The following is a 228432-nucleotide window of genomic DNA, read 5'->3' as shown; positions in this document are numbered from 1 at the left end:
CTTGAACCACTGGTTTAAAGTTTTTCAGCACTCAGAGGCACATACTGGTCAGTGGACGTGGACCTATAAGCACTTGCCTGTGGAATAGCTACATCTATGTTTGGAACACCTTTTAGAGGGGTTAAATGTGCTCCAGCAGTCCTCAAATATCTACTTTAAGAAACCAGCTGAAAATTTTGAATTATTTATAATTCAACAAACTCAAAAACACAGAACAGATCTGACTACTGTTTTAGCTGCACATGAAAAATGTAAGCAGAAAGCAAAAAACAAATAAACAAAAATGAAAACATGAAAAGTATGGGATGAAAATAAAAAGAAAACACAGAAAACAAATGTAACAAAAAAGAGTGTATATCACCTTAGCACAAGTTTGCAGTTGTCATTTTACGACAAATAAGGCTGAACTGATTGGCACTTTATGCCTAATACTGTGTGAACTGTCAAAGCACAACATAACTTAAAAGTCGTCTGGTTTCAGAGTTGAGAAATCTCATCCGCACATCGGAATACTGATGCTGTTAAGTTTGTCTTGGCAGTGTAGCAATAGCATCTAGTGTGATCTCTCTGCTGCAGCAAATTATTTTACATTAGAGAAAGGAAATGTTTGTCTTTCACTGAAGAAGTGCTACGTGGCACACACCTTGTATGGATCTCTGCCGAGACAAATCTGTTCAGTATAAAGGCAAACTAACAGATTCACTCTGGGTGGGGTCGTTAAATGACTCTGTCAGCCATGGATAAAAAAAATCTTGTCAACAGATTCCTCCTCTGAAGTTGAGAAAGCTCTGATGAAAGCAGCATATTCAGTACAAGGTCCTCCTCCTCTTGCTCTTAGCGTTCTCGTTGTTGACACACGACACACTGAGGTCAACCATAATGTTGGGCTAACAGGTCAGGGTCCTTTCATTTATGTCTATGTTGGATGGTTGTCATCTCTGTGAAGCTTACAGGGTAAGTTAGCAAATACAGAGGTGAGCAGAACTTCTGATACATTATGATACAATGAAATATATTAAATGCATTACAGAGTGTTACCATAACATGCATGTTTTAGGGCATGTTTTGATAGGTTATAATACTTTATAATTGCTTACAAGAACTAAAGCACACATGCAGACATGATGGTATGATATGTTACATGAGTTCTGTTGCTATTTTTCATAACCTCTTTCAGGCATCATGACATAAGATGTCTATGTTACTACATTGTGACATATTACATTTTATACCATGGTCTTGGTGAATTCTCGGTTCTGATTGGCTCTGGAAGTTTCATAGGTGTAAATTAACTTCTGATATTCGGGCACCTATGGAAATTCTCAAGTAGTTCCTGTCAAAAAATCTTTACACTGCTCTAAACGAATGTGCTGCAGATGTTAGATGAGAGGAGTAACTATTACAACATGAAACAGTCACATTTTCCTAGGACACCAACTTGCTAATGAAATATAACAAGTGATTTTATAATTTCATTCAATTTGTTTGGTGAATACGACAACTTTGATAACTGGAATGCTGCTGAGGACTGTTGATGTGCATTTAGTTATGCAGCCCTGTGTCACTGTCCATCTGCTTTGTCCTGAGATGCAACTTCAGCCTGTGGCCAACGCTAACAGCTGGGGGCCGATAGCACCAACTGGGGATAAATAAAGATGGTCTTATCTCCTATGTCCAACATCTCCTACCACTGATTTCCAGGCTCAACTTAACACTAAGAGGTGAGTGTGGCAAAGACACACTCTCCTCTCATTCTAACTTTGATCAAACTATTTGTACGAGGATTTAATTAAAAAAAAGAGCCAAAGGAAGCACCTCTTATAAACTGACATGTTATCTGATGAATAAAATCATGTTTCTGACAGGGTTTAAAACGCCCTCCATGGTATCATATGACTAGAAATCTGATGCCTACTTACATATTTAAGCTTCTATTGATCCATTTCCACTAGTTATCTGGACAGTTAAGCCACTAAATTGGACGCTCAGTGTTATAAAGCATTGATGACAAAAACATCTGTGGTTTGATCTGATGATGTGGTTTTGTCAACACTCATATTTCCCTTGAGACTCATCAAAGCAGATACAATGGACACAGTGAAAAGAAGTGCTGACTTCAGTCTGCTGAGGTATGGATTTTTCCTCCTGGAACTGAGGTCCCTCTGATTTAAGGTGGTGGGACCTCTTCATTCAGAACTATACTGTAGCTATAGGCTGTATGAAGGCTAAAATAGCTGCCACCACAATGCTGTCCCTGCGGACTTTTACTCATGGTTTGCAGGAGTGTGAGAACGGATGGGAGACATAATGAAAAAAAGGAGGAAATGTGTGTCCAACAATGCCCATCTCCTCTGGGAGGAGGTGAAAGGTCAAGGTTCTGAGGTAAGATATTACATATAGAACTGAAACATGAACAGCAGTTATACCACACTTAAATATAAGTCTACTGTACAATGAAGTAAATGGGAATTCATCAGCTTTCTAATTGAATTAAGATTAAATTACATTTTTTAAAGCTTAATTAATCTCACAGAAATTCCACTTCTTGGGCATTAATGAGTGTATTAACCCAAATGAAATTGCATGCAGTTATATAAAAGGAGATTTAATTTAGCTGAATTTAATAAAAATAAATAAATATATTTATATCTTTCAATGGGGACATCACATGGTATTATATCATATCACATTAAGACAACATAAAACACAAAGAATATCTACAATCATCTGATAAAATATTTATAAAGTAACTGTGTTTGTCCATTTTTGTGTCATTAAGCAATATCTTCAATAACTTAATTTGCAGAATAAATTTTCTAAATTTCTTTGAGGTTATTAACACATCAGCCTTTAAAAAATGCCTCCATGTTGTTGAAAAGCCTCTTTTTTCTCTGCGTTTGCTCGTATCAGTTATCAGCACTTTTGAACTCTGTAGGAGCCGCTGAGTGCCTGTCTCCACTGACCGTGTGACTGAAACCAGAGCGGCCACCATAATGGCATCATTGATCACCGGTCATTTTTTCTCAGTCGCTGCTTTCAAAGCTTTCACTGCCATGAGAAATGTTTTAGTGGGAAAGAAGAAAAGATAAATCTTTATCTTGGTGAGAGGCTTGATCTGCCCTCGCTTTACCCTCGCAGGCCTGTTTTGCCTTTAGTCCCACTGATGGCTGATCTGAGGATTCCTCTGACCTTCAAGAAAAGATAATTCTTGTTGTCCTCATGGAGAGCTTTTGTCTCCATTTGGTAATCCACGAGCTGCTTCAGTTTCTCCAACAAAGCTTTTTTTCTTGTTTATTTACACTGCAAAAACTAAAAATCATAGCAAGTGTATTCGTCTAATTTCTGGTTAAAAATATCTCTTTACACATATTAGAAGCCATATTCATGTAACAATACACTGTAAATGTCTCATTTCAAAAAGTTCAAGGTGAAACTAGGGCCTGAATTAGTAGTAATGATTGCCATCATGCACAAATGCAGCAGACAAAATTAACCTGCATATCTTGAAATGAGATGTCTAAATCTAAAATAGTTAAATATCTAATTTCAAACCAATTGATGTTTAGATTTTGCCTGCTGGAATGACTTTACTCATTTCAAACAATTCAGGCTTTATTTTTGCTTTGCATATATGAAAAAATATACACTATATTGCCAAAAGTATTCGCTCACCTGCCTTGACTCGTGTATATACTTAAGTGACATCCCATTCTTAATCCATAGGGTTTGATATGATGTCAGTCCACCCTTTGCAGCTATAACAGCTTCAACTCTTCTGGGAAGGTTTTCCACAAGGTTTAGGAGTGTGTTTATGGGAATTTTTGACCATTCTTCCAGAAGCGCATTTGTGAGGTCACACACTGATGTTGGACGAGAAGGCCTGGCTCTCAGTCTCCACTCTAAATCATCCCAAAGGTGTTGGGCCAGTCAAGTTCATCCACACCAAACTCTCTCATCCATGTCTTTATGGACCTTGCTTTGTGCACTGGTGCACAGTCATGTTGGAACAGGAAGGGGCCATCCCCAAACTGTTCCCTCAAAGTTGGGAGCATGGAATTGTCCAAAATCTCTTGGTATGCTGAAGCATTCAGAGTTCCTTTCACTGGAACATGACAAACACATACACAAGAGTTATAGACCTCTCCATAACCATGACTCTTATCTGTGTTGGACTGTACCCACCCAGAGGATCTTTGTCAGTAAGTTCAGCAGAGACTTTAGTTAACAAAAGCAGAGTGGTGCCATCAGCCAGAGGCTATCTGTGAGGGTATTCTGGCTTCAATTATACAACATGCGTTTTCCAAATCATTATGATCCAAACAGATGCCATGACATTAAAATGTAAATCTGATCATATATCTGCTGATTTTTCATATATCAAGTCAACATACTTGAAATGTTAAAGCCAATTGGGTCTATTACAAAAAGTCTACTCAGCACCCTGAAGGTTCATATGGTTATGTTTGAAATGCTTTTGTTCAGCACAGTGGTGCCACAGTTAAACTTACAAATCTCAGTTTTTTAAGGATCTTTCATCTATCATCAAAGTTATTTTGAGAAAATGCAGCTTTATCAAATTGCTGAAGCTCATGAAGTTGAAATGACAACAGAACTAGTAAGAAAAACTAATACTTGGACATCAAAACAGAAAAAAAGAAACTACCAAAGAATGCAGATTTGATGAAAATGCTTTTAGAATTTATTTTAACTTGATAATTTGATGCATGTTCCATCTGTTAATATGGAGGAGGCAGGTTTTATTGACCTACACTACATGTAAGTCAGCAGGGGGAGCTCTAAAGATTCTGGCTTCACTCCCAGACAGCTGTTTTCTGTCCATCTTGAATAGGGCTGCCAACCCACCCATATTTGGCAGGATTTCCCTGCCATAGATTGTCGCAATATGGAAACTCCTTGTCCAGTAAATTGATGTTACTTATCTGCAACTGCACCACTGATCCATGATCAGATTTGACGGAGCCTGTAGCCCTTCATGCACAATTGTGTCCAAAGTGACACCTGTCACCTTGCCGGCATTAGCTCACATAGAAGAACAAAATAATGAATAATGATTCATTTTTTGGTCATATATGGTCATTGCACAAGTGTAGCTCAATTTGGATATATTTGGATGGAAAAGATAAAATCTGCAGTTTCAAAAAGCAGTGGAAAGTAGAGAAGGTGGGGGTCAATCCAGTTAGTGGTACCTCAACAAAAACTCTCTGTACTTTATGCTTTCAGGAATATTTACAAGGAAATTGAGGCGAGGAAGACACAACACTGGATGCTCCTACAGAGCTGTATAAGAGGACCACTCTTGCAAAATTTACATGCACTATCAACAAGGCAGTTACAGGGGTCCAAAGCAATAATTAGACCCCCCCCCCCCCCCACTGCTATGAATTAGTGAAAAAAAAAAAAGAGTTAAATTACAAAATGCAAAAACTTTTGGGTAATGCCTTGATTCATTTTCTGTTATAAAAATATTCAAAATCATTCTTAGGTGAAAGTCTGTGTAATCAGTTGTGAGGTTAGGTGTCCTTTTGAAAGAAAGGAAGGTTTTAACAACGATAATACAAATTTAAATGATACTAACACCAATTAGACTGAGTTTAATTTTAGAATAATATTTCCACCATGCAATCAATACAAAAAACCTAGGAGTCTGTAATATTTATTTCTTCTTTCTGACATTAAATAGTTGTTTTTTTAACATTAATCCTCATCTCCTGAATGTTATTTTATGTTAAAAATTAGGGTATGCAAGTTGTTTTTTTCTCACCTTTATATTCTAATTGTGTTTTTGGGAGTGATTATTGTTTAAAAATTGCGTGGAAAAAGTCTTACTCTTGATGTTTGATTCATTCAAAATATTTGCAAAAAACTACTTAAAAAACTGAGGGGAAATGGGGAAACATTTATCTCTAATTTCCAGTGTGGGTAATATTTGAGGGAAATGCAGTTTCAGTTGAATAATTTAGCATTCAAATTCTGATTTATTTACGATATGTCAACATCGATAAACTTGACTGATTCATAAAGCTTGATTGATATTTGCTTTCTTACTGAACCTGTAATAAAAGTCGATATAAATGTTCTGTGCTTTTAAATCTACTGTGGTACCGCCCTGTCCCGTATAAACCAATCAGCATCTCCGACACACAACCGCTCTCTGAATAATCCACCAATCAGAGCTCGTCTTTTACCATCAGTAGAGCAGTGCAGTTCGTTTTAGCAGTTTGGTGGATATCACCTTCAGTCGAGCAAGGCAACGAGCTTGTCCACCGTGCGACCGTCACGGTGTATGTGGACAGAAAATGTCTGGAAAGTGACACTAGAGGCCGGCAGGACTGTCCGGATAGTAACGCTGGGTTCTGTGGGGGTATTCAGACCAACCAACCGGAGTCTCCTGCGCAGTAGCCGCAGAACTAGGTAGGTTTTTTGACGTCGTAATGTCTTCTTCTCTCCTTTCCTCAGGCTCAGGGGCTGCGACAATTAAACGCACATTTTAGAAAGGGGGTTTGGAATTACCGAAATACGACGTTTTCTTTATCATGACATCGCTTCAATACCTATTTTTATACGTGTTACATAATTGTTACAGTAGTGTCAATACTGGAAAATCGCGTAAAAATCAATACAAATACAATACAGATGAAAAATTAACTGGAGGTGTATGGTGACAGACAGCGCCGTTACGTGCCTCGCCGAACTGTATCTAAAATATGACTTGATTATCCGCAAACACAGTCATGCAGCACACATTGAGTATCAACACAGACTGCTATGAAAAGGTAGCTGTTTTCCCTGAAATTCGGCTGGCATTTTCGATTACATTAAGTTAAAAACACGTCCTCTCCGTGTGCTGTTCTCCTCTGATGCCGTTCCTGTCCAAAACGGACCTCGCTGGGTGCGGTAAGATTGGGGCTGGGCAAATTAACGAGTTTTTAAGATGTTTGGTTTGTCTTCAAAGGAGAATTATGGTAAGACAACACCGGTTATTAGCAATATAGGTACTGGCAATAATGGTAGGAAAAAAGATACCAGGTCTAAGGCTCAGTATGAAGATTATTTACAGTAGGAACACTTACAGTAAGCTTATATGTTCATTAAACACAAGATAATCTTTGTGTAATGTGTAGTCTAAGTGGAGAATTACATCCTGTTTATTTAATTCAGGCGTATTTTGGAACATTGCGTTATTGATGCAACTCTATTAATATTAATACTGGTTTGATACCTTGCAACAGAAATAGTAATCCTGGACAACTACTGTTTAGTGATTTATTTTTAAAGAATTCAGTCAAACTATAACACTGTACGGGTTGCACAAATAAGTTGGCTACCTTTTGAAAATCAGATGACACAATTGAGGAGCAAGGGCAGTCCTATTGAACTTCTGTACTTTTTCCTACCACCTATCATTACAGTAATGGTGAATTTATCGTTTTGAAATGCATACTATTTAATAGTGTAGAGAAAAATGGCTGTTGCCAATGTTTTTGTGCAAATGAGAGAGTGTGTAGAAGATTGTGTGCAATTTTGGATTATTCAAAACAAAAAGAAATGAACAATATTATGTGTACAAAACTTATATTTTTTTTTGTCACCTTTGTGTCAAACTCAGTTTGGTTTGATTGTTGTTAGAATCATATCAAAGTTCATAATTCTGGTATTGTTACAAGCATTTGTTATTGAATCATGTTTAGCAGATGTTCTGCTAAAATAAAGTTTTAGTTGATATCAGCACCAGTAAAGAGCTTAAATTCAAATTTTGATGTGCATTAGTAATAACCTTATTGGGTTGTAATTTTGTTAAATGAACAAACGAGAAGACCATAATGTTTAAAGGAAGCAACAATGATATGAGTGAAGTATGCTTAGGAAAATAAATTGTTTGATCACAGAATCTTAAATAGATGTCTGGTCTAAGGTTATAACATTAACAGAGGATGGATGTTGTTGGGCCTATGTCAGTGTTATCACATTGTACAAAGCAGACTTCTTCATCAGAAATTACTTACATGAAGAAAATACTCTTATTCATGGCTTAGTTCTGTTTGATTCCTGTAAAAGCTTTCTTTCATCTTACAGAGAGTTGTGGACTTCATAAGCTGCAAAAACTGATTAGTCATGTTTAGCTGTAACAGACAGTAGTGCCTTGTTATTACTGCGAGTTATCACTATTTTTTTCTTACACAGTCTACCAGGTGTTATCTAGAAAAACTGAATAACCTATTGGGACATACAATGGGTTATGTCTTTAAATGTTTTCAGTCTTGTACCAAAAGATATCCGTTAAATTTGGTATGAAACCAAGAATAGCAGAAGCCCCCATATTTTATAGGCTTTAAATAGCATTTTATGCCTGTTTTAGGGATGAAATTACTGACACAACTGAGGTTGGTGACACACAAGACAGTTTTCAGATCTTAACTAATTTTGAAGACATGGGAATCCACAAACATGACAGTGTAAACAGTTTTTGTAACCCTTCCTCCATAGGTGCACACCTGCTGTTTGCAGTAACAATTTGACAGTAGTGATTCCACAGACACGTCACATGATCAAACCCGACTTCAGAACAAAAACATAAATGATTTAAATTGTCAGGTAGCTGCCCTGGTTTGTGTTCAACGGAATGAAGAACCATGGGTTCTTGCTAAGAAGATGTTATAGTTGTGTATATATTAGCCACAATACGTTTCAGCTTTGGAAGTAGGGTTGGGTGTCATTTGAGTTTTATCCTATACTGGTGCTAAATCTATACTTTTTAAAAGGTGCTGATGCTTTTGAAAGCACAAAGCTGTTTTTAAGGTTGGCAGCTGAATAGAAGTTGTCTTGGTTTTGAAAATGATTAAGAAAAAGTTGCCAATAGAACATACAAGTTAGAGGAACAAGTGTAACTTCTTCACCTGCTGTATTTCATGCCTTTCCTTTGAGTGACGGAGATTGCATTTGGGTGGAGGGGTACCAAAATGAAGCATGAAATCTGTCTTGTAATTCGGCACAGTAGGCATTGGATGTGCTGGTACTGGTATTATGATGGTACCGGATTTCGATATACATCGGTATTTGGAAGTATACCATCTGGCTTACGACACTTCCTGGTTGGCTCACTCTCATTGATATTCTGTCAGAGGAAGCCCAGTGTGAAATCATAAATATCAAACTTGTTTGATACAAATTGGGCCGTAGATTGGGCTTAAAATCATTTAGTATGTAACAAGCTAAAGCAATTATCAGGTAAATTGGCACATATCTTTCTGTTGAGCAACAAGTTGCTTCAGCTGTATTTGTTTACGGCTACAGTGTGAGAAAGTGGCTTTTTGAGGCAGTTAGAAATACGGATGTTAGAGTGGAAAAACCACGGATATCTCAGCCAATACACTGAATATTTGACCTGATTGACTTTACTTGGACTGTTAACCACTTACAACAAATTACACTGTAAGGGTGCCCAGAAGGATTACAAGTTTTCTTACATTAAAACACGTAAGACTATTCCTAAATTTATTTGTCAAAGGCACTAAACCCCCTGGAGCATAGCCCTTTCAGTCTTATGCATGAAACATTACCAGCAGTACATGAATTGTTAAATATTTCATAATCAGTGATTCCCTTATATATTCATAAATCCATTGTTGCATGTTTAGTTGGAGTTCTTCACTTCCATGGTTGCTGGACAGAACCATTATTGGCAGCTTCACTGCTCACTGAGAAAAGCAGAATGGGGGAAAAAATAAAGGAAATACTTGTCTGTCACAGAGTATTTGTTCACTGGATTTATACACAATCGTAGCCTGCAGGCTTACAATGATGAGTGTTTATAGAAATGTATTCTGGAAATCTTAGAAAGCTGAAAGAGAAAAAAATAACGTTTGCAGTGGCCTTGGAGGGGCATAGACTACCAGTGTCTGGGTAGTTTGGAGCACATCTGCTGTGTGCAGGTGGTCTGAGGGGTAAAAGACTGGAGTCCAGTTGAATTTAGAGTATTTTTCAGGGCTGGCTGCTCGCTGTGTATCAGCCTCCACAGCTGCAGAGCCGAATCAGTTGGACTCAAGCTCACTTATACTCTCATTTCCTGGTCTGAAAGGGACACCCACTGCTGCATCACAATTATTACATTCAGCCGAGCAGCTGTCTGACCACTGAGCCCTGAAAACTGCAGAGAAGGGCTCATATTTATAAGGTTACTGCAAAATAAAAGCTTGCTGCTCAGAGACTGACTGATGTGAGGGCCTGTATTCGCCAAGCCTCCCAAAATAGTAATACTAAAAGCCAGAGACGTGAGTGTATGTCCTCAGCTTGGCCTCAGTGTGAAACCCTTGATTGATGGGTCAAAGTTTGTTTGCTGATGGTGAGGACAGAGCTGTTGTCTGCAGCAGTTTACAGCTAACACAACATAGCGAGGGAGGTTTATTTCCTGCCTTTCTTTGAGCCTGTCATTTCTGTGATTTTAGGGGGTAATTCTGGTATTTTGAAACCAGTTTTCCCATTTTCTTTAGCATATTTTCACAACTGAATGATTGATGGGCACAGATTGTCTTGGATTTGCTCCAGTAGATTGTTTTAGCCAGTGTAGCCAAGGAAGATAAGAGCTCTGACTTAAAGCCTCTAGAGGAAGCATTTGTTTAAAGTGAGTCCACTAAAAATATTTGTTTTCCTATTGACAGGCTTGGACTGGTCTGTCAACAGAAACCCTGCAGAGATTTGTATGTTTTTGTTGAAGACAAGGACCATTTAATCCAAGAACATCTGTTACATTTCTGTCTTCGGTGTTGCTAAACACTACAGACAAAACAGTAATTTTCCCTACGAGTTACAGGAAAATCAACATCTAAGAGATTCTCAGAGAATTAAAGTTGGAAATAGTACAAAGAATGTTCCAACCAAGCACATTATTAAAAACACCTAACCTTGCAAAGCGGATGGATCTGCCCGTTTCCTTGTTTTTCACTGCCGAATCCATCTCGCAAAGCTCCCGTCTGAACCGTTTGGGCCCGGTTAGAAAGTGACAGGTCCAATCAGCGACAAGGGGCAGTACTTTCAGGTACGGCAGAATCGTGACGTAAGCGAGCAGCAGCAAGAGCTGGTGCAATTCGTACTGAAGGTTTTCCAGATGGATGTGTGAAACAAATCCATCTGGCTGTCAGGTTAAAAAAAAAAAAAAACAAAAACAAACAAAAAAAAAAAACAGGGTTTGCATTAAAAAAAGACCCCAAACCAGTATTATAACATGAGTATTTTTCCTCCATATTGCACGTTTCCCAAGACAATCCTCTTCATTGTGTGTGAGAGTCTGCCTGGTCTGTAGCAGCAGCACTCTCCACTGTGTCAGCTGCAGAGTTCCACTGCTTGCGCTGCTCTGGCGGAGGTTTACGTTTGACGACGAGATATCAATCTGGTATCGATAATGTGTCTAGATATCCAAAATAAAATGATTGGGCATAAGAATCAAAACATTAAATCATAGTGCAGGTCAAGTTTTTAGGCTGCATGAGGGACATAAGTCTGAGACTGGTGGTGCGAGGAGCCACCAGGAAACGCAAAAGGCACAAAAGATCGATCTCTGGATTATATGATTCAATATGGCATTTTATCAAAAAGAATTTTATCTGAATTTGAGAATCTATATTTTTGAACCTTGTCCAAACAGATGTAACTGTTTTGTTCTTACAATGTGTGGTGTGCAACGACATGACCAACATAGCCCACCACACAAACAGATACGTTCAACAACAATCACAGCCTTGACACTCTAAACTTGAAATGTTTAGACTTTAGAGTGAACAAGCTAAATGAAGCTAGCTGTGAGCTACCTACTACATCAATTGCAGTAGAAATTTGGGTTAAACTTCTCTCTTTGTCAGTTTGATTGTGGTATTTTTGATAGGAAAAGTTGTGTAAACACTAGTAATGCGTTAATTCAACACATTGTTCCTTCATTTCTGACATCTGTCTAACTAAATGCTTCACGTTCATTGTTGCCATGGTTGTGTTTCCTGTGCTTCCTACTTTGGTCAGCTTGCTTCCTGATTGGCTATTACTACCTTCCACGTAACAGTCCGACTCATGCCTGCTCAGCTTTCAACTGTATTCCCCCTACACAACAGGATTTCTGATTGTAAATATTGAACATGCTTAATATTTACAAATTGCTGTCAGAGCGGCTCTGATCGTCATCTGAGTAGATCAGAGAGGGAAAGATCACACTTACCTCATACCACAGGAAAATCTGTCAAGATAATCTTTAGAAGCATCCGATAGCTGGATTTTTAATGACTTTGGTTAGAAGGGGGGAATCTGACCCAAAATCATCATGACTATCTTTTACTGTGCATCAGGCTTTGATGGAGTCTGGTAGATTCTGAGGAGAGCTATGCAACAGCTGCCTACTGTTTAGCAATGGTCCATCTCTGTACTGATCTTTCCTGCAAGCTTATCAGAAACTTACAATAATAATAAGAGATGGTCAGTGAGAAAAGAGATCTCAAATTTGATGTAGCATGATCCTACACTTTTGTCCTGAAAGCTAAAGTTGCATGTTGTTGTCTAAGTTACTGCAAGGAGGAAAACCAACAAGATTTAAATCATACTGCTGATGCGCTAAAGTCTCCTATCACATTTTATATCAGAGAAAGAAAACTTTTTGCACTACCATTTTTCCAGTATAACTCAGCCCCAATTCAAACTCAAAATATGCATAAAAAGTCACCAGGTTTGAAATTACAGCATTTCCAGTGAAGTAGCATTAAAATCCCATTAGTGGTGGAAAAGGAACACTGCTTTGTGACAAGTGTTGAGTGAGCTCCAAGCTAATGAGTTTGGTGGCCACCAACACAGTGGTCTGGCTTCCTGGTGATTCCCAGTACTTAATGGGTTAAAATAAAAATAAGAACGGCTTGCTGGCAGTATATAAAGTTTGGCATTTTTTAATTGCAGATTTAATTATATCAGGTATATTTACACCTTAATATTGAACAAAAAGTCTGCAAATATTTTGTTAGCCTTTTACTGGAAAATTCTTGTCTGTGGTAAAAGTTAAGCATTATCATTTAAAATCTTGATAATGCATTTATAGATTAATGGCTTAGTGTTTCACCTAAAGTGTTTGAAGGCATACTTCCTGAGACAGAAAAGCACCAATAACATGATCAAGAAGCTTTCTTTGCGTACAGATTTTTTATAACACTGTTAACAAGGCCAACGGACACACTGGCTTTTTCATCAAATCAAAACCCTTTTAATGCACACTATCTGCATGAAAAATTTAATTTTTCGATGTATTAAAGCCTTTTTTTTTTTTTTTTTTTTTTGCTTTAGGCTTTCATTTTAGTTTCCTAGCCTCTAGTTACCCTGTCCAAATTTAAATTCAGTCTAGTCAGCTATAGTCTAAAAGTAAGAAAACACTCAGAAAACATTAAAAAATTGCTCAATTAACACAGATAGACAGTGTTGTCTATTTAATAACCATTTGAAGCTGTTTATCAAATTCTTCAACCCAAAAATTAACAGCTTTTTAAGATTTTGTCTGAAATGTGTGACACAATGTGATGTATGTTGCTCTATTGTTAGAGTGAAATGTCTAAAGTTAGCAATGCCATCACTTCCAGCCTTCAGTCGTCCTTGCAGGTTTATGTCTACATGTCTCTGCTGAATGTCTTTGCTGATGCTTTGCTCCAGTTGTGTACTTACATGACAGCTGAACCTGAGCTGCTCAAACAAGAAGTCATCTGTTCACTATGCTGTTTTACATCCAGGCAGTAGAGCTAGAAGAGCTGGCCCATTAACCTGAGCTACAGCGGTATGTGGCTGCATTACAGCTTATACACAACGGGCTACTGTTATTGTGGGCCCTGAACAACATAAATTAGTTTAACAGACTCCAGATTCTGATACTGAAGGATGTGACAACCTTTTGTAAAAGTAAAAAAAACAGATAAACATTTGTATTTTAACCCTAAGCTGCTATGAGCGAAGATAGAGAAGGCGTGAATGGGCAAACAAGTGAGAGCGAATGCTGGTGTGTTGTTGCTAAAACAGAGCGGTGATATGGGAAGAGAAGATTTTATTTTGTAATTGTGACTGTTACAGTCTGATCTCTGGGGCTAGAGAAATGCAAGTGGGGGTCAAACTGACAGATTATACCAGAAGTTTAAGTGATCGTCAGAGCTCTGTATCCATATTTATCTTTTTGGGTTGACTGTAACATTTTTTTGTGCCGTCGGAACATGAACACTAAGCACTAGGGGTGTAAATCACCAGTTTCATCCTGATACGATATGATATCGATATTTTGGACAATGATATGATATTTTCCAATATCACAAAATCTGCCATGATAGGATTTCGATTGGATTCGATATGGGGCCCAGGATCGATATGAGGCGATTTTAGGCAAAATTTCACATAGTTACAGAAAAAAAGGGTTTCTGAAATTAAATTATAGACAGGTCTCTGTATTTAATAAAAATATCTCTTTAACAAAAACAACAAAGACTTGATAACCTTTAAGTTAGGAACACAACTATGAACATTTGTGTTAAAACATGTTGATTTAAAACAGCAAACATTTTCAGTGCCAAACATTTTCATTTCCTCATATCCCAGATCAATCTAAAGCACCAACATGGACTTTTTCTGCAACCCTTTATAATCATGATCAAAATTTTTGGCCTTTGTTCCCATTGTAGATTTTTTTTTTCTTAAATTTATTTACACACGTGGACTTCAACGGATATTTCTGCTCTATATAAGCCCTTCATACTTTACACAGGGGCCTATTAATGAGGCAGATGGTTCATTTTTGTAGTTTATTCATCTTATGAGATTAAAAATAAGGTTAAATATGGGGCATATGATATTATAGTGATTAATTTTTATTTTTTATTTATTGCTACCTTGATTTTAATAAATGGAGAGTTTAGACTGGAGCAAATTTTATTATAAAAGACGCTCTTGTGATAAGCAGCCTTATAACAAGAGTGAGGGGGCGGGGGTATGAAGAGAACAGCCGTCCTGCTTGAACCAGGTTAAGTTTGGACGACTTATATTTTCTTTCTAAATCTAATGTGAGACGGTGAAATAAAATCAGTGTATCAAAGGAGACATGCAGCAGCAGACTTTTCCCTGTCTGTATCTGCGGTCTGCTACAGACAGCGATCCTGCTTCCTCAGCCATAATGAGTGAAGTGTTTTTGTCTGTGAACGATCTCATATGGCAGTTATATATGGATAAAGATGTAGACGTAGTCTGAAAACTAAGGGGAGAGACCTGTCCTGTAGTATCCTCTGTCTGAAATATATCCACACAGCTGAGAGAGGAGAGGAAATCCTCTTTCCTTCAGCCACAAAATTTTAAGCCACTGCTGCTAGTTAGCTAGCTTGCAGCTAGCTTGTTGAGGATGCTGCCTGGGGTGGACACTGTCATTTCAAATATAATGAAATGACAAAATAAAAAGTGAATAATAAAAAAATAAAAACGTAGCTTGAAGCATAGATTTAGATCAATGTTTTGATTTTCCATCGATCTGATTGCATGGATTAAAGTTCTCTGTCGCCACAACGGATTTCCATCATTTGGAAAATGAGAGGGGGGGGAAAAAAACCCTACACGTTATTTATTGACATCTCTGTGACAGGGTTGGGGCTATAGTACACCATGGGTCTCAAACTCGTGGCCCATGGGAAGATATTTTGTGGCCCCCCATTAACATCAAAATGTAGTGTTAGTGCGTCCTGCGCCTTTTAGGCATGCACACTACAGCCTCAGTCGCAAAAATCCGCCAGTTTCTACTGCCAATTAACAACTCTGCAGCTTTAAAGCCAACAAAAGGCTCAATTTATATTATATCCATAATATGAATAAGCATTAAGAGATAAGAAATATTCAGAACAATCACTCTTCTACTAAGTACGTCCCTTACAGTCAGCTTAGTCTGCACAGCAAAGTTGGACCCATTAAAGCAGAGAAACACCAGGCCTATAAAGCTTGTGTTTTCTTTCCTTTAAACCCTCACATACAGTGCTTAACAAATTTATTAGACCACCTGTCATATTTGTCTCAAAGACCATCCAGCATCATGAAGTGCTTTAATGCGGACTCTTTCATTTTCAGTGAGCTCTCCATGTTTTACCATTTTGAACAGGAATGAGGAATTTCAAACTTAATTCACTTTTTTATACCCAAATTTAGGGCCGGCTCACTGGGCTTCTCTGAGAAGTCAGAAATGAATCAAGCATATCATTCAACCACTAAAATTAACTTTTCTGTTCAGGAATGCAAGTAAATAACTATAATTTGACATATTAATCAAGAAATAATAATGTGCTTTACTATTTTTTCAGATTTTTCGTAAATCAGTAAATTTGAAAATTCATGGATAACAATAATAATTATATTTTAGCATTAAAATATCATTTGGGTTAAAGAGCTTCTACATATTGGTGTATTAACCATTGCAGAAACATAAAAAATGATTTTGGTAATTACCAATGCTGTTAATTTAGGGCAGCTGTGGCATAAACCTTACTTTGGTTAGGGTCAGGGTGGTCTAATAAATTTGTTAAGCACTGTGCCTCAGGCCTAACGCCAATGAGAGCGAACACTGGGGACAAAATTGAGTGTCCTAATGGCCCATGAGCTGTGCAGTGCTATTTGATGAGCTGTGTACCATTTATATTTCTTTTTTGTCACTCACTTAAACCTGGACGAGGAACTAGGGACTTTGACAAGGTGTTGGGAGTGTTCTACAGTGAGATTTTCTCGATTTTCTTCATCCTATTCATTTACCAGAGCTTATTAGCTTGTTTTGCTCACCAGAAGGCAATTCACCACCCTTTGAATCCTCTTTCTAATATTGTAAATGGGCTACATGTCATACTGTTTACGAGGGGAAATTGAAACTAATATTTTATGCTTGAAAATGAACTTACAGTAGGGCTGTCACCTTTTATAAAAAACAACTTCGAATGAATTTAGAATATGACAACATGATGTTCAAATTTATTTGACCCCCAACCTCTGCAACCTCATGTTCATGTAGCAGCACGTCATGAAAAAATACATAGTTACATGTTTCCTGTCTCTTAAGAAAGTTCTGTTTGCATAAAGTTGATCATCATAGCACAATAAAATGCCAGTAATCACAGCTGGAGGGCTTAGTTTATCTTTATTTTTAATATTAATCATCTGTGAAGTTTGTTGGTCTTTTTGTAAATACATCAGAATTAAAAACATGCAAATTAATTCTCCAGAAACATTCACAGTACAGTCTCCAGAGCAACACTCCCACACCGACAGCTCTGACAGCGCAGATTGTGTCTCATTGCTTCAAAAATCGTATTAAGACCACTTTACCAAAGAAAGCCCACTCAGTAGCCCCCTCCCCCCTCAATAAGACACTCACACACAGAGTCGTCAGGGCAGATTTCTTCCCCCGTGTTTCTCAGCCTGTCACTTCTCTGATTACTGATGTCAGTCAGTGTTTACCCCACCATGCTCTATGTACATCTGCTGCACTGTGAAGGTGAAGCTGATTAACCTGAGTGTTGTGATGCTTTTACTGAGGTCACACAGATTTGTTTTTGATAAATGCACAGTGCCACATATTCAGTTTCACACAGGCTGAGTACTCTGCTGCATCTATTTGGATGTTGTGACATTATTGACAGTTGTTGCAGAATAGGAGTGACTCAAGTTTATACATTTCATGAGAGAGGAAGCACTCTGGTTGCTGCTATGTGAGGTCAAAAACAAATCTTCAGTCTACTAAATGAACTCTCAGGGCAATCAGATGTTCTCAACATGTCTGGAAACACCATTTATCTAACAAACCAATCTTTATTTGAAGTGATTTAAAATACAAGGCTGAAGTCAGAAAGCTTGGTTTGCTGTTCTTAAAGACCCAGCTAACAGTAAATGTTAACCGGTGTAAATCACCACTTTCATTACCACACAATAATCCATCAAATCTTAAGAAAGCAGTAGGATATTTGCTGATATCACAGGTGTGCTTAGAATTTTGATCGTTTTGACTGAAGGGCCTGCATTCAAATTATGATATTATGTTTCTGTTTAATGCCACCATTTACATTTCAGGTAAAGAAACAGCTGCTCTGATGTTTTTATGTTTTTTTGCAGAAATGCCTGTTGAATGAAAAACAGTCTTATTTTTTATCAAATATAAATGAAGAGCCGTGTTTCATTATCAAGTACACTATTTTTCATGTTTAATAGAAATGTTTCAGCCCTGTTACATTTCTATTAAACATGAAATGTTTAATAGAAATGTAACAGGGCTGAAAGTCATATCAGCATGATAACAGCATTAGCAAATATTAGCTTAAAAAGTTAACTTTCAGTATTGGGAGATTTGACAATTTCTGCTAACAGCTGTTAATGTTTATTCCTGTATTCATATCAATTTTAAAGCACCCAGGCATCACGTCTTTATGCACTGCGGTATAACCATGGCCCGGTCTTATGCCTTTATTTGCTAACTCAAAAATTTGAATATATTTTTACATATTTATATCACTTCATAATTTTGTGCAAAAATTAAAGACATGGCATGAAAGATATCTAAAGTGAGCATATAAATCATATCTGAGAGTGCTATTCACTGCTTTAACACCAGAATTAAACACTTTCCAAAAAAAGTGATCCTAATTTACAAAACTTGCCAAAGCCAAGCAAGAAATACAAAATTGGAAATTTCCCATTCACAAATACATTAACAGTTAAATAGTTGATATGTAGTTTATGTAACTTTAAGAACTGACCTTATTTCTATTGTAGTGAAACTTTGATTAATGGAGTGGTTGGGACAAAGTGTCGACAGATACAGAGAGCAGCGATGTTGCTTTGATCACTTGGAGGAGCATACATGGAAATAATTGCCGCTGTCCTGAGTACCACTCCAAATAAAAATGCTGATTTTTGTCTTAAAAGATAGTAACTCAGGCCCAGACCTTGCTGACATCACTCTTCTTCCTGTGTGTCTGATCTCTTTTAACAGTCTTCATCAGCAGTAAAAGCAACTGGTGAGCCCTGTGTGATAAATGTTATTCATAATCTTGATAAAGGCAGAGGGTGCAGAACATCTGCTGCAAAGAGCTGCACAACACGATCAAAACAACAGTATTAGAAGGCTTATATTACATATGAGACGTTATGCAAATAAGGAGAAGTAAGAGCAGACTGTTTTTTTTGGTTTACCCGCAGGGCCTTTATGGCATGCTGAAGATATGACTTTCTTGTTGGGTACAGTATGGTGAGATCATTTTTTATTTGTAAAGGATCTCAGATAGAGATCATTCAAGGCTCAAAATAGGAAAAGCAAACATGGGCAGAAAATAGAGCTGTCTGCTTGCCACCAGCTTTCTCATAGAAAGATAGATAAACTTTATTGTCTGTCTGAGAAGTGACAGAAATTCTTCTTTGGCAAGGCTCAAACAACACATAAGAACACACATTTAGTTTATCTTTCCTCTTTATCTATAATTGGTGGTTGGTTACACGTGGTTGGAAACTGCACACCGTGGTAGGAGTTTTAACACAAGGTGTATCTAGTTAACATTGATGTAGATCGATGATTTTACTTTCCATTGATGTAAGTGGAAACAATGTATTATTTCAGATCTATAGATCATTACTCCTCTAATGTTTCCATGTTGTTTATTTGATAATTGCCAAAAAAGTAGATGAATTTTCCTTTGCAAGTTTGAAAAACAATATTGTTGACCTGTTTCAGCTGACCAAATACAAATTTAATTTTGACCCTCTTGCACCAAAAACAGTTCAGACTGACCTCATGCGATTAATCTTTATGATTGATGAGTTTCATTGAAAACTAAAAGGTGTTTTTCTTCCCTCCTGATGACACCCCTGGCAATGACCTTTTTGGGGGTTTTGATGCTCCCACTGTAGAAGACACTGGTTACGGTCAGAAATAGTCAGAACTAGAGATGTGAGAGTTTGGGAAAGGGCTGAATGATTTGCAAAAATAATCTAATTGCAATTTCTCCCCTGGTATTGCAATTGCGATTTAATATGTGATTATTCTTAGGTTCCTCATCTTGTGTATGTTTCAACAAATTCAAGCAATAAATCAAAGTGTAATCAAAGTGCCAAGGGTTAGGGTTGAACTTTGGCCGCACACCATAAAGACTAGAACCTCTCACAGGCTATCCCGCACACCAGAGCCTACCTTTTACTTTTTCTACGCATGTGAATCATTATGTTGTTATCTAGACAAGTTTTCAATATGTTATTGTCATAAAATCTAAAGAAAATCTGGTTTTGTGTCAGAGAATATAGATAAACAGGTGCTTCTCAGATGAATGTGGGTTGTTTGTTTCAAAAAGAGAAGTCTCTTTGGGATGTAATGAATCAAGATGTGATGTATTAATTTTGCTGATTTATCTAAAGAGATGTAATTTAGCATCTTTATCAGGATACACCTTATCCTTACACAAGTGTTTTCTTCCTCTTCTCTTTAGATTGTAATTCTAACATTTATGTCTTTATCCACATTAGACTGCTGATAGTAAACTACAAAGACGGAAGAGGGAGAGAGAGAGAGGGAAAGGAGCCACAGGCTGGATTTGAACTCTGGTCACCCACTTTGAAGACAACAGCCACTGCTCATGAATTGCATGTGTATGACCACTTGGCTACCGGCATCTCATGTCACAAGGGTTTTGTTGCGTTTAGTCAGAAAACACCTTTAGACATTCACTTGCTATGAATAATTTCCCAATCACAATTGAAAGCAGCATTCCCATGGATCCTTAAAAAGTCTCTAAGAAAATTTATTTTCACTGGTGTTGCATCAAACATATTTGACAGCACACTGTATAGGACACATCTGAATACTTTATCAAATTTACTGTGTTTAGTTAGCTTTATATTATGTTTTTTTCAGGAATAATACACAGGTCAAGTAATAACTTTAAAGCAACTTGAATGATATGCAGAAAGCTTTTGAACTTGGGACAATGGGATTTAAAAGCATTGAGTCCAAACTGAAATCCAAAAAGCACCAATGCTAAATGATGCAAACATGATGTAAACTTTTCATTGTTTTGGTCTTAAAAAGGATAGATGTTTTTTTTTTTTCTCCAAGTTTGCAGCATCCCTCTGTGAAAGGATGGACTTCTATTATGCAACAAACTTAACATTGATGAAAGGAGCCCCCAGAAACCCACTACTTTTCTTTCTTATTTAAATGGAGCTGCGTGTAATCTGATATCACAGCCAGCATCATTTTTAGCCAAACCCACGAGAAGCATATTTTTATTTGGATCATTTGCAGCTGGGTTTATAATAAGGGGTTTTCTTGTCAGGGCAGTTTGCTTCTTATCCCTCTTGGTTGAGAACAGCTTGACCTAATACTGTAAGCAAACCACTCCCTGTGTTATCCAACCCTCCCCCATTCATTTTCTTGTGATTTCATGGGTGGGTGTGATTTCTTTAATGTGGAAAAAGAGGAACAGTCATAACATTACATTAAAAACTCTTCATTAATGGGGACGGACTTAAATAAGGAGAATACTTTCCGTTGCTACAGGCTGAGTGATTAAACAAACAGTAGAGGACGCGTGTGTTTCCGGGGGGGTGGATTTTTTTTCCTGTTACATGAAAAGTCAGATTGTGTCAGCTCTAATTTGCTAACATCCTTTCAGACCAGGTCCCCGCAGGTCGCAAACTGTGTGACAGGTGCACAGACAAATGAAATCCTCCAGGATCCAAGGTTGATCAAGGTTTATTCAGATGGCAAGAGGAGAAGGAAGACCACATTTCTCTTGCACTGCTTATTTCCCCTGTAGTGGCTCAAGTAGTTCTATCGTTGGATCAGTTTGCACATGCAGAGAAGACATCTTTTCTTCCTGTCTTTGATGTAGCTGGAGGTTGATTGGGTTAGTTATGAGCATGTGATTTATGGCAGAGCCTGAGGGGCAGAGGTTGTGGAGAGGCTAATGGGCCACAGTTCTGCTCATTGATCCTGCAGGAATGTGCAAGATCTCAGATCGGATTGGAAACTTAATAAAGGCTGAATGATTTGTCAGTAAGTGTCAGCTGCAGAGCAGGTCTGCACAAGCATGGACCCTGTGAACACTCAGTTTTCTCTTGAAAACTCACATATTTCTGCAAATGCATCTTTTATGTGCCTTCCACTTTCTCTACTTCCTTCCATCCTCCTTTTCTTTATTTTGTTAAAATGTGTCAAAATGTGTAATGCTTTTAGGTATTATGTGTGATCATTTTGATAAGCTTCTAGGAACAAAAGACAGAGCACTATTAAGTTGGCAACTTTTCAAAAGGTTGCAAATTTGTTAGTGCAACTTTTGCAGGCATTTGCTTGCATTTTTGGTTGCACAAACAAGACATTACCCATAACACATTGCATGCTATAGATAAAAAAATACCCTTTGGTTTTGTAAGAAGATGATGTACTAAATTATTCCCTCTAGGGGAAATTCAGTTCCACACTTGGTTGTTGAGCATGCTGCACACACACATACTGAAATACAGCCACAAACTGAATTCTATGAACATGGAGATGTCAGAATGGAGGCTGAGCAGTTAGCAGTAGATACTAACTCAGGCACCACAGAAGTCCTTTTTCGAAAATTACATTTGTAAACGCAGGATGGACAGATTTGGTTGGTTGCTGCAGTGAAAAATGTCAATTTTACATTCAGCCTTTTGGCAAATAAAGTGTCAGCTTGTCAGCCCCATCGACTATTTTTCAGTCAGATCCACTGCCCCTGCTGCTGCCAGGACGACTCACATCAAACTCTCAATCATTAAAAAGGGAGATGGACTCGATGCCCTCTGCAGATGGCTGTTTTAAATGTCAGAGGACTGATAATGGGAGCTTTTCAAATGCATATTGGACATTTAATCTAGATCAAATAAGGTGAACATGAAAGGACTAATTGCTCACTGCAGAGAACATTTATTAGATCACACAGTCACAATCTGAAGTATCACTGAATTATCTGCTGATTATTTGTAAACAGATAAATCATCATTTCTCCAGTTTCATGGTATTTGTTATTTCTTTTTATGAGAATTCATGATCATTTTGAACTAAAGAAATCTTGATTTTAAGCTTCACTCAAGCACGCTAAGAATTTTGCCTTTATGTCAGAAAAACAAGGTTTCTTAGTGTGCCCTGCACAGTTCAGTAAGTCGTGCACAAGTGCACCAAAAAATAGAATATCATTAAAATTTCTTTTTTACCTTTAAAAAAAGTTGAGTTTCCATATACTCAAGATTTGTCTCGTACAAAAAAAAACACTTGTTGCATACAGTCATGGGGAAGACTGATAACAAATTTTCAGAAGACAATAATTTTAACCCTTCACAATGAGGTTAAGTCACAGAAGGCCTCTGCTGAAAGGGCATGCTGTTCTCAGAGGGCTATATCAAAGCATATTCATGGAAAGTTCCTTGGAAGAGAAAAGTTAGAAGGATTGTCCAACAAAGCAGATTCAAGAACAAGGGAGCTTCACAAAGAGCTGACTGAGGCTGGAGTCAGTGGATGAAGAGCCACTACAAACCGATGGGCCTAGGAAATGGGCTTCAAGAGTTACATGTGTAGTGTCGAGCCACTCCTGAAACACGAAACTTCTTCAGTGTCTCACCTCTGCTAAGGAGAAAAAGAACTTGACTGTTACTCAGTGGTCTAAAGCCCAATTTTCAGATGAAACTGATTTTTTTTTTTTTTTTTTTGCATTCCATTTTGAAATCAAGGTCCCAGAGTCTAAATTTACAGGAAAGTAAACGTTTTTGTATCAGAAATCCTTTTTTTGGGCTGATGTTTTGTGATATTCTAATACTTTGAGAAAGTGGATTTTTAATTTGTATGCGCAGTAAGCCATAATTGTCAAGATTAAAACAAAGAAGGTCTTGATGTATTTCAGATTTGTATGAGATTAATCTAAAAGTTTCACAGAGAAGAAAACGACTTTTTCATGATTTCTATTTTTTTTTTTTCTGTATACAATGGCTAAAACCTTACTTTTAATGGGGTTAACAACCTCAAAAAAGATAAAAAAAAAAAAAATTCTTACAGACAGTAGCTTCAAGATGTTGTGAGACGTCCTTGTTATTAAGTGTTGATGTGGTTTGGTTTCACTGTTGCTCCACTGAGAGAAGCCTCAGCCTCCTCTGCTTCCACTAACAGATCAATGGGAAAAATCAGCTGCCAGGAAGATACAATATCAGTAACAGGAGAGAGGAGCTTCAATTAATTTAACACAAACACATTTTAGTGCCGGTGCAAGGTGTAACTCGACACGGCTGTGAATCTCGACCGCAGTTTGTTATCAGTCAGGCATCAGAGTGGTCAGAAGAGGCCTTGCTGTTATTGGTTTTGACAGTGGTGTCAATGTTCACTGCAAAAAAAATGCATAACTTTAAAGTTAAAAAAACTAAAGCTGTATATTAATTTTAGATTTCTAATTTAACAGTAGAATTTAAAACGTATATCACCGTTTACTTGATTTCAACTGCACAAAAAGGGAAGAAATTAAGTGCTTTTAGTTGATCTAATTGGATCAGGCCTGTTTTTCTCATGTTGCAGCGATTGTAGTCTCTTTCAACGATGCTGGCTGAAGCGATCTACATCATTTCTAAACTATGTAGCATATTTTAGTCTGAAAGTAACAGAGAAACAAATGCAGACAGACTTTTAAGAGTGGCCCTGCTTTCAATCATACAGACCTGAAGACTTCACGCAAAGGGCATTTATTTAAAAAAGACCCCTTAAACCTGCTTATATTTTAATTCCATCCAAATTAGACTCAAGTTAATCACATTATCTCATACAGCAACTCTGTAGGTTGTGTTTCCTTTATACAAGTGACATGTCTGTTTTTTTTCCTCACCTCAGTCTTGTTTTTTTTCACACCTTTCTGTCCTTTTTCTAACCATCTTTCACCCACTTCCTTCTCTTCTCTTCATGTAAAACTCAATCCTGTCTATTCTCTCTTACTGACCATTTTAATAGTTTGTCAGGTGTAGAATTTGATGTAGCTGCTGTTTTGATGCAGTTAATGCAGAAAACCTGCAGATTAATGTCAAACACATGTCTACCAGACTGATAATATGGAACTGCAGACTTGAATAAGGTGGATTTCCCCTTTAAGTGGCCTTGTGAAGCAGCAGGCTCCCTTTCTACCCCCTCTGACAGACTAAAGGTGTTGGCATGCTACATGCTTTATAAGTCTCCCCGCCCTTCATCACTGAATCACACAGCAGAGGACAAATGTGAGGTTGTCTATGTGTGTGGGCTGAGAGAAAAGACAAAGCCTGACAACAGGAAGACAAAGAAACAAACACTTGAGAGTATGACAAGTGTTGTACAAGCTCCACACACTCTTTTAGGTGTTTCTTTTCTACATTCCACAGTCACGCTGCGGAGGAAAAACCTAGTATTTATCTGCAGCTTAGTCCTGCATGAGCTCCTCTCACAGGGAGGCTAATGTGAGGAATTAGCTGTAATGTTTTGTTGTGAAACGCTCCTCACTTGTGTAACGACGAGTTAACAGTCAAGGATGTTTGCTTAAATGCATCAACGGCTGCTTGGCCAATCAGGAATGAGTGAACCGCTGAGGAGAAGTTGGCAAATGAGTGTGAGAGGGGAAACAGATGGTTGAGGAAGGCACTGCTCAGCACTGGTCTGTCCCAACCTAGCTTAAAATGTCATAATACAGGACAGGATATTAGGGCTGGGCGATGAGGACCAAAAATCATATCAGGATACTTTTTTGCTAAGCAGTGATACAGAATATGTCTCTGTCTTTTGTTAAAAAAAAAAAAACAAACAAAAAAAAAAAACAAAGTCAAGCTTAAGTTGGGTCAACATGGGCCGAAGGCCAGATGTCACGCAGGCTCTTTTATTAATGGTCTGCTGCAGTGTCAAGATGTGCATGAAATACAATTACCAGAGTTGTGAGTCTTTCATATTCTCATGATTTCATTCAATTCCAATTCCAATTCTGTAGGGTGGCGTTTAAATTCAGAATTAATTTTCTATTCAAACTTATTCCTGGTTTACAATACATTTCCTGCTTTTATAAAGAGGTGCTTTTCAGCATGTTCTTCAGTTTACCTGCCACTGAGGAGCTGCAAGTTATTATTTAATGATGAATTATTATTTGACATTTAAAAGTCATAATAAAATGTGTTTACAATAATGCTTTTCTAGAGCAGTGGTTCTCAACTGGTGGCACTGGACCCCAAAGTGGGTCACAGTTTATTTCAGTGGGTTGGAATATGTGCCTTTTTCAAGTAAAGCTGAAGTAATTTTCATTATGCGGAAAAAAGTACTTGGCCAAACCTGTCCATTATTGAATTTGGGTGTTTCAATCAGACCCATTACTTCAGGTGTATAAAATCAAGCATTTTGCCATGTGGAGGCGTTTAGGAGCAACAGCAACTCAGCCATGAAACAGAGGACCACTTGAAATCACAGAGTGGGGTCAACAACTGCCAAGGCCTATGGTGCGTAAAAGTCGTAAAAAACACTGCTGATTCCATAGCTGAAGAGATCTGAACTTCCACTGGCATTAATGTAAGCACAAAGACTCAAGACTTCTCCATATCAAAACAGTATCAAATATCAAATATATCAAACAACATCAAACACTGTTTGTAATGTACATCACAAGTGTTTTTACAAATTACTCCAACATGAAAAACCTACTCAGTGTTTTTTTTTTCTTCTTTTTTTTAAGATATTGAATGTATTAAAGGAAAAGTCAGCCCTTCCTCCTCCTATACCTCTCCTTTCCCCTCTTGGAAAATGTGTGTTGATGGTCCATCGAGGGTGAATAAGCTCAGAACAAATGAACAATAAAAGATGGATTCTGAATAAATAAAAGTATAATGCTTTACACATTAAAATATTTCAAACTACTAATGAAACTACTACTTCTACCATGAACTACACGTCCTGTTGGAGACATGTAGAGGAACCCTTAGGATGCACTCACACTGAGCAATCCTTACCGCGCCTGGGTGCGTTCAAGCTTAATTGAGTGTCCATTAGAGAGAACAAACTTGTGCTTTTATCTGGTATATCTCCATGGTTGATAGCCACATGACAAATGGGCAAATCACGCTGTTTGAAGTTTTTGATTTGAGAGAGGGGGAGAGAGGTAGGTGGGTGAGTAAGAGAGAGGGAAGCAGAAGCAGCGAACACTGATCTGAGTCATTATTCATCACTTTGCTTCCTCAGATTTGAATTATTGCTGTGGTAAGCCTTGCACTACACGTCACCAATAATGCAGCGTAATCTGCATTTAAGAGTGGAGCCATACCTTCGATCTCCATGTTTGCTTTGTCAATACACCCATGTTCGTGCAATGCTGTACTTCCACTCTCTCACGGTCACAAGGATGCGTTTAGGTACTGAAATTTTGTACTGTTTGATTTTACACGACTCAATACTTGGAGGTAGTAGTGGAATTCGGTCAGCACCTATAAAAGTACCGAATTTGGTACCCATCCCTAGGCATAAGCAAAATAAGCTTGCAAACTGATACAACCTGCAACTCATAGCACACCACTGCTGTTTACATTGGCATGGACTCTTTCAGATTACCCAGATGACTAAAATTCAGAAATAGTCAGTTTTTCTTTTGAAATGGCTCAATGAAAAGTATTTAGTAAATGTTCTCAGATTGGCTGATTAAAATGGATAATGATGATGGTAATTGAAATGGTTTGTTAAATTTAATTAAACCTTTTTTTCCATGGTATCTTCAATATATCACTGTCAGGTATTTTCAGCAGTATTTCCCTCTCTTTTATTTATCACCCTCTTTCTTGTGGTGTTTGTGTGTGTATGGTTGTCAGCTCCAGGCACAGATGGAGATTGTTGAATTTTGCTCTGTGCAGCAGTCAACGTTGCCAGCGTTTCTAAACATAGCTGTATGTGATCACTGTAAGATCTCCATGTGGCTTCTGACGTTTTAATTCTCCCAGGATATTAAACGTCAATCAGCGGTTGTGTATCTGCTGAGAAAGGGAAAAGTGATAATCAAATTCCAAGCAGATGATGGAGATGACGGTGTGTTATGTCATTTCAGCAAAGATGCATCCAAACAGATCCTTAGTTCGCATGGAGTGGGGTGGGTGGGATTCTGACTCTCACTTACTTTGTAGTTTTAGTATTTCTCTGTTTTTGTAAATGTGATTCCACTCATTCATCTCAATGAGTCTTGAATTTTGAGTTATACAGAACATTATAAGAAGCCTGTGAACCATCCTGACTGACAAAATGCAGTAATATTTGATTTTCTGCAAATATGATGCTGCTAGCATCTACAGCCTGTTGTTTGCAAACTGTTTGCATGTGGAGTATATTCACGTTACTAACCCATCTAGCAGCAACATAGCCAGCTCAGGAGTGGAAAGGAGTGTTTGAACTAGTGCCCTACAGCTATTCTCACTTCTCTCATGAGAGAACCTCAGCCTGCTGCCAGAGTTACATTGTGCCAAATGCAAGCAAACAGGGCACTCTGTGGACACATTTCTTTATCTTGAAACAAACTGTAATATTAGATCAACTTTGAGACTATTTTTAAGATGGAAAAGTTGCTCATTGATGCTTTAAATCTATATCAATAATGCATTTTGCATTCCTGACAACACTGGTGTTACACTGTGCTTTGTACATGAACTTAACAAGATGCTACAGCTACTAATGGCTGTGGTGTTATTGTGGATGGGAAGTCCAATAATGATGATGATGTTTAGAATAACATTTTAGCTGATTGTAGGTGCAGATACCTATAATTTTTGTCACTTCTTTTAGTGTAATACTCCAACTTTACCAACAATTTGACTGGACACAACAGATAAACACTGGCTACAGATATCTGTTCATGCTACATTATATGCCAGTAACTGATGTTCTTCAACCAGGCAGATATTGACTGATCCTGATATTAAACGAATGCCTCTCTATAGATTAGGCTGCATTTCCTAAGATTGACACCATGTTAAAGTGAATGCTTAACCATATCAGACATGCTTCCTTCCTTACACGAAATGGCTTTAGGTTGCACTATGCTTTATCATTTTATTGGTGTAGCGTCAGCAACATATTTATTGCTTGCTGTGATCCCCCACCGTCTTGTTCTTACAACTTTGTGTCATTTGAAATATGTAGCCATTAATTTTAAAACTAAAAATGTGATGAACTATCTCAGACGTTTATTTAAAAGGCTACAAGCAGTATGGTTTTTGGACAGTTTGAAGCAGTGCTGGAAGAATTTTGCTCAACTTTGTCTGTTTTCTGAGTGTTTTCTTTAGACTAGTCAACCAGTCCTAGTTTAAAATCTGGTTTAATGGGAATAGGGAAAGGAATCCCTTGTAAACTGAACCTGATAGCTATTTAGCATTAAGCAGAATAAGCATAACCAGACTCTGGGATAACTGGAGCTTTAAGAAATGATTTGTGAAACTCAAATTACTAACATTTTTTGACTTGTTTAAGTATACCACTTTCCACATTATTAAGCAAATGCCATTTTTCTCTTATTTTCCTAAATATTAATGCAAATGACAGAATATTTTTCAAGTCATCAGCTTTTACACCATAATTCAAATGTGTTTGAACAAACGTCCTAATGATAACCATTATTTTTTAAAAAATAAAAACCTCAAAATGCACTATTCCACATTATTAAGCAGGCCACAGGTTTCAGCAATATGGGAAAGAAAAAGGATCTCTGCTGCCAAAAAACCTCAAATAGTGTAATGCCTTAGAGAAGGAATGAAAACATTAGATATTTCATGAAAATTAATTGTGATCATTGTACTGTGAAGAAATTTGTGGCTGATTCAGAGCACAGACGGGTTCGTGCAGATAAAGACATAATGAGGAAGGTTTCTGGTGGACAAATTCATCAGATTAAGAGAGAAGCTGCTAAAATGCCATTACAAAGCAGCAAACAGGTATTTGAAGCTGCTGGTGCCTCTGGAGTCCCACCAACCTCAAGGTGTAGGATCCTCCAGAGGCCTGAAGTCATGCATAAACCTACTATTCAGCCCCCCCTAACCAATGCTCACAAGCAGAAACGGTTGCAGTGGGCCCAGAAATACATGAAGGCTCATTTTCAAACAGTCTTGTTTGCTGATGAATGCCGTGCAACCCTGGATGGTCCAGATGGAGGAGTAGTGGATGGTTGGTGGATGGCCACCATGTCCCAATAAGGCTGTGACGTCAGCAAGGAGGGGGCGGAGTCATGTTCTGGGCCGGATTCATGAGGAGAGAGCTGGTAGGCCCCTTTAGGGTCCCTGAAGGTGTGAAAATGACCTGGGCAAAGTTTATAGAGTTTCTGACTGACCACTTTCTTCCATGGTACAAAAAGAAGAGCAGTGCCTTATAGCAAAATTTTCTTCATGCATGACAGTGCACCATCTCATGCTGCAAAGAATAGCTCTGTGTCATTGGCTGCTATGGGCATAAAAAGAGAGAAAATCATGGTGTGGCCCCCATCCTCCCCTGATCTCAACCCAATCGAGAACCTTTGGAGCATCCTCAAACTAAACATCTATGAGGGTGGGAGGCAGTTCACATCAAAACAGCAGTTTTGGGAGGCTATTCTGACATCCTGCAAAGAAATTCAAGCATAAACTCTCCAAAAATTCACAAGTTCAATGGATGCAAGAATAGTGAAGGTGATATCAAAGAAAGGCTCATATGTTAACATGGAACTTTGCCTGTTGAGATGTTTTTGATTGAAATAGCTTTTGATTTCAGTAAATATGACCTCCTAATGCTGCAAATTCAACAAATGACCATTTTCAGTTCTTTACAACCTAAAAAAATCTTTTAAAACTCTGTTTTGCTTAATAATGTGGAACAGTGCATTTTGAGGTTTTTATTTTGGTTATCATTATGAAGTTTGTTAAAAAACATTTGAATTATGCTCTAACGGCTGATGACTTAAAAAATATTCTGATAGTCATTTGCATTAATATTTAGAAAAATAAGAGAAAAAATGTAATTTGCTTAATAATGTGGAAAGCGGTGCATTTAAGGAAATGTGCATCCAAACAGATGCTAGTATATTCTCCTCTAAATAATTTATCAACACTTTTTTGGCTACTACTGTTTAAGACAAACTACTGCTGGAAAACCACACATCTTAGGTGAGTCATTTCTAGCTGTGGTTTTGGGGCAGTACACCTACTAAACTTAGAAATAAAATCCAAAGGTTTGCATAAAAAACAATTGCTGTCTTTCTGTTTGAGTCTAACTTTTTCTTCTGTCCATAAAAATGGCTTTTTTTAGACAAGTTTAATGTTTCTTTGTGACATCTTTATTGTCATAAATTGTGTTAGAAGTATTTCTTTGTCATGTTGGTAATGAAAGCCTCTGTGCTTGGTGAAAATTGCACAGTGATGCTGGCCTGAGATCTGAAGGCCTGTCGGCTAAAGAGAAGGCTGTGATCAGTCTTTGTGACAAATGTCTCCTCTGTATTTTTGTTCTGAGATGTGTTTGATCCTTGCTCAGTAATGACAGTGTAGTTTGTTAGTGCCTGAAATTCAGCTGGAGTTATTTTAAGTTCTGGAACATGAAGTTTCACATTTGGATCAGGGTGTAAATGACCAAACCCATCACAGTCTGAAGTTATATTTGATGGTTATCACAAAAGCTGTTTTCACATACAGTGCTTAACATATTTATTACACCACCACCCAAAGTAAGGTTTATGCCACAGCTGCCCTAAATTAACAGCATTGGTAATACCAAAATCATTTTTTGTGTTTCTGCGATGGTTAATACACCAATATATAGAAGCTCTTTAACCAAAATGATATTTTTAATGCTAAAATATAATTATTATTGTTAAATTATGGTTATTTACTTGCATTCCTGAACAGAAAAATGAGTTTTAGTGGTTGAATGTTATGCTTGATTAATTTCTGACTTCCTAGAGAAGCCCAGTGAGCTGGCTCAAATTTGGGTATAAAAAGGTGAATTCAGTTTGAAATTCCTCATTCCTGTTCAAAATGGTAAAACGTGGCGAGTTCACTGAAAATGAAAGAGTCCGCATTAAAGCACTTCATGATGCTGGATGGTCTCTGAGACAAATAGGAAAGACATAAAGTGTTCTCACAGTGTGGTCAAGTATGCTTTGGAATCAATTGCCGAGACTGGTACTCACAAAATGCGCCAAGGAAGAGGCAGGAAACGAAAGTTAACTGAAGCAGATGTCAGACACCTCAAGATTTGAAGTACTAGAGACAGAAGGAAGACCACTGCTGATCTTCAGGCAGAGATGAATGCTTGTAGATCAGAGTCTGAGAAAGTCTCCAGAATGACATAAGCAGACGACTGATGGAACAAGGCTTAAAGGGAAGAATAGCTGCTAAGAAGCCATTGTTGAGGCCTGCAAACATCTAGAAATGCCTCAGATTTGCCAGGGAGCACAAACACTGGACTGTTGATGACAGGAAGAAGGTACTCTGGACGGATGAGTCCAAGTTTGAACTCTTGGGTCAGCATCGTCGTGTTTATGTTCGCAGAAAAGCTGGAGAATGTTTTGATGCCAGATGCATTGCACCCACAGTGAAACACGGTGGAGATTCCATTATGGTATGGTGTTCCATTTGTGGATAAGGTCTGGGTAAATGAGTGAAAATCGACGGTATCATGAACAAGAATGTCTACCATATCTTAGTGCATCTTGGAATCCCTTCTGGACTGAATCTGATTGGTCGTGGGTTCATATACCAACAAGACAATGACCCCAAGCATACTTCAAAGCTGTGCAGAGACTATTTGAGCAAGAAAAAGGAATCTGGAGTACTGGAACTGATGGACTGGCCAAGTCAAAGCTGGATTTGAATCCTATTTAACAAATTTGGGATTTAGTAGATTCAAAGATTGATGGCACATACATTTCATCTAAAGCAGTCTGTGGGAACAGCTAGAAACTATTTGGAACTCAATAACAAAAGAGATTGTGGAAAAGTACATAAAAACAATGGCAGCAAGAATGCAAGCTGTTATCAAAACCAAAGGAGACCATACAAAATATAAAGTTTTTGGGTTATTATGTGTGAAAAAGGACTATTTAGTTGTTTCAGTTGTTATTTGCTAAATAAATAACAATGACACTTTTAATTTTAAACAAGTTTTTGAAAGATTTCTAAAATATTTATTTTCTCATTTTTATGACAGGTGGTCTAATAAATTTGTTAAACACTGTATGCTCTCCTGGGAATTTGTTGAAAAGTGCATACAGACAATCTCTGAACTCTTCCTGAGTTAGCAGTTCATACATGCACCTCAGGAAAACTTTCCTCCCTGTTTGATTTGATTGGAGGGGAGTGGGGGTCTCTGGAGGCAAAACTCAGTGTGGAAAAAAAAACAACATGAAACTGTCAGACAAAGCAACAGAGTCCGTTGTTAACCACACATTATTTCAATGTGTGTGGTTGTTGAAGTTGATGTTTAATTTTTTATTATAAATGTTATCACTAATTTGACTTTATTTTATTTAAATCCAGGCCTCATGGAGCTGGGGACTCAACGACTGCTCTGCACCAGGGACCTCGACCCAAGCCCGGTTCCCAGCAAGCAACCATAAAGGTTGGGAACCTTAATTACCCTTCAGTCCCTTTTTCCCGCCCCTCCCCCTAAATTGCCCCTGTGGTGCTGTTGTCCTTTCCCACCTGTGGGCTTCAACATGATCGGCAAGCTGAAACAGAACCTGCTGGTGGCCTGCTTGGTCATCAGCTCAGTCACCGTCTTCTACCTGGGCCGCCATGCCATGGAGTGCCACCATCGCATTGAGGAGCGCAGCCAGCCGGGCGGGATCCTGCCACTGTCGGCGCTCGGGGGCAGCATGAGGACAACCTTACGGACAGGCCAGAATCTCAGCACGCCATTTGTTTACAACAAAGACATGCCACTCATCTTCATTGGAGGAGTGCCCCGCAGCGGGACCACGCTGATGCGAGCCATGCTCGATGCCCACCCTGAGGTGCGCTGTGGAGAGGAAACCCGCGTCATCCCGCGAATCCTCGCCATGAAGCAGATGTGGAGCCGCTCAGGTAGGGAGAAAATGCGCCTGGATGAGGCTGGAGTGACAGATGAGGTGCTGGACGCCGCCATGCAGGCCTTCCTGCTGGAAATAATTGTCAAACATGGAGAGCCTGCCAACTTCCTCTGCAACAAGGACCCTTTTGCACTGAAGTCGCTTTCCTACCTGGCCAAGATCTTTCCCCGTGCCAAGTTTGTGCTCATGATTCGTGACGGTCGAGCCTCGGTCCACTCCATGATCTCACGGAAAGTGACCATTGCGGGCTTTGACTTGGGCAGCTACCGGGACTGCCTGACCAAGTGGAACCGGGCCATAGAGACTATGTACACTCAGTGCCTGGAGGCAGCAGACAAATGTCTGCCTGTGCACTATGAACAATTGGTCCTCCATCCAGAGAAATGGATGAGAACACTGCTGAAATTCCTGGACATTCCTTGGAATGATGCCGTCCTCCACCACGAGGAGCTAATTGGGAAAGCTGGAGGGGTTTCTCTTTCAAAGTAAGTACCACTGACTACTAGAAATATTACAATAGGAAAATTTCATGTCAGTATTATTGTAACCAAAATGATCATGGTTATCAGTATTGTAGTAATATTGTTAAAATGTACTGAAATTGTTCAAAACTGACTGATACACCATGCTTTTTGGTTGCGTGGCCTTTAAAATATTAACATGCATAAAGTAAATACATGATAACCCTATCAAATGTGTATTAACAAAGATACTTTAATGAGGTTTGTCACGGTTGTCAAAGTTTGCTGCTTTTTTCATATCATGTGGTTTAAACAACACAATATTTATTTTTACATTTCATAGGCAGAAATTCTCTTATTTTTAACCAGTGAGAGAAATGGAGAGAGAGTGAAAGAGAGAGATGCACAGTAACTCTAACCAAAACCAAAATTATGTTTTTCCAAAAGAGAAACACATCCCAGCTCCACCAGTATGAATTCTGTCTAAAAACAGTCGTCATTGAACACACTAAAACTACACCTTGGCCTTGAGATCAGCACCACAGGAAACTAGAATAAAGCTGTGAGCAACCTGGGGGACAAGGCAAGAAGGGCTTCTTACACAATCAAAAGGTGCATATAATTAGAAATTCCAAATAAAATCTGGATCAAAAAATTGGAGGCAGTAATAGAGCCCATTTCTCTTTATGGTTGTGAGGGCTGGTGTTCACTCGCACACCAAGACTTTACAAAATGGGACAAACAACAGTTTGAGACTCTGCATAGGGAATTCTGCAACTCCATCCTGCATGCAGAGCAGAACTAGGATGATATCCTTTACTCATCAAAATACTTAGGAGAGCATTTAAATTTCGTACTCATCTATAAAGTACTCATCAAAACAACATCCTGACCCTCAGAGACTGCTGAGAGCTTCCCCTTAGACAACTACAGGTACAGAGACTCTGTTTACCTTCAGAGTCCTCAGACACAAAACCGACCAGCTTAAACCAAATTATTCAACTACAAACAGAAAACTATTTAGTTCATTGGCAAGAATCAACCAGAAAACATAGCAAACTGGAATGTTACTTGTCCCATAATAGGAAATATGCAGTTGCAGGATACTTAAGCACAGTGACTGACCCACGGCAATGGAAATGTTTGACTGTGTATTGAGAGAGAAAGCCACAGACAGACTGCTTACACACTGCAGCCAACAGGAGGCGGAAACAGAGCTGCACTTTCTAACCATTTGTCCTTATACAAGGACATCAGAGACGGGTTCTTTCCACTTTTCACTAGCAAACAAAATGAATCACCTGCCTGAACTATGAACAGATGCTTTCTTATCTGCTGGGTGAAGTGCAACAGTGTGCAAGTGTTGAAGCACAATACGTGAGCTGATGTGACCATAGAAGAACCTCAAGCACCACATCACCTCCATAAACAGGACATCTGCATATTGAAAAAAAAATAATTTCTACATTTTTATCCAGTGTTTAAAGTTAAACCAAGATTTTAGGTACCAGTTGTCTTTTTTCTGCAGGTGTTATTATTATTATTATTATAATTTTTTACATTGCTTTGGAAATTAAACTGAAGTCAGTTGAATTGAAATTGAAAGAGAGAGGGGGAGGGAGAGAGAGCGAGCAGCGCTGAGCCCCAAGAAGAGAAAGGGAATGGGGTAGTAACAAAGTGATGATCCTGCATAATCACATGTAGTTTCCTCATTGTTTGACAGCAGTTATGATCTAAAGTACTTAGAAACACACCACCTATATAGGAATGCACAATCAGGTGAAGGATTTTGTTTGATTGCTGCTGAAGTTGCACTACTTCCTGCTCACAATGAATGTCTCTTTTCTACCATCTGTCACAGCCTCTACCACACCAACTATTTCAGAGTAGATTAAGTCCCTTTAGCATCTTACTAAAAAGCACACCTTGGTGTCTGTTGCTGACAGACAGAGAGCAGAAGAGAGAGATGGCAATGCTCCCTGGTCCCTAAAAGTTTCTGTGTACATCCAAACCTGTGGATCCGTTTTCAGTTCTTCCTACTAAACAAACCAGCATTGCATGCTTCACCTGCATACCCGGTCTGTGGGCAGGTTAAGTCTTTGGCTGATGCTAAAGAGTCTGGGCAGTATCTTCCATGTTAAATCTAGGTTGCTGTTCTTAAAAACTATTTTCATTTTTATTAAAATTTGAACAGCTAACATGGAAGAGTTTTACCCTGGTTGTCATTCCTGGCTCCCATATTTCCTCTTTTCTCTCCTGAACCCAAATCCCATACCTGAATTGTTGTTTGCTTCCATACTTATATTCTTAACCATCTTAGGTGCAGCAACTGACAGCCATTATGTCTTATGTTGTTATTGTAATTCTGATGTTTATGGATCAAATAGGTTGTAGGAAAAATTATGTGGAATCAGAAGAGGATCTGCTTTATCTAAAAAAATGTATTGGCCATAATAAGAAAAACAAGGAAATTGTTAGTTTAAAAGTGTGCTGTATCTTCATAGTTTGCTGGAATCATTGTCTGTACTGTGATCTTGGTAATTTTAGGACAGAGTGAGGTGTTATTCTTGCTTCTGTTGCTGTGTGTTTGATCCCTCTCGTTTGCAGCTTTGGGAGAAACTCCTCCTTGTAGTTATGTTACTGAACTCTCTAATTTCGGAGTAAACACTTGCCAGGCCCACCTGATGCCTTTTCAGAATAGATATTTTTGTTAGGTAGTCTCTCTGCTCTGAAATAGCTCCATTGTCTTGTTGTCTGTCGTATAACGTTTAAGTGTAGTTCTTAGCTAAATGCGGTGTCAGCAACCTCTTGTTACTCTGTTCGGATGTTTGATCTCTGCTAAGGGGCCGTTGAGGTACTTCCAGCTCACAAGAGTAACTACATCCAGTGAGGACAAACTGAATCACCATCTATAAAAGGTACATGTTGTGATTCATTTTCAGTTGATTTTTTTTTTTTTTTTTTTTTTTCAATCGGAGGCTTTTATGAGTTTTGGGAAATGTTTGGAATGCACTGTTGGGAAACTGCTATTTCTCTGTGATAGAGAAATTTAACTGCTGATAAACTTTTACAGCTTTACAGGACTTCATTTTTACTAGATGTTCCTTCCTCTGCAGCTGCAGATTAATCGCATCGTTCAATGCTGACACAATAGTGGTTAAATATTATGACCGTTTGTGGTCTCTAATATTCCGGGTTAGGACTTTTTATGAGTGTCAGTGTAGGTGCAGGGTTGTGAAGCTGCCATCAGTCCATACATAAAGACTTGTAGAAAAACTTAAAGGTACTCGGTAATGTAGCTGTCTCTCTCCTCTGCTCTCTGTCAACAGAAAATAATGTTAAAGCTTGCATTACAATGAAATGCTAAAGAGATCTGATGAATGAAACAGTCACTGGTGTATCATCTGTGACTGAGGGCAGAGGTGGCATTCAAACAGAATCTTCCACTTTCCTGCACGTTTGTGCAGAGGTGTTGATGTATTTCTTTGTTTTGTAGAGCATAATAGATTTAAAACCGTCTGAAATTAGCTTTCTATTTCTCAGAGTCAGCTCCTTGTAGCTTATGACTCTCCTTCTTGCTCCTTAATCTCAGTGTTGACTTACAGTCGCTATCGAGCTGTCTCTCTCTCTCTTGCTTGGTTAGGGCACCTCTCAGTTTAAAATATGAATGTGTATCTGATTTTTTTGTTACACAACTTTGGTACTCTCCAATGTAAAAAAAACAAAACAAAACAAAACAAGAAAAAAACAATGTTCCCTTCTTAACACACAGTATCCCAAAGTATTGGCGTATTGCAAAGACGAGCTCCTTCATTGTCCCCTAAAAGAATTTTGTCTTTGACTCCAGGTTCTGCAGACATTTATCTGCCTCTCCACTTGTACTAAAAGAATAGAGAAAATTAAAAGAAAACCACAATCTATATGTAAACACAGAAGCACATACCGATGAAAACCACACATACAGCATATTGCACTTTAAAATACTTTAACTTGAAAGTAAAAATGATGATGCTTAAGTCTAACCCACACTGCCTCAAGTTACATAATAAAAACTTTAATTGATGTGGGTACAAACAATTTTCTAAAATAGATCAGTTTGCATTTTATATAGACGAGGGCATAGGTTTAAAATGGTGGAATTCCCTTCAAGCTCAGCACTCCTATTCTTTCTTCCCATGGCTGTAGAAAACGTAGACGTGTCAGTTTCTGTTCAACTTTTCACTTTTGGGCCTGCAGGGAAAGTGTGCCTCAGCTGTTAACCTAAAGAAAAATGACATGTAGGTAGCAGTATGTCAACTCGTTAGTATCACATCCTCCTTAATCTCAGTTCCCCCTGGCCTTGAAAATAAGCATGCACCTCTGGCCTTGAAACATATCCTCATGTTTTCACAAGTCCTCCAGACTTTCCATCATTGGGTTTTGTCTGGAAATTTAACATCCTACTGCTGCTCACAGTGAGGAACTTTCTCATTAGCAACTTAAAACACACATGATTACATCTGCTGTACTGTATGAGGGGCTTGCTAATGGCCCTGCCTGGTGTCACGGTTGTTTTGGTTTCAGTGATTTGGGAGGTTGCCCTCTGAAGTCATTGAGGAAACTCTAAGGGGTCCAATCTCATTCCTTACTTCTGTCTCACCGCCCCCACCCAGACTCCCCCTACTCTTCCCTTCTACTACCACCGCCTTCCTGCCACGTAGCGCCAGAGTCATATCCTCTGGAGACGTTTTAGCCTTGGTTTGTTATTGTCTGCATGAGAGAACAGTCATGGTTTTTAATAAGAAGGTGTAATTTCTCCTTTTATGGCTGGTGTGTCCTATTAGTGGCAGAATTCATTTATCTTTCCTTCTTGTGCTTCTGAACTTTCCTGAACTGAAGTTTCCTGAGCCTTCATTCAGGAAAAAATAGCTTATTGTATTCAAATAATAGGCTGTTTTATTAATGAAAGTGTTTTAACTATGCCAAAATGTCTTGCTCTTGAACATTAGAAGTTTATTTTAGTTATTTCAACTGATTGCTTTGAGGCTGGTTCTAGGTCTTTATTGCTGATTTACCTACAACTAATCTCTAACTTAGAGGAAAGACAATCAGTTTATTGTATTAAAAGTAAAAGAACTTGAGGAGAGTCATAGATTTCTGTTGGAAAGTGAGAGTTTATTTTGTGATCACCCCCCCAGAATAAACCTGTGTGACACTTGTGTGTGCTTGAGACCAGAGGAAGATGCTGTTTTAGTCTCTGTGTGTTTACCCCTCAGGATGTTGTAACTTCTAACTAAGTCTAAATGATCTGAAGTTTTTCTCTCCTGCGTTGTATTTTCAGATATCTGAGTTGTGTTAAGTGCCTGCCTCTAGGGAAAAAAAAATCCTGATTTGAGTGTTTAGAAAAGAAAGCTTTTCAGTGTTGTCATGATGGGGCTTTTATTGTGAAAAACTTGACTGAAATGACATCTTTATTAATGACTATATGAGTGAAAGTTTTCCTTTTGGTGATAATCTTAAAAATATACAGTTTTTTGGCAACATAAAATAATTGCACCAGTTGCATAATACAACTAATTTAATGTCCTAAACTTATTAGCAGTTATTAATCAGCCTAGCTGCACTATTTAGCCTATTTAGCAGGATGAGTAAGGATGACTTTTGTGCCCCTTAATCAGGTTAAGCCGCCACCTGTAGAGGATCCAAGGATGTTACAAATCTAAGTACAATGACCAAAATCTAAATCGGCTGCTGTAACAAAATACAACATATGATTTGTGTCTGTTATCGGCCAGTTTTTCTCATGGATAATCGGTATCAGCAGCAAGGTAAATGTGATTGTGGCATCCCTACATTTTTTCTTGTGTTGTTAGTTGAACAAAAATCGTTAATACAAATGTTACAAGAACAGGAAAGTTAAACTCTTATCAAAGGAGAATAATTTAGGGTGACATAAAGACTAAAGTTTGGCTACATCTAGCAAACTTTAGCATCACAGGAGCATCATGAAAAATATTCTGCTCAGACTGGATCAAATTCAACTAAAAAATGTAACCTGAGTACAAGCGCTACAATTCTAAATCATTCATCCTGGTGGAGGAATGTTATTTTACTCTTCTTTAGTGACGTTAAAATGCTCAGAGTCTCAAGGACTCTTGAGCACTTCAGAGTCTGCTGACACATGAGCTGGAACCTCTGTGGTCGGCGAAAGAAGGACTGCCTCTTAACCCTGACATCCACACTTCAAGAAACACACGTAAACCTGCTCTTAACATCCAGACAACAAAGCTTAAGCACATTTAGACTGACCTCTGATCTGGAAACTGTTGCAGTGACCTACTTTTTTTGGCTAAAGGTGACGTCACAGGAGAAAAATGGACCCGAGGAAAAAGTTAGATGAGGAGAGTGTAGAATGATCCACTACAGTGATACCATTACATCTTTAAAAAGATATGTACGCCTTATTGTTTTCTGCCATTTCCCACTGTGTTTAAGGTCTGAGTCTGTTTCTTTGTTGGCACAGTCCACAGTTTAAATGTTTAAGCAGATGACAGAAACCTGCTGGTTCATGTTTAAAGTAACACCCCGTTAAAGCAGCACTTTGACATCTATATCTCTTTTTTTTAAATTGAAAACAGGTGTCAAGACATTGCATTGAGGGGATATTTTTAGATAAACAAATCTTCAAGAATTCATCGTTAACACGTTTTGATGGAGTAATGTCCCTCCTACACCAGTTTTTTAAACATTGATACAATAATAATTCAAATCTGACCAAGGCACCCAATACTGGGTCAGTCCCTCTTTTCAATAATGGAAAAATCTATGATGTAAAATTTTGCCTACATATGTGTAAATGTAAAGAGTTTGCAGGAGTTTGCCTACTGTTTTTGTTTGATTTATTCCTCTCCTTTGTACCTTTAACATGAAAAAGTTGCAGTTGGCATGTGTTGATGCATGGCAAATGGTCAAATGGCAGAACAGCCGCGATGGACCACAGATGGACCCAGTGGAAGTCCGGGGTATTTAGGGATGCACGATACTGGATTTTTGTCGATTGCCAATCTTCTGATATTTACAGTATAATTTTAGCTAAAACTGATATGGATATTTAAATGTAGTTCAGACCTTAAACTTTTGTCCAGAAAACACATAATTTGAAGTTTGAGGGATGACAAATGAACAAATCTCAGTCCTTAAAACAGATTTGCAGTGTACGGAATGATGATGAATAAAGAGAAAAACTTCAGCTGACGTAGGTCTGTAGGTCCAGCCTAAAACTCCACTAACTTATTGGTTCATACAGCAGATTTTTATAGCCAAGATACTGGCTTTAAATATTGGCAGGAACTTCTGTCTGCTGATTCCGATAATTCACTTTTTAAGTTAATATCTGCACATACCGATGTGATACTGATTATATTGTGCATCACAACTCCTATTACAATAACAATGATATGGAAATTAATTGCACATCCCCAGGTTTTCTTTGAAACAAACATCTTTAGGGCATAGATCTCTTTCATATAGAAAAAAAGATACTGTAAGCTGAGCTGAAACACTCATAAATTCATGTTTAAGTGTTGTCAGGTGTGTTGTGCTTCAGGCTGAGGTACCATGGAGACTCTGAAGAGCTCTTCAGCCATGTTTCTACAACACTGGACCTCTGAGGCTCAACAATAAGAGCCCTCCAGTTTCAGAAGAAGGCCACAATAACACTCTTTCTGCATCAGCTGTGTCCAGACAGCGCAGGATAATATTCACTTTGTTTGAAATAAAACGTGAGTTTTGTGTTACTGTAGGGTGCAGCACAGCTCTCAATATAAAAACTAACATAAGATAAAATGTTGGCTTATGAGCAGATGGTTTGATAAGAGCTCTCTGGATCCTGATGTAAAATTGTGCTCATTTAGAGAACACGTCACCCCTCCACAAATTGATTCCCATCAAATATTAATGAAGACAGACTTTAACCAGAGCTGCAGAGCACATGGACTCCATGCTTTGTCTGTCAGACCCAGACCAGATCAAGTCAAAACTAGGATTTCAGAGCTCCGGTAAGGTCTGAAAAAATGAAATTCAGTTTGGTGCCGTATTTTTTTCAAAATGAAACATACAAAATAAAAAATATATATAAACAGATTTGTCTTCAAATTTTCAACATCATGCACAATTAAATTCTAAATGTAATCACAAAAATAAAATAATTCTTTTATACTCCATAAGTAACTTGAAGCTTCTTTGAAAATGTTTTTATCACTGTAAACAACAGTATGATATTTTTACTGATACCCGTAAATCTTTTATTAATTTGGATTTATTTAACCAGGAAAGTCTCATTGCAATTACAAATCTCATTTACTAGAGTGTCCTGGGCAAGACGAGCAGCAGCCCATTCACAGAAACATTAAACACAAAAACACTACAAAACACAGGTCAACCAATCCTGAGTCACAGTTCAGAAATTAAATGTCCCCTAAAAACAAACAAGACCATCAGGATGGTGATTGAATATTTTTTGTGGATATTTTTAATTCCTGCCACCAGGTTGTTGTCAGACTATATGAATAACAGTGCAAAACATCCTTTTCCATTTACCTCTAGATGAACACTCAGAGTGGTTACATGCACAGTTGAGTCGAGCTACATCTATTGCTTGATTAGACTTTCAGTTGAACTCCTGTCCTTGTCCCAGTATGCAAGCCCTGGCCTACCAAGTAGATCACACACCAAGTAACTGACAGTTGATATTTTAAATTTTCCTTTTATCACTTCAATACGTTTAACTTCTTCACTTAACTCTGTCCACTCATCTGTACAATAATACATGGTTCATAACCTTTGTCTTGTTTTCCTCTAGGCCTCCTACACATTTCTGTTGAACAACTTTCAGGTCAAAGCCCAGCAGGGGGAAATGTGCATGCTCAGAATGCCAAGGCCACTTGGGGGCTGATTGAAAATAAACTGACCCTCAACTGCATGATGTAGGTGTGTTAGTCTAACTAAAAATAAAGTCAATCAAGCATGTTTGTAGTCAGACTCCCATATTTACTTTTATTTATTTTGAGTCCAGTTTTAGTCAGACTAACACAATAAATGCACTTTTTTTATTGTACATATTGAGTGCTACAGTAGTTTTAAATCTGCAGATGGTCTACATGTTTACTATCAGGCTCTTCTCCAGCATCATACCTCTTCTCTAAATGGCTCCTGATACAGTTTAAAGTAAGACGGCAGCCACAAGTAGCCTTCAGGGCTGCACAACTACCTCTTACCATCATAAACATTTTGCCCCCACCTCCTCTCGACTACTCTACCCGCAGTGCATTAAAGTCAAACCCCCTGACACCCTGCAGAGAACACCTCTTGCCCTCTCCAACCACCAGCACTCTCCTTCCTCTGCCGTCCTGCAGCCTCAGGTCTCTATCTTCATGAAAATCTCAATCAGCGGGCAGCCAGGCCCCCGAGCGGGACCTCGTCTTAGCATTAACATCAATTACGCAGCCTTGATTTAGTGGAGCTCTGCCTCTCTGGGCCACTCGCTCCATTACTCCTCCCAGAACAGTCAGCCGCTCCTTACCCCTCCCTAACCTAACTCTCCCTCCTTTTTGTGATCCTGATGTCTCTGTCTGATTCTCTGTTATCAGCCTGTGGTGATACAGAACACCAACTAGGGTAAAGGAGGCCCTAGCATGAATTATTGACGAACTGGAGGCCATTAAGAGCACCAGCCTGAGGGAAGTGCTCATGCGAGGGGAGGAAAGGTTTTTGTCACATCACATTTGGAGCTGACATGAGGAGAGTGTGTGCTTGACTTATTCAGCTCTTTGGCTGCAAATGATTTTAGACTGGTGACAGGAAATAAACAGAGTATTTTTTACATCTGACGATAGTCTCCATTATTTTTATTGTGCTGTTGAGTATCCAAGTGCTGCTGCAACTTCCACTTTTATCACCCATGTCAAACACTATCAGACTGAAACTATCACAAAAATCCAAATATAAATAAGCAGAGGCTGCACAATTAATCACAGTTCATATGAATTACTGCAATTTAAATGTTGTGTGTGGTTGGCGAACCTTAATTTCTGCAGAGGGTTCCTACTATAACTTTTGCACCTTTGAATGAATGCTGATGAACATTTTTCTCCATGAAACTACTTCATATTTTACTTTATTTTTGACAGCAATGTGAAGGACATGATGAAGAACCTGTCGAGTTCTCAGCCGCCCTAACTTTCTGGACAGCTTCGGAAAACCAACAGAAAGTGCACAGTGTTTGAGCTTTGACTTCATGAGGTGTCCTCCCGTATAGTACACTTAATGCACATTCATAGAGATCTTCAATAGTGGATCAGGAATGGTAGAAAGCATTTTATTGTTAATCTCTGGGGGTCATAACTCCATACATAGTAGAGGCTGAAAAAAGTAAACTACTATTCTATTCTAGTAAAAGTACAGTTTCTCTGATAAAAATTTACTTGTATAAAAGTAAAAGAAAAGGTGCTGGTCTATAAATCTACTCAAGTAAAAGCAGAAAGTATTTAAAGCTTACTTTAAGTATGGGGACTGAGTAGGTACTGAGGAGTTGTACTCTAAGATATGATCTTTCCTTACTGGCAAGAACAACAAGAGAAAAGATCTCCAACCAGGTTGTTCAGGTAAAGTCACACCTCTATAGTAAAGTTAAATACACAGCAAAATAGAAAGTGTTAATTAAACTCATATAGAGTTAAACCAAAATTGTTGGAAGTGTCTATGCTGGTCCACATTACAGATAATTAAATTACACATCTAAGTGTTAAGTGTTTTACAAAAGACAACGCTGCAGTAACTCTTGAAAACTGAAGGCAAGGTGGGTCTCCTCTTGCAAGAACAGAGAGTCAGCCTCATTGCAAGGAGATGCATACTGTTACACTATGGATCCTTTAGGAGCACCTAACATCACAGGGACTCTAACCCAGTTGATTACTTCATGCACGGTGCAAATGTGTCTAAAAACAAAAACAACAACAATCCACCACAAACATGAGCAAAAGAACCCCAGCAGGGATTACTGCACAACAGGCAACATCCAAACACAAATAAACACATCTAAGTGTTTACATATTTAGGTACATTTTTTGTAGAGGCATAATAACAAAATATTATTGTGAGAGTAGAAGACCCGTAAACTACTAACTTTAAGGTACAACTTGGGGGCAAATAAATCCAAAATGAATTTTTGCATCAAGTAGCATTGAAATTCTCTTACAAATCAGGTTTATGTGCATGCTTTGCCCTCTGAGCCTGCCTTTCTGCTCTGTGTATTTTTATTCATAGGGAATTGGTGGAATCTGTTTTGTTGAAAGTCCCAAAAGTAGAATTTTATAGACCTTTCTTAATGAATAAAAGAAGGCTACTTCTATTTAATTTATATTTTTAGCTGAATTCTTGCATTATCTCAAATATTTTCTACACTGTTCAAAGCCAGAGAAATTCTTTATTTCTATAATTGTAACAGGGGGTGTCCTAATGGTGGCTTTCACGGTGAGCAACTCTGACTGGCATGAATTTTTGATCATTACCATTGAAACCCTGGGGGTGACATCAAAGTCTGCTACATAAGGACGCATATCTTGCTGCTGGAAGCTGCTCATCTGTTGCTTCATCTCAGTCATGTTTTTTGCTACATACTTGGATAGATATAAACTTTTTTGATCATGGGGACACTTAAGCATAAGACATCTTATACGTCTTCACAAATTAATGCTAAAGTGAAATGGACTAATATAAAACTAAAATTAAAAACTTTTCAGTGATAAAAATAGAACTTATATGAAGTTATTTACAGTTTAAATAACACACTTGTGATGGACCATGATTTTCTGTGTCATTGGTTGAGAGTTAAACCACTTCAGATTTCTGACACAAGCAATGAGGAAATGACTCATTTTCAAACCATGACTCATTTGCGTTTTCTGTACTCTGTGGTTGTTTGTGCACAAATAAATCTGCTGTTGTGAATTGAACATGACAGTAAAGCCGAGCTACATTCACTACACCCAGTCTTTGTCTTTATCAGTTTATGCTCTACGTCAACACTTAGCAGCCTCTTGGGTCTTGATGGAGTTACCTAAAGTGATTCCCAGCCCATTTGTTGCAGAGTGGATGTTTGGACTAGGGCCCATCTCTCAGAGAGCTTCTCCAGCGTCCTCCTGAGAAGACAAAACCAGCTCACTCTATTAATCATGCAGGAGACTATACCCGTACAGTGTAAAGACTCAATTGCAAAGTAAATGGATTAGTGGAAAGTGAATTGCTATATTGAGGTATAGAGTCAGACAGGAAACATACATGAGGGATGGAGAAGCTGGACAGTAAGCAGATCGTAGGTGGTGTGCAGGAAGAGAGGACAGTCTGAAGATGTAGAAACAGTGCAGGGCATCAAAACAAGTTTTTTTTTTTAGTATAGTGGCGGGGTAATGAGAAAAAAATGGTTCTCATGATAGGTGTTTCCACTGTCCCTCCCTGCACACTGTCCACAATATTTGGCAAACATACATTTTCAACACTTCAATACTGAAACTTGACCAGACTTCTACCTTTTATGAACCTGTTGGTTCAATGCTACAGATCTACCTATGTAGGTCTATGTATGTACATTCACCACGCTATGAAATAATCATGGAACAGTACGAGATGGAGATGTTTTAAAGTTAAATGCAAAGCCGGAACTACACTCCAGACATGGCTGCTGCACTGTGTCACTCTGCCCAGTGGTTCACTCAAGAAATATTTCAGAGTATTTGCTTACATGTGTTGTAATGTTACATAATTATACGTTATTATTTCATAGCGTGGTGAATGTGCAGGCCACAACTTGTCCACGAGAGCGTTTTGGAGTTGTTGGATTGTGTATTTGATGAGTTTGAAAGGGAAAGCAAAAATTCCGTCTGCTAACACAGCGGTGCAGCTGGTGTAACAGTCCCCCCAGATCTAGAAACAGATTGCACCGACAACTAAAGGAAACAAACCTGTTACTAAGACTACAGGAATTATGGCAATGGGCCAATTTGCCAAAATGTTGGAGTATCCCTTTAAAGAGTGATAGTGCTCCAACCCTTTGTCTTAAACAGTCAAAGCCTGGAGAAATGTAATTTTACTCGGACTACTAGAACAGAACGCTTCCTGACTCTGCATTTTATAAGATGCAGATACACTTAATCAAATGAAATGACAAAAATCAAATGTGAGGCTAACTGAGTGATTGATATACCTCCTTTTTACATCTTTTTACATCATACCTGAAACAAATATTTCCTTTTTCCTTCCTGTCAGGGTGGAGAGGTCCACAGACCAGGTCATCAAGCCTGTTAATGTAGAGGCCTTGTCTAAGTGGGTTGGCAAGATCCCAGCTGACGTTGTGAGGGATATGGCCGTCATCGCCCCCATGCTGTCCAGACTGGGCTACGACCCTCATGCCAACCCACCAAACTATGGGCGACCAGACCCCAAAGTCCTGGACAACACCAGAAGGGTGAGTACAGATCAAAACACAAGAATAAGAGAGAGTTCTAAAAATCAAATCCAGAGAAACTCTGATGATCTCATCTAACTCTCAGCACAGTGGTGATCAAGTGTCCCTCCCAAAATATTGACCTACTCATTTAAAGAGGACTTACTGATATATTTATGGATTCAAAACAAGTGACACATGCTTGTTTCCATGCCACACTGAAGTGCATAATAACTGGTGGCTCTCTGGGATGTGAGGTCAACACATTCAACATACTGCACTTATAATGAATGCATATAATATGCTGTAAAGAAATGCAGATCTAGAAACTCTACTATTACAGGTTGTGGTTTGGATCTGAATATCAGACCAGGTCTTTAGCAAGTGTCTTAAAAGGTTGGTCTCAGCTTTGTTTACTTCAGGTATTTGTGAGTGCCGTTGTTTGTTCCAGTGTTGAATTTCCAGGGTTACATTTAAGTGTGTAAGAACAATAGAGTGCTTGATTCATCACAGACTATAGAGTATACAGATGGACTAAGCAACAGCTGAGTGTTGGAGGAGACCATGCGCCAATAGAGGTTTTGATGCTCACTGGCCACATAATAGGTTAAGGGTTGACTGAAATTGTTTTTTCAAAGATGATATAGATACTGATGATTACATTCATGAGACTGATTACTGATATTTGGAATCACTATGCTCTTATTATGACAAACAAAATGTACTTAATTGGACAAATTGCATAATGAAAGAATAAGAAAAAAAGAAAACAATTAAGCTCTAGCTTGGTTAACATGACAGATAGCACAGAGCAACACAGTAGCAGCAGGAACACAGGAAGTGACTGTATACTGTCTGAATCAGTGCCACCCACACTCTCACAGTTCTTGACATTTTATTGCTAAGCTAAATGTGTGCTTTAGTGCACGCCTTTACTCTGAATCAGTGGTTTCCAACCTTTTTTCCATTGAGCCCCCCTACTCATACCTGAGAAGGGGTGGGGAACCCCCAGGACCCACATGAAAAAAGTGATACATTGACGTCAAAAATACACATCAATTTGAATTGTTTTTTATCATTTAAACAAAAAAGTCCAAAGTACAAGTATTCTTACCAAAAGACTTTTGTATGAACTATTCATAGCCGAAAGGCTGTTCACGTGTAGACAGCTTAAATGCCACAAAAGTGTGTAAAAATGTGTAAACAGTGCCTTAATTATGTCATCAGTGCCTGAAGCGTGGATATTCTGGCTTCAATTCAGAACAGTGGAAGGAGACTGAGGAACCCTGTCCATTTTAGTATAGACTTAATGTGTTCTAACTTATAAAGCAAACATAAGAGAGTTAGATGCCCCTCAAACTATGCTACAAAGTAGTTTATGTATTTGTGTAACTATGTGGTCAGTGTGTATTTAAATGACCTGTAATAACAGCAGTTGGCGTGTCTTCTGAGTGTTGGTGGTAACTGTGCCAATGTATTTATAAGAGATGTTGTGGATGTTTACAGAAGACTTGTCAGATAGAGCTACTTTTTGTTTAGAAATGTAACTTAAAACATTTGTTTGCCTTTATTGAGTTTTAAGTTGTTGAATTTTAAATGAAGTCTGGATGATGTCACAGGACTTTTCAATGTCTGAGTGTAGTTGTAAAAAAAAGAGATTGTTGTGTTATTTTTTTGAGGTTAGATGCCTAAATATCAAGGCCTATGCATTGTAAGCATTACTCTTTCAGCTGTTTCCTGTTAGTGTCTACATCTCAATAGTGGTTGACTAAATCACCTGAGACTGCAGCATGAACTAAGATGCTGCTTTGGTTTAAAACGTGGCAGATGTTGAACTGGGTATCTTTCTACAAGAACCTTGTGCATGAGCAAGCTTCCTTTTTAAGATGTTGTCAGACATCAAACTATTCTCATGTCTTGGATGCTTTTGCTACTTTTTGAGTGGTATATATTTTATTAAATAATTTTCCACAAGTTGAGCAATAAAGTGATTTTCTCTGCAGCCCATCTCTGTCTGACACATCGTGTTCGCTCAACACGATTCTCTGATTTATATTTTATCACTTAAGGTCTGCCAGGGCTGAGATTTGAAGGTCCTCTCTGCATTCAGATGCCCGATTTCTTAGGTCGTCGAACTTAGCAATGAGGTTTTAACATCAGTGAGTTAAAATGGTATCAAACTTTATGACTTTAAGTCCTAGAGACCGCAGGGAGCAAGAGGATTATCTTTCCCTAGAGACATTAACAGAAGATTCAGGAGAAAAACAGCTGGAGTTTTTGTTAGTTTAAGATTCTTCTTTGATGACTTGATGGTAAATTTTTGTCTTTCCTCTGCTGTTGGACTGAATCATTACTGTGTCATAGGTGATGCTAACCTTGAATCGTGCTTGTAAACTTCAGTAAAAATGCTGTTGGTTTAGCAGTGTAGTTGTGACAGACTAAAGAATTTCTGTGAGCTTACTGTTAGCGTGTTTTCCAAGTGTGACCTCTCCCCTGTCTGTCTGCTGTCCAAACATTTCTGGATGATTTGTAGCTCATGAACACAACGGCCAAAACTCTTTCCAGGTATCTGCATTTGTTCCCAAAACATCTCCTCTATTCACCCATGGTGACTTTAACTCTCCTCTCTAAATACTTATTGAAAGGGCTTCTATTTCCATAAACCATAGACTTATATGTAATAAAAGTATAGCAGAGAGGACTGGAGTGTTTTTCCTTTTGTCCTACATCAGTGTTGGACCTCACTGATGCCCCTCTGGCTGGATGGGAGAAACACTAAGCAGCCAGGTTCAACATCTGGTGGAAAGACTGAAAACAAAAAAAGAAGGCAGAGATTAACACCCCAACAATAACTTCACTGTAGTTGAAGTTTTTTTCACAAACTTTGAGTCTTATGTCAAAGAACTGAATTTTATTACACTGAAAAGGTTCATTTCAGTCTTCGGCTCCCTGTTGGAAAAATATGTTGACATAATGTTTAAGCTGAATTGAATTTAACCCTTATGTGTGGAGTGTTATGTTTTTTGTCTGTTATTTTTCTTTAATGAAATGTATTATTTTACAGAAGTTACTGCATGGACATCATGCAACACTGCAAAAGAAAATCTTGCTTTTAATACATTTTTTTGACTGTATTATAGATGTGTAATGAGAAACCTAGCTCACGAGAGGAGATCAGATGAAATGTTGGCTCATGAAAACAAGACCAGACGAGTTTGACACTACTTTTTCTTCTTTGACAAAAGAATATATGACTGGGAAATTGTTAACCTTGCAAAGCAGATGGATACGCCCGTTTCTTTGTTTTTCTCACTGGTGAATCCATCTTGCAAAGCTCCCGTCTGAACAGTTTCAGCCTGGTTAGAAAGTGACAGGACCAATCAGCGATGAGGGGCAGTACTTTCGGGCATGGCGGAGTCATGGCGTAAGCAAGCAGCAACAAGAGGCCAATGCAGTTATGGCTGAAAACATTAGTGTGGATGCTGCTAAAGTGCCGGTTTTATCAAAACTTGATGACATTTCTTCGTTTAAAGAAGAACAAAGAATAGCAGTGTGTTGTTTTCTTTACAAAAACGACAAAAGTCGTGTACTTAAATGTCTATAGTTGCCATGGTTTTGCGTTATTCTTTGGAAGCTGCGCACGTGCACCTCGGTTGTGGCTATGTCACGTGTTTTATTTCTCTGATTGGCCTGTAAGGATGTGACAGACAGAATGTTCATCCAATCACCCTCCAAGTTTTTTTCAAATCCTCTGCCCTTTCCCAAATGCTTAGAATTGAAGGTTTTCCAGATCAATGTGTGAACCAAAACCATCTGGTGTGTCATGTTAGGAAATTATCTTTTTTCAAGTAGAAGACGTGAAATGCAAAGATAGCAGGTCCATTTAGAACAGTTATAACTAATAATTATTTTGCAGTGAATAACATTGCCTACATGTAGTCTATATTCTGTCTAGCTGTGACTCAAACATGCATTTTAACAGCACTTTGTCAAATATCCATTAATGTTAATGTTGTGTAACATCCTAATGACTACAATCTCTACTCAGCCTCTTTGCAGCCCTTTTAATCTTGCAAGACATTTGTCTCTACTTATCTTAAAACAAAATTGCTTCTGAGTCATGACTTGAAGTATCAAAACATTATCACCTGCGAGGCTCTTCTAGAATAGATTTTGATTTTGTACTCTTACTACGGCTGGCCAGAGGAGGGTATAGAAAGGATGACTTGCTAATGTCCACTGAAGTGTGCACTAGAGCTGTCCCAAGTGATCACAAATTGATCATCATTGGCTGATTTTTATTAAAAATATGTTGTGCATACAATACATTGGTAGAATCACTGTACTGCTCTGTAGAACAAAGGAAGTAAAATTATGTTCTTGACTGAATATATATGGCTATTATGGTCCATTTATCAGGTTACATTGGACTGCTACCTGTTTTTCAATATCTGTTTCACCATGAAAACAGATCAGAGTTAATCCGAAAGTTCACATCTTCTATCCTGATGTTCGGCCAGAGGGCTGATATCCTCCAAGAATGATGTTAAAGCGAGACATTTTTGCATCCTTACTCTGCGCCCTATACATAGACACTATTCTGTCTGAGCTTAGCTGCATCACTGTGTTGTAAGTCACTATAAAAGAAGCCACTTATTTCATCAGCTCTGTTTGTGCCATATGTGTGTTTACTGACCTGTAATACATCATGCACCAGTGAAAGCATCAACACTGTTTATAGCAGGATGTGTCTCCCTGGTCACATAAAGCAGTGACATGCACTTTACATCAGCACAAACACACTACACCCGAGGGTGAAAAACTGCAGTGTCAGTGAAAGTGGAATATCCAAGACTGCCTGTTTTCTGTGAGGAGAGGGTATGCAGCAAAGTAAACCCTGCATCAGTTTTCCTGTAAAATGTGTTGTTCTTATTACACTGTGTAAATAATGGTTATAGCCTGGTGATGACATTTGTTTTTACTGCTTTTTCTAAGATAACAGTTTGGGTTTTTTGCTTTTCTCATGCTGTTATTCTAAAGTCTTAAAGAGCTTTTAGAATAGCAACATGTACAGCAATCCTGAAGGGGGCACATTCCCTGTAACTGTAACAGAGCCAGACATACCTTCATTGATAAATCCATTGTCCCCTTGTGCGTGCATACCGGGACAAGGACAGTTGTCTAATCAAAGCCTAATCAAGGTAACAGTAGCTCAACAGTGCATAGTTCCTACTGACAAAAATACCTCCCAGTAAGTAGTAACATACAAATAATACAATACCAACATTTAAAAAGCTAGCAATTGAACTGGAGCTCAGGCTTCTTGAACTGACCGTTAGTATAAAGTCTAAACAAACCACGCAAGACAGATTTTTTTGTCTTATTTTACATAGAAAAAGTCAAACGGCACCATTAAGGAGCTTTAAATTGTTATTTGACATTTAAAAGCTTTGCAAGAAAAAGAAGCAAGAAAAAGCAAGAAAAGTATGTATTGAAAACCTTCACTGTTGATGAAGCTTTCGGAGAGCAGGTGTTACAGTTTAACCAGTGAACGTGTTAACTGGTGACTTTCAGTTTAAAGTGTCTGTGGTTGTCCTAGTTACAAGTGTTAAAACCAAACATTACAAATATTAAAAGAGGCTTTTCAAGTTTTCAATATCTGTTATCTGAGCAGCCACAGACATGCAAGAACACTAGTTAACATGGTCACTCGTTAAACTATAACACCAGTCTTTGACATGAAACAGACTATAGATCCTGTTATTTTTATTGTCCCTGTCAGTCAGCAGGTGCTGGCTGTTATTCTGCTTATTTTAACTCTAGGTAGATGTGTATGATGTGAATTTATGCTTTTGAATTTTGGATACTTTTATTTAGCACACTTAGCCATACATGTCATGTCAGATTTCCTCATATCTGGGGGATTGTAGCATCCACGGTGAGTGTTTTTACTTTTATTTTGGGAAAACAGGACAGGCTAAGTGTCACATGACTGCAGAGATAGAGTAGGCAGTATGTCAGTGTGTCAGACAAAGCCATGTGAACATTACTGATGCTATTAGCTAACTCTGCTAATGCTAACAGCTCAGCTAACATGTCACAGTATTTGTCTTCTTGGAAGTTGGAGACAGCACACAGAAGACAATATCAACTCAAACTGTCAGCTGTGGAAAATTAACAGGTGATGAAATAAAGTATGTTTTAAAAAAGTATGATTTGGACATTTTGTATTGATTTAGGATCATAGAAATTCATATTTGTAATTAGATCAATATTTTTCTTGCACCTCTAATGTTTAATTTTGCTGCACATATTTGCCTGGGGCTCTATGGGGGTTGACTCACTTTTGGAGCCAGTTTCTAGTGGCCAGTAGAGGAACTGCAGTTTTCCACTTAAATCTGCCTCTATCTGTCAGCCTTGAAGTTTGCTTCTTGTTTTTTTTTTTTTTTTTTTTTTTTTTTTTAAATTTCATTCCTTACATCTGCTGTGTTTGAGTAATGTGATTCTGAGTGTGTGAGGTCCTTACAGTGATGGTTTTATACCAGATGTTGCTCAGTTTATTGTGTGGTTTGTGGAAAGTTGAGAGTTGGTCCACGGTAGGTTTGCCCTTAACCCAGTTTAGAGTTTAGGCAATCCACTGTTCAGAAACATTTGGACTGTTTGACATTTGTTTGAGGAGAGCAGAGTAGGGGGGTGAGGATGAGAGAAAGAATGTATTAGTTGTGATTCGTCATGTTGTCTGAACTGTTGTGAGTCAAATGGAAAACATTTAGGGTGTTAGATGAATGTGCAGAGAGAGGAAACTATGTTTTTTTTTTTTTTCTTTTGGTTTGAGTATTCATTGGAAAAATGGGTCTGACCACAGAGATGAAAAGTGCAGACAAAGTGGCAGCGTTGCAAAAGCTCTCTCTTACAGTATTTCTTTATAAGATTAAAACCTTTAATTTGGAAGTAACTTGGTATTTTAATGGCTGTTTTAATTGAGTTAAGTGTTTACACTGACAAAATAAATGATGTTGGTCTTCTAATTTAAACTATTATTCTTATTGGAACTTATTCAAAACAACAGGACTTAATTATGTAAGTGTATTAAAAAAGCTTAAATGCATTGAAAGATGATACCTGGCCTCTTTTGCAGAAGTCCCAGTTTTGGCTGGTCTATTGCCTGTGATCTTGTCCTCAGGCAGACTTTGGTGCTCTTTATGCTTAAGTCACCTGGACGTGAAAGAAGAAAATCCATCATGTTATCAGAAGTAACATGATCAGTAACATCAATACAGCACTTGATGCATTTGGCCTCTTGTGTTGTGCTGCTAAAAGTTATGGCAGACAGCTGTTGTTGATCAGTTTGGCATAGACACAATATCTCATTGTATGATGAGCTGATGATTTCACAAAGGTTGGCCCGTTACTGTTAATCTGAGTTCCTAAACTGTATGTAAGCAGTTTCCTTCATGGCTGCAGTTTGTCAGTATGTTGGTCGGATATCAAATCCTCCTGCTGCTCGCTCCATGTTAGCATCATGTTGTTTATGTTAATGATTTTCACATGTGCTGTAGCCCTGTAGACATGCTGGATGAAGTAAATACCCATATGTGTGCTTGCTGGTTGTTGCTTTGCTCCCTGAGGTAAATAACACTTTCCTCATAGTGGATTTGCGTGTCTCGATGACAACATGTGCGTGTTTGTGCTAATTAGCTCAGATTTGTACTGTACACATCTGCAGGTTATTAGTGGGATTCCCCTGCATTAAACCAGCTGCGAGGTCTGTTGGACTGTTTTTTGGTCTGCCTCCTCTATCTAGGTCAAAGAAACAAAAGATTTCATTAGTGGTCAATCTGTTAAACAGCGTAGAAACTTAATGATGTCACTGTCTTTAAGGCTGCAGAAATGTGTTGGTAACATAAGATTCAAAAGTGAATAACTGTCTTGATACTAACTTACTAATCAAAATGTATTTTAAACAGTCTTTTATATTGCTAAGTATAACACATAGTGCATTAACAGCCATAATGCAGCATCTCCAAAATATACTGGTTTACTTTTTCTCCAGAAAACAGGAGTACTCATAGCTTAAATTTTTTTTGATAATGGCATTATTAAAGGTCACATGTTATGCAGAATACATTTTTCCAGGCTTTTCTGGTAAAAATACACTATATTGCCAAAAGTATTCTCTCATTCATCCAAATAATTGAAATCAGGTGTTCCAATCACTTCCATGGCCACAGGTGTATAAAATCAAGTCCCAAGGCATGCAGACTGTTTCTACAAACATTTGTGGAAGAATAGGTCGCTCTCAGGAGCTCAGTGAATTCCAGCCTGGTACTGTGATAGGATGCCACCTGTGCAACAAGTCCAGGCAAGAAATGACCTTGGTCCTAAATATTCCACAGTCAACTGTTGAATGACAGCAACTCAGCCACGAAGTGGTAGGCCACATAAAATGACAAAGCAGGGTCAGCAGATGCTGAGGCGCATAGTGCGCAGAGGTCACCAAATTTCTGCAGAGTCAATCGCTACAGACTTCCAAACTTCATGTGGCCTTCAGGTTAGCTCAAAAACAGTGCGTAGAAAGCTTCATGGAATGGGTTTCCATGGCTGAGCAGCTGCATCCAAGCCATACATCACCAAGTGCAATGCAAGGCATCGGATGCAGTGGTGTTAAGCACGCCGCCACTGGACCCGAGAGCAGTGAAGACACATTCTCTGGAGTGGCGAACCACGCTTCTCCATCTGGCAATCTGATGGATGAGTCTTGGTTTGGTGGTTGCCAGGGGAATGGTACTCGTCTGACTGCATTGTGCCAAGTGTAAAGTTTGGTGGAGGGGGGTTTATGGTGTGGGGTTGTTTTTCAGGAGCTGGGCTTGGCCCCTTGGTTCCAGTGAAAGGAACTCTGAATGCTTCAGCATACCAAGAGATTTTGGACAATTCCATGCTCCCAACTTTGTGGGAACAGTTTGGGGATGACCCCTTCCTGTTCCAACATGACTGTGCACCAGTGCACAAAGCAAGGCCCATAAAGACATAAATGAGAGAGTTTGGTGTGGGTGAACTTGACTGGCCTACACAGAGTCCTGACCTCATCTCGATAAAACACCTTTGGGATGAATTAAAGCGGAGACTGAGAGCCAGGCCTTCTCGTCCAACATCAGTGTGTGACCACACAAGTGCGCTTCTGGAAGAATGGTCAAAAATTCCCATAAACACACTCCTAAACCTTGTGGAAAACCTTCCCAGAAGAGTTGAAGCTGTTATAGCTGCAGAGGATGGACTGACATCATATTAAACCCTATAGATTAAGATTAAGTTCATATGCGAGTCAAGGCAAGTGAATACTTTTGGCAATATAGTGTATGTGCCCCTAGCCTGCCCACAATCCCCAGAGAATCAGAAAAATCCATTCTCTACCCCCTCTCTTTCACCACTTTTCAGAAAATGTGTGCTGAAACAAGCCTTTCACAGATTTTCCCCCTCATGATGTCATGTGGGGAGTTTTTATCACTTTACATTGGCTTCAATCATGGACTGCAGAGCACATCTTAATTTGATGGGGCCCACCCCCGCACTATGGCCTCTATTTTTGTAGACCAGGCGCAGGCGCAGTGCACCTGCCCTGCGCCGCGCCAACGGGGTGTGATCAGGGCATTTTGCAATTTTCGTGCATGGCGCAGTCCGGCGCAGCGCGGCGCACTCACGCCTCCGTCCCTCCCACCGGCGCAAGTGGCAAAGAGGGAGGAGAGAAGGCGTGAGTGGGTTTAACACAGCTAAGTGTAATCTTCACCAATCAAATGAACGCCTCTCCTTGCCTTTAAATGTGCTGTGGGCAAGGCGCAGTGCCAATTTCACCTCGCCACCACCATGGACGAAGACAGCAGCTGCAGCTCCAGGCGGTTAGGTTTAGATGGTTACATTATGATTGTTTATTGCATTGAAATGTGCCTGACACTCTGGAAACCTGCCTGTGAGGTTTTGGTGACGTGTGCACACTGTGCGCCTGTAAGCCAAATTACCACTACACCGGGCACGCTTCGCCTGCGCCGAGAATAGACCAGGTTGGAGTTGGTGGGCTTTCAACTCACCTTCCGCGCAGTGTTTTGGCACGAAATTGTCACTGCGCCAAGCTGAATCTGTCGACACCTCCCCCTGGTGCGCCGCCACACCCATCTCGGCGCAGCCCGGTCTACCAAATTGCCAAATTGGCTGTGCACAGTGGTGTGCCGGACGAAATTACCACTGCGCAGGGTGTGCCATGCTCCACCCCCCTGCGCCACCCTGCACTGCGTCACGAAAATAGAGCCCTATGAGTCCATAAACGCACCTTGCGTGCGCACAAACACGAGGGAATAAAACACAACCCTATACAAACAGCCAGCGGACCTACTGTCATTACAGTGTTGCAGAAATCCCGCGACTAGAAGATTAATACATATATGGTCTCATACAATAAAATGTAAGATGAATGTTAAACTCACAACTACTTCTCAGATTCTGCCAAAGAACTGCCTCCTTCCCTTGTTAAGCTGAGTGAAGTCTCTGGCAATCTCCATTAAAATCCACTGTTGCCAAAATATCCTTTTGTATGTGAGCACACATCAAATTATTTATTGTGACAGAACGCAGCAGGCCTACATGATTTATTTACCTGGTGATTTTCCCTGGTAACTTTTTTTCTTTCCTTATTTTTTACTTTTTTAGTCCATTTTTGGTCGGGCCCGGGCCCTACTGGCCCTACTGGTTCCGTGGTCCATGGCTTTAATATTTTTAACTTCGAGGATTAGCTGCAAAGTTTTTCATCACTGATCTTAGCAAATGAAGAAGAAAACTGTCCTGTAGCAGCTGATGCCAGTGTTAGGAGTTTTTGCTACTCCCATCTCAGCCAGAGTCTCTTTGTCTTCAAGCCAACAGTTGAAGATATCGCAATTTGGTTTAATTTTCACAAGGCTCATGTGCTTTGAGCTTCTGTTACCCCTGCAAGAACTGATGTATGTTTTTGCACCAGTGATTAGATAATCACGTTATGTCACAAAACTTGTGAGACCCGGCAGCAGTGTTGATATGCTGTAACGTCATTGATTTTCAGGTTTTGAAAAATGCAGAACCAGGTTTTTTTTATGTATCTGGGTTACAATCTGTGTCCCTAGTAGAACAGGTGCATGGACTGAGTCACTGATAAATGGAATCAGCTGATTTTCAGCCTATTAAGCTTTGACCTCTGACCGGGGGGTGGCTGTGTTCTCTCAACTGATCCAGTTGATACAACAATGATATCAATCCTGGGCCATCCATACGGAGACACAAGCACACCGTTACATTAGTTAGAAATTTGTGAGGTTTTGCAGTCATTCAAATTAATGTGGTCCTCTGAGATTAAACTGCCAACAAAAGAAATTAATTTCATCTCTTTTAAATAACAGTGCCAATGAAAGAGTCAGGGTGTGGTTCTTCCATGCATACTTAAAAATTAATCTTACTAACTTCAAGGCCACTGACTCTGATAGCTTTGTACTGTCTCCCCACCCCCACCAACCACCCAAATATTCTGCTGTGTTGCATAACACATCTGGCAACCAGCCCTGAACTGAACTGCTGTGATGAAGCCACATGTGGAAATGCTCTCTCTGCTGTCTTGAATTTTCACCCAGCCCCATCCAAATATTTACCCTCCCTCTCATCTGTTCTCTGGCCCATAGAAAACAGTGAAGTCTGAATTATCTCAGAGACAGTTTGAAAGCATGTGTTAAACACAGTGTTTGTTTTTATTGTGCAGATAGAGTGATCTGGATGATAAGTGAAGCAGAATTTTCCTATCTTTCTGCTGTTGTGTTGCTTAACTGTGAGTGGAGACATGTCTTAAAGAAATCCCCTCTGAGCAGCATCTATCCTGTGATAAGGAGAGGCAAATTCAAGACACCATACTTGAAACAATTCATTATGTGCCATAGTACTTCGCATACTAGATGTAGGATTTTATTTTTGACCCTTTGGCTGACAGGAAGCCAGAGTAGGGGTCCGAGGACAGGTGAAAGGCCAGAGATGTACTTACTTTTAACTACCTGTTTGTATGATGACTGCCATGCATCCCCTGCATCTGTTTGGTGCATCATCTTTGTGCGTCCTCAAAACGTATGGTTTAAAAAAAATTGTAGTACAGATATTGAACTTTGAAAGGAGAGAACCTCCTTTTACCTCAAACTGTGCTTCACATTCATCAAACTGACACAAACAGTGACGTTTTGGTTATCTGAATGTTCTTTAGAGTCAGTGTGAAATATAATGGTGACTGAGCTGATGTCATAAAGCACACTTAAATGCTAGTCACGTTTGTTTTCAGCCTTGTTTCTGCATGTGGCGCGTTCATGAACAAGGGGTCATGTCGGGATTTGGAATGGTGATATGGATCGGCAGCATTAATCTGATTTCCAATATAAAAATTGTGTAATTATCAGACCCGATACAGATATTGGATCAGATCTGGCCCATCTCAAGTAGAACACATGCAACTAAAGGCATTTCATTGAATCCTCTTACAAAATGCCAAGAGTCTCTTTTCCTCCCTCTTCCCTCCCTCTTTTTCAGAGGAAATATAAGAAATGATAATCCAAAGCTTATCAGAAAGGATCAAAGGTTTGTGATAAAGTTATGCATCCTTTGCTATACAAGAGTTAAAGATCAGCCATAAAAATGATTTATTGTTGCTTTACACAACAATGGCAAGCCGAGTCTACCTATGAGATCATTGTAAGTGAAGTTTATAAAAAAATTTGCCAAGTACTTTATAGCCCCAGGTAACCAAAAACTGTAAATTAACTTCATCTACATGTTCCATTAAAAATAGGTTAGCATAATTTTAACATTTTTAAAGGGGACATTGTTAGAAAAATTCCTTTCATCCACCTCTGACCGGTGGTGCCAGTGTAGAAAAATGACAAGAGAATGAACTGTCTTTGAAGACTTTTACTTGCAAGGGATTGAGCAATTTACAATCATAAGATGCAACTTCCTACCAATCAGAGAAAAGACATGTGAACACAGTAATATAAGGATGCAAGGTTACAGTTTTTTTATGAGTGGATGTATACTTAAGTCAGCATAGTCTGTGCAAAGCAGATATTAGTGAAGAATAAGCAGCCCCCCTTTTAGGGATTTGAGAAGAGGAAGTCTTCACTTTGATTTAACAGGTTGAACGTCCTTGATTCTGCAGCCTCCCTGTCTCAGAGTACCTCCTGGGTTGCATTCCTTCGTCCAGGCACATTTTCTTTTAAACACTTCTCACACATAACAGTAACAACACAAATCTACATACAGTTTTACACAAGCACTTGAGGTGTTAAAAGCAAAGTTCATAATCTGGAGGCTGTCAACCGACAGGAAGAGCATGTGTTTAAGATAACATCAAATACTTCTGCAAAGGCACACAGCTGGTGTCACAATGAAGCAGTGGTATAAAAACATCAGAAATAACTTCTACAATTCCTTATATGGTATTAAACCACATAATAATGTAGACTATAATGGAATTTTCATTACAGACATGTTATTCAAAAAGTCACTTTTTCAGGCTTTTCATACACAAATATGTGCCCCTGGCCTTTCCACAATACCAGAAACATCCACTCTCTCTCACCCTCTCTTGCTCCACCTTTCAGAAAATGTGTGCTGAAATGAGCTGTTCTCAGATTTTACACCTAGTGACCTCACAAGGGGCGTGAGCACCCGTCTCCAGGTTTGGTTGACCCTCCCCCACTTGGAGGAAAGTTCTGCCCTCCTCTACTGATCCTCTCAGCTACTAGCTGAGATGCTGGATAGCTCAGTGGGTTACCCTGCTGACTACAGTCCAAATCCAATACTGGAGTCTTTTTCAGCAATGAACTTCATAGGCATTTTGGGGACCTCTGAGAACAATATAAACTTGTCTTAAAAGGGTATAATATGTCCCCTTTAAAACACTTGCTGCTGCTGCTGCAGCAGAATTGAAGTGTTTTTTCAACTCACATTTCAGTTTGACTTTAAAGATGACCACAGCATGGGGCTGTGCATGGAACATGCCATTGCATGTCTAAATAGCGAGTCCTTTTTATAAACATGTGCTCATTACACAGCACCGTCTTCATAACGTTAATTAAAGAATAACATGGCTATTTTCAGATATGCTGAGACATGGTATTACCACCCATTCCTACATCAAAGCAGCCAATTCATATTTAGCTTTGACCTCTGTTTTTATATTGATTTAACCTGAAAAGGTCATCATAGACAGACTGAGGCCACATAAGAAAAGGACTTTGGTTTGTTTTAGTTTGATGCCATTTCTGTAAATGAAGGCAAATGAAGGCTGTAAATGATAAAATAGCCAGTTTCAGTCAAAGACGTATCTTCTGGTCTGGGTTTCAGATTTAAAGAATTGGGGAGAACAAACAGAAAAAAAACAAACATGTCAGATTAACTCAAGCATCCTTGTTATTTGCCATTTCACCTTTTTTCTGACTGTTAAATGACCACTCCTGGCCATCAGCCTTTTGCCCAGGCTTCCCCTCTGACTGCTGGTCAGCAGAGGTTTCAGCAGTTTGCTGTAAATGAGGCTCATCGGGCTCCTGAAGCCACAATCAATAGCTTTTAAGTGGCTTTGCAGTTGGTCAGATCCCTGGTGAGAAATGGATATTGGGATCGATAAGTTCTCAGTTTCTCCACAGTTACAATGATCAGATGAGTTAGGAGAGGGATAATGAATGAAGGTGTGCAGAGTTGTCTGGAACTGGATCTTTTCCCTCTTATCAAAGAGAGGACGGTTAATGATGAGCAGACTCATCAGAATGAATCGATAGTGGCCCGTCGTCAGTGCTTGGCCATCATGACGCTCTTTGGCTCTCAGACCTCTACAGAGACTTGTATACATGAAACCACAAGCTGGACGGCCATGGAAAGAAGAAAGTGGCTAAAAGATTTATTAATGAGGGCCACACATGAAGTGTTTATTGATCCATGAGTCCTAATCCTTTCATGCAGGGAGAGATGAACTGTGTTGATATCCAGTGGAAAATAGAAGAATCCTGTCCTTTGGTTTTGAGGATCTTTTTGAATTTGACTAGCAGGCCCTCCCTTTAATACAGTAAATATGAGTAGTTTATTCTTCAAAGATGTGCATCTAGTCCGTCTTCAAGAAGTCATCAGCCAACCCTGAATACAGTTGATTATGTACTGCTGGATTCAAATACTCCCTTCTTTGGAACATAATGCTTTGCAGAAAAATATGCCTTTTGTGGCACATTTTGAGTCACTTAGCAGTGTCTAAGTTGAACTGGGAGGCCTGTGTCAGGAAAATAATGCAGCTTAGAGCATCAAACAAAGTCAGCTGAAGTGGTAAGGGTATTGATTAGGGGCCTTCCTTTGAATAGTTTTCTGGCCAGCTGTTAGGAGAGAGGTGAACAAGTACTCACCCAGAGAATAGTTATCTCATCTGACCTGCTTGGAAAGACTTGTTCCCATTTAGGACCTGGAAAACCCAGCATGGGTGGAGGAAAGTTTGGAAAGCTGCATCATCATGATGGTATGCATTTTAACCACACAGGAGTGGGTAGCTTTTTGCCCTGTCCATTTCAGTTATTGTCATCTTTGCAATAATTTGCAAGGAAAACAGAAATCATTTGTCATTAACAACACAATCACATGACAGTTTTACCATGATCGTAGTATGGTATTTGTAACCATAATGACAACATATGATCCCATGGCACAACAATTACAACAATAATATGGGATATAACTAATAGTTGAATTCATTTTAATATTTTTGATAATGCAGTACATTCCCACAATACTGTTTTAAATGTTGTCCTCACAGTAATTTAGCCATCTACCGTGAGACAAGGCTGTAGATCTGATTTTAGAGCCTGCTCTCCTTGAGCTGTTAACCAGCACAGTCTACAGGTGGCGTTTTATAAAAGTAGGTCAGATAAACTGTCATGTAACCACATTCAGCTCAGGAATAAAGATGTTAAAAGAACAAGAATTTTTGCACTGAAATATCAAACCTGTAGAAAAATAACTCAACTATTTTGATATATTTTAATTATATCAAATATTTCCAGCAGTTTTCAAAGCCAGAGAAGTCCTTAATTTTTCTAGTTGTATTGGGATGCATCTTGTTCACCATTACAAAAATGACGTGTTCATCATTGCCAGTGAAATATTGATTTTTTTGCTGCTTACTAGTGATGGACCGAAATTATTCTCTGCCCTTGGCTGCACATTTTGTCATCCAAGTTACCTGTTTGTTTTAATAGACTTGATGTCATCTTTTATTTTTGTTTTGATGCAGAGAGGCTGAATGTATGAATTTAACCTGTAAGGAGTGCCACATCACAAAGTGCCACACATTTCAGCAGCATTTGAAATGGCTCACAATTTTGTTAGTGAAGAATGTAATAAACTGTTGTAGAAATCAGTTTATGGTTTGGACAGTGACTAGCCACAATTAAACCCTCTGAGCCTGGCGTTGTCATAAATGACAAGAAGGGACGCATGTTATTCAGAGTTAAATAATTTAAAGCATAAATCGTTGTCACTTTTTATCCTCTAAAAGCCCTTCACTGGGCTGTTGTAATGATGTTATCCATGCCTTTGTAGCTTTTACAGAAGATTTTTCTAGTGAGCTTGGAACTTGGATGACTTTCCAGGTTCTTTAAAGTAGAGCCCAACCGATTGATCGGCGGGCTGATTAATTGGGCCGATTATAGCGTATCACAGATTAATCAACATCGGCCAATATGTAGCCGATATATTCACTTTTTTGCTGCGCGGGGATTCTGTCACTCTGCGTGTCCCTGCTGAACTTAGCCCGAGTGCCTGGCCCCTCCCCCTCAGACACAAGCGAGTGCAACAGCAGCTCTCCCCCACTCAGTGTTGCCAACTTAGCGACTTTGTAGCTTTTTTTAGCGAGTTTTCAGACCCCTCTAGCGACTCTTTTTCAAAAAAGTGACTAGCGACAAATCTAGCAACTTTTTCTGGTGTTATTGGAGAGTTTTGGAGACTCTGATGTGAAAGCACATATCATTGTTGCTCTTCTCAGTGAGCAGCGGGTGCTGCCGTGAGCCCCTCCCCGTCCCTAAGCACTCACAGGCAGCCCAGTCCTCGCACAGCAGTCCCTGCTGCAGTCGGACTCAAGACCGTTTCGGACTGGGAACATGTTTTATTGCTTGCATGTGCCTCGCGTGTCAGCTCCGGTTCCTGTCAGTGCGGCTTTTACACAGGGCGTGAGTTTTCTCCATGTCAGCCGCATCCCCCTGCTCTCAAAGCCCTGTCCTTCTTCATAAGTTTTACCTCATCAAACCCCCCTAAAAGCGACTTGATTCAGTGTACAGTGGAAGTTTGTCGGGAACTATTCAAAATAAAAGCATTCTGTACAAGTGAACGGTATTTCTCTATAGAAATGCTGAACCGGGCTTTTACTTAGAAAAGCACAAACCAGAAGAGCATTCATACGGTGTTTATCTTTCCTGTGACATATTCTACCAGTGTGGAGACAGAAGGTTTCACTAATAGTAGATCTTTAGAGAACAACTTTATAAAACAGGCGCATTTAAGCTTGTGGCCTTTCTCAGGGTTATCAAGAAACACATTGTAAACATATTCTATGTGCATATTTGCCACAATGATGTAAATAAGGTCTCCATTTATCATTTTCCTGTCTAAGATGGTCCACAGCCACAATATAAGACTATTATACAGCGTTTTAACGTTGTCTAAGTTGCATCTTTGTGAAATAAACAAAAATAAATGCAACTGTTAATTCACATGTCCACATTTGTGTTCATGTACAGTATATATTCTGTGTATATCAATGTTCTTATTTCATATATCGGCCAACATATTGGATATCGGCTTTTTTTAGCCCCCAGTATCAGTATCGGCATCGGCCCCAAAAATCCCATGTCGGTCAGGCTGTACTTTAAAGATTAAATCCACACCAAAAGCTTGATGACAATAATGACCATATCTTTATCCATATTATAATCAATTTTTCGATCTTTAGGCTGGTTGACTACAGACTAGACTAATACATATAAATGTCAATAGTGAAATAAGCCATAAAGGACATCTCAAGTTCAAATAGCCAGTGATTAACTGCAGTCTTACTTTGAGAAGTGCAAATCTGAAGTGCTGTGTAGTTTTATTAGTTGCAGACATTTCTGTCCTAGAAAAACTGAAATGTGATATTCTTGACCTGAAATGAGGTCAGTCACAGAAGTTCAGATGCTTTGAGTTTTTACACCCTCCGGCAAAACTTGCTTGTGGTTTTCTAGGAAAATGAAAATCACTTAAGATTCTTCTTCACTTGAAAAGAAATGTTCAAAAACTGGAGAGTATTGTTTTGTAACCTTCGAGCATTCTTTGTCACGGTCCCACACACAGACCCAGTCCCCTGAAGAGTCTCAGTGTGCTGTTCAGATAAAAGCATTCTGTTTGAGGTAACAAAATCCCTGGAAAACCAATGTGGAAGTAGCAGAGACATTCTCCCCCTGCCCACCGGACCTGACACTGGCAGCTTTTCAAATTCACTGGGCTGTTTCAGATTCAGCCCCCCCTGGGACCAGGCTGGAGGGTGGGGGGGCTTAGTCACAGAGAGCTGCAGCCGTTACAGGCTGAACCTCTGCAGGGTTGACTTTGGCTCTGAAGGATTGGCCTGACCCGCTGCTTGTACCAGCAGACACCTTGGCTGACCCGGCTGTGCTGCTCCCTGCTTCAGCTCTGCTGAGGAACGGCTGCAGGTTTTCAGGGTTTCTTCTCCAGATGTTTCAGAGGAATCTCTGTGGTTGTCACAGCCAGTACAGTACTGCCAATGTTCGGTGTTTGGAGTTCATAGTTTGTTGTAGGGTTCACACCACATCAGATTTTAAACTTCAGTAGACTACAGTACTAGTAAAAATGAAATTATACATGTTTTGATACCATGGCAACTACAATCAAAGTCCTAGGCACTCAGTAGACGCTAAGTTATTGTTTTTAATTGATAAAATATGCAGCCACATTCATTCACACTGTCTGATTTGCACTAATATGTTGCCAGAGTGTTTCTGAGATTCAGACAATGCTCCCTTTTGCTTGCAGCAGCTTTGGTTAAGAAGATGACTCGAGGTTTTTTTAACCTTCAGCAAGTCCTGATATGATTGATTATGCATCACCTCATTAACCAGACTAACCTCAATTTCTAATTCTTGGTTATATTGCCTAGATGCATGCTTTTCTCTTCAAAGATTAGCATCCTTTCCTTGCTGCAGCTCAGTCTGTTTCTTTTCTCAACCAGGATTTGAGGATCAGTCTCCAGTTTCCAGCTTGATGACGGGCATTTCAATCAGTTGCGCATAAAGCTGTGCATGTGTGCTTTGTTTAGCGTCCTCATCAAATAGCGGCCCTTGTACTGGGGGCTAACATGGTAGCAATGCAGAAACGAGGATCAGACTCTATTTGTTTAAATCTTTTCGCTAACAGACTGTAATAAAGTAGTCTTTGTTGTTTTAACACCATGATCAGTGGCTGCAGTCATGGGGTGGAAAACAATTTTGTACTCCTACCAAGGGGATCACGTCAGCAGCTGTTGAATCTGGTGGGCTGATTTCTCTTGTCAGCTGTTTAAATTCAGAGAGAATTCTGTTTAAGTTTTCAAACTAACTACTTGGCTGTTAAAGTTGGGTAAAGATTGTAGACTGCGGCACATGTTGCCAGAGCTATGCATCATGTTAAATTGCATCCAGTTGAGACTTCCTGCTGCAGTCTTTTTGACTTCACACCCGACTGCAGCTGCACAACCTGCAGGCGCAAGTAGACGACGGTTGATTAGTTTAAGTGTCACACTGTTTTACTGCCACAACCACATCCAAGACAGTGCATGCAGCAAGCACTATCACAGACAGTAATATTTTTTGCACCGTCCCTCACAACAGCATGCTCTCTAGATCTGTCTGTTGTCCACATTTGACACACATCGGCAGCTGTCATCAGTGAATGTTGGATTTTTTGCAGATTGGCCAATAATGGTGTATCATTAACAACAAAATTTACCTGACTCTTTACACATTCACTCCCATTTCAAACTTTTCAAACATTTCAACAGAAATAAAACATTTTTTAACCGTTCTGAAAATCCTGTGGGCATCTGCTTTGTAAGGCAGGTGTGCAGGAAGTGAGTTCAAGTATGTTCTAGTTTAAATCAAAGATTTAAGTAATGATGGAGTTAACATTTAAGGTGTTCCTTAAACATCTGTTTATGGATGTCATTTTTCTGCCATCTGTTGATTCACAAGCAATCGGGTAAAGGGGGAAGCATAACAAACACCGCAACTGATTTTTACTGGAATTCATATTGACTTTTAAAATTTTGGTCATTTTTGCAAAAATGATGATTCCAGATTCTCTCTTTAACTCTGTAAAGTATTAAATCAGTCGGCTGAGCCTTGAGTTAACAGAGTTTTTTCAGCCTCTTCAGTGATATTTCTGCTGTTTTATCAGACTCAGAGCCTATAAATCTCCCACATTATGAATATTCCTCCCGCCATGAACATTTTAACAGATCTATCAGAGGTAATGGACCTTGAGGTCAGAGTCTGTCGGACACTAGCAGTCTGGCTTCATGTTACTGCAGTGATCCCATCATGCAGACTTGCAGTCTGGCCCTTCATCTCTGTCTGTCCTCTCTCTGAAGGACAGATTGATCTGTAGCATACAGAGCAGACACACCAGCCTCCTCTTTACATCCACTAATCAGACACATCTTGGATTTATTCTCTTGAGCGTGCAAGCTAGCACAGAACCACAGGGCATTCTGCTCCTCTTCTTCTTTTTCTATGTGAGCGGGAGGTTTGGCCTGACTCGTCGCAGTCTGGCCCGCAGCCTCCTCTCAGTGAGGAAAGCTTCAAAATGGCACCCAGGAGGAAATCAGAACCATGCGCTCGCCTTTCTGTCTCTACTTTTGGAAAAACTTGAGATCAGTTCAGTTTCTGGCCTCGCATCGACTTCAGGCAAACATGCATGAGGACACAAAGGGGATTAAAGAATGAGTGTTATGTTTTGGGGAAGTTTTAATACTTCATCCCACTCCTGCCTCTCTGAGGAGGTCAGAATTCATTATCTTCACTGATCATCTGCTCAAGTTTGTCTATGGATTCTATTGAGAAAACATGTTACCTTTAAGAGCAAAAAAAAAAAAAACAATAAAAGAAGAAATATTGTGAATGTTTTATTATTAAAAAAAGTACAAACACTATTTTCAGGTGATCTTTGCCCTTTAGTTCTGCTTACATCCTCAGTCTCTCTGTGGTTATTTTGCTGTTTAGGATGCAGTTCTGGTTTTAAATGAAAGAGAGGGAAGTTGAAGACACAAAGCTCTGAGAAACCACTGAAGATCACACACAGCAGGCAAAACTAAACCTGCTTTTACCAAACATGTTTATTTCTGTTTGTTAATGGATACTTCTGCTGTAATGCCTCAATCATCCTGATGAAATGTCTGAGCCAGAGTTGTTTATTTAGCTAAAAAAAGCATCTGAAGTACATTTTCCTTTTTTTCTTGAGCAGATAATTTCTTGTTTTTGATCAAACTCTTGTTTTTTCAGGACTTATTGTCTAATATTTCCTTCCTTTCACTGAATCCAAAGGATACATTAATATAAGTTAAAAGGGAACTAAAACGGTAAAACAACCACATTTCTTCAGAAGGGAAACTTTGAAAGCTTTGACCTGTTTCCTTTTCTAATGAGCGAGTGTTTGAGGTGTTACTCAGTCAACTGTTATTTTTAAAGAAATTCTCATAATAAAATGAAGGTATTGCATATGATATACAAAATACACAACAGTTTGTTCAAGAACCACAACTTCAGTTTTCATCAACCTAGGAGCATCGTTTGAGTGAATCAATTTTGCAATAAAATGATTAAATTTATGACGAGTGTTCCTACATGAAACATTGTTGGCTCAATGTTACGCTACATGGAAACACTTTGAAGTGTTTTATTTTTCACCCTAAAAGCCTCTGTGTTTCAATGCAAGCCTTGGCTACGTGTTCATCCACTATCTCCCAGTTAGCTGTTTTGGCATGCAGGCTTTGACGGAGTCAACAACAACAAACTAAACTAAAACTAGTGATTTCTGCTCAGCTCTCCACTTCAACAGCTGACACAATGTTTTAATAAAGTGAACATATCCTGTCGACTGTAGCTTGACAAATTATCAGCCATTAGAAGTATAAAGCGACAGCTATAAAAAACACTAGGTTGACAAATTTCTATTCTGCTCTTCTCATCCGGGTTGTTTTCTCCAGTTTATCTCTAGAAAGTTGAAGAATGTACATTGAACACTGGGACTGAGTAAGGCAGGGAACTCTGGATGGGGAGTGATGCAGACTGCTGGAGTCTGTGAGCTGCTATACTCGATCAGAAATGTCCTGAAGAAGTGTTAAAAAGTCCCACTCATGACTCACTCTTGTGGACATGGGCTCACAGTTGACAGACCTACAACACAGAGTAACTCAGCAGGAAGAAGGAGAGAGGAGAGAAATGGGTGAGATCCTGGGTCTCCAACTATAGAAGTTATTCCTCTCTATGCTCCAGGTCATAAGTATCCCCTCATATCCACAGTAAATTGCATGTTATTTACACTTGAGTCAAATCAGTCATTTTAGTTTTTGTTGTAGTTTTCTTCTTGTCGCTGACGAAGCCTGCAGGCCCAAAACAGCTGGTCAAATACACTGAGGTGGAAGAACAACCAAATAGGTTTTTTGGTTCATTTTTACCTTAAACTTTCTAAATTAAACAGAACAACTGTACCTGTCTATAGTGCTGTATAGCCCAGCTTTCCCAGGTGTACCCTTTACTTAAAGGGTTAATGCATGCTGAAATCTTTAGAGGCTAATGCCACTGCTATTGCTAAGTACCTTATGAAACCCAACTTCAAAAATACCAGAATATACCTTTAAGAGGGCTTGTTGTGTGGTAGATTTTAGCCAGCATTTGCAAACTATGCTCATGGACAGTGTCTCCTAAAGTATTTTTAGCCATGCAGTGATGTCGACCACAGAATTATATCTTTTTCAATGCAGAGCCATGTCAGGGCCAGGAGATAAAGGCCATCTGATATTGGTTTTTGGCCTTGTCTCTTTGCAAACAGGGATTCTTTGAAACTTTAATTATAGCATGTGCTGCAGACAATGAAATCCCTAGATCCTTTGGATTTTGTAAAACATTTTTCTTGAATTCTTGCACTAGTTTCCAGCACAGTCTTCCAGTAGAAGGTAAACTCCTCTCTATCTTATCTTCAGACAGAGTCAGCCCCGCTGGGATGCTGTTTTTTTACCTGATCATGTTACCTGCCTGTTGACAGTTCAACACAAAGTATGTGTTTTAAATTGGATGAAAACAAACTGAATGGACAAGAGGATTGGGTGAATCTTGAGCATCAGAACCTGTGGTTCATTACTAAAAAGCAGAACAAAACATGAATGAGAAAATCAGCAGAACAGCAGCTACAGTAGCATTTCCTGCTTCCATGTAGTATTAATCTAACATTTGGTGTGATAAACAAGTTGTGTCTTATCATGCTGGCTATCTGCCATGACAGAAATGTGTTTAAAGCATTGCACATCTTCTGTTGCCTCTGTCCCAGCTTTTTGAAGCATGTTGTCAGCACCAAATTCAGAGAGGGCTTGTTATTTTCCAAAACAGTTGAATAGAAATACTCCTCCCACAGCAAACTGTACAAGTTATTTTCCCTGACATTTCTGCTCTTAACTCTTGAACAAAAATGTTGCATAAAAGACCTATCAGCTGGGACTCAGTAGTTTCAATGTAATGCAAGAAAATCCCAGTAATCAAGCTTTCTCTCTGCTGCCCCCTGCTGTTTAGCTGTACCTTTACACCACACTACTTCTGTTTCATGTCTATATCTATTTAATTCCTCTTATTTTCAGCTCATTGCTGTCATCACACTGTAACTCACTGCCAAAGCCTCCGTCTACATTCTTCTTTATCTACGTCTGACAGAATGACCTCGGCCTGTTTTTATTCAGCATGAGGGAGGCGACTTCTTGTGTATATAATGCCAGATTCTGTGGAAATGACACACATGTTAGTGATAATCCTGCAGGAGCCAGGAGCAGTGGACTGTGTGGCCAGCAGGAGATGGAGCCAGAGTATTTTTTTGCATGAATTCCCTCCTCAGTGAGGTGGACTACTGGTTTGTCCTGCAGGATATTGACCTTCTTCCTCTTCCTCTTCTCTCTGATGAGCCTTTTTTTTTTACGCTGAGTCAGCAGCAGACGCCTGCTCCTCCTCTTAACCTTCTGTTTCCCTGCTCAGCATCTCTTAGTTTGCATTTCTTGGTCTGGTCCTGTCAGGCCTTGTTGGAAAGAAAGTCTATGGCTCCTGGATCAGAGCGCTAGTATCCAGCACAGCCTTCATTTTTAGCTAGGACATGTCTCCATGCTCAGGGAAAATGATGACAAAAATGAAACAGTGGAATAAAATGGCAGTTACCAGGTCTTTGGTGTCTTAAGTAGCTGTTTAATTTGTTTGCAAAGAAAAGAAACATGTCATACACTGCAAAAACCCATCCAAGTCAGATTTACCAGACAAATTCAGAGGAATGTCTTATTTTTAGATTGAGAGGGTTGAAACAGAAGTTTGAAACGCAAATTGTAAAATATCTGCCAATATCTGGACTGAAGTTTAATCAATATAAGCATCGGCTTAACTGATTTTGGAAATACGGGCTTACTGTATATTGGCAAAAATTCTAATAATGTGCATCCTTACTTTTGTCTAATTGGAGATGGACTATCTGCACCTTATTTCAGGACATTTTATAATAACAATCTTATTTCATTTATGCAGCACCTACATTTAAAAATGCTTAAGAACAGGAAGACAAAAAAGAATAGCAATAGAAATAAAAGATGAAAATGACAGATTATTTTGGGGACATGCACTCTAATAATTTTAAATACAAAAACACCACACATAAATCCAGTTAAACACTCAAACAACAAAAGTAAAAGCTTTATTTAAAAGCCAGGCCATGGTTCTCTGGTTCTCTGCTGGAAAACGGGTATAGAGTGAGTCTCTGCCTCAGGTGAAGGAGTTTAAGTATCACGGGTTCTTGTTCACGAGTGAGAGTAGAATGAACTGTGTGATTGACAGGCAGATTTTTGGACCATCAGCAGTGTTGTGGACGGCGTGACGTCTGTTGTGCTGAAGAGGAAGGCAAAGCTTTTAATTTATCGGGTAATAGGAAACGACTAAAGAGTGTGATTGCGGATACAAGTGGTTGAGTTTTTGGGCTCAGTCTAGAGATATGAGGTGAGAGGTTCAGAGCAGTTGCTCCTTCGTATTGAAAGGAACCAGTTGAGGTGGTCCGGGCATCTGATCAGGATGTCTCTTAGGCACCTCCCTTTGGAGGTCTTCCAGGCACTTCCAGCTTGGAGAAGATCCCGGGAAAGACCCAGGATGCAGTGGAGGGATTATATATATTCTGAAAAGGAATGTCTGGGTTGGCTAACTTCGTAGATAAGCAGAGGAAAATGGATGGATGGATGGATTTGAAAATGCTTTTCTGTTTGTTTGCTTGTTTTGGTGTTTTTTACTTTTTTGAGTTCTTGAAAGTCATTCTACAGATTCAGCACTTACAGTGGTTGGTAGGAGTTTATTCTGAAGAGCAAGAACACAAAAGGATCCATAACCTTTGCTTATAATTTTTTTGGTGGTATTGCCGGGAGATGATTGTTGATGACCTAAGTGGACATACATTGGTGTAAAGCTTTGACATATAAACAGGGGCTGAAACGTGTTATGTTTTTAAAGTAGCTAAAAGTATCTTTCATTCAGCTGAAATTCTGATTGGCAGTAGGGCTAAAGGAAATCAAGGAGACACTGGCATGGTGGAATCCTTTTCTCTCTGTGATATTATTGCGGTATGATAAACATGCATTTATTGAGAATACATTTAGAGTCATTAATGGCTTAAAGTTTTTATGACTCATTGGCATCGGTTAATGTGAGCTGATAGCTAACTTGTTTTTCATCTAAACTTCAAGGGGGATGGTCATATTGCAACAACAATAAAGCTTGTGTTGTGATACCCTAATTGGCTGCAAGTGTAGTCATGGCAACACTGGCTATGTGAGATCTGCAACGACCTTGTTGAAAGTCTGGATGTTTTATTTTGTACGAGTTAAGATATGAAAGGGCGGACTGATGATGATGACTGCATAAATATTACATTTGAAGCTCAAAGTTAATGAAATGGTCTTAATTTGTTCTTATCTTTATATCATTGTAAGAAAAAAAGCAGAATTTATTTGTTTTACATAAAAAATATGCTGAGCTTTCTAGAGAGGGCTTGGAAAATCGAGCTTGTATGCTGGAGTTAAGGTTATTTTTTGGATGTTTGATGCAGATATGTTCTGTTTTGTCTGAACTGAGTTGAAGAAAATGATGAGACATCCAGTTCTTTATAGCAGTCAGGCAGTTTTGCAGTGATTGTTATTATTTTAGTTTACAAAGGTATAACTTAAAAGAAATGTAGCCAACACTGATTCTGTCCGAAAATAGAGGAAACAGAATGGGACTGAGAATTGATCCCTGAGGCACGAACTAGAGAGAGGTAGATAGTTCCCCATGGAAACAGCGTTGCATGCTATTTGGACCATTGTAAGTCTTCTCCTGGGATGCCAACATGACTGTTAAAGTTTACAGTTTGTTCACTCAGTTAAACAAAGTCTTAATTGTGATCACCGTTGACTTAAATCAAACATTTAATGAAAGTTATATTTACACTGAGCGTGTTATATCAGACTTTGTCAGCTCAGCTTGATCTTGGAGCATTGATTAAAAAAATAGGTCTTTTGCACATGCAGAATGATGCCTTAATGTAGTTGCCTTAATGTAGTTTATGTAATATTTAAAGAAAAAGTAGCAGAGTGATCCATTTAACCCCCCCCCCCCCCCCGGGTAATCCAGATGATGACCTGCAGATTGAATGATCTCTAAACCTGGTACTCTGTTTTTCCAGGTCTTTAAAGGTGAATTTCAGCTACCAGATTTCCTAAAAGAACAATCACAGGTACAGTAACATTTCTGCCTGTTGCTGCTGAGCTTTTTTTCTTCTTTTTTTAATTTCCAAATTCTTTTGATTTGAAAAAGCAGCTCGCTGAAAGAATCATCACATCTAATTTTTTTTTCAACTTGCAATGTGATGCAGCCTTTTTGTTGTTTTCTGGTCTGGGCTTCATGCTTTTTTTGTTTTATTTATTTTTCGGTCTTCAGTTGTCGTCTCTCTTTGTGCTGTCTTGTTGTGTCTGGGATGAAGGGCCTGATGTCGGCTGAAGAGCACATCTGCCCTCTTCTGGTAGTTAGACCAATCTACATCTTGCTTTCTCCATGTCTTTGAAATACATCTTTGCTTTTGATTTGCTCATTTAACATTTTTTATCCACGTAATCAACCTCTTTGTTCAATTAATGAAGGTTTGATAAGTATTTTGTGTAACAGGCAGTGTGTCAGCTGTCTGTGGGCTTCATCTGGGTGGTATTTAAATTTCTGTCATTCTGAGAGCAGATCCTTAACCTCTGCTTGTTTCCTTTTTTGTTTCCATAGATTCAGAAGTCTGCAGAGGGACCAAACCCCAGTTAGGAGCAGAGGTGCCATCACTACAACACAAAGGTACCCAGTATACTCACAAATTAAAAATACTTACAATTTAACATGTTACAGGGAAAAAAAACAGAATGTTAGCCCATTTAATATGCCTATGTGTTTAATTTACAATCAAAGATGTCATACCCATTATATATATCTAATTGAAATAAATTTTGACATATTGACTTATTTGATATCAACAAGAATCCAATATTGTGCAATGCTTACTTCAATTAATGAATTGACAGATTTCCTGTGAAGAAAATAACCCTTTTACTGTGCAGTTTTATTTTGAGTCCTCCATTCAAAACAATAAGTAAACAGAGAGACGGGTAGTGCTGAGGCCTGTACGACGAAGCTGGATTAACACACTTATCAAGACATTCACAATTCAGATCAGCTGTACGACGAAGCTGGTTATCAACTTGGTAACTGGGTTTTCCAATCTGGATCAGTGTGCGCTCTAATAAAAAGGGTGGTGTTTGCAGCATCTGACCAATCCCAAACATGGAGAAACCCTGCAGAGCAGCGTATTTCTCAATGGAGGAACAGACAATCATTCTTAAAAAATATGAGGAATTTAAAGCAATCATCCAGGCCAGAAGCAACACTGTCGCCGCACCAAAAGCCAGGGAGAAATGCTGGCAGAAAATTGCCAACTCTTATGCGTAAATTCATCAGATTATACAATAATAATTCATCAGACAATATAAACGGACAGCACTCTGATCACTCAGTTTCACTTTATTACGGCACAGATGTTTGGGGCAGAAATTCTTCAGCGAATTTTGTGTTGTAATATTCCTCACCATGACAGCATGTATGGACGAAATCCCCGGAATTTATCTATCATCTATTCCTAAATATTCTTTCTCTCCTAAGCGCTCTTCTCACGATCCTTTCACCAACGTCTACAGGATCTTCTAAGAATGGGCAGGCCATTTTCCAAGAGAACTGATTGGTCAGGAGGCGGTGCTTTTATACTCACTGATCTCTTATCCAGAACACAACCTGCTCCGGAGCAGGTTAGCCGTTCAGCAAAAGTTACCACGGTGATTTATCCCAGTAAGAAGTGAACCAGTGTCGTCGTACGGAAAATCCAGGGTTAATCCTGAAGTTATATCGGTAAGAGAAAATCCAGCTTCATCGTACAGGCCTCTGGTCTCTACTTGGCCTGTTGTGTTATTGTTTTGTTTGAGAGCCCCCTGGTGGTAGAATTTTACATACTGTGTGTTTAACAGCTGCAGTTCGAGGAAAAAATCAACATAATGAAACATACTTCCTTTTTTCCTCACAGATGAGAAAAACTTAATACTAGAGTTTTTAATAGTTTCGGAAGCACTTTTTCTCAGAAAGAACAAGCTTTGAGATTTGGGTTCTCACTGATACAGAGTACAAATATAAGTACTTAAAATTCCATTACACTTTTTCAAATTATTTTGAAAGTTTGCTTTTATTTTCATCAGATGTTCCTTAGCCCTTTTATTTGACAGTTAGGCTGTGGGTTTATGTTAAAATATCACCAAACTGCAGACATGACTCTAACTTTGTCTACCTGCTCAACTAAAGAAAGGCAAACATTGTGTTTTAAAATGGTATTGAGTAAAGTATCTGTATTGTGCTATGAGTACCAGTACTTTGGTTAGGTGTCAGCTCCTATTCTTGTATCACTGTCAGTGAATCCCTTCTTCCAGCCCAGAGTAATGTGTTTTTATTTGCATTTTTGAAAGAATTATTGTTTGGCTTGTTTCTAAACTAACTGTACACAATGCTTGACAAGAAAAAAAAGAAAAAAAAAAAAATTTAAAATCTATGAAAACTTCTAATCTGAGAGCTCTTCCTGATTTCACCAGAGTTTAATAAACCTTCTCTTGTTGGTAATTGTGATTTAAAGTTTGAAGAAGATATCCTAAAAGCACAGAAAGCACCTATGTGTATTATAATCTCATTATTTAATATTTTATGGAATGTAATCCAATATAAAGGATACATTTGATGTTCTAACAGGTAAATTAACAAAAAAACGTGCTTTATTACCTTTAAAAATGTTTGATTCATTGATGTTCATCTGTTCAGCTTTTCATTGATTCATTTTTAATCAGAGTTTATATTTAAGAACTTTTATATAAAAAAGGAATCAAATCTATAAATATTAAGATCTTTTTGGTATGTTTTTGTATTTCTAAATGTTTTTGAACATGAAAGGTTTTGGCTGCATTTGATTGCAAATTAAAATTCAAAATAAAGTATTTAAATGTGTATATTTAAATGTGTTTATTAACAACTCAGTTTACATATTTTGGAAGCAAAACTGAAGTTTGCTAAATTATTACTTTTGAAAGCCCTAAGTGGACAAGTAGACAAACATTTTGAATTTTCTGACTATTTTGACCTCCGCTTATTTTCCTTGTGTTGAGTTTAGAATGTTTGTTTTCAAGAAAATAAGTAATATCCTCGAGAAAAAAATGAAAATATATTCATCACAAGGGAAACAAGTTTTGTTATTGTTCTTGGATAAAGGATACAAGATCATGAGAAAAACAAACAAAAATGTCCTTAATGTCAGGAAAATATAATTAAGATTAGAGGATGCAATTCAGCTTGGTCTTGGTAAGAGTTTGGAAAATGTTTCAACTTTAATATTAATAAATATATTTAATTGTGCCTTTCAAGCAGAGCAGAGTACTACAACTATTGCAGCAAAAGACAAAAAACAAAATGAATAAAGCAATAAATTATACAAGATTGATTGTGATGTATGTAGAGTTTAACAGGATTTCGTTGGTCTACATTAAAAGTAAGATTGCTTTGTTTGGACTTAGGTTTTGAGGTGCTGAATGCTGGACTTTATCACCCTATTCTAAACTTCAAACAAAAAGTAAGGCAATTCGTGTTTGGTACATTATTTCTTTGTTTTAACATTACTTCTTGGTAATAAATCTTATACCATTGGAAAGCCTGTTTATTACCCTTTTAAATGATTTCAAATTTGTAAGGATCATGCATTTGTGGGATGAGCAGAAGAGCTGAGTATGTGGGTTGCGCCCATCAAAAATGTGCCAAATCTTCTCTGCCAATGCCAAACAGCTGATTCTGCCATTGACTCGTGTTTGGTGTTTGGTGGATTGGATGATTGAAGTTTGAAGAAACAAGACATATTGGCAATTTAACAATTTATTCATTTAACAAACAGGAGCCTCAGTAGGGTGTGGAAGAACCATACACAGCCACTACAGCATGGCACCTCCTCCTCATGCTGGTCACCAGCCTGGTCGCACACTGCTGTGGGATGGCATCCCATTCTTCAACCAGCATTTGTTGCAAGTCAGCCAACGTGGTTGTGTTGGTCACTCTGGCACGAACAGCACACCCAAGCTGATCCCACAAGTGTTCAATGGGGTTAAGGTCAATACTGCTGGCAAGCCATTCCATCCTCTACACTCCCTATTCTGGAGGTAGTCTCTAATAAACCCTGCTCTGTGGGGGCAAGTGTTGTCATCTTGGAGGCTAGAGTTCTTGCTGACAGGGTGAGAAAACAGTATTATTGGGGTGTTGTCTTCTTGGGACGCCCACTTCACAGCCTGTCTCTGACATTCCCCGTTATATGGAACTTGGCCTTCAGTTTGGAGATGGTACTAGGGTCCACTCCAAACAATGCTGTAACTTGGTTTTGGGGAACACCAGCTTGAAGTTGCCCAACTGACGGGCCCTATCCAGGTCAGTCAAATGTGGCATGCCGATTCTTGAAGCAGACATCTACTGACCACTGTATCAGGGCCCATGCTCACAGGTGCTGCCAATAAGGCACCTGATTAGCAGCACCTGGGGGTACCAGAAGCTCAAAAAAAGAGTCACTAGCAACAGCAAAAAAGGTTTGGCATTGGCAGAGAATATGTGGCACATTTTTCATGGGCGCAACCCACATACTCAGCTCTGCTGCTTATCCCACAAATGCATGATCCTTACAAATACAGCATCATTTAAAAGGGTAATAAACAGGCTTTCCAACGGTATAAGATTTATTACCAAGAAGCACTGTTACAACAAAGAAATAATGTACCAAACACGAATTGCCTTACTTTTTGTTTGAAGTTTAGATGTTCCCCTCAAAACTACATTAGGGGCTTACAACTAACTGTGACCTAAATCTTCATGTTTCTTTTGCAGTGAAACAGAAAATCATGAACATCATCTCACCGTCTGCGTCAGGCATCAGCACCTATCAGAGGTCGACCACAGGGGGACGGTGACCTCAGCATCAGCACCTCCACCTACAGGCTGCTCCCACTCCTCATGAACAGAGGACTCTAGGCCTTGGATGTTAGACTGTACAGAAAAATGATAGTAAAACTTCTCACACCCACAGAATGTCTTCTGATTGTTACTTTTGTGTCACATCACGCTTGATTTTTTTTTTTTTTTTTAGAAATTATTTCTTGCTTTTTAGAGAGAAAAAAGAAAACTCTGTGATTCTGTTGTAAGAAACTGCAGTGAACCGAAACCGCAAGAAGTATTTATGAATGGAAAATTAGCTTTTGGAAGATGCAATACCTATTTTAATGTTACTTTTTTCATGCCTTTGTATTGTGCAATGTCATGGGTACTGATCAGTTTGAGGTATCAACCGTGATAAACAATGCTTTTTCTAAACCTGTGTCTGTGGGTTTTTTTTTTTATTATTTAAAGAGGCATTACTTGATCATTTTAAACCAAAGAGTTACAGAAAAAAAACCTGTACATTGAGTTTTATTGTAGAAGTATGCTTAGAAGTATGTTGATAGCCTTTTGGTTTCCATGACTACAACCAGTTTGTGCACAGGTTATGTTTGAATGGGTTTGAACCCCAAGTTTAAACAAAGAAGGCAACTGAAACAAAACCCTTTTCATGGTTGACTTTATTGGCTGCTCTGTAAATACATGGGGAAATCCAGTGATGGTTTGAAAGCAACAAGTAGTACAGTTTTCCAGCATACACAGTACAGGCCTTAACAGATGTCTTTTACCAGCACCCACTGTAAGGTTATTGCCAAAGCTGGCCCAAATTAACATTATTGGTAATTACCAAAATGATTGTCTTTGTTTCTGTAATGATTAATACATCAGTATGTAGAAGTTTGTTTTTTTTTTTTTTTTACCAAAATGCTTTTTTTTTTTTAAGATTTATTTTTGGCCTTTTTTGCCTTTATTAGATAGGACAGTGGATAGAATTGGAAACGGGGAGGAGAGCGGGGAGAGACATGTAGGAAATAGTGCCATGGGCCGGATTTGAACCCGGGTCGCCCGCGCACATGGTGTGCGCCTTAACCACTCGACCACCGGCGCGCCCCAAAATGCTATTTTTAATGCTAAAATATAAATCTTATTGTTAGCCAATAATTTTCAAATTTACTCCTTTATAAAAACAGAAAAAATAATAAATCACATTATTATGTCATGATTAAGATGGCAAATTATAGCTATTTACTTGCGTTCCTGGACAGAAAAATAGTTTTAGTGGTTGAATGCTGTGCTTAATTCATTTCTGACTTCTTAGAGAAGCCCAGTGAGCCAGCTCAAATTTGTTTACAAAAAGGTGAATTCAGTTTGAAATTCCTCATTCCTGTTCAAAATGGTAAAACTTGGAGAGTTCACTGGAAATTACTTCAAAAGAGTCCACATAATAGCACTTCATGATGCTGGATGGATTCTGAGACAAATAGGCTAAAGACATAAAGTGTTCTCAAAGTGGTCAAGTATGCTGCAGAGACCGGTGCTTAAAATCTTGAGGTGGCTGGACTGTTGATGACTGGAGAAGGTACTGTGGACAGGCGAGTCCAAGGTTGAACTCTTTGTCTCGGTCAGCATTGTCATGTAACTGCAGAAAAGCTGGAGATCATTTTGATGCAGGATGCACTGCATCCACAGTGAAAGAAGGTGGAAGAGTCCATAATATGGAAACAGCATGGGCAAATTAGTGAAAATTGTCGGTATCATGAACAACAACATCTTAGATTGAGTCCAGAAGGGTTTCCATGATGCATCGATTGGTTGTGGTGTCATATACCAACAAGACAATGACCCCAGGCATGCTTCAGGGCTGTGCAGAGACTACTTGACCAACAAAAAGGAATCTGCAGTACTGCCAGTCCGGCCAAGTCCAGATTTAAATCCTATTGAGCAAATTGGGGATTTAGTAGATAGATTGAATGCATAAAAGTTTCATCAAGGCAAGTCTGTTGGAACAGCTAGAAACAATTTGAAACTCAATAACAAAGAGACTAGAAAAGTCCATAAAAACAGTGGCAGCAAGGATGCAAGCTGTTATCTAGGCCAAAGGAGGCCATGAAAATATGAAGTTTTTTGGTTATTATGTGTGAAAAATAATTTTTTAGTTGTTTAGTAGTTTATTTGTCAAATAAATAACAATAAATATTGTAAAATGTTTTCTTGTTTATATGATAGGTGGTCTAATAAATGTGTTAAGCACTGAACATACTTTCACTCTGCTTCACCTCTTCAGGAAGACTATTTATCAGGTGAGTTATTGGATGTAACCTAAAAGCTAAAGTCTTTGTTGGAGCTTTTACATTACTGCACACCTCAACTGAACACCAGAGACTTGGTGTGAACTATAATCACAGAAATGCTTCAAGATACAATGCTAGCAACACGAAAAGGCCACGGACAATGGGAGTGCACAGCTTCATCTACTTTACAGCACAGCTAAATGAGGGTTCACTGTGGCAGTAGAGGTGTGTGATGATTATTAAGTGGTACACATACTGTGGTGCAAATTACACTATTAAGTTTAGTTGATATATTAAAGCTAGGTTTGTTGAGTAACTGGACAGCTACATATTGTTTTAAATCATTTTGCTGCCAATTACCACCACATTAGATTTGAAAATAATAACTGACTGAAGTGTATAAATTCAGCTTTATTTGGGGGGGGGGGTTTTACAACTTCAGTTTTTATTGCTCTCTGGTAGATTTATTGGGTTCATTTCAGCCTAATTATAGCCTCCTTCATTGCATTAATACCCCCTTGGACCTTATCTTGATAGATACGTCAAACAGCCACACAACATCAATTCAACAGTTGAAGTCATCTCCAGACATTTTATCTGCTTTATTTGTCTTGGAGTGAGCAGGGAGAAGACTGTAAAGGATTTAATACAAGTGTAAAAACATTGTGGTTATATCTGTAATTATGTTAGTTTGTCCAGATACTTTTGTGCCCTGGATAATGGAAATATTATGGATAAAGTGGCTGTAATTCCAAAAGTAAATCCCATATTTTTATGAAACCCTTTGTATCAAATCTGAATGCCTACACTTCAGTCACATCTTTGGATTATTTCAGATCTTCTGTGGTGATAAATAGAAGCAAATGGTAATTATTATGTGCTGTCCTAACCTGATGCTGCCTCATACATGAATGATTCCCAGTCTCATCCTCACAGTAAGGAATACAGGCTATCAATTTAACTCTTTTATCCAATCTCTAAAAGAAAGACAAGCAACCCACTCATGAACAAATTGTTATTTAATAATAATACATTACATTCAAGGCAAATGATACATCCTTATCAATACATATTCAGCAATGCAATCAATCAGTTGGCTCTCTGAATAAATAGAAATCTTGAAGTCAGTGCACAACATTGAGAAGGAACACTTAACAGTCAACGTTTAACAACATCTGCACACATTCTGCATCTCTGCACAGTTTAAACCTCCCACTAGAGCTGCTAAAACCAACATAAAAATAGATTTTAAAATAAGGTATATATATATCTATATATCTATATATATATTTATTAAGGTTTCCACTGTCTTCATAGAAATATTGGGCTCCCCGTTTCCTATTTACAGCAATATAGACTTTAATGGATCTTCTCAAACGACAGAAATTGCACAGTAGTTAAGAATCACAATTTTCAAAAATATTGTACACACTTAGTAAACAGTCAGTCTTCAAGATGCAGTATGAAATTGCACATTGTTGTCATGCCACAGAGGGGGCTGTTTCAAGGCTTTGGTACACAACGTCCTGATTGGAAGAAGAAGAAAGGGAGAGATACATCCACACCTCTGCCCACTCCTGGGATGAAAACTAGCGAATGAAGAGAGCCGGATCACTACAGTACACCTCAGGATGGGGAAGACTCTTGGCACTTGGATCACAGGTGCAGGTCCGTGCTGGATGACCAATCAGATGCAGCTGTGTCGGACGTATTAAGGAGGCAACAGGGGGGAAACAGTATCAAAATTTCTCTTCAGGTACAAACATGAATGATAGATACTCTGTGCTGTTACTGTGAAGCCCAATACCGACTGAATACTGACTCACTGATCACTGGGAGAGTTTGGCATCAAAAGCAGCTTCTTGTTTTAAAAAAGTGGAACCACAAACTGTTTTCTAAATGGACCTGATTCAAGCTTTTTCTGTTTCCAGAGGCTCGACTCCAGGCAGGATTGCAACCAGTTTTCCTGAGAGTGCTGCTGCTCCATTTTCAACAGAAATCATGGAATTAAGGCTTTAATATTTCTCTTGTGGGATTAAAAAAACAGCAATCTGTTTACCTTATCAATATATACTTCTATACCAAACTAATATCCAAAAATAAAGCTAAAATGGTATTTTAAAGCAATAGTATGTAACTTTTCCAGATTCAAATCACAGTTTCAAAGTCCAGCAAATATTAAATTTACTTCGAACTGAGATAATTGTGTAACTTTAGCAGTGGGCTGCAGTTCTCTCGTGAGAAATTGAGCTCAGCAAAAGATCATGCAGGAAGACTGTTTCTGCTCATTCTTCAGTCACCACTTAATCATATCTATCCCTTTTCCATTCTTTCTCTCTTCCTGCTCTGACAATCAGCTGATTATGGGCGTTCACTCTCCTAAGTTCTCAACTTATCAGATTCTGCCACAACCCGGTTTGTCCAATCATCATGCACCTGTCAGATTTTAAATGTGTCATTCTCTCTTTCCCCATCAGCTAGTCGTTCTGTGCAGATGCGGCAACCCTCCTCCACCCCAGCCACCTCCATTCAGTTATCCAATATCTAGTCCAGATCCTTTCAGGTCTCCTGCTCATCTTATCCTGCATCCCTAGTTCCTAGGCAGCTTCTCAGAAGCCTACTCCTCATCTGATCCTGCATCTCTTAACACCACCACCAGTGTCTAGACTCCGGGGGGTATCCTATTTCTGCCGTTTGCCTCCATACCCCTTCAAATACATGATATCGTCAAGGTAGAGTCTAATTGCCAAGGACTTTAAACAATTCTCTTTCATTCAATTAGTGAAACAAATTATTGTTAAACTCGTATTAGGTCTTTCCTGATTGAAGTGCATTTAGCATGATGTCAGCTAAAAAGAAGCCAGTTAGCCCACTGTTTGACACACTGACTAAGGCTAAGAGACAGAAGAGGACAATGACAGATGAAGCTAAGAGGTAAAAAAGGATTTGTTCTTTGGCTTCTTGTCAGCTTTATCACTTTATGTTTGTCACTAAATACACATTGTTTAATCTGGTTCACACAGCACTATTTTTGTCTTTTATAATGGCACCATTTAAGACCATGCAAAATCTAATATCTAGTGGCTGACAGCCTGGCGACACCAAAAGTGCAAACCTAATCAGTCATATGCTCCCATCATGTCATTATTTTGTCATTCATTATTTGCAGCTGTGTGCGCATCCATAGGCCATCAGGGAGGCGGGTCAAAGACTATCAATCATTGCTACAACAGATGAACCTGGTTCTTGAGGCATCCTTGATTATGTCACACTGCAAGTGTTTGTTGCTAGGCCTGATGTGTGATGATGAGCCCTAACAATGGAAGCCAACCAAACCACATCATCTGCAAAAAGCAGAGATGGAGCTCTGAGGTCCCCAAACTGGAAACCCTCCTACCCCTAACTACACCTTGAGATTCTTTACATTAAAACCACAAACAGAATCTGTGATGAGGGGAAGCCCTAGCTGAGCCCAACATACACTGGGAGCATGTCTGAATTTGTATTCAGACACAACTCTCGCACTGGTTAAACAGGGACCTGATGGCTCACCACATCGGCGGGCCACATATGACCCCCTGAGGGACGTGATCATAAGCCTTCAAGCTTCCAAGTCTCTGAGTCCAAAAAACACATTTAGACTGGAGGGGCAAACTCCCATGCACCCCCAAGAAGCCCTGCAAGGGTGAAGAGCTGGTCCACTATGCCATGGCCAGGATGAAATTATTTTTAACAATTTATTTTAGAAATTCAGCTTACTAGATTTCAGTGTACTATTTTCAACCAATTCAACTAGTTTTCCATTAATTTAGTGACAGTTTTCTCACTTTTAGTTTACTGTTTCAACCACTACTTTAAGTTTTCTATTTAAGCCATGCACAATAAAAACATTTCAATATTTCCTCAATACAAACTATGGTTCTAAAATGATATGATTACCTCATCTAGCTAAAATTTTATGTGTATTCAAAATTATGTATGACTAAATGAGGGAAAAGACTTTAAGTTTTCTTTGACCTAGCAGAAGCAGAAAAGGTTGATATTTTGGAGTGTTTGACACTATTTTTGAAATGCAGATAGATAAAATATTCCTCCCCTTATGCTGAGAGATTACTCTTCAGTTAAATTGTGATGATTCCTTAGAGCTATTTTTTCCCCTTAAAAAAATATAATTACATGAATTTATCATAAATGAACAAAAAAAAAAAATGAATTGAGGAGTTTTAAGGGAATGGCTGTGTGCTTTTATTTGATCTGTTGTGCTCTTCTACTCTGCTTCTACAGTGTTGAATCAAGCTTTTAATCACTTAAATTGCAGACCAACACGCTCAGGAAAGCTGGCTGTAACCCATTCCAATTTTCTCTGCAGTTTGGCCTCTTGTGGTGCCTCCAAACCCCCCAGACTCTGGTGTTCTTCACAGGCACCATGAAAAATTCCTCAGAAAAAGTGCAACTCGGTATGCTGGGCTGTCACTGAGAAAGGCAACATTTGTGTGATAATGAACACAGAAGGAGAGAAGAGAACAAGGGGTTAAAAACACACATGCTTGCTGTAGAAAACACTCATGAAAGGTAGTTGGCACAGTCCATTTGGTCACTAATGAAAACTTCTTCGTGGCTTAGTCTTCTGCTCCTCTGTGTGTAAATCCTGCACTCTGGTGGCCTCCGCTGGTACTGCATGGAGGAACACTTCCTGACAGGCATTGAACATGTTCTGGTTCAGAGTCAGAAAAGGGTGACACTTCAGAAACTTGCTGTATTGTTAGAGCAATTGCTGCATGTAGAAATGTGTGTGTGTGTGTGTGTGTGTGTGTGGGTGTGTGTGTGTGTGTGTGTGTTTTCATGCACACACACAAGCTCTTGTAAGACCAGGGAGACTCAAGAATGCATTCACAGTGTGATCAAACTCACAAGCATGCAGACAAATCCACATGTCTGAACGGACACCATGGGCATTCCATGTGAAGGTTAAATGTAAACAGATGGAGGCCCAGCTCCAGTGATGGGCCTCCTCAGCAGCACTCCTGCCCCACTCAGAGGGACTCCAGCTGGGCAGGGGGGGGGGGGGGGGGGCCAGACTCCCTGGACCTGCAACAGAGATGTTGAGGCCAGGAAAGAATGAGTGTCTCTGAAGGATGAGAGGAAGAGCTGAGTGTCCCATAGATACTCTCTCTCTCTGCATCCTCTTCTTCTTCCTCACTTGTTGTCCATCAGAGACTGGACTCTGTGCACCAGTTCACGGGCTATCTTCAAGATGTGCTGCACATCATGACGCTCAGCCATTTCTGTGAATTAAACACAGTTGGTATTTTTAAACACACATGAAACTCCTGAAAATGTGTAATTATTTGCACGAGTGGCAGGTGTGAATGCAAACAGCTAATTTTTTTTAAATTCTCAACTTTACCGATTTTTTTCCTTTTGAGCTATATAGTTAAAGGTACAGTGTGTAGAATTTGGCTGCATTTTGCTAAACAGAAACGGTGTAAATGGGATGTAATGTTTATATATCTATGTGAAGCATGTTAAAATAAGTGCACAATCATCCCCTTTAAACTTTCATTTTCTTTTTACAAAATTAGAAAAAAGCTTTTTAAATTTACATTACCGCGGGTTGCCCTCACGGAGGCTGACATAACGAACTGCCATGTTGTCTATGGCAATGTTTTGGGGACAGAAAGAGCGAAACGCGATTTTTAAATACAAACCTGCCCGCCGGTCCTGAAAGCTACCTGGAAGGCAGGTGGAGAAGAAGACTGACCTATAATCTATAAAAACAATGGTTACAAAAATGAATGAATAAACCCTCACCTCTTCACTGCTGTAAATGATGTCCGGCTCACGTTCCTTTTTGGTCTTCAAAGGCTCTCGTCGCTTAGTGATGTGACGTTTTGGTAACAGATCGGCTCATTCTAAAATCTGAACGCTAGATGTCGCTAAAATGCCAAATTCTACACAATGCACCTTTAAAACTCTGTGTGTAATTCAATTGAGCTGTTTTGAAAAAAATTACCACAAACTAGCAAGTGGGGATATACATATATCATGCAATTTTGAGGTCACTGCTGCAGTTTTTGTGCATTGTTAGTCTCCTGGTATATGACCCTGAGCTTGTAAAGTGGAGAGTTGCTCAAAATGTGGTTCAAATTTCCCACAGTGAGTGATGGTTTGGGGTGCCATGTCATCTGCTGGTGTTTTTCCACTGTGCTTTATCAAATCAAGAGTCAGTGCTGTCAGCCATCTACCAGGAGATTTTAGAGCATTTCATGCTTTTATCTGCTGAGAAGTTCTATGGATATACTGATTTCCTTTTCTAGCAGGACTATGCACTTGTCCACAGGGAAGCCAAAACGAGCAGAAACTGGTTTGCTGTCCATGGTATTACTGTGTTTGATTGGCCAGCCAACTAGTCTGAGAGTGGTCTGGCTGCAGAAAGTGCATCTCTGATAGCCACTCTCACAGATCATTTATCTGAGATGCTGTTTATCTCAGAGCGGAAATATAATTTAATATAAATATGTATTAAATTTCTGTTTAGGGTTAGGGTAAGGTGTCCGCATAGGTTCTCATTCATCCAAGTCATGGTTATTCAAATCTTCATGGGGGTGAACTGACCTGAATCCCTCAAGGAATGTATGGATTATTCTCAAGAGGAAGATGAGAGAAAGCAGAGCCAACAATACAGACAGGCTGAAGGCTATCAATGCAACCTGGGCTTCCATGGGCCTCCTCAGTTATACTGAGGATGTGTCAAATTACATGTAGCATCCATATCAAGGCAGAAAAACAGTCATAAATTTGTCATATTTGGTCTTGCTAACAAAAAGATGCCTTTTATGTGTTTCTAATGCACAGTTCAGAACAAAACAGTCACAGATATAGAAAATTCACACATTACACATTGTATTTATGTACACTACCGTTGAAGAACTTGATAATGTCAGTGAAGTCCATGTTGTTGTCAATGATGATCTCCCGGTAAACTGTGACCAGGGCCAGGGCCAGAAAGAGGACAAAATGCTTTGAGGAAATTCTGGGTGCCACCCAGATCACCTCCCACACTGCAAACACGTCCTCATACAGGAGCTCTGCACACAAACATACAAATGCACACAAAACACACAGTAACCGTCAGCATTTATAAACTTTCAATCAGTTACAATAAAATGTTTGAGGTTACACAGCTCCATTCATTGTCAGAAGCAGAAGTTTTGGTCTAAGGCACTGACTGACAAATTTCTAAATTTGCCACTTGGGGGCAGGACCTTCCTGGTTGAGCCGACTGGGTATAGTCCATAGAATCTATAAACACAGATTTAGTCTAGGCCTGGGTCAGATTACACAGTTGTTGTTTTTTTCTTACATGCGGCTTTGATTGTTGTTCACAATGATAACCTACAGGCAATAAAAAAAGTGATGCTGATTCATTTTCAGGGTCCTAGAACCTTTTGACTACCAGAGCAGCTATAACTGTGCTTAAATGTGTGGTCTGACCTTGGGATAATTGGGATCTCCCATTTGTTTCTGAATAGGAATTTTAAACGGTATCAACGGTGGTAAAAATATTGAAAATGATTTACAATCTATCCACCTGTCACCCTCATTATGGATAACCCTTATCCTTGAAATCAATACAGATTTGTTTTTTTTATTCCAGTCAGCCCACAAACATTTACGTATTGAGGAATGTTATTCCCAATGGGATTTCGTTGTTTCCTTGGTTTGAGCCTGGAGTGGACACTCAAGAACCTGCAGTATTTTTGCATGTTGCTGTTGGTTGTGGTCTGTATACATATTCTTTTATAAGTTGTTTTTTCTCAGTTTGTAAATGTGGTTTGTTATGACATTGGGTTATGCATTTTAACATGGGGGTAGCAAAAAGTGGATTATCACATCTGGATAATTATTTTATCTGCAATAAAAACCATTTTCATAACCAGGCCTGATAAACGCTAGAATTAAAACACCTGGCAGCTACCAACCTGTAAACACTAATAACTGTTGAATCAGAATGAATAACAGAGTATAATAAAGCTTAAAAGGAAACCTCGATGAAGAAAGTAATATTGTGTTTATGGTGAGGGTATAACTTGGTGGTTCACCTCTCTTAAAGTCCAGCAAGAACCAGCGGTAACAGAAGTAGAAGTGAGTGTAATCTCCATTCTGCTGCATCAGTTCAAACAGCTCAGAGTCCAGGATCTGACATCAGAGAAAAAAACAGAGACTATAAATGACATTCATACGGACACTCACTCAAAGACAGACTCTAGAGGTTGGATCTATTTGCCACCTGGATAAGTGATCTCATGTTGGCAAAGTGTGTATCCATGGCTCCACCGTTGGGGAAGTTCTGACTCATCCTCTTCATCAGCTGAGTGAAACAGCTGTAGGCCAGGCACTCTGACACACAGACGATAAAGGGTCAGGCTGCCATGTTGGCACAAACGCCTATTTCTGTTTCTCTAAAGTCCCGTCACATTAACAAATTTACAAAACTGGTTTAGAGAAACAAATTATATTTGGCAGTCACATTTTAATCATGAATGAAATCACAAATAATGTGGTGGCTGAATGAAAGTGCATCCAATAAAAGTTTGTGATTGTGCCACTGAAAAACTCAGATTAGTATTAAATCAGCTTTCAAAACTTTTCTTTTTCTAAAACTATGAAACAGCTGCTTCATAAATGTCTTCAAAGCACCAGACTCCACTAATGAAAAAAAAGCTTTTTACAGAACAGAACAAGGGAGTTGCTTCCTACCCCATCTGCTATTTTTCAGTTTTTTTTTTTTTTTTGAAGTGTTAAGTCTGAACTCACTAAAGCACCAAAGCTGCAAATGAACAAAAACAAGCAGCCAATTTAGTCTTTAGTAGTTTAGCTTTAGTAGAACATCATGTCCAGTGTCTTGTATGGTTTCTCTTTATTTTAGATGATCAGGTTTGGTAGCTTTTAGGAATGCAGATTTAAGATATTTCAAATTGTTTTTAATCATGACAGACAGTAGAGCAATCTGAGCCAGACAGTGACAAACACTTCATTGTCTGGACTTATATTGCATTTGTTCTTAAAGGGATATTTCAGTGTTTTTGAAGTTGGGTCGTATAAGGTAACTGGCAATAGTAGTGGCATTAGCCTCCAGAGATTTCAGTGAGCATTGCCCTTTCAAATCACTTGTGCTTAGTGAAGCAAGGCGATATACAGTAGCTCAGAGTAATGTAGCATGTTTAAGGTAAAAATAGGGCAAAAAACAAAATGTTGGCCCAATGTACGCTATAGCGAACATTTTTAAAGTTTTTTATTTTTCACCCAGAAAACCTGTGTCTGGCATCAATGCGTGCTTTTCTGCCTCAGCGTATCCGATCAGCTGATTGGGTCTGCGGGCTTCAACAGAGATAACAACAAACTAAACTAAAACAAAACTAAAATGAGCTTTTTAGACTAAAGTGACGATAATGTGCAGTTAGCTGTGGATATGATGGGATAATTTTATGAGCCTCAGAACAAAGAGGAACTTCTACAGTTGGAGACTCAGCAGAAAAAAAGAGAGGAAAGAAACTTGTGGAGACTGGTCAGCAGTAGAGATCTTTAGCTGCCTGGTGGTATAGATGTGTAAACTGTGAGCCCATGAACACAAGAGTTACTGTCATCATGAGTGGGACTTCCTGACATGTCTGATCAAAGATAGCAGCTCACAGATGCCTGCAGCCTGCATCACTCCCCATCCAGAGTTCCCTGCCTTACTGAACGCTGCTGTTTGTTGTTTCCTCTATTTTTTGATGGATGTTTTTTACTAGAGTATTTATTGAACTTCTGTATCTGAGTCATTTACACCAAATGTATGTGAAAATGTGGCTAATGAAGCTTACAAAATACATGTTAGCTATTAACACAGTTGATCAATAGACACAGCATCTTCTCTGTGTGTAGGACAGCACCAGTGCTGGGGTTAATGCATTACAAAGTAATCTATAAGTGTACTCAGGTTGTTTTTTTGTGTTTTAAATAATTTAATGAAATAGCTCTGCAATTAAAGATGCTCTACAGTTACTTTTTCTATTTTTCTTATATTCTTCTACCTTTTCTCACCAAAAAAAGGCATAAAGCTTTTGAGTATCTGCACTGTTTCTGTTTATCCCTGATTTCTTGGCAGATTTTTGCCCACCAACAGAGGGTAAACCCACAGGTGTGCCAATGCCCATGCTTTATTAGTTGACTTAAAACATGAGTTTGCATAGAGGTCAAAGCTTATTTTGAAATATGTTTGATATTTGGAAGACCATGTTTAATGAGATGTAAAGAATGTTTAATCTTTGGTAATGTGAAAGTATTCTAACACATTACTGTTCTCAGTATGTAATGCAGTAACATACAGTAAGAAGTTGCTTTTAAACATAACACTAGCCTAAACTGGACAACACAAAATGTTACTGTCATGCTAAACTCCATAAAAAGCTGCTTGGTGAAATGACCTGTGGTTTCCTATGTTAAACAAGGCATAAAGGTTTTAATTGGAGAATGGCTGCAGGAGCTGATTTTCTCTTACTGTAATAGTAAATGTGAGAGGATACAAGGTGACATGATGATTCTTTGTTCTCACCATCATCCAGGATGACCATGAGTGGAGCGAGCAAGTCGCACATTCCCTGAACATAGCCGATCTCTAAATGTTCCCACACATAGCTGCAGAGGAGGCATAGGAGAGCAAAACAAACACATTACACTAAACAGAGTAGCAAGTGCAGTCTACTATTCTCCACTCTGACCATTAATATGCAAAATTATGCATCACTAGGCTATACAAGTATCCAGTAATTTAATGTGCAGCATTCCCAAGATGCATTGTTTTTACACTGGGGGACTCCCTTTTTTTGCTGTTAATGCTTATAGGCAATATGCTTAATCTTAGTGGTTGGAAACTTGGGTCGCAATCTCTCATTTAGGAGGTGGGGCTTGGTCCTGAGGCTAGACCAGTTGAGAACCACTATTTAAGAAGATATGAAACACATTAAGGATAAAAAGTAATTATCTAAATGGATGAACATTAGCATTTATCTAGTTGTGTTACTGGCAATCCTGTGATACTCTGCAGTCGCAGAGGACTGTTAATATGAAAAACTAAATGAAGCTCTAAATCGGAACCATCCCAATATATTTCCATCTCATATTCATTTAAATGTTTTTTGATCAGAAACCTGAAGCTGCACTCTCATACTAGTACAATGAGAACTATATGAGATTATATGAGAAATAAACATACAGTGCCATGAAAAAGTATCTGCCCCCTTTCTGATTCCTGACTTTATTGCATATTTATCACACTTAAATGTTTCGGATCATCAAACCAATTTTTATATTTCACAAAGACAACCCAAGTAAACAGAAAACGCAGTGTCTGAATGATTATTTAATTTTTTTGAGGGGGGAAAAAATCCAAACCTATCTGGTCCTGTGTGAAAAAGTAATTGCTCCTTTTGTTAAATCATGAGTTAACTGTGATTAACCACAGTTTTTGGAAACCTGAGTTCAATTCCACTGGCCACACCCAGGCCTGATTACCGCCAGATTTGTTGAATGAAGAAATAGAAACTGTCAGACAAAATGAAGGAGACAACAACATCTCAAAAAGAAACGCATCATGCCACAATCCAAAGAAATTCAAGAACAAATAAAAAAACAAAGTGATTGAAATCTATCAGTCTGGAAAATGTTACATAGCCTTTTCCAAGGCTTTGGGACTCCAGTGAACTACGATCAGAGCCATTATCCACAAATGGAGAAAACTGGGAACAGTGGTGAACCTTCCCAGGAGGGGTTGGCCAACCAAAATTACTCCAAGAGTGCAATGAAGACTCATCCAAGAGTTCACATGGCAACCTAGAACCACATCCAAGAACTGCAAGCCTCACTGGCCTCAGTCAAGGTCAGGGTTCATGACTCAACCATAAGAAAGACACTGGGCAAAAATGGCACCCATGGGAGAGTTCCAAGGCCAGAACCACTGCTGACGAAAAAGAACACAAAGGCTCGTCTCACATTTGCCAAGAAACATCTGATGATCCTCAAGACTTTTGGAGAAATATTCTGTTAACTGAAGAGACAAAAGGTGAACTTTTTGGAAGGTGTGCAGCCTGATACATCTGGTGTAAAAATAACAGAATTTGATAAAAAGAACATCATGCCAACAGTCAAACATGGTGGTGGCAGTTTGATGGTCTGGGGCTGCTTTGCTGCTTCAAGACCTGGACCACTTGCTGTGATTGATGGAACAATGAATTCTGCTGTCTACCAGAAAATCCTGAAGGCCGAAGTCCGGCCATCGGTTTGCGCCCTAAATCTCAAGCGCACTTGGGTTGTGCAGCAGGACAACGACCTGAAATGTACCAGCAAGTCCACCTCTCAATGGCTCAAGAAAAACAAAATTAAGGTTTTGGAGTGGCCAAGTCAGGGTCCGGACTTAAATCCAATTCAGATGCTGTGGTGCGACCTTAAACGGCAGTTCATGCTGGAAAACCCTCCAATATGGCCAACTTAAAACAATACTGCAAAGAAGAGTGGTCAAAATTCCTCCACTGTAATGAGAAAGACTCATCACCAGTTATCACAAATGCTTGATTTCAGTTATTGCATCCAAGGGCAACACAACCAGTTATTAGGTTCAGGGGGGCAATTACTTTTTCACACAGGGCCAGATTGGTTTGGATTTTTTTCTCCCCTTAAAAAAATTAAATAACCACTCAAACACCGCATTTTCTATTTACTTGGGTTGACTTTGTGAAATATTAAAATTAGCTTGATGATCTGAAACATCTGTGATAAATTTGCAAAAAAGTCAGGAATCAGAAAGGGGGCAAATACTGCAAATACAGCACTGTATAATGCCCATATTTGCAGGCAGTGCCTGACTCTAATTGGTTAAATTATTTAGATACACATCTTATTAAAGTAGCTTTCTGTGAAGGATCCAAATGTTTCTCTTTATACCTGCACATGATGTTTCGTAGTTTCTCTAGGTTGGCAGTTGTGAAATAATAATAGTTGCGGTCGCAGCGTTGCACGTCTTTGTCTATTCTGTGCAGATTCAGGGCCACTGTGTCCAACAGCTCAATCTGCACCAAGGAGACATGATCACATTTAATTTGTGAGAAAATGTAGACGCTTTAGTGTGTTTTACCACTTACAATTTACTATGTGTTTGATTCTTTCTTTCTGCTACTTTTGTTTATTGCCAAACATCTTTAAAACATTACAAATTTCCTGCAGGTACTGTTATTCAAGCTTCAAGCCAAATTACATGAATAAAAGATGTAATCAACGCAATGACCTCACCGTATACGAGGAAAGTGAAGGTAAGATCCCCTCTGCAGCCGCTCCATTGGTCACCAGTTTGTCCAGCTGACTGCACAGTTTGTCCTCAGTCAGAGACTCTTGACGCCCCCCCAGCACACCTGGAGTCCTGCCCTCCTCCCCGCCCCCCCCTTCCTCCTCCGTGCTCTGCCCGTCGTCTATGCTGGACAGGATCTGGGAATGAGCAGAGGTCACTGAGTAGTTTCTGGAGGAGGGGAGACCCGAGTCAGGGGAGTCAAACTCCACCAGAGGGCGCTCCTCTTGGGGGAGGGCTGCAGGGGGAACCAGGGTGGTCATGGTGGGGGTACTGTCCTCTCCACTGGGGGTCTCCTGGCTCCCCGCATCCGGCTCATCCACCGACATAAACACCTGAAGAATGATCAAACTTGAAACTGATGTGCAGAGATTTTGATGCTTAAGGTTGCTCTTAATTTGAGTGTGAATTTAACTTCACAATGGAGAGTTATGGCCATGTGAAAGGAAAGGCAAAGAGATTTTGAGAATAAAGTCCCAAAATCACTATGAAGATAGTGGGGTAGCTACATATCTTGTTAAAAAAAACTTTTAAAGTTTTCATGACTGATGTTATGACAGAGTTGTTTTAGTTATTTGAAAAAACAACTCACCTTTCAATGCAGATGAAGTTTAGTAGAGAAATGTAAAGCATAGTGATACAGTATGAGGAAATATGTTACAGAGACACGCTTTTTCAAGGGTGGAACTTGCAAACGTTAGGAAAAGCAACATTACAATCTTCATAACATGCACATCTTAAAATTTCTCATTACAGCAGTCAAAAGCAGGACATTATTCAGTAACAATGCTCTTTGTGATCACACATCTAATGAGGAATTAGATGTAATTAAGTGTCGGGTTTCTTCACCTCGTTGCTGAGCGTTGAGTCTCTGTGTACGAGCCGCAGGACGTGGCTGTCAATACTGCTGCCTGAGGAGAGCTTGGCAAAGATGGCCGACTGCATCTCCTTCTCCCTCTGCTTAACGATCACCTCACAAGCTTTCCACTCCCGCATCACCTGCTGGTACCGCTCGCTGATCTTCACATCAATCTGCAAAGAAATGAATTCAGGTGAATGTCTGGTCTGGCTTTCAAAATAGGCTCAACTGGACTTATTTGTTATCTAAATGAGAGATTACACATTGCTTTGAACAGGCTGTGATGGATGAAACTTAATTAAGTGCTGAGTGTAACAACATGTGCAAAAACAGTTGTTGCTTTTGTCCAACTTTTCCAACTTAACATAATTGTTTCCAAGTTGATCTAACAGCACGAATGCTTTCACTTCAACTGCAGGGTGTGGTACTCTTGCAAGAAATGCATACGGCTTTATGGCTCAAATTCAAATAGCGGCCTTCGGATAAGAAGAAGCCAGTTAGCCCATCTCTGTTCTCTTTCATATGAAGGCTGAGGCTAAGAGTTGGAAAAAACTAAGACAGAGAAAGAGTGGCCAAGCAAGAGGCCAGATTAGATTGGATATTTGACATACTTTTAAACATTTCAGAGAGATTCTCAAATCAGTAGGCTGCCATCCTGACATAGAGCTACATATGTAGCTGTTGGTCAGTTGCAAACTGATTATGCTACTTCCCTGCAAACAGGTATAATAATCTATTTCACAACTAATCGAAATGCAACAGTCTGACACTGGAGGTTAGACCCCTGCAGGCAGTTTTCATAAGAGGTTCTTATGTGATCATTGTCTCTGTCAAGCAGCTTTAGCAAATGCAGGAAGTCATCTAACCCCAGTTATGCCTCAGGTTTGATACAAAAAATAATTTATCTTTATGCCAAAAAGTAGCCATTGTCCTTATCAGTCTAAAAGTTAGCTTCATAAAAAACACATCTTCTCTCATGTTTGACTGAGAAAACAGATTGGAGTTTGTTCAACAGGTCACATATTCTGCCCAATAATAAATCTCTTCTCTGAATCAGCAGGTAAGTGTGCTAAATGCCAGCATTAACATTTGCAGATGATATACTGTAGACACAAGTCTGTAGTATATGCTAGTGGCTGATGTTTGTCAAAAGGGCTGATATCATCTGATGCATCTCTGCCTTCCTATTTGGAACCTAGAAACTTATCTCAGTTAGCATGCTATTATTTTTTCTTTAATTAAGCCATTTAGCTATGACCTATCAGCAAACAGTTTGCAAAAACAGGCTGTAGACACTAGCAGACTTGTGCAAAATCAGGTAGTATTATTGTTTTCTGTCATTAAATACGGTGCCTCAGCTTCCCGCGTCTTTACCAGCTTTACCACCCTTTGTTAGGAGGGGGAGGTTGCAGCGTTTTGTGTATTTTATGACATTGCAGATTCACCCAGAGACCTTCAGTTGGCAACAAAGTGGATCAAACCAAATTCATCCAAACTGCTACTTTGAAGGTTTGAGTAGGCAGGAAAAAAAAACACTTTGCAAACTTTCCATTTTCAATAAAACACACTTCCTTTTCAACCAAAAAGACCTGTGTCACTGCTCATGGCTGACACAATCTACAGGCATTTCCTTTTAAGAGGGAAATAAAGCTAGTTTGCATGTTTTACAGCAACAGTGAGGAGTTTTAAAAACTATGAAACAGACTGACATCTTTTCATTATTACCCACAAAAGCAAAAAAAAACCCATCAAAACCAAAATTTCTCTACAGTTATTTATAAGCGTGTGAATTGATGCAGTAGGTGTCAGAAAAAGTGATTGACTACATGCTGACAAAGCTGCCTTTATTTCCATATTACTAGGGAAACATTAAAACTGCAGTAAGTGATGCAATTTACTGATAAAGATAACAGGATGGGATTTTTTTGTTAAAAACACTACTTATTATTTGCAGGGAGATACCACTTTGTCCACAGGGGATGCCAAAATCAACACAAACTGGAGGTAACTCTGATTCATTTTTTGGTACCTGGCTCATGTCCTTTTTGCCCATTCCAAACTTGTAGTGTCCAAGCAGGAAAGGCCAAACCTCCTTTCTGATTTCATGCTGCACCCCACCGTAATACACCAGCCGCAGTAGCTCCAGCTCTTTATAGTTCTGCACACACACAGAGGAACAGGTTTTATAGGAATCCAAGCCAAAAGAGAGAAAAAAAGAAAGTCAATGGGAAGAAGACACCTGCTGTGAGGGCTGAGAAGAACAAAAGAAAGAGGAAGAACATCAATAATGAAAGAAGAGAGCATAATCTTACAGAGGAGGCATGGATGACTACAGAAGATAAAGGACAGAGATATGAATAGAGTTTGAATTAATAATGATGACTTTATTAGGGCTGATGAATGATTACAGTAGATACTTAAATAGCTGTGATGGTACCATTCTGCTCTCTGTAATGAGACTTCATCTTACTGAAACTCATTAAACTTTCATTACAGTAGAGAAGAGGGTGGGGTGGGGAGACCAGAACATGTTCTCTGACTTTAAATTAATCTACACCCACAGAGAAGGAAAGTTTGCTTTATGAAGGGAGCATGGAGTCAAAGAAACACTTGAACTCAATTATGAAGTTATAAATGCTCCTTTAAAGGTAAGGACTTATTTTAAATGTCAATACCGTGGTAGAAAAGTATGGCTTTATTTATTAATATATTCAGAGATTTAAAATAAAAGGTTATAATAGTTTTTTATTCTTCATTATGAGAGATACAGTACCTACAAAAAATGTTAATCCTTTTGGTTGTTTTTTTAATTATTGATTTTATAAATCAATCATGGTCAATATAACATTTATTTAGAAAAATAATACAAAAGAAATCCTCTTTCATGTAAAAGTGACACAAGATTTCTACAAAGTAATGTCAATAAAATAAACATATGTGATTTAAAAAGAGTGAGTGCATAAATATTAACCCCCTTGAAAGTGACTGACCTGATTCAACAGTGGCCCAGCCATCTGGTGCTGGTAGTCTTACAATTAGTGAGACTGAGATCAACTGAGCGCAGTATGTGTGTCTCAAGTGAGTGAAGTATTAACACACCTGTGTCTGAAAGATCCAGTCATCATTTAATCAGTATTCCTGGCTACCATTACACTGTGAAGACAAAGGAACACTCCAAACAACTCAGAGAAAATGTTGTTGAAAAGTATAAGTCAATGGATGGATACAAAAAAAAAAATCAAATCCCAAGGCACTGAATGTCCTCCAGAGTTCAGTTAAATTCATCATCAAGAAATGGATGGAATATGGCACGTGTAAATCTGTCTAGATCACGCGATCCTCACCGACTGAGAAGAAGCAGACTAGTGAGCGAGGCAAACAAGACACCTATGACTACTCTGAAGGAGTTACAAGCTTCAGCAGCTGAGATGGGAGAGATTCTGCATACTATAAATGTTGGCCAGGTTCTTCCCCAGTCAAAGCTTAATGGGAGAGTGTCACAAAACAAAAGAGAAAGCCATTGTTGAAGAAAACTCACATTCTGTCTCAACTAGAGTTCACCAAAAGGCATGTAGGAGACTCCATGGTCAAATGGAGGAAAGTTCTTTGGTCTGAGAGAGAGAAAATTGAGCTTTTTGGCCATTAGGCTGACACCAAACACTGCAAATCACCACAAACACACCATCCCCCTGTGAAGCAGGGTGGTGGCAGCATCATTCTGTGGGGATGCTTCTCAGCACCCAGCTCTGGAAGACTTGCAAAGGTCAAAAGACAATCTTATTCAGTCTGCAAGAGAACTTTGGCTTGGGAGAAGAATATTTTCCAGCACAACAATGACCCGAAGCATACAGCGAAAGCTGCACAGAAATGGTTTAAAAACAACAAGGTGAATGTTCTGGAGTTGCTGACCTCAAGCTCAGACCTCAATCCAACAGACAATTTGTGGCTGGATTTGAAAATGGCTGTTCATGTTTGATCCCTGTGCAGCCTGACAGAGTTTGAGCAGTTTTACAAAGATGAAGGGAGTAAAACTGCAGTCTCCAGATGTGAAAGCCTGAATAAGATCTATCCACACAGACTCAGTGCTGTGATTGCAGTCAGTGGTGTATCAACTACTGGCTTGAACAGCTTGAATATATTGCAGTAACTAACTTTACTCTGTAAAAATCTTTCTCCACTTTGACATTAAAGAGTTTTTTTTTTGCCCAAAAAGCCAAATTACAGTGACCATGATTGATTTATAAAATCAATAAAAGGGTAAAACATCCAAAGGGGTGAATACTTTTTATGGTACTGTACCCCAACTGACAGGGTATGGATCATTACTGACTGATTTGTGTTCTAATTTCATTTCTGTCAAGATGAAGAGTTAAAGCCTTGAGATCTTGAGAAAATGACTGGCATTAATTGGGCCAAACTAAGCCCTATTATCTCATGTTTTGAGAGATTTTTTTCTCATTACTCTCTCAGTGAGGTTTCCTTTCTGGCTGCATCAGCTTATCTCACTTACTAAAATTATGACTGTTATTAAGACCAGCTCAGCACACCCAGCATCAATAAGCCAGATTTATGTGAAGGTTATGATCAATATCAACAACTACTCAATGATGACTTAGCAATCTCCTGCAATATTTGGTTTCTAAATTTGCTGATGACAGGGTTTCAGTGCTGTCAGATGGTCACAGTAGAAGATTAAGATATATGTTAGGCCATAATTTGCAGTCTCAATCCTATATTTAATAAGCCTCTCTGCGCTGCACCCACCTTACAGTCTTTCTGGTACTTGCTCCACACCTCTTTGCTGAGACCTCCAGACGCCTCGCAGGGTCTGTCAGGAGGGACGATGTTGTGATTGACCAGAGCTGACAGGTGAGTTCGCACAGTAGACAGATGCCGACAGTAAGCCAGCCCTGATGGACAGGTTAGACACATACAGTGACAAGTAAGTGAGAATATGCACGGGTAAAGTCGTGTCCACACACTTTTTTCAAACGCTCAAGATGGTTCCCCAGACATTCAGTGTGATAAATAATTTGAAAAATAAGCGTGGGAGTTCTGCAGTTGGGAATAAAGCTCTTAACAACAGACTAACCTTGTACAAAATAGAGGTTTAATGTTGTTCTATGTGCATTAGTCGCTAAATCATTTGTCACTTTCAATCTTTTGTCGCTTATCTGCTCACTTGGAGAGTACTTTGAACAACAGTTACATTTGTCTGACAGGTTCTCTATTAATTGGTTGGACTGACTGATTAAAAAAAACTTAATTTTTATATGTTTGACGAACAAAAACCAATTTATTTGACTTATTATCAGACAGAACTCACTGCTGTATCAAGCCATGAATTATTCTTCTGACTGATTAAATTGATTTTGGATATCTTGTGCTCTCAATCAAAAGAAAGCCAATTCAGTGTTGCTCCTAGCCTCAAGCAAACACATCAGGAGGTTTTCTCCTTCATTAAAAGGGAGCTGTATGTTAGAAATGACTGAGAGCAAGATGTACTTACATCCATAAAAAGCTCTGGACACGATCTGCCTCTTCATGTTCTGGCACAGCATCTTCAGAGGAACACTGCGAGAGAGGAAAAGAAATCAACCATTAGCCAAGTAACAACAGATTGTGGAAAGCTTTTTTCAAAAATTTATAGAATTAAAAACAACAATACATCTGAAAGCTGAAGTGTAAGAGTCTTGATACTTTCACTAATAGATAAATGGACTAGATGCTTCTTTTATGACAGTTTAGACACTTAAAAGTTCAGTTAAAAAAAGTGTTGTCAGCACACAGAGATAATTAAGTGGCTGGTTTAACAGGGAGGAGTTTGGAAAATAGATTTTTGGTACGACTGAGCAACAAATTGATGTTTTGGGTTGTGCTGAATTGATCACAGCAGGGCTGAGGGTAATTTTGTCTGTAACAAAGTAAAGCAATGCACAACTGTTACTAATGCTGGTACAATGAAATGCATGATTAAAAAATGATTAAAAAATGCAATTTACCATGATTAACCATAGAAATTTAGCACAACTTAAACCAAAGAATGTAATAACTGTCTCCCTCCTTCTCGCTTCCTTTCTTTTTTTCTTATTCCTTTGATTTTTCTAGTTTTATTTGCTGTTTTTACAACTTGGAATGTTTTCTTCTAAAATGCTGCTTTTTACTCTTTTATTATGTCTTGCACAAAGCATTTTAAATTGCCTTGCTGAGTTGCTATACACAGTGGCTATAGAAGTCTAGACATGCTACATTTTAGTGGTATATAAAAATGAGATCAAGAAGACCATTTCAGAACATTTCCATCATTAATGTACCCTTTAACATATACACTGCAATTGAAAAACAAAATATTTTAGGTGGAAGTAAGACAAATAACAAAAACTGGTTGCATAAATATGCAAACTTCTTGACCAATAGAGAAGAGTCTATTGGTGTAACCTAACCCAACTTGGCAAAGTTTGCCCACTCTTCTTTTTAAAAGTGCTCAAAATCTGTCAGATTGTGAGGGCAGTTCTCATGTACAGCCCTATTCAGGTCACTCTGCAGATTTTCAGCAGGATTCAGGTCTGAGCTCTGGTGGGGTCATCCCAAAACTTTATCTTCTTCTGGAAAAGCCAGTTTATTAAAAATTTTTGATATGTGCTTTTAGTCATTGTCATACTGAAAGGTGGAATTCCTCTGTATTCTCAGCTGTACCTAAAAGTTGAATTCCAACGCTGACTGGTATCGGAGCTGTTCATTACTTTTTCTGAACTAAAGCCCATGTTCTAGCTGAACAAAAACAGCCTCATAGCATGATGCTGATCCATATGCTGGGTAATGTGCTGCTTTTTCTGTGTTCTTGTATTCGTCATACATCATACACCTTAAGTCTGCCAAAAGCACAAGGGTTATTGTCTGATGAGACCAAATTTGAGCTTTTGGCCATAATTCCCAAAGTTTTGTTTGACACAAAAACAACAGTGCACATCACCAAAAGAACACCATACCCACAGTGAAGCATGGTATGTAGGACAGCATTGTGTTTTGGAGTTGTTTTTTTTTTTTTTTTTTTTTTTTTAGCTAGAATAATGAACAGCTGTTTGAGAGGGGTCTGGCTGCAGATCTCAGCCGCCCTCTCTCTCAGATCACTACTGTGAAATGCCGTCTCTGTCAGGACAGAAGGGATGTAATTAGGCAGCAAAATGTGTTTCCCCTTTAAATTCTTTTTTTTTTCTATTCAACTTTATTCATTAACAAAGTCTGGCTGTTACAAACAATAAAATACCACATTGCAAACATTACAGACTAAGCAACATTTCAAACAAAACAAAAAAGGTTAGAGGTCTAATTTGGGATTAGATAATGTTTAGACTTATTTTAAAAGTGTTATGGTGGTGGCTTGGTTTAGCTTATTTAACATTGCTATGCGAGCTACGTAGTTAACATTACTGTGCCAGGCAATGTAGCTTCATTAGCTTGGGCTAAAACTAACATAGCTACGCTAGCTACATAGTTAAAGTTACTAAGTTAAACAATGCTAAATCTAATGAAAATTAAGTGACCCACAGTTCTGGTACCTACTTTTAAAACAGGTGTAGCTTTAGCAAATGTAGCAAAAGCTAACATAGCTTATGGAGCTAACATAGCTTCATAATCTTTATGTACATTACCTACGTAGCTTATATATCTTACATAGCCTAGGTAGCTCATGTAGCTTAGTAGCTTATATCAGTGGTCCCCAACCACCGGGCCATGGACCAGTACCTTTTCGTAGGTTATTGGTACCAGGCCACACAGAAAGAATAAAAAACCTATTTTATTTCTGACAGATGCGTACGACAGATGGTTTGCTTTCAAAAAAATGACTGGATTCTCTTTCATTATGTCATCCATCTGTGACCTCTTGACACAAGTCAAAATGCTTGTCTTGGTCTCATGATACCCAAAAATAAAACCCACAAGCTTGCTAAAATTAGTTTAAAAAAGGCGGTGTGGCGCTTCCTTGCAAAGGGGAAAAGGCTAAATGAGGGGACAGAAGTAGAGTCTATGACTGCCAAGAAAAAGACAGCTGCATTTAAAATAAGACCAGGAGCCCTCCTTAAAATAGGGGTTTGTTTTGATTCTCATACACCAGCTCATTCAGCATTATGGTGAGCTGTGTTTTATCTGCTTTGTTTTTATGCCATTTAGTATCAGTTAATTTTGGACTATTTTTCCCCACACACTGATGGCCGGTCCAAGTAAACGCTGTCATTCAAACAGTCCAGGGCACAAAAAAAGGTTGGGGACCACTGGCTTGAATAGCTTGCATAGCTGACAAAGCTAATGTAGCTTACTTAGCTCATGTAGCTTGCACAACTTACGTAGCTTCAGGGTTATGTAGCTTATGTAGCTTACATAGCTTATGTAGTTTACAGAGCTGATATAGCTCTTGTAGCTCACTCATGCTTACATAGCATATGAAGCTTACGTATCTTATGTAGCTCATGTAGCTTACATAACTCATGTAACTTACTTATGTAGCTTTGTAAATTTTAGCCTTAGCTATGTCAGCTGGGTTAGAGTGTTTTCATGGAGGTTTTCTTTCATGAATGCTTTTTTCTTGTAAGCAGACTGTTCAGCTTAATTAATATTTTTCTATTAAGTTTTGCAGGCCAGGTCTTCATATTTTAACTTCTGGTATCCCAACCCTTACCTTAACTCTTATCCTTGCCCTAACTGGAAGTTTAATCTTATATTATTTCTTAATTTTGGCATGAATTTTCTTTCTCACGGTAGTGGTCTGCAAGAGCTGTGGTTTGCAGCAAGGCTGTCTTGGGTAATGTGACAATGACCAAAAACTTAGTACCAAATATAGAAAAGTGTGCCCTCTTTAGAATTATTTAAGTTTTTAATAACACATGTAAATAAATTTCCATGCCAAAGATGACACATTTTTGCACTTTTTCACAGAACTTTTCTTTTTTCTTTTTTTTTTTTCTAATTGAGGCCATACGTGTGAATGTCTGCTGGGTCATGTATACAGGTACAGCCAGACTGGAGGTCGAATGACAGGTTACTGCCTGCTGTGGTGCAGGACTGGCACACTGGCTCATGAGTGGTTACTTCAGCCTGTTGCCACGACGACGGGCTGCCTCCAAAACCCTGCATCTCCATCATCTCCCCGTGGTCTAAAAACCAGAGAGAAGTGAAGAAGTGAGAAGATAGAGTCTGTGCACTGAAACCAAATGAACGCTGGTGTTTCTCTGAGCTACAGTCTTTATGAATACATCAGTTCTCTGTTTTCTGTTCTTACATATTATGACATAGGTCCCTCAGCTCAACCATAAATACATCTTTACATGTATTCATCTTCATGACATCAAGAGATGGGGAGATGGATGGAAAGTTGGACACTCATGTTACATGTGAGAGCTGGAAAAACAAGCCAAGAAGAGAGGAAAGCAAAAGTGGAGAGGGAGGGAGCGGGAGGAGCTGTGGGGCAGACAGGCAGAGAGGATGCTAGGAAGCCATGCTGGTTCAGCTCATTCAGAGGGGAGGCAGAGGGACAGCAGAGCTCAGGGACGCCTCAGACGAACAGGAGAGAGGAGGAGGAGGTGGAGAAGGAGGAAGAAGAGAGGGAGTGTAGGAAGAAGAGGAGGAGGCAGGGGCGAGGCTGATGCTCAGGCCATGCAGGATGCAAAAAGCCAGAACAAGACACCAAAAGAAATAATCTCAAACACAACGAAAACAAATGGACACCAGTCAAAAGGGAACACAAAGGGGAGGAAAAATCATAAAACTTCAACATCAAATAAATGCTCTTCACCTTAATTCTTCAGGTTGGAGCTGATGACCTGTCATAAATATGAAGCTGCGCTTTGGTCATTAAATTCCCCCCAAAACAAAAAATATTAAAAACAAAAAAAGCAAACAGAAAAAATGCTGTGGGGTGAGACCGCCATGTGGCCTCCTCCCTCTTTATTTTAGGACTAGACGTGATCAACAAGTGTTTTTGGCTGCTCACACAAGGACTCCACGTCTCTACTACTGCGGAACCCCACAGGACCGTAATGAGAGGGGTGAGGAGGGGGTCAAGGAGACGGGGGATGGGAGGGTGGTGGCAGGAGGCTTAGTGAAGAATTACAGTGAACAGCATCGCAGCAAACGACTGCACAAACAAGAGGAGAAACAACTTAAAGGAGATAGAGAGAGAGAAATCAAAAGGAACAAAGGGGGAGACTGTGAGAAGATTTCCATCACAAAGATGCAGAAACACAGAGTCGTTCTCTTAAAGAAATCAAACAAAGAAACAGGCGCAGTTTTCCCATGCAAAAACTCTCAAGCATGTTGCAAGTGAGAAATGATAGGACAAAAAGGAGGAGACAGAGTCAATAAAATCAAAGGAGTGCAGAAAAATTAGCAAATTATCAAAGCGATTCTTTGCCACAGTAGCGTAAACCCAACAGTGCTGAGTCATGCTTAACTAGCTCACATCTCTTTAAGGCAGTCAGCACTGCAAACCCCAGAACTCAAGACAGCATGTTAGACCTGGACCAGGTGACAGAGAGAGTCTGTTCACTCATAAGTGTTTGTTTCTGTTTCTTATGTGGATTAAACCATGGAAAGAGAAGAGTCAGAGAGGGAGAGTGAAATCAAGCAGGATGGGTGTAAAGAGAGTGTTTCGGCAGCTGCTGGGGGATTAACTGGATTTTTAAAAGTATCTGGAACAAGTTTTCAGAAGGCTGGATTTAATAGACCACATTCCCATGGTGGCCATGTCCCTGTGATAACACACTCAGGCTGAGAAGCTTGAATGTTATCATGTCATATTTCAGGCAGTTGTCCTTTATATGTTGAAAATCTGTCCACTGTTTTTATTTGATCACTTCCCAAGTGAAAGGTGGCTACAAAAACATGGATTCTGAAAATCCAGAGACTGGACCACATGTCATGTTAAAAAAACAACGTAAAAAATATCAATCAACTCTGTAATCTTTGGGCAGTTGTTTTTATTTTGAAATTTCTCCATCATGCCTGTTTTTTCAGTTTTCATCTAACTTTCAAACATTAACTACACCTTAGCCGGCCTCTCACCTTTTTACCCAATGCTTGCTTTGTTTTTATCCCTACACCATAGTCATATAAGATCATTTACAGATAAACACCAGTCTTCCCTTGCTATCCATCCATGGCTGGAGTAATGTGAGTGGTGCTGATAAAGGCTCAGCAGCAGCACAGAAAGGGAAATGTCTTGGTTGTACATGTGTATATATCATGTTATATTTATCATAAAAGGAAATGAATAAAAGCAAGTTACACCACCGCCTCCCCACTCTGGGTTCGGTCAGACAGTGTTTATACCTATGGTATAAACCATAGGAATGTTTCCTCACACTCTCCGCAATCAGGATCAGCTGGGTAGGCTCTGTACCTGTGGGGCATCAGTCCCTTGTCAGGACAATACGCCAGGCATGAAACGTGGGATACGATGTAGGCCAATGAACAACAACAGCAGATTGGGCATTTTCCATCAGAGCCCCTCGACTTTGGAACGACCTGCCCGATGAAATAAGGCATGCAGAATCATTGGCATCTTTTCAATCACTTTTTAAAATTCACTTTTATAGACTTGCTTTTATGTTATGTCATCATCTTCTTATTTGGTTTTTATCTTCTCACAGATTCTTACCTATTTTAGTTTCTCATCTTATTTCACTTTCTCTTAATCTCACCTTTACTCCCTGTCAACCTCATTCTATTTCCTTTCCCCTTGGCTGTTTTTAATCATTACTGTCTTCCTCACTTTATTGCTTCTATGTCTTTATTGCTTCCCTTTTGTTTATCTTTGCTATAATATTGATAAATTTTACTGCTTACAGTTTTAGAGCTTGTTTTATCTTGCTTTACCATCTGTTTTGGCCCCCTTTATTTACATTTCACTGCCTTTTCTCGTTTATCTCCTGTTTTGTTTTTACTCCTCGTTTCTATTTTAATGTCTCACGTCTTTAATTTTGGTCTTCTCGGTCTCAGCCTGTGTAGCTGGGTTCCTGCATTGCCTGGGTTCCTATTGTTTTTATGGTACTTGATGTCTGTGTCTTTCCTGCATCCTGATGATGTCCATAATGTCTTACTGTAGTATGGTTTCATGTCTGCACTTTGATTGCTTGATGTTCGTGATGTCTTAGTTTGCATGGCATCACATGACGTCTAGGTTTTGATGTATTTTGATGTAGATGAATTATTATTGTGTCCATATCTTTGGTTAGATTCTTTCAGTGTTTGGATTCTGCTGATGTTGTTTGCATGTCACGTTCTGTGTCACATTCTGTCTTCTTGTCTTTTGTTTGGGTTTGTAGCTTTCTTCTGTTTGCTTCTGCACATGTCAAAGCACTTTGTAAACCCATGTTTTTAAAAGTGCTATGCAAATCAAGTTATTATTATTATTATAAAGTTATAACTATTTTCACCACTCCTGGGTTCCACAGAAGTCCAACACTGTGGTCTCGCAGAGACGCAATCACCCCGAGAGCGAACTCTCTCTTACACACCGGTAAGTGGCAAGACTGTCTCCTCAGACTGCTAGTTTTTCTGTCAAAATGCTGAGATACACACAAACGCCAACCTGCTCTCGTGGAATCAAAATGATCAGTGGCAGCAAGGAGCACAGGTGCTCTTATGCTGTCATTAGCCACCGCAGGCGGATTGTCTTAAAGCTAATTATCCATGATGTCACCTGACCAGTGGGTCAGGGGTATCATTATGTAGCATATTGTATCATATAACATATTTTATCATATAGAATTGTATCGTTTCTCCCCCTTATATTTGATATTATTAAGTATGATATCACATCCTGACATAGTGCAGTGTTGCATATGAAAATGTTTTGTATCATTACACAATGTTATGTCATGCAGTGTTGTGTAATATAATGTATTGTAACAAGATATTGTGACATAATGTAATATAACGTAACATTGTATTGTTTCATATTGTACTGTTTCCATCCCTAATGTACGATAACCCTACAACTATCTATGGGTTGAAGCTAACGTTAGCCTTGAGCCCCTTTCTTGTCATGTACATCTGATGATCATGGAAATGGCTTGTATTTTGCATAAAGATATTTACATTCATCTGTTAATATATTCATTTAAGCCTTAAGACTCACTTAGGGTGCACTCACACTAGGCCATTTGTACTGTGCCGTATTCTAACCATGCTAAAGCTCATTTGACCCCCTCCCCTGTCTCCTCTTTGGCCCACACTCACACGCATCCAGGCCTGGGCACAGATATGTCACGCGCCGACGTCACCACACGAGGTATCCACTGTTGATGAACTTATACGTGTTGATGACTCAGTATACATGTTTTGTTTTATAGGCTGTAGAACAGCAGCAGATTTATACGATATCTGATCTGACAACAGGGTTATTTCACCTGACCTGGGATCAGCAGGCTACGTTAACTACAGCTACAGAGCCAAGTAAGGAGAGAGAAAGCGGTTCAGAGTGGGGAGTTATCACTCACAGCATGTAATTTTGAGCCTGATCAGAGTTCCAAGCACATCTGATGAATGAAACCTGGACTTTTTAACTCGTATGAGCCCCTACAGTCATTCTCATCCGTGCCTGTGTACTATCTGAATGCCCCTGGCATTCATTTATGCGCCCTGAACTGTGCCATCTCTCTGCGTATTTTTGGATGCCTTTCAGTGCTGCACCAAACAAGCTCTCATGTCACAGGACAGCCTGTGTCCAGAGCAGGATTAAATGTTCAGTTAAAAGATTTTATTTACCGCGATGAGAGCAATTTAACCATCTAATGAGAGCTGGAGGGGAAAACGCCACAGGATTAATAAACAATGTTCCGTTAAAAAATTGAATGTGCTGTTCTTTACATGGTACTGTACCACAGATGAAACCACTCGTCAGTGACAGGTGTTTTTGGCATTTGTTTAAGCAAAATGAAAAGCACTTTAAAGGTGCCTGTTTATTTGAGCTATCCATCAAAACAAAGTTTACAGTACTTGGCATGTAATTGTCTTGACCTCAAGACAGTGAATTAAAGCCAAAATTCATTTCATCACTGTGCCAGGCCAAAACCTTGTATCTCCTTTTCTTTATCTTTTCTTTTAATTTTCCACAAATTAGTGCTATTGGTCATCCTTTACATCCCTCAGTGAGTTTGGGCAATAAAAAGTGTCAAAAAGATGCTAACTAAGACCATATATTGAAAAATACAGTGGTTCTTAATTCATCCTCTAAAAAAATGGGGCTTTGGAGATAGGAGGTTTTGGCCGGGCACCAGCATTATGTTTCATTTGTTAATCCCTTTTAAATAAAATCTAACTCATAGACCACCTGTTGATAGGATAAATGGGTAAACAACTGCACTGATGATGGTGGTGTACTGTAGTGCAGGGCATACACAGGTATACAAAGTATACCCACTTACTCTGTTATCTCCATAGAGTATACCCTCTTTAATGCATATTATTCAGTAAAATGCAGCATTTTTAACCCTAGGATGAGGAAGGCATGACTCAAGTTACTCTGCCTTTAATTGGCTACTACTTGTGATTGCCTTCCTTGTTTGATTGAGTAAGGCAGTTAGAGGCAGAGAAGGGCAGGACATACATTGAGGTTCTCCTGAATACTTGGCAATTAAAGAGGATCTCCTTCATCCTTACTTTCTGGTCCACATGCAAATACAAAAGGCCTATTATTAGGTGTACAAAATATACAAGAGCAGTCTATAACATAAGTTGTTCATATTTTGGTGGATGGGTCACTTTAAAAAATGTAGGGGATACTTTAAGAGTATATTCACTTCTGCAGACACAACTACACCACTGACGGTGGCTGTAGCCTAACATGACAGCAACAGTGGAGCCTGAAGATAGACCTGCATGGATAATATTACAATGAAAACACAAATACATGTGATGCGTTTTACCTTAGGCCGTAACAGAAAGGGTTTAAAATGTATTCATGATTCCAAGCATCTATAATGCCTGTGATTTTTTAACATAAATGTTAGCTAAAAAGTAGCAAAATGCTAACAGAAGCTCCACTGGAAGAAAGCATATGGGTTATTGGATATGTTTTTAACATAAAACGTGCTCAGATCTCACCTTGGACTTTCAGTATCAACTTTGATTGGACAAATGTTGATCAGGCGCAAATTCCAGAAACATTTCAAATTTGGGATCCTTATGCTGGAAGAGAGATCTGCAGGAGCAATTTAGAAGTGTTGTTTTACCTTTTAGGTGTTTAAACCCCATCATAGATGAAAAAAGCTCCTGCATTTAAGACATCCACAAGACAGCCTCAACAGAATGGCATAAACCAGACAAACCATGGCTAAACTCAAAGACAGTTGTCAGTGATAATTTTTCATTAACTTGTGAAACACCTAGCCTCTAAGAAGAATAATCTCCACCTCTTTTCTTTACAGAATCTGACTCTGCGCTTAAAAATGATTCATTTTTCTAAACTCAATTAAAAACTTTCAAGTTTTTCATTACTTTGTGGCTCCACCTCACATTCCCCAGGTGAACACCCCCTTCAACTCCACACTGTTGGGCTCGGCCTCAGGCAGCACACATACAGGCAGACCAAGCTGGGGACGAAGGGTTTGGAAGGGTAAGGGAGGAGGACGATCAGGTTGGGTGACAGGGTGGGAGGCATGGAGGACCTCTGAAGCTGGGGTGAGTTCTCAGGAGAGGGTGGGGGGTAGGGTGGGAGTGTTAAGGTGATAAAAACCTTTCATGACATTAGGGTCTGTGAGGTTCCGCGAGCAGATCATTGAGATCATTGCATGGAGCCTATCTTCCTCTTCCTCGTCGTCGTCCAGCGACGGAGCGCGGCTGCCCGTGGTGTGGTGGTAGTTTATGGTGACTGCATGCACCAGGGGGACGACAGAGAACACAGTTAGAGCAGAGCCATCCAGCAGGCCCGAGGAATTGTGGGTAAAAACACACCAGATTTCACCCAGACTTTTAAACACATCTCTGGGAGACGAATCCAGGCCATTATACAGAGCGTTTCTTTTAAAGTGTCAAAGTGGAAACCACAAAATACAGATACATTTTTGCAGCGTGAAATTGCAAATATTTTTTTAAATTTATAGCTAAGTGTCAATACAAAAGTGGTACTTACTGGCATCGTATCGATAGCCAGGGTAAACAATACGAAACACATAGTCAGCTGCTGTGTCCTCCTCACTGTTTCTGTCCTGGTCGATGAGCCGAGCTGTGCTGCTCCTCTTCCTCAGTTTAGGAAATACTTTCCCCTGTGCAACACACAAAAACATATGAATAACAAAAACACCTTTCCCTGCATCAATTTCATTTGTTATCATTTTATTTCATAAAGCATATACAAAAAAAAATCAAAAAGTCTTTTGTGGATTATGACATGTTGTTTCCAGTTCTAGAGCTGGCCTTAGTAAGCGGTTATTGGTGTATTGGTCAATAGTAAGGCTGTCATAGGGTTTATTTTTCAAATTGCACTTCAGCTCTGAATTCAAAATTCTGACAATGTAATTGCATTTTTAAAGTCCCTGTAAAGTGAAATCAAAAATGTGTGTCTTAACACACTAGATGTGTTGGGATAAGGTTGGTGTAAACATGTGGAAACACTGAGATCTATGTGTGACTGAATTTTGGATTTGGACCATTAAAAAGTTTTTCACCTCTTTCTTGGTTGGTTTAATTTAGACAGGGCAAATATAACTGCCCATGTTGTCACTGATCGCTATGGGAAATACTCCCACCCTCCTAACACTATGACAACATAAAACCACCCAGCAGTGCATCTCAATACAGTCTTTTGTTAGCTGATGTGTGACTGCATTCATAGAAGGTTAAAAGCTAGCTACATGCTGTGTTTTTGTTCATTTAGAGGTAAATTAGAGTTTTGTGTCAGAAAACAGCAAACTGAATCCCCGACATCTGTCTTTCTGCTCTGGACATAGTTCACCACAAGGTCAGGGGGCAGGCTGGAGTGCCTGTCTAGTTTTCACCTGAACCAGAAAAAGTAAGAACATCTTACCTGCTGACGGTGTTTTTGACTAAAGTTGTTTTCTTTAGTCCTGGATAATTAAAAGGAGCGGAGTGGCTATCTATCCCTCATAAAACCAACAGTTCATTCCCTCCAGTGTCGTAATACTAAAGTTTTGTAAAGTATTTGATGATAAGAAACATTCTATTCCTGCAAAGTCTGTCGCAATAAAAGCCTCCATTGCTAATCATCAAAGAAGACTTTTATTTCAAAGAGCAACATCAGGGAATGGAGTGTTTCCAGCAGCAACTTAACAACAAAGATGTCTAGTAAACGGGAGAGACACATAACTTTACATAACACAGAAAATTAGATATAATATAATATAATATAATATAATATAATATAATATAATATAATATAATATAATAACTTATAGAATACCTGAAGTGTTAAATACAGGATCAGAAAGTGAAAGTGAGACTTTTTAGCTCTAAACTGTCTGCCTGTCATGACATGGATGTGATTATTCCTCTGGTGGCTTAATAAAGACCTATAACATAGCAGCATAGCAGATAGATGAGTCTAAGACAGACATGCCCACACCATCCTAGAGCAGATATTACTGCCTCATTTCTCATGATTTTGAAGCTTAATTTTATAAACTTTTCATCAGCTTTCATGACTGAAATTTGACCTGGTCGTTCATAACACCAGTGGCCTGTCATACAACAAACCGGAAATATATATTTTAAAGTCACTTTACAGGGGCTTTAAAGTTCAATAATTCTGCATTCAAAAACAAATTCCTAACTTCATGTTGAAAATGTGAACCAGTTCTTATCAGTATCTTGATTTGGGAATCAAATGATCAAACAAGATGATCTTGTCTTTTGGATCTCTGGGATATTGTGAATCAAACCTTCAGCATCCACACTGGATGTACAAATGTAACCTCCACGTACCTTTCCTTTCTGCGACCAGAGTGGCGGCTCCAGCTGACCCCGAGGTAGGAGGCCTGTTTCCAGACAGGAGAGGAAGGCTAGGAGGTGACCACCAGGGGGGAAGTGCAAGGGCGGTCGCTGGATCCCATCCTGACTGACCAGAACCAGTGTACCACCACAATCAGCTGGAATAACAAAAAAACAAAACATGGGAACCATTAGGAAAAAAGAGTGCAACTGCAGAAACATTATACACCTTACATTCATTCATGAATTTATTAGGAAAAATGTACTCACGGCGTTGGTGACAGTGAATGCAGACTATCTGGCGCAGAGGGACAGTCAGTGCGTAGTCCCAGTAGATACTGAGGGTAAGAGAGTAAGACTTGGCATAAATGAAAATGTATGGGCAGTTAATTTTAATTAACTTAAATAAAATTCAGTGAGTTTTAGTGACTGGATATATGAATCATGTTTGTCCATGTTTCTTTGACTGGGGTGGCAATGACTGAAGCCTGGCTTGTACTTCTACACTGAATATCTGCTGTAGCCATGCTGTAGACTTGATTTATGCCTTCATAAGAATGACACACTTTGAGTTGGTGTGTCTTTGTTGCTTTGCACTACTGCCCCGAAACGCTACTTGGCAGCGCAATTTTTATGCCAGTTCCAGGTTGTGTACCCTTATTTCTTGCTTGTTTTTTACATGGAAAACTACGGCAACTGACACCAAGTGTGTATGTTGGAAAAAAAATAAAAGAGGAGACAATGGAGAAGATTAAAGTTTTAGCACTTATTCAGCCACTAGACATATGGATGAAGAAATGCCCATTGAATGCTGGCAAGTATATTTGAATAGATGTAACTCAGTCTGCAGCCATTTATCTCACCCTAGAGTAGCAAATAATATTCCTGTGCAGACTCAGACTCTAGGAGACACCCAGTGCCTCACAGCAGACCAATCAAAGGCCTTCAGTCTGTGTTGTTGCAATGCTTAGCAACACTTAAGAGAAGTTGCACACTGATTACATGTTTTTTTTTTTTTTTTAAGATTTATTTTTGGCCTTTTTGCCTTTATTTTAATAGGACAGTGGATAGAGTCGGAAACAGGGGAGAGAGCGGGGAGAGACATGCAGGAAATAGCGCCACGGGCCGGACCCGAACCCGGGTCACCCGCGCACACGGCACGCGCCTCAACCACTCGACCACCGGCGCGCCACTGATTACATGTTTAGACCTCTGCATGGGGTCCAAGGCTATGGTGAATGCTATGACATGGCTTCAATGCAGAGACAGGCTTTAAGCAGAGGTGGATCTCATCAGTGTGCAAAAGATCATGAATGCATTGCATGTATATAATTCAACTTGTATGGCTTTAGATATTTTATTCTATAGATCAATTCTGAGTAGACATTAAAATTACATCGTAGCAACTGGAAACATATTGAAAGAGTGGAGAGAAGCAAGTTAGATAGCTAGTATAAGGGAGTAGATGTCTTATTTTGCCGTTGTAATGTGGCTTTTTTTGCACAGGATTGAGTGAGATTATGTCTACATTATGTAAAGTTGTGTAGGAAAGTGTCTTGTCCACCTCTTCTCCAGGTCACAGTCTCCCAGCGTGCCGTTGATGAGCTGGTTTGGTGTCCACTTCAGGGTGAGGTTTTCTCCGGCCTGGTGAAGAGACAAATAGCCCCGCAACACCTCCATGTCTTTCTTCTGTTAATGGAAGAAGCAGAGGAAGAAGAATCTGGATGTTAGATTTAGATTTTGAAGATTTAATGGCGCTTAATAAGAGAATTTAAGATCGAAACCAGAAAGGTGAGACTCTGTAGTGAAGTTGTCACAATACCAGAATTTTTTATGATTCAATACTAGAATGAGGTAAAATGGTATTTATACCTGCTTTAATACCATAGCAATAAATAAATAAGTTATGGGCAATTAATACTGCCAAATTTCTTGTCATTAAATATTAAAAAATGCCATCAAACAAACTTCTCTATACTGTCTAAACAAATTGGCAATGCAGAAACCCCTTTCTTTCTTTTGTAATTTTGTTTTCCTTCCAATTTGTACCATGTTATCACCCACAGTATTATCCTGTCAACCAACGTAAGAATTTGAACAGTAGAAGTTTTGATTACATTTTTTTGTAAAAGTTTTCAAATATTAACAAAAAAATCAGAAGATATATGTAACGTGGCATCAAAAAGGTGTATTGAAGTAATAGAATGTTGACAACCTTAAAACCCATAAAAGAGGTTGAATAATGCAATCAATATGCTCATTCTTTTGCATTTTCAAGAGGTAACTGGTAGGTCAACTTACTTCCCATGTCTCTGCTTTCAGTAACAACCCCAAGAGCTGCAATAATTTAAATACATTTAAATTCATTCCAAATGTTTTTTTTTACCTTATATTTGAAAGTAATTAGGCCAAGGTTGATTAAATGTTCTTTAGAAGCAAAAATTGAAGCCCTTTGTAGACATCCATCCATCCCTTTTGTACACCACTTATCCTACCGCTATCCCAGCTGTCATCGGGCGAGAGGCGGGGTACACCCTGGACTGGTCACCAGTCAATCACAGGGCTGATATACAGAGACAGACAACCAGGCATGCTCACACTCATGGTCAACTTAGAGTCACTAGCTCACAGTATGAGCATGTCTGTGGTGGTGGGAAGAAGCCAGGGTACCCAGAGAGAACCCCTGCATGCATAAGGATAACATGCAGACTCTGCACAAAAATTCCCTGGCCAAGAAGCAAACCAGGAACCTTCTTGCTGTGAGGCAACAGTGCTAACCCCTGTGTCACTGTGCAGCCCTCTGCATGCACTTCTAAAAATGAAGCTTAGTGTTAATTCAGGCAGGACACAATAGTCATATGTCCATCTGCAGTCAGGTGACTGCCAGTTGGTTGAATTATTATCTCCCAGTACTTGCAAACAAATCACAGCTTGTTCTCCCATAATAATGTCCTTCTCACTGATCCCTGCTCCACCAGTGCTGATCATACCAAGCTGGTGCTGGCAGCGCGTCACCTCCTTCACCCCAGCTTCCTCCTTTCAAGTCTGAAGCTTTTATCAAATCCTTATTTGCTTCTACACTGCCAAGGAGTGGGTTGCCAAACTTAATTTTATTGTCTTTAATTATCTTTGGGGGTTTCTAACACTGTGATCCCTGGAAAGTCAAAGCATGCTGCTTGGTTAACCCAGTGAGCATCTTATAAGCAAAGCCTTCGTTGAATTTATTTATTTTAAAAGGATGTAAATGTAAATGTACAGTGCTTAACAAATTTATTACACCACCTGTCTCAGAGACCATCCAGCATCATAAAGTGCTTTAATGTGGACTCTTTCATTTTCAGTGAGCTCTCCACGTTTTACCATTTTGAACAGGAATTAGGAATTTCAAACTTAATTCACCTTTTTATACCCAAATTTGAGCTGGCTCACTGGGCTTCTCTGAGAAGTCAGAAATTAATCAAGCATAACATTCAACCACTAAAACTATTTTCTTCTGTTCAGAAATGCAAATAAATAACTATAATTTGACATATTAATCAAGAAATATTAATGTGCTTTATTATTTTTTCAGTTTTTTGCAAATCAGTAAATTTGAAAATTCATGGATAACAATAATAATTATATTTTAGCATTAAAAATATTATTTGGGTTAAAGAGCTTCTACATATTGTTGATTAACCATTGAAGAAACATAAAAAATGATTTTGGTAATTACCAATGCTGTTAATTTAGGGTAGCTGTGGCGTAAACCTTACTTTGGTTAGGGTGGTCTAATAAATTTGTTAAGCACTGTATATGTATGCACATGCTGCAGCAGATCCACCTAGCAGTGACTGCAGGTTTGCTTTGATTTGAGACATTTTTTTAGATGGTGTTTGAAGTTGGTGTGCGGCAAAGCACAATTTTTCCTAGATATTCAAGATGGCAAATGAAGCAACAGTCCTATGCTTGATCCCTATTCACAAACACAGCACACAGAACTTCCTGAAGTTTTTGGCGTCAGCTGCAATTGTGAAACCAACACCTGTACAGTAACCTCCAGTGGGTGTTTTAGTGTCCTTTGTTTTCATGTCCTTAGTGGGTCTTTAGAACACTTACCTCCTCTCTGCACAACAAATTTACCTTCTTAGGCAGTAATAAAGATACCTTTAACTTTGGGGTTTCAAGCTTCAAGTTAATCTGTGATTTGATCTTTTTTTTTTCCTACCAACCCTTCAGTAAACCTTTTGCATTAAGTCATAGTGAATCAACATGTGAACATAGCAGAAAATAACCACATGCAAGAAGGAGAGAGAGATCACATTTATATCCTATAACTGGCACGCATGCAGTGCATTTTCATGCACTTAATCAACCGCCTCCTTCTGTTTTTAGCATGCCATTCTCATCTGTGCTCTTTTCTTGATGCCTTGAATATGTTGACCTACATCTAGCATTGATTTAAAGGCAAAAAAGTCATCACAGTGTTGCTTAGAAAGAGCACCCATGAAGGTGCTATGTTAAGATGCATTTTCTGTAAAAGGAAAGCGTATGAAGCAGCTTCATTTCAAGCACAAAGACTGAACTGGTCGTGCAGCAGACATGGGATTTAGACATCACTGTTAGCTTCTCCCTTGTCAGCTTTCCTTCATAATTTTTGCAGCATTCACACATCAAGTCACCCCACTTCAGGTGGAAATTTGACAAAGGGCTGCCTGTGTTGACACATGCAATTCAACAGAAAGATGATGGATATTTTCAGGAGATAAGTCCACGTGTAAAAAGGCTAAAAGAAGATTTAAGCTGTATTTGCTCCACAACCCTTTGCAAACAGCATCATTTTGTGATGGGTTACTTAACACTCAGTGACTAAAAATAGGTTTCCAGCTTGTTGATTTAAAAAAAAAAACAATTGTTTAGGTAAAAAATACTTAAAAGCACTGACAGTATTCTCTATTTCATGACCTAAAGTTGACCTTGACCTTAGAGGGTGAAGCACAAAGCTTTATCTGCTGTTATCTATACCTACCTAAGGGAAAATAAACAGTTGCCAATAATATTTGGTATTCACGAAATGCATTTAAATTGTTTTTTTGAAAAATTCCTGTAGTTTTCATTGTGTCTGAAAAGGCTCATGACACTAATGAGATTCTGTGCAGAGAATATGTGAGTATACAAAGATGTTAGCATACATAGCGTGCATCATCAGCTGCATGTTAGCATGTGTCTGTCAGAGGCCGGGCTCTGTGGGAGGCAGATCTGTGCTCATTAGTCATTCAGGGCCAAACACACAGCAGTAGAAACATTTCAGACTGGAGAAAGACAGCTTTCATAGCAAAGACAACACACACAAAGGATGGTTGGTGTGTGTGTGTGGGTGTGTGTGTGTGTGTGTGTGTGTGTGTGTGCAGCAAAATGATACATGATGTAACCGACATTTGCAATTCATGTGTGTGGCAGGTGAGTGGGTGAAAAGTGTTGCTGTATGTGCGGCATGTTTGAAGGTTTCTGTTGGATTTCTGCTTCAAGGCATCTTCAGCAGTACATGGAAATGTGTTACATTTAAAAGAAGAGTCTTTAAAATGGTGAAAACGAGAATTTACACAAAGTCTGAGGACCAGCAGCCAGAGGCAAACAGTGTAGATTCACAGATAATATCATATCTCATAACACGTCTCATTCTATCGCAGTGATCTGATGATTTTCTGCATCACTTTCACCTGCAGCTGAACAAACATGATGTCTATGGTTGTATGCTTTACTATTGGATATCCCTTTCAATTTAAATGAAACTGAACTGTTACTGTAAAGTAATCTGTAATCTATCTGAGGCTTTCCCACTATGACTCTCGGCTACATTGATCCAACCCAAACCGTGCTGATTTACTTTTCCACCAACATTTTGGCTTCTTGTGCTGGTTCAAACCAAGTTGAGCCAAGCCACTGAATGTAATGGAAAAGCTCCAATAAATCACATACGTCTGGGTAACAGCCCATGCATGGTGTTTGAGAAGGGAAGAACCTTAAAAAGAAGGCTTAGACAGTGTTGGAGGAACATTGTTATTTCATTTACATACATTATAGACCAATCAGAGCAACAAAACATACGTCATATGTTGTAGCAGGCGTGTGCCACCACCAAGGAGTAACCAAAGCTTGACAGGCAGACATTCTTCACTATCGGTGGAGCCAGATGGTAAATTAAACTCATGCTGAAGCTGACTGGGAGAGGAACAAAAACATCTTTTCAACAAAGAAAGATTTCTAGTGCTGTTCTTTGCTCTTCTTTTGTCAAAAAAAATGTCCAGGCCTGATAAAACTAACCACTAAAGCAGCATCCAAGCTAATGTCCTCACAGGTTGCCATAGTTTACAAGCTCACAGTTGCTTCAACTAAACCATGCTAGTTTTGCAAGGTGGACTTGCCTGTTGACAGACATACTGTAGAATCTAGCACATCCATCATCCTTGCAGGGTTAACATTTTGAACATTTTGAACTCTTATATCACAATTTCGAAAGCAAAAAAGACAAGGCCTAAACTACTTTAAAAAAATGAATGCAGTAAGAAAATTTTACCTGTGTGTCTGGAAAGAGATGTGTGTAAATAAAAGAGCCAGTAATCTCATTTATCATCTCATTTGTGTTGAAAATGGATGCATTTTACAACAAAACTGTATAGATTTTCCATCCATAATACTGGTAAAATTTCAGCAAAAAGTCAGGATGAGCTGGTGTGTGGATGAAGCAGTTACTATTCGGAAAAGTTCACTAAAGGCAAGTGGGCCAGAAGGAAGATGTTTCTGTCATGCAACCAGTGAGCAAGTATTTCAATTTAATGAAGCTGCTTCATTCTCTTTGAAGCTCACCTCTGCTCACCAGTAACTTCTTTATGCTGTGACAGGTACAAGTATATAAAAGCAAACACTGTCATCATAGTTTTGGCTTGTTTCATTCACAATATTAGATATGATGTAAGTGTTGTTCAGACCAAGAGACAGTTGCTGGCACTATACAAGGTGTGCATCTTTACTTTTGTGTGATTCCAGCTCTGCCAAATTAGGGTCACAGCTGATGTGACTGCAGGTTAGCATGTCATTGCTGTTTCCCTGGTAAGCTTAAGACCCACCTCAGCCCCACCTGTTTGTCTGTTATAGGTTGCTCTGTGGTTAGTCAGTGTTTTCAATATGGCAGCCACCACCAAATAGTTGACCCGACTCCTAATATTTTCTACATTCATGTCCAACAGGTAAGACTTCCTGATGTGAGGGACATGTACAGAAGAGCAACTCGGGAAGCTTCCTGGTACTTGCTGTGTAACTTTAAAAAATATTTTCAGGAGTGCCTGTGTGAAAAAGTCTTCCTTATTCACAAACTGAGTGTGTGCAGACATACCGGTTGCACCAGCACGTTGTTTTTGCCATACAGGAGGTGAGTTCTGGAGTTTTGGTGAAGGGACTCAACATATTCCCGCGCTGACGCAGCAAACCGATCCTCGGACATGCTGCCACTTGACTGCCTCTTACGGATCTACAAAGCAAGGATGTTAAACAGTCATCTAATATGAGCAACAACTTTAAAAGCAGCACTCATCTCGGAAATCCAAGTGGATCCTAAAACAGATGATCTCTTCACTCACCCCTAGCGCTGGTCGGCGTCCGGCTGCAGCGTCTTGTCCTCTGTGAGCTCCGTGGATTCTGTGACGCTGAACGAGCTCATTCGCTGACGGGTCTGTCCAAAAGTGATCTGAAGTCTTCAGTTTGGTGTACTCCAGTGCACAGGGGCCCACTGAAAAACACACATTCAAGGTCTAAGTCAAGATACTCCCTGCAAAACTGAAGTGTACCGAGGAACTTCAATCTATTAAGATAAGCTTAATTTACCTGAGAGGTCCAGATAAAAATGTTAATTCAGGATATTATAAGCAAAAATGACCTGAGGATGTAAAATATACTTTTTAAATGTCTTAAAATGAGATATTTCATTTAATTCGGATATAGAGATCATTCCAAGACTCTGGTAAATTTTGCTTGCTCAACTGTATAACATTTTTATATATATGAAAAGTAATGCAGGCCCTGTTTTTGCCTTTAATGTCTTAAAATAATATGTGTATTAAGACTCTCCAGGTGAATTTAGCTTATTAGATGAACATTACGTGTGATGACATACACTATATGGACTAAAATATTTAGCTGCCTGACCATTTTACCAGCAGGGACTGAAATGACATTGTATTAAAATACACTTTAATATGGAGTTGGTCCCCCTTTTGCAGCTAGAATACCTTCCACTCTTCTAGGAAGGCTTTCCACAAGATTTAGGAGTGTTTCTGTGGGAATCTGTTTCATCACTCCATCTGATGCTTAGCATTGGACTTAGTGACGCAAGGCTTGCATGCAGCTGTTTGACCATGGAAACCCATTCCATGAAGCTCCTGCTGCATAGATATTTTACTTACATTAATGCCAGCACAAATTCTTCAATGATGGAATCAACAGAGCATTGGCAACTTTTACACCCCATGCACCTTATCAGTCGTTGACCCCGCTCTGTGATTTTAGGTGGTTTGTGGCTAAGTTGCTGTTGTTCCTAAATGCTTCCACTTTCTAATAACATTCCTTACACTCAGTATGGAACATCCAGCACGGATGAAATTTCACAAACCGTCTTTTTTTGCAAAGGTGGCATCCAAAACGGAACAAGGCTTGAAGTCAATGAGCTCTTTTTACTGACCCATTTGAAACACAAAAGTTTGTGTATGGAGACTGCATCGATACGTACTTGATTTATACACCTGTGACAACGGGTCTTATAAGAACACTTGAATACCATAATTAACAGGTGTGGCCAAATATGTTTGGCCATATAATGCATTTCTGACTAGAAGTTTGACAAATGCACTGGGAAAGATTTGACTTTTTACTGCGATTATTCTGCATAGTTTGACTTTATCCAAAATGTTTTAAGCTTTAATTGAAGCCTTTTATATCGGTATCGAAATGCACTGATTTTATATTTAATTATCCAACACCAACACAGCTTTTATTTTTACTTATTTTTTCTATTTTATTGCTTGGTGCATAAACATAATTGGTCCCATGGAATTTTCTGATTTTAATCTGACCTGCTGTGCATGTTTTATGTTCTGTAAAGCACTTTGTGTCTGTTTTGAAACATGCTTTATCAATAAAGATTTATTATAACAATTATTTTTATTCTTATCATTGTTATAGAGTAGTTGTATTTGCCTTTGTTAAGTGGTTGAGACACTAGCTTTAAAAATCTTGTATGATACCAGAGAGGGAAGCTTAGTAACATTTGGAGGTTTTTTCCGCATATTGGGTGCATGAATATTGCTCCATTAAGATTTCAAGTTCACAGCAAAAACTCTTAGCAAATTTGTCTAATTTCCACTCAGAGTACCCATGACAATGTAAGCCATTTTTTCATGCAAAGTTAAGAAGACCATCCCATTCCAACAGATTACCAGCAAAAATTAAGGCCCGTTACTGCTTGCATTGAGTAAAAATGACTGTAAATGAGAATTAATGCCAAATTCAAAAGACTGAAGTAATGTTTCCTTCTGCGCTGGCAGCCTGTTTGTCTGTGAAATATATTTAGGCGCTATATTCTTTGAAATAGGATGTTTTTCTGGACTTTTTCACTCATATAATTTGAATATGAAGATTTTGTTTTCCAGTTTTAAAATCTGGCCAGCCTCATGATTGATTTAGCCCCAGCTCTTCCTCTTTTATCCACCAGATGTCCTCTTTTCTTCTGCTCTGCACGTGTTGTTCTTTCCCTCTCCAACCTCACAGTCTGCCTCGTCTTCACCTTCTTTCCTGTTTTAGTCCATGAATAAGACGTTCATCTCTTCCAGCAACTTCATGTTTGCTCTGCTTTTTTCTAACATGATGTTTGTCCTGTTTCTTCCTCTTTCTCATCTTATTAAACTTTAGCCTGTTGTCTCTGCCTGCTGTCACATTTTCAAATGAGGCAGCTTTAAACTGTCTGCCCTTAAACAGCTCTAAAGTGGTTGCATTTGAGCTCATTTTTATGAGTGCAGTTCCGGTAATGAGTGCCAAATTTGTTCACCTGTTAGTTGTTTTACATGAATACATCAGCACATTAGTTGAGGAGATGCTGGCAGTGTAAAATACTCACCCAGTAGGGCTGCCAGGATTGGTCCGAACACTGAGTCATGCATCAGAGCTTCCCTCTCATAGTATTTACTAGAGAAAAAAAACACACAAAAACAGTGAGTCATTATTAAATGTCAGCTGTTTCTAATGAGGAGTCCTGCTGGGCTATTTATGTAAGGTGAAAGAAAGCATCACTTAACCATTTATGTACAGCTAATAATAACCACAGAGGGGTAGTTTCAGAAATTTGGGTAAGCATTTGCTTGGACGATACATTTATGTGTTACTCATATTGTGTTGACCAAACAAAAAATAGACTTCAAGTCAAAAAATAAAGTTATTTTTTTAAGTTTCAAGTGTTAATCATGCATATTCAAAGGTACAATTTGCACTGAAGATACTACAATATTTCTATAGTTTTTGGTTGAGTACTTACATGAACTCAAATATTTACAAAAATGATTAAAGTCAGATGAATTCTTAATTTGTGATGGTCTGTGTCTTGTCATTATGACCACCCTTAAGGAGCCGCCGTCACTGACACATTTATCGTTGCCATAGAAATACTGAATAGATCAAAAGACAGCTACTTAGGAGTGCTACTGGACTGGTGCTGTATCTCATTCATGTTTCGTCTGCTTACTTGTCATAGACCACGGTTATTCTCTGCTGTTGGCTGCTTCTGATATTCAAATGCCCCCCTACAATGCACTCCTGCCTCCATACCCTGATCCCCATGGATCTAGTGTTCCCAACAAAACATTTCCAAGTAGATATGAGCTTCTCAAGTCTGCCTCCTTTGATGATTACTTTTTAGAAAAATTAAATCAGGACTCTGTCGTACCCTGATGGTATGTATTTACCATACTTGCCAATACAGGAGATTTTTGGAGGGGGTGGGTTGGTGGTGCCAAGATGCCACACTACAGTTCTTTGAGAAGAGGCATCTAGGGATTCCCCCCTAGAAAATGCAGAGGTTTAACACTTCATTTCCTGCTTTTAGGTGTGTTTTTATACTTATTACTCATGACATTGTGAAAAGAAATAACCAAACTTTTTTTTATCTCAGGAATTTTAACCCTATTGTCATCATTCACAGTCTAATAATGCCAATACAAAAATGACACAGAAGTTTTCAACTGCACTTTTGATTGTCCAGCTTTAAACACACTCTAAAATTGTATGCAAGTTCATCTCAAAAAAATAGAATATCATGAAAAAGTTTAATATTTCTTGTCACTCATTTCAGAAAGTGAAACTTATATATTACACCGTGTTCCACATTATTATGCAAACAACGTTTTTCTCTGATTTTCTAAATATCAATGCAAATGACAGTCATAATATTTTTCATCATCAACAGTTAGAGTATAATTCAAATGTTTTTGAACAAACTTCATGATGATACTATTATTTTTTTAAAAATAAAAACCTCAAAATGCACTTTTCCACATGTTCCACATTATTAAGCAGGACAGGTTTCAGCAATATGGGAAAGAAAAAGGATCTCTCTGCTGCTGAAAAGTGTCAAATAGTGTAACGTCTTGGACAAGGAATGAAAACATTCGATATTTCAGGAAAAATTAAGCATGATCATTGTACTGTGAAGAAATTTGTGGCTGATTCAGAGCACAGACGGGTTTGTGCAGATAAAGACATAATGAGGAAGGTTTCTGACAGACAAATACATTGGATTAAGAGAGCAGCTGCTAAAATGCCATTACAAAGCAGCAAACAGGTATTTGAAGCTGCTGGTGCCTCTGGAGTCCCAACAACCTCAAGGTGTAGGATCCTCCAGAGGCTTGCAGTCATGTATAAACCTACTATTCAGCCACCCCTAACCAATGCTCACAAGCAGAAATGTTTGCAGTGGGCCCAGAAATACATGAAGACTCATTTTCAAACAGTCTTGTTGACTGATGAATGCCGTGCAACCCTGGATGGTCCAGATGGAGGAGTAGTGGATGGTTGGTGGATGGCCACCATGTCCCAATGAGGCCGGGACGTCAACAAGGAGGGGGCGGAGTCATGTTTGGGCCGGTATCATGAGGAGAGAGCTGATAGGCCCCTTTAGGGTCCTTGAAGGTGTGAAAATGACCTCAGCAAAGTATATAGAGTTTCTGACTGACCACTTTCTTCCATGGTACAAAAAGAGAATCGTGCCTTCTGTAGCAAAATTTTCTTCAAGCATGACAATGCTCCATCTCATGCTGCAAAGAATACCTCTGTGTCATTGGCTGCTATGGGCATAAAAGGAGAGAAACTCATGGTGTGGCCCCATCCTCCCCTGACCTCAACCCTACTGAGAACCTTTGGAGCATACTCAAGCTAAAGATCTATGAGGATGGGAGGCAGTTCACATCAAAACAGCAGCTCTGGGAGGATATTCTGACATCCTGCAAAAAAAAAAATTCTAGCAGAAACTCTCCAAAAACTCACAACTTCAATGGATGCAAGAACAAAGAAGGTGATATCAAAGAAGGGCTCCTATGTTAACATGGAACTTGTCCTGTTAAGATGTTTTTGATTGAAATAGCTTTGATTTCAGTAAATATGATCCCCTGATGCTGCAATTTCTACAAATGACCATTTTCAGTTCTTTATAACCTATAAAATGTTTTAAAAAGCTGTTGTGCTTAATAATGTGGAACAGTGCATTTTGAGTTTTTTTTTTTTTTAATAATTTTTGTCATTATGAAGTTTGTTCAAAAACATTTGAATTATGCTCTAATGGCTGATGACTTGAAAAATATTCTGTCATTTGCATTAATATTTAGGAAAATCTGAGAAAAATATCATTTGCATAATAATGTGGAATGTGGAGATGTATATAGACTCATCACACATAGAGTGAACTGTTTCAAGCCTTTATTTATTGAAATGTTGACGATTATGGCTTACAGATTATGAAACCCAAAATTCAGTATCATTTGGAAATCAAGGTCCCAGAGTCTGGAGGAAGAGTGGGGAGGCACTGAATCCACGTTGCTTGAAGTACAGTGTGAAGTTTCTACAGTCAGTGATGATTTGGGCTGCCATGGCATCTGCTGGTGTTGGTCCACTGTGTTTTCTGAAGTCCACAGTCAACACAGCCATCTACCAGGACATTTTAGAGACCTTCATGCGTCCTTCTGCTGACAAGCTTTATGGAGATGCTGATTTCATTTTCCAGCAGGACTTGGCACCCACTCACACTGCCAAAGGTACCAAAAGCTGGTTCAGTGACCATGGTGTTACTGTGATTGAATGGCCAGCAAACTGGCCTGACCTGAACCCCACAGAGAATCTATGGGGTATTGTTATTATTATTATTATTGAGATTATTGTATTGAGAGGAAGATGAGAGACACCAGACCCAACAATGCAGATGACCTGAAGTCCGCTATCAAAGCAACCTGGGCTTCCAGTACACCTGAGTAGTGCCACAGGCTGATCGCCTCCATGTCATGCCGCATTGATGCAGTAATTCATGCAAAAGGAGGCCCAACCAAGTATTGAGTGCATAGAAATGAACATATCTTTCAGAAGCCTGACATTTCTGTTTAAAATATCCTTTTTTATTGATCTTATGTAATATTTTAATTTTCTGAGACACTGAATTTTGGGTTTTCTTATCTGTAAGCCATAATCATCAACATTTCAAGAAATAAAGGCTTGAATTATTTCTCTCTATGTGTAATGAGTCTATATAATATATGGGTTTCACTCTATGAAATGAGTGACAAAACATATTGAACTTTTTCATGATATTTTAATTTTTTGAGATGTACCTATATATCTTTCTCCTAAAATTTAACTAATGGGGTAAGGACCTCTTCTGGTCTTTGCCTGGGGCCTTCAAATTACTCAAACAGGCCCTGTGAACTGGGCATGTCATAACTCATCATCTTTTGTTATTGTTCGCGCAACAATATCGCACATAATGTGCATTTCAGCTGATAAAAACCTACAGTTTGTCAGATTTAGTCTGGACATATTGTCAAGGTTTCTATATTTAGTGAGTAACCAACAGAAAAAATAAAATTACACCATCACAAAGCAGCACTCCATCTGGATGCTTCTCTCTTTAAATAGTCTGATTCACATTGTTGTGTGTCTGTGAACCCTGCTGACCCTCTTCATGTGTGAGTCTTTGATTGGTGAAGAGGTACAAGAGCATCATTTCAGACTGTGTGATGCAGCTAACATGAACAGTGTGCTGTTTTTGTAGAACAAAGCAGCCAGACAGTGAGCACAGCAGCAGAACGGAAATGTTAAACAGGTGATTCAGCCGTACTGTTCAACATTTGGCTCAAACACAGCCTGCAGACGAGCTGTGAGTCACTAAAGCACATCACCTGGAGTTGTCTACGATGTACTGCACTATCTTGTCCAGGACCTTCTCGAAGAGAGCCGTGCGGACCCAGATGTGTTTGATGGCCTGTGCAGAGAGAGGCTGAGGGGGGCGGCTGGTGGTGGACGAACCCTGTCTTCTCAGGGGCTCGTGGCTCACGCTCTGGGTTCTCCTGCAGCACATGAAGCAAAATAAAACCTTCAATAAACATAACTTTTTTCATGTAGCACTTTTCAAACAAGAAATGCTGTCGATGGACTTTTAAAACTGCATCTTAGCCAAAAAGTCTAGGGCAGTTTTATTTCACTACTTAGCCAGGACAAACTGAGAACTTTAAGGTTTAGCGAGACAAACACAATCACTAAAAGCTCTGATGCTCTTCGTTTTGAACCACATTAAAAAAATAACCCAGATTGCATTGTGTCAACTTTGAAGAGATGCAGTGTATTCACTCCAAAGTCCAAACAAAGACATCACTGCACACAAAAGAGAGAGTGTTTTACTTTTATTCTGCTTCACTCTAACAAAGCTACAGAAGCAGGTTTGCTGAAGTTGTTCTGCAGTTTCAGTCTGGCCCACAACAAAAGAGTTTTAAACCTTAACAGATGTTGGAAATTTGAGAGAGCCAAAATATGATGACAGATAGTACTCACTGAACATTTTTGTTCTGCAGTGTGTGGAGAGTAACAATATGACCAACTCAGCAAACCGCACACTGAAAGATTTATTCACCAGCAACCAGAGTCCTCTCTCAAAACTGGAAATCTCACTAAAGCATGATGCACAAGATTAACTGGACATCAGCCCTAAAGTTGTGTTTGACCAGTTTAAATTTTGGAGATTTTAGAAAGATGACTGGTTTACTAATCATAAATAATTAGCCAACTATAAGCATAGCCTGCATCTTCACAATTAAAACTGCAGTGTTGAAATCTCAGTGTTAAACTTTTCAGAGTGTAATTTTAACCTCATTCTGAGTGAAATGGCCTGCAGTGTTGACAGTGTTGATCCATCACTCTCTGTAGAGAGTTGATTGAGCTCTAAGCTCTGCACACTGCCATTTAAAATCTAGGGATATGAAGGCAGAGTTTTACCACCATGCCCTTGGGCAGAGTGTTTACATGTGTTTTGATAAGGAGTCGACAGTCCTGTTTTTCATGGCTGATACCAATCATAAGTAGTTCATGAAACACTGGAACGGATATGCAATTATTGTGATGTTCAAAATGTAATGTGGCAAAATTAAAATGGCACAATCAAAAAAATAAAGGAAAATAAACAATTTAGCCCTAGCGCTAAGCATGAGAACAAGCACGATGCAACACAGTAGAAGCAGTAAAGTGACGCCATATGCTCACTGTGGGTTGATATGGGAGCAATCATGTGACATCTAGCCAACCAGATTGTGTTGTATAAAATACATTTGTTGAGACTTGAGAATGAAAATACAGCCAGAGGAGATGACACACTTTACAGTGTAACCACAGCAGTGCACCCCTTGGTGAACTAAACTTTATTGATCATCGCTAAAATAAAATGTTGATACTAATTGGCCAAATGCCAAATAGCAGCCTCAATAATTGGTCAGGCTGATAACCTGTCGCCCCCTAGTTTTGTTTTTGCCTGCTGTACAGGGAGTCACTGCTGGGATTCCTTTGCTGTGTCTGGTGAATTGTTGTAGTTTGACGTTAAATAGTGTTGCACCATGAATGAAGTTGTTCTCTGAGTAAGTGACTTCCCACCTATGGTGCCGGTAGGGTTATTGTGTAAAGATGGTCACTAAAGCTACATAATTAGGCACTGCATGACAATGTGCATATTGATCTGCAGAATTCTTGTATGTGGACATGTGAATTTGCTATTGATATTCTCATTTATGGTGTAAAATTAAGGACTGTTGAGATGCATTGTAATGCAGTAGTTGTGCTATACTATATTAAAAAACACCTCCCCTTGACATGATAACTTAGTGTTAAAACAACTCTAAAATGTCACAAAAAAAGAAAAGTGACTTGGCAGATTATTGCAAATATAGTCGATAGTAGAAATGGCTGTCAAAACTGACAGACAAACCTCTGTTGCAATAAAAATCCTTTATTTAAACAGGGATGTGTTTCGACTCACCACAAATCTTCATCAGGACATAATTATGTCCTCTTCAGGTTTGACTGCCATTTCTACTATGGACTATATTTGCAATAATCTGGCAGGTCACTTTTCAGCGCTTGCTGTTTAAAGTTTGTCCACTCATCCTGAAGAGCACCTGATCCTGGTTACATTTCACCAACATTTTTGACCCCTTGTACTAACCCTCCTCTTTTTACAACTCATAAATGTGTTAGAAACTTAAACTATTAGAGAACCTGACAAGATAGCTATATAAACTTGAGGAATGTGTTTGATTTAACACTATGGGGGTTGAATTAACACTGATGATATTGCAGTGTAGAGTTGATTTAATTATTAACATTACTAGGAGTGAATTCTACACATTCATAGTTTCGCCTGTGTAGTGTTCATGACACTATACAGAGTAAGCGAGTTTTACATTTCACTCTTCAGTTAATTTAACTATAAAACTTTAACAGTTGGCAAAGGATTAATTTAACACCAATTATGGTTAGGACCCAATACACTCAGAAACAGTGTTAAATTCAACTCTCCTTATAACATATCTTGCCTACTTTAACCCTCATATCGCTGAAAAGAATATCCGGATGGAGATTTCTGGGCCAGACCTGACTGAAATCTCAAGACTTTCTTGAGTGCATGTTTAAAAGAGCTTTTGTCTGCAGTGTCATTCCTTCGAAAATGCAGGAGATTTTTCAAAGATTTTCCAGTCATTGTAGACTTGTAGAGCTGCCTTGACTGAAAGGGTTTGAGATTTTAACCAAAAAGAAGCAGCAGTTAGCAGCTTAATGGCATGTTAAATACTTCCATTCATTAAAACACATGCTCATTCATAACGGATGATCACTGCTTGGTTTCCTTTGAATCCTCTCTGTGTCAAACAAAAGGTGCTATTTCATGCCGACTCAAGGCTTTCATGAATATGGAGTCAAATTCATGATGAGAGGACGAAGGGAGGAGCAATTTCATCACAGACTCAGTTTGATCTCTGACAGAAGCATTCACACACTTGTCCCCAACAAGCTAATGACAGTGTGTTTGTGAGTCTCAGCTGAGGAGGGGACAGTCACGATGCTAGAAATCCCAGCCTCATTTTATGTACGCATATTGTGTGTTGGGTGTGTGTGTGATTCAGCTAAGTCACGATTTTCACAGTCCTCCTGGGGTTGGAGGATAATCAGAATGATGTCAGAGAGATAAGATGGATGCAAAGCCTGCAGGGTGAAGCAGTGGCAGAAATCTCCTCCTCATCTATTATCTCTTTTATGTTCACAGACTGCATAAAAGATGGGTGTAGTCTCAGTTTAATGTACAGAGAATATGGTGGAGCTAAGGCGAAGCATGAATAAACAGTGACAACGCACCTGTCAGTCAACCCAGCACAGTACCGTGATTATGCAAATAAATGTAAAACTTATTGGCTTTATATAACCATAAAGGATGTTATTAAAGACAATCCCCTTACAGCTCTAAACAGAGACAAGCTATTCAGACTACAATTGCAAACATTTTTCCTTCTACTGCATTGTATCATAAGGCCTGAGGACAGGCATACACTGTAGGACTGTTTAAATGTCAAGGTGGAATGTCATCTTATACTGGATGACTGAATTAATTATGACACACAACCAAAGCTACAATTTATGTGCTCACACTTTCCCATCCTACTATTAAGCATGACCTGAGAGCTCACTGTATGAATGGTGTACAAGTTAAAACAGGACAGAGCATTGACAATGTCAATAAAGTTTCCTTTGAAAAGTAACACAGATGAAACCTGTAGTCAGAACTATGTGTTTCAGTATTTGCATTGCTTGAACAGAAACAAAGCCAAAAACACTCTCACTCTCTCACACACACACTCAGCATCACCAACAAACACAAGCTGACTAGCAGCTAAATCATCAGATATGCCCTGTCAGCTATGGACTGCACATTTGTCGTGCCAGGGTTTCTCTTGTTGGTGATAGGCAAATCAGGCATGCCTGCTGTTGCCATGGTGATGTCAGATGCTTCTATCATGTTGCACAGATGCAGTGTTAATGCCTGTCATCTTGTCATCATTTGCCATTATGTGCCCTCATATACAGTGGAGAAGTCAAGAGAAGCATGGTTTCCCCAGTCCCCGGAGAGCTGCACAGCAATAATAAAGAACATTTTAAAAAAGACAATAAAAATCATGACTTTAAAGGTCAAAATATGAGATAAAAAGCACAATTTTGAGTTTAAAAGGTTGAGATATAACTTAAAATTTAAGATTTGAATCTAAAAGGTCAAAGTATGAGAATTCTAAATTGTGAGTTTAAAAAGTCAAAATATGGGATTAAAAGTCAAAGTTAAGAGTTTAAAAGGGCAACACATGAGCTTAAATTTCAAATCATGATTCATCAAGTTTAGAAATGTGACTTAAAATTTAAAATTGGAATCTAAAAGTTTACAGTATGAGATGAAAAGTCAAAATCCTAAGTTTAATTCAGAATTTTGAGATGCAAATTGAAAATATTAAATGAAAACACAAATTAATTTCTCTCCCTTATTCTTTACTTTCTATCTCAGTATTTTTACTCTTTACTTTACTTTCTTTACTTTTCAAAGTTTTATGACAACAAAGGATATTTTGAATCTTCAAGGTAACATTTTTATTTCTATACTGGAGGAAATCTGCAGAAATCAGACCTGTGGGCCAGTTCTAACTAAAATATGATATGATCCTGCAGGTTGGGTAAAACTGCACCCCGGGCCAGATTTGACACCCCTGCTGTGGAGGGTCAATCTAAGCTCTGCTCACTGCTATTTCAAATGTGGGAGGATATATGTGCAGACTTTTTCTACCATGCTCTTGGGCAAATTGTTATGACTTGTTGTACCTGTGTTTCTATGTATTCACTTACTTTTGATGTCACTGTTGTATGGCAATCACTGCTGGGATTCCTTTGTTTAATGTCCGATGAACTGTTTTTGATGTTATATCACTTTTACGCTATGAGCGAAGTTGTCCAGTGAGTTAGTGACTTCCCACTTGTAGCAAAAGATTGATCAAATTGAGGGGTAGTGGGTTTTTCTTTATCCAAGGACATACTTTTGTCCACCTTTGCTTCACCTTTGCCATCGGACACTGTACTTTGCTACAGATGTTCAATCCAAGGAGGAAATTTTGATTAAGTACCAAAAGTGCATAGTTAATCAGTTATCAAAATCGTAAATACTCCAAACAAACTGCCCAAATGAAAGGAAATAATCCAACGTTGTGTTAAAAATAATTAAATAAAGCTTGACAATCAAGCTGAAAATCAGCCTGATTACATAAATCAGACCTACGACTTCCAAAACTGGGTCTGAGCAGTGTGAATTCCCACATTGAATGTCAGGTTTAAAAGGATTCGGCAGTTTTTTAAACTTCTGCTTTAGCTTTCTTTTTGAGCACTGTAGGGTTCTGCTTGGTTCAAACTTGAACTCCAGTTACTTTGTCTGTAGGATGAATGACAGTGAGAGGATGATACCATCAATGGGCTGGTGTCCTGACCTGAACTCTTGTGCCTTCTGGTCAAATGTCAGCTGAGCAAAGCGAACATCTTATTATCTCATGGACAGGCAGACTGCGCTGACATTTGCTGAACAGATTTATGCTCTCATAAGAATAAACTCCTTCGACATTAATGACCTCATGACATTTACTCTGAAAGGAAACCTTATATAGGGCAGAACAATCACAACTACACTTTGGGGGTCCTTCTTTAAACTTTTAGGTACATTTGAAAACTTTATAATGTTTATTAGCGTTGTTAATTTATTATTATTTATTTTAAAGCTACATAGACAGCACAACAAATTATAAACTGAAAATCCCTGCGATGAGAGTGGGATTTAACTGTGAGTATCTGACACTCAAGATTTAGGTATTTTAAAATATAATTTTGCATCATAATATGACTGTATGATGAAGGTAATTTGTAAAACTATTAACTGCTGCTGATATCAATCCCACCAGAATTAAGATATCTTTATATTTATAATTAGCGTTTGATTTTTGATGATAATAACAGAAATTTTAAGGTTAATGCAACTCAGTGATACTAAATGCATGACTCATGAGCCACATGTAGCTCCTCAGTGAGGATTTGTTGCTCTTTTATGTCTTAATTTGAAATATTATCGCCCTGGAAAACCCTAAAAAGGAAACTTTGACCTCAGAAATTATCCAAGGCAAGTCACTTTAATCAGTTTGTTTCCCACACTTACACAGTAGGCTTAAATTGTCATACTAAATTGTCAACCTTATTTTTTTTGTCTGTATGTTTCCATTGCCCTTGTTTGCATTTTTTTTGACAGATTTATTTAATTTTTGCCCATTTTTGCCACTTCTTTTTGTCACTTCTCACTATTATCCTGCTTTTTGTCCATTTTTGCCCGTTTTTTGCATTTTTTTTGCCACTTTTTGCCCATTTAAGCTGTCTTTTGCAATTAAATGCCCCAACCACCCCTGGCATTTTGCCAGCCTTTGCTGCTTTTTGCCCATTTTAGCCATCCTTTTGCTGCTTTTTGCCCATGCCCATTTTTGGCACCTGAAACTAGTTTTTTCATCACTTCTCACCAATTGTCGCCACATTTCTCCCAGTGTTTGCCATTTTATGCCTATGTTGCCCCTTTTCACCAATGTCGGCCACTTTTGACAATTTTTGCCTCCATTAACTTATTTTTACTGCCATTTTAACCCATTTTTGCCACTTTTCACCTCTTAGATTATGGCTCTTTTGTTGAGCTGGGCTGAATAACACTGATCTAACATGTTGTCTCTAAAGTTGCAAACATTAACATGGAAATGTAAAGGCCCTATCGTACAACCAGAGCAAAGCATCTTGATATGGATCTTGAGTGTCTCTTCTATTTTCCATTCTACTGGCAGAGTCATATCCATGGCCAACACTCATAATGTGTAAGTAGTAAATGAATTTGCACAAACTTAATGCACAAGGATGTTTTTAAAAGTCACATGTCTGGTGCTCAGGTGGTGGTAGGCCTGCTGTGTTTTGGACCATCTTAATACCTGATCTAAACTCCAAAGTATGTAGCACAGTGATATTTTTTTATATCAGGGGACATACTGTATATGAGCAAGTTCACAATACACCTCCTAGGGGCGTGCTCACACACAGGTATGCAAAACACATCAGCTGATATCTCGGAGTTGGATTTTAAAGCACTGAGGACTGAAAGATTGTGAGCTTGCTTTTTCCTAGTCTTGTGTTCTCTTCATTTTTCTTTCAACATGAGGCAGGTCTGGTGATGTCAGAATACGAGTAACAGTCAGTTACCTTCAAATACCTACTAGACTTCAAGAAGTTTCCTGTTTGAGCTTCCCACAGGATAAAAACTCTGAGACCAACACTAAGCCATTTTACATTTAAAGAAGTAAATGTAAATGGAGTAAACTGAGAGCCATGCTTTGTTCATTATCTTTGATGTTGTGGTACTCTGCACATACAGGTTATAGATAAGCGTACTAAGGGTTTTGGTAAGCCCCTGCTCCTGGTTTGGATTTATGTGTCTAATCCACAAACCTGTTAACAGCCTCATTTGAAACATCACTTCCTTCAAGCTGCTTCCCTTCCTTCACTGCAATGCTCCACTCTGCCATTACTCTTTATGAATTCAAAATGTCATCAAATGTCAACATGTACAGTTGAAACCAGAAGTTCACATACACTATATAAAAAGGCACATAAACTTTTTTTTCTCACTGTCTAACATTAAATCAGATTAAACTTTTCCTGTTTTTGGTCATTTAGGATTACCAAAATTATTTCTATTTGCTAAATGCCAGAATAATGAGAAAATGATTTTTTTTAGACAATTTTTTATTATTTTCTTGAGAGTCAGAAGTTTACATACACCAAAATTACTATGCCTTTAAACAATTTGGGAAAGCCCAGATGATGATGTCATGTCTTTGGAAGCCTCTGATAGGTTTATTGACAACATTTGAGTTAATTAGAGGCACACTTGTGGATGTATTTTAAGGCACACCTGAAACACACTGCTTCTTTGTGTAACATCATGGGAAAATCAAAACAAATCAGCCAAGATATCAGGAAGAGAACTGTGGACTTGCACAAGTCTGGTTCATCCTTGGGTGCAATTTCCAGATGCCTGAAGGTGCCACATTCATCTGTTCAAACAATTATACGCAAGTATAAACACCATGGGAATGTCCAGCCATCATACCACTCAGGAAGGAGATGGTTTCTGTGTCCCAGAGATGAACGTGCTTTGGTCCGAAAAGTGCATCTCAACCCAAGAACAAAAGCAAAAGACCTTGTGAAGATGCTGGCTGAAGCTGGTGAGAGTGTGTCATTATCAACAGTCAAACGAGTCCTGTACCCACATGGGCTGAAAGGCCACTCTCCCAGGAAGAAGCCATTACTCCAAAAGAAACATAAAAAAGCCAGATTACAGTTTACAAATGCACACAGGGACAAAGACCTTAATTTTTGGAGACATGTTCTGTGGTCTGACGAAACTAAAATTGAACTTTTTGGCCATAATGACCATCGTTACATTTAGAGAAAAAAGGGGAAAGCTTGCAAGCCTGAGAACACCATCCCAACTGTGAAACATGGGGGTGGCAGCATCATGTTGTGGGGTTGTTTTGCTGCAGGAGGGACTGGTGCACTTCACAAAATAGATGACATCATGAGGAAAGAACATTATGTGGAAATACTGAAGCAACATCTCAAGACATCAGCCAGGAAGTTAAAGCTTGGGTGCAAATGGGTTTTCCAAATGGACAATGACCATAAGCATACTGCCAAACTGGTTACAAAGTGGCTTAAGGATAACAAAGTCAATGTTTTGGAGTGGCCATCACAAAGTCCTGATCTCAATCCTATTGAAAATTAATGGGCAGAGCTGAAAAGGCATGTGCGAGCAAGGCGGCCTACAAACTTGGCTCAGTTACACCAGTTCTGCCAGGAGGAAGGGGCCAAAATTCCTGCAAACTATTGTGAGAAGCTTGTGGAAGCATATCAAAAACATTTGACCCAAGTCATACAGTTTAAAGGCAATGCTACCAAATACGAATGAAATGTATGTAAACTTCTGACTCTCAAGAAAATAATAAAAAATTGTCTAAAAAATTATCTTTCTTATTATTCTGGCATTTAACAAATAGAAATAATTTTGGTAATACTAATTGACCAAAAACAGGAAAAGTTTAATCTGATTTAATGTTAGACAGTGAGAAAAAAAAGTTTATGTGCCTTTTTATATAGTGTATGTAAACTTCTGGTTTCAACTGTAGCTATCCGAATTGATTTCAGTGATTACAGCCAGATTACATTTAGATCTGACAAATTAGTATAGATGAGAGAAAGAATATGTCAGAGTAAATTAATAGACATCTGGATCTGAATGACGTGCTTTCTCCTTCTGGTGATCAGCTTCATGATGACTGCATCCATTCTAATGGAGGGACACTGAAATCCAACTTTACACATATACAGTAGCTTGTTTAAGACAAGTTATCTAACCCTTTTGTGTTTGAACTCTACAAACAAACTTTCTATTTTGATTTGGCCCATATTTAGTTGGAGGCAGTACAATCTGATCAGCTGAGGCTAATTTATAAGTATAACATCTATATTTCTACCTGACATATGACCAGGGAAGATTATAACATCAGCTTTGATTGTCCTGTTTTTTAGCAGGTATTTAAGCAAAGGTATAAAGACTTGGAGACTTGAAGATGGTTTGCTATTTCCCAACAGATGAAAGGAAGTTAATTTTTGACTGATTATCAAAAGTGAAGGCACAGCCAAAGATCCCACAGAGACTGTCAGCCCATAGCTTATAGCAGGTTGACAGGTATCTAAGATGTTTGTGCTTGGAAAGAAACTACAGTGCTGTGAAAAAGTATTTGCCCCCTTTCTGATTCCTGATGTTTTTGCATATTTATCACACTTGAATGCTTTGGATCATCAAACCAATTTTTATATTTAACAAAGTCAACCCAAGGAAATACAGAATGCAGTGTTTGAAGTGTCTGAATATTTATTTCATTTTCTAAATGTGGGGGGGGGGGGGGGTATCCAAACCTATCTGGTCCTGTCTGATAAAGTAATTGCCCCCCTTGAACCTAATAACTGGTTGTGTCACCCTTGGCAGCAATAACTGAAATCACACGTTTGTGATAACTGTTTTCTTGTCTTTCGCATTGCTGTGGAGGAATTTTGGCTCACTCTTTGTTGCAGAATTGTTTTAACTCAGCCAGACTGGAGTGTTTTCCAGCATGAACTGCACGTTTAAAATCACACCACAGCATCTCAATTGGATTTAAGTCCGGACCCTGACTTGGCCACTCAAAAACCTTAATTTTGTTGTTTTTGAGTCATTCACTTGCTGTGTGTTTTGGGTCGTTGTCCTGCTGCATAACCCAAAAGCGCTTGAGCTTGAGGGCATGAACTGATGGCCAGACGTTGACCTTCAGGATTTTCTGGTAGACAGCAGAATTCATTGTTCCATCAATCACAGCAAGTGGTCCAGGTCCTGAAGCAGAAAAGCAGCCCCAGACATCACAATGCCTCAGCCATGTTTGACTGTTGGCATGATGTTCTTTTTATCAAATGCTGTGTTATTTTTACGGCAAATGTAACAGGCCGCACACCTTCCAAAAAATTCAACTTTTGTTTCATCAGTCCATAGAATAAATTCTCCAAAAGTCTTGAGGATCATCAAGATGTTTCTTGGCAAATGTGAGACGAGCCTTTGTGTTCTTTTTTGTCAGCAGTGGTTCTGGCCTAGGAACTCTCCCATGAGTGCCATTTTTGCCCAGTGTCTTTCTAATGCTTGAGTCATGAACTCTGATCTTAACTGAGTCCAGTGAGGCCTGCAGTTCTTTGAATGTTGTTCTGGGTTCTTTGTGACCTCCTGGGTGAGTCATTATTGCACTCTTGGAGTAATTTTGGTTGGCGGACAACTCCTGGGAAGGTTCACCACTGTTCTCAGTTTTCTCCACTTGTGGATAATGGCTCTGACTGTGGTTCACTGGAGTCCCAAAGCCTTGGAAATGGCTTTGTAATAGGGGTGTGATGAGATCTTGTACCACTCACTCATAGTGCCAGTATCTGTGACTTTGTAACTTTGATTCAGTCGCTGCTTCATCATGTCTCCTTCTCATCTCACCATCTGTCAGTCACACATCCATCAGCTGTTGGCTGTGCTATCATCAATCAGAAGCTTAACATGAGTAGTGCAATGGGCCGTTGTATACTGCAGCGGTAAACTTGGCAAAACAAACTCTGTTTGAGCACTGTGGACTCCATTGTTAGCTCTGATAAAGCAGCAAAGTTCTAGCTCCAGTTAAACACGCCCTGTCTGCTGTCTGACAGCAGGCAGAGCAGAGACACACACTCTCTCACCAACACACACACATTAACACACGCGCTCATCTGTGCATCAAGTCCAACACTGTCAAAGCTCATCTGAGAAAAAAAGACCACAAAACAATGAATGAATCTATTTCTCTAAATTACAAGAAAAGTGTTACTGACAGAGAGATTTCTTTTTGAGTGTTTTAAATATGGATGTCCTTAAAGAGGATGAGAAATAGTTTTATTTCACTGATGAAGCTCTTTATATTTAGGTCTGTTGTTAACAGTGTTTAAAGTACTTTGAAAATAATCTAAATGCTCATATCATATATAATTAAATATAATATTAAAAATAACTATTGTAATTGTAGCGATGAGTGCATGGTGTAGAAAATTTAAGATTTTGTAGACTGTTAAAATGAAAGGTTTGATTTGAAGAACATTAAAATGTACAGTTTCAGTCAGAGTTCGACCAGCCAAACTGTTGGAAGCTCTGATAGCTTATTCAGTACAACAGGAGTTAGTTTGAACATTTTTGAATAGACCTGAATACATTGCAATTATGACTTTCAGTTGTATAAAGGACATATTATCCAACCATGTATTTTTTCCGAAATTAAAAAAAGAGTAAAGTCTCGTCTCGTCTCGTGTCTTATGGGCCCAAATCTTGTCTTGTCACAACCCTATTTTGTAACTTTTTCCAGCCTGATAGATTTCAGTCACTTTGTCATTTGTTCTTGAATTTCTTTGTGGCGTGGCATGAGATCTTGTAGCCTACTTCCCTTTGTCTGACAACTTCTATTTAAGTGATTTCTTGATTCAACAAATCTGGCTGTAATCAGGCTGTGGTTAATCACAGTTAACTCATGATTTAACAAGGGGGGCAATTACTTAATCACATAAGGCCAGAAAGGTTTGGATTTTCTTCCCCCTTAAAAAAATGAAATAACCATTCAGACACTGCATTTTGTATTTACTTCGGTTGTCTTTGTGAAATATAAAAATTGGTTTGATGATCCAAAAAATTTAAGTGTGATAAATATGCAAAAAACTCACGAATCAGAAAGGGGCCTTTTCACGGCACTGTAGGGGAGCCAATCCAATGACTTAAAGGGGTTAAATGTCATTGTTTGGCTCTGTATAGTGGTAGAGCAGGCAGCTGTCAGCCTTTTAGTAATAGGAGTGTGCTTTGAATGATTTTAACTAAAATAATGTAAATGAAGAAAAAACGGGGCCTGGGATCAGGCCTTGTGGGACTCCAAAGAGAAGTAAAAGTTGTTTACATTTACCTGACATATAGAGGTCATACCAACTCCAGTGCCAACACCATCGACCCAATTGTGTGGGCATTCACAATTGTAGTAACATAGCATGTTTTACTCCACTAAGGCATATAATGGAGTATTGTGTGTGAAATAGTTGTAGCAGATATTGTGCTCTGAAGGACATTAACAAAAGAAAATGTAGATGGATAAGAACCAGCTTAAGAGTCAAAAAACATGTGATACAACACAAAATAGATTTGTGAGACTAAAAGATTACAACCACATTCTCAGGGTAGTCACAGTATACAATCAACTAATGCCAGAATATAGATGGAGAAAATAATGGGGCCTAAGACAAATTCTGATGGGGAACCAAAGCGTAGTTTTGTTGGAGATAATAAAATGTTGAAGATATTGATTAAGCCTTGCTGTTCTCCACAGCCACTGTTCTAAATGGTCATTTATCAATTTAGATGACCTGGAAAGATGAAACAAATGCAAAAATTTCAACCAGTTTAAAAAATGATGGATGAAATATCTGGAGTCGGTAAACATAAAACACAATTGTGTAAATAATTAACACAACATAAGATCTAGACCTGTGTTAAAAAATCTTTATGGCAACATATCATTCCACGCCCCTTGCTAATGCAGATGTTATAATCAATACAGCCATAAATGCTGTGATACCAGTTTTGAAATGCACAATCCCAAAGAACATAAAACCAACAGGTAGCAGCAGAGGCTAAACTGCATGATGCAGAGCACACACATCTCACCAAAACAAGTTTGTACTCACATGGGTAACATGAATCATAGTGTTTATCTACTGCCAACAGGAGTAAAGGCAAAGATACGGGATTATTTCATGTTTCTTCAAACACCAGAAAGTCAAGAGTTGCACATGAGTCAAGCAAGTTGGACAATAAACAAGGTTAAACACTGCAGGCCAATTAGCAGTTAGAAACAACAACTGGGCTCATCTACTAGCCTCAGCTTTGGAGCTTATTATCAACCTGACACGCCAGATATACTGTTTCAAAATCCAATGCATGGATATCAGTCAATATTGTGACAAACTGTTTGCATGCATGTAATGGATAGCTACAATGGCTGGTTATGTAACACTACCTAGCTGGTTGTTGCTCCCTTGAGAGTCATCAGTAATGTTGGATAATCATTTTTCTTCTTCTTTTTCTGGTTTACCAATTAGTGTTTCTGTTGTCACCACATCAGAAATCCCCAAATTCCCTCTAAAACAAAAAATATGGAAATGAAACCCCAGCTTTAATGAGGTTGAATTATTCCTCAATGTTTTTGAGAGCTGTTGCCTCAAGCACCTGCCAGCACAGCAGGATATAAAATGAATGCAGATGATATGCTACTTTTGCTCTTTACCCTGTATGTCAGGAAGAGAAGAAGAGGGTAGTGAGCGGGTAATTCTTTTTGCTACTTACAAGCTGAAAAAATAAGTGTCGTAAGGGTTATACATCACAGAGACAAGGACGTATGGCAGGGTGTTCAACAGCCAGTGGCACACAGAAAATATTCAGCAGCACTTCCTCACAAACAATCAAGCTCTGCTCTTCTGTAATTATCATTCAGTTCAGCAACTAATTCCACTGTTGATGTCTGCTCATATTCTCGCTCTCTGTCCCCTGTTTCCCATCATGCTCTTCTGCCTCTTTCCTTGCCAGTGGCACACACCATGTTGCTATGACAACCAGGGTAAATGAGAGATGGAGCCCTGAGGTGGGTCAGCGGAGGGGGGGAGGAAGAAGAGGCAGGAGGATGGGAACATGCCTGTGTAAATGTGTTTGTGTGCATGTATGCATTTGGGTGGTAGCAGCCGATCCATACACAGTAACAGGCTGTGATGTTGTGTGCTGCGTTTATCTGGGGAAATAAAGGCCAATGAGATGTGACAGATGAACAAGAGGAAGCGTCTGATATGGAGACAGAAAGCTCAGCGCAGCGTGTGCTATGATTTACATTGAATAATACTGCTGCCATTTGGCAATGACGATACAGATTGTGTTTATTGTTCATGCATCTTCTTTGCAGACATGGTTTTATGTGAGTGTGTATATGCCTGTTGCACAAAGCTCTTTTTTCCTCCATTCGGAGGCGGCGCTCTGCAGGCCTGGAGAGACGTGGTAGCCATGTGGCTCAGGCTAATGGACAATTAATGGGCTTGCAAACAGCTTTGCCTGTACCTAAGTGCCTGCAGATAGAGTAGTTTGTCAAACTCTGTGTGTACAACACAAAAACATACACAAAAATGCACACACACCTAGATAGAGAGACCTGAGGCTCAGACTAGTGTGAACACAGATTGCTCAGGTTTGGTGAACACTCAACTGGCTGGAGACAGTCGTGCCCACAAAAAACAACTGGGCCCTTAAAGTTCAGGTGACTGAGCCCTACAATAACAAATGCACCTCACCCAAGGCATAAGTAATCACATACACACATTTTTACCTGTCGGTGTGTTTATGGTGCTCTTATTCTTCCATATTGCATAAGTCTATATTCATAGCCCCTCCCCCATCAAATCATGAATTACAGTGTGCGAAATGCCCGGCCACAATCGGGGGTCCACCCTAACTAGTGCTCCAGTATCAGGCTGAAGTCTTACACAGCATGCAGTATACAGGACCACAAGTAATGCATACACGCACATGAAACACACATCACCCAGTCTAGCATCATTATCAACAAAGCTGCACACAGCTGCAGGACGACACCAACTCCGCTCTGTGACCAAATAGGACACTCGCGCGTCCCTCTCGTACGGGCACGCGCTCACACATACACACGCATACGTGCAAATATAAACCTAGCCAACCGACGTATGGCGAAATATATATTTCCATATGAAGCACAGCAGGTCTACCATAATCAGCTAATTAAGTCTGGGTTTGATAGATTTTTCTGGAGACCCCAACTCACCGGTAGATGTGCTAGCAGCTGCCTCGCCAGAATTAGCTCAGAATGTCTCTGCTCCATCTTCATCACTGTTTCGGTTTAGTCTTTAAGATGTGAATCCAAAGTTTTCAAGCAAAGAGCTTTGCTTTCTCTTTGACATATTTTGCTGAATTTAAGCACACTAAGTCCACAATTTCAGGAGAGTAACCAAAGCGGTAACAAATACACCAGCTGTATGGCAGGGTTACGCGAGGTCATTGTTACGGAGCATTTGAAACAGCGCCCCCCACGTTTGGAAGCTTTATCAGAGACATTATTCTTCCGTATTCTTATATGTGAATAAATTTTTTACAATAAGCTTAATTAAAACAAACATGACGTGCTTTCAAATGGCATTTGTAGTGACAATAGCAAGTGAAAAAAATGACGTTATAAATACTTCTCAAGAGACCCCCCAAAATTCTGCAGTTGAGGGGTTCAAGGGGTCTCTTGTGTCAATTAAGGGGTCTCAGACCCCCCTAGACCCCCCGTATTTCGTACAGTCATGAATTAACTGTGAATAACCACAGTTTTTGAAAGCTGGGTTCAATCTCACCCCTGGCCCAATAACTGCCAGACCTGCTGAATCAAGAAATCCCTTAAGAATAGCAAAGAAAATCCAAAGTTAAATTGACATTTTTTGCTTCAGTTTGCTCCCCCTCACGTCCCCATCCACCAATATGGCTGACGTGATGACGTACACTAAGCCTATTGCATCACGCCATGTCTGTGCAGTTGCTCTATTGTGTTTCTCTATGTCGATAGAGCTAAAGTTAAATTTTTACCTTTTCTATTCAAATCTTTACTGTTTTATAGCTGTTGTGCATTTGGGTGTAATATGATTAACTACAATCACCCTCATGGTTTTTCTCAGCCTCCCTGTCCTCTTTTACCACAACTTGACCTAGCTTATGCTCAGTATGCCAGACATTCAGCTTCTCCCGGGCCTCCATTACAGAAAATGGCAAATGTAGTTTATCTGTAGCTCTGTAGGACATGGTAACTCTTCAGGAAACGCGGCCCCACGCCACAGAATCCAAACCTTTATTCTCAGCTATCTAGCTAGCCAACCCCCCTGTAGCTGGTGACAGCCAACCTGTCCTGTAGTCCTGGGGCCAGAGCGGGTTTGAAATCAGAATCAGCTTTATTGTCAAAGTACGCTTAAGCAACAAGGAAATTTGACTCTGGTTAGGTTTCCTCTCACTGTACAGGAATTAAACATTCAATACAAAAATACATCAAGTTGCTAAGTATTAAAATTAACATTTAGATATGTACAAGCTTTTCAGTGTGTTACTTCAACCCATTTTCTGCCACGTTTAACCCATTTTTGCCACGCTTTGATCATTTCACCACTTATTTCTACCAGCTTTAGCCCCTTTGACCCATTTTTTGGCAATTTTGCCTTTATTTTGCAATAATTTGATTATTTCAGTTCATTATACTTTATCCTCTGTTATCCTGACATTTATGCTCATTATGGCTTAGCTATGAAGCCTGACATTTCTTTTCAAATAGTTTAGTCCATGTGCCCATCCACATTAATAACATCACCAAAAAACTTTATTCTGTCCCAAGAAAATGGGTTTACATTTAGAAAATGCTATATTGTACTACAAGACAAATGAAATCCATTTTTTAAAAGTGGTTATTATTCAGGTTAAATGTAAAATATGGGTATCACAGCATAACTTTGCAAAGGACCATCATTTTCCTGACCTCCACATGGCCCCCCATTTGACTGGGCCCCAGAAAGCTCTCCCTTATGGGTGGCTGTATGATAGGGCCCATTGTCTCTGGTGGAGGAAACTTCAGTCATTCAAGCTTTACCAGAATTCACAAGTCGTCGCAAGAGTTCATGATAGTAGGAGACCTCTGTACCAACCTGGTGAGATCCGCCTGCTGCTGGAGTTGCTCCTGCACCTTACTACAAACCTCGCCAGCTGTCTCGTAGACTTTGCCGACTTTGGTGAAGAGGGCAGCGATCTTGTCGCTGCGGAGGAAACCAGCTGCCCGTCTCTTCAGCTGGTGACCCAGACAGGCCTCGATGGCAGCTGGAGAGAGAGGAGGACAAGAGTTAACCCTGACAAAGACACAGAAATAAAGGATGCAGTAGAGAGGAGCATTAGAGAAGTTAAATGTCCAACAGCAAGACGGCAGCAAGTATGAGCCATTAGCAAATGGAGTCGATAGAGAGCAATAAAAATTGGCAGTTTGATGTACAAAAAAGCATAATCGTGCTTTTTTGGGCCCTAAAAGGAATGTAAGCAATGTTTAAAATATGTAATTGCTTCACTGTTATTGCCATGAAATGTTTCATGTACTGTTGGAAAGGTTACCAAATCATTTAATTTATAGCTTTTATATCACATATAGATCAAGTTAGAGCCTGTTGGACTTTCTTAAGTGGCTTCTTGAGGATACAGGGCAGCTCCTAATTAGTGTTATACTAAAATGTCCAACTTTACAGCATTAATCAACATGATTACAGCCTAGTAGCAAACAAGTTAGATGTCAGCAGCTCATTTCTCCATCCATGGAATTTTTCACTGGGTAAATGTTCATATATTTGATGGCGCTTAGCAAAAGTTCAAGCAGGAGGACTTTTTCTACTCATTCATTAGTCACCACTCAGTCATATCTCTCACTTCTTCCATCTTTTCTCTCTTCCTGCTCTGGTGATCAGCTGATCACAGGCATTCATTCTCATAAGTTAATCAGATTCTACCACAATCTTGTTTGACCAATCAACACGCACCTGTCCTATTTCAAATCTGTCATCCTCTCTTCACACTCAACCTCTCATTTCAGTGTGGATGCTACAACCCTCCTCCACCCTAGCCACCTCCATTCAGTTCATCAGCATCTAGTCCAGATCTTCAGAGGTTTTCTGCTCATCTTATCCTGTACACCCCAGTCTCCTCCTCAAAGCCACCTCATTGGTTCCAGGTTTAGCTTCTCAGAAGTCTAAGCCTCATCTGATCCCCTCACCCTCTTCAAGACCAGCACTAGTGTCTAGACTCCACAGGGGGGTATCCTATTCCGTTTGCCTCACCACCCCTTCAAGTACATGAAGTCATCACAATAGAGTCTAATCGCCAAAGACACTGCACATTCCTCTTTCATTAAACTTTGTAAAATGAATTATTGTTAAACTTGTATTAAGTGTCTCCTGATTAAAATGTATGCAACCAGGGCCTTGGTTTGCTCACCAATTAAGCCACTTGGCCTCTTTTGCCAAAATCTTCCAAAGATTTTTCTTACATTTGTTCTTGAGAAAACCCTAAGAAAAGTCTTAGGCAGTTAAACAAAGTTCTATTGTCAAACTCTTTCACATGTGTGTTCAAATTACTGAATGCCATGTGAAATTAAATGACTGATATATTTAAAATTAGCAGCAAACATTTTGCACAGTATGCAATGTTTAATTAGTGTAAATGATCTGAAAAAGGCTTAAAAAAAATAGAACAATTATGTGAATTCACAACCTGCAGTGTCCTTTTGTATCTAAATGTCAACAAGTTGCTGCAACTCATCTCTTCATTCCACCTCCAGATTCCTCTGAGTTTTGCTAATGGACTTGTGGGTACAGATAATGTCATTAGTGAATACTTTCCTCCGCTTCTCTTGTTGTAGAGGGAGAGATGACGGTCGCTTATTGAATCAGGAGTGACACAGTCACCTGAAATGTGATTTCCAGAATTGCTAGCCGCCCCCAACATCTTTAAATATTTAGTGGACTGGAGGTAGTATAACCTGTGTGCAGCTGCTCCCTGAGCATGCCCTTTACACTGCAGAGACTCCAATGTCCGCTCATTACTGCTAAAGATAAGATCATATAAAGTTTAATGATCTCTGTCAGGGGAAATTGACTCTCTGCAGCAGGAAAAATGGTATTGGGAAGAAAAATGGTGGGTTTTAGAGATAAAAGACAGGAAAATCTCTGTACAACAAAAGAATGTTGCTCAAGGCTAATGCCAGCTCTACACCCAATATGCATGCAGACACTGCTAATTACCCGCGCCGATGAAATCGGCAGGGGGTTATGTAAAGGGTTCTGTATGTTTGTTTGTTTGTTTGTTTGTATGTGTACAAGATAATTCGAGAACGGAAAGTCATATCTTCACCAAACTTTCAGGGAATATTGGGATAGTGACAGGGAAGAATCGATTAGATTTTGGTGATGATCTGTCCCCGTTGGTTTTTTTCTCGGACTTCGAAATTTTGAACTCCATAGTAATCAACGGGAGTGTGAGTTCCTTGGTGGCGCTGCTTAGACGTGGGTCTGCCGCCACAGAGAGCCATTCTAGTTTTGTCTGTTTTTCTGAACATTTTCTGGAAGCCCATTTCTCCAGGTACCATCCCAGCTGCCCCCACAGTGAGCTGGATGAGGCCCGGGAAAGCGGGTCAGGTACCTGTAAAAGTGCAGCTACTGTTCCCATATTAGCAGTAGACATACAGTCTAGCCAACGATACTCGCCAAAGAGAAGGTGTCACAAAGGAGTCCAGGCGACACCTCTGGCCATCAGTCAACGTCCAAGGCTCACAAGAGTATACACCGCTTTCCACATTATTAAGCAAATGACATTTTTCTCTTGTTTTCCTAAATATTAATGCAAATGACAGTCAGAATATTTTTTAAGTCATCAGCCATTAGAGCATAATTCAAATGTTTTTGAACAAACCTCATAATGATAACCATTATTTAAAAAAACAAAAAAACTCAAAATGCACTGTTCCACATTATTAAGTGGGCCTGAAGTTTCAGCAATATGGGAAAGAAAAAGGATCTCTCTGCTGCTGAAAAGTGTAATGCCTTGGAGAAGGAATGAAAACATTAGATATTTCATGAAAAAATAATCATGAACATCATACTGTGAAGAAATTTGTGGCTGATTCAGAGCACAGACGGGTTCATGCAGATAAAGGCATAATGAGGAAGGTTTCTGACAGACAAATACATTGGATTAAGAGAGCTAAAGAGAGATGCTAAATGCCATTATAAAGCAGCAAACAGGTATTTGAAGCTGCTGGTGCCTCTGGAGTCCCAACAATCTCAAGGTGTAGGATCCTCCAGAGGTTTGCAGTCGAGCATAAACCTACTATTCGGCCGCCCTATCCATTGCTCACAAGCAGAAACAGTTGCAGTGGGCCCAGAAATACATGAAGACTCATTTTCAAATGGTCTTGTCGACTGATGAGTGCCGTGCAACCCTGGATGGTCCAGATGGAGGAATAGTGGATTGTTGGTGGATGGCCACCATGTCCCAACAAGGTTGTGACATCAGCAAGGATGTGGCGGAGTCATGTTCTTGGCCGGAGTCATGAGGAGAGAGCTGGTAGGCCCCTTTAGGGTCCCTGAAGGTGTGAAAATGATCTTGGCAAAGTATAGTATAGAGTGTCTGACTGACCACTGTCTTCCATGGTAAAAAAAGAAGAGCAGTGCCTTCTGTAGCAAAATTTCTTCATGCATGACAATGCTCCATCTCATGCTGCAAAGAATACCTCTGTGTCATCGGCTGCTATGGGCATAAAAGGAGAGAAACTCATGGTGTGGCCCCATCCTCTCCTGACCCTGTTGAGAACTTTGGAGCATCCTCAAGCTAAAGATCTATGAGGATGGGAGGCAGTTCACATCAAAACAGCAGCTCTGGGAGGCTGTTCTGACATCCTGCAGAGAAATTCAAGCAGAAACTCTCCAAAAACTCACATGTTCAACGGATGCAAGAATAGTGAAGATGATATCAAAGAAGAGCTCATATGCTAACATGTAACTTTGCCTGTTATGATCTTGATTGAAATAGCTTTGATCTCAGTAAATATGACCTCCTACTGCTGCAAATTAAATGAATGACCATTTTCAGTTCTTTACAACCTATTAAATATTTTAAAACTCTGTTTTGCATAATAATGTGGAACAGTGCATTTTGAGGTTTTTATTTAAAAAAAATAATGTTTATCATTATGAGGTTTGTTCAAAAACATTGAATTATGCTCTAACGGCTGATGAATTGAAAATCATTTGCATTAATGTTTAGGAAAATAAGAGAAAAATGTAATTTGCTTAATAATGTGGGAAGCGGTGTAGTACGACCAGAAGGATCATCTGCACGCTCACATACAGGGAACACCACACCGTCTTGCCCAGCGAACCCATCACCCAATGCATGAGTCCAAATCTGTGGTTGAGCTCAGCCTCACAGTCAGCGAATCGATGGATTACACTGTCAAGGTAGTTGAACTGCTACTCCACCATTTACAGAAAAAGATATAATGGCAGCATTCAAGGCATCCCCAAATGCTTGGATCTTTGTTTTGGCCCAGAATACGTGAATTCCCAACTGTTCAACCTCTTTACTTACAGTTAAGAGCCCCCACAAGGACATCTACAGTCTCCACAGGGATCACAGCGTCATCAGCAAATCCAGATCAATGATATAGACTTTGCCTAATGACACGCCACAGTTCGCTGTCCCACAATCCAGTCCATACAGGTACTGAAGACTGCACAGGCTAAGATGCAACCCTGGCTCAATCCAGCCACCACACTTCACTGCAATCTCTGTACCAGAGTATACTTGATATTTATGATTTAGTGGGCTGCCTCCAACAGAATAACCACAGTAGCCACAACTGTACACAACTGTGCCTCGAGCCAAGTCTATAATAAAACAAAGGGAACATTTGCTAACACCTAATATGTTCATAATAGAAATAATACTGCAAATAACAGTTATTGGCTCTGCTGAGACAGAAAAGCTTACATCAGCTGACTGGAAACTTCTGGATCAGGGTTTCTGCGTCTGAGTTTGATCCATTTTATGAGCAAGTTCAGCATTAATCAGTTCATCTAAACAGCTACATGAACCCAAAACTGCTGAAGTCTGTCTCGGGATGTATACAAATCCATGACTGTGCAAAACTGAAAATGCACATCAGTGAATTAGCTTTCGTAGATGTTCAGACATGGAGTAAAATGCACCGACTCATATGCAGTAAACAGGATTTTTGTTTGGCTGTGACACATCCATTAGCTGTCTCCTTCCCTCTGTTATTGTTGCATTAATGCTCAGCCATAATGGGCATCTTAGGGGCTGATGGTAAAAGCGACGCCGTGACAAGATTACTAATGCAAACACAAACAGAAACATGTTTCACACTCATTGAAATGTGTTTAGTTGGTGGTTTATGACTTTTTAATAATGTGCAGACTCATTGGTAAACAAGAACTGTATAAAGAGTCAGCACAGAGAGAGAAAAGTTCATCTGCAGCATGAATTCATATCAGCTTCTGTTAGGTGGATATTGCAGTGGGGGATTATAACCAACAGCAGCATCATTCTCTCTGACGCTAGGAAAACTTGTGTTTTATGGGTGTAATAGTCTGCTTTTATTGCTCAGAGGAAACACTGAGAGGCTGGAGGTTTTAAGCTCCAGTGCAGTTTTTAAGCTCCAGCAGTGTATTCACCGCAGCTTTACTCTGACAGATTAACACGCTAACCTGCAGAGAAGTATTGTGGGTATCCGATAAGACTTGAGGAATAGCAGGGATTAGCAGCTGTAAAGTTGGAGCTGAAGTGGAGCTTTTCAGGAAGCGTGTAATAGATTTTGGAGGGAACATTAACGCTTGCTTGTTTCTTTACGAAAATATAAAAAGTGAGCTGAGGATGCAAGCAGATCTCCCACAGGGGAGACCACACCCCTCTCCTGTCTCTCCCTGCGGCTCCCCTCACTGCCGGCCTGCTTATTCATATTTTTAGTGTCTGTGTGGCTCTGGTGAATCATCAAATCTTTCCTGTTACTTGCGTAATTGCCTGCATATTGAGACTGAGGAATAAACATGTAGCAATGAATGCTTCAATTTCAAATGCTCAAGGCTACCCAGACCAGAGGTACAGCTCACCTCAAATTGTTACAACAGATTGAAAATGCACCACTTAATCAATTTATAGCAATGTTCTGCTCCGTTTATCATTTACCCATACAAACCAATAAACAATGACAAACTGAACCCTCTTGCTTCAAATGCATTTGTTTTACACAAAATTCTGCTCAATACAATCCAAATCAGGAAATAACACTCTATGAGGACTGCATGTCTCTGTGATGGGAAATGTGCTTTATTAAAGCTATCAAAATGCTTGTCACTCTGATACTTTCAACACTGCATCTTTTAAAACAATACAATTTCATTTTTTTTAATGTTTGAGTATCAAAAAGTCCTGAAATTAAAAAAGAAAATCTAGACTTTTTTGTCATATGTGTAACTAAAAGCTTCTGCAAGGGGAAAAGTTGCATTTTTGGTGGTGTGCAGAAGCTTGCCTACAATTTTAGTTCAACAAAAATTAGAAGACAATTTTTTTTGGTGTGGTTTCAACCCAGGTGTCAACAACATTTGATTTTAACTACTTTCATACTTTAAAATCTTGCACCCTAACAACGTTTCATCCACCAAGTGCTTCTCTTGTCAACTAAAGGCTCAGAAACAGCTGATGCGACACTCTGACAAAGCAACCAGATCCCAGTGATAAACACAGTAATATATCTGTAGACACAGGAGTCATTCATTGTTTGTCTGGTGACTTTGAAAGGGAGGAAACGGTAACGTTAATATTTTAAAAAGGAGCCCACAATTTCAAAGACGTTTACCTCAAAGACATCGTCTGTAATAGTCCCATCTTTTGATGCCAATACAAATCACTAGTTTAATGGCTGAACACTTACAAACCAACTGGAGTTCCTCACACCTTTAATACACTTTCACTGGTTAGTCCCTAAGTCAAGTTTAGTAGTTGTAACTAAATAATATTTGATACAATACATTCTGCTGAGATGAGATACGATACCATGCAATGTGACAGGATATGGTAGGATAAGGTACAGTACAGTAAGGTGCAATAAGAAATAAAATGAAATAACATGATTCCAATGTAGTGTGGTAAAGCATATTACACACTGTGGTACAGTTCATTAAAATATAATACAATAAAATCCAATACAGTTATCACACAGGACAATGAAGGTATATTTCAATACTATAGGATAAGATATGATGTGGTATGTAATGTGATGTGATACTTCATCAAACAATGTGATGCGATACAGTACAATACCATATGATGAAATAAAATAACATGACATGCTCAGACACAGATATAGTGCAGCACAATATATTACACAGTGTGGTAAAGTTCATTGCAATACTGTGTAATATGATATGATATGAGCAGATATGAATATGGTATGGTACAGTATGATACCACGGTATAGTACCATGCATTTACGTAGAATATAATGCAATTAATTATGATACAATTAAATGAGAAAGTATGATACATTATGATAGCAGGATACAACACTGAAAAAAAGTACAGCAAAACAACATGATAAAACACAATGCAATTTGATATGGCACTTTAGTGTATGATATGCAATGGATATGTAATGTTACAGAATGAGCATTATCACACAATACAATGCTGTATAACACAGTGAGATACAATGTGATGCAAGACACTATGATTCCATATGATACAGGACAACAGGCTATGGGACTGTATGATAGGATATGATAAGCTATGATACGGGACAGTATGATAAAATATGCTAAGCTATGATATGGGACAGTACGATATGGGACAGTATGATACGGGACAATAAGATACAGGACAGTACGATATAGGACAGTACGATATAGGACAGTATGATATGGGACAGTAAGATACAGGACAGTAAGATACAGGACAGTACGATACGGGACAGTAGGATATGGGACAGTAAGATACAGGGCAGTACGATACGGGACAGTATGATATGGGACAGTAAGATACAGGACAGTACGATATGGGACAGTACGATACGGGACGGTAAGATACAGGACGGTACGATACGATACGATATGCTAAGCTGTGATAAGGGACACTAGATATGGGACAATACCATATGATGAAATAGGATACAACACATTACATACGATTTGTCACATTACCATACAATATGATAAGATAAGACATGATACAATACAGTACAGTGCAATATGATACAAAGCGATGCAATGCGGGACAGTACAATATGATAGGATATGGTGCAGAATGTATGATATAACATAATATGATATGATAATCAGTACTGTACAATGCAATATGATGTGTTAAGACACATTACACTGGGATATGATAGGACACGATACAATATCATACGATACTTTATGTTATGCTGCAATACTGGACAGTATGATGCAATACCATAAGACACGATACGATACGATATGATCAGTAGGGTACAGTACAAATCGATGTGATATGATACATCACACTAGGTCCCAATAGGAAAGGATACTATTTATTGTGATTCAGTGGAATAATGTGGTTTGACAGAAGACACACAGCAACATATGATTTTATATGATAGGACTCAATATGATATAAGATACCACAGATAAGATGCAATATGTCAATGCAATACAGTTCAATCAATTCAAAGCAATACAATTAGACACATTATCAAACATTACAATATGCACTAACAACTCTGCAATGAATTTGCTTTGAACTGTTAGACCAAAGCAAATCATATCATTGTGTCAGCAGAAGAGTGTTTGGTGCAGACATTCTTTTTCTTGTTGTTTTGCTAAACACACCTGCGCCAAAATGATCTTTTTTACTTGGCAAACTAGAGGAATACTAATTAAAGAGGAGGCTCATTTAATGGCTTAGCAGGTAGATAAAGGACAAAACAGTGTCGATTCTTTTTGTACAAAATTGGTTCTTCGACAGTATTTGTGCTGACAGAGAGCATTAACATCTTGTGTCTCGGAAGTAGTGACAGGTGGATCTGAGCTGTCTCCACTGACACCATTAGCAGATCTAATGAAGAAAAAGCTAATTAGGCAGCAGCGCTCGTCTACCTTCTTGTCTGTTTCTCTCTGTCATTCTGAAAAACTGCAGCTGGGGGTTTGTAGTTTAGACTGTCTTACCCTCTTGATTGAGCAGCTCCAGTCTGGTCTGAGTATTAGGACTGTCAACATTTATCTACAGTCCTATTAGAATTTAATTTATTGGGTTTTTTTCTACAGATTTCGAATCATATTTGAATATCTATGCTCATTTTTATTAATATGTGTGTAAAACATTCAGTTGTTTTAATCACTGTGTAGTTACACATTTGTCCACTGGAGTACTCTCAGATATTATATTACAGACTGCAATGAAGAAATAATGAGCTAAAAGCAAAAATAGTTAATGTTAATTTTTATGCACCCTACTTTTTTACTTTTTGCCGCTTACAGCAGTGATGACATCATGTTTATAATGAACAAAACATTTAAAAATGTTGGTACTATCTTGTTCCTAAATGTTTTTTCCTCAAAACACAAAACAATGCACGTTTTCTGAATCAAGAGCAGAGTGTTTTTTGTTCACTATAGTCCCAGCTGTAGAGAAAACCCTCTCTGCCCTGACAGAGGTGACTGGGATCCACAGGTAACGGCGAGCCAGCTGGGACAGGAGAGGATACCTTGACTGGAACGTTTTGACAGTGGGTTACCGTTGGTGGGTATCACAGTTCCACTCTCGTACATGAGCATCTTTTGATGTTGCGAAGCCTCACTTGCCAAATCACCAACAGCGTGTGCATCACCCTTGGGATAAACATCCCCAAACATCCCCAGTGGCGGCCATTGTGGTGCCTTTGTGTTTTGGTGTGAAAAATTTATTGTTCATCATGTCACGTGTCATGTGATGAAATGTTTGGTTCCTACACCTACATATTGGTGAAGAAGAGACCAAGGGGAGAGGGGAGAGAGTCGAGAATGATTATTAACAACAAAACTGTTTAAAGAAAACATGCTCGAATAGTAACTTTAGCTTTCGAATATTAATGATTTTTTAAATATTTGAGTTATATTCGAACCCCGAAATTCATTCCAACAGCCTTACTGAGTATCTCAGAAACTGCTGAGCTGCTGGGATTTTCACACACAACCATCTTAAGATTTAAAAATATTGGTCTGCAGATAGGAAAAATATCCAGTGGGAGGCAGTTCTCTGGGTCAAAATGCTTTGCTGATGGCAGAGGTGAAAGGAGACTCTCCAGACAGGTTTAAACTGATAGAATGGTAGCATCTGTTATGCAGAAGAGCATCACACAAGAGTTACACACCGCCTCGCGATAACTACCCTGAAAACCACCTCCCCACCCGGAGGAGTCCCCCGAAATACAGAGCGTTTTTTAAAGCAGCTGCTGCCGCCGTGGTACAAGGCAGCAATGACGTCGAGGTGCTTCGTTGAACTTCACAGCAGAGCCCACCCACAAGTCCATCATAACCCCCCCCCCATCCCAAAAACACGTAGAGTACCTCACAATCTCTTTATATTAACAAGTATAATGTACTATAAAACTAAGGGAAGAAATAAGGTTCTGTCAACAAAATAATTCCCCATAAAAATAAGTTTCAGTGGTTGGTTTCACAATTTTTCTTCTGGTTGTCTTTGTACGACAGTAGAGCCGTGTTGTAGAGCTCAGGATAGTCTGACACCAACATTATGAGCTCCTCCATTTGCTCTGACCCCGCGAAGCCTGCTATTTCCGGGTTCTCTCCCTCCTTCGATGTGATTGGCTGCTGCCACGCGGCTACCACCAGAAAGTTCAACACGCTGAACTCTGAGTGTCAACCGCTTTTTGGTCCTATTGCCGCGGTTAAATCCTCTTTAATTAAAATGACTGGAGGCGGCGAGTTGCCGCGCGGCGTTGTGAAAAGGGCTTAAGATTGCCACAAGTAAATCAGATCTGCAACCATTGTGTCTTCTTGAATCTTGGCCATGAAGAATGAAGGCAGTTCTCAAGGAGTCCAAACCAGTACTAACAAAGTGTACCTAATAAAGTGGCCAGTGAGTGTATCCTCAGTTCTCAGGCTTGTGTTAGATCATCTCACTGCAGGAGATGAAAGGCCTGCCTGTCCTCACTCAGCAAACCAAAGATATCCACTTTTAGCTTCTTGATTCCAAATCAAACTCTTCCACAGCCCAAAGAGAAATCTGTTCATCATGAAGACTTGGTGCTGTAATTACTCTGAGAAGTATTTCCTTCCAGGCTTTGAAAAGACAGCTCTTCTTTTAAATCCTTTGTGGCTGTGAGGTCTTTACACAGTGCTGCATGAACCATATATTATGTTATTGGCTTTAAAAGCTAACTGTGGCCATGGGTTTATCCTTACATGTATGCCTGATGCGACCTTGTCTTCCTGTACCAGAAGAAGAAATCAGAAAAGCTACATCTCTACTAAATGTGTTTTTCCACTTAAAATTTGCTCTTTACCTCTTTACCCTGTAGAAACAGAGCTATTAGTGTTGACTTAGTGTTGTGAATTTTATTTCTTAAAAATGCCTCACTTTGATTCTTTAAAACCCAGTGGTTAGGTAAATTGTAGGTTTTTCACTGATTTCATTTTTTAATTTCACTTTAGTTTAAAAGAGCAACAAGCAAAAAATTATTTGCTGTGAAAATATTTGTCCCTGACTTTCTGAGCATTTTCTTTGTTTTACATAATATTTACTGTCATCTAATGTAATAATGTGATAAATTAAAAGAAGGCACGGTGAAGAGATGTAGCCTTATCTGAAAAATAAGAATGTATTAACCTTTGCTTCTGAAACTTCACTGGAGATGTTTACTAGATATAGGCAATACTGAAAATTTGATATTTTGTGGATTATTTATTGTAGAATATGATAAAATGTAGAGGATCTGATCAAAATCAAATGTGAAAAGCACCGAGTATCATGTGATTCATTAGGTTTGTGAGGTCATTTAGTCAATTATGTATTTTTCAACATGCATTTCAGAAAGAAATATCTTTCTTGTACACTTAACTAAACAAATGAAAGACTTAACAGGCCGATTTTATATGCTTGGGATGAAAACTGGTATACTTATGGCTGATATTATGTTTATTTTACAAAAGCAGAGTAATATATTTACATTACATTAGTGATTGGATGTTTGCGTGGGCCCCTTGCTCATAATTTCTTTCCTAGTTCATTAAAGGAGAGAGAGTTTAGATTTTTCTCTGACGTCCCCAAAACATGCCTGTGAAGTTTGTTGCTGAAAAAACACTCCAGTATTGGATTTTTGCATGTCAATAAACCCCTTTGTTTCAGCCCTTCTCAGAACGAGGCGTTTCTGTGGCTTTAAATGGTAATTAGCCGACTGACTCCACCCCTGACCACACCCACTCAGGACATGGATGTGGCACTCCTGATGTTACAATGCTACAGATGCTTTTATCCAAAGTTATGGAACTGACTGGGATTCGGACCATCGTTCTCCCATCAAAGTCAGGAAAATCTGACAATGCCTTGTTTCAGCACTTTTTCTGAAAGGTGGAGAAAGAGAGAGTGGAAAGGGATAGATTTTTCTGGTATTTGAAGGGATTGTGGACAGGCCAGGGGAACATATTTGTGTTAGAAAAGCCTGAAAAAGTGACTTTTGCATAATATGTCTCCTTCAAAAAATCTGATCAGTTTAGAGATGAAATACATACAAATATTGTTTTAAGGTTAATTTTAAGAGCAAATAAGTCCTAAAATGAAGATTAAAAAACAACCAAAGATCTATTAGTGGGAAAATGAAAAGGGGAATACTCTCAAAGAGGGGAATAAGAAATTTGAATTTCCAGGGGTTAAAGACGTGCACTGTGCTTGTTTTTAAACTCAGTAAAGGAATATTTTAGAATCATCAATGCCTGAACTGACTAGTTAATTAATGAAATGTGTTATTTTGATTATTTAATGATTTAGTTTTTTGTTTTGCAGAAGGTTCCATAATGAATCCATAAAAACAAAGACTAGATCATTTTCTCTGAGTTTCTCACCCTGAGCGTGACATCAAAGTAACATGACTGCCATGGGAATGTGATCTATGACCTTTTTTTTGACAGTTATTTCATGGTTTAGGTCTTATGAGGTTGAACACACTCACATAACATACACCTACAGTACCTATAGATAACCCCCTATATAGAGTGTAAGGCCCATAAATGGCACAGAGGTGAAAGACACAAACATGTGTCTGTCAGCTTGTAAGACCTGGAGATAGCAGGGTTATTAAAGCCACCAATCAGAGCTTTCACACACATGCAGCTGTCACCCGTGACAGTAGAATCAATGATCTATACAATCCTTGCATCTACACAGTAGTGAGATGTGTTTAAGCCTCTATATTCTGTTTACTAAACAGCAGTTTGTTGCATCCACCTATTGTAAGCTTTTACAGTCAACTTTTACTACTGCTTTTTTTACTAGGTGGTTTCACACTAAGGTAGCTACAGTACCTGTAGGTATCCTTTCTGAAGTATTTATAGACTCTTAGACCAACAATCTGAGCCAGTCAGTGAAAAATAAGAGGACTTACTTCATCACTGGGTTATTCTAAATCAAATAGTTGCTAGTTTAAAAACCATCAGTTACAGGGATTGGAAGAGGGAGGGATAAATCACACCCACTCACTCCTTTGTGCTGTCATGATCAGCAGCAGCATCATATCATCTCTGCTGCTTTTGTAGAAGCAGTCATCGGTTAATCAGTATTCCTGGCTACCACTACACCATGAAGACAAAAGAACACTCCAAGCAACTCAGAGAAAAAAGGTTATTGAAAAGTTGACTAGAGTTCACTAAAAGACATGTGGGACACTGTGGTCAAGTGGAAGAAAGTTAAATGTTCTGATGAGGCCAAAATGCTGCTTCGTTTGGCCATCAGACAAGTTATATTTGGCAGACCCCAACCACTGCACATCACCACAAACACACCATCCCACTGTAAGGCACAGCGGTGGCAGCATCATGCTGTGGGGATGCTTCTCGGCAGCCGGCCCTGGAAGACCTGCAAAGGTAGAGGATAAAGTGAATGCAGCAACATATGGGTAAATCCTCAAGGACTATCTTATTCAGTCTGCAAGAGCAGACAGTGAAAGACAACATGGTGAACAAAGAAGAATGGAGTAAAATTGCAATGTCCAATAATATCACTAACTATGCATCTACATAAGTTATCCACCGTGGTTCCTCTTTAAATATTTATTTCATTCTCATTCTGTAAGATCAGTTTTATATCAGATGTTCCAAAATATCCCCACTTTTCCACAGCATGATATCTGATATAAATGCACTCTGGACTATTTTTATTCATTTATGAGAGTCAGACTTTATGAGTCATCCTGCTGCGCCTAAAGCAGGTAGGAACAGAAAAAGGAAAAGAGAGACAGAGCGGGGACACTGACGGCACAAACGGCAGCAGAGTCCTGAGACAGATGGAGGAGAGAAAAATAACACAGGAGGGAGAGATGAAAACAGCAGAGGTGATATCGGTTTTAACAGAGAAGAAGCACTGGCTCTTTCCTCCCACTTTGTCCTCGAGCTGCCCAACTCCCACAAGGAAATCACAGAGTCTGCTGCCAAACAGGTGACAGAGCTGTGTTATGCAGCCATTTCTGCAGTTTCTGTTAACAGAGTGTTTGTGGCAACTAAAGCGGGTCAAATAAACATGCCCAGAAAAATCTACCTGTTTGTGTGACATTTTTTCACACGATTAAAACAAAACAGAAGACAGAAATAGGGACAAGGATGAAATCCTACTTTCTGTTTTGGTGAGCAAACAAGAAGACTGTTCCGAAATCTTTGTCCATGCCCTTTCTTCAGATAAGAAGTAATCGCACTAGCACTGACAAATAATACACTTTACTCACAATACGATACAGGGCACAACACTGGGTTTTATGTCATGTTTTATTTTGATAAGAGATTTAGGAAAATTGATCAATACACATGAGCCTTTATTCTGACAAAATAAACATGGAAGTTCAGATGAAACGACAGCCCAAATTCAACAGATTTTAAGAATCTTTTCAACATTTTGCTACGTAAAACACATAAAAGTTGATCAATGATGACTAATTAAGTATTCAGCATTTTCTACTCTGCTGTGAGACTGAATGAGAATTAAACCAAACAACTTAAGCAGATGTGAAATCAGCTGGCATCCTCTTTGAGACATGGCATGGCTGCAAAAAGCCTGGAAGTCTTCAGAGTTTTTTACCAGAGGTTTTTTAATCCAACTGCAAAGCCAAATATATTGGTGGATCCTAACTTGATAATAATAATAAACCAACTGAAGGATCTTAAATAGAAGCAGCTAAAGCCCTATTTTTATACCAGAGCACTCCAAACTCTAGTGAGAGCATAAGGACTAACATTAATTTCCTTCAATAAAATCTTACGAGGTAAAATCAATGAGACATAGAGCTGAGTCACATTTAGCAGCCTGGCTGCTGTAAACTAAAGAGAAACAACAATTAAGCCCAAAGATCTACCAGGGCCCTACTCTACAGATGGAGGACTTTTCTTTGAAGATCTCCAGTCAGGAATAAGTGCCTAAATGGGTATATTTGCACTTAAAGAGTATTTTCAAATGCTTTATATCCTGTAAGTCCTTAAATCTAAGCTTAAAGGTTTCATGAGTCAGAGGACTGAATAAAACGCTGCCTATTAAATATGAGCTAGAAATCAGAGTAGTATTTTCATCATCAGAATTTGCTGAAGAAACACACTAATCCTGCTGGTCCAAATAAAAACTAAGGATATGAGTATGGGCAGACTATCAGCTTATACTCTACAATTATTTGAATTCTAAACATTTTCAGTCAGCTGTCCCACTTCTATGCACACTTTTACAACACATGCAGCTACAGTTGTGAGCTATTAGTAGACTGAATGATTAATAGTTGCCACTCTTACCCCCATATTCCATGTGCTCTGCCTGCTCTGCATTCCAGGTGCACAGTCCCTTGCTCCAGCTGACGGTGAATGACACCACCCACTGTTCAGGGCTGCAGCTTAAGACTTATGTTGGAACTATGAGTTCACTTTGGAACAGCTCATTAACAACATATTATTTTGTCATTCTGGGGTTGATTTGAAGTTCATTTAGTCATTATTCCATTATTTGTTTGCTTCTTCCATAAGTAAGAACATTTGGACATTATAAAAGGTTTATGTTTGGTACAAAGGATGTGTGGTTTCATATAAAATTTGTCTTTTTCCACCTCAAACATGATCTTTCTTCATCCATGATGCTGTAGTAGCTCTGTGATCCACTGACTGACCAGTGACCTGTTGCCTGTGCCACATGATGAGATGTAATGTTGATATAGTGATGACTTATGAATGAGAGCCTGTGCATTGGGTTGTGTTTTTAAGGAGCATCTGTTTGAGCAGATGCTTTGCACGCTTTCAGCTGTATGGATCAATCTGGGATTGGTGGATTGATGTGTTTGGCAGCAGTTGGCACTGAAAATAGACCTGGAAATAGACTCTTGAACAGGAGGATGTGGCGGTGATGGTGACTCCTTTTATCTCTTCTTTGACCACCAACAGGTATTTAGATGCCAGGACTGAATTGATTGGGCACAACAGATAAACACTGGCTGATAATCGCTTCATGCTACATTATTTGCTGATGGGCTGATGTTTGTCAAAAGGATTGATATCAGCCAATCGGACCGATTCATCAGTGCATCCCTGGTAAAAGACTTGATTCTTAGCTTTTGTTGAATGCTTTTTATTCGTGGACTAATTCAAACAGGAAAATGAAAGAATTGATCATGCCTGGGAATTTTGTTGCTGCAAATCCAATCAAAACCTTCTCACTGCTCCCTGCTGGATGTTTTCAAGGTAACAGCAACAAGCAGGGAATATTTAAGAATTCCTCTGTTGCAGCTTCTCTTAGGGATTTCTTTCATTTTGAGCACCATTTTTGGTTTTAATTAACAGCTTCCCTGGCTCATACAATGGGTCAGTGGTTTTATTACAGGCAGCTTTAAAAGCAGGGCAGCTTTAAGGAAGCAGTGACTGCTGTTTGTCAACAGGGATGAAAGCTGGAAATCCTTCAGGTGGGAGGCTGGTGGGTCATTCATCATCTCACAATCAAGGGGAGGGAAATGGTCAGCTAGCCAGGTTAGCATGGATTTTGAGGCTGATCCTTGTTTTATTTTGTAAAGAGGAGAGTGTCCCAACCACACACAGACAAACAGAGTGTTTACGGGGGGAGAGGGAGGCAGCACCCCCTCGTTATCAGCCTCTCACAGGAGAGGACAGTGTGTGCGTGATGGTAAACCTGCGTGGAAGATCAGCGTCAGAGGAACGGGTTCAGGTAGATTAAGTGTAAATTGACTTGGCCTCTCTGGGGAGGGGGTTTCAGCCTCTCACACCCTTCTCTGCTCTCCTGCGTGGGATGGGAGGATGTTGGAGGAAAAAGAGGAGGGAGGGAGAAAGCAGAGATGGTCAAGGGGTCAGCCAGGTTGCTATGGTGACTCATCTGCATCTGCTTTTGGTTGCCATTGGAAATGAACAGTTGCAGCAGATGTGTGCAGAGAGTTAACCAGTTTAGGCTCGGCTCTCTGCATCACGCTGAGCGGCTGCCCCGGTCGTTTGCTATGACAAAGACCAAAGCAACCCCCCCCCCCTCAAAAAAAGTCCTATGAGACAGCAGAGAAAGGAAGGGCTGGCAGGCTCAGGGGAGGGTTTAAGAAATGTAATAATTACAGAGGTGAGTCAGAATAAGAAAGGTGAGTGAAGCAGAGTTTGAATGTAGAGCGGTGATACTCTCTTTACTGATAGTCTTTTGTGATGATTTGTGGCTCTTTAATGTCTTAATTTGAAATATTTTCCACCCAACAAAAAAGGGAAAATTTGACCTCAGAAATTATCCATTGCAGGTCGCATTAATCAGTTTGTTCCCCACACTTTTAGCCCATTTTTTCCACTTCTTTTTGCTACTTCTATCTGGTTTTTGCCACTTTTATTCTGCTTTTTGCAATTTTTCCCCTTAATTGCCATGGCACATTTTTCCCGTTTCCCTTTCCTTTGCTGCTTTATTTTTTCTACGCTTTTGCCCATGTTTGACCATTTTCCCACCTTTTTGCTGCTTTTCGCCCATTCTAGTCAGTTTTCATGATTTATGTGTTGTTTTACCACTTTTCACCCATTTTTGCAAATTTTATTCCTTGCCACTTGCTATTAGCAATTTTTCACCTTATTTGCCATTTAATGACACTTTTTCCCATTTTTTACCTTCCTTTGCTACTTTTATTCCAAATTTTTGCTACATTTTTGCCATTATTTGACCATTTTTGCCACCTACCTGTAACTCATTTTTTCACTTCTCACTTTTGCCACCTTTAACTTATTTTTATTGCCACTTTAAGCCATTTTTGCCACCTTTCAACACTAAGATTGTGGCTCTTGCAAAGGAATTTTTCAACAATTTGGCTCTTTGGTTTGGTAGGGTGAGTAACACTGATGTAGAGTTTGCTATCTGAATGAACACCAGTCAGTGCACTGACCCAATATCAAATGTTTACCACTGAAGTGCTAATATGAACTAAAATCTGAATCTGGACCTCCTCTAAGAGGCAACAACACTTTTAAACAGAAAATAATCATGCTTATATGTTTTCACCACATTTCCAAGTATGCCTTGAATCTTTGTCATAAATGTGACAAAGATTCATATTTCAGACACTCTCAGAAACATACATGCTGCACACACACAGACATAAATCACACACATAGGCACGCTTTATTACGTATCGCCTTGTGATTCACACCTTTAACTTTACACCTCTTCCTCCACGCTGTCACACTTCCTCTGTTCAGATCGTTACTTCTAACACCTCCTTCTCTCCTCTTGTCTTCACAGAGCTTTTCAGTTTTGATTGTTTATGATGAGGGAAACACCAACAGAGTCCAGACTGGAGAGTGATGGAAGATGAAGACACCGTGTGGTTGTGCTTGGAGAGGGTTGGTTAAGGGACTAGTCTTTTAATTAGGATTAAACATTATGACTACAAACTTTACTAATGCTTGGTAGAGTTATTATTTTTACATAAAGATAACAGTTTTTTCATTCATCTTCTCAGACCAATTAAACCGTTTATGATGCACTTCTTATTTATATTTTCTGACAACTAACAAACTTTTTCTCCTGCTCTGTTAGATAATGAATCTTTAGCCTGCAGCAGAGATGAGGCACAGAGCACAGAAGTCTTTTTCTCACCTCCTACCTTTTTTTCATTAAACTTCAGCAAACCTTGGTTGACTGACATCCCTTGAGGACATTTATCAGACTTCACACAGATCCCTCTGGAGACTCTTAAGGGTTTATACTCTCAACACCTGTATACACACTTTGAAGGGGCTCCTCTTATACCTCAAAAGTGTCTTCAAATATTTTTTCACTTTAAACACAAGGTTACAAACCATACTGTTATGTATAGTACAAAGATCACAGCAGTGATTCACTGTTTTCACTTTATTAAGCTGAATTCTCTTTGACTCCTAAGTCATCAGTAACAGACTCTGAAACTGCGCATACCATCTATATTGGTGTTAAACTGGTAGGAAATGCTGTAAAGAGAGGAAAAAGTCTCCACATGTATGGAGTGTGAATTTGGGCAATTCATGTCAATAACTTATGGATTTATTTCATTAAATATGACACAGAGAAAGTGTGTATAAGAACTGTCATCACCAGCTGCTGTAATCTGTCAGCTGTCTGATGATTCTCATCTAGCAGCAGCTTCCAGCGGCAGCCGGCTGGCATTCTTTACAGCTGTCCTTCTCTTAACTGGCATTGTGTCACTTTACAGAGAATCAATGCTGTCCCTGCCACAAGACAGATGTGCTCATTATGAGTGAAGTGGAGCACTAATCACAGGGATTGTCGGAGAGTGATGGAGCTGATTCAGCACCCGAGGTAGAGGCTGGCTGCTGCTACTGTCTGCAAGCGTGAAACCGACAACACAAACAAACAACTTAAGTCTGATATCAAGTTTCTGCAGAGGATGCTTGATTCTTAGCTGCAGCTGCAGGGTTTGTGACAAACTTTACAGCTGGAACACGACTGCTTAATCCAAAATAATCCTTGTTTCTTGTTTAAATCTTGTTTTGTTGTATGCACTACAGCTATCTAGACACATTTGAATTAAGTTTACTTTACATGAAAGTCAAGTACATGTAAGTAATGTTTAATTGCAGGGTGAAGGAACCAAATTTACTGTTATAGTCGACTTAGGCTGGCCTTACACTGGAGGATTTTGCTTCAACTTCAAGTCAAAGTCAAAAGACTTAAAGACTGACATCTGAGGCCCTCTCAATCTTACGACAATTTCAGTCAGGAACACTCTTTTCAAACATTTAACCAGTTTATTGCAAAGTTAATATTCTATTTCATTTGGTGGAGAAGGCTCTGTCCAGAAGAGACTCCCTGAGTTAGTCAAGCAGCATGCTTAGACTTTTCAGGGAGTGCATGGCTAGCAATCCCAACATGGATGGATACATTAATGACAAAGTGTACTGGATACAATAAAATTAGTTTGGCAGCAATTACTACATAGTAGCATTAATCTCAATATGAGGGTGCAACAAGCTTTATGCTAAAAAGGAGGAGGCTGGGGTGGAGGAGGTTAAGCTTAGCCAGCAGCATATTTAAAGAGAAAGAGCTGTGATTGGCTGCGGGACCTGGGATGCAAAAATTGGGACCAGCTGGCCGTCAGCTGATCACAGCTGGGTGTATGACTACAGGGTTCTGCATGAACTAACACTAAGCTTTATTTGTCAAAGAAAGTCGTTGAATTTTGAGTCTCAGACTAATATTTTGCAAAGGCTGGTGGTCACTAACTACATGACAACAATTTGATTCCTCTTGAAATTATTTCCCATCATGCATCTGCATCAACAATTTTTGGGAAGAGAACAAGATCTAGAAGGAGACCACATATGAGATAATCTCTTATAATTTCATGTTTTTAAATCATTTACACAAAGTAGAAACGAAGAAAAAGTTAAAACCCGAAACAACTTTGCAAGTTACTGCAACAACTGAAGAACTATCCCAGACACACTTCAGAGTAAAAGTACTGTATCAAAACATGGGTTGTCTTATCACAGAAACAAACTGATCTACTTTTACTTTGAATAACCCAAGGGAAGTTTACCATACCTGTCATGTCAACCTGGAATGAATTTACAGACAATACTCAGACAGCAGTGTAGAGATCTGACCGCGACTCTGAGCAGAAATGTTTCTTCATCTCTTGAGTTATGAGCAGGTGTTCAGCGGCTTCAGACTGATCTACACTCATGTTCATGTTTTGAAAAGTTGACTGTTTCAACACAGTTTGCATAAGAACAGGCTGAAGACTAACAACAATATGAATTTGATATTGTCATAACACAAACACTGAAAAAAGACCGCCTTAAAACTGCTGGGATTGAGTTCAGTCCACACCTGACAAGATCACAAAGGTGTACTGCAACTTTAGAAAGACAAAAGATTTTACAACATCTTTGTAAATTTTCTGTGACTTTAAAATTGCTTGAAAAGTCTTTAGGTGTAAGGCCAGCTTTAAAGTAAACAAATAACGTATATGGGCTGGGCTGCCAATTTGCAGATTCACACCACTGTCCAGTAGGTGGCGGTAACCAGGTCAAAGCAACACTCAAAGAAGGAGCAAAAGAAGAGATTTCACAGTCCGAGCCATCTGGGCATGTGCTTGACCCAAGTTTACTGGCACACAAAATTTCTGATTTCAACTTTTGTGTAGCTCTAGTGATGTTTTTAAAAATTGTAAAGCCTAAGCACTTGAGCTGAGTATTTTTGTCATTTTAATTAAATTTTTTGACTCCTAATCTGCAGAATTTTCCCTGAATGCCTTTGGTCATGAGACGGTTTTGCACTCAGAAGTCCCACCTGTGTGGAGGAACACGACTTACATGGCATGCACATGATGGTAAAGCATCACTTGCAGTCACAAAAGTGCCCCACCTGCCCCTTAGCAATATCCTCCTGAGACTTAACATCACAATAGCTACATCCACTCCTACTAAAAATGGACTACGATAATAGATTATAGTTTGGACAACAGTCAAATGCCAGTCATGAATATAAAAGAAACTGCTGCAGGTGTTAATGGAGGACAGAGACAGGGACAAATGATGAATGTGAACAATGTGTGCAGGATGTAGTCATCTGAATAGCACTGCTTTATTTAACACGAGGAGGGATTGTTCAGCTAAAACACCCTGTTGAATAAAATCACAAATAACAGACTAAAATAGACTTGGCAAATGTTCCATTAACAAAGATAATGAGCCACATTCAGAGGTGGAAAATGAACATTTGTGTTCCTCTGCTCTGTTTCTTTACTTAAGCATGAATGAATGAATCAAATCTCTGCTCCAACAGGCACATTATCAAATTTGATCCCACCCACTTCCTGATTTCTATTTTTATAAATATGAGCATTTTGTTTTCTGTTTCACCAAGCATAGATGGTTTTGCAGGAGAGTGGTGGTGCTTCAAAACAGCTAAATGGAAGAAAGGAGAAGGGAAAACAGCTAAACTACCAGCTACCTCATACCTTCCCATCACTGTTTAACATAAGCTCCTACCATAGGTTTTCCTCCTTTCTATGCTTCCTCTGTTGCCTGCAATATGATTATGAAAGGTGGTCTGGCCATTCATATCAGCTGTGTATATGATACTGTCTGCATAAGTCTTATCATAAACTTGAAGACTTCACAAAAACTTTCCAGATTGAAGTCTAATATCCTTTAACATCTACTGACATTTTGGTCTAAAGCTTTTAGGTTTAAAAAGACAACATTGTTATTTACAGGACTACAACTTTCAAAAACTTCAACCAGGGCTAGTAATATCCACAGATCCTACATCCATGTGTAGAATCTGTACTTAGAGGTAAAATTCTGTCATAGAATATTTGTGGTCCAAGCTGCTCTGACCACTTCTGCATCAGCTGGCTGTCACCACCCTTGTGATGTCACAACTCTCATTGGCTGTATTCTGATTATGATTTATCAATCCCATAAATAGATATCTGAAGGCCAAAACAGCTAACAATCCACATCAAACATTTCAACTTGAATGACGTATCCAGTTCACACTGAGTAGTAAAATCAAATTAGGGTTTAGATTCCCTGACTTCTAGGAATACATCATAAAATATACAAACAAATCTCAAGAAAATCACAAAAGACACATTCCTTTCCATGTTTATACAGTTTATGGACAAAAGTATTTGGTCACGCCTGTTAATTATTGAATTCAGGTGTTCCAACCAGACCTGACAGGAGTATAAAATCAAGCATCTAGCCATGCAGTCTCTATTTGCAAATGTTTGTGATATAAAATTAGCTTTTCTGAAGAGCTCAGTGACATCAAGTGTGGTGATGGATGCTACCTTTACAATAAAACTGTGACATTTTCTCCCTGCTGGATATTAAACAGTCAATTGTTAGTGATATTAGAAAGTGTAAGCATTTAGGAATAACAGCAACTAAGCCATTAAGTGGAAGACCATGTAAAATCACAGAGAGGCATCAATGACTGCCAAGGCACATGATGCTAGCTTTGATGACTTTAATTCCAGACTCAGTCTGGTCCTGACCTGGCACTTTCAGTTTTACAAGCTTGGGAGAAGCCAATTAACCTCCGTTACATAGGCTGTCTTCACATGTTTGACCCCTTGGACCCTCAGTAGTTGTCTGGTTAGCAAGAATGCATTTCTTTTTATTAACTACGCATCAATAACTGTGACTTTAACTCTACTGACACCCAGTGGCTGGAAGAGCCTTGTTTTGTGTTTATCATGGTTGAAAGGGTGTGATAGGGTGGAGCCCCCACTATATGGCAAAAATATGTGATGCAGAAATAAATGTCACTATAGCAAAAACATGGAAACTCATCCACATCCACAGCCCAACTTTGGGTCCCGACCCAAACTTTGGGGATGAGTGATGTAAAGCACTCAAACACTTGACTGTGAAGCAGTGTCAGTGTGCTTTGTGGATTGACAAATCACGCTTCTTTGTTTGGCAGTCAGATGGGTGAGTCTGGGTTTGGCGGATGCTGGGAGAACATTATCTGCCTGACTGCATTGTGCAAACTGTGAAGTTCGGTGGAGGAGGGATCATGGTAGGGGGCTGTTTCCGGGTTTGGGCTAGGCCCCTTTTCTCCACTTAAGGCCAACCTCAGGAGAAGGCCCTTTTCTATTTGCACATGACTGTGCACCAGTGCATAAAGCAAAGACTATAAAGACATGGTTTGATGAGTTCAGTTTGGAAAATCTTGACTTGACACAGAGCCCTGACCTCACTCCCATCAAGCACTTTTGGGATAAACTGGAACAGAGGTTGTGATCCAGTCCTTCTTTGCTGACATCATAAATGCAATACAGAATGAATGAGTAGAAACTCTCCAAAATCTTGTGGAAAGCATTCCAAGAAGAGTGGAGGCCGTTATAGCTGCAAAAAGGGCACCAACTCCATATTAAAGTACATTTATACCAATGCCATCACAGTCTCTGCTGGTGTAATGGTCGGACAGCTGAATACTTTTGTCCATATAATGTAGTACTGGAGTGATCCAAAGTGAAACATCTGTGTAACTTATGAGGCTCACCAGAAACAGATGAACGTTCTCCTCTGATGGATACCAAGAAAAGTCTCTGTTTACATATACAACATTGGCACAGCATAGAAGAGAAAGTCTTGGCTGTAAGTTGTTTAACACTAAGTGCTTGCTTCTCTGGAATTACAGAGAAATTGGCATTTGTTCCAAGAGGCATTACATCTCTTGCTATAATAGGCTGTGATGCAGCTTGGGTTTCTTTTTTCAATCAATCAACATGTCGCTCAAACAGAGTGAGTTAGTTCATTCTCAAAAAAAAAAAAAAAAAAAAAAAAAAAAAAATATCTGATGTTTGTTTGCTTCAATTTCACATTTCTCTCAATTCTCTCAAACAGTGAAATCCATTACAAAAGGTGTTTGGTGTTACTCACAAAAACCTCTCACACACACACAAACACACTGTGACTGCTGGTTTTTCCTTCAGATGCTGATTATTGTCTGAATTCTCTGTAATTGTTCTCTTGGCTTTTGTAAGGTTTCCTCTCTTTTCTGTCTCCATCCCTGTGGAGGGGAGAGAGTCTGTGTTGTTTTGCGTGGGAGTGAGAGAGGTTGCACCCGCCTGACAGCAGAGAGGAGGAAGAAAAAAGAGAGGAGGATGGGGGGGATTAAAGCCATCCAAGGAGAGGTGAGAGCGAGCATCCGTTCTCACAACCCCTCCCTCTCTCTGGGCCTTCTCCTTGAAGCACAACTTTCTGAAAGAAGGCCGAATATCTGCTGCTTTGAGCTTGATGCATGGGCAAAAGATGGTTGATTTAAGTGTGCTAAGACAGATCTTCCTATCTTTTAATGAGCTCAATCCAGGCCCTTTAACAAACCAATTTCTGTGAATGTAAAGAATCTTATAGAAGAGTGCCTCAATAGATTATTCAGTCTAAGGGGCATTCTCTGTCACACAGATCAGAAGAGGTCAGTTCATCCATCTGTGCATACAAAATAACATATTTTAGCAATATTTTTAATCCAGGCAACTAAAAAGGGGGTTATGGTCAAAATAAGTGAAATGTGAAATGAAGCATTTTGTTTATGTAAACAACAACAACCCCCCATTTTCTTGGATTGATTCATATCATGATGCCTGGGAACTATAGCCAGCTTCCAAGGAATTCCTTTGAGGTCAGCAGTTATCAATATGTCTTCCAGCCAAGACAAATACTCATGCTCATTGTTTACAGTTCTTTCATTTGCAACTGTAGCAGCAGCTGTGTGCTGTCAGATCAAAAATGAAGTGCATGTGTCCTTGAGATACGGGGACATATGCAAACTAAACACCATCATTATGTTGTTTATGCCCCCAACAGATCACCTTTCATCTGTTCCTGATGAGTCAGACTTTAAATATAAATAACAAGTTATACAGAGGCTTCACTATGGATACTTGATGATACGAACCTGAAGAAGAAACTGATGCTTAATGAGATTTACCTTTAAACACGGCTAAACATATCTTGACACTGAGAAATAAAAGTTTGTCAGGCCCGTCCTAAAGAGAAGAGGAAAACAAATTTTAAGATGTTAGTTGAGTGGAGAACAGATGGATCATTTCTGATGCCTTTCAAGACATTAGAAAATCTTTGTTGAGACACAGCATCAACAGATCTGTCAAAAGGTTGAACCTTTTTCCATCTGTTGATTATTAGCTCCAAGTTTGTGCAGATATTTTTTGTGGATATAAAAACATAGTGGCCAGATTACTGTCAGTGAGAGTCATTTTGCTCTTGAAGGATCAAGGATATCTGGATATCACATTGAGCTATTTTAAAAGGCTAAGGATATATCTGCACCCAGACAGGAGCAGAAAGAACTCCTTGGAAAAAAGGATGGTTTGGTTCACCAATTAACCCTACTAACATGTTTTTGGAGATGGGAGGAAGCCAGAGTACCTGGAGAGAACCCACGCCTACACAGGGGAGAACATGCAAACTCTGCACAGAAAGGCCCTGACTGGGAAGCGAACCAGGGACCGTTTTGCTGTGAAGCAACAGCGCTAACCCCTGCACAGTAAGCCACTGAGATTGATGTGCTGAGCAGTGAGCCTGGCCCCTCTTCAACCTGGAAATCTTGTTTTTTCTTTGTGGCAAACTACTAGGTGCATTACGCCACCTTCTGGTCTGGAGTGTGGGTCTTAACCTGGAAAAGACTAGTGGGGCATGTTAGGGGGAGCCTTGAAAAGCAGATGGATTAGCTGGACTCCATGTCTGCCATCTTGTAGAGATCCAATCTGAAATGTTTGTTCCTGATGTAAGAGTTGACTTGACTAATCAGTGTCTTTTAAGGAGAACAGGGCAGTAGCTACAAAACGCTTGGATGTAGCTATAGTATAGCATAGTATAGGGTTTCAGTGTTAAGGGGGTGGGCTTGGGCAAATGAACTTGCAACCGACAGCTCCCATAAAAAGACACATCCTGCTACAATAAAAAAAATGTGGAATTTCTTTGGTTCTACATTTTGTAGCTTTAAGTGACACATAACAGCAAATAAAGGAGAAGGTAACAACAGAATAGATAAAACTAGAACAAAACATTTTGAGAAAAACACAGTCCACTTTATATTTATGCAGCTCGGGATAAAAATACATTGGTTAACTTTCCTACAAACTGCATCTACTTGTGAATGGACTGATTTTCTTGCATACACCAAAGCCTGATGATATGTGATAACTCAATAATTCTCTGACTCCAACTACACACAGAATAAAGAACACTATTTCTACTAAAATCCAGACCCTGAAAACACAGATTTGATTTTGAATAGTTTAGAGGTTTATTTTCACTCGGATGTTTGTGGATGCCAAGAATCTCAATAAATATTGTATAATTCATGCATTATTTATTATTTAAAGCCAAATAATCTGCAGTTTAAGAAGAGAATAAGGGCAATATCAGTGAAGTGAAGTCCATATTTCATAAGTCCATGAGCTGACAAGGACATACTGAGAAATATCAGCTCCAGCTATGTAGTGAAAACAGCAAAATTCTCTTTGGGTTAATAATGCTGCACAAAGATGGGAAGTTAGGAAAAATCCTTGCAATGCAAGTGTATAATGTTTTGGCATATTTTGGGCTGCATGGTGATCCACACAATTTAAATGTCATTGGTTAAAGGATGCTAAAAGTTTGGACTTTCTTTTAAAGGTCTGTTTGTAACATTAAAACCTGTTTCTGTTTTGTGTGGTGACAGCTTTACTGTTGGTGTGAGAGTTGAACTCTCTGTGACAGTGAGATAAAGTTCTCTCATACGTGCTCTGCACTGCTCACACATTGATTTCTATTGGCTCAGAGTGTTTCAGCCCCTAAAGTCCCATCAGCTGGAGGAGATAAACATCAGAGTGTGTGTTTTTTTCTGCTTTTATATATTTGATGAGCAGCTGAGGAGGCGATGGGCTGACTGACTGAATCAATATTTAATCACCCCGTGTACATGGCTGACCTGAGAGCAGAGAAAGTGGACACTGGAGGCGAGGACAATAAGAGGATGAAAACACAGCTTCTCTTTTTTAGTCTCAGATTGAAAAACTTGGAACATGAAAACAATTGACTCAGGATCCTAAAATCACCAGTCTCAGAAGTCATAGGCTTTGTCTTATGGTTGTAAAAATACCAGAATTTCAAACTTTGACATGAAATGATCAAAAATAAATTATACTGATATGTTTGGAAATGAAAACAACCAAAGACAGGAATTAAAGTCTTCAGTACTAGGTAATTTCTTGGTTTTAAGAGGTTACCCATTATCGTCAGACCCATACTTGGGCTGCAACAATAAAGTGATAAAATTTGATAAAATTATTAAAAAACTGGTTATTTAGTGTGTCAGCAACAAATCTGATAATTTATTTAGTACAAAGATGTCCAAACCTCTTCCACTGAGAGCCACATACAGACATGTATAAAGATGGTGGGGCCACTTCAATATTCCTTGCCTTGAGGATGTAAACCAATCAAATAAGATATGCTTAGTGATTGAGTATGCTTAAATGGCTAATTACTGGCTGAAAAGGGAAATAGCAAATCATTTTAAGAATTTCAGGGGGGCCCTGTTCAGCCCTTGCTATCACTGGCTCCGCCCCTGGAATGTTTTTGGTACTGCTATTTGCTGTCATAATCCATCACGGTGTTATAAATCAAGATATCCTTACTATTTATGGTTAATATGTTACCTGTTTACAGTGTTATCGCAATTTACTCACATAAAAAACATCAATGCATTCTTCTTGTCAAAATGTTTGTTTACAGGATTAGCACAGTAACACTGCTGAAGCTACAGTACTATACAGTCAAGCACAAAGTCAAGTTCTACTGTGGGTATAATTTGCCCTTGGCCGCATTTGGTCCCCAGGCCAGAGTTTGGACATCCCTAGGACATCCCATAGTGCCCATTTAAGCGCAGCTGCTGTTCCCATATCAGACAGCTGACCCTTCTTATCCTCACTCTCCTGATCAAATCAGCATTAGACACACGATCTTGTCAACAACACCCAAAGATGCACTGAAAAGAAGTTGTCACAAAGGAGTCCAGCCTGCGCCTCTGACCATCAGTCAGCATCCAGGCCTCACAAGAGTATAGTGAGATCTGAAGGACAAAGGACCGAAATACTCTGACTCTCAGATACCAGGAACACCACACTGTCATGCCCAGCGGACCTATACAAGACACTGACATGCTAAAAATAGATCTTTGATAATAAAAACCGTTAAAACCTATAGGCTTTTGTTTTCAGTAAGAAATGAAATGGGATAAAGACAATAGCAGGAGATTTTGGAAATTCAATATCCATGATATTTCCCCTACTGTTTGTTAATGTCTGTCAAACTACAAGTAGGAAAAGGGAGATACAGTCCCCTCCAAAAGTATTAGAACAGTGGCCCTAATTCCTTTATTTTTGCTGTAGACTGAAAACATTTGGGTTTGACATCAAAAGATAAGTATGAGACAAGAGGTCAACATTTCAACTTTTATTTCCAGGTAATTACATCTGGATCCGATATACCTCTTAAAAGATAGCACTCTTTGTTTGAACCCACCCATTTTTCATGTGAGCAGAAGTATTGGAACATATGACTGACAGGTATGTTTTGTTGCCCACGTCTGTCCTATTACATTGATTATTCAAACAATAAATAGCGCTGAATGGCCACGCTCAGTTTCAGATTTGGGTTTTGCCTGTGCAGACTGCATTTATAGTTAGAGGTGTAAACAATATAAAAACCAGAGAGCTGTCAATGGGTGTAACACAAGCGATTGTAAAGCTGAGAGAAGATGGAAAATCAATCAGAGCCATTGCACAAACATTGGATATAGCCAGTACAACCATTTTCAATGCCCTTTAGAAGAAAGAAACCACTGTTGTATTAAAGGGACATATTTTACCCTTTTAAGACAAGTGTATATTGCTCTCAGAGGTCCTCAAAATATGCCTGTGAAGTTTGTTGCTGAAAAAACACTCCAGTATTGGATTTTCAAATGTTTTAAAATCCCTTTGTTTCAGCCCTTATCAGAATGAGCCATTTCTGTGTCTTGGGCTTTAAATGTTTAATAAGATGTCTGATTCCGCCCCTGACCACACCCCTCCCAGGAAATGGACGTGGCAATATAATGTTACAGACACTTTTATCCAAAGTTAAGGACCTGACTGGGATTTGAACCATCAATCTCCAAACCACAGTCAGCAGGGTAACCCACTGAGCTATCCAGGAGCTCAGATGGCAGATGACAGGAGAATCAGGAGACGAGGGGGGAACTTTCTTCCAAGTGAGGAGGGCCAACCAAACTTGGGGGCGGGTGCTAACTCCCCATGTGAGGTCATGAGGGTAAAATCTGAGAACGGCTTGTTTCAGCACACTTTTTCTGAAAGGTGGAGAAAGAGAGTGGAGGTCATTTCATGGCTTGGGCTTACATGGCTTCTTCTGGGACGGGCTCATACGCTTCATTGATGATGTAACACATGATTGTAGCAGAAATGAACTCTGAACTCTACAGAAGTATTTTGTCTGCCAATTTAAAGAAAGATGCAACCAAACTGATTAGGAGATCCTTCATCATGCAGCAAGGTAATGACCCAAAACACACGGCCAAAACCACACAGGAGTTCATCAGGGGCAAGAAGCGGAAAGTTTTAGACTGGCCAAGTCAATCTCCAGACTTAAACCCCATATGTTGTGCATTTTGATCGCTATGAAGGAGACTGAAGGGAGTAACTCCCCAAAACAAACAACAACTGAAAGAGGCTGCAGTGAAAGCCTGGAAAAGCATCACAAAAAAAGAATGCTAAAGTGTCAGTGGGTCATAGGCTTGGTGCAGCAACTGCAAGAAAAGGATTTGCAACTAAATATTAATTCTTATCCACTTTGATCTATTTTAAGTCCATCTGTTCCAATACTTTTGCTCACCTAAAAATTTGGTGTTTTGTTAAAGCTATCTCCTAAGTTGGGTATCAGATCAAGATGAAAATACCTGGAAATAAAAGTTGAAATGTTGATCTCTTGTCTGATATTCATCTTTTTGTGTCAAACCCAAATGTTTTCAGTCTACAGCAAAAATAAAGGAATTGGGCCCACCATTCCAATACTTTTGGAGGGGACTGTAAATATGCTGCAGGAAGAGCAAGAGAAGCAATGGTGTGTATGTCATGAAGAATAGCAACAGCCAACACATCAACAAGCTCAAAGGGCTAACATTAGCCCAAATAAATCATAAATAAATGCTACATGAAAAATAAATGGAAAAAAAATAAAATGAGAAGCCAACTTCCTGTTTATTAAGCTGTATAAAACCAAATCAACATGTAAATGTTAACATTTTACATTCTTTACTCTTAATAAACAACAGCAGAAGATGAGAGATCCAAAAACAAGCACTTAATTTACAAGAGAGATGGTATCAGCATGCTCTACAACACAGCGTGTGTCACAGTGAGCCAAGAGTGTGTGTTTATAAGTTGATGACAGAAATGGTGGGACAAGATTCCTTTACATTGTCTGCATGTCTTCTGTGTGATATTTTCCTTAAAATACAGAATTATGAAACACATAGCTCTAGTTTGGAGCTATTTTAAAACTAAGCTGAAATGACCTGTTTTAGTTCAGGTCGTTGATGTTGTCTCTGTTGAAGCCTGCAGACCTGAACAGCTGATCAGGAGATAGCGATGTACTGAGGCGGAAGAACACAAAGCTAAATATTGCATCCCAAAACAATGCAAAACACAGAGGCTTTCTGAAATCTCTGGAGGCCTCTACTACTGCCAAGCACTTTATACAACCCAACTTCAAAAATACTGGACAGGACTTGCAGTTTGAAGAATTTACAACATATGGATGCACTCTGATAAAAATCAAAATGAAAGTGTGGGGTTTTGCTTTTGCTTATTTAGTAGAGCAGGTGCCTATGGAGACTACAGCGTCAGACATTTGCTCAGCTCTGGAGAAATGTTACAGCATGACGTGTGAATGCACAAATGCCCACTCCTTAACTTTTTTTTTTACTTATTTTCCAGTTTTACTTTTTCTTTTTGAGACATGTGGCTTTGACGTTTCTTTTTAATTTTGGCTGTAAACTTTCTGTACATTAAATACATCTTGAATAATTAACATAGAAAAAGGGGCAACTTGTAAGACATTGGAGGACTATGTTGTTGTTGAATATCTGTCTTTATTAGTGATTCTTCCAAAATGTAGAAAAATTCCCCTAACCTGCTCTGACACTTTCTTAATCTGCTTTGTCAAACTCTGTTGATTGGGTTTTTACAGTAACAAAGCCCTTAAAGCATTATTATACTACAGCACACACACCTGATTAAATCTGCTTTAAAGCTCAGAGCTTAATAAAAGTGAGATGAGCTTTGATGATGTGAGAAGAGTTCTTCATTAAAGCTGTAATAAATCAGAGGCATACAGTCGCCATGGCACACAGCTCATAACAAACTTGTTAAAATCTAACAGGAATAAATGCTAATGTATAACTTCTCTTTGTTAACTCAGAGTCTGTTTTTAATATGTCAAAATGGAGTAAGCGGTTTGAATTAAGCACTGCACCACTTGATTATAATTTTGATTTCAAACATATAAGGCTATGAGGAACACTTCTCACTGTTGCATTGCCCTCCTTTATTCTTCTTTTAAATAATTTAATACAGCGATGATGATGATGCATTGTAAACTTGGGTAATAACTTAAGTCAGCAAAGACTAGCTTCATTTGTCACCTCGAGCTCTGCAGTCTACAAACACACAGGGTGCAACCACTCACAACAGCAACAATTAAAAAGCCATCTCCTCTTAAACAAACACAGAAATGAAGCAGAGTGTTTCTGCAGGCTGGAGGAAGGGGATTCAGTGTGAAGACAGGCAGTAATTAACCCGAGATATATGCTGCAGATATCCCTGTTTGCAAGTATTAAGTATGTAAGATTTAAAGCCTTTTCCCCTGAAGCATCAACAAATATGAAAACACACTTACAAATACTAAATCTCTATTTACAAGCGACAAAGAAAGATTACAGGAATCAGAAAGAAAGCGTCTGTCCTTCACACATGGAAAAATGATGTGTATTTATTCTGATTATTCAAGGTTTAAAACATCAGGCCACTAATGCTGTGAGTAAACAACGCTGTGATTCATTTTGTCTGCAAACATGTAAGCCTGCTGAGCTGGGAGCACCATTTTCTGTCTAGTCGCAGGGTTTAGTAGTAGCAGCAGCGTGATTATAAAAAGTATTCAGCCCCTTGAATGTTTTCACCTTTTGCTGATTTTATAAATCCATCAAGGTCAATGTAATTTGCCTTTTTGACAGAAAAATACTCTTTAATGTCAAAGTGAAAACAGATTTCTACAGAGGAATGTCATTAAAATAAAAATATGTGATGTAAGATAAGTGATTGCATACATTTTCACACCCTTCAAGTCAGTATTTAGCAGACGCACCTTTGGCTGCAATCACAACACTGAGTCTGTATGGATAGGTCTCAAACACATCTGGACACTGAAATTTTACTCCATTCTTCTTTGCAAAACTGCTCAAACTCTGTCAGGTTGCATGGGGATCAGGCCTGAACAGCCCTTTAGAAGTCCAGTCTCAAATTCTCTATTGGATTGAGGTCTGGGCTTAAACTCGGCCACTATAGAACATTTACCTTGTTGTCTTTAAACCATTTCTGTGTAGCTTTTGTCATATTCTTGAAAATAAATCTTGCCCAAAGCCACAGTACTTTTTCGAGCTGAATAAGATTGTCCTATAGATTTTCCTGTTTTGTATTTCATTTTACTCTCTACCTTTACAAGCCTTCAGGGATGACTGCTGAGAAGCATCCCTACAGCATGATGCTGCCATCATGCTGTTAAATTCAGTGTTTTCTGCTTTTATCTTGCAGTGGGAGTTATGTCAGGATGCCAAAGCACATAACACATCTCCTGAATGTTCATCAAAGAGACTGCAGACATAGACAATCCTCATATACAGCTGTGAGTGTGGGTCTGGATGTGTCTCTGCAAGTTGTTTTTTCTCACACAAGGTGCAAATATTTATCTGTGGGTAACTGAGTTTCCATGGAGACGGGCTTTCTCATCACTGGAACACCTGACGCTTCACTATGGTCTCTGTAGACCTTCGATTCCTGTCATTCTCTATTAACTCAGAGAGGGGGTGTGAGGAGAGATAGTAGTGACAGATGGAAGTAGTAAATGATAGGCCCTCGTCTGTACTGTCATATTTAAAGCTTTCATTCAGTTTTAGTACGTCGGATTACTCATATAAAACCTGTCAACATCGAATCTGCTCCAGGAACAAGAATATTTCCACAGCTGCAGCAACTGTTACATGCAGTAGTGTGACAGAATTAGGTAAAGTATCTTATTCAAGTATCTGCTGGGAGTATCTGTAAGGACGGCCACTCCCTATATGAGAGATCATGCACAGGGAATAGGGCCTCATCATCTGTGGGGGGCCTCACTTGAGTGCAAGTTTTGCAGTGGGCCTCTTCCTAAATTCCACTCCACTTTGGCTAGTAGTAGCCATACTAGAGTCTATAATATTTCTTCATAAACTTAAGGATAAAATCTTAAAATGGCTCCATCCATCCATCCATCCATCCATTCTCACCTTCTCAGTACTTGAAAACGCCTTTTTAAGGACACTGTATATGCTGCTACTGATTACTGATATCTGTATATCACACAGATATATCTGCCCCTGAGACCTGAGGACCCTAGAACCCTAGCTGCTGTCATAGACTGTCTACATGATATCAACTGCTGGATGGCTCAGAATTTTCTTCAACTCAATAAATCAAAGTCAGAAATAAATCTTTTTAACACTGAAAACTCCACCTAGGTCATACAGTCCAATCTCAGTTCCCTCTCAGAAAACATCAGACCCACAGCCAAATCTAGGAGTAATATTTGATTCAGATCTCACCTTCACCGCCCATATCAATAAAACTGTCCAGTCATGTTTTTTCCACATCTGAACCATCACCAAAATAAAACCATTACTCAGCCAGTCAGACCTTGAAAAAGTCATCCATGCCTTCATTTTCTCCAGACTCGATTACTGCAACTCTCTCCTCTCTGGCATCACTCAAAAATCCTTCTCTTGCCTACAGCTAGTCCAGAATGCAGACTTCTAACTGGTTTTAATAGACGGCATCACATTACCCCTCTTTTAACATCCTTACACTGGCTCCCTGTAAGTTTTAGAATTGATTTTAAGACTTTACTCATTACTTTTAAAGCACTGAAGGGCCTGGCTCCAAACTACCTAACAGAACTTTTAACCCCCTACAAGCCAGGCTGCAGTCTTAGGCCTTGTTTATACGACGTTTTGATTCGTTTTCCGTTTACATTTACAAAAAGTTTCACGTTTACACGGCAACATTTTGAAAACAATCTCCATCTACACCAGAACGCAGGAAACAGAAAAATGCCATAGTAAGGTGATTTACTGCACAATAAAACTCTCTCTACAACAAGGACAGTGTTTTTCATGTGCTTTTAAGAATATGTAACATTTTTATCATACAGGTGTGCATGAGAGTCATTCATCACTAAATCCTCCTCCTCATCACCATCGTTGTGCGGCAGCAAAATATTACGGTACATATAAACACAAAAGTGCACTGCAAGACCAGACTTATTATAATGAAATCCTGTTAAGACTGTTTGATTTTCCAAGGACAAATTTTTCTCCTAAAGCCTTTGATTTCTTGTGGATTTTCTCTGAAAGTGCAGCACTTCCTGCTTTTAGCGCAGTAAAAGAATGATTGCCTTTTTCAGAACAATATTTCTACTTCCGCATTTTCAATTTTATCTGCTTCTTGGAAGTGATTAACTATCTTTTTTAACCTTAACACGGAAGCTTCGTTCTCCTCCTCCATTAGCTGAGCATTGATATGTAGCTGGTGGAGGAGGAGACAGGGGAGTCTACGGGCTGAAGTTAGTTATCAAAACTTAAAGGAAAAAAGATCAAGTCTAAATCATTTCCAAGAAGCAGATATATAGGAAAATAGAAATATCATACTGAAAAAGGGCTCCAGCTGCGCTCATGTGCAGCGCCGCGCTTTATGAGAAAATCCACGAGAAGTTAAAAGCTGTAGGAGCTGAATTTGTCTGTGGGGTATTAATTATTCTCGGCGGATTTCTACGTTATAACAAGACTGATCTAGCAATGCACTTTTTGTGTTAATATAAGCCGTGAAATTTCTCTGCCTCACTATGATGGTGATTATCATGATGATCGATAAAAAAGGTAAAAGTAATCATTTCCAAAATTAATAGCATAACTTTATCTTAAGAAAGTGGCACTGATAGCCCTCTAAACAAGAATAATGCATCTCATTTTCTAAATCCAGCTGTCTGCGACATGAAAAGCAGTAAACTACATCAGATGGCTTGGCTCGAGCTGCCACGGCTGGGTTCAGAGTGCTGCAACATTCATGCTTGACAGCTGATTGCAGCCGTAGTGTGCATGTGCGTTTTCAGAAAGCGTGGTTTTCCCTGTTTACACGGAGATGGAGACGTTTTGAAAAACTTCCACCCTGGAGCCCGTTTCTAAATTGCTCTGTTTTCAGGCACCAAAACAGTGTTCTCGTGTAAACAGACAGCCAAAACGCTACAAAACTTTTGCGTTTTCACCTGAAAGTGTTGTCATGTAAACATTAGATCCTCGGGTGGGGGACTCCTGGTCGTTCCAAGATCGAGGCTTAAGACTAAAGTTGACAGGGCCTTCTCAGTCAGGGCGCTTCAACTTTGGAATGACCTGCCCGAGGAGATAAGGCATGCAGAATCAGTGACATCTTTTAAATCACTTCTCAAAACTCACTTTTATAGACTTGCTTTTATGTGATGTCGTCTTCTGTCTTTTACTGTCTCTCGTCTTTTTATAACTTTTCTCTTTTAGATCTACTTCTCTGCCAATTTTAACCTTAAAGCCCCTATATCCGCTCTTCTCGGCTTTGTATTTTATGCTTATTGGTTCTTATGTGATATCTCCACTTCTCCTTCTTGGTTTACAGAGCCTCCCCCTGCTTTTGTTGCCTTTATTGTGTCCCCCTCTTTTTGCAGCAATATTGGTTTTACCAGACTACTATCATTATTTATGATTATGATTAACATCTTCTACTGTCTAGAACAGCGGTACTCAACCTTATTCTACCAAAGAGCCACATTGTCTAAAAAATACTTTAGCAAGAGCCACAATCCAAACCAGGAATGTCAGGTAGATAATATATCAGATAATTTGTAGTAGAAATTAAATTTAAAAAAGTGGACTGGTGGATAATTATGAGGTTAAATGGGATACAAATGTCTGTATAGTGTCAGAAGAACCAATATGTCACTGATAAAGAGCATATATTTATTTTATTCATCACTGATATCAGGCTAAAACCTTGTATCTCAATTTTTCATGATTATAATTTTTTTTTATAAATCATATTTACATCATTTTTATAAATTATACATTTTTCATTCCCTGAAAAGTGGTCATTTTGGAGATACCAGTCTTTGGCCCAACACCAGCATTATGAAAGTTCCACCTGGCCTAAAGATTTTTTTAAGTTATTTGAATGAGCTGAGTTTGAGCTCTGAGAGGCTTTTCAAAGAAAATTATGAATTATGGTTGGCTATTTGAGTGTTTATATCTCACACTGGGGCATTTACTGGAGTTCTGTGGCTTTATTAACATAAAAGAGATGCTTTCTAATTTTTTTTCCACTCATTATTAATCATTTAGTAAAGGGGCTGGGGCCTCATATTGGTCTTTGCCCTGGGCCTCCAAATGATTAAAACCAGCCCTGCCTCACACCTCCAGCTCTCCAGACACAACGTTTCACCCCGCCTCATTTTGGAGCTTTGATTTTATATTTCTGCTGTTTTGACAATATTTATGATCATTAGTGCATTTAAGATAAAATAAAACACCCATGTTTGGACAAGTTTTACTAGATATTACATTATCTCCACGTATGATCCGTGTGTTATGCTTACTGACGACGCGAATCGGCGTAATTGTCAAAAGATATGGATGTGAGAGAGCATCGGGAGCAAACGAGGAAATGGAAAGCTTCAGATTAAACAGACAGCACACCTCAATGAATGAGCTTACTGAAGACGCACACTACCAATCTGAAATAACCCAGCAAAATCACCAAGCAATGGTTAATAATTGATCATTTTCATATGTGTTCTGTGTTTCTGACCAAGAATACACCAGAGGCAGGTGGCCTTCAGTGTTTAAACCAATCCATATCCCTGCTTATCCCTGCAAACTGGGCTTGAAGGGGAAAATTTTGTTTAAATTTAGGGGGCATTTAGGTGGGCAGCAGAGAAGTGGATTACTCTGCAGGAGTGCTTTGTGAAGTTGTCATGGACATTTCTCTGCTATGAAAACCTCTCCTCTGCCTCTGTGTGAAGAAAATAAAGGCTTTGCAACCACCTTTCATGTTTGCAGGGGGTTATGAGAAGGTTTTGGGTTTAGAAAACTGTGAGACTAATGCATCCTGAACTGGAAGTGTTTCCTCCCAGGCTTTGGCTTCTACTTCCCTTTGCCTGTGATAACAGATGAAGCACAGATAAATCTTTTTGTTTGTGTCACTGTTATTATACTTCTTTTGAAGGTTTATAATCTATACATAAAAAATAAAATAATCTCTACAGGGGATTCAAAAAGCCTACATTATTAGCCATGGTAACTTTGGATATTTTTGCTGGTCATGGATAAATCGGGCAGTCAGAAAAAGGGGCAGCAGCCAGTCTGGTTAGTTTTAACTTGTGTTACAAGCCAGCCTACACTAATAATTAAAGATATATATGAGAACTAGCCTCAAATGTGAATTAGAGAAAAATTATAGACAGAAAAAACAAGAACTAGCTTCATGACAGGACACAAGCTGGTAAGCTTATCTCACACCTGTAAGCGAGGCCTCCGGCCTTGTTCACTCAGAGTTGCTAGCCCAGGTTTTATTTAAGTTCAGTTTTAGTTTGGCTGGGTTCAAGTCCAAGTAGAGCTACTGCTCCTTCATGTCGAAAGGAGCCAGGTTAGGTGGTTTGGGCATTAGATCAGGAAGCCTCTTGGATGCCTCCCGGTGGAGGTCTTTCAAGCACATCCAACTGGGGAGGAGTGGGACTTGGTGGAGGGATCATATATCTCATCTAGCCTGGGAACGTCTCTGAATTCCCCAGAAAGAGCTGGAAATGTTGCTGGGGAGAGGGATGTCTGGGATGACTTCCTAGCCTGTTTCCACCACGAAGCTGAAGAAAAACGGATGGATGGCTTCAAACATAAAAAAAAAAAAATCAAGCTCAGTGCTGGTTCATGCAGGACACAATAATCATTTGCCCAACTGTGATCAGCTGGTGGCCAGCTGAGCCCAATTATTGCCTACCAGCTCCCACAGACTATCACAGCTCTTTCTCTCAACAAAGTGGTGTATTTGAATGTGACATACTGCTAACTAATCCCTGCTTGCATTAATGCTGATGCACCAGGCTGCTGTTGGCAAAGCCAAACCTTGTAAAGAGGTAGGGACCTCTAAGGTTATTTCAGCTCTTAGAAATATCCCGCATGATAAACACAGAGAAAAAACACAAAGACTATGGGTTTTTAAAGACATAACAGAAAGTCTTTGTAAGGATCCATCCATCCATCCATCCATCCAGCCATCCAGCCATCCAGCCAGCCATCCAGCTAGCCAGCCAGCCATCCATCCATCCATCCCAGTGTTTCCCATACATTCATTTATGTGTGGCGGACCCCACCCCCGGACAACCCACCACCACAAATAGATTCCGGTCCTGTGGTAAACACTGCATCCTCTTCCACTTCTCCCAAAGGTTGCAGGCTAACAAGCTGACCCAGACATCCCTTTCCTCAGCAACACTCCCAGCTCCTCATGGGGGATTCTGAGGTTATCCCCGGCTGGATGAGATACAGCCTACATAATCCCTTTAGCAAGCTCCACGTCTGCTTCTTGGTCTCCTTTCTGCTGGAAGTGCCCAGAAAACCTCCATTAGGAGGCAAACAGAAGGCATTCTGATCAAACCGCCTCACCTGAGTCTTCATGATGTGAAGGACTGGTGTCTCTAAATGTCTGACTGCTTGCCCTGTCTCTAAGACTGATCCCAGCTGCCCTCCAGAGGAAACTAATTTCAGACATCTAAACAGTAAATTCAATCTCATTTTCTAAGTCAACACTACATGATCATGACTTAAGGTGAGGGTTTGAACAAGATTGAAGACATGTAAGCTAATCAAGACCCCAAAATCATAGACTGTTTTAAACAAGGAGTCATAGTCTAACTGATGTTATCCTTTGGTTTCAGAAACAGAGTTTTGAAGACATTGCCTTATTGGAAATGCTGACTACCTAACTTTGACCAACCTAGAAACATGCATAGAGGTGTTAAGCATTCTCGTCAGCTACAACATCACAACAAACTATCAGTCAAAGGAGTAACACCAAGGAAAAAAAATATAAATTCAAGGGGAAACCTAATAGAAATTTCTTGATTTTAAAAGACTGCCTTGAGTGGACACTCAAGGAGCTGCTGTCTTTTGCTTTTCATATACATTGGCTTTGTTTTTCATCACCTGAGGCTCAGAGATAATGAAGTACTTCACCTAAGGCAGAGTCTCATCCCCAATCCAGGGAGTGAGCCATCATTTTCCTGCCATAAAAACCACGGACATACAGTACTCTTAAAAATAACGACTTTGATCAAAACAGAAACGGGATCCTAGGTTTTGTTCTATCAAGCAGGCCTATCATATTTCATTGCTTGCAGAGGAATTTAAAAATGTGACGTCTTTTTCATCCTGATCTCAGTGCTGAGTTGAATCTGACTATATAATGTCATTCTCTATTAAGCATTAGTCATATTAATGCAGCGTTTGGAAAATCCTGGGCTGGAGGAGCAACAGTTCATCTGGATTATGGTCTGGTTTTTAGGCCAACAATCCCAAAGCTGCTCTGACCGAGTGAAACACGCTGTCTGCTTTGTATGTGTGTATGAGAGCAGCTGCGGCATTTGCATTGTGATGAGTGTGAGGCAAAAGGCGTTATGCAGAGCGGGGCTTCTCCAGTCACGACTCTGTTGTGCCTCTGAAGAGTCGCCTGGACTGCTCTCACGGCTCTGCATCAGTCTCCTCCTGAAGACACTGATTTATGAGCCATGCCTCAATGTTTTACCCCTCTGTCTCTCTCTCCTTATAAACTGTGTATATTTTTCAAATACTTGACTGATCTGCAACTGGTCATTTTCAACATTGAAAATACTTGAATTAAATATTAGAAATAATTTCACCAATCTGAACACCTAAATATAAAGGCAAGATGTAACACAGCAACGGATAACATCCGATGGAGGGCAAGTAGAGATTTCTGCATAGAGAAATGCTTCACGGGCCATGTCTGGAGATGTTCATGACTATGCAAGGTGCTTAAAGTGCAAAAACAAAATCATTTACAATATATAAGCTGCTTTTGTGTCCCAAATGCAGTGATATATTCAGGCAAACAAAAGGATAAAAAATAAGAATAAAAAAATTAAGGTGAAGCAGGTGTAGTCAGGAATTTAAAAAGCCTCCATATAAAGCCTGGACAAGCAGCGTCACACAACTTTAAAGTGTTTCTACAAAGCAGTCCAGTTTGGTTCAGTACAGATTTGTCAAGGTTTAGCACATTAAACTCTGATCTTACCCTAGTTTTCTCTCACTCACTATGATGGAAAATCTGTCTCTTTTTAGAGATCCAGATCATTTAGCTCAGCTTAGTGGAGCTGATTGTCTGGCTTCAAAATGGCCCCTTTGGTACAGGTTTTGGTCTTAAAATGTGGACAACATAACAACAGAGGATAGAAAACTGGAACTCAAACAGAAGCTCGCTACCATGGCTCACATTCAAGAGTCATTCCGTGGAACAGGCTCGTTCCTGAACGGCACATCATTACTTGTTCACCTACTTCACAAGGTATATTCTATAACAGCATATCACCATTTCAATGGTGAGATAATGAAGGGATTTGTTATATATCAAAGGGGCTCAGCTGCCTCTTTATCTCAGTACAAGACCGAAAGACTCTTGTCCCCCTTCATGTGGATAGATGACACTCAGAGGTCTGCAGGACTGAGTAAACTGTGGTACAGATTGCCTCCATGCCAGGTAAACCCATTAAACTGTGGAACAAAGTTACTGATTTGTTAAGCGTTGCAATTGTACTCAGTGTATATGGACATTTTCTGATGACAATTGCAGCATAACAGCCAATTTAGAGCTTTGTAAAGTAAAACCTGTAAAGAGATAGAAAATCTGTATTTTAGGTCTGTTGTATGACAGACCACTGTTATGAACCACCAGGCCAAACGTCAGCCATGAAAAATATCTCTAAGTTTATAAATCAAGCTTCAAAATCAGGAAACAGAGACGGTAATATTGGTTGAATGAGCCGAAGCCCCCCCCCCCACGAGAAATACGATCTTCTCAAATAAAAAAAGCCAAAATCTGCTATACTGCCATGTTACAGCTCTCTTTTTTTTAATCCAGAGAAACAAACACATATATGTCATGACTGGCAGACAGATAAGAGTGAAAAAACCCTGGTTTTATTTACTAGTCCTGTATTTAACTCTTCAGTTGTACGCTCCATTTCCTGATGGAGTGACAACTGACAAGTGAAATATGGATTAAAACACACCTTCAGCAGGTTTGTTCCTGTCAGATCTAGGGTGAACTCTGGTGAGAGAGCAGCTGCTTGGCTCTGTGCCAGAGTGGAAAGACAGAAGTTAGGGATTTAATTTACTGTTTTCTGGCACAAATCTCTCTGTTATGGTATTTTTAATGACCCATAGGCCATTGTAGCTGATAGATTTGGGAAATTTTACCTCAAAATGAAGAAGAACACAGTATTAAGCTGACTGTTAACTTTAAAGGGACATCAGCTAACAACAGACTGTACTGAGATGGACTGCTCTGTGATTTTACATTGTTGTAGTGTGGCGGGGGCGGTGGGGTAACTCCCGATAGCGACTGGTGATGTCATAGGCTACTATATTTTCCATGCCCAAATCAAACCAAGCCAGGAAAGAGGTGAACAACTTTTTAACGGTCTAAATCCTAAATTCAGTCACACATAGATCTCAGTATTTTCAACCTTATTCCAACATTTCTAGTGTGTTAAGACACAAAGTTTGGATTTCACTTTACAGGGTCTAAGATAACAGTATAAAGACTAGGTGTTTCACTTTGTAACAGTTTACTGAAGAGAAAACAATGATAGCACACAGACATTTTTGTCACAATCTGATGAAATTGATAAAACCCCCAAACAGGATTAATGTTACTGCAGTCATATATGCTCTTTTTCTTTCCACTGGTTAAATTTCTTTTCTTTTGTCTTTATTACTGTCATCCACTATCTCAGTTCTGTTTCATGGTTCTATTCCTGTCCTTCATCCGTCTGCAGAGCATACGGCTCCAGATCTCAGTACGGTGGCAGGTCATTACATGACCACGAGACTCCTAATGAGCCCATTAGCCGCTGTAGGCCTTCCCTTCTTCTCTCCTTCCATTCTGCCCAACTCCTCCGTACTTTCCCAGTTAATCAAATTATGTCCTCCTCCTAGCCCCCGATCACCCAGATCAATTATCACCTCTTTGTTCATCTCCTATTACATTGTTCATTCCTGCCTTGAGCCTGAAGGAATAACAACTACAAGGGTTTCACAGGCTTAAATGAACCTTTCTATTTCGTCACTTCCTGAAAATGCTCAAGTTTACTACTCCATGAAAATGTATTCATTCCCTTATTAATTATAACACAGAAGCTTACAGGAATGAGAGTTAGCCCACTAAGGGTCTGTGTCTACTAACTATTTGCGGTAGCCTTCATCTGCAAAGTCAAGACTTGATGAAACATAAGGAAACCAATATTAGGACTTTGCAAATTAGTGTTTCTCAAATGTGTGGCAAGGCCCACCGGTGTGCCTTGAGGTACGTCTTGATGTGCTGTGGAGTCTGTACAACCATACATCATTACTAAAACTACCACAATTACAACATCTTAAGTTACTGGACAATGTTTTTTAGAGGGCTACTTTGTATTGATGTGGATCTGGTGTGCCTTGAGATATTGGCCTGATCATAGGTGTCGGGCAAAAAAGAAAAGTGGATTACTAAGTAATACCCCAACCCTGGTAATGTGTGAGTACAAAGGCTTAATATCACCATTGCAGAACATCTATCATTAAAGGCTGTTATGTGCAACCATGGCAATGGAAAAACAGATCTAAACCAACCCCATATCAGTCTCTAAATTAGTGTAATGGATTGGCAGCTCTTTTCTGAAATGATTTCAAGTTGGATCCTGTTGATTTTTGGGCTTTCTGAGGCCTCATCCAGACACAGCTCTTGAACAAGTCAGAGATATTCTCCCTGCCTTGTCCTTGCATGGTTGCTTTCATCCACCCACATTCTTTTTTTAGAGAATATATTTTTTCCAGATACAGAGCTACTGCCACTGCCAGGGAAGGATTCCTCAGCATTGTTTTAACCTTTTCTCTTTGAAATTTCCTTGAATAAAAGCTGAGAGTGAGCATGCAGAGCATTTAAATCAGTCACTAAGAAGGGAGGTACTGCAAGATAACTTCTAACCATGTGAAGTGTGCAGAGGCGCTCTGAAATTAAGGAGACTCTGGTGTCAGAAAATGCTACTGTGGTGTTCATTAATTCTAATTCATTCTCTCAAAAAACACAAAAACTTCATGTTAATACACTGCTCACTCCATATGCATTGCGAAATTTTTAAATCATCAAAAAGTTACAATTTCTTTATAATTTAACCCTTTATAGGCCACTTATTGAAATACTGGAAATTCAAACTTTAAAACCTAGAATATAATTGGTGGATATCCCAATGCTTTTTCACTTGTGTCACTTAATATTTTTCATTATTATGGTGAAAATCAGGGTTAACAAAGTGACCATAAATGATTCCTTGCTCATTTAGGGTGAATAAATACATAAAGTGTATGTACTGTGTATTAAAATGTTAATGGAAAATAAATAAATACATAGCCTAACGAGTATTTACTTATTAAAAAGTTATTTAAACACAAAATGTTCATTTTACAAGACATGGTGAGGTTAACTGTAGATCCTGAACTCTTAGAGGCCAGACATGACAAGTACCCCCAGTTTTACCTTATGATTCCTACAGGACACCTATAATAGTCACAAATATTGAATAACTAAGTGAATTTGGAAAGTAGTAAAATAAGTATGCCATTTAAGTTTAATAGAGCTGTTATTCTGTTGTAAAACTGATTTAAATCACATATATTTCACTAGTTTTATCACTTATTTTTCCGTATAATTCCACCAGAAAACATAAAAATCCCATAATCATTAAATATTAAATGTCATAAGTAGGTGTAAGTAAGTAAATAATTCAAATAATAAAAATAACAACAGATTCATGCCATTTAAGTTTAATGAAGCTGTTGTAAAATTATTTAAATCACATATGTTTCACTAGTTGAACCAATTATTTCTCTTTATAATTCCACCAGAAAACGTAAAAAAGACCATCACAAATATTAAATGACTTTGGACAGCTAGAGAAACTGGCCCAGGACTGGGAGAGCTCTTGTTTGTGGCCTATGCCCAAAGTTGGACAGTATGCGTAAGTAAGTGAATAATTTTAAATAATAAGAAGAATAAAGGTCACAGTCAAATTAACAACTGATACAAACCAAATAAGTATAAAACTGTTGTAAATTACAAAACTGACCAAAAATCACCCCTAATTTACTTTTTATACCTTGAAAGTTTCTATTAATTGTTCACATTTACCACTAGATAACTCTTTTATTTCTGACAAACCTGTGGCAACATCCAACTAGACTATAGAGTACGGTTATCCTACATTAAAATGAGTTATTTGTCAAAAGATTCCTTTAGCATGGCTTGCTCTAGAGCTGACCATAAGACAGCATTTTACACCCCTAAACGGGCTTATGTCCAGATATGGTCTCTCCAATTTTCATGATAAAATTTTAGTAGTTGATAGGAATCCTGCACAAACAAAACTTGTTATGACATTAAGCACTACTACTCACCTTTAAAATATGTAACTTATCACGGTTAGTTTTGATTTTGAGGCTGTTTGTTTGGGACTGAAAGAGACGTAAAACTGCATTTTTTTAAGTTCTGGAAGAAACAGGAAGTTTGAGACCCTCTGGGCAACTGCTGATTGGTCAGGTTTGGATGTTTTACAGATAGTTGGAGTGAGCCAAAAAGGAAGTCGACTGAAGTGAACATATACGGTTCCTTGCCCCATATAGCATCCCCTGTAGAATAATGCTCCCAGCACAGAATCACTTTATACACCACTACTTACTACATCTGCATTGTAAGGAAATAGAGAGCATGTTTTGATCATCTTTGGTAAATTTTTGTCCAAGATTAAGAGGGAGCACACCTCAATCAGCATATAACCTCTGTCAACCTCCCTCTACTACACAGAGCTGCTTTGTTACAAATCTCCATTAGATAGAACACCACAGCCAATAAAAAAAAAAACATTTATGGACACAAGCCTAAATCCTCCACAGAAAAAGGTGGTCTGGCTCTGCAACACAAACAGCCACACTTAGACCTGTAAATGTAAGAGCCTCATTAATGAGCTGAAAGTTTCCACCCACTTCAGCGCTGTCACATTTGCTAAAACTTTCCTGATTAAAATGCCAACTCTGCCTTAAATTCCCTCCGTGTTTTTCTCTGTTGAGCCAAGCTTAAGTGAGAAATTTCCTTGTCAGAGACAACTTTGATGTGCTGGAATAATGTGCGAGAATTTAAGCACTGTCGTCTCATAGTTCAATGAAAGGTAATATAAAGCAGAAAACATTTCTGTCAAAGAAATTAAGTAGGTAAAAAAGCTGTTTTACTTTATTCAATACATCCATGATCTTTCTTTTTCAGGCTTCAACTTTTTTCTGCCCACAAAGATGGAGGCTGGTAAAAATGTCTCCCTGCTGTTAAGCTATGACATAATGACAACTTAACAGGCTTTGGCTCTGCCTATAATTAGCCATTAGTCTTTAATTACAGCCTGTACACTTAATTGAAGACCGGATATTTTAAGGGCTGCTTGACTCAGTGAAGACTGATCACCATTCTGCTTTAACTTGAATATTTAATTCTCCTTTTTCTGTCTTGACATGAAGGAAAACGGAGCCAGTGAATGTGATGGCAGTTTTTAAATGATGGTATTTTTGGGTGCTCTATTAATAACACACACTGGCTCGTTTCAGGGTAGAGCATCTTTTGTGACACAGTTAAGATTTTATTTTACTTCTTTTTTGCGCATAAGGAGATTTATTGTGCATTATATACCGACCACAGAAAAAATACATCTCAGATTATACAACTTGACTCCCCCATGCACAGGCTAATGAGGGTGAGTTATGTGATCATTTTAAATGTTGTGGAGAAGTTTCGGACTCCTACACATGGACACAGTTACACAACAGTCGAGTCCAACCACGCAGAGAGACGGGCCAACTAACATCCTGCAGGTTCCTGTCTTTAACTGGGGTGCCACCATCGCCCACTCACAACTCACTGGCCGTCCAAGCTAACTGGCTGGCTATTATTAATGAAAGAACAGAAAGATCAGCTAGCATTATGTAGAATTTTTTTTTTTGGTATATTGTTATTTTACACTTAACAACAGGATACTTGGAGGTGTAAAGACAGACACCAGAGACCCCGTCAGTTTTTATTTTACAATGCGAAAAAGGCGCCCTATAAGAGACCTGACTTTATTTTAACTTCTCTTTAATCTTCATAATCTTCATCATTCAATAAATAAATGCACAAAAATAGCAGATGGTGCCAGGTGGATATGCATCTTTATAGGATTATTTATTTGAAGGTGTCAACAGACGGGTGTCATTGGAAACAATCCATACCAAATAAATAAATAAATAACAATAAGGAAATGAGGATACCTGCCCATGTTAGTTTTCTATTCTGCTAGTCTTTAAATGAACAAAAGGTCTCTTTTCTCATTTATTGAACAGTTGAGTTGTTATATCATATAGTATTCTAAACCCAGTTTGCATTCTTGCATTTGCAACAGGCTATATAAGTAATGGACGCCACAAGACGAGGATGCCAAGACAAATGAAGGATTGATTCAATTTTAGTTGTTTGTAGTCACGTGATCCTGAAAGTCCACTGGGAGTCAGGAAGTGAGGGACCACCATTAGGAATGAATGGGAATGCAGGAAAGTTAGTATTTCACTGCTCTAAATGGACCTCTACACTGCAATTATCATCAGAGAAATTTAAATACGATCCCTACACTTTACAAAAAAGTGATTTTTACCACAGTTTAACAGATTACCAGGCTTGGAGGTGATTGATTCCACACATACTCAGTCCTGCAGGCTTTGTGCAAGTGTTGTCATGTCAGATGAAGAGGGAAAGAGTCTAGAGGTGCCTTGTTCTGAGCAAAGAGACTAGCTGAGCCCCTTTAACAAATTAACAACCTCATTTTGTCACAAAAACGCTTCGAATTAAATGGCGATGTACCATCAACTGAATAAACCTTGTGGAGTCAAGCGTCTGAGTGATGATGGGCCGTTTACAAATGAGCTTGTGTTATGTTAGCCACAGTAACCAGCTCCCATTTGGGTGTTTCCTCCATCCTTTGTCATTTAATCCATATTAAAAAGCCAAACTGTTACCAAACGAAGAGCTGTTTGGGAGTCAAACAACCAGCTCTACTGAGCTAAGCCAAATGATCTGGATCTCTAAAAAGAGATTCACTGAAAGTTGGTGAGATAAACTTGAGCTGAGGAAATATGAGTAAGATCAGAGTTTAATGAGCTAAACCATGGCAAAACTATACTGAATCAATCCGGACCACTTTTATGGAAACACACTATACACAAGGGTTGTGTGACACTGCTTATCCAGGCTTTAGATGGGGCTTTTTTTCATTCCTGTCCGCTGTTGTTTCTCTGTGAGTTTTTCAGCTTGTTTTACCTGAATATTTCACTACTCTGATATGAGCATAGCTAAATCATCCTCACACACAGCCCTCAGATAGTGTGAGTTTAATACTCACCCAGGGAAACTCAGGTAACACATCCCCGTAAAATGTAAGCAGGGAGAGGCATTAGGTTATCCGCTCACTTACCCTGGACGTAGGTACTGATGACTGTAGCTGGGCTTAGTGTTACAGTGTTACAACTGTTTAAGGCTAAAAACTGCACACATTTTAGAAGAAAATTGTAATTTTTTTAAATAATACTTCATAGAAGTTTGTTTAGAAGTCTGGCCCTTACAGCATCTGTCAAGAAAAAAGTTGCCCCTTGTACAAATCACAGCCATCAAGTCATAACCTCCTATTTTCAAAATCACCACTTTTCACATTTAAAAATTGCTGTATTTTTTAAACAAACACTGAATCTTTATGGTCAACATCTTTTTGATACTTTTTCATTAGTTTAGAATTTGTAGAGCCCACTGACAGATATAAAGGGTGACCATTAGCACAGATATAAGAATGCAAGCAAAATATAGTTGATAATTTCTGCAGTAAAGGCTCAATAATTGTACATTAAGGTCTAAAGGAATTATCAAGGAAATTCTCTGTTTATAAAATAAAAACATGAGGGTATACTTTGAGTCTTGTGTTTTGATTGTTTGAGGGTTTTGGTGGTCTTGATGAGTCTTGTTCTACTTGATGGTTTTGCTTTTTAAAAGGAATTCTGTCCTTGCCAGTAGTGTTGCTCAGTGTTACTTAGTGCTATCCTCATAGTGAATTAATGTTGGGTCTTTAAGAATAATAAAACAAAGAGTGCAGTCTAGACCTGCCCCTTTGTAAAATGTCTTTATGGATTGGCAAATAAAGACTAACTGGTTGACTTTTAAGCATCAGTCATTGATCAGATCCCCCTGTATCTACCCAGTAAATTTAAAGTTATGCAACTAATCTTTACCTGCATAATATTTATTTATAGGGTCCCTTTTGTCCAGTCTGTTGTTTCATTGTTATTACATTTTACACTTGGATGCTTGGTGCATCTCAGGCAGATTGGACAGCTCTGAAGAAATCAAAGTGTGAATTTGAGCATTGAAGATGGATCTTAATCCAATTTCTGAAACCAGTGCAGCATGATGTTGAAAAGATGACAATGCATCTGTCTTTAAAACATGCAATCACAACTAAACCTAAGTGTAACTAAGTCAGAGAATGATGTGTGAAGAGTGCCTCCTAAAGGTCAGGTTTCTGAGATAAAGATATCTGGACTGAGATATGAAGCCACAGAAACAATCTGATATTAACATTCTCACCCAAACAAAAGATGTAACATGCTGGTTTACCATGGAAACTGGTACATTATCTTCATTTTTTATCAATGGATTTGCTTGCTGATTGAGAAGTGGGAAGAAATCTATTGGGTTTTTGGTCTTTCATTCTGAAGCCTTGAGTTCATAGTTTTCCTCACTGATTTCTCGCTTTTTGAAGTCAAAACTGAACATATTAGAATGAGCTAAAGAGGGGTGAGAGGCTACCTTTTTATTGTAAAATGGATCTACAGTTTTACTTGGCAGAGAGGCGCTGCTCAAAAGATGCTCCCTGGGTCATTCAAGCAGCATGCTTTGACTTTCCAAGGAGCACATAGCTAGAAACCCCGATATGGATGGATAAATCAGTGATAATGCATACCGAGTGCAATAATATTAGTTCAAAAGCAACAAATACTAGTAGCAAAAATCTCCATATGAGGGTGCTGTATGCCATAAAGGAGGATGCTGGGGTGGAGGAGGTTAAGCTTTGCCAGCAGCAGCAGCATGGTGCATCAGCATGAATGCAAGCAGGGATCAGTAAGAAGTATATCATATTCAAACACACCACTGTGTTGAGAGAAAGAGCTGTAATTTGGCTGTGGGAGCTGGGAGGTGATAATCTGGATAAGCTGGCCGTCAGCTGATCATGGCTGGGCATTTGACTACTGTGTCCTGCATGAACTAACACTGAGCTTCATGTATCGACTGGCTAAGGAATGAATCTAAAATTTGCATGGTTATAACCGTTAACGAAGACAAACAAAATAACTGAAACTAAATCCTCTAAAATATTTTCGTTAACTAAAACTAAAATAAAAACGACACTTTTTGAAAAAACCATAACTAACTAAAACTGTATTTCAAGTTTGCAAAACCAACTAAAAGGAAATAAAAACATGTGTGAAATATCCTTCGTTTTCATTTTATTCATGTATTATAAACATGTGCCAGGTGAAAATTGAATCATCATCCTGTTATTTCAACCTGTCTGTGTTTTACAGCAGCGTGTGGCAACACGTGACACTACGTGTCTGTGTTTACAAATGTCCGTATTTAACATCATGGCGGCATCGCAGAAAGATGGGAGAAAGCAGCCCCATTTGGGATAACTTCAGGTATGACTGTGTTTTAGATAAAAGCAAGTGTCTCGTAGAAGAATGTGGGAAACTGTGGACTATTACTCAAGGGAAAAAATCCCACTAATTTGAAAGTTCATTTGAGAAGCTCGCACAAGACTGCTAACCTAGCATACCTCGACAAGGTAAAGGAGAGCGCCCAGCTTCCAACCCTCAGAAGCTAAAACCCGGGTGCGCAGCCTGATGCAGTCCGGGTCACTGCAGAGTACACTTTTGCAGTGCTTCCAGCGGCGGCCTGAGAGCTACTGGTTAGTACACTCACCGGAACACCACAAGCGAGAGGAAGTGTTGGTGAATATCTTCATAAAAACTGGTATGTCTACACGACTTTGTGGGTCGAGTGCCTTCAAGAAGTTTACTAATTTACTTGAACTGAAATTCAAGTCAAGTAAAAGACACCTGACCTTGAAGCAGTTTTCTTAAAATGTTTCCCTCTAAGATTCATGTCACCTTTTCAAGGCTGATACTTCCTGTATGTCATCTTAGAAATATTGTGGGACACAGTTAGGTGCTCATGGCAGAACCTGTTTCCACTGTATAGTAATTGTGGTGCCTAGTTGATATTTTTCAGGTTTATGACAGAAGTCCACTTACTGACACATGTATTGTTTCACAGATTTTCTTCTGTGGGTGTTGTTACAGTTCAATATTGTGTTTCATTTGAATACATTTTTAAAATGATATGATGTTTTGAGTGTTCATTACAAAATGCTTTGGGTAAACAGACAAGTATAACATGTTTCATAAAAACTAAAACTAACACTAAAACGAATTAAAACTAACACTAAAACTTATAATTTTCTCAAAACTAAACTGAAAAACCATCATGAAAAACTAACTAAAACTGAACTGAAATTGAGAACAAAAAGTCAAAACAAAATAAAAATAAAAACTAATGAAAAATTCAAAACTATGATAACCTTGGCCCCAAGGCACTTGTTGCTTCATCAATTATTTGACTCAGAATGGAAATAAAATTCAAGAAATGCACATCATGGGTTTTGAAGAAGATTTAGAGACTGAGATAATCAACTCATTAGGGAGACATTTTCTGAGGTAATAAATCAAGGAACCAGTTCACACTCTTACTGATCTCTGGGTGATCAAACTTCTTTGAAAAAATTGTGAAAAGCCTCCTCATTAGAAAGAATGCAAGCCCACGATGCTTCCATTAGCTTGACATCTAAAACCTGGGTCATCCTAGACTGCATCATCACTGTAGTGCCAATAACATCACCCACTGGTTCCTGAAGAGCTGTTTTGAGGCTCCAGGGTGGAGGTAGCCATATTAAAAATGACTCGTATGTCTTCATTGAAATCTATGCAGTAGTGGCCTACACCATCATGAGTTAAAACCTGTGCATTGGTGTGTCTGTGTAGCTCAGACGAACTCTTCCTGAATGCTATTTGGCAATGCAATCATTATGCTAGTTATATCATCATATATGTTTTGTGCTTATTCAGCCATGCAGAGTCATGAATGAGGAAATGAACTGTTCTATTTCAAATGTCAGATAACTGATTTGACTTCAACTGCAGATAAAATACAATACACCTGTAGATATCACTCCAGGATAACATTGGCTCAGAAGGTAGAGTTGGGTGTCCTGCAATCCCCAGCTCCTAGTGTCCTAATCCACCGCTTCACCAGAGGCGTATGAATGGAATTAGCTGATACTGATGGTCACTCAACACAGCAACCTACACCATGAGTGTGTGAATGTGGAGTAACTGGGTAGGTGTAACATGCAGTGCAAAAGCTCACTACAGTGATATGATGCTATACAAACTCAAGTCCATTTACTATTGTACCTTCAAACTCAGACACCAGTGGTCTGCTTTGTTTCAACACATGAAAAAATCTTTGTGAGATTTGCTTTTGGGCTTTTATGAGTTTACTGTAATAGGACAGTGGATATGGTTGGAGACCTGGCAGAGAGAGAGTAAGTGGGAGAGACATGCACAGAGTCACAGGCTGGACTTCAACTTGGGCCACCTGCTCCAAGGACCTGCACATGGACGTAACCATGAGACTATCGGCATCCCTCGGGTGGAGCTGCACTGGGCCTAAGGCTTCCTGGCCAACGGCTATAACAAGTCAACCTCGTAATGTATAACTGTTAGCCTTTTTTAAAATTTAATCTAAACAAGTAAAATGTAAGAAAATTCAATTCCACCAAATTTAACATAAAATGAAATAAACTGTAAAGACCAAAACTACTTTAACACCGGTCAGTCAAATGCTTTTCTTGCCTGCTGTAAAAATAGATATTTTATCATAGTACCTAATTTGGTTTACTTGGTCTGTGAAGCAGCTAATCTCTTGTAAACAACTGCAGTTTCATGCACTTCAGCAATGAATAGCATTTTTAAAACAACATGTTATGACATGATATTAGCAGATATGATACGATAAGAACCAATATGGTGTGGAACAATATGATAAATGAACCAATTCAATACAATACAATAAACTACAATACCATATGTTACGTTACAATACGATATGATTCAAATAGATATGATATGAATTGATCTGATATGAACCGACACGATACGGTTCGATACAATATGAAAGGAAACGATACGAAATGAAAGGATACGAAAAGACAAGCAGCAAAACAAAAAGAAAACGAAAAGATAGGATACAAAAAGAAACGAAACGATGCCATACATAAAGAAAAGAAACTATATGATATAAAAAGAAACGACACAAAATAAAACAAAAAGATAGAATACGAAAAGAAAATGAAACGATTCGAAAAGAAATGAAACGAAATAATACAATGTGATCCAATAAAATACAAACTGGTTTGAAATGATTACGACATGATACAATATGAACCAATATGTTTCCTTACAATACCATACAAGTTGATTCAGTTGGTACAGACTGATTTGAAACAAACTGATACGATACAATACAATGTGATGGCATATGATTTGAACAAGCATGATACCAGCTGAAACAATACAGATACAACCTGAACCGATATGATGCGATATAAACAATACGATATCATACAAAACAATTCATGTAGATACAGTATGAACAGATATTGTATGGACTGTTAAGATATGACCCAAAAAGATACCAACCAACAAATACAATATGACACGATACAATATGATAGGATACAATGCAAATTGAACTGATATGAATCACCTGATACAACCTTAACCGATATATGATTATAAAGCCAAGCAATGTGATATGATGTACGATTTGACACAAAATGCAGTAAACTTTTATTGTCCCCTTGTAGGAATTTGTCTTGGACTCCAAGTGCTGCAAACATTTAGCTGCCAACATTAAACATATGTGTGTAATAAATTACAACAATAACAAAAGTAATCCACAAGTTTAAACCACAAGAGGTTACTGAAAGTTCAGACCAAATGTTATACTGTTTTATCTCAGTTGAGAGAAGTTCTTTATGAAATCTTTATTTAAAATAATCTGTTTTTAAATAGAAACACTAAAACACTGTAATTTTTTGTATTCTTTGTTTCTCTTTAGTGTATGTTGAAACATAAAATGACTGTAGCAGAAATGATGTCAGAAGCAAAGATGTTTCTTAAAAAGTGAAACAGTCTTCACATCAAAGCATGCTGCAGAGGCAAACCCTTAATGTGACTGTTTAATTAAATGATTCAGTTAATCCCCTCCTTAAGACCACTGTACAGCCGTGGCTCTCCACTAATGAAACAATGGGATTAATTTGGCCTTCATTAACAGAAGACGCTGCACAATGAACAGGTACTGGCAGTGAGAGTGGAGCTGCAGTGACTCACTACTGCACTGACATCACAGGGTATCATTAGCATCTGACCTTTACCTTTTACACCTTACACCGTGCATGAGCTCAGGTATTGGCTGCAGCACAGTGACGCCACAATGTCAGCCTACAGGATCACATTTATGTGAAGGGGGTCAAATGTTTTGTGACTTTAACAGGGCCATCTTTATCCATGAGTAGACGGTATTCAGTAAGATGTGACTTTGAATTACAGTCTGCACAAAGTTAATCTGAATATTTAAATATCTTTCATTTAAAGCTTGTCATTAGTTTTTTGTAGCTGATTAAAATCGTTTGCTTTCTGGAGTGGATCATCAGGTATTCTAAAGAGAGCTTGTTCCTTGCTGCAAAATATGATTTTTCCCAATCTAGTGTATTAAACATATTTTTACCATTCATTTTTCATCCAAAATGTTGGCAGCGTTCTTTATACCATCATCTGCCATCATGACGCTGAGTGCAGCCATCATCACACATTACACACGACAAGAAGCGACTTATGACGACACAGCTGTCACTCTCTGTGCCGTCCGTGTCTCTCAGTTACACACACCTATTAACACACATTCACACACAATCCAATCTGCACATGGGGAGGGTTCAAGAGAGTCATGTTATAATTTCCTTCAGGGGGTCATTTGGTCAGTGAGCAGGGTTTGCATGATGACTCACAGCGATCAGTCTCATGAAAGTGACCTAATACAAACATCAGAACAGAGACAGAAACATCCGCTCTGATCACTAAAAATAGAAAACAACTTCACAGTCAGAGGGGGTGTATATGTGGTGGAGTTACTTGAGAGAATAATAACAGGTTTGTGATACAGATGCAGTGGCGCTGCCAGCCCTAATCCTGGATGCACTGAGCAGTGTAATTTTTTGTATTATAATGACAGCTGTAGATTCTGTGTTGGATTCTTTTTTATTTCTTCCCCTTTTTCTGTTGTTAAGCTGCAGTCTCTGGCTGTGGGTTAGGATCAACAACGTCCTAACACACAGACATTAAATGGCATAAGACTGGGGTATGGTACTGTGATAGGATTCCAATTTTGCAGTAAGGTTGGTTTGTTAAATTCCATTCCCGCTGGATATTCCACAGTCAGCTGTCAGTGATATTACTGGAGCGTGGAAGCATTCAGGAACAACAGCAACTCAGTCGAAGACTACATAAAACCACAATGTGGGGTCAACGACTGCTGAGTTTTGAACTTCCATGGGCATTAATGTCAGCACAAAAACGGTGTGGCATGAGCTTTATGGAAGTTTGTAATGAGGGATAATGGTATGTGGCTGTTTTTCAGGGGTTGGGCTAGGCCCCTTATCTCCACTGAGGGGCAATCTTAATGCTTCTGCACACCAAGACATTTTGGACAATGCTATGTTTCTGACTTTGTGGCAACAGATTTGGAAAGACCCTTTATTATTCCAACATGACAGTGCACAAAACAAGGACTACAAAGACATGGTTTGATGAGTCCGGTGTAGAAGAACTTGACTGGCCCACACAGAGCCCTGAACTGGGAAAGAAGGTAATCCTAATGCTTCAGCATACCAGTTTTGGACAACGCTATGCTTCCAACTTTGTGGCAACAGTTTTCTGTTGTAATGTTATAATTTCCTTCAGGGGGGTCATGCGGTCAGTGAGCAGGGTTTGCACAATGTCTCACAGCGATCAGTCTCGTTAAAGTGACCTAATACAAACATCAGAACAGAGACAGAAACATCTGAGTTATGAAGTCTACTTTAGATTCCTTATCTGTCCTACATATACCTGCAAGTCATCCCAAAAAATTTGCAGTTTGCTAGCACCACAAAACTGTGCCGTTGTACTTTTTTAGCCTTACTTAGCCCTTCTAGGCATTGCTTCGGGCCCTCCCTAAACAACAAATGCAGTGTTGATTGACTGGGTACTACCACGTAGTTGGTCATGTCTGTGGGTCAAGTCGCTGCACAGATTTCTACCTTTGTGATCACCTAATCTGTAAGGGACAAAAAGATTGGGCAGTCTGACCTCAGCATTACTTGGACACATTTATGTGTTTTAACCCCAAGAAACAGAGTCCAGATATTCTGAGTATATCATTTTTCATCCAACTGAACTTATGCACAGAGTCAGATCTGTGGAAGGCTGGAAGCTGTGAGACACACACTGCAAGACCAAGCATCCGGCCAGCAGGGGCAACCCCTAACACCCCCCCCCCCCACACACACACACATACACACACGCGCGCACGGATGGATGTGTCAGTGGCTCAGAAAGCCTGGTGTCTGTACAACCCTTCTCTGAAATTGGTTTCCATTAGCTCCACTGTGATTATTAACTTTCCATTGATGCAGCAGCTCAGTGACGTCAAAGAGAGTCCTTGACGGAGACACAGCAGCCTGGCACCTGCTGAGAGAGCTCAACAAGTGTGTGTGCAGGACAGGGAGAGGAAGAAAAGGAGACAGAAAATCTTACTCACTGCACAAAGCGATGATGTGGCTGCTGTCTTCGTGGACAAACTTCTTCGTCACTGCTTCCTCCATAATTTGCTTTACCTGCACACAAAAAGACATACACAATGGTTAGTGTGTTTGAATCAACATCAAGGTTTCACTGAGCTGTAACCGCTATAGCTTTTTCACTGTGCTCTTAAAAAGAAATAATCTTTCAAACCTTGATGAGTGGTTACAATGCTTTTTCTCTAAAGCTGAGTCCATATGTTTTTACCGGCATACCTTTAATGATACCTTTAATATGATTTTGTTTGTAATAAATGATTAAATTCATCAGACTTTTTATGAGTGAAGCTTGCCACAATCAAAATTTGAAAACATAAGCCAACTTTTTCAGTGTGAAAAACCCCACACATGACAACAAATAATCACTGATTTCACAGTTTTGTTTGTTTAGTGTGTAGTGTAGAACAAGTAGATCAACACAGCACACCACCCACTAACAAATTCTTACGCTGGTCTAACATGAACAGGCTCGATTCTGCTTCTCCTGAGCTGAGCTTTCCCACCACATCATCAAGAAATCACAAACTTGTAAAACTCATACATTTTATCATTTACAGTTTCACTCAGCAGAGAGGGCTCAACTAAAAAGACATTTCCTGGGTTAGTCAAGCAGCATGCTTTGACTTTCCAAGGAGCGCAAAGCTAGAAACTCCCATATGGATGGATAAATTAGAGACAATGTGTACTAAATACAACAAAATTCGTCCAAAAGCAATCAATACATAGTAGCATGATTCTCAATATGAGGGTGTAACAAGCTTTATACTATAAAGGAGGATGCTGGGGTGGAGGAGGTTAAGCTTTGGCAGCAACAGCAGCGTGGTGCATCAGCATAAATGAAAGCAGGGATTAGTAAGAAGTACATCATATTTAAATACACCACTGTGTTGAGAGAAAGAGCCGTAATTGGCTGTGGGAGCTGGGAGGTGATAATCCGGATAAGCTGGCATCAGCTGATCATGGCTGGGCGTTTGACTACTGTGTCCTGCATGAACTAACACTGAGCTTCATGTATCGACTGGCTAAGGAATGAAAACTGTGCCCCAAGGCACTTGTTGCTTCATCAATTATTTGACTGAGAATGGAAATAAAATTCAAGAAATGTACATCACGGGTTTTGAAGAAGATTTAGAGACTGAGATAATCAACTCATTAGGGAGACATTTTCTGAGGTAATAAATCAAGGAACCAGTTCACACTCTTACTGACCTCTGGGTGATCAAACTTCTTTGAAAAAATAATGAAAAGCCTCCTCATTAGAAAGAATGCAAGCCCATGATGCTTCCATGGGTTTTAAACTAATTTTAAAATACACAAAAATGTTTGTACACATTCTTTTCCACAAACAATGTGAAATATAACACCAATCTTTGCATAAGAACAATCTACAATGACAGCAGTTCCTCATCTTGAGTGAAGGTGCTAGTAGTTTTACGACATTAAAGGAGATATTCTGCAGTCAAAAACTTCTTGTGTCATGAGGCTAAATCAACACTGATTCCTGTGACAGAATGCCCCAAGAGAATTTCACCTGAGGTGGTGCTTGCAATACATTTAGATGATACCCAGTGGGGTTGGGGTTTAGCTCAGTCAGTGGTGCACACACCCCAAAAACAGATGCTAGATTCTTCAATGCATCAGCTGAAGGCTTCAGTCTCCTCCCCAGTCCTGTCTGCATTATCTCTTCTATTTCCTGTATTTCTTTACCTGTTCTACAATTAAAGGCATAAAGGCCCAAAAGAGAACCACTCACCATTATAGAGGACTTTTCTCTGCACGTCTTCAACCCAGGCTGACCACCATACATCCTGATTTACCTGGACGGTTATGTTTTCTATGTCCCATTCATGTCCCGAAAAATCTGTAAGACACTTATGTGTCCCTGTTTTGAACAATCCCATTCTGATTTTAACCAACTGAATACCAAACAATGCAGCATGTCTGCAACATTTTGCCAGTATTTGTCTGTATACAGTAGGTATGGTATACCTATTGCTATTTAACTGAGAGAAAAGATCTTTATCACACCATACATCAAAGCTCACACTTGATTTGTTGTCTCATATGTCTCAGTCTTGGTGAGCGTATCATACTGACAAGACCTGTTCATCAGGTAAGATGTCATGCTGCAAATGAAGTCAGTTTCCTCTTAGACCTTCAGGAAACTGACAACTTTCAATTCTTAGTGGCTAGTGTCTATTTTCAGTCCACCATGGTAGAAATGTGACCATACAAAGACTTTTTGCAACTAGCCCACCCCCCAAAAGAAAAAAAAAACATGGATACAGGCTGGTCCAGCCACAAATTCTCTATTGGATTGATGTCTGGGCTTTGACTCCAGAACATTCACCGTATTTCTCTTGCAGACTGAATAACATTGTCCTCCAGGATTTTCTTTTATTTTGCCACATTCATTTTACCCTCTACCTTTACAAGCCCTCCAGGGCCAGCTGCTGAGAAGCATCCCCACAGCATGATACTGAAACCTTTGACATTAAAGCGTTTCTTTTGTTTGTTTGTTTTTTTGTGAAAAGAAACCTTTGGTGTTGTAAAAGGCACACTGATAAAAAAAATTCTCGTGTACCATGAGCTTATACATGTGGGTTTAAGATAAAATTAAAGCATCCGTATTTGGAGGGTTGAAAATATAGTCACCCTAATTTAGCCACCCCTCTCACCTAACCAGAGTATTTCAACTTGTTTGAGCACATCCAACACGTTATGTGTGTATTAACTGTGTGTAGGCAAGTCCTTTATGAACTTCCTGAGGTTTTCTACATAATGTGTGGAGTTCATGTGCAAGAACGGTATAAGGTTCAGCTGCCCTAAATTAACAGCATTGGTAAATACCAAAATAATTTTTTATGTTTCTGCAGTGGTTAATACACAAATATGTAGAAGCTCTTTAACCCAAATGATATTTTTGATGCTAAAATATCATTATTATTGTTATCCATGAATTTTCAAATTTACTGATTTACTGAAAAACTGAAAAATTGGTAAAGCATGTTATTATTTCTTGATTAATATATCAAATTATAGTTATTTACTTGCATTCCTGAACAGAAAAAATAGTTTTAGTGGTTAAATGTTATGCTTGATTAATTTCTGACTTCTCAGAGAAGCCCAGTGAGACGGCTCAAATTGTGAATTCAGTTTGAAATTCCTCTTTCCTGTTCAAAATGGTAAAACATGGAGAGCTCACTGAAAATGAAAGAGTCCGCATTAAAGCACTTCATGATGCTGGATGGTCTCTGAGACAAATATGACAGGTGGTCTAATAAATTTGTTAAGCACTGTATATTTGTAAATCCAAATAAATGTGGGCATATCTTATTCAAAGAGCTCTTGTTATTAATGCCAATATCCAGAGCTGATAATCAGAATGGAAAGCTAACTGTGTGGAAAGATCCTGATTAAATAAACATAAATATAAAAGAATTATGCAGCTTCCTCTTGACATCGTGACAGCTCCTAATAACAGCTCTGACAATGTCGCCCAAACATCCGCACCACTGACTTCCAATTAATACTCCGACACCCGGAAACACTCAGTGGAGTGTTTGTGCAGCGTCTCTGAGGACGAGAGGCTGCGTGAGTTCAACAACACTGACTCAGTCTCTGCTCGCTCCTCTAACTTTGCTCTCTGCAGAATTCATGTCGTCAGTAATTAAAGCCAGGCCTGTCTGACACCTCCGCCTTGTTTGGGTCTAACTGATACACAGGATGAATTTAATTGCTCAGTTGTGTGATAATGAAACTCAGACAGGAGCGGCTTTCAGCTGAGAGTTTTCATTCAGTTTTTCAGAGGTGTGGGAGGCTGAGGCCATTAAGAATAGTCAGGAGCTGTCTTTGTGAAATAAAAATAAATGGTTTGATGATCCGAAACATTTAAGAGTGATAAATATGCAAAAAATCAGAAATCAGAAAGAGGGCAAATACTTTTTCACGGCACTGTTTAAAAAACCAACAAATCCCATTAAAAATTGGCTTTATGTGTCTTAAATTTCACCTGAGAATGAATGATGTGAGGTTAAAAGTTTCTCAAATTTTAGTCTGAGCATCAGTATTATTTTTTTGGTGCATGCTCAAAGAAACCAGACATCAAAATGACAAAAAGTTGTCAATGTTGACTTCAGCAATCTCTTAAAAATAGATTTTTGTCCCCTCGTTGAGCTGACTGTCCATTTGGACTGTACATCTGGTAAAACTGGATTTTTTGTTTTACTTTCCTGTTTATACATACCAGACTCCCACACACCAGGAACTTCATTAGCATAAATAAAATACAAGCTGCTTGAGGAAAACCAGGAGATAAAGTGGTACTTCACAGGTGTTGCACTGTGCAGAGATTGAAAAGAGGGATTTGTCAGCAAACAACAAATAAGCACCAACAGATGGATATGATTTTCCGAGGCAACCCCCCTTGTTGAAAATGAAACAAAAGCAGAAATGCAAAAAATGCCAAATCGTCAACAACACTGTCATCTCAGTTCCTTTAATGCCTAAAATGGCTACACAAAAAAGGACACATTTGTTCCTAACGACAAAAATGTCCAATTGAAAACGCAAATTTTAATCCCACATATATCTTAACATAGACAATGCATTTCTTAATGTTAAGATTTCAGTTTTATATTTGTCCACATACTGGCCTTTAAAGGGTTAAGATACCAAAAATATCATTAAAATTTGGTAGATTTCAAGCTGAAGAACTTTTAAAAGATTGACTTGTTTAAAGTGGAAAATTAGTGTATAATATTTTTACAGCTGTTTTTGGGAAGCAGACATTTTCTGTCCTTAGGGACAACTGTGTTAGGATATTAAAGAATTCTTAAGGTTGAAATGTGAAGCTTCACAGCACTAATGCGCTTTAAAGCAACCTTTCAGCAACCAATGAGTGATGTAGCTGGGACCACATTAGGGCTGAACGATTTGGGAAAATAATCTAATTGCGATTTTTTTTCTCCAATATTGCGATTGTGATTTAATATGCAATTATTTTTAGGTCCCTCATCTTAGAAATTATTCAACAAATATAAGCATAAATCTTTCTATATTATATCCAACACAATATTAGAAAAAAATATCTAATTGGGATTTTGGCTCTTATAGCAAATTTGATACGGATTGCTATACTGAAGGGATCATTATTTTTTAATGCTATTCTCATTTTGATTAAGAAAAACATCTCCACAAACAGGAAAAGTAGGATATTAGTAAACTATTCTGAAAAAAAAGACACTTGTGTGTATGCATAATGTGTAGAGCATGACATCTCTGCTGCAAAAAAACTGTATCAAATTAGTATTCGGACACATTTCAGGATAAAAAAAATATTGCACTGTCTGCGATTTAAAAATGGCAGCAGGCCATATTGTGATTTAATCTAATTTGCGATTAATTGGCCAGCCCTAGACCACATTAACAGTTTCATAAGGACAAAAATCTGCTTGAATAAAGCAGCTGGATTAGGAGTGCAGTTAGGCAAGCTAGTTCAAGGGAAAGCAGTCATCAAATAAGATTGTGTCAGAAGATGAAGTTACCCAACTCCCTGCTGAATAATAGTAGGAGATTTCTGCAGGGAGATCTAACCCTAACCTAATGTTGTTTACCCAAAAGATGCATTATGGCAACCCTCAGAGCAGGAGAAACCATTTAGAAAAATATGACCTGTAGCAGCTCCACTAACCGTGTCAGTGTCAAAAAAGTCAAGTCTACTTTCTATTCTCTATACCCACGTAGAATATCAGTCTGAGTTGTCTGGAGTAAAAGTTCTGAAACAAACCAAAGTAAATGCTTGTTGTAATGTTGAAAGGGCTTTACAGTTTTTAATCTGTCTTTGAAAAGCCAATCATGCATCAGGCAGAAATTTGGAGGCCAAGGTACTAATGTGAGATGAAGAGTCAAGGACATGGATGTGTTTAATAAAAAGACCATGACTGCCCCTGAAGAAACAGAGTAGAGATTATTAAGCCTTTTTGATCCAGCATGAGACATGCAAGTGAGACATTACAGAAATAAGAATGAGAGAAACACAAAATTACTACAATGAAAACCCAACTGGACCATTTTTGGGCTATTTCATTTCTCTAAGTACTCTATTTACAGTTATAACGTACCAGTTTGTGGTCACTGAGCATCTTCCTAGTCATTGCGGTTCTATAATATTTCACTTTCTGTAACACTGAAATATTCAAATACTTGTGGGTGTTTTGTTAAATTTCTCATCAGCAATGGCACATTATTCTCATTTAAAACCACATTTTTTTTTTTAAATCAGGATAATCGTGTTATTTCAAGACATAAAAAAAAAAAAAAAAAAATCTGCCCCACCTGTGCAAGGTTAAAATATCTGCCAATGCAACATGTAAAGTTTACTTAAGAGTCTTTAACTGAAATGTAATAATCCATTTATTGTCTTTTTTGCCTCATTTTGTAACTATTATATGCACAACAGGCCTTTTTTTCTTTATCTTTTCATACAATAAAACAAGAATTTTTACTGGACTTGTCAGGAGAATGAGGCTTAAAATAAGATAGGTATTCCTGGCTTCAAATTAGACAAATACAGTTACTTAGATGTGAGTTTTTGCAGTGTCTTTTGTTGTCACTAAGTTGTCCATATCTTAGAAGTCGTTTATAATAACTTACTGTTTATTTCTATAAGAGTGAAGATTTTAAGCAGTTTTGCATTTTTAATTTTTTAAATTTCACTGTAGACTTTTTAAATAGTTCAGGTTGATGCTGCATTTTCTTGTAATCATTTTTTTGTATCTTAACAGTCTCATTGTGTTGATTTGTAGTTGTTTTGTTGTCTCCATGAGCTAATCTTGTAAATACCCATAGTCTATTGGGGCATTTTGTGTTAAACACTAATAACACTGTTTCAGACTGCATTTAAATCAAGTTCCTAGAATCATCATGGTTTATTTGTTTTTTACTTTGCAAGATGGAAAATCTTGTAAATATCTCAGTAGCACTTACTTTTAAAGGGCCTTAATAATCCAATAATTTGACAGGAGTAAGTGGTAATTACTAAGTATTAAGTTGGTCTTTTACGAAGTAATAGCTCACTAGTAAAAAAGGAAGTGTTTGCCTAGTATTAATGTACTAATTATCAGGAAACTCTTAATAATATTGTGGCAATTCTCTGGTAATTAGGTGGTGTTTCACCAATAAATTTCTGCAAAATAAGATGTAATTTTCTATACAACTTGCTAGGTAATTTCTTTATTTTGACCCATAAAATTGAAGTGAGTCATTCCTGAATAATTTTAAAGTCATTTTTGGGGTTAGGGTTATAATTACTTTATATTACTTTATTTGCAAGTTATAACTTGTAAAATGCCAACTTATAACAAGGTAATTACCACCTTATTGTTGAGAAGGTACAAGATAATTACCACATATAACTCTGAAATTATTAGGTAATAAGGGCTTACTAAAATAAAGTTGCTTGACAAACACTATCACATCAACAACATTAATTTTAATATTTACTTCACTAAAACTGATCCCACATAAACAAGCTTTGCTTTTTATGGTTCACGTTGTTCTTTATGCAATGTAGACACAAAGAGAGTGATGTCAGACTTGTTAAATCATGTCACATTGTGTACGTACAATGCATTGTCAGCTCTTGCTCTCTAACTTAAACAAAACTGTTGGTTAAATTCTTCTTTTGTTGTATATGATGCATGCCAAAAATAATCAGATCTAAACTCTAAAATCTCCACATTGCCAAAAAAATAAACCCGTGACGAGAACAGACCGCACCTAAATAAATGGGACTGTGATTTTCAGGCATCATAGGTCCATCCTATCATCCTGTCATTTAAATTCCTGTCTGTCAATCTTACAAACTGCAGTTCACACACCATGATCACTGAGCTTTCTCTCCATCATCTGCCATTATCACATTTGCCATAGAGCTCTGTGTGTTAGACACCGCTTACTCACAAAAAAGGGCTTTCTTCATAGCCTCCTGACTACTACTGGCAGCTCAGTCATGGTGTAGTTATGTCAAAATGGCAGAAGAAAATAGATTTAAACTGTTAAAGTTTCGACAGGATGATAGAAAAACTACAAAAATGGATGTTCATATGGGAAACATGTTCAGAGTACTTAAAGAAATAAAGATACATAAGTAAGTTAGCTCAGTGGGTTACAACACTGACTGTGTTACGGGAGATTGATGGTTTGAATCCCAGACAGCATGGACTCAATATCCAGTTTGGGCCCTTGGCCTTAACTCCTGGGACAGCTGCTACCTGTATGTGCGTCGCTTTGGATTAAAAAGTGTCTGCTAAATGACACCGTATGTTGTGACTCTTCTTCTAGGAAGAATGGATTTTCTAGTTTTTAATCATCCTCCTTTTCTGTGACAATTTGCTTGCCTCCATTCAGTTAAAATGTTGAAGATTAAATGATTCTCAGTGTGGGAATGGGACACATTACATTAGCAACAAAAATACAGGAGAAAGGGATTATACATGTCCATGAGCAGCGACATCAAACGAGGGATAAGTGAATGGCAGAACAACGGGAAAAAACAGGCAAGACCAATGGTAAGACTGTCTCCGCTCTGGATGATCACAACATATATCAATGCATGAATCAGCAGAGTGAAATGCACCCATCCTCTACAAGCACCCACCCCAAGGACCCATGGATGGACAAAAAATCATCAAATCAGTCAACTTGGAATTTCTGAGTTCTGAGATTAAATGAAGTGCAACATGAGTCATTGCTATGTGTGAAAACAGCTGGTCAAAGTATGTTTTTATGACTAAAGTTATTACAAAAAAAACAAAAAAACAAATGAGAAATAAAAGCATCTAGACACTTCCAGTTTGTATCAACACAAAATACAAAGTAAAAATGAAAAATTACTAAAAAAAATAATAAAGTTGGGTGTCACTTCTGACTCTAATTAATTAACTGCACAATAAAATAAGGCAGGTAGACACTTCCAGTTGAGGTACAAAAAAATGACAACATAAAATTCAAATCAAATACTAAATAAAATCCAGTACACACGCCCAGTTAAGTGAAAAAAATACAAAATAAAACAAATATAAATTACAAAATAAAATCAGGTGCATAGACACTTTTAGTTTAGTGACAAAATAAATTACAAAATAAAACTGACACAAATTACAAAATAAATTCAGGTGAGTGAACCCTTCCATTTAAGCCAGCAAAAAAACAAACAAACAAACAACAACAACAACAACAACAAAAACCCCCACAAATTCAAATAAAAACAAATTACAAATAAAAGTATTGAGACACTTCCGGTTTAGTGGATAGATAAATTCTGAAATAAAATCAGGCAGGCAAACACATCTGGTGGGTAAATGTATATGGTTTAGTGACAAAATAAATGAATAAATAAATCAAAAAATAAAAGGTACTTTTGGTATATGTATTATAGCTGGTGAACAAAGTTTTGGCCCATTACCACCAGAACAGCAGATTGCCTTACAATGGAGGTCTGCAGTCAGACCCCTCCCAGTACATCAGTATCATGACTCACTCACCACAGTGAATAATGGAAGGGCTGGTGTTGACATAGGCTATGTATGTGGTCAACAACTACACTCTAGGAGTATTCAGCAGCCATAAACCTATGGGAAATTAAAACAGAATTATGCTAATTAACACAAATGTCAGTGACTCCAATGAGCTGAGTCCTTGAAGTCTGTATAAATGGCATCCCAGGATGCTGCTTTGTAAACAGAGTAAACGTCCCATGTACAGAGGCTTCACTGCTGTAAATCATAAATGCATCGATAATTCTATCAGTTTTAACACAGATAAAAGAACCTTCTATCCACTGACGTCATCTCCCAAAAACAAAGGATCTCAGAGGCTCTTTCTGTTTCAGTGCTGGAGAACCACCTGACAGAGCACCTCACTGCTCTGATATTAATCGCCAACTGATGTAATTTAACTTCTCCGAGCACTGCTGAAGCTTTCAGTTGCCAAGCAGCGCTGAGCGAGCAGAGAGCAGCTTAAAGGCACAGAGAGCTCTGAACGTGGACAAACATGACCGCTCTGTGAGTCTCTCACAGCTCAGCTTGATCTGTAATGTCAGAGAGCGCCGACGAGCTTCTGAGGCCAATCACACCATTGATTTTTTTCAAACTGGACACTGTGGGTAAATACTGCATTTTTCAACTACATGTGCAATCAAAAGATTGATAATGTTCATGATAAGTAAAATGTCAGATAACGTCAGTATTTTTTAATACCATTTGTTTTCATTCATTTCTGTTTTTGGAAATCTCTCCCTCTCTGGTTTATAACTATATCCTCTGTCTCATCTCTCCAATTAAAACCCAAAAAGCCCAAAATTAAACTTTTGGGGGGAAAAGGATCAATATCATCTGATTTTATGGAGGGGTAAACACGCTTTGGTGCTGACCTTCCCTATCCTGAAACAACAGACACTCATCAATGTTAACAACAAATTGATTTAAGGCCAATTACCTACAACAGTGCAGAGCTTCTGTCATCATTTCATGTTCCAGTGTCTCCAAAAATGCAATTTTAGTTCATCCCTGGCTGATCTGATGCAGAAAAGCAACTTATCACAACATCTAATTGGGTAAGGACTGGACACAACAAATACACACACTGTGTTTGATTTGATACACAGCAGAGCAATCGATGTAGTGATCTTGAACACAGCTCCGAGTCTGGTGTTTCCATGTCAAGAATGGAAGCAACACAAAAGAGAATTAAGTGGGGATATTGTAGACACGTGACAATCTGATGATCATCAAACTTATGTGAACAGAATGATAAACTTGATACTACACAACACTAATCAATGTAGCAACAGCAAGTCAATTTGTCACATTTGTCCTGTCACAAACTAATAGATGATTTCCTGTGGAAAAAAAAAAATCAAAACCAGGTGAAAAATGAGTAGGTGAGAGTTAACTTATGATTTCATTGTTTTTCATTAATCAGTGTTATTGGTGACCCTTTTGATCTGTCATTGGGTTTAAGCTATTTTAAAACAATGAAAGTGTCAAGAAGATGCTGGCTATGAGCATCCAGTGTTAAATTATTTGAAAAATGCTGTTCTTTTTCATTCTCTGAAAAGTGGTGATTTTGGAGATACAAGGTTTTGGCCAAATGCCAGTGATATCATTCTTGCAATATTTACCTCCGTCAAGGAGGTTATGTGATCGGGAGGGTTTATTTGTTAGTTAGTTAGTTAGTTAGCTTGCTTTTTAGCAACATAACTTAAAAAGTTACGAATGGATTTTGATTAAATTTTCAAGAAATGTCAGAAATGGCATAAGGAAGAAGTGAATAGATTTTGGGAGTGATCCGGATCACCGTCTGGATCCAGGAATATTTTAAAGGATTCTTTACTATTGGGAGATAGGGCTAATGGCGGAGGTCTTTTGGCGGAGTGCTTTTCTAATTAAATAATGCAATCGCAGATCCAGAGTTTTCTCAGGTCAAGCAGGTGGGGTTAAACTCTACAGATACCATATATTGCGATACTATTAGCAAGGCAGAATATATTGTGGTGTCTAGTTATTTTAAAAATAATATACATGAGGGCTGTCAGGATTAACTGGATTAATCACAATTAACTAAGAGCCACAACTAGTGCCGTATTTTTTTTCAAATCACAATCAATCATTTGCTTTACTTTCACATTCAACAAAAATGGTTAAACCTCTTCATTGTCTCCCTGCAGCCATAGAAATGTAAAATAAGTCCAACACTTTCCCTTAATGTCTTATTTTAGTTTAAAAAAAAAAAACATCACAGGTCAGTGGACAAGTCAAAAATCACCTGAACCATGTGTTATCAAACATTTACTTTTTTACTGTTCACAAATTTCCTTTGCAGTACATAACAATTTCATTTTAACGTATATTTATATTTGACGTTTGTATATCATTATTTAATGTCAAGGTGTCTGTGGCAGCTAGCTCTCCTATCGCTAGCTATAACATCTAGCTGTGAGCTCACGGATTTTTCATGTAGTCGTGTTGAGTTTTTCACTTCACCATGGCATATCTTGCAAACGATTTTACTCTTGTCTAAGTCTGTACAGTTTTAATGTATAGAAGCCAAAATAAGTCCACACATCCACTTGGAATGCAGCAGAAGCTAACATGATTGGTTGCAGCCTCGCACTCTGCTGGATAGCTATGGAATGAATTTTGTGTCAAAAGGATTCAAACAAGGATTCTTTGGTAGCAAACAAAAATAAGAACGAAAGCCTGCTGGATTCCTTCTTAAATTTCCCAGACGTTAACTGAACAACAACTTCCGGAGCAATTGCAGTGACTGAGCTGTCACTCAAAAACTTGTCAGCCAATAGGGAAACACTCAAGAAAAGCCCGCCCATATTGGACATTTGTGTCAGAATGCAAGCAAAAAGTCAAGACGCAAACAAAGGATCAAGCAGCGCAAATGCAAAACTGAGGAGCGAGAGCAAAAGTCTGATCACAGAGAGAAAAAACAGGAACTGTACACAAAAAGACAGATGATCAAAATTTAAAGACTAATTGTTCACAATTTTGAAATTGTAGTTTTGATGTGAACTTTTTTGCTTGGGTCACATTTTTTGTTCTCAAATGCTTATTTTTGTTTGATAATAAGATTTGTTTGAATCTTTCTTACACAAAATTCATTCCACTAATAGCACAGCAAATCTCTGCTACCGACTAGTGGTTGGAGGTTGAATTACATCACAAACTATCGTACCAACAAAGTAAATTATTAATTAATAAAATATTGTACACTATTTTAAAACATTGATACAGTATCGCACCACAAAATATCAAAAAAGTTGAGTGTATCGACATTTTTCTAACAACCCTAATTTCTAATACTGCAGGGAAAACTGCTGCACATTGTCTCAACTGCACAAATACATTGGTGTAATTTCAGCACAAAAACATTACAAAAGTATTTGTTCCATTTAGAGATTATGCAAGAGATTGCCAACAATTTTTCTCCTACACAACTGTTAATGAATTAGATTTTATTTTTTAAATTTTGGTGCTTTTCAATACCCCTGATTACTAAAATAAGAGTGGCTGTATCATTTAAAACACATGATATAACAAACGCCTTAGTTAATATCTAAGTATTGGAAATTTTAACAACTTTACATGCTACTAAAAGAGTCAGATAATTTCTTAATTCAATGTTTTGTGTCTTCAACTATGTTAACCTTTACAACCAAAGAATACATGCTTTTAAATGTGTGTAAGAAATCTTCATTTCATGATAGTATGTGTATATTTCCTAAAAATGGTTAGTGCTCTTTCTTCAAGCTTGTGTTAATACCACAATACTCTTTAGGCTGCAGACGTGTCAGATGCCATCATTGTAAATAAAAATGGTTTTCAATATCAGCAACATAACTATGATCCTTTTTTTTCCCAAGTATTAGTAATCTTGTCATAAAAAGATCGTTTTCTTGCAACTTTGGTAATGTGAAGGTAAAAATAAAGCTGCAGAGAGTAAATAAAAAAACCTGCTGCCGATAAAGCTGCTTCATAGAGAATGTTTTACATTTAATGATAAGGAAACATTGAGAAAAGGTGCACATTTTTGAGTGAAAACGGTTTTGAGATGCAGCCAAAACATTGAAAACAGTCCACTGACCAAAGACTGCAATGTGTGACTTATTTCCCTGATGGTCTGTTTTTAGAAGAAAAAAAAAAAAAGATCTGACTGAAGTTATTCTCTGCCTCACAGACGTTGGAATGATTAAATTATTTAAGGCTTTTTACCTATGGGTGACCAGTCTGGATATTTAAACTGAATCCTTAAAAGGATGCGTGCAATATGCAGTATTTCTAAGAATAAAGTACTGGCTCTAAACATGAAATAAAAGGCCAGCAGAGCTAAAGCTAGAAATAAAAATCCTCAAGTTTCATTTATCAACATCATCATCAACACCATCATTTGAAATGTTTTTTTTTTTTTTAATGATTGACATGGAGGCAGTTTAACATAACACTTAAACTCCAGACAAACCCCCTAGGACTATGATAATATGGTATCCTATCATATGCCATTGTAAAGTATCATGTTGTAATATTTAGGGCCACATGGCCTTTGTTAGAACTTACATTGCTGCATAAACGTCTGAATATGGGTCTGTCTCTGCGTAGCCAACATGACACAGCAGGTGAGCCATGTGCTATGGTAAAGATCCACAAAAAATGTGTGTGCATAAAAAATTTGTATATAAGTCAAGGCAAAGCTTTGTATTCCCCTTACTGTGATGAGGATGGTAATAGCATGGTATACATGGAGTAAATATTAGCCTACTGTCTGTGAGAGCTGATGGAAGTGTGCTGCAGGTTTTATGACACTGAACTTTCCAGAGATCGGGAAGGGAATGGAAAAACCACTGGTGGCCCTAAAATTTCTTAAATTTGTTTGTGATAATCTATCGAAGGCATCAAATACACAAACACACTAGAGAGGTTTGGTCCAGTGAATGAATAAGCCAACACCAGACAGGCAGCAGCTCCCACCTGTTACTCAAAGAAACCCTGCTCATTGTTACAAATTACAAAATTACAAATTACTACAAAGGCTCAGATTTAATATAAGAGTTATTTGAAATTTAAAACCAACTCACTTCTTCAACCAGCCTCTACTGGCAACAAGAACCTGCAGTTTTCTGCATTTGCATTAACTTCATTTTTGGCTACACAGTTTTCTGCTTTGTTTAACTAAGACTTCAAAAATAATTATCCAATATCAAATCATTTTCTAACCTGCTGCTTTATCATTTTAATGATTTCTGATATTAAGTTTGCTTAACAACACCTCTACAAATGATCAGTGGGAGTTAAAGATGTCTAATGCTAACTCTTTTAATTTTTAAGATAATAACCCCTTAAAGTCTACCATATAATATTGACACATACGTTTATGATACCTCTATCTAATCAATATGATCAAAAGTTACTTAAAAACCTTTTGAATACAATCTGATAAATGGTAAAAATGCCCAGTTGCCAAAAACGTCTAATGCAGTGTTACTCAACCCTGCTCAACCAAAGAGCCAAAGTATTGAAAAATACATTTGCGAGAGCCACCATCTAAGGGGTGAAAAGAAGCAAAAAAGGGTTAAAGTGGGAATGAAAATAAGTTTAAGGTGGCAAAAATGGTCAAAAAGTGAAAAAAAAAGTGGCAAAAATGATTGAAAAAGGGCAAAATAGGATTAAAATGGCAAAAATGGTCAAAAAGCAGCAAAACCTGGTTAACAAAAAAGGGAAAAGTGACTAAAATGGGCAAAAAGCAGTAAAAAGGTTATAAAAAAAAAGTGGCATTTAATGGCAAAAGCCAGCTAAGTTGGGCGAAAAATGGCAAAAAAAAGTGAAAAATTGTGAATAGCATAAAGTAGGATTAAAGTGGCAAAAAGAAGTGGCTAAAATTTGCTAAAAGCAGAAAAAAACTGATTAAAGTGGCAAGAAAGGTTAAAGTGTCAATAAAAATAAGTGAAAGGTGGCAAAAAAAGGTTAAAGAAAAGAAAAAAAATAGTGAAAAGTGATGGGCAAAGGCAGAAAAGTGTGGGGAAAAAAATTAAAAAGCAGCAAAGAGTGTAGCAAAAATAGAAAAAAATGGGGCAAAGTGGCATTTAATGCCAAAAGGCAGCTTAAACAGGCAAAAAATGAAAAAAAAATTGAAAATGACAAAAGCAGGATTTATGTAGCAAAAATGGGTGTAAAGTGACAAAAAGAAGTAGCAAAAATGTGCTAAAAGCAGCAAGAATTAATTAAAAGTTGCAAAAAAAAAAGGGGGCAAAAAAATGACAAGAAGTGTGGGCAACAAACTGGTTAATGTGACTTGTAGTGGATAATTTCTGAGGTCAAAGTTTCTCTTTTGAAGGGTTTTCTGGGGGAATATTTCAAATTAAGAGATACAAGAGCCACAAATCATCACAAAAGAGCCACATGTGGCTCAAGATCACTGACCTAATGTGTCCAATGTGATACAAAAATGATATATATGAAATTTTATGGAAACTTTTCTTTTATTTCAGTATAAAGTTAAATAAACGTTTCAGTTGAAAAGATAATTTTATGGCCATTATTTGTGTATTCAGGCTTTAAGGGGTTAACATTTCATCTTTTATCTGAGCTGAAATGAAGAACAGAAAATGTACTTAAAAAGCCAAGATAGAGGTGGTAAATGCAAACTGATTCTACCAAAAAAAGACAAGATATCAGCCTTGCAACAGGTACTGAATATCCCTGCCAAATAGTAACACTAATGAAGATCCACCAAGTATACAGTAATTTATCAAATTGGTTTTAGCTTCATGTGCAGACATTTTTATGTATTCTGTTGAAAATCTAGGTAACAACTTTCACTCAAATACAATCTGAGATGCATCATTTATCATATGACTGAATTCTGATTCATCTGGTTGAATTTTTATATCCAAAGAAAAGACAAGAATGAGCAACAACAAGCTTTAACTTGTGATGTTTTATGTCTCTAGCAGCAATCTTCTGTCTCCTGTTTGACTGCCGGCTAGATCGGCATCTTGATATTTTTAGCGTGACCTTTCCTCTTCATTAAAATGATGAAACTACCAGCTCACATTCACACTCAGTCTCACTCTGAGGCAGTGAGCCACACCTTGCCACATTCAGCTGATTTACACTGACATTTCAGCAGCGGGGAAATCTCTCTGGCTGTGGATCTTTGGGTAAAGTCGGCGGGGAGGATTACAGCAGTGGAGTGGGCAGAGAGGTTAAAGGAGTAATGATTTATGATTCCTCACAGGAGAGACGTGAGACATCCATCAGCGGGAACAAAAAGCCTGTGGCTCTGTTTTGAACTGCTGGTAGACACAGACGAAGAAACAACCTGTGCAGAAGAGAGATGCTCTGCTGGAACAATTCAGACGGGCGCTTGAAGGGATGATGTCTGGCTGCAGGGCTGGATTATTCAAGGATGGATTTGTGCATGAAAGAAATACAACCCATGAAGATATTGCTGACAGATACATAATTTTTGGGATTATTTCAAACAAAAATCCCAAACATGTACTTGTTCTTGTGCCTTAAATTCAAAGATATGCTTCTTTAAGTCATTTTATAAAACAAAGTTTGTTTTTTAGGGCTGCTGGTTGAACAGAGCTGCAATATGAAGATACCTTTAGGGGTTTCCCCAACTTTCAGACATTTCATTAACAAAGAAATACATTCTTATAATAACACGCTGATTAATTGATACTGAAATAATAATGATTTCAGGCTTACTTGGATCCCAAGGAAAATATCACAATAAGCATGCATTGTACATAATAAACCACATCTCTGTTATTCTGAGGTACCCTATCTAACCCTTAGCAGCCTTAAAACTCAGTTCATAACCTACATAGAATGTGCGAGCTAAAACATGCACATCCATTTAAATGTTGGAATGCTCCTTTAGTGTTATTTTTATCTGAATGAAACAGCCAAGTGCTAAATATAAAAAGGCTTGGATGAGGGAATAAGGCAAAACAGAGAGCAGGTGCAGTTAGAAGCCTGTGAGCACACTCATTTTAGTAAGCATGCATTAAGAAATCAGGTAACCTAAATCGAGTCCAAACAAGCTGCTATATTAATGCAACACGTCCAAGCTTCCTGCCTTGAGTTTTTAGTGAACACTGAGGTGAAATAGTGGAGTAAAAATGTAAATGTGCAGGTCGACAGGCCGTCAAAACAGCGCCTACCTCTCGTTTGACGTTCCATAATAATTTCTCTTTGTAGTCTTCCTCCGTGGAGCCCTCCATGTCAGTCCCTGTGACTGTTTACTCTGTCAGTCTGTCCGCTGTGAGCACGAATCAGCTCTGCCTCTCTGACACTCTCCGTCCGCTCCCTCTCTGCTTGCCTTTTTCCTTTTTATTCCTCGTTTCCTTCTTCCCTTCTCTCAGCTGGACTCTGACGCAGCCGAGCAGCCCGGCCGTGACGTCACAGACTCCGCCTTCCTCGCCGTAGTGATCAATGGAGAAAAATCTAAGAGAGCCTCCCAGCATCTTCCAGCCCCGCCCAGACCTGCAGCCCCTCAGCATCCAGCACAGCAACCTGTGGAGCCTGCGGGTCTATTTTTAGCAGCGTCTTCTTCCTCTCCTGGAAGAAAGGAGTGACAGCAGGAGGGCTCATTTTCTCATGTGAAAGGTGGGAAATGATCTGAAGACGTTTGGGATGGTAGTCAAAATGCACCCAGATTTAGGGGAGACCGGGGCTAGTGATCACCCTGCGTACATGGGCTTAACAAATACAAGGGGTCGTCCCATATGGTGCTTTTGAAAATTCAGCAAATGCCTTTTCTCATAGGGCTGGGCAATATATGCAGTTTTTGAGATACGTCGATGTATTTTCAAATAACAAATAGGGTAAAGACAATATAATTTGGCTTATTTGACAAAAAGTACACCAAAAAACCTCTTTAATGTCAAAGTGAAAATGGATTTCTTTCCATTTCTTCTAAAGTACTTTATGTAAATTAAAGTTTGTAATGTAACATAAGTGACTACGTAAATATTCTCCCCCTTCAAGTCAGTATTTAGTAGATGCACCTTTGGCTCACAGCACTGAGTCTGTGTGGATAGGTCTCAATCAGGCTTCACATCTGGACACTGCAATTTTACTCCATTCGCATTTCAAAATTACTCAAGCTTTTTCAGGTTGCATGGGGATCACGTATGAACAGCCCTTTTAAAATTTTAAAGTCCAGCCATGAATCTCTATTGGATTGGGGTCTGGGCTTTGACTCTGCCACTCCAGAACATTTACCTTGTTGTCTTTAAACCAATTCTGTGTAGCGTTTGCTGTAGATTTTGTGTCACTGTTGTGCTAGACAACAATCTTATCCCAAGCAGTAGCTCTCTTGTTAACTATATTTTGCCACATTCATTTTACCCTCTACCTTTACATGCCTTTCAGGGCCTGCTGCCAAAAAGCATCCCCCACAGCATGATGCTGCCACCACCATTCTTCACAGAGGGGATGGTGTGTATTTTAGTGATGTGCTGTGTTTGGTGCTATGTCTGCGAAACATAGCATCTTATCTTAGACACATTCATTGCACTCAGGTGTTCCTCATTTTACTAATTGTGAGACTACTAGCACCAATTGGCTAAACTGTTTTGGGGTTTACAATATCAAACTGTACTCGTACTGCTACGCAATTCAAGTATTAGGAGTTAATGGACGAGCAGCAGACGGCAGTAATCAAGAAAAAACACTCTGCTGAAGAGGAGGGCTCAACACTGCAGTATAGCAACTGTCCATGCTGTGCAGGAAGCTATAGTAAATATCAGAAACTATCTGCTTCCTTGTACTGTTCAGTATGCTGTACTTATCCAGATGTCAACTTTCTTTGCTAAATGTGTTTCAACTGCAAAAAGTTGCAATTTACTTTCATACATATAAGTCTACTTTTCCAACTCTGCCAACTCTAAAAACGTTATTTGATACTGAGGCTTTCTTAAATGTGCGGTGTGTGTAGTTACAGAAACAGAACAAACATGTTGACAGCCTGGTTAAACACTTTTGGTCTCAAAGGTTCATTTCTTCATGGTAAAATCCACAAGATGGAATATTTTTTTAACACCTCAGTATTTTTGATTTGAAGAAGACTAAAACGTTCATATAAATGTGCATAAATAATGGCATTGTGGTGCACAGATGGTCGAGTGGTTTTAGGCGCTACCCATGTACGCGGGTGGCCGGGGTTCATATCCAGCCTGTGGCCTTTTACTGCTTGTCTCTCCCCATTCTCTTCCCTGTTTCCGAGTCTATCCACTGTCCTTCCTCTTTAAGACATAAAAAGGCCCAAAAATAAATCTTACCAAAAAAAAAATTAAATAAATAAATAAATAAAAAATAATGGCATTGTTGATTAGACTGACAGGTGAAGCTGGTGTAGCAGTTAGCCAGGAGGCTAAAGGCCCTCCTCAGCTACACCTCTTTGTCTGTTTCTCAGATGACTGAAAGATTGTGACAGTAAATCCAAGTCAACCATTATCTTTGGTCTTCCAAACACCTCTTTACTTCAAGGGGTGGCAACACTGAGAGGACATCCATGTTGTATACAGTCTATGGTTCAAATATTGACACGAATAATTTGGTGATGGGGATCCTACCAAGGTGAAGACTTCCTAATGGTGGTCAACAAACCGATCAAAGAACACTTGGAGGCTTAGTCCATGTTTTATCCAGTCGTTGGTTAGACATAAAAATAAAACACAGATATAAGGTGGAAAAAATTGTATTCTTTATGGTGAAACCTGTTTAGTGAAAAGGTCTCTTTAACTAATAATTCGTTCTGTTTTCATTTTTTTTCACTCCCACGATGCCATTTTTGCCCCGTGTCTTTCTTATGGTTGAGTCATGAACTTGGACCTTAACTGAGGTCAGTGAGGCCTGCAGGTCTTTGGATGTGGTTCTGGGTTCTTTTGTGACCTCCTGGATGAGTTGTTGTTGCACTCTTGGTGTCATTTTGGTTGGCCGATCACCCCTGGGAAGGTTCACCATTGTGCCCAGTTTTCTCCATTTGTGGATAATGGCTCTGACTGTGGTTTGCTGGAGTCCCAAAGCCTTGGAAATGGCTTTGTAACCTTTTCTAAACAGATAGATTTTTATCACTTTGTTTCTCATTTGTTCTTGAATTTCTTTGGATTGTGGCATGATGCGTTTCTTTTGAGATCTTGTAGCCTGCTTCCCTTTGTCTGACAGTTTCTATTTAAGTGATTTCTTGATTCAACAAATCTGGAGGTAATCAGGCCTGGGTGTGGCCAGTGAAATTGACCTCAGCTTGCTAAGAACTGTGGTTAATCACAGTTAACTCATGATTTAACGGGGGGGGGGGGGGGGGGATTTTTTAAAACAGGGCCAGATAGGTAGTGTTGTGCTTGAACGAGTTCAGTGAACGATTGTTTGTGAACTCGTTCCTATTTTGGGTGAACGTGAACTGAACATACTGTATTTCTGTCTGATGAATGTTATTGTGAGTGCGCTCATTCTGGCGTTTGTGAATGGCGCTCTCTCACAGTTTAACTTTGTTCAAGAGAGGGCCAGAATTCTATAGAGCTTTCCAGGTGAGAACCCAGCTAAAACACACCGGGCCTTAATATGTAGGGGGAAAAACACCCAATCTGGCAACACCAGCCACCACAGAGTTGCACCAACGCTTGCGTCATCAAAATGCAAAGCATGGAGGCAAAAACAAATGAAGGCAGCAGCACTATCTCAGACTCTGCCTCCACGATTAATACGGCATCTTTGTATGATTGCTTAAAAGAATTTTATGAAAAGGTCAGTGATGATCCAGTGGGAAAAATCATACCTTTATGTGTAAACTTTGCCTGCCGGGTTTCAAGAAGCATCTCCATACATCAACAACGTCAACAGTAAACCTGAAACTACTGTTGTGTTTTTGTTTTAATAATTCCTCATTAAAAAAAGACCATTCAAGCAGCAAGTTTTTCCTCATGTTTTTGAGAACATACTGTAGGGGTGAAAGCTGCAGCTGGCTATTAGTGTGGACTGAATGAGTAGCAACAATGGGGAAATGCCAGTCTTCTAAGGGTAATAGCTTGCAGCAACATATTGGGAAAAAAAGAACTACGAACTAGTTCATTTTTGGAACTGTGAACTTGGTTCAAATTTTTGAATTATGAACTACGAACTGAACTAGTTAATTTAAAAATTTGTGAACTGAACTTTGAAGTAGGTCATGTAGAAATTGAACTTTCCCAACACTGCAGATAGGTTTGGATTTTTTTTCCCTCAATAAATAAAATCATCATTAAGAAATTGCATTTTGTATTTACTTGGGTTTTCTTTGTGAGGTATTAAAATTGTTTTGATGAGACGAAAGATTGAAGTGGGATAAATATGCAAAAAACTCAGGAATCAGAGAATTTTCAAGAATAACGTTGTAAAGAGGACTATACGTAACAACTACTGTAAAGTGTGCTTGAAAAGCGCATTATGGATCAAATGTATTATCAATATTGTTGTTGTTTTATCATCATCATTATTATTAATAGTAGTAACAACATCATGATATTAAAGTTAAATTACATTATAAATCCACAATATTTTTTTCATGGTAACTTAACAAATTCAAACTCTTAATTCTGCATTGAGAACATAAACAGGTTACCACATTGGAGACTGACTTTATAACAAGTGCTTAGGATAAAAAAGATACCAATGTTTTACAAACAAGTCCTCATTCTTATCTCTAATACAGCATTATTCTATTTAAAGATGGTTGATAATGAACAATTAATGCAGAAGCAAGAAGTGTGACAATGATCATCTCTGGTCTCCCCTAATTTTAGAGCAGATAGCTCTTCAGTGCATTCATAAGGGAGGAAACATGTGAAGCATTTAATGTGCTCATTATAATTCAGCTTGTTAAATGACTTCATTCACAAGCTTGCCTGGGTGGCACCTCCACTCAGGAGGGACTGCAGCTCCTCTGTGGTGCTTCTATAAATAATCCCTGTGAAACACACTGTGGTCATCCTCGGTGACGATGCCAGGCTGGATGGCTGCAAATACATGACGTCACACAACGTGATCTAAAGAATAAACTCTGCTGTGGTTTCCATCCCCTTTATGTTGCCTCTTGCTGGTACCCCCTTGTGGGCTGAGGGTGTAACTGCAGTCATCAGACATCATTTCTATCTGCAGAGCTTTCTTTGACTGTTCTGTATTTCTGTTGTCATTTAAATTAGTTTAAGTTTCATTTAGGGGCATTAAAAAGTAAAATCTATAAAAAAAGGGTGGATGTACATTAAAAGTAGAGAGCTAAAGTGAAGATCTTGATATATTTATTTTTATTTTTTTCCTCCACTTGTTTGAAGCAGCTATTAATCTTTCATTACTAATGTTTTGGGGAATTGATTTAACCAGTTGGCAGAGCGCCCATACACAGAGGTGATAGTCCTCAATACACTAGTCTCAGGTTTGAAACCTGAGCCTGGTGTTTTTTTGCTGCATGAATTCACTCACTTTCTCCCCATATTTGCTGTCTCTCTTCACCCAAAAGACCCTCAAAAAGAAATTTAAAAACATTAATACTTTCATCTATTGCTTGACTTTGTTTTCAAGGATGTTTCCTTTGGTGTGTTGACTTTACTTAAACATTTCTCCTTTTTATGATTAAAAAGTGCTCCTGCAATTATTGTTTTCTTATTTTTTTCTCATGTCATTGCCTTTTTTTAACTTTTACATGTGCACACAGAGTCATTTGTTACACATTTCTTATAAATAATTGAGCATAAAAGAAAATTATGCCCGCAAAGACTATGCCTACCTTTCGGGAGCCAGCTGGTTGTCTTTGAACATTTTCTGCTTTAAAGTTATGTTCAATAGAAATTACAAATATAAGCTACTTGTAGTTTTCATAAAATTTAAGACTTTATCAAAGCTGTTTCTAGTTCAAGTTTTATGGCTTTAATGACAAATTTATTTACATTTTGAAATAATTTATATTGTAGTTTTCATAGATAGTCCTCTGTGCTTGGTTACTTAGGTTAAGATTTCCAGGCTACAGTTAGGTTAATGTAGGGCCAATGATTAATCTACACCTGACCTCAAATGTGTTAGAAAATGACAAGAAAATATTTTGTGTAATCCCTGACTCTTGTGTTTCAAAATCAGTTGTGTCAAACTATCACACATTTTAAGTGCAATTAATCTTCCCTCATGAGTACAGTAACCTGTATTTTGCATTTATAAAATGTTGTCTTTTACTAAGGGTAATATACTTCCTGTCTAGATACAGACCTGCTTTTATTTTGAAAAAAAATAAGGAACATTGGGCAAAATGAAGACTATGGCATGAACTTAACCAGAGAAAAGGACCTTGTTATGGATTGAAAAAGGAGTAAGGGAGCACTTACTAAGTAAATGTTTAATACCAAGATGAAGATGACTTTTGACTTGTCCAATTTAGGGTCCAGGAGTTTTTTTGAAAGTGAAATAAGACAAAGAGGAGC

General features: G+C 38.8%; 2 protein-coding genes across 7 annotated transcripts; one reads left to right on the top strand and one right to left on the bottom strand.

Annotated features, from left to right (window-relative positions):
* The first annotated feature begins 6230 nt into the window (after nucleotides 1–6230).
* tpst1 (tyrosylprotein sulfotransferase 1) lies at nucleotides 6231–80368 on the top strand. 2 transcript variants are annotated; one of them, XM_041811357.1, is made up of 6 exons: nucleotides 6231–6432; nucleotides 33550–34585; nucleotides 47861–48059; nucleotides 75093–75143; nucleotides 75677–75742; nucleotides 79886–80368. In XM_041811357.1, the coding sequence occupies exons 2-5, from the start codon at nucleotides 33729–33731 to the stop codon at nucleotides 75710–75712; spliced, it is 1143 nt and encodes a 380-aa protein (XP_041667291.1). In that variant the 5' UTR covers nucleotides 6231–6432; nucleotides 33550–33728; the 3' UTR covers nucleotides 75713–75742; nucleotides 79886–80368. The 2 variants fall into 2 exon arrangements, with proteins under 2 accessions (XP_041667291.1, XP_041667299.1); XM_041811365.1 differs by lacking the exon at nucleotides 75093–75143.
* Nucleotides 80369–83293: 2925 nt separating this feature from the next.
* sgsm2 (small G protein signaling modulator 2) lies at nucleotides 83294–222283 on the bottom strand. 5 transcript variants are annotated; one of them, XR_005993009.1, is made up of 25 exons: nucleotides 222148–222283; nucleotides 204368–204443; nucleotides 146472–146640; nucleotides 128864–129031; nucleotides 124549–124616; nucleotides 122021–122169; nucleotides 121777–121911; nucleotides 115969–116093; nucleotides 114675–114742; nucleotides 114399–114562; nucleotides 112591–112723; nucleotides 112195–112329; nucleotides 105439–105613; nucleotides 101971–102035; nucleotides 101226–101371; nucleotides 98491–98619; nucleotides 96452–96634; nucleotides 95551–95937; nucleotides 95206–95330; nucleotides 92822–92904; nucleotides 90515–90624; nucleotides 90327–90423; nucleotides 89145–89312; nucleotides 86768–87509; nucleotides 83294–83921 (listed from the first exon to the last, which is right to left on the bottom strand). XR_005993009.1 is itself a non-coding variant. In XM_041807628.1 (24 exons), the coding sequence occupies exons 1-24, from the start codon at nucleotides 222205–222207 to the stop codon at nucleotides 87421–87423; spliced, it is 3207 nt and encodes a 1068-aa protein (XP_041663562.1). In that variant the 5' UTR covers nucleotides 222208–222283; the 3' UTR covers nucleotides 83294–87420. The 5 variants fall into 5 exon arrangements, 2 of the variants coding, with proteins under 2 accessions (XP_041663562.1, XP_041663575.1); XR_005993008.1 differs by having other exon boundaries at nucleotides 83294–86938; nucleotides 87136–87509; XM_041807628.1 differs by having other exon boundaries at nucleotides 83294–87509.
* Between the last annotated feature and the right edge of the window lie 6149 nt (nucleotides 222284–228432).

This window comes from Cheilinus undulatus, linkage group 2 (assembly GCF_018320785.1).
Source record: "Cheilinus undulatus linkage group 2, ASM1832078v1, whole genome shotgun sequence".
Taxonomy (NCBI): Eukaryota; Metazoa; Chordata; class Actinopteri; order Labriformes; family Labridae; genus Cheilinus; species Cheilinus undulatus.
Note: the sequence above shows the minus strand (reverse complement) of the source record. Positions and strands in the feature narration are given on the sequence as shown.

Excerpts from the sequence above, each read along its gene's own strand:
- sgsm2 (XM_041807628.1), bottom strand. The coding sequence starts at position 222,207 with ATGGAGGGCTCCACGGAGGAAGACTACAAAGAGAAATTATTATGGAAC. Across the intron at positions 204,444-222,147 it reads TATGGAACGTCAAACGAGAG|GTAAAGCAAATTATGGAGGA; the intron begins GTAGGCGCTGTT and ends TTTTGTGTGCAG. Across the intron at positions 96,635-98,490 it reads GCAAAAAGGACATGAGCCAG|ATTGATGTGAAGATCAGCGA; the intron begins GTACCAAAAAAT and ends ATTTCTTTGCAG.
- tpst1 (XM_041811357.1), top strand. The coding sequence starts at position 33,729 with ATGATCGGCAAGCTGAAACAGAACCTGCTGGTGGCCTGCTTGGTCATC. Across the intron at positions 48,060-75,092 it reads TCCTGGACAACACCAGAAGG|GTCTTTAAAGGTGAATTTCA; the intron begins GTGAGTACAGAT and ends CTGTTTTTCCAG. Across the intron at positions 75,144-75,676 it reads TCCTAAAAGAACAATCACAG|ATTCAGAAGTCTGCAGAGGG; the intron begins GTACAGTAACAT and ends TTGTTTCCATAG.